The following is a 288,358-nucleotide window of genomic DNA, read 5'->3' as shown; positions in this document are numbered from 1 at the left end:
GAGGACATGGCCGCAGGCTGTGCCAGGGGAGGCTCAGCTTGGTCACCAGGAGGAATTTCTCCATGGAAAGGGCTGTTAAACATTGCCAGGCAGGTGTTGGAGTGCCCATCCCTGGAGGTGTCCCAGGAACATCTTGGTGTGGCACTCAGTGCTCTGGGCTGGGGACAAGGTGAGAATTGGGCACAACTTGGACTCAATGATCTCAAACTAAATGATTCAGTGATAGAAATAAAAATATAAGTAAATCTGTATTAACACTGAGCATCCATTACTACTCTTGTAAAACCTGCTCTGAAGGAGTTCTCAACATCAGCTGCAGCAACTTTGCATGGATTAGGATCCCAAATTACAGCTGAACTTTTTCCTCTCTGGGAGAGTTAATATCTGCTGTCAGAGCATACAGCACAGGAGGACAGGAGATGTCTGTGCAAAGCAGCCTGCAGGCCCAGACTGAGCAGCACAGACAAAGTAATTACAGGCACTTCAGGAAGAACTAATAAACGTTTCCCAAATCCATTTTAAAGGAAATTGGAAAAGGACTTTGTCAGCATTCAGACAGGCCTCTAGGAGAACACAGCCTCTGACATTTTCATTGAGCAGTCCTTTCCCCACTCCTGGCTCCCTTCAGCAAAAAGGAGTTTTTAGAACTCTGAGTCCAAATGTCGAAGATTACTCATCACTACTTCAAATGTACAGTTCTTGAGAACTCCTTTGCCACAAATGTTTCTCCTAAATTGAAGGAACTTTTTGAAGATTGAAACCGTCTATAGAGTAGAAAGTGCAGTTTCTGTCAAGTTAGAAATATGACAATTTTGTGACTATTTCAGGAACGAGCTACATTGATGCTTTATTTCATTTCCCAGATCTCTGTTGGTTGAAGTGAAAATATTACCTACTGGAGCAAAAGCTTGCAGCAGCTCTTACAGAGGGCTTTAGGAAAAGTGAATCAAATATGTTTGCAGTGCTGGAGTTTTTCTTATGAGGGTGGAGAGGCCCTGGCAAGGGCTACCCAAAGAAGCTGTGGCTGCCCCTGGATGTGTCCAAGGCCAGATTGGAAAGGGTTTGGAGCAACCAGGGCTATTGGAAGATGTCCCTGCCCACGGCAGAGGGTAAAAAAAGATTATCTTTAAGTTCCCTTCCAGCACAAACCAGCCTCTGATTTTATATTATACATTGAGTATCCCTGCAGCCGCTCTCTTGTCTGCAACAATTTGTGTACTTCCATCTACTTCAAACCCACGTATTTTATATTTGTTCCCTGTCAGACTCAAAGCTGCACCTAATTTAAACATTCCCTTTTCAAACCATCGGCATCAGCTAAATATCCTTCAGCTTCTGCTAAACATGTGGGGATAAGACAATCACAGGATTTCATTTGTTCTCTCTGAAAGTTGCTATTTTAAGAAGCTACCCAGGAAACATTTTATGACTTTATAAAGATCTCTTACTTATCCATGGAGTCAAGGAATTGTGGCCCTCATGAATTTGTTTGCTTAGTTTTCCATTTGATGAAAATAAGTTTGTGAGGTTGTGCTTTGTGAGCTCCTGGTGCGAATTAAATTCCTGGGGGTGAAAAAGAGAACAAATCAGGAGAACAGAGCAGATAGGGAGCAGAGAAATTTTTTTTCAATGTAGAGTGTACTAAATGAGCTTAAATGAGACAAAAAGGGTAAATGAGAGAAAAATCTGGAAAATAATAGCTGGTAGAGAGTTCTTCACCTTTTATTATTTAAGGTTTGATATTTGAGTACATCAAAAATCTTTCCCTGCCTCATATCCAAGTTATCTCCCTTATAACAGTAGAGGGAAAAGGTTTAATTTCAGTTTGATAGTTTTGTTTGTTCATCTTCAGCTATAATAGACTAAATTAAGGTTTATTCATGGTAGAGAAACACCTATTATTGTCATCACTCTCTGAATTCTTAGGAAAATTCCTTCATAATTTTCAATACACCTAATTTTGTTGGTTTTTTAGTGGTATCCTGGGTCACAGAGAGCTGTAGGTCCTGCTTAGTCTCTAGGCCATTTGGGCCAAGATAAAAATAGTTTATATATTTAATTATAACAGAGAATAATACAGTATTGCAAGGGAGGAGAGCTGAAGAAGGGATTTCATGGCTGTGACCACACAATATATCCAATAACTTATTGGGGCTGTCATTCAGTTTTGTCTCACCTCTGATGCAAGTTTTGGGAGTGTTTCTCAGGCAAAAATATACATAAGAGAGGAGAAAAAAAAGATTTAAAACTTTGGCCACAATCATCAACTAAATAAATTGTACTGGGAACATTGCCAGGCATCTTTTTCTGGGACTATACCCTGTGATGGTGTTCACAAGGGTCCGAGGATGAGGGAAGAGATGAGGATCTGATTCAATGTTTCAAAAGGCTTGATTTATTATTTTATTATATATATATTATATTAAAACTATATTAAAAGAACAGAAGAAAGGATTTCATCATAAGGCTAGCTAAGAATAGAAAAAGAAAGAATGATAACAAAACTTGTGTCTCTGACAGAGAGTCCAAGCCAGCTGACTGTGATTGGCCATTAATCAGAAACAACCACATGAGACCAATCACAGATGCACCTGTTGCATTCCACAGCAGCAGATAACCATTGTTTACATTTTGTTCCTGAGGCCTCTCAGCTTCTCAGGAGGAAAAATCCTAAAGAAAGGATTTTTCATAAAAAATGTCTGTGACAATGCCCCAACCCAGTGACAGGGATCATCACAAACAACTTGGGATAGGTTGTGGTGTGTTCATTTTAGTAAGGAGAACATGAGCACAAGTGATTACAAATAGAATGCATCCTCCTGAACACCTAAAAAAATAAACAGCAAGGGGAAAAAAAAGGTAAAAAAAAGTTAGGAGTATTTAAAGGAGACGGCATCCTGCTGGGATCCTCCTGTTTTCAGTCAGTAGGAACTCAAACAGGGAAGGTGGGAGAAGGAAGAAGTTGAATTTGGAGGAAGAAGTTGGGAATTCCAGCCTGACCTTTTCAACCCCCAGGACCATGAGCAAGTCCTGCTTTTAGCTGGGATGGAGTTCACCTTCGCCAAGGCAGCCTGCATGGGGCTGTGCTCTGAAATCCTGTGAATAATGCAGAAAATGGTGCTGGCACCACCCTGACACCACACTGGTGTTCCAGTGGTTGCTGGTCTGTGCTCACACAGCATTTACTCCTCCCCATCCTCCGAGGGAGGTGCTGGGGGCACCAGGATTTGGGAAGGGACAGCCAGGACAGCTGATCCCACCCAACCCTGACATCCTGCTCATAAATAAAACTGGGTAGCTGGAGGCTGCTGGGTGTTGCCATCACCCAGGGGCATTTTGGAGGTGAGCAATTGTTTTCTTTTTCATCACTTGCTTTTCTTGGGTTTCATTTACCTCTCATGTCACCAACAATTCAGCATTGCCTCCAAAATGCTGTGTAGTCAGAGCTGGGTTAGAATTAGTGGGGCTTGAAAGCCATTGGTTTTACACTTCTAGTCCCAATCTTAATTAACATTTAACAGTTAGCAGGAAGTGCCTTCTGAGTGAATGAACCCAGTGAAGTTTGGAGCTGGAAATTGGCCTGATCAGACATTCTTTTATATCCTTCCATCACAGCCATCTCTAATTTCCCTGGTGATACAAGTCCAGAAGCAGCACCTCCCATTTGTGAAGCCGGAAGACTGTTAAAAGAGGAAATCTCTGATTGAAGTCATGAGGCTGCTTGACATCTGAGAGGCCTGCAAATGAGACAGCTGTTTCCCACTGTTTCTCATAGATATGCTGGAAATGATCCCCTGTCTGAGCTCATCCAAGCAGTGCAAGGCCTGATACTCCTTTATTTTCTGTGGGCTGGTGTGAAGCAACTTTCTCATTTCACCCACAGAAGTTTCATTATTTTAGTAATAATTGATGGGTTTTTTTGTCATTCTTCCATTGATTTTGTGGAGAATTAATTAGGCACCCTGAGTCTCATTTCATGAGTAGACCTTCATTTCATCTCTATATCACCTTTTCTGTGGCTTAGACTAGATGGATTTGACTTTCTAAGTATCAGGGCTCAAGAAAGCTGGTTGATTGTTATTAATTCTACATTTAATTTTTCTTTTTCCCTTTTTAAATTTTTTTTTTAATATACAAGGAAGACTGTAAAAATATATATTTGCAGAGAATGTGATGGAGGAAATATTTGCCACAGGGAACAGAGTTCAGCTGCCAGTTTTAAGTTTCACCTGATCTTCCCAGCTCATTTTCCAGTGTTTTCTGTTGTTATTTGGGATTTTTTTCTCTGAATATTGGTGTGAAACATTTACATCTGTAAGTAGCTCAATTAAAAAATGAATATGGTGTTACTCATCATGAACTAGCCTTTAGAATCCTTCACACAATTGTTTTTTGTTGTGGAATTTAGGATGGAGAAATTAAGAAATCCAGATAGATAGAGTTCTGGAGTGATTTGGCAGAAAAATTGACAAGGGAAGTTCACTCAAACTTTCTGTTCTCTCTCCATGAGGAAGAGAAGAGGGAGACTCCTAACACCTGTGAATTCTTCCATTGATTGGGAATTCTGCAGCAGTCACAGCAGAGGATGTCTCTGGTGAGGACAAGGGGCCAAGGAGCTGTTGATAAAATATCAGTATTGATCACTTGGAAAGCCTTTTGATTCCCAGTGCTGCACTGGCAGTGTGAATTTACCTGATATCACCAAAACCACAAGAGATTAAATCCACTTTCCTGCCCTCTTTGTCACTAAGCAGAACAGAAGAGTCCCTAATGCTGCAAGTTGGGTTGTGCCAGCCCCATTTTCCCCATTGTGAAATCCATTTACTTGGATTTTTCCCTTTCTGGAGCAGTTGTATTGGGCAGTCTGGTCCAGGCTCATCTCCCACTACTTTAATGGGAGAATAAAAGTTTTAATTTTATTTAAAAATCTAATGGCTGGGCAAGTGTGGCACTTTTCTAAATGCCTTCCCAGAGCTGCAACATTCAAGTACAAGAGTCACAGCTGGAGGAAGGACAGGAGGAGAGATGTTCTGAAGGTGAATCAACATATTTTGTATAAGTTTGTAGTATTTTATTCCTATGCAGACAGACTTTCTTCTCAATCTGTGCAAAGCTTTCCCACCACTCATCAATCCTGAGCTTTCATCAGACTGTATTTTCATTTAATGATATTATAGACTTCACTGCAATTCCTTTCATTCTTGCTTTTTGCGAGCTTTAAGCCAAACATAATGACACTTAGATAAAGCTAAATTATTTTCCTTCTCATTTATACAATCTGTTCCAAGCTTATTTTGTAATTTTTAAAATGAGTCTATAGCTAGAAAACCACTCCAGGTGAGGTTTCTGTCCCTTATTCCCTCTCATTTTGAGGAAAATAAATCATGACATTCTCAGAATTAGATTATTCCCAGTTACTGTATAATTCTGTGATTTAGTTTCATTATGTAATATTGGCAGCAAGAAGATTCTTAATTAGTTGCATTTGCTCTTTAGAAAAGTTTTTAGGAAAGTCAGTAAAATCAAAAGTTCAACCTAAGCATGTTCTCCACACTTAAATTAACCAGATTAATCACTAGAGTAGCTTGGGGTTATAACATGAGGGAAGATGTGATTGTTAGCAAAAACTGCACATGGATATTATGGGGGCCAAAGGCATTTCCAAGGAGAATAATTTCCCAAGGAAATGAAGTTTTTATTGGGGGAAGAACACTGGAATTCAATGTTTCCTCCACTTCAGCACTATGGGCTGTTCCAGACAAACACTGGATAACAAACAAAAATGAAATATGGCCTCCAGACTGAGCAATTTAAAAGAGATTCAGACAAGACATATCAAGCAAAAATCAAATTTTCCCTCATGAATCACTGCTTTTGCAGAAATCTCCTCTTCTTTTCCCCCCCGCTCTGGTTATTTACAGTGATAAATTTGATTCAAAACTCCTGCATTTAAGTAAGACAGAGCATAAGAAGGAGATGGCATTGTATGAATGATTAATGTATAGCTTGTCTATGAAGCACTGAAAGGAATCTACATTTTTTTGAGTCTGTACTTTTTGCTTGTCCCCAAGTTTTAACAAACTTTGTATTTCAGACTTCTGCCAACTGCTGACAGCAAAGACAATCTGTCTTTTTTCTGCCTGTATGGAGAAAGTGACAATAATTTGATTAGGCTGATTTATAACATTAGAAAGCAAGAAGAAGATGAGGAGGGAATTAATCAAATTATGACAAACTGATCCCAGAGAAACTGTGAATTATTAGAGTTTTCTTTTTCAGTCAATAGGATACATCTGGAAGTAAACTAGACCATAGCTGATTAGATTAAAAGAATAATAGCTTTGATTTCTGCTTGATAATTGTCACCTAGACCAGATAAATTAAAGCTCCCACAAAGTAGAAATCACCTCATCATAGAGGAGGGTGTATTTGTAGTATTTGTTCTAACAGTGTGTTTTCACTCTGTTAGAAGGGTTTTAAATGTTATTTCCTTAGTATATATTGCCAGTTGGAGACTTGGGGTAAACTTTAAAGGAACTCATTAATGGTAAAGGAGGGGTCTTTTCGGCAAATACCTTAAAATTCTGATTATCTGCTTCCTCTTCCCATGTTGGCTGAAGTACATCTCTTATTGTGCTGAAATGTGGTGTTCGATAAAAGGCCATCCTGATGGCACCAAATATTTGTAGGAACTGGACCTTCTGGGGGAACTCTTTTCTGTATTTTGCTGTTGTCATTATATTATAAAGGTTCCCCATTGCTAGAGTTTCGTACCTCCTTGATGTTTCTTGTAGGCACCTCCTCCAGGCACCCACTCTTCCTTATCCTCACAGCAGCCAACTGACTCCAGTTCTTCCCTCAGCCAACCAATCCACTCTTTTGTAACACTCTTCTTACTGGCTACAGCTGTGGCCTGTTAACATCAGGCCTGCTCCTAATCCTTAGTAATTGGCTCAGCTGCAACTCTTTAGGGGATAAGATTACGTTCTATACCACCTTCATTTACCCATACTGTGTCCCCCTACATTTTCCCACCTGAATCTACCAATAGTAGGATTTCCAGTGTAGACCCCAGACTTGCATGAGCTCTAGTGGGGGAACTTTTATTTTTGGTTACTTTTTGCATACGTGAAGACTCAGACCAAATTTTTGGAGGGGAAATGACTGCCAAGAAAAAAAGAAAATCAACACCAAGAGCAAGCAAAGAACCTCTCTCTCAAAGTGACACCTATGCAAGCAGTGCCAGGACACAGAGAATGGCTTCAAACTGCCAGAGGGCAGGGTTAGATGGGATTTTGGGAAGGAATTGTTCCCTATGAGGGTGGGCAGACCCTGGCACAGGGTGCCCAGAGAAGCTGTGGCTGCCCCTGGATCCCTGGCAGTGTCCAAGGCCAGGTTGGATGGGGCTTGTAGCAGCCTGGGACAGTGGGAGGTGTCCCTGTCCATAGCAGAAGGTGGCACTGAATGGGCTGTAAGGTTCCTCTCAACCCAAATCCTTCTGGGATTCTGTGGACAACAAAAAAGAGGGAATTTTTGTGGGTTTTTATTTCTGATCTTGTAAATTTGGTGACATTGAGAAATAGGAGAAAAAATAATGAGGGACGCCTGTCTGAAGAACACCTCCTGTGGGGAACTAGAAAACATTGTTATAAAAAGTATTGTAAGATATTGTCGATCAACATGGAGTCAAAACTGTGTTCCATAATGTCCTGAGAGAAAACCAGTAGATCCTGTTAATAGAACTCAAATCTCAACATTCTTGTCTTGAGACTGGAATGAAATATTGTGCAGCTTTTCAGGATTCACTAAATAGTTTAATTCTCCATCTGGACACATGCTGACCTCATCCACTAATGCTGGGTGAGGTGCACAAACAACAGCAGCAAGAGGAGGAAAGGGGCCAGGGAGGACAAAGAGCTCTTGTGAGAATCATGTAGAAGAGAAAACCAATAACATAATTCTCTCATAGCTGCCCTGAGTTCTTTCTTTGGGAGGGGATTGAAAGCAAGAGTCAGTTTGAACAAGCATTAGCCAATTAGCCCTGAGCAAATGCTTTAAGTTCTGAAATGCCAACAAGAAAAGTGGAGGCAAACAGTTAGTAAACAGTTGCAGTCATTCTCTGTGTCTCATAAGGCCAACAAATAAAGTGATTATCAAATAATTCATAAGTCAGTGTCCAAAAAAAATAAAATATATATATATATAATGTACAAGAGCTGCCTCCTCAGGGCAATAAATTTGCTATTATTGCATCTGCTGCTAAATGCGTTCTTGAGCCTGGTCCTGCTCTGGAGGCTCTTCTGGGAATGCTAATAACAGCATTTCAGGGGTGGCTGCTGGATTGAAAATTGCAGTAAGATCCAGGGAATGCTTCTTCAATTCACAGGTCTGAGCCAAATTCCCAAAGTTGACATTGGACTGTAGGGAACAAATTTACAACAAAATCCTTAAGTTTAATTTCTGTTCTCTTCTTTTGTTCCTATTAATCTAAAAGTGTTTGCAACATTTTTAATAACTCTCTCAATTCATAAATCTCCAAAGTGTAGCATCAATATAGCACAGGATCTTGGGGTCACCTGGGAATGTCTCTGCAGACAAATTAATCTTACTGATAACAGCCTGAGATTATCAGTGTAAATAGCTCATTTCTCATTGTCCTAATTACATGGGCCAAACAAACATGATTTGTCTTATGCTGTCAGGACTATTTGTTTAATCCGAATGCAATATTTTTACATTTCTAGAATAGCAGAGTGATTTCTTGTGATGACTGCAAAGGTAAGCCAAGGGACTCCTGGTTGCCTGAGGCCAGTTCACTTTCTGTCTTTTCTGGCTTGGGCGTTGAGAGCAATTGAGTGAAAATTTATCTTTAAGTGCTTTGTTTGAGCACAAGTATCATTCTAGTTGCTTGAGAGAGAGGTTGTGGCAAATGGATTTATAGAAAATTTTTAAAGTTTGAGAGAAGGTTTACATAGAGTGCATTTGCATGTAAACTTTGAGATGAGAAGTGTTGACTCAGAAATGTTATGGAGTAGGATAGATACTGTTGAGAGAGAAATTGAATTAGAAACAAGATTTAAAGGATGGTTTTGTAAAAAAGACTAAATATCTTGGAGAAATAGAACTATCAAAGATCTATTGTAGTAAGATTTATGAGGAATAACTTTAGATGATTGGTTTTAAGGTATTTATAGTATGATGTGGTTAAAGTTGATAGGTTAAGAAACATTTTTAATGTATTGTAATTTACAAATAGTTGGCTTCTGATTGTCATGCTGTGAATTATAACATCTGTATTGTCTCACCCTTCTCATGAGACTGAAAATGGAATAAAAGTTTTTAAAGCACCTCTCAGTTGCCCCATCTCTGAGTCAGAAAAGGGCATATTCTGACAAGAGGTGTCTTTCTGGGGTTTGATAAATTGCTAGAGTATCCTGCCATATCCCATGTTTGCTGGGTTTTCCAAAGGAGCAATCTGTGCTGCACACCCTCTCTGAGGAAGAAGCCAAGAGAAAATGCCTTTGCAGTTATTCCTCCTCTGCCACAGGGAGCAGGAGGAGCTGTGGGGACACCTCACCCGTGGTGGGGAGTGTGGCACCATCTCCCCTGTGGCTGTGCTGGGAGTTCCAGTGCTGGTAGAAGGATAAATTCCCCATGATGTGAGTTCCAGTTCTGCAGAAGGATAAATCCCCCATGGGATGAGCCTTTTGCAGCTGTTTCAGGTATGTTTTGGGTACAGACTGCACCAGTGATAGGATCTCAGTCTCACACTGGTTTGGGTTAGAAGGGTCCCCAAAGCCCATCCAGTCCCACCCATTTTCAGGGGCAGGGTCACCTTCCACCTTCCCAGGTTGCTCCAAGCCCCAGCCAACCTGGCCTTGAGCAACACCAATCAATAAAACATGTGAAACACAGACCCATGAACAGGAAAAATGACAAGAAAGCAGCAGATTTTGACATCACTTTAGAGAGTTCTGTCCCAGCAGAGGACATTGCCAGAATGCCTGAATGTGGCAGAGTCAGCTGGAGAGCAGGAACTGGAAGCAAACTCCTATTTCCTCCCCAGTTTTCCTTTCCCATTGCTGGTGTTTTTTACCCTTCTCCCAAAAGAAAAGGGGATAATCTCATCTGCCCTTGACAGAGTTGAAATTATTTTTGAGACCTGGACTTTTCCTGGTTTCACCAGGCTCTTTTCTTGCTTATTCTGTAGAATTACCTGGTCCCAGCACACAGCTCTCCTGTTTCTCAATTCCCTATTTTTATCTTGCTGATTCTACTGTTTCCAAGTGTTTTCCCCTGCTCTTTCTGTGCCACTGTACCTCAGATCTCTGCTGACCCCTTTGTGGCTACAGATATTAATGTAAATGTATAGAGTTAAGCTCAGAGTGTCTTCCTTTCACAAAATTTGTTGCTAAAGGCATTTTGTACCACTGCCAGCTGCACTATTTCAGTGTGCCCATGCCTTGGTGAAAGGCAGGCAAATATTCACTGCCTTTTTCTTTATCTGCTGCTGCTTTTTTGCAGGAAACAGGTCCCTGCTTCAGCACTGCTCCACTGCTCTGAGCCACTTGGGAACAGCTCAGTCCCCTAAAATAGGTGAAGCTGCTCCATCACTTGTGCAGGTTTAGATTTCAAAACACCCCCAAAAATGAAGACAGATAGTGATGATGGATTTTAAAGCAGACATTTTAAATTATCTGCTTTGGACACACTCTTGAAGCCCCACTTACTGACAACACTTCCATGTGGGACCACTGCTGGCTCAGTGTTTCAGCCTCTTTTAACTCTGAAATGAGATAATGAGTTCCCTGCTTGTTTTTTCACTTTTGTTTTTTACTCTTTCTTTGACCCTTGACACCATAATAAACTTCAGTCAGGAGTACAGTTCCTTCCAGGCAAAGTATTCTATGCAGTGAGGAATATCTAAGGATGAAAATTCATTCTGAAAAAAAATCTTCACTTAAATCCAGTGTTGGCAAAGTCTTTCTTTTTAAAAAGCAAATTTGAAAATAGAAATACAGATGCAGAAGCAAAATGAAAGGTGAGTTCTCAGAATTCTTGGAACAGAATGTATATATATATCTTTTATTTGGAAAATCTAGCTGAGGTCAATGCCCTTGAATTCAGTAGTGCCTTCCAATTTTCCCTGCAAAACAAACTCTTATCTAAAGAATTTAGTAGCAATTTAAACTAGTTACTTAAGGAGCTTTCTGAAATTATTGGGGCTTTACAGCCTATGTTCTCATGATAGAAGTGCTTGGAAATCAAGCTTGTGCCCAGGAAATCAGTGGCAAGAGTCTTACAAATGTCAAGTGGGTGTTTTACTACAAATGAACCTGGCTTTGTAACACAGTAAAGCACTTAGGTTATAAAAGATAGGAGGAAAAAGGAAAAAGAAAGAAAAAGCCCTGTTTTTATGGGCCTGAAAGAAACAGTTGGTTGTTCTGCAGGCCCAGAAGGTTCTTCCAGCTCTGGAGTGCCTCAAGGTTTAAAACAGGGCTTTAGATACCTCTGTAAATAAACTTATTGCTCAAACTTATATCCCATTAATGCCCACTTAGTTGTGTGTTGAATATCCCAAGTTCCCATGTTCTTTGCCCCAAGTTAAAACAGAAAATCTGGTAATTTTTAATGATTTATTATTGTCAAGTGTTGGAGAGGAAGAGCTTTGCTATAAGCAAACAATACTCGAGTATAATTAAATATTTATGTCTTTCCCCTTTATATACATATATGCATGTATATATGTGTATATATATATAATGTTCTTTTGCATTCAGGGCATTAATAGAGATTTTAGTAAATACAACTTTCCCAGTTATGCTCTCTCAACCAAGCCACTCATTCTTGAATCCTCAAAAGCATCAAACATGAGTTGTTGTAGCCTAATCACCAGAACATATTCAATAATATTTCTAAGTAGAGAGAGGCTTTATGAGAAATACCATTTATTTGCTCAAAGGCAGCTCTTCAATACCTGAATTAGAGGGCCAAATTTCAGCTTTTAATGCTGTCAAAGTGCACAAAACATTGAAGAAGGCTCCAAAACTACACCCACCTGCAAATAATTTTCAGGAAGTTGAAATTACACCTTGGGATGTAATTCATCCCAATTTAGAATTGCAGGTTTTATAAATTCAAATTCTTGAAGTTTTGGAATGTTACCAGTAAGTCAGGAAAAACGACAATTCTCACATGGCGGATCTGTTTATTTGTTCACTCTAACTTAACAAAAAAAAAGTCATATTTACTTTCTAAATACTTTTTCAGTGTTTTTTTTCTTTGCCAGAAAAATCAAAGAAATGTATTGCCTCACTTAGAAACTCTGACTTAGTATACACATTTTCCTGTGGTGGTTTTAGGGCTGAAATTCTGTATTTTCTCTCTAGGCTTTTGTTTTCCCTTTGATTATGAACCATTGCAATGTTGTCAAGCATTTTCAAACCACTGGTGTCCTGGACACTGCCATTTCTTCATCAATTTTTCTTTATTTCCTTAATTAGAACACCTGTAGCTGATGACTTTAATACTCACATTTTAAGCAGCAGAAAAACTTTTGTTTGTTTTTCTCTAGTTTTGTTGGTTTCTTTTGTTCCAGACAAACAAAAGAAACTATTGCAAAGGTATTGATACTACTGCTCCTGAAAACTTCATTATTCCAGGGCCAGGAGCCACAAAACAGCCACAAAACAGTTCAATATGTTTAAAGCTGACTAAGAAAATGGTTTCCTGGCCTGTTTAAATAACACTAAGAGGAGAGTAATAAGCCTGTAGGTCTTATTATAGGCAGCAGAAAAAAGCAGAAAAAAGACTCTATAAACTGTGAAGCTCAACTTTTTTTATTATGAAGACAAAGCACCACCTGTGACCTTTAAGAGATTTATTTTGTTCCCTCACCCGTTCTCTTGTGCAAAGGATTAAAACATTATTCATTCCATAGCTATAAAAAAAATCTGTCATCTACACTACTTTTGATTTTCTTCTCCACACATCCATTATGTTTCAAATAAACATTTTTTTTTCCAACTCCTGGAGTTCTTAAATAACTTCTTCAAACACTTGAGAGAAGTGTTGACAAAGCTGTGAATAATGTTCAGCTGAAATGTATTTGTCACACAGAAACACCTCAGCTCCAGCACGCATTTCCCCTGGGACAACATGTTAAACAATGGAAACTCAATTCTACAGCCTCCAAGGAGACTTTTTCTTGCCCAGGTGTGGTCACAGCCCAGCACACCTCCAGGAGGAAAAGTTCATAACTTGATAGTTACTTGGATATCTCCATAAGTAATTTACTTGGACCACACTGGGATTCATGTAGCAAACAACATCATATTTTAGACGTGCTCCTAATCAGTTGGACTCAGCTAATGTTTATATCACTTTGAGTATATAGTAGTCATAATGAACAGGTTATATTAGGTATAGAATTCAATATTTCATAGTATCCTTGCTGTTCTTAATAGTTCAGTTATCATTGCAGGATTGCTTCCCCGTGATTGAATCTTTTAATATACATTGACTTGCTTACAGATTGAATAATGGAATATCCTGTCCAGGATCATCCAGTCCAACTCCTGACACCCCAACAATCCCACCCTGGGCATCCCTGGGAGCTTTGTCCAAACCCTCCTGGAGCTCTGGCAGCCTTGGGGCTGTGCCCATTCCCTGGGGAGCCTGGGCAGTGCCCAGCACCCTCTGGGGAAGAACCTTTCACTGATCTCCAGCCTGACCCTGCCTTGGAACAGCTCCAGCCATTCCCTGGGTCCTGTCCCTCATCATCTTCAAACTGTCACCCCATAAATGGCTATATAGGATAACAGTGGTTTCCTTCCTCTATAGCTTATTCTCGGTGATTCTTTTCATCGCATTTGAGTTGTGAAGGGCCTAAACTATGGTTGTAACCAACCACAGCCAAATTAATGTGGGAATTTAGAGAGACCATTCCCAGAGGGGACAGGCAGCTCTCCTGCGTTTTCCAGCAGAAGGTATGGGGTGCTATTGGGCTACAGAAGGATCCAGAGGAAGCCCCCCTCAGCCTGGTCTCTTTTCCAGCCTTACAGCATCTCCAGCCTGCAGCACTCCTGCTCCTTTGACATAAATTTATTACATGTCTTTGTCAGATCACCACCAAACTACTTCAAAGATGCTCTGTGCTGCTAAAATACTCTGCAATTACCTCCAGCTCATGCAGGACAAAGCAGGGCAATTCCTACAAAGTTTGGACTGGCTCTTTTTGATCCTTCCCGCTGTTCTAGTGTGCGCAAACTGCTTGTTGGTGTTTTGATGGGGTTCAAGGTCTTGGTCTTAATGTTTAAAGCCCTTAATAGAGCGGGTCACACTCTCTTGCTGGAGTTCTGATCTTTAGGGATCTTTCATCTCGCCTTGGGAGATCTGAGGGAAAAGGTTAATCGTTGCCAGGAGTGGGAAGAAAGCCTGGGCTCGGCTCCGAGCTTTGTGGCTCAGATCTGTGAAATGCCTTCCTTGAAGAGGAAGAGCCACTATGGCCTTGGGCTCTTGAAAGAGGCACAAAGGCCTCACTTATCTTTGCAGATGTTGGGGAGGCGCCTCTGATTCCTCTTGACTCTTTCTTTGCTCGAGGCTAAAGGTTGAAGTAGAAAGAGCTCTGCACAGTTATCGCTGCACATCCACACTGCTGAGCGTGGACTCTGTGGCAGATCCTCCTCACACACCTGACACCTTGGCTGCTCCCTGAACCAGAAGATCCATCTCATTGGAAGAAAATGGCTCCTTCAGTGGTCCTACTTCCACACTCATTCTGGTCCTTTCATGCCTTCACGTAGGAGGTAAGCTTTTTTTTGATCAGTATTTTATGGAATCACTGAGGGGTTTCAGTTGGAAGAAGCCTTATAGATCATCTTTTTTCTACCTCCTGTCATGGACAGGGGCACTTTCCTGGAATAACTGAGCTTCTCCACTTCTATTTGCCTCCTGGAACATGCTTTGATCCATGAACAACTTTAGGTAAACAGACCAAGAGAGTACCAAATTTAGTTTTCCTCTAGTGGACCTGTGTTTAGAATAATCCTGTCTTAACCCCCAGACCTTTGTGATCAGAGCCGCACACAGGGAGGGTCATTCTGAAATAGTTAAAACTATGGTTATGCCATTCACAGAACTGTCATTTTGATAGCACTCTGAAGGACAGAAAGACAACAGCCTTGCTATTTCAAAATTCAGTTCCTGGAGGACTTTGGAAATTTATTCTGGAGGATTTCCATTGACACCATTTTTCAACCAGATTTGGGGTGGACTTGCAGTTTTTGTCTTCTGGGCTGGTTTTATCTTCTGTTGAATTTCTGGAGAGGAGACTTCTGTGTGGCTTCACTCAGAGGGTTGAGAACCCACATACAATACACTAAAAACTGAAAACCAGCTGACATTTGGCCAGGTTGCAGCGGTTTTGGTCAACTAAAATTTAGAAAAAGACTTCAGCATCACTGATCAGAGTTTTTACTATCCTGATCTGCTGCAGTTTCAAGCACCAGGGACAAGATATCCCCATTGTAGAAGGGTTGGAATTGTGATGACCACTTACTCCAAGCATGTGGTCTTCAAGCCTTGGCATTGATCTGAAGTTCAAAAAAGCAGAATATGACATTTAGGAGAAGCAGAAACCTCCTAATCCCACTGGTATGAAACCAGTCCATCAATCAGAAACTGTATTCTGTGAGGATCCACTTTGGGGAAGCAGTTGTTTAAGATAATCATGAAGGTTTTTGCTTTATGAGTAGAATAAAGAGAGAATGAAAGTTTTGAATTCAGGGTTACACCCACCTTGGTTCTTTGTATATTAATTTCATTAATTGGCAGAAAATGCCAATTGATGTGGAAGTGAGAGACAAATTGTCTGTTTCTGAGGCTGTGCAATGGTGGTAGTCTGGGCCCTGAGAATTCTCTCAGCATAGACTCTGGATGCTGGTCAGATAAAATTCTCTGTCAATCCTTCCATAAATCAGCAGTCCCTACTAACAGTTTGTTTACAGTCCTTGCACACCATTTAAAATTCATATCATTAAAAAAAAAAAGGAATTATTCTTGCTCTTTTTTTTCTTCCTAATAAAAGCTTTTTTTGACAAATTATAATTAAATTTCAATTTAAATCTCTGTAGTATGTGTGACAATTCACTTCAGCCATGAACAGCATGAGAGTATAACAGAGGAGAACACTGAATAATAAAGCAGCATTTAGGAATTAGTTTTATTTCTGTAAATGAGTATTTCATTGCCATGAGAACAGTGAGCTTATGTTCTGAGTGACTTTGAAATCAAGTGTATTTCTTTGGGTCCAAGGACAGAAATGAAAGCCTACAAAGAGAAGATTGATATTCTTTTGCCTGTAGTAACAAGATTCTCTAAGTTATGAACAAATGGAAAATGAGTGAGATCAATTTGAATCTTCTCTCCACTAAGCACAGTGTAGAGAAAGATAAATATCAGACAACCTTAATGTTTAGAGTAGAGTCTAACACCAATGTTATTTATCCATGGAATTCAATGCCTGGGTTATCTTAGGAATTAAGTTGGTCTATCTTGTTTAAATAATATTGCAAACCCTCTGCTAATTGTTCTTAATATACTTATGATCTGGGAAATTCTATTTGGTGAAGTATTATTCAACTAACTCTTAACCAGTCTATTAATTAATAACCTAGTTATTCACTCTATTACAGGGCCAACATTTTTCCATTTTCCTAAGAAGCTAAAAAATTGGAAGCTGAAAAAGGAACAGACCATACAGACTTATTTTCTGTATCTAAGGTATTACTAGGAATTATTTGATCAGTTCCTGGCTCAGAGAGGGGATTTTTGATGGGAAATGATATGAAATGTAATTCCCAGAAACTAGAATTACTCAGCTTAGCTGGAGGAATTGGATGAAAATTTCTGAAGGTGAATAAACAGCAAGAACTTTAAATTTGAAAGACGAACTTAGGGTTGTAGTAGTCGCAGTGATTGAGAATGATTGTCGGTTTGAGATTTGCTGCAAGAATCCATGGGGGCACATAATGTGATAGATGATCCTAATGTTCCTTTCCAGCATTAAAACCTGTGACAGAAATTTTCTGAAGGCCTGGGAACACTCTAGGTCCTTCTGCCACAGTACTTTGTGAACATTTCCCCAGCAAGTTTAAGTCCCCACCACCATGTGAAATGTGTTTTTGGCAAGAACCAAGCCTGTTTTAGTGGAGGAAGCACAGTGAACCAACACTAAACACAGAGATTATATTTATTTTGGATTTCTCTAAGGCTCCAAAAGCCCTCTTGATTAAATGGATTCAATATTTTGATGTTCCCACAGATGCTGCACTCAGATCAGAGCCAACCCTCCAGAGCACAATAACAGACTAAAAATTTTTAGGGATTGCAGATAGACTAGAGCAGATCAAGTGCAGTGAGTGAAGGTGTATTTCAATTTAATCATCAGAGAGTAATTCTTGTGTTCTTGCTGCCTGTGCTATTGATCTTGGCATCTCCACAAGATTGCAAACACCTCCTGTCACCCCGTGCCCTAAAGCGGCTTCTACCCAGCTGTAACATTTATGTGACTGCAAGCATTGGAAAATTCTGATTTTTGTTCAAGCTCTTGAGGATTCAGTATATCCCTGTCTGTGGACTTGAAAGGCTTCTCCCAACACATCTTGCTCATATTCTTGGTGGCCTCTGTATTTTAAAAACAGACTTTAAGTTGTCTGTTTGTAATCATAAAGCTAGTTTTTAGTTACCACAATGTAGTGAGAGATATATCTTGAAAAGTTCACTACAAAATAGCCAGTTCACTACAAAATAATAAAAAATATATATTCTAAATATAAATAATATATATTATCTACAATATAATTATTATATATATCATATATTATGTAACTATTTATATTATATTACATTATATTATATTATATTACATTATATTACATTATATTATATTATATTATATTATATTATATTATATTATATTACATTATATTACATTATATTATATTATATTATATTATATTATATTATATTATATTTACAATATTTTTATATGCTAATATATCAAATATAATTTATTACAGATATCATACTTTGGTAACTATTTGCTATTTGCTATTTAATATTTGTATCAGTATGGTTGATTTATTATAAAAATTGTCTAGCATGCACATAATCACAACATACAGTGCCATGAATAAGTTAAATTGTTGAGAAACCATTTCAAAGCCACATACTTTTATTTTCTGGTATTAATTTGTTCAGTCAGTGTCAGGTTTTTGTTCTAATTATTGCTCTGTTTATCACAACTTTGTCTTTTTTCTTCGTTTCCTGACTCAGTGTGAATGTTCCATCTAGTTAAAAATTATAATGCTCTAAAAAAGGCTTGAGATAAAGTGCAAGGGACAACTTTTTAAGTGACAAAAGATTTTTAGCTTCTGGAACAGAGGTAAAGAACAGGTAATATCACCTCACACTCTTGGCTGAGAATAAAGAAAAATATTCATTAAGAGTTTTGAGGCATTTCCTATGCATGACATTATTTGACTGTTTATGGTTAATCATCGAAAATTTTTTTTCACAAAAATTTCATTAGTGGTTTTGTACAGTGAAGAGGTTAAAGGTGTAATGTAGCACAGCAATTACTTAAACCCAGATCAATTTAAAGGCTCAGAATAATAAGCTTGTTTACAAAAAAGAAAAAAAAATAAAATTGCATAAGTTAAGCATGCAACAAAAACTGATGGATATTTATAGGAAAATGATATACAATTACATGGAGAATGTGACATTGATCCAGTGTTAGGGTGCAACAATATCCACACTTCTGATAGCCTTGAGCTTAATGATTGAGAAAAATCTATGGAAAATTGGCAGCTTCATTGAGACTTGCAAGTAGAGACATTTTAAGGTATCAAAAAAACCCAAAAGGAGGGTGGCATTTCTTTTGGAACTTTGAAATAGTGTTTTTAAGGAGAAGAGAAAATAAAGCTAGGATCCAGTAGGGATTTGCAAGTAAAACTGCATGATATGTCCTTCTAATATTTTATTTTGCAGGCAATCCTATTATTTTGAAAGCTACATAACAAACATATCCATCTAGACTTAAATGCCATCTGGGTTTATATGAGGATTTGAAAATTATGTTAAACAGCATTGTAAGGAAAACTTGCTAGAAAAATTAGCTGCAATGATACAGGAAAAAAAATAGTTAGTAATGACAATACCTGTTTTACAAGGAACCTGCTGTGATAGCTAAAGAGCCTGGCCTTTAAAATTTAAATAAAACATTTAAAATTTGAGATCTGGCCTTTTGTGAATACAGTTTAAAGATTCATGTTAAAGACAACTGGATTTAGGAACAGGTGAATTCTTTTCCCCATCTCACCAAGCTTCCCTGGAGAAAGGATACAGAAGGATTGAGCTGGTCACAGTAAATTATTCATAATATACATGTGAATATGTAATATTAACATAGGATTTATGCTTTGATTTCATGATTTATTCATCTTGAACAATGTGTGAGGGTTTTTCTCAATGGGAAATTTTTCTTCTCCTCACCCCTGTACCCATGAATGGTTCCCATCCATCCTGCCAGCTGTGGGAGGAAACTATTGGAAATCTAATGGAGCAGAGTATAAGTGTGAGGAAAACCTAAACTTTGGCCGTAATTACAGTTATTTTAAGCACTTAGGGCATTATAGGTATGGGTGCAAAGGCTGCTGGGCAATGGTTTATGGGATTGTCTGTGGAATTTTGCAATAAATATTATGCTCATACTTGGAAATCACAAAATTCCACAGTCAACCTTTTTTTCAATTGGGTTTATTTTTAATGTTAAACTTCCTTGCTGGTACAGAAATTGCCTGAACTAGCAGTACTTCTGTGAGAAGGTCAATAATTCAATATTAACTGAAACAGATTTTCTATGATTAAGCTCTAGAGGTTTTTATTTTGGGTACCAGAGATTCTTTGCATTAGAAGCAGACTTCATTTTGCAAAGAGAGCAATAATTTCTGATAGTTTTTACTTCTAGCACTTCATTTAGCAGCCACCAGCACATTTATTTGCAAAGCTAAAGCAAAAGCCAGCAACACTTAGAAGGTAATTGTTTTTCAAAGGCAACACAACACAATGAAAATTCAAGAGGAGCAGGATCAGTTACTAAAGCTGAGCAGACACACAGGGATGAAGGAAGGGGATGCCAGATATCCAACTGCAATCCCTAAAAATGTCTGTGTAGGTCACTTGCAGACTGATAAATGGCTCCTTTTCAGTTTACTTCAGTAACAAGGCTCCTAAAACACCTTTGGTTTGTAAGGTATTGGAAAAAGATGCCCTGGGAAGTGTCAGAGTTGCCATCCTTGGAAGTAGTCAAAAACCATGAGGATTTGGCCCTTGAGTATGTGGTTTAGTGGTGAACATGGTGGTGGTGCTGGTTTTATGGTTGGACTTGATGATTGTAAAGGTCTTTTCCAACGTTTACAATTCTGTGATTCCTCCATGGTTTGCAGAAGAATGTGCATATGTGGGACAAAAATGGTTATGACTTAAGATCTATCTCTATAATTTAACCTCTGAAGTTTCTGACTTACCTAATAAATGAGGCTTCTCTCCCCTCAATTGTTAACTGAATGTATTTAGCTTTTTTCCAACTATTAACTCCCCAAATATCCAGGGCTTGGGTTGCTTTTGAATGATTTCTTCGGTTAATAAGAAACTTGCAGTGAACTTTGGATTTCCATCCTTTAAAAGCATTGACTTGCAGTTAGCCTATGAAAAGTGTAATTGATTTCCATTTAGCTGTAATGGAATTTCTGCCTGGGCTGCACAGAGTGGGGTGAGGGATGTGGAGAGCAGTGAATCACTGTCCCCAGGCTCGCTCCGTCTTCCGCGATGCTCCGAGGGATGGGAGCCCCCTGGAAATAAAACCCCCACGTTCCTCTCCAGTCAATTCACCTCTGCAGTCAGAAAGGGATGTTTTTAAGCAGAAGCAAAGGGCTGGATGATCGACCATAAAGCTTCTCTAATGAATTAAATTACAGCAGTGATACTTTCTTATTGTTGCAGGCAGGAGTGCCTGATACCAGCAGCCCGTGGGCAACAATACTAGGAAGTAACAGAATCTCAGCAGATGTCAGTTATTGCTTTCCCATTTCCCCCATCAGCAAAGGATTTTAGAGCCATAGATTGGGACTACTAGCCTGAAATACATTTGAAGAGGTCAGGAGGTATTATTGGAAGTCCTCTGGGAAAGATTTTCTACTCCTCTTAAAGACAATTCACATCAAACTATGTCTTGTTTCAAAGTATTTCACTTCAAAAAGGTGCTCTGAAAAGGTCTGAAAGAAATCTTTAGTAATATCTGCCATGTTAGTGTCACAGTTTCTGTTGCTGGGTTGTTTCATATAGGATGTGGAGCTAAGTTCTGAATTAGTTACTGCTGTGTTTGTGTCTGCATTCTTCCAAGGATGTGTGCAATCCTTTAGTCCTTCTGGGCAGCTTCCTCATGCTTTCTTGAAGGAATTTAGTGTTGTATTCAATGTTTTTCTCAAGGAGGGGCAGGCACTGATCTCCCCTCTCTGTGACCAGGTACAGGACCCAGGGAATGGCTGGAGCTGGGCCAGGGCCAGTCAGGCTGGAGATCAGGGAAAGGCTCTTCCCCAGAGGGTGCTGGGCACTGCCCAGGCTCCCCAGGGAATGGGCACAGCCCCAAGGCTGCCAGAGCTCCAGGAGGGTTTGGACAATGCTGCCAGGGATGCACAGGGTGGGATTGTTGGGGTATCTGGGCAGGGCCAGGGGTCAGACTCCATGACCCCTTTGTTTTCTCTTCCCACTCAGGATACTCTGTGATTCCATGATTCCTCCTTACAAGTTTCTTGGACAGTCTGCACTAAAAAAAATTCAGTTATTATGGCTTCCTAACCACCTGAGAGGAACCTTTGTTTACTAAGCAGTTCTGTTTGCTGGAAACTTTTGGGGTTTTTCTCTTTTATGTTTTAAACTAAGCAGGGTGAGCTCCACCCCTCTCTCCCAACACTGGCCATGAGGGAGAGACAGGGCTCAGGATGCTTTGTACTGACTACGCTGAGAGACACCCTTGCCTTGAGTAACAGATGATGTACTCAGTCTGTGCAGAGATTTTGCATTTCAAAGGAAAGCCCTTCATAGCAATCAACCCTTATGTTTGCTGCTGCTCACTTCAAGAGGGGAGTGCTATGAGTACTTGACATGTGGAACAAATACTACAGAAGAAAAAATAATTTCTGCCACTTCTCAACACTCTTTCATTTGACCTTCTAATGAGTTTTTATAGGACTCTAATGAGGTCTGACTCATGCTGATGCCAGCAGAGCTTCCTGGAGTGACTTTGGTCCTCCATGTGGAGCTCAATCCTAGTTAGAGGTCTGTGGTGGGGAAGCATCTCCATCACTGTCAGAAGTCAGAGTGCTTATTCCAACCACCACTGCACAGTAATTACACAGAGGATGGGGTTAATTTTTGATCCCTCTCTCATTTACTCCAAGACACATCGTTTTAATGTACACACTGACACATGGAGATGGACCATTTATGAGGGGTGATGGACTCCACTGCCATTAAGTTTTAATGCATCATTAATTTTCTAGGCAGATGTAAAACAAGGCTCCGATATTCTGTTCTTCATTCCCAAGGTTGACTTAAAAGTCAGTGACCTCTCTTGATTGAGTGGTCATTAAACTAGTCTGAACTATAGTCATTTTAATCTTCAGAGCATATAAAAATTAGCAGTTATAAAAAAAATGCAGATTTTTTCCTTAGACTCCAGCTTATTAATTTCTACATTAAAATTATGCTTAGAACTCTCTTCAAAAGCACCTGAGAAAACCTTTTGGATTCCTCAGTTTCTTTTGTCCAAGGTGAAATTCTATCCAAAATGATTTCATAACCCTGAAAACATTTGAGGAGCTTGATCTGCTAAGATTTAAGCACATTTGATTTTTAGGGATTTCAGTTATGCTCCTCAACAAAAATTCATTTGGAGAGAAGAAGAAAACAGGTGGGACAATAAAGCATCCCTGTCCTAGAGGGGCAGGGGTTGGGACCAGGTGGTCTTTGAGGTCCCCCCTCGGCCCATGCTGTTCCATGCTGGTATCCCCAAAGGTTTCAGACCCAAGGATGAGAGGTACCTTCAGCTGGGGTAGAAGATTTTGTTTCCTGCCCCATTCCCTGACTGCGGGCGCATCTCTGTCCTGGGACTGATGGCACAGCTGCCCATGGATGGGGTGGGCACCAGGGAAACCCACACAAGTCTGTTCTTTTGGAATCACTGGAGAGGGTTAACCTTCTCATAAGGAATCTGGTGTCCTGAAGAAGGTTCGCATTTTCACACACTGCTCCATCACAACTGAGATTTTACTGTGAAATAAAAACTCCTCAAGTTTTGTCAAATTGGCTTTTTCCATTCCCTCTGTTTTCTTTAAACCATCAGGTAGGTTTGGTGTGAACACATGAATTGAACTTCTGCAGATGAATCATTAAGTATTTTTTAATTTAAATAGAAACAGGTTTTTTTGCTGAATTTTTATTTTTTGGGGGGAAGAGGGTGTGGATGTGGTTTTCTTTCTTGATTTGGTCTGTTGTTGCCACCTTGTTTGTGGGGGTTTTTGGCAGTGCTGGAATAAAATGATGATTTTTAGCAGAGTCTAAGACCACGTTGGACAGAGTTTGGAGTAATCTGGGTTAGTGGAAAGTGTCCCTGCCCATGGCAGGTGTGGCACTGAATGGGCTTTAAGGTCCCTTCCCACCCAAACCATTCCATGTTATTGTTGTCCTTTGTCATTGTGCCTCCTTGATCCTCTTGTGAGTGACTTGGTCATCCAGTGAGTGAAAATTGAAGTAATTTTCAGTGCTAAGCAAGATTATTATCTCTCAGCATATAGAAATTATGAAATTTTTATTTCATACTGGGATATAAGTGGGCAAATTGGAAGTGAGGGTGTTAGTTAAGTACATATTATTTATCCAAATATCTACACGAAGAGCAAAAAGTAGTTCAACTTTCACAACTGAAGAGACATCCAAGCTCTTGCAGTGAGAAGAAATAGATGCAAAGTGCTTTATTTAATCTCCCCCGATATTTCAGGATTGTTATTTTACACAGACTAATGTAACAGCAAAATAACAAACAAAAATAACAGCAAAACAAACAGCACCACTCACAACAGTGTTTTCAGAAACTTAATAAGAACTGTCAGATTCTTATCCTAATCACGTTCACCAATTTAGTGTTTCTCCTTGTCCTGTTCCTGAAAAGCATCAGAATAATTTTCTTCCCCAAGCCCTATTGATTGCTGTCCTGTAGAAGTTGAACGTATCTGCACTATTTGTTTGGGTTTTGTTGTCAGTAATCCATTTTTGTTTGTATTTCCTTCCAGTTCTATTATAAAATTCAAGTCAGTCTTGTTCTGAAGTGCAGGGAACCTGGGAGCAGCTTGCCCTGAGGACTGCATTGTATTTTAATAAGTGTTACATCACTCCTAGAAGCACCAGTTAATTGCCCTTGGACTTGTGTGAGGGAGTGCTTCTGATGCAATTTCTAGGTGTACTTCATGGGAATTCTTTCTAAAATTACTGAAGTGTGAGGAGGCAGGAGCAGCAGAGACGGGCTTTTATGGATTGACCATGACCCCCCATTGCCCATCTCGAGAGTGTGGGTGGTGGAAGATGTTTTAATCTGAATTTGCTTTCTTTATCCGAACATATTTTAGTTGGTGATCAATTCAATTAATTTTCCCCAAGCTGAGTCTGTTTTGCCTGTGGCTATAATTAGTAAGTGACCTCCTAGTTTGTTTTTGTTTTCTTTTTTTTTTTTTTTTTTATCACCATCCATGAGGTTTTTCATCTCATCTAATTTTCTCCCCTGACCTGTTGAGGAGGGAGATCAGGAGAGCAGCTGGGTGGGCTCTGGCAGCCAGCCGAGGTCAACCTCTCCATATGAATATATTTACATATTATACCAATATTGGTATGGGAAAAAGTGCTCCTTTGGGATCAGCTTCTACAGAACACCAAGTTTTATGGCAATGTCAGGACAGATGAAGGTGGGAGTATCTCCAGGGAGCAATTAGGGGATGTAACAGAATTAGTTTATTGCCATTCTTTGCAGTACTTTCTCCTTTTAGGAGCACAAAATTATCCCAAATTGCATTGATTTTAAGATTGCAAGAATATTATCGTTCTAGGCAGACAGATTTCACCACAGTCTCCCACGATTTTGCCCAAAATTTCACAGGTTTAGGAAGTGCTGTGTGTTTTCATTGGCAGCTGGGAGGAGCAACACCAGTTCCCAAGGATTGCTGTCAGATCTTCACCCCAGGGCATTATTTTGTGATCATGGATTGGACAGAGGTAGCTACCTGCTCATAAATATTTATTTACATGTTAGAGTGCTAATTTGAAAGCTTAAAAATTGAATTAATTTGGGTTCTTTATCTATGAGTAGAATAGAGTGGTTTTGGCATAAGGACTTCAGTTGTGGTCAGACCTACAGCCCCACATGATGAATTGCTCTGGTTATGATGCTCTTCTTTCAATAATTATTAAGTTAGATAAATAAAATATTATCTTAATGTATAACACTCATTCTAAATTAAAAAAAAAAAAAGAAAGAAAAAACAAAACCAAGCTGACATTATTTTTTGTAGTAGCTGTTAAATTTAGAATTTCAATGATTATTTAGGAATTCATTTACTCAGCTGAGGCATTGGCACAGTTTTCCCAGAGAAGACCTGATATTAGTGGAAGGTTCCCCTGCCCATGGCAGGGGTAGGAATGAGAAGAGAATAATTTTAACGTATAAAGAAATATAAAAGAAAAATGCTTATATAGGTCAGATGTCACCCAAACTGAGCACACAAACACTTGGTGTTTAATTCTGAAGTTTAGCAATGAGTATTTCCTTATGGTTTACCAATGAAATAAAGAAGAATTTGCTCCCTTAAATATAAAAAAAGAAGAAAATTTAATACTTCTTTTCCATGAAGGTCTGTTTCAGTCAATAAACACCTTGTGAAATGACAAACACTATTGCAAACAAGAAAACTGCTTTAAAAAGCTGTTTATAACATGTAGCATATTAAAGCACGTTTTATGATTCATGTAGCCTAAATATGAATATAAATTGATGATTTTCTTCTTTCTTGTGCTTGACTGGAAATGTAAGGGGGTTTTTATGCTTTAACAACCTACCAAAGATTTTTCAGAGCAAAGAGTCTTTCTATGTCATTAGACTTAGCCTACTTGTAAATATGTAAATATCACTATAAATATTAGCATTTGTCTTGGTTGAAGAATGTAAATATGGCTTTGGGGAATTTGGAGGTGGGAGATGAGGAAAGGGAGGAAATAGTAATGAGGAAAGTATGGTACAAGGTTTCAAGTTCAAAAGCTGAAACTTGAATTTTGGAATTAAAATTTGTGGATGTTTCACTGTACTTTCAGCTCATGCCCATTTTTAGGCTTACACTTAGTCTGGATTTGGGATTTCCAAACCACTGAGTTTGGGTTGATTTGTTTCATGTGGAAAATTCTTACAGTTCTATAAATATGTAAATCCTCCGATAAGGTGTTGTGTGTGTCAGGAAATTATAAGTATAATAAAAGCACAAAAATGCCAGGGGGGAGTGGGAAGAGCCTTGCCATGCTCCACCTAAGTGCAAAGAGTGTCTCCCAAACCCCTCATTCTCCACGAAATGTAACATTTCTGTCTCAGCAGATGACACTCCAGAAATACTGACTCAGTTTTTACATAGGGTCACTAAAATTTCCTGAATATCTACAAATAATGGTGTGTTCTTTTTTATATTATAGAATCCCAGACTGGTTTGGGTTGGAGGGACATCAAAGCCCATCCAGTGCCACCCCCTACCATGAGCAGGGACACCTTCCACTAGATCAGAATTGCTCCAAACCCCATCCAGCCTGGCCAGGAACAATTCTAGGGCCCTGAACAAGATACCTGCCTGTCATAGGGAGAAACAGAAAGTGGGAAAATTACACTTTCCATTAAAGAATGCAACAGTGCTCCACAGATAAAATAATTTGCCTAAAAAATATGTACTTTTCTGTAGATATGAAAGTGTTACAAAAATGATTTTAACATCACATTATCTAATTTACTTTAATGGATACAGAGGATATATAAATAACATTAATGTTATTTATACCTCTAGGAAGACATAAATAAGCCTGACTTCAACATTGTGGGCAAGGATGTCCCTGCCCATGACAGGGGGTGGAACAAAATCATCTTTAACGTCGCTTCCATCCCAAACCAGTCTGGGATTCTGGGAGTACCCTGCTTTGGCCTTGCCTATTGTGCAAAGCATCATGTTCAGGTCAGTCTGGAGACAAATTCCAAGTGATTTATTTTAGTTTGAAATATTTTCTTAGGAAGTCTTGCAAGGCCATTTGGGAAATATAACAAAGAACTTGTGCACAGCTGATATGGGCTTGCAATGGGAAATTGGAGTAAAGGACCCCTAACAATCCCTAGAAACTTTGTTTGCTGTGATTATAATTCTTTGTGAAGGTCTTGGAAAACAAAACAGAGCAGTCTTGCCTGGCTTGGGAGACCCTGGCTTGGCCCAGTGTCAGGTGGCACAGAAATTGCTGCTCCACAGAGTCCTTTGTGGGTTTGTGTACCACACAGAAAATATGGCTTAACCTCTGCAGTAATCACAGAGTGAAAAGCCTGAAAAGGCTTCAAACACCAGCAGAAATTGCCAGGGGTCTGTTGAATTTCCTGCCTTGGAGATGCTCCAAACTGGAGTGAGCAAGCTGAGACCCCCTGGCCCTGTGCAGAGCAGGGACTGGATGGAGATTTCCAGAGGCTCTTCCCAACCTTTATCATCCCCTGACACTGTGATCTGAAAGGGCAGAGGAAATTAGTCCCCACTTTGCTCTGGATTCTGATGTCTGAGGATGCACAAGCCCCTGTGCTGCCAGGGACAGGGATAATATTGCAACAATTATGGATTTCCTCCCAAAATCTGGAGCAAGAGTTCATGAGAACCTTGCCTCAAGGAGCATCATGTCTTAGGGAAGCATCCTGACCTTCAAACTTTTCAGACTGACTTTTCTGCTGTGTTATTAGGTATTAACTTAGTAAAATATGGGGGGTTTTTAAAATCCTTTTTGCTGTGCCATGAATTCTTGCTTGCTTGGTTTAGATGTGCTAAAATAAATACTTTTTAATGAGACCAGGACCAAATAGAGTAACTCCTAATGACTGAGGTTTTTAAAATCATTTTTATACAGCATAAAGATAAAAACCAAATATGCTGTGGTCATATACACAGATATATAGAATCTCTCCTTTTGATACATTAAAAATATACTTATATGAGTAGGAGTAAAAGTGCAGGATCACTTGCAAAGTCATGGAATCACAGTCATAGAACCATAACTCAAATGTGTAGATGGCTTTGTATGAAAAGCAGTGTGAGCCTTCTTGTCTGATTTTGAATGGTTTGACAGGAAAAATAGTTTTATCCATGTGTCCCTACAGGAGAGTGGGAAAGGATAGCACTTAATGGGTAATTTTCAGCTGAAATGTAGGATTGGCTCACTTGGTGTTGAAATATCATCTACAAATACAATCTTTGCAATGCAAAGAAAAGAGTGTTGGAAAAACTGACCTGTAACATAGGAGATTTAAAGAATATGAACTATTCAGCTTTTCTAAAAGAAGACTGAAGTGCAACTTAATCAGGAAGTCAAACCCTTTCCATTAACAGATATTTTAGAGAAAATCATTTAGCAGAGAAAGTCACAGTAAAAACCAGGGATGGATGCTCAGGGAAGATGGATTCAAACTGCAGCTGTGCTGGGGATTTGGAAAGGTCCAGACATTCATAAGAGCAAAAGTGATTTATAAAGGAAACGGGGAAAAAGAGAAGCATAATAAGAATTTTTCATTTCAGTGTCTTCAGAATAAGTGTTTCAAGAACATATGGTTCAGTTGCACACAGAATATTGGACTCAAAGAAATATGAAGTCAAAGTTAATGGTCTGCACTATTGGTAGAAAATTATTTCTCCCACCCTACAAATGGACAGATGGAACAATAAGCATTGCATCCGTCCCATGAAAGGAATTGAAAGTTTTTCATAAATTCTGAAATGGAAGCAATTCCTGTTCCAGGAGCTCTAAAGAGATTGAAATAGTGAATAAATGTCAGGGGAAAACAATGCCATTTTCTCCTAAAATACACAGGAAAAATAATTTTGCTGGGAAACATGTGGAAATATTTTACACTTGTGTTTTTCCCTTTCTCTAAAACACTTTGACTGTCTAAAAGATAGATTCTTTCTGTTGTTTTGGGTGGGCTTTGATTTGGGTATTTTTGGTTATTGGGGTTTTTTTTGTTGTTGTTGTTGTGGATTCTGGAAACTAAACCAGACCTGAATTAACTTAGGGAGATCATTGTCTTCATCAGTCAGCAGCTTTGAGATGTGTCATTTATTGTGCTCACCACATTTTTCTTGCAGACAACATCTGCATGATAATTTAGAAAGCAACTGCATTTTCTAACAAAATATTTTTTGATTGAGACAAAAAAAAACAAAAAAAACCCCAAAAAAACTCAAAGAAACAAACCACCCTTTCAAAACTTAAAATATGGTTACTTGCAACTGTATTTCTTCTTTCCCTTGGCATCCTCTTTGAAATACAATGACAAAGGAGCACTATTGATGGAGCAGTTGTTTTAACAGCATCCTGCTTTAAGGATTAATGAAATAGCCCACCTCTAAAGGATGGATTTCCTTCCCAAGAATGTCATAAACCCCTCTGAAAAAAAGGCCTTCAAGTTATGGGGCTTCTGCACAAACCCTCACATGAGAGGTTTGACATTCAGATTCTGTTCTTTGCTCCTCCTCATGACTTTCTTTTATGTAACGGGGTAAGTGCAAGATCGTAACAACATCCACTCCTAATCAACAGGAGGATTTCCACATCCAGGACTCCCTGTGTCTGGCACTGGGTCCCTGGGGGCTGGCTGAGGTGAAGATCCAGAATCAGAGAATCTCAGAATGGTTTGGGTGGGAAGGCCTTCCACATCATCCAGTGCCAACCCTGCTGTGGGCAGGGACACCTCCCACTGTCCCAGGTTGCTCCAAGCCCCATCCAGCCTGGCCTTGGGCACTGCCAGGGATCCAGGGGCAGCCACAGCTTCTCTGGGCACCCTGTGCCAGGGCCTGCCCACCCTCACAGGGAACAATTCCTTCCCACTATCCCATCCAACCCTGCCCTTTGCCAGTTTGAAGCCATTCCCCCTTGCCCTGTCCCTCCAGTTCCTGATGAGTTGTCCCTCTCCAGTTCCCTGGAGCCCCTGCAGGCCCTGGAAGGTTCTGTGAGGTCTCCACACAACCTTCTCTGCTCCAGGCTGAACATTCCCAGCTCTGCCAGCCTGGCTCCATTGGGGAGGTGCTCCAGAGCCCTTCATGACTCCTCTGGACTTGCTCCAACATTTCCTTGTCTTTATTATGTTTGGGACACCAGAACTAAGACTGCACTGCAGGTGGGGTCTCACCAGAGCAGAGTGGAGAGGGGGAATCCCCTCCCTCAAAAGAAGGAATGTGTGTTTCCCCTTTTTCTTAAGGGAAAAAAGAATTTTTTTATCTTCAGGGACATGATTTTCTTTTCTTGAGTAGGAACAGACCAACAGTGTCACAAAGGGAAATTACAAACTGGATTTGCTTTGCCAAAGGAGTGAAATGTTCTGTCTGGAAAGCTGGACTGGTAAATTAACCAGTATCTTTCTCCCTGTTATGCCACAAGACTGGGAAACGCATTTTTACATGCCCAGTTTGTTCATTACCTTTTTCTGATCAAAATGGGATGGAATTTCCATCCTTTAGAGCAGCTGTTGCAGTGAAGCTCCAGATGGTGGCTGCACTCATTGCATTGCAATAAGATAGATTAAAACTAATATTTTAATAATAAAGAGTGTAATAGCAACATCTTGTTTTATTGTCATGATGACTAAAAGGAATGATCCTCTCAACAATCTTAGATAATAATCTGTCAACTCTATCATATCTATAATCTCACAAAAGATTTTTCCCTTTAGTAATAAAAAACATGAGGCTTTGTACATACCACAGGTTTTTGGGACTTTTCTGGTTTTGTCTTAGGCTGAGAGTACTTTTTATTTGTCAGGTTTGATAACAGTTGTTTAGCAATCAACATTTTGATGCAGTTTTGCTTTAGTTTACAGAGCTAAAAGTAATTTTTCTATGTGAATAGAATTGTCTTTGCCATCCAGAATAAATAGTTGTGGGGAAGGTTTTGTAGACATGTAGAGATCCCAGGAGTCTCACTCCAATCACAACAGTCAATCTGTGGTTGTTACAGGGATAAAACCTCACATCCTGCAGGTAAAACCACTTTCAAAGGGAACAAGAGAGAACAGCTGGAAAATAGGGATCAAAGGAAGAGCAGGAGCATGCTGGCAGGCTCTGCAGGGAAAAGGTGTGTAAAAAACCAAGGAGATCCCAAGAATATAAACATCCTCCTCCTGGCAAAGAGGAAGAAGGTGCCATGAACATCCCACTCCCCCTGTCAAGGCCTCAGAGCGCTGGAAGTTCCCCACAGCAGAGCAAAACCCCATCCCTGAGGGCTTCTGAGTGATCCCAAAAATATATTCCTAGGAGGTTGATGTACCTTAAATATATAATATTGCACCTCAAATGGAACCTACCAAGCCAAGGTTCATGACTCTCTGAAGTATCAGTTAGGTGATTCATGTGTTAATATCAGTGTTTTTCATCAAATCCAGCTCTTCTGGCTCCTGTTTCTTGACAGGATTTTATGCTACAATCATTGACTACTTTTTTTTTTTTTATTTGGCTGGGTTTTTAAAATATCTTTGCTGAAGGAAGCTCCAAGATTGTTTGTAAATGGTTGCCACCAGTAAGCTGCTGCTCGCTGGTGAAACCTGAATTACTTAACCCCAGGATTTCAACAATAATCCATTTGTAATTCTTCAATTACCCTGCAAGAAGCCAAGTATTTAATTGTTTTCTCCCTCTAACCTTGCTGCCAATGGAAATCCACATTTAAGGGAGAATAAGAATATTGACCTTTCTTTTTTCAGGTAATACCAACTAATTATGACACGTTCAGACCACTTAATCGATGTATTGTAAGATAATTGCTCTCTGCAAGGACCAGGATGTGTTTTGCTGTAGGCAAAAAAAATATTCAGTAACTATTTAATTACTTAAATTGTGGCATTTTCAGTTCTTGATGTGTCTGAGCTGAAATGCAGCCCCTTGACCACAGACAGGGAGTAGAGCTGGAGCCAGGAGAGGCTGGACAAGTCAATTACAAACCAGTGGAGCACACAGGGCCATGACATGTATTTAAACCCTCTGCCAGAAAATGTGCCAAGCAAGGCAAGTGGAAACTTTAATTAGCTGATCTTTAAAGTTCTATCTTATTTCCTGCAGAATAAGTTCTAATCCTTGCACTGTTTTGACAGTTTTTCTGACCTGAACTGAATTTCTTTTGCTGACGCGCTAATCCGGATTTCATTTAAAATTATCATTTATATTTGCTCATTGTTCCTTTTGCTGAATTTAATTAGAGTTTTTCCAGGATTGGCTGAAGGCTGTTTTGGGGAGGGAATTTGTACAGCAAGCTGTAGCATGTTGGAGAAATTATAACCCTGGGCTTTTTTAAATTAAATGAAAGTGAAGGGTAAAAAATTAAAAGTATGCTGCAAAAGTATTAATCTTACTTCACACACAGAAATTCATAAACTTGAACATTATGCAAGCCTTGTTGAAAGTTAGAGCTAAACAGCAGAGTCTTATTACTGCTCCTGCATTGTTCTGTCCTTCAGCTATTTCAGATTTAACTGAGCTTTTTGTGTCTGCAAAGAGGCTTGAATTAGAAAACTGCCAAACATAAAAAAATGTGTGGTGGTGAAATGTGTTTCTGTGGAAAAACCAGTGCTAAAAATCCCCTGGAATTCACACTTGGCTGAGCTGTTGACCTCTGTGTTAGAGGACAGCACAACACATGGCAAGTGAAACACTGATTTTTACAAGCGCTTTTAACTGCAGAAGAGATTTTTATTTGGGGTTTTATTTTTTCTCTGTTACTACAGCACAGAATCCAGATGTAGCACAGGAACACAAAATCATCTGAATCAGTAAGTTTGCCATCCTCCTGAGGTGCCTGACTAACGGATCAGATGAATTTGGAGATTTAAAGTAGACTGTCCTCAATTCAACAGCTAAAATTTTAGTCTTCCCAGCACACACAGAAGGCAAAATCCCCCATTTTCCTCCACACCATTGAAAGTCAAGGTCATGTAGGTCCTTTTCCAGAAGTGGTTAACCAGACCATTTTTCTACTAAAAGTAACATTATTAATGCATGATAAAGGGTGAGAAACTCTTCTACTTGAATTTGAATTTATCAAAACACTGTGGAAGCTGAGAAGGAAGCACTCTGTTCTCAGTGTTGCTTTAATCTATATTTGTTGCAGAAAGATGTTTAGATTAGTTTTGTCCTCTGTCCTTCAGTAAACCCTATACAACATTATTTTATTAACATATATTCTTTTCACTGTTGAATTTAATTTTATGTATTTTTCACTAGCAAGCATAAAAATGAGTCATCTTGTGTGTCAGATGTGTTTCTGCAGGTTAATACCAAGCATAAAAGGTCATTTCTGTGTTTTGGTGTTGTAAATTCATAAACACTGCTTGCATTCTTGGGACTTGCTTGTGCTACCCCAGATTTCCAAACCTCAGACATTTGTATCTTCATCCAAAGATCACTGAAACCTTGGATGAGTTTGGGACTGCCCCACATCCCTGGAAATGTTCAAGAGGAAGGTGTCCCTGCCCTTGGCAGGGGGTGGGATGAGATTAAGCTGTCTTCCCACCCAAACCATTCTATGGGTTTGGAGAAGGGAATAAATTTCCAAGGTGTCTCTCAATACAGAATTTCTTTCTAAATCTGGTGCTGCAGCTCAACAGATAGAAAAAAAGGAAATCTATTTAACCCTCTGCAAAAGAGCAAAACCCATTCCTCTAGAGCCCTTAATCCCACAAGCCATTTCAAATTTTAAATTTCCCTAAATATTCTAGGGCATTAACCATAACTTCACAACAATTACCCTGAAAGAGAATTTCCAGTTCTGCATTACTATGAGTCAGTTTTATTTCCTGACAATGACCTGACTGGTGGTCGTATGAATTTATAAATTCATATGTATAAGTTTCACAAATATTATTTTTTTTGGTAAAACTTGTTCAAATGGCATGAAGGTTGGATTAGCAATCAGATGTTCCTGAGCTCTCTATGATGATCCAAGATGATGCCTCAGGTTTTAGCTTTTATATTTTTCAGATTCTGTGTTGCTTTAGTGTGTAGTTCTGATCTTCATATGAGGGGATGGTGAGCTCTCTGCACAGAGCAGGGAGACAAAAAAATTCCTTCTCTAGCTGGGGACCAAGGACAAATGATCCAAATCTCAGGCCCAAGAGCACAAACAACGTGGGCTGAAGAGAGAAAAAAAAGCAGGATGGGACTGTATGGGCTAAAGCTGGAACTGGACAATTAATTCAAATGGGCAAATGGAGCAAAACTTATAGAAGTGTCAGACCCCATGACCAGCTGTGCATTTTGTGACCATTTTGGTTCATCTTGGGTGCAGCCCTGGCTGGGCTCTTGTGCTGCCCAAGGTGGATCCATTGAGGCCTCCTAATAAATCCCTACTTTATTCTTTAACTCTGCCCAGCCTCTGTTCTAGGCCAGCCTACACAAGGCATCAAGGAAAGGTAAAAATGGTCTGAGAGAAGGATGTTGGGATGAAATGTGTCCCTGTCAAGACCAATCCTGATTTCATCTTTAGCATGCAATGGAATTAAACCATAATGCTCAGTCAGACCATCTGAATGGCTTAAAACTGAAAGAGGATTGGTTTTTATTAGAAGGAATTGGGAAAGAATTGTCCCCTGTGAGGGTGGGGAGGCCCTGGCACAGGGTGCCCAGAGAAGCTGTGGCTGCCCCTGGATCCCTGGCAGTGTCCAAGGCCAGGCTGGACAGGGCTTGGAGCACCCTGGGACAGTGGAAGGTGTCCCTGCCCATGGCAGGCGTTGGGATGAGATGAGCTTCCAGGTCCCTTCCCATCCAAACCATTCCAGGATTCTATGACTCCATCATCTTCAGTGTTCCTAAATTCTGCTATAGTTTTTATTACATTGTAATGTGCTGGAGCATAAGAAATGAGGAAAAAAATAAAAGTAGATGTATGCTCTGAGTTTTTTTTTTTCCTAATAGTATGTCTGAGTTGAAAAACCAAAATCCAGACTGCATTATTTTCTGCAGTGGCACATTCATATTTTTTACCTACCTCATCTATACTTGATGCAGTTGTCCATATTATTTATTTATTTTCCTCCTTATTTAGTTTCCTCTCTTATCGCTGTGGAGTTGCCTTTGCCTCACAGCCACCCCAGGAAGCTTTATTTCAGCATTCACACTGTTTCAGCTCATCTGAGACATGTTAGGTCAGAGGGTTATGGAAAGACCTGCTCAGTTTTTGATGGCTTCTAAAACAGATGTCCGGATTATTTTTGTGTACGGGTTTTCTTTGCAAATTTCCCATCAATTAATTGGTTAATTTTCCTTTACTGGTTATTTACTGGTTTATTTCCTTTACTGGTTATTACTGGTTATTTACAAGTCTGAATAGTGAGACAGACTTTTCAGCAAAAATTGCTTTTATTCCTGTATTCCAGCATGACCATTTGCTGCGGATTTTTTCCTCTCTTAGAAGATAATAATTAAAGTAAATTTTAGATTGTCTTGAAAGGCATTTTAATGTAACAAATTCCTGACATACCACCTGTTGTCCTTATTGCTTGGTTCTTCCACCCAAAAGGGAAAAAAGAAATCCAGTTTGATGTAGTTACAGAAGCAATGCCTGTCAAAGGCAAGGCTCTGTAATGAAGCACTGGGAAGATTTGTCACACATTAAAGAGTTCTTGGAAATGTCAAACTTGCCAGAGCTAAATCCAGGATTTGAACACAAGTTCCTGAGTAAGCTCCTGCATTGAAAGAAAGAACTGGTATAACACCAGCTTCAGAACAACATTTTTGAGAAGCATTTTCTCCAAATTCTCTGTCTTTAAGTATCTGTCACAAAATGAATCCTTTCCAATTAAGCTCGGGAGGTTTTCCTTTCATCCCATTTTCTTTTCCAGCAGGAATCTAACAAGAATGATTCTGCTGTTGGTTTCTATAAGAAACTCCTAAAGTGCTTCTGGGCATTTATATCTGCTGAGTGTATTAATTTCAGGCAGACTCTCAAACTTGAAATATTTGAGTAATTTAAAATTGAGATCCCAGTTCCACATGTGCTGTGCCCTTCACCTGTGGAAGTTTGTGCCCATCACTGCTGCCTGACAGAAACACCATTGTTACACGTGAGCAAGTCTTTGCTGTGCTCCCTCTGACACAAAATCAATGGGCAGAATAAAACCAGCATAAAGAAAATGTTGAGATTGCTCATTCTGTTAACAGCTCTCCTCAAAACCACCTCTGGAACCAGATTGATTGATGACAGGTTCTCCTGAATCAGATCTTCAAATTATCTCACTTCTCCTCTGATTTGTGTCAGTTGAGCTGCATTAAATAGACAAAACTGCATGAGGTCAGGCAAAAAATATCTACTAAAGACATTAAACATTTCTGGGAATTCATGGTCACATATATGAGTTGCTACCATGATACACTGTGCTGTTTATTCTGGAATTAAAATATTTTTGGGTGTTGCAGGTATATTGGAAGATAGAAATGGCAAGGAAAAAGAAACTTCTTCAAAATTGCAGTAATGCTGTTTTTTATATGAATTTTTTAAGTGTTTATAGCTCTGATTTCAAGACACTGTATGTGCATATAAGTAAGGTCACAGGTAACACCAGGTTGGGTGGGATGTGCTGGAGGGTAGGAAGGTTCTGTAGAGAGATCACAGGTTGGACTTAATGCACTTAAAGGCATTTTCCAACTGAAATTATTCTGTGATTCTATGTAAATTTATCAATTTTCTTCAATATTGCCACATTAGAACTTGTGACTTAATCACAACATTCTTTTTCTTCATAACTGGGATAATCCTAAAAATGCAATCTGAAGATTTTGCTATTCAATATCAACATTCCATTTGCCTGTTCGATATAGAAACTTATCAAAACCTCCTTTCTTTGCAGTGTCTATTTCCCCAATGACAGATATATAGACATTTATTTATTGCAGCACAGAGTAGGCACATTTTAAAGTCCCAGTCCAGGGAGGGATTTGTAGACAACAAAGCAGAATTCTGATGTATTAATGCCAGATTTCTTCATTCTCTCTGTTCCTGTCAAGATGCCTTGTCAGAGCCTGGCTGGAAAACAGAGTTCTGAAATCTATTGTCATGTTCAGGCTTGAAATGCCTGAAGACTTCTGATGTCCTGTAAATCAAAAATTATTTTGAAGCATTCAGGTGGCTGAGCATGCAGGGAGGGTGAGCAATCTTTGCCAGTCTCAAAGCTGGGGAACAAACAACAAAGAACTTTGATGAGACATTCACAAAAGCCTGATCTGTTAATTCAAATTTGTGTATTTGAACCAAATCATTTACAAAAGTGGGAAAACAGAGGATTGTGCATGAGAAGCTTTAAAAAGGAGTATATCTGTATCCAATACAAATTCACAGGTTCAAGTTTAATGGAAAATCGTGCTTTCTCAAGATGGACAGGAAAAAGAAAATAAAGAATCCCATCCCTTCCTTGGCACTGTGGATGCTTCCTTTCTAAGTGTGAACTTGCCTATTAAATGACAAGTAAAAGAAGCAGTTTGAGCTTTGTCTTTCAGTGCATTTGAGATGCAGATTCCCTTAGTTTGTAAACCATAGTCCTGATGTTATTTTCGTTTTATTTTATTTTCGTTTTGTTTTATTTTATTTTATTTTATTTTATTTTATTTTATTTTATTTTATTTTATTTTTATCTTTCACTTTCTTTGGAATATCCTTGGCAGGGTTCCTTAGTCCTGGCTGTGATATATGCCTTATCATTGTGCCAATCGCTTTGTACCCTACTTCTTATCCCTTCTCTCCCACTGAGCATTTTTAATTGAGCATTTTTTAATTGAGCATGGCTATTTCAGAATCCAGAATGGTTTGTTTTGGAAGGGACCTTAATCCCCTTAATTCCACCCCCTGCCATACCTTCCACTATCCCAGGTTGCTCCAAACCCCATCCAACCAGGCTTTGGATACTTCCAGGGACCCAGGGACACTAAAAAAAAATTAAATCTTCTGATTTAGAATAGGAAGTTAAAAAAGGTACATTTCTATGGACAATATCTCTGTGAAATTGCCTTTTTGCAAAATAATGATTGGATGTATTTTTATCTGGTAGTTATATGATATTTTAATCCTTATTCTTGATAAAATAATATCACAGCTGAATAAAATTATGAAGGCTCATACAGTACTTTTAGGCAGAGATCCTTATAATTAATAGCAGGAAAATAATTCTGATGAGATGACCTTGGTCTCAAAACTCTTCCAAAGCTGAAAGAGCATTCAGGTGCCTGAGTTTTTGATTGTTGTTTTTCCTCAGCTTTTTCAGTGTTTAATTTCAGGCTTCTGTGAACTTCATAAGACTAAGTAGTTCGTCACGAAAGTGCTTTGTTTTAGAAAAATAATCATTGTATTCATTATCTCATCATCTGTGTGCAGCAGGTATTTTATTCCAAGGCTCTCTTGATCAAATTCTTTGGTTCAAAATTTTGTGAGGATGATCACTGAATTTCCAGTTGCCAGACTGTGCCTGGCTGGTGTCAGCTCACCATGAAGGGAGCTGAGACAGTGGCAGCAAGGAGAAATCACTGCAAATTAAGCTTGAAATGGGGTTTCTGGAGGTTTTTGACCTTTCTGAGGGGGGATACAAGGGTGCCACAGTGTTGAACAAAGTTCTGAGTGCATCTGCTCTTCAGAGATGAGTCTGGTGTCATACCAATGGAAGTGACAGTGGTAAAACACCAAATTGCTTCATAAAAATGTAATGTTGGAGCTGTCCAGTCCAGCCCAAAGGCCATGTCTCTATTTTTTTTTCCCTAACTTGTCCTGAGTGTGAAAATGAGGCTTTTTCCTTCTGTGATTGTTGCTGAACATATGTCTAAATTCAGCTTAATCTTGACAAGATGTTCAGAATCACCAGAGCTTCCTGCAGTTTCTTACCACCGGCCATTATCTCTCCTACACTCAATACTGAAACACCTTACAGAGACTTTGGTACTTTCCTAAGTAAAAACCAGCAAGGCACAACAGGATTTTGTTGAGATATTTATGCCAGATTTAACATCGTGATGGTCTCTGTCACTCACAAATATTTTTGGCAAATGCTTATGGGGAGTTGCATTTCTCTCTGAGCTGGCTCTATCACAAATAAAATCTGGCTTGGAATCAGAAGTGCCACGCTGAAATATCACAGGTTTCCTATCTATTGGGAATGGAATTCAGCATTCTCCCTCTGTTGCCCAGAATGTTTTTTTGCAAACAGCAGAGATGATTCTCATCTGGGCATTGTCCCAGCTTTCTCTGAAATATCACAAGGGAGAGCAGCAGCACTGAAAGGAGACATCACAGAGGGTTTGGACCTGATGTTCCCCTAGAGATCTGCTGTGAATTTGGTCTCCAGGGACTGACTGGACCTTCAAAGACCCACATGGTTCCTAATCCTTGGGGAAGACTGGTTTGAGTCTTATACAGACAAACTTTGGTAGCAGCAGCTTTGTTATTTCCTCCCAAGCTCGTGGTGAAATGAAACTTTACACGCAAAAGCTTGTCACAGGCAGAAGGAACAAAGCAGACACGCACCTCAAAATGAAAAATTTATGGTTATTATGATTAATGTTTTAACAGTCTAATAATGCTTTAATAATCTAAATGTTTTGATAGTCCAAATGATCCTATCAGTACAGAAAATCTCATTACTAACACAATGAAAATCATCATGGAAAAAGCCTTCCTATATAAAAGAAGATAAAGATTGTGTTGTTATTGTTGTCTCTGTCCTAGTGTCTACCTTTCAGTCTTCCTCCAGGAAAATGGGATGGGTTTATCCTTGATTGGAGAGAGATAGGGACTCAGTGAGATGGTCAAAGAACCCAAATGTATTGTGAAGCACAACTGCTTCATTTATGTTTATTTTTGAAATTTTATTTTACTTGTTCTAATGCTTAAGTTTTGTGGAAGATATTCTTTATCACCCATAGTCAGTATGTGTTTTGCTTAATGAATTTGCTGCTCAGACAGTAGAATAGATATATTATATTATACACATTATAAATGATATTATATCTTATCAAGGAAAAGAGTTGAACTGAAGGCATAGATTCCTTACCCCCTTGTACATAAATAAAAATATAAATATACTATATAAATATGTAAATATATATATGAGATATGTCATTTTTTTGCAGATATTGGCATTTTCTACACCAGCATCTTAAAATGGATGTTTGCTGAGCTTCTCCTAATTTCATAGCAATGAAATTAACATTTGAATAGTTCATAGCTATGTGTTCAATCAATAGATAATGACAAAACTATTCATCTTCTTCACCTCAAAATCATTAAATATCTTCCCTTTGCTTCCCCAAAATTCCTCCAGCCTAGGTGAGCACAAGGAAGAGACTCATCCAATGAAGATGTGGTGGAGCTATTGACAAAGATGGCTGGTGTTGTTTGATCTGAAGGAGGTCCCTGGGGAGGAATGTGACACTCAAAGCCCCATTTTTATCCTGTTTATCGGGTGGCAGCACTCACAGATAATCATCTTTAGCTCATTGCATATGCTGATAAGCCACAAACTGGCATAGCTCATTATTAGTTTAGTAATTAGGATATTAACATGCATTTGTAGCACCAGAGGCAGGGATTTAAAATCCAGCAGGTTGCCATGAACACCTGATCCTGTGGTTATGGGGTGTGGTTGGTAACAATTTGTGGGTGATGGGTTCACACAAGAAAATTTCCAGAGACCCTTGTACTAATTATTCCCTGTTATCTGCTGCAAAGCACCGGACATTCACTTTTCAGGAGTACAACAACTAATTTCTATGGGTGATTCTATGGAATTTAATATCCTCTGGTTCCAGGACAACAGCCAATTCAAGAAATTTAAGTAACCAAAAAACACCTACAAAAATTACAATCCAAAATTTCATGATTCTGATTAAAGAGCTAACTTTGAAAGTTATTTGTGGGATTTCACATTCTTGTCTCTTTACACCCACCTGTAATTTCTAATACAAAGTGAATTTTTGTCACCTTTGGGAAAATTAGTGATTTCCTGCAAACAGCTTTTTTTTTAGGGAATTAAAACTGGTGAATTTGTACTTTATTTATCTTGTCAGTGCATGCCTTCTTTTGGGAGCCAATGTTCCAGAAGCTGCTATCAAATAATGGATGTTATCTGCATGCTTGAATGGATTACTACACAGGGATTCATCTTGCTTGACTGGTTGGAAATGGATTTATTTTGGTAGATCAGACAGATTTAAACACAGAGCAGTGGCAGTTCTTGTATTTGTAGAGAAATGAGCTTGTTTCAGTAAGACTCCAAATATAGATTTAATATGAGATCATTTATTAACTGTCCATTGTCTTGTTTAATACTGAGTGCAAAATCTGATTATTTTAACTGATAAAATGCTTATGTAACTTCTTTTGTTTTCTCTATTTTCCATGGGGAAAAATCAGGCAGTGCCTTTATATGAATTGCAACCTCTTTACATCATTTACTGGAACATCCTATTAAAAAAGTATATATATTCTGTGTAATAAATGAGAGCCTGTAATTACTATCTTAAAAAGTGGCAAGGGAATATGACATGACAATAAGCTGACAATATTTGGGTAAATTTTAAGTGAATAATGACCTCTAAAGACCTTGAGGATTCCGGAAAAGTTAGTGGTGCTTCACTGTATTTTTTTCCATAGGGCCCATAAGTTTTAGCAAAGAAAAGTTGTTAGAGAAATTCATGATAACAGGATGAAGATTCACTTGATTGTTCCTGCTCCATAAAAATTGAATTTTTTAGGAGAGATCACCTCATATTCAGAATCCATTGGATTCATGCAGCAAAGCAAAAGAGCAAAGGCCCCCAGCAGCTGTCCCCTGGTGTCTCTAGAGTGACAGAAGTGTCACCTGCAGAGCCTTTCTGAGGGGATCATCCCTGCAGAGACCCGATTTCATGTTTTTTCCATGGTTTTACTGCTCTCAGAGCATAAATTGATTTGGGAATGATGGAGGACTTTGATGTCACTAAAAACAGATATCAGGAAGAGAGGAACTGGTCTTTAGAAATATTATAGAGCTCCTAAATAACAAAGTTGGTGCTTACCCTCTCCCATTTCTCCTGTCTGTAAATACTCCCTCTGCGCTTAAATTTTAACAGAAATGCTTTGATTGACTCATTTAAACATTTACAAAATTAACATTTATAAAGAGGATTAAGACCTAGGGAACCTTTATCTCCCTAACCACCATTTTTACTCATTTACCCGAAGTAAAATTTACAAAGGAGCCCGTTCTTTCTTGCTTTTGGAGCTATATGTTAAACTGTGACACAAATATGGATTTAAGCATAGCATATATGGAATAAATACTGGTTTCAAACCCTTTAGTTTGAACTTTAGCTGCTGGTGTCACATGCATTATGCCAGAGAGCTTTTTATTCCCTGTCTCTGCATTAGTCTGTGGAGAATGGGGCAAGTTCAAAGTTGCCTTTCTCTGGCTGAGGTAAGTTAAACATATCTATACACAATTTATTTTAAAAAAATGATATATTTTAAAAAAATTAACATATTTAAAAATAATTTTGTGATTTATATAGGCAAAATAAAGCAGCACAATACTTAAGCCACTTAAACCTTCTGACATTTTATAAAATGATTAATAAGGAGGGCTTAATCTTGAATCTCATGAAATCAAATCTCAGCTTCTATCAGAAACAGATGGAGCAACTCAAGTTGAATTTCAGCATTTTTAGACCAAAAATGGTCTTTTGTTTTTCTGTGGCTGCTGTTGGGGAGACAATATTTTGCTTGTTGAAGTTTTTTTTTTATGGGGAAAAAGAGGATTGATTTATTTTAAAGATTAAGCTCTGATTGGTAATTTCTGGAAACAGGAGGCAGAAATTTCTGCACATAAACAGGTATAACCAAGACATCTGAAAAAGAAATCCTGTGTGTTTGAGTCTGATGTGTCCCAGTGAGTTACTGATTGGGCTGTGCAGCTGACACAGTTAAAAATAAAGCTCCTTCCACTCTTACAAGATGTGATACAAAAGGTGAACACAAGCCTTGCCACCTGCTGTGTCATGCAGAAGGCAGAAAACAGCAGATTGTGCTGGAAGAGCTCCAAAAAGTCAATTTAACCCTTGTCCCATTCACAAACCTGACCTTAAGGAGCACAACATTGCAAGCCATGTCCTTGGTTCTGTTTTAGAAAGCTGGGAGAGTTTCAAGCACACTATAAAACTTCACTAGAAAATGTCCTTTGAGTGGTGCTTGGGGCAGACAGAACAATGCACAGCAGGCCCTAGAAATAAATAATAAATAATAAATCCCCCATGGACACAGAGCTCACAATGCAAGCCAATATTTGCATTATTCCTGACTGATTCCTAACTGCTCAACACTCACAGAATGTTGGATGAGGGAGCAGAGGAAAAGCTCAAAATTCTCCCACTGGAAGTCAAGTTTTTCCAACAGTAATGACAATAAAAGAAATGATAGGGAAATTATTTTATTTTATCAATTCAATGAGTCTTTTGCATCAAGAGATGCATTTAATAAACATGAAATTAAATTTTCATTTAACCCTATCCTTAAAATAGGGGTATGAAATTCATTGATTAATTGATTTCTGGTAGAGACATTTTGATTTTTGATTTCTGCTAGAGACATTTTCTACTCATCTGACAGGGGATGTTTTCCCTGGTTAGCTGGGAATAAAAACAACCAGAGTGGGCAGAGAACCACAGAATTTCTGGCTTGGAAAGGATCTCAAAGCTCATCTCATTCCATGGGCAGGGACAATTTGCACAATTTGAAGGAAGTTCTTTGAGACCTTAACACTTTGAGATTTTGAGAAAGTCTTTAGACAGAAGGCTCTTTGAAGGCTTGCTTTCACCAAGGTTTGAAATGCCATGACCGTGCTGGCCTCTTCAGTTTATTCCAGCAAAATTGCTCCTCTTTCTAATGAATAAACACAGTATCCTTGTGTAAATATATAAGTGAGTCGTGAACAAGAAATTCCAAAATTTCAATTCCAAAAAACTTCTCAAAGCCCCAGCATAGGGACCTGCCCATTCTCGCAGGCTCTGGGGTGTCTGTTGCAGGTTAGATGGGATATTGGGAAGGAATTGTTCTCTGTGAGGGTGGGCAGGCCCTGGCACAGGGTGCCCAGAGAAGCTGTGGCTGCCCCGGGATCCCTGGCAGTGCCCAAGGCCAGGTTGGATGGGGCTTGGAGCCACCTGGGACAGTGGAAGTTGTCCCTGCCCATGGCAGAGGTGGAACTGAGATGATTTTTAGAGTCTTTCTAGCCCTGTCCATTCCATGATTCCATGCTAATCCTGGCACAATTGTTAGAGCAGGATTCTTATTTATTACAGCTCTAAATCATAGAAATCCTGTTCTTCCTCAAGAACTGTGAGCTATTGCCAGGTTCAGTTATCAGCAGTGCCCACAGAATTATTTTTGGCTGGCCATCAGTCTTACCCACCTTAATACTCTAATGAATGCAATAAAGCACCTGTATTTCTTCTTGTGGCAGTAACAAATTCGATTTGATGCATAAAAGATTAAAAACCCCACAAACAAAAATCTTAGTTGTCTTTCTTTTTTCTTAAATAATAAAGTTTAAATATTTTTAAATAATTTAATTGTATCTACTTCAGGTGCAAGATTGACTCATTATAATCACTCAGGAGAAAGTAGTTCCTTAAATAAATATGTTTACTTTCCTGGATGGAGCTTGGAGCAGCCTGGGACAGTGGAAGGCGTTCCTGCCTGTGGCAAGGGGTGACACTGGATGGGTTTTAAGGTCCCTTCCAACCCAAACCATTCCATGATTTTTTGATTCTATTCTGTGTTTTCTGTATGACTGCACACACCTGACAGACATTTCTGCATTAAAATAGAACTCAGTCAGTTTTTTATTTTTCACAGGTGAAGGGGAGGAAATTCTCCTAAGTTACAGAATAACTTAGAATGTATTTATTCTGCTTTCCATGACAATCACTGAATACCAGAGGAGTAGAGCACTATAAATCTTCTGGCAAAATCAGCTTGCAAATGTTTTTGAGCAAAGCCTAATGTATTATATATATGAAATGCTTTATAAAATCAAAGTAAATTAAATAAATAAGCAAATTCCTTTCTAGTTATAGTTTTCAGTATATTATACAATTTCTCATGATAATTTTATGCACATCTTCACATTGAGATTTTATTTCAATCTTAAAAAAAACAATTAAAAAGTTTAAAATGACATTTAAAGTAATTCTAGGCATGAGAAAAACTTTAAAGCACACTATCTGTTAACCACACCATCAAAACCTAAATTTTGGAATACATTTCCAAACATGTCAACCTGAAATACGATTTTGCTGTTATTTGCCTACTGATGTGTGGAGATGGGCAGTGCAATAGAATTCCTGATGATCCCAAGGCTGTGGAATTGAACTTCAGATGACTGGGAAGTGCTAATTCCTCCTCAGACCAGTTCTCCTATCAGCCCTGTTACATCTCTTTGCTTAATAGAACATGATTTTCCTCCTTTAAGGAATAATAAATTAATTGTTTATTTAAAATTTAATTAACATCTTTTCCCTTAGATACCAGGAATTTAGCAAAGCATCCACATGGAGTTACCTCCCCTTCCTGCAGCTCTTGTTCATGTGGTAGCAACCTTTCACAGCTTTACTAATCCAATTTTTTAATGCAGATTATGCAATAACTGGTTAAAGGAGGCTTTGAATTGAATTTACAGATCCTTAACCCTTGCTTTTCTGGGCTCTGTCTGGATTACATCCTCGCATTTCTGGACACCTTCACAGGAACATTTCCTGCTACTGTTATTTGTTATTTGTACTTATTCAGCACATCCTCAAGAGCCAGATGTCAAATTATTTCTGTCCCAGGATGTAAGGACAAGAATATTATTGAGAATAGCTTTGTAGGAGGACATAGATTCAAGGAAAATCATTTACACCTTAGCCTGGTTAATTGGGCAGGTTAATTAGGTTTTGTGCTCTGTTAACAGGCCAGCCTTGCTTCTGGATGTGGAAGAGGTGACAGGTCAGACACACAACCAGTGTTTGAAAATAACCACTACATTTAACCAATTTTAGCAAATTTAAGGGCTTGACCCTTGTAGCTTCTTTATCCTAGGATAAGATCTTGTAATCTGGATCAAAGATAGTATTTAAAAACTGTTGTCGTAATTTATTCTTTTGACTCCCCAGACGATTTGATATTTCTGACCTCCAGCAGTTTCTTAAAAACTAGACAAAATCCCTCTGTTTTATAAGAGGCAGGAAAAAAAAGGAGTTGAGTCCAGAAGAGGTGATGTCAGGAAAATTCCTCAGAAGAGCTGGGAAAAAGATCAGTCCTGAAATCCTCCAAAGAACAGGGTTTGACACAGATTTAAAGATTTCAAATCTGTTTGTGGCTGCTCAGCCATTTCATATGGATAATCTCCAGGGTTTACAAGCATCATCTAGAGAGGGGATTTTGTGGCTAAAGCATTAAAGGACATTGTCTTTCTCAGCAAGTGCAGACCAGAGAAGAATTATTTCCTTCATCCTCTCATGGGCTGCACCCTGAAATTCTCCTTGGGAAATAATTTTTCATCTACAAAGTATATTTAAAGTAATCATGTGGTTTCCTCCACTATAAATAAATATTTAACTCCAGAATTATACATTCAATACTCAAATGAATTTTTAAAGTTGAGTCTTCAGTTCACTTTCTGTTTTTTACCCAAGATTTTATTTTTATTAAGCACTTCAGGTTTGCTTACCATGGCATTTTAGGCATTAGAAGACCTGTTTTAGCAAAACAACAGACTGAAAAACTGTAGATTTTCTCACAAGAAATAGCTGCTATCTATTAACTGGTAACCAAGGTTAAATTAAAATTTTAACATGCAAACAGGACTTTTTACAAAGTCTGGCAAGCAAAGCACAATTAAACCAAACAATTACTAATTTTAGAAAGACAACTAAAATTGTTATGTGGCTTTAAGGGCCACTCTCTCTCTGCTTCTGGATTTCCTGAATGTCCTGTAGCAAATTATTAATTTATTACTATTTATTTTATAATAAATCTTCAGTGTTTATCAGAGAAACTGGAAGAAGAGAATTGGGTAGGACCAGCTTAAAGGACACAATTTAACATCATTTGGGTAACCAACACCCCCATCAGTATCAATGGCACCCAAGAGAAACAGGAAATTTGAATGTTTAATTTTTGCTGGAGATTATAATCTGAGGGTTATACTCTCTGGGAACCCACCCACAAATTTAGGACAATAACCAAAAAAATTACCTTTTCTGGGAAGCCATCAAAGTGATACCATTTATACCAACTTTTTGACAGGGAAGGACTTCTAATGTCATTAATTTCAAACTTGCAGCCTAAATTTGCAGCCTAAAAATACAATCAGCAGTCCCAATAATGTATTAGTTCACAGACACGTTCACAGACTTTCTCCTACCTGTTTGAAAATTCCATATTCCTGCAGACTGTAAAACAAGAGCCTTCAAAACTCTGATGTTTAAGGAATATACACATTCACTTCTGTCTGGATTTATTCTATTGTTTGCAGACAGGTGCAAACAAAATTTTCTACTTTCAAACATACTTGATGCAGAATATTTTTTAATAATAAAGTTTTAATATTTTAAAATAACATAATAAATATTTAAAAATAACGATTTAATAGATTAAAATAATTGTGGCTTTAAAGCTGCAAATGAGGTTTTAATATTTTAAAATAATTTAAGGCAGCATAATATTTAATAATAAAAACATCTAAGAAGATAATTTTTCAACTTTAATTACAGTAAAATTATTTTAGAGTCATAAAATCCCAGTATCCCAGGATGGTGTGGGTTAGAAGGGACCTTAAAATCCATCTTATTCCCACCCATGCCGTGGGCACCTTCCCTTCATCAGCTTGATCAGAGCCTAACCCTATCAATTTCCTTCCTAAAATCACAGATGTTTTTGTTATTATTATTATTTTTTAAATTCATAGCATCTTTTTCCTCTGTCTTTAACTGGAATATTTTGAGATACCCATTATTCTTTAGGAAGGGTTTAACCGGGGGAAAATTTAGGACTTGCTGATATTTGACGTTCAAAAACATTAACTCCCTCATAGAGAATCAAAATTGTCACTAAAGCCTCTGATGAAGAGTAATTCAAAATTATACTCAATATGAATGTTTTTAGAGGTTATTACAAGTTAACTGAAATTTTAGGGATTTCATGGAAGAGTGGTTTATCTTTCATTATTTATTATTTTTTTCTCTGTCTTAAAAATATTTCATTGCTTCTGATACTGCACACATTTCAACTAATAAATAGAAATATGTTGCAATTATATTAATTTTTATATTTAATTCAATCATCAAAGCCTTCATGAAACTGAAACCCAAATGTATATTACCTCATTTCATTGATGGTTATTAGAATAATATTTTCCCATTAAAGCACAATTTTGTATGACTGCAAAAAAGGCTGCAGTTTGCTCATTTCCTTTTTCCTTTAGGCAAAAAAATCTTTGTTAGTGGAGAGGAGGTTTAATAGATTTTGAAAATGCATCTGTCATATAGAAAGTGACCCACAGTTATTAAGATCACATCTTTTACAGAAGCCTGATTGGGCTGAATGGAAACTCAACCAGACCCCGCAAAATTTGCCCCAAATCTGTAACTCAGCACTTTTTCTCTTGTTCTTAATTTATGGACTTTATTTTCCCTGTGTCATTATTTCAATTTGCTGTATAAGATTGATTCTGGTGGTGTTTTCCTGTTATCACAAAACTCATTTAAGACAAGAAAATCTGTATTATGTCCCTGTGGGACGTGGCAGTAACCAACATCCCTCCTGGAAATTCAGAAATGAAAATTAGTTCTCCTTATCCAACGTTCTTTGTCATGTTAATGAAGGAATAAGTCAGCATGGGAGAAGAATTGGAGGTGATAAATACAAACCTGAAGTCAGATTCATTTTATATTTTAGGATTTGGGTATGATATAGATGAGATAGATGAAGGTGTGTGGCTCTGGCTGTCCTCCACTGCTTTAGATACATTTATTTTATCCCTTCCCACCCCAGCTCTGCATGTCCTGAGTGGCTGATGGAGGCAGGGGAGCTCATTTTGCCCCCTCAGAATGTCATTTACCTCATACTCAGTCCTCCCTGCAATCCACCACTTTCCAGTTCTTTCTCTTCCTCTCCCCAGACTCTTTGTGTCTCTGGGTCACTCCCAGTGTTTATTTACCCATCAGAGAAAGTTCACTGCAAAAATAACAAGAAAAGATAAATCCAGACAGATCCTCTACTCAGGTTTGACTGGTCCGGTGTCAAAGGCAGGGGGATGAAAAGATAACTGGGCAGCCTTTGGAGAGGAGAACTCTGCTAATGTGAAGAAAGGAGGACATCAAAGTTCTTTAAAAGTTTAATTTGCTTGAGAATGGCAAAATGATCCTGACCTGTTCTTAGGCAAGATGAGGTTCTGGGTGTCTCTGCACACATCAACAAAAGCATGAGGCTTTCCTCTGAGACTTGGGGTTAAATGGCTTCTGATGGTGCTTTCTTAGACAAATTAATTATTGTAAGTGGATCTCTCTCTTTTTAAATCATGGATGATAAAGACTGTGCATCCTTGTGCTTTTGCTTATTTCATGATAACAGTGCCATGAGTTATTTCCTGCAGTTTTCATCGGGTTGGGTTGGCACTATGTTGTATTTTAAAGCAAGGATGGAATCATGGAATTCCAGGATGGTTTGGGTTGGAAGGGACCTCAAAGCCCATCCAGTGACACCCCTGCCATGGGCAGGGACACTTTCCACCAACCCAGGTTGTTCCAAGCCCATCCAACCTGGCTTTGGGCAATGCCAGGGATCCAGGGGCAGCCACAGCTTCTCTGGGCACCCTGGAATCCTCCCTAATTCCTTTCCCTGTTCATTTTGCATCCATGATTGGGAATGCCATGTTCCTCCTGGTTCTGCTGCAGACTGTAACAGAAGAGTTAAACCACCCAACTTCAGTTTTCGAGCTCTTCATTCACAAGTCTCTCATTAAATTTGGTTTGATGTCTTAGACTGAGAAATCTTTGTAAAATCACAAATGCTTTAGTCACTTTTTGTCATCATTTTGTTCTTAAAGAATTTAAAACATACTTTTGTTCCACACTTGTTTACTGCTGCAAATTTTCTCAAGAAATTGTTCCTTAAGCTATCCTGAGGATGTTTCCTGTGTGCAACTATTTCTTTGGGACAGACTTGAGTTATGAATCTATTTAATTTTCTGTATGAAGTCTGAAAATAGGCATGAAGTGTAATCCACATTCTTTATAAAATATCTGATTCACAGGATATGGAAAACATGACACTGAAAAACTCTGAAGATCTAAAGAAAAATTATTAAGTCAGTAAATCATTTGATGTCCAAGGATCAGCAGCTTGTCCACACTGTACTTGAATTATGCAAATTGATTTATTTTCATTGAATAAAGTTTAAAAAAATTAAAAAAACAAAGATATATTTGTCAGGGATTGCTGCAAGCATCTTTACTCCAACTAACTTTGCTTTAATAATCTGGAATGGAATTTTAAGGGGAAACCTCCCCAGCACATCAGTGGCCTTGCCTGGGGCAGAGCCCTGGGTGGGGATGTGGCCAGAGGCAGGTAGAAGGAAATACTTCTAAATAACTCTTCTTTATTCCCTTCTAACTTACAGGGAAAAAAGGGGAAAAGGCAGCATCCTGCAGGACCTGGCTGGATCTCCTTTTTCCTTTTTCACATGATTATTAACTTTTGTTTCCTTTACATGTATTATGCCAAGAAAAACTTATAAAATTCTTATCATTTAATATAAATCAAGTTTGTTTTTTTTTTTTTTTTTTAATTCAAGAAAGAAGCCATAAATGAAGTGGAAATTGATATTTTGGAGAAAACTTTTTTTTTTTTTTCTCACCAGCATTAATTGTATTCTGGTAAGAATAAAACAAAACCAGAAACAAAGAATCTGAGTTCAGAACTGCTCCATTTCATGGTTTTCCTGACTCCAAGTGCCAGAGACACCAAGGAAACAGAAGCTCTGCTTCCTTTTGTCTTTAGGGCAGCTAAAATGAAATTAGAAAGGCAGAGTCATAGCTTCTACAGTCTCCCTGTATTTTCATAAACACCCCTGTGCAACATAACTTCTTAAAAATAAATCAGGAAGTGATTCTTTGGGATGTTTACAGAATTATTTTGTGCTGCTGTTGACACAAATGTCTCAGTCCTCATTATGGCAAAAATCTGAAAAATTACTCTTTTAATTCTATTAATCCATGCTTAGGGGTTTCTTTATTTCCCTCTACTAATAGATATCTGAAAATGTTATTAATTTCCATGCTGTGTCAGTTGAGAAAAAAGCCCCATCATGGAGTACATTGAGTACAATATTTTTATACAATATTAGAGAAAATAATGCTGTGTTTTTGAAGTGAAAATGATCAGAAAATGTGTCTTAATTTCAAAATCTTGAGTCATGCTTTGTCTTTCAGAAAGAGCTGAGTTACCAGTGAGGGTGAATGTGAGATACTGGGTGTTACCTTCAGTGTTGGGTGAAATAACCTTTAATAAACCTTCAATTCACCCCAAATTCTTTGAGCACCCTATTTCTTACACAGTGAATCTGTCACAAGATTTACCAGGTGTGATGTTTCTGCTTTGAGCACTTTCAATTAATGGAATGACTTAAGAGAAGAGATGCAAACTGGGTTTTTCAGCTAACTAAAGTGTGTGGACTGTTCTGCTTCAAATTCCAAAGAAAAAATAACTTGCTTGGAATCTGAAACCTGGGTTCTGTTTGTTCAAAGTCTGATAAACCTTGTTCTTGCTGAGAAATTGAAGGAAATTCAACTCAATGTCAAAGAAACTGAAGGAAATCCAGATACTGAAGCCCTCTCAGCTGTTTCCTGTGGCTTCCCTGGAAATTCTTCATTGGCCTGAGGAGATGGAGCTGCATTCCCAAGAGGAATAATCCACAGGCTGTGGGTTATTCTCACCCAGCAGCACCTTGGGTCAGTCCTGGCAGCTCATGGAACAAACTTCCCTCAGCCTGCAGATCACACAGAAACCCCTGCCACAGCTACTGGGTCACAGTGGGAGTCTGGAACTCAGAAAAGAGGGAATGCAGCAGCTTCCCATTTCAGGAACTCCATGGAGTTCTGTGATTCAGGTGATGGTGTGTGAGTGACTGGGGAGAATCATCCAAATTGTGAACAAACATGTTCCACCAAAATCTTTGTACACAAATTTAATTTGGATTTTTGCCATTTAACCAGTGCTTTCCCTCCCTCCTTTTCCATTAGTACCATCTCCATGCAGCTGCCATGATGCCAATAGAATGGAAAGATCGAAATCCTCTAAATCTGCTGTCTAGAAGAGACATAATTATTGTTTTTTTCATGCCTTTAAAGCCTCCCACTCCTCCAGCAATACCCTCATGCTGCCACACACATGGATTTTACCCCTGCTACTTCTCTAATCCTGATTTATTTGGCTCTTTGAATTTTCCTAGATTCAAGAGAACCGGCATGCCTTTCATCCAACCCATTTCAAATCCAGCCCCTCCTGCTCACATTTTCCTATGATTTCAGAGAGGGGAGAATATCAGTATAAGTATTCCCAGTTAGAGATTTTCTGACTTGAAGAAGTTGCTGTGCTGACTGCTTTTTTCCCTCTTTTTAATTTGAGGAGAGTATTTTATGAGAGGATAAAGCCCATTAGTCAAGGTCAGGATGGTTTTCACTGAGCTTAAGCACAAGATGTTCTTGTAAGTGCAGCTCTCTTTAACTTGGCTCCTGTTTATACAGGTAGAAGCTGATGAGGACTTAACACAGGGAAAAGCACATTCCGTGTTCCATCATTTAGGCTGACAGTTTTTAAGTTCTCATTCTGTACTTGAGTGGTCAATCTGCACTTTAAAGTCATATTTCTGAACAGCAACACCAGAATTGACCTTGGGAGATTATACAGACATATTTCAGGAAATACTAATATTTTAAACAAAGAGAATGATGAGAAATATTATATAAATTCAATATGATTGAATAGATATTAAATATTATTGTTAAAAACCTGACTCAGCTATAAAATTATTAGAAGCAAAGCTTGATTCCAATGAGAAATAAAGTTCAAAATGACCAGGGATACAAAATCTTGTGCTTTGGTGAGGTTTAATGTATCCACAGTTCAGTAGATATTCCATTCAGAAATGGACATTTTCCCCTCATCCCCCGCCAGCAGATTCCACATCCCAGAATTTCAAATGGATTCCTTTATATGGAAATGAATTCTATGCAAAATTGAGATAATTCTATGCAAAATGAGATAATTCGTCTGCACAGGGTGGGATTGCTGGGGTGTCCTGTGCAGGACCAGGAGTTTCACTCCATGATCCCTGTGCGTTCCTTCCAGCTCAGACATTCTGTGATTCCATAATCTTTTCATATTCCCAGAAGCATAAGCAAAAACTGGGAACCACAGACCTGAAAAATTATTCATAGACTATGCATTTAAACTGTATTTTAAAATGAAGATGTAAAATCATCAAGATTAAATATCCTGAATAAACATTATAGGTTACAAAAAAGAGAAATGTATCCAAATGTTTTGGAGGAGAGCACAAGTATTTTTTAATGTAATGTATTTGTATAATTGATGGAATATAAAAAAAAAAATCCCTACTATCCAGTTAATGGTACAAAGCTCAGCTTGTGATAATTAAAAGCATTATTTTCTGACTATTTAAACCCTCAAATTATTTTCTGACTATTTTAGCTCTCAAGTTAGAAGCAAGGATAATTGCTTAAGCCAAAGCCAATTTTTTAAATAGACTTTTGGTACTTTATTTATCCTCTTTGTGTTGATTCTAAACTGGGCAAAACCTGACCCATACATTTAAACTCCAACAGAACTGCACCACAAAACAGGACTGGAAAAATGCCTCAGGATATTTCATATTGCTGTCACTGAAAATGCATATGGAACTTCAGTTTCCACTACAAAAATGAGATGAAAATAAAGTTATTTGCTCTAAAAGCTATTACAAGGGAAGACTGTGAGTGTAATAATTTTTTCCCTTTCAAGAATAAACAATGCATGACATGACTTTTATTTTCTTTCAGGGAAGAAATGTAATGGGCTGAGTTACGTGGCAGCAGTTGTTAATACTTGTTTTAATTATGAATCACCTTTGATTTAGTAATACACTGCCAGACAAAGTTTCCAATCCACATTGTGGGGCAAATGATACAATTCACAACTGGAAGTGAAACAAGAAAATAGCAAAGTGGGATTTTTTTTACCCTAGGAAAAAAATAATTTATGGAAAACTATTAATCAGGAACTTCATTATATATAACCAGCAAAACATATAGCAAAGAACTTCACTGTTCTTATTAATCTTATTGTAATTTTAACCAAATAACAATTTCAAATATATTTTTACCCAGAACCAGAAACTCTTAGCATATTTTAGACTTTTTTTTGGCTAAACACAGAAGCACATTTTGAAAACACTCTTTTTCATAGATTTCATTATTAAATTTGATTGACTTTAGTTTTCACAGATGCCATGGATTTAGCCCCTGTTTTTCATTTGAGACAGATGCATTAAAAGGTTGTGTCTCCATCTCCAAGCAAATGCAAGGTGGGTCAAATGTTTTAAATAAAGGATTTGTGTGGAGGCAAAGGGGCATAAAATATAAATTTGTATTTTGGAGAACAAGAAAATGCCTCCCACTGATAGAACCAACTATTCACCTTAAGCCCTTTTAAATTTTTTATATTCCCTTTATTGTTCTATCAGCTATGCCAATGTATCCTCATATTTTCAGCACTTTTGAGCCCATTCTCTTCCCACTTAGGATGGGGCATGCTGATATTTTTCCATACCCATGCAATTACTATAGACATCCACATAAGTTCACTCCTGAAAACCTTTTCTATTTTTCCTTCCCTGATATTTTGTTATTATTTTTGAACAGTTCACATTTTGACATAGATGGTTTAATTTGTTTTTAGAAAGATTCCTGCCAGATTAATCCTTTTCAATATTTTGAATCTCTGCATTCTGGATTAGGTTTGGGACTTTTTCTCCTTTTTATTTTGACTTGTGTATGTGGGGGTTTTTTTGTTTTTCCTGTTTGTTTCTTTGGGTAGGTTTGGGAGGTGTGAGTATGTGTTTGGCATGGCAAGAAATATCTTGGCACTTTATCAATTGTGTTACTGGAAGGATTTCATGCTTGCAGCACTCAGCATCTTTGATCTTTCTCTTTAAAGAAGTGCCTGCCCAATTAATTTCTCATTGGAAAAAGGACTAAAGGAGTCAGTTAAACATCTCTTTTGATTAATTTTTTCTGACTTTCATTGCTGGCTGCAGGCACCAGTAAGGAGCTGAGGAGAAGAATAACCACAGTGTTTAATAACTTGAAAATTGAACAGACAGAGGAAGACAATGACCCCAAGGGAGCCTCATCCCAATCCTGATATTGGCCATGGCTGTGCCCCAGGTGCTCCCAAAACTCCCTGACACTGACACCTTCCAGAGCTCAGAAGGACTTCAAGGACCCCCAGAGCATCTCTTTCCCTATATATTTATATTTAAAGGTTACAAATACTCACAAACATAAAATATTTTTAACATATACATATGGATGCAGGTTTCTATCCCTGGTTTGCACATAAGCACATATTTACACAAGTGAATAAATAAAAATGATTTAAATATTGTTGATTAAATTAATGATAAAAGTTTGAATGGGAAGGGGAAGGGGAAAGAAAGATGAAAAAGAAAAAAGGAAAAGGAGAAAGAGAGAAAAAAGAAAAAGAAAAAGAAAAAGAAAAAGAAAAAGGAAAAGAAAAAGAAAAAGAAAAAGAAAAAAAGAGAAAAGAAAGAAAAAGAAAAATAATTAAAAAGAAAAAGAAAAAAAAATGAAAGAAAAAAGTTCTCCCCCTAAGCTAATATTTTATTTTTGTATTTCAAATTGAATATTTAAAATTTCAACTCAGCATGGAGAATTTCATCCTTCTCACTCTCCAAGTATTTTTGGGTGTGGTGGATTCCCGTCTGAGTAAGGCTCTTTTAGCTCCCAGTGTTGAATATAACCTGGTTTGGCACTGCAGATATTACCAGCCTCAGCTGATGACATTTTTAACTGATACTGCCAATGTGCTTCCCAAATGGACTTGTTTAACTTCATCCAAACAGTTATCTGGAGTGTGGCTTTATAAAGGTGATTAATAACCCAGGGGTGACAGCAATTCCCAGAAAAATCTGTTGGGACCTTTCACTTCTTTTCATGTAAAAATGTGTGAGATATTATTTTATAAGAGCTAGGTAAGACATATCTCCTTCGTGTCACAAGACTATTAAATATCTACTTAATTAACCTCTTCCTCTTAAATTCAGACTTTGTCCAGACTTTCTGACAGTCCAGAAATAAAAGAATAAAGTACCAATTTGTAATGATGGTGTTTAACAGAAACCACACTTCTTTGGTGACTTTGGTGTCATTGCTTCTTGCTCTGCTCTGGTGTGAAAATGGGAGAACTGCCACGTGTTAATATTTGCCTTTATTTTTCCTTTAACAGGTTTAGACTAGGAAAAATGTAAAGATTCTTATTGAAAATCTTTCAAGAAAGAAATTAACAATGGTGGCATTATCATGGAATCCCAGAACGGTTTGGGTGGGAAGGGACCTCAAAGCCCATCCAGTGCCACCCCTGCCATGGACAGTGACACCTCCCACTGTCCCAGGGTGCTCCAAAAGCTGTCCAACCTGGCCGTGGACACTTCCAGGGATGTGGAGGTGATGCTCTAGGGATGGGGATTAGGAAGAGAAGTTTATATTCTTCAGCAAAAGGGAGCTTGAAAGAGAAATATACAAATTATATTTTAGGGCAACTTAATATCCACCCCATCCCTACAATGCTTGAGACTAAATACTCAAAAATTCACTTCCAGGTGAATTTGTGATCCCCCAAAAATCTCACTCCCAGGTGTGTGATGACATTTAGGTCTCCTCCTTGGTGGCTGAGCACAGCCAGGGCCTGGGATAACAATTCCTGAGCTGCGTTTGAGCCCTCCAGTGGCCACTGGTGCAGTCTGTACTTGAGAACTGCCAATTAGAGCTTCAGTGTTTATTAAACGAGACCCCGTGGCTCTGTGTGCAGTCACCAATATGTTTCTGTGAACCTGATCTGACAAAATATTTTGTTATTTTGCCTGAAAGAGCAAGGCAATCATCTGTCGCAGCGGCAAAGTCCATGCTCCCAATTCTCCCGGAGTATCACTGCCAGCACCACTGCTGAATATTTAATGGTATGTTTCTCCCAACACCCACAGGATGGGGCTTTTCTGGATGCTGTGGCTGGAGCAACCCTTCCGCAGTGCTTCAGATGCTCCCTCTGCCCTCCCTGCTGCACTGGGATGCCCAGCACAGCTCACCTGGCCAGGTGTTTACACGGGACCTTTGTGCAGCTTCCAACCACAGCATGGCTCCTTCCAAGCTGCTTTCTAAGCACAGAGGGCTCCAAAGGCTCTCCCAGTCACATTTCCCCCTGGTTTTAGTGGAAACAGGGCAGGGAAGTGCTGTTCTTGCAGTGCTGGGTTTGTTAATGTCTTTCCTGTCTGTGGTAAAAGCACTTTTCTACATCCCCAAAATCTGGGTGCTTGGGCACACGAGGAATTGCCAAATTTGACTGAGCGTGCATCCCCCTGGGTGTCGCTGACATCTTTTATGAAAAATCCTTTCCTTAGGATTTTTCCTCCTGAGAAGCTGAGATGCCTCAGGAACAAAATGTAAACAATGGTTATCTGCTGCTGGGGAATGCAACAGGTGCATCTGTGATTGGTCTCATGGGGTTGTTTCTAATTAATGGCCAATCACAGTCAGCTGGCTTGGACAGAGAGCCGAGCCACAAGCCTTTGTTATCATTCTTGTCTATTCTATTCTTAGCTAGCCTTCTGATGAAATCCTTTCTTCTATTCTTTTAGTATAGTTTTAATGTAATATATATCATAAAATAATAAATTAAGCCTTCTGAAACATGGAGTCAGATCCTCATCTCTTCCCTCATCCTTGGACCCCTGTGAACATCGTCACACCTTGGGGCCTGGGCATCTCCAATTTCCTGCTGCTTTAGGACTCCTTCATCACCCCCTCTGAGCTTTGGGGACACAGAAACATTTTTCTACAAATGTGGAAGCAGGACTGGAACAGCTCTGCAAAATCTTCATCCTCTTTATAACGGGAGGCTCTCCCATTTATCTTATCCTGCTATTTTAAAACAGACTGTCTTTTCCTTGCTTCCCCCCTCCTTTATTTTTTCTTTTTTCCTTCTTCTGATTGCCTGTTATTCCACAATTCAGAAGGCAATAATGTGTTCCAGAAGTTATAATAAAATGGATATACATTTAGTAATCTTTCACCTCTTCGCTTATTTCCCATGAATACATTTAAAATGAGTACCAAAAAGCCATGAAAGGAAGAAGAAACATTTTCTTCTCCTCTGAAGATGGGAAAAATTTTTTATCTCATCCCTTTGTCTGCATTATAAGAAGAAAATGAAAGCTTTCTCTGTCTGCAGATCTAGCCTGGAAATCTCAATTTTTTAACTATATATATATAAAAGTATAGAATCAGAGAATCCCAGAATGGTTTGGGTTCGAAGGGACCTTAAAACTCCTCTTATTCCACCCCTGCCATGGGCAAGAAAACATTCTACCAGACCAGGTTGCTCCCCTCCAGAGCGACCTTCTGCCATTAATCTGAATGTAATGAGGAAACCTTTGAAGAGGGGAAATATATATATGTTGTTCAAATAATGCTGTTTTAGAATAATATTTGTGGTCATTTTTATTCAGCCTAGTAGAAAGATTTTCAAGGGCCTGGGGTGACAGGACTAATGATGGACCAGTCTGTGAGAGGTATAATTCTCATTTTGAGGTTCCAAGACCAACTGCCAGGATTAAGAATGTCCCATGGGCACCAACCACACCTCCATGGCCACTTCCAGGAACCCAAAAAGATTAAGGGAGGTATGGAGGCCCTTTTGTTACCTTCTAGTTTGGTTTTTGTAACAGTGAATGTTGGACATTCTTATTTTAATTTTTAAAGAGAGGAACCTTCCACATAGCCTTCCAATGCAGTATTTGGTGACTTAAGGACAAAACAACAGATGTGAAAATTGGTGATAAAATAATGAGACTTGGCAACATTTCAGTCAATAAAGGCAGCAGGACTGTAGCATTCTATTACCCAAAATCTGATACCATTCAATACCTGTAACATTATGTTATTTTATCAAATTATCTATATCAATGCCACTTGAGTTTCCAAATAAAATCATGGAATGATTGGTTTGGGTTGGAAAGGAACTGAAAGATCTTCTAGTTCCAAACCCCCACCATGGACAGAGACCCCTCCACACCATGGGCAGGTATTATAATGAAATTATCAGAATTATAGCTGAAATTATAACTGAATTATGACTGTATCTGTCTGCTACTGTAGGCCAGAGCCAAAGTTTCCAGATCCATAACCTGTAGTTCAAGTTATTGGCTAAAACACAGGGATCTGAACACACCCTATTTGGTATTTGTCTCAGAATATTTTGGGAATAATCATCTCTATTTTTAGAATAAGGTGGAATTGTTCTGCACCTATGGGCTTCTACACAATAATTTTCAAACACCGCATTGCACAGAGCCAGAGCAGCAGCCACATATAAATTAGAAGTTCATCAATCAGGATATAATTAATACTACTTTGCCTTGGAGCCAAATATTAGCATCCTAATTTATTACAGCGTAGCAGCACTTTGTAAATGTTATGGCAAAGCCAGACAAAATGTGGGAATATTTCAAATACTTGTGTGAGTAGTGGAACAAGCAGAGGAGCAGAGGTGTGTGCAGGTGCACCCAAGGGGCAGCTGGAAAACAAGCAGCTACGAGATAAAGAACAAGATAAGCAAAGAGGCAGAACATCCCACCCAAGAGACCCGGCTGCCAAAAGCAAATAGAAAATCAGCAGTGAAAGGAGCAGTCAATGCAACACTTTAAGGGAAGATAAAAGCATGAATGACATAAAAAGATGAGGGAGTGGGGGAGAAGAACTCCAGCAGCCTGTTGCAATTCTGAGCTCTCCATCCAAGAGCTCTCACACCTCATCAAAGTCAAGGTCAAACCTTGACCTCCATCACTGACTCCAGCCAGAACTGTTGGTGTAAGAGCCTGAATGAGGAATGTGGGACTCCAGGCAACTCTGCAAAATGCAGTTTATTGTCAGCTCCAGCTGCAGGCAGGCCTGGAGACCCTTACTTTTGGTTACAATGCATTATATACTTTTCTTTGCTGAGCATCTTAATACAGCAGAACCAATCTATACCTTAACTAGTATCTATAGCCTATCGTAACTGCTATAATTACCATATTCATGTTACTGTTCTCCAATCACTAAAAGTCAGTACATTGCAGTTTAAGCTAGAAGTTCTTTTTCAGTTTTCTTGCACTGGAAAATTCTGAGACCTTTTTTCTACTTGCAGCTTTGCTGACTTGTTTGCCCGTGCTATCTTCCTGCTTGGTAAAAACATCTTCTTGTTTGAGGTGGGTTTATCCTTTGCTCTAAGGCATAAAAAGCCCCTTCTAACTAACACACCCTTTGCCTTTTTGGTTAGCCAGTAAGAGTGGCTCAGCAATTCTTTTCTTCTATATCAAAATTTGCTTTCATTTATATTCTTTCTTGAGATTCTACATTCAAAATTCTTTCTGCCAAGCATGCATACCTGTGAGATATTTGTCAAACTTTCATCCTTCCTGACAGCTGGGATCTGTGCTGCCCACCCCAGCTCTGTGGTGTTGGGGCTGTTAAAAGGTTAAGGAGTAACAGCTTTGTCCGCAGAGTAATGTTGATTAATCACTCAAAGTACTGGCAATGAATAAACATAAGGACCAACCAGTCAAACTAAATGTGCTTTAAATCATCAAGTATTAAATTATTTAGTCTTAAAGTTTAAATTTTAAATTTTAAAGTTTAAAGTTTAAAGTTTAAAGTTTGAAGTTTAAAGCTGGCCTGAGCTCTTGGTGCTCTCAGCACACCACAGTGCTCCAATTGCCCCCTGATCTTCCTTCGTCCTCAGACCAAATCTTTTTATCCTATAAAGCAATCAGGTTTATCAGGCCTGATTTATCTTGATAAGTCCATGTTGGCTGCTCCCAGTCCCTTTCTTCTCTGCCTTGTGTCCAGGAACATTTCAATGAGGGTTTGCTCCTGGATGTCCCAGGGACCAAGGTGGGACTGACCCTCTCACAGCCCCCTGAATGTCCGTTTGATCTGTTTTAAAGGTGACTCTGACTCTTCCTTCTCTTTGCTGGTGAAGCATCTCCCCTGATCTTCCCAGCCTATCAAGAACGGTATTGAAAGGAGAATTTCCAGGTCTCCCACTGACTCCAGATGCAGCCCAGGGGATCCCATTTACTTCCATGGGTTAAGATGTCTCAAGTAAACCCCAAGTCTCCCTCCATCCATTGCTGCTAAATCTTCCCCTTGAATCCTTCACCAGACTTAGGGATCTGAGACATTTCTGGCCCTGGCTGAAGGCAAAGGAGGTGCTGAGCACCATGTCTGCGTCCCCTGTCACTAAATTCTCTTACACCACATTTAATTCTCCTTGGAAATGCTAACACTGCACACTGGAATTCCTGCTGTGTTTCAAGAACAGAATTAAAGCAGAAAAATAATTGTACAATCCAAACTTTTAAGGAGTATTACAAAATCTGTGCAAATATCAAAATACTGGGGTTATTTGGTCACTTGAGTCTCCCAGAAAGTTTGCAGAAGTAGTGGGGAATGCAGGAACTGCAGATTCAAGAGTTCATGCATAATCAGAGTCTGGAGTCTCCTCCTTTTACATAAAACAGCCATTCCAGTGAAAATGCCCTTGTGCTAATCCAGCACATTCCCCCTCCAGAATGGACACTCCTTTCACCTTCATCTTTTGGCTGCCACTTCTCTCTCTGACCTTTTTCTTGGAGCTGATTCAGTTTGATAACCCAATGATCTAATTTTGCCAGGTCAGGTTTTATTTTTTACCAGTCCAGCAAGTTGTACTGATTGTGCAGATTGTTGCTGACATAGAAGGGAAAGTAAGAGGAGAGAAACTCCCACTTAGGTAGCAATAGACTGTGGGATGGACAAAGCTGGTCTGTAGTGTCCCAGATTTCATCTCTGCCTTCAACAGAGAAAATCCAGCACCTTGCAAAAAATTGCAAGGAATTTTTTTTCACTAAAAGACATGAAATAAAATGATGTGGAGATGCAACTCTCTAAGGTAGAAAAAGAGAGAAGTTTAATTTCTGATTCTAGCATTTATGGATTTCTAAAAATGACAGTGGATTGGAGGATGAAAGTGTCACCTCTCCAATGACACTAGAAAAACCAACAGTCTATCAAATTTCTCTTCCTCCATAAAATAATGCAAAACAATAAATTATTTACATAAAGTGCATAAGAAAGTTCATTACAAAAATATAAACATCAGAAGGCTTAAAAAAACTTAAAAAACAAAACAACAATTTTTATTACCTAGAATTGTTGGAAATCCCATTATTTCAGCCATGTTCATCAATAAATTGTCAATCAGCTGCTTAGAAAGGCCACAGGTAGATGAGATGTAAAAGCCATGTGAGGCTTCTCAGTGATGTGTCATAGCATCCTGAAAAATATTGCAGCTACCAGCCCAAAATGCTCATTGTATTGTGAACACTGCTGAATCATTTATTAAAAATGAATAAACTGAGTCAATAGACTCTCTGCTGCATTGGGCAGCCCTCTGTGCCACTGAGGATCCTGTAGCAATCACATTGGGCTTCTTCACTTGTTGTTTTTCTGCCCTTCTCTCTCTGTGCTTCTCAAAGTTATTATTTCTTGGTGCCACGACTCTCCCCCCTGGCTCATCCTCTGTTTTTGCTTTTAACTGGATTCTTGCCACAGTAGGGTCTTTTGACTGCAAATGTATAATACAATCTGCACAATTTGTAACTTCACTTTTTTTTCCATGGCCACATTGGAAGGAGCAGGCTAAACACCCACTCAACCGAGTGTCTGCTCTGGCACTGGGAAAATTTGGGGGCGAATTTATGCCCCTGTGGAGTTAGGTTGTGTGACTTTGGCACATCCCTTAGGGCACAGAAGACTTTACAACATGGAGTAGAATTATTTACCCAGTGAAGGGCTTCTAAATTACAACAGCAGGGTCAGATGGGGTATAGGGAGGGAATTGTTCCCCGTGAGGGTTGGCAGGCCCTGGCACAGGGTGCCCAGAGAAGCTGTGGCTGCCCCTGGATCCCTGGCAGTGTCCAAGGCCAGGCTGGATGGGGCTTGGAGCAACCTGGGCTAGTGGAGATATCCCTGCCTATGGCACTGGATGGGCTAAAAACCAAACCCAACCCCTTCCAAAGCATTCTGGGATTTTGTGAAACTCAGCTGATACCACTACGTGTAGAGCCGAGGAAAGCTCTGCCTATTTCCTACCCGTGTGGACAGATGGATTTGTTTTCACTGTCACATTACCTCAAAAATGCAAACCCATTAGAAACAAACATGTTTTTCGTAGGGATTTTGGGTTTTTGGTAAATTCCATTGTTGGCCACCTTAGAAAGTTCTGAGCACTAGTGGAGCAGCTACTGGAACAAACACCACCAAATGTCAGTGTACATTGGAAAACAATTCTTATAAAGACTTAAAATTTGGCTACTGAGTCATTTGAAAATGGGAACCAGTTACTAGTGCAGCTCCATGTCCTTGCTTTAAAGTCATTTACAACAAATATTTTGAAGGAATATCTGGGAAAAAACTACGAAGTGCTGAAAACTCAGGAGTGGATTGAGTAGCAAAGGTGGCTTGCTGCATAATTTGCTGCACTGCTCTCTAGCTGAGAACCAGGTTTGCTTCCAGAGGTGATTAAATAACAAATGACACTGAACTAATTAGAAGATTCTGCCATCTAGTGCCTCGACAAGCTACGTGGAGCTTTTGCACGACCCTCCAGCTGAGGTTTGAGGACATCCTTGTGGGCTCAGAGCAGCAGCTGATTCTGATGATCAAAACCCAAGTTTTCCTCTCAGTACACAGCATTAATTTTCCAATCTGGCACTCATTTGGTGTCTCTCCAGCATTTATCTGCTGCAACTGCTGGCAGTATCTTTATTTATTTATTTTCCTCTCCATAATAAGTCTCTGGAAAACAAACAACATCTCTTTGCTGCACCTTTATCTTTAACCTGTCTGGCTTTTTGTTTTAAAATGTCACTTTTCTAGGACAGCTGCTGACAGACAGGTACCAATGTGATACTAATAACATAACTATATGGCTGGAACATGTTATTTTTTCCCTCATGTTGAGTTCAAATAAGACATTAGATGACAGGTGCTTTTGGATGATCACTCACTCTCCATTTACAGCATTTTTTGGCCATGCTGTTTCTCATGGCTGTGTTGTCTGAAAACTGAAAATTTCTCTGAAATTGTTTTCCAACTCTGATCTTAATATTTCCTCTCTTCAAAGCCTTCCTTACTGCACCACCATTTTTTGGGCTTAAAAATCAGCCATGCCAGCACCAAATTTGTTTGTTCAATGAGAAGTTGGAGCAATTTTCTCCGTGGAGATATTTCTTATTTTGCTCTCCTATGTCTTAAGAATGGAAGCTTGATCAATGTTTTCTTTTAAATGGAAACATCAGAGACACCACATCCACATTTTATAAATTGTCAAATAAAACTGGTAGCAAAAGGTGCTTCTATTTCTGCAGTATTTTTAAATATCCAAATTTATGATTAGTATAATAAAAAAGTATTTTGACAAACCTTGACTACTTCATTTCTTAAATGCATTGGTTGCTAAAATGAAGTAGTGGAAATTATGTCTCACATCACTTGCAGAATCTTGCTAATTGGATTATCTTACTGATATTTCAGGACAGATAGAGCTCAGCTTTTGGAACATATGGAGAGATAAGATGTCTTTGAAAGTGACCTCAATACTGGCTTTGTAGGGGTGACTGGAATTATCATGGAATCAGAGGATCCCAGAAAGGTTTGGGTTGGAAGGGATCTTAAAATCCATCCCATCCCACCCCTGCCATGGGCAAGGACACCTTCCAACCTGGCCTTGAAGCTTCTTGTTCAGGCTTCAGATTGAACAGGGGACTGAAACTGAAGATTTCAGGGACACTGAAATCTTGTGAGTTTGCAACTTTTCCACAGAAAGAAGCCAAGTCAGGAGCTCAGGTCAGCTTCAGAGTCCATTTTCACAGCAAAAGAGGAATACCTGGACATTGCTGGAGGGGAAAAAACACCCTAAAAGACACTCCTTGTGTTATTTTAATACTGGTATCCAAAATACTTCTGTGAGATGGTTTAAAAAAAAAAAAATATCTTATGGTATGTATTGTATCATTTCATGTTGGACACCAGGAGGAATTTCTGCATGGAAAGGGTGGTCAGGTATTGGCAGGGGCTGCCCAGGGAGGTGTTGGAGTCCCTGGAGGTATCCCAGAAAGACCTGGATGTGGCACTCAGAGCTCTGGGAACACAGTGGGGATCAGGCACAGCTTGGGCTTGATGGTCCTGGAGGGCTTTTCCACCCTCAGTGATTGTGGATTCTTGGGTTTGGGTGCACCTCTGGCACAGTGACACTGTTGGGCAGATGCTTCTAATCTATCAAGCTTGAGCTGAAGCAGTTTGCTGTGATGAAAATGTGCTTTGGTACTGCTGGAGATCTATCAAAATAATAAAGCACCCTCAAAAAAGAGTCCAAATCAGATTTGTATTTAGCCTGACACTCTAAAAAAAAATAAAATACGAAAAAAAAAGAGTACTGAAACAAAACAAGCATTTTAACCTGGGTGTTTTGCTGAAAGGCAAGTCAAAGAACACCTTCAGAATCAGAAATGGATGCTAATTTCTGGGGGACTGTTCATATATTGTTACTGCATGTTTTGGCAGGAGCTAACCCCGCTCCTGGAAAGCTTTCATTGTGACAAGTTTAAAACTGCAAGCAGCAGTGGTGTTGCAGCAGGTTCTCTAATAGGATTATTCAAATGGTTATTCTAGAAACTGAGTATTGAGGAGCAACACATATATCTCTTGTCTGGGTCCCAGAAGTGATGAAGTGGCAACTTGCATGGGGAAAATAACAGGAGGCAATGACAACATCCTGCAGCTGCTGAGCCTTGGAATGAGACTTTCTGGTCCACACAGGAGCTGTTTATCACTGGTACTGCTGAGGTTTTCAGAGATTAAAGTGCAGCACCTGAGGAAAAATCCCATTATTGAATGGCCAGGTGCTGTGCTGGGTTTGGCTGGACTCAGGATTCCTGTCCTGAGTGAGCACCAGAACAGATGGAGCTCAGAGGCAGGGAGTGAATTATTTCTACAGGCACGGTGTGGGCAGTTTATGGACACTTTCAAGAGTGGGCTGTAAACTGAGGGAAGGATATCTGGGCAGTAATAGTGAGGAAAGGAAGGGCAGGGAGAGTAATGGGGTATTGAATAGTGTGGGAGCTGAATGGGACATAAATGGGGGGAATAAGGGATAGAACATGCTGGGTTTGGGCTGAGCTGGGGTTCATTTTCTTCCCAAGGGCTGTTTTGGGGTTTGTGCTTAACACACAGATGTTTTTGTTATTGCTGAACAGTCAATTTTTCAATACGATTTCTACATTTTTCAACATGATTTGCTAGTGGACTATGGAATTGTTTTTAGAAGTTGCCTTTATATATATTTGTAAAAGTAGAGAAGGATAATAATATAAAAATATACATATATAATGTGTCTAATAGACATAATGTATATGTGTATATATATACATATATATGTATAACAATATAATAATGTGTCACTATATTATACAATGTTATTCAGTGTAATGCAATATTATAGAATCTATAATATATAAATACTATATATAATTTCTATATCTTATTCTACATTAATAATGTATAATCTTACTACATTATATTATAGAAAACATATTATTATTATATAATACTATATGCTAATATAACATATATAATAGTAATATTATATATAATACTATTAATATATTGTTATTAATTATTTATATATTGTAATATAATATGATATAAAATATTATTAACATAATAGTATTTATTATTTCTATATAATATTATTGAATATACATTATTAAGATATTGAATATATATTCATATATATTGAGTACATACGAATAATATATATTGAATTAGTATAATATTGTTTATATCTATTGGTATAATATATTATGTAATATATATAATATCGTTTATAATTAAATTCTAATACAATAATATAAAAGTATAATAATAAAATACTCAAGTTGATGATTAATAAATTTAATAATAAAAACATCATAATAAATAATAGAAGAATGCTTTGATATTTTAAGATTACTCCTCCAATATTGGAATTTCTTTTGCTGACATGTGATGGCTGCCTCCTGAGTGGTTAAAATGCACAGGCATGTGTGTGATGTCTTCCTCAAAAGTCAATTCCTCCCCCAGCCCTCAAGTATTAGATGGCAAACACATTGTGAATTACTCAGCCAGAAGTGTTTCAGCTCATTGGTGTACAGAGCTATTTGCTCTGTCTGTCCAGCTTGTCTTGCTAATGGTCTTTCCTAATTTTTCTTAGCACTTACAAGCATCAGTTGTGGAAAATAAAGTGTTGGAAATAGCTCTGTACAATCATGCTTAAATGATCGTGGTTATTTTTCAAATCAACAGAGAAATGTTTAATAAGTGCAGGTCACCTGTTCAGTGAGATGGAAGTTTTTTTGGGAACAATTCTAATTAGCAAGCTGTCATCTGTTACCAAGTGCAGATCAACCAATATTCCTTAGCTAGACTATGAAAAAAAGTGTTCTTGTAATGCTGGAAAGGGATGGAGACCTAAATGCTTAATAGTGTGATCATCCAACCTTCTAAAAACAGGTCATTACACCCATGAAGCCAGAGGTGTTGCAAATATCAGTTCATTCTTGCAGCACTAATAAGAAAAGTTTGTATTAAAAGAAATACCTTCCAGCTAAATAGAAACCTGAAAATCGCAAAAAATTATATGTTACATACATGCATTCAATTACTTTTTCTAATTCATTTTCTGAGTTTTTTAGGGTTTTTTTTTTAATATCTGTTGCCTGGAACTGCCCATTTCCTGTAGGATTTCCTGTGTAATCACCAAAAATGATCTGCCATTCCCACTGAGGAACAGCAACATCAACTCTTTATGCATCTGCTCCTACATTTGGCCTTTTCCCACTAGTCCAAGGATTATTTCTCCTTAACCCCCTCCTCCCTGCTTGTTTCCTGGCCATATTTGTACCCTGTAGAAAAGTCAATAGTGTTGTCATTGGCAGTAAATTTTAAGAGACTCTGTAGCTCTACCATCCTTGTTTTGCTCATGGTTCTTTGGCTAAACCACAATTTTCAATTTACGTAGAAGTGAAAAGAAATTAGTAATTAATTGGACAGAGTATTTATGGCTAGGAGAATGCTGTAGGGTAATGAGTATAATCAGAGTGGGACTGAGGGAGGGTTGGAAATGAAAACACAGGATGGTGTGGAGACAAGCACAGGGATGGGGTGATTAAAAATGGGGCTCAGACTGGCTCTGGAGACCTCAGGTCTACAAAAGGTCAGAAAAAGAAATGCTGACCCAGGAGCTGAGCAAAAAAAGTTTTAGAGGTAAAAAAGTGGGCAGAGATCCTGTAATCAGCATGCTTAGGGCACTCTGTACATCTCAAATTCAGCTGTAATGCAGGACTGCAGGTGAAGGAAGAAAGGTCAAGGAGTTGGACATTTTAGCTTCAAAATTAACCCTAAAGGTGCGCAGAGTGAGGAAGAGCATCATGCTGCTCCTTGTGAAGGACCTGGGGATGCTGGGCAGCTTCCAACACTTCACCTTATCCTGGTGGGAGGTCACTTTGGGAGCCAAAGGTGCAGTGGAAGAGTGAATGTAGGAAGGAAGGCAGGAAGGGCACAGCCATGCAAAAGAAGTGTAAATAATCATTTTACAGTTGAAATTGCTTCCTAGGAATTCCTCTTCTTTTTCCCTTTTTATGTTCCTTACCCTACAGCATTGTTAGTCAGAAATATTCTGTTCAATACAGACTTCCTTCCTTCCTTCCTTCCTTCCTTCCTTCCTTCCTTCCTTCCTTCCTTCCTTCCTTCCGCCACTTCCTTCCGCCACTTCCTTCCGCCACTTCCTTCCGCCACTTCCTTCCTTCCTTCCTTCCTTCCTTCCTTCCTTCCTTCCTTCCTTCCTTCCTTCCTTCCTTCCTTCCTTCCCCCCTCCCTCCCTCCCTTCCTCCCTCCCTCCCTTCCCTCCTCCCTTCCCTCCCTTCCCTCCTTCCTTCCCTTCCCTCCTTCCTTCCCTCCCTCCCTTCCCTCCCTCCCTTCCCTCCCTCTCACAAAATCCTGACAAGATTTCAGGTACACCAATAATAAATTCCTGACCAGTAGGAGATTTATTTGTTCTCTGAAAATAACAAAGATTTAAAATTAAAAAACAGGAAAAAAAAAATGTAATTGCAGGACCTCTACTCTTTAAGGAGTATTGTGAGAAATCAACAGCAAGTAGTACCAGGGAGGCAGATCCCTCCTCAGCTTGGCTATATTGTCCTTATGATATAGAGTTATAAATTCTTTATTGCATTTCAGAGACTTTTTTGTATTCTTTCCCAGCAGCTAATTCTTACTCTTCAACTTAGAATTTGTATAAAGGGAAAATGCTGCAGTGAAGGAGTAGTTTGTGCTGCAAGTACTGAAATTTTCATCATTTGTTGCTAACACAACTGAAATGTTCTTTCCACAGGTGTATAATGAAGACAATTTCCATGTTCCAGACATCCTATAGATTAAATGGCACTGGTGAGGGTGGAATGAGAGAGGGGAGAGCTGAGAAAAGTTGTTAATATGCAATGCAGAAGGAAATAAAGCTATGCATAAAACATTCCCATTCAACTGTGGCTATGAACATATACTACAAGCATATAGAAATGCAAACTTATATATATATGTATAAATAAATGAATAATTTAGATGCATGAATTAATATTACAGAAGCAAATGAAGAGAATCACTCAGTCTCAGCCAGCTGGCATCCCAAGGTGTTTAATTAACCCTGCTTGTTTTCAGGGAACAATTACAAATAAACCTGGTCAGGTATTGTACAATGTGTTTTTCTATGCAGATGTAGACTGTAAGGAAGGTACATTTTTCTGTATATTCAAGGTACACTGAAAAATGTCAAATAGCTGTGACCAAAAAAAAAAATAGTTTAGAAGTTGTTAAACTGAAGTGTTGGTTATTATCCAGTAGAAAACAGTGACTGCAGTCAGAAATTAGTGAGAGATGCCACAGACATCATGACTCAGGGACCACAGCAAAATTCCCAGAGACAGAAACTTCTTTCAGTCAGGAGAGTAAGACCAGAATCAGAAAAATTACCCAGAAAGGAAACAATTTAGAATGGCTTTGCTAAATGAGAATTTTATATTACGACTTTGACAGGTATTCCATTAAAATAGCATGGCTAATTATATCACCCCTATTTTTATTCCATAGCCTCCACTTTGTGAGCTACTCTGTTAAAAGTCCTGGGGAATATTCCTCATCCATTTGATGATGGGAGTAATCAAAGAAATTTTAACTAGGCTACAAAGCACACTAAAATGAGATGAGCTGGATACTGCAGAAGATAATTTAAATTTGGGGGTAAAGAGCTGAAGCAACAATTTATATGTCCCTCAAGATATTTTGCTGATATTTTTGGGAAAAATTATTTGATATTCAGTATATAGGTTGAAGAATAATGATTTAGAATCTGTCTGTCTGTCTTCTATCATCATTTCAGCTTCTGGTTTCTTTTTCATGCTGATTATTTGAATTGAGATGTGTTTCCTCATCTCAAACTCAATTTAAGCTCAAAAATAACAGCAGAGGATAATTTACTTCACAGAATCAGAGTGGCTTGGATTGGAAGGGACCTTTAGGTCACCTAGTTCCAACCCCCTGCCATAAGCAGGGGCAGATATTTAGGAGATGTGACAGCAGCAATATTTATGACCCCTAGAATTACAAATGTTTTAGGTTAGGTTGCTTTACTGGGAAAATTTAGGATATTTTACCTAAACTGCATCACTGCTAAGCAATCATCAGCAGTGTAATTCTGCAAACAGAAAATCTGCATGCTTCACCTGCAATAATCAAGTATTATTCTGATTAATTATGGTTCATTCAAGCCACATATTTTGCCAAGGGAAACCTGGGACAATTGATAGGTGGGCCATTACAGGTTGTTTTATGAAACCTAGGAAAAATTATCTTTTTGCAATGAAGACCCCACTTTCATTGTAAATTTGGTTGACTGGTGACCCAAAATGCTAAGAAATAGCTGGAGAGTTTCAAATATCAAGTCACTGTGTGTTTCCTGTGCAAAATGCCCCAAAATCAATGGGAAATTCACTCTGAGGGTATCACTTAGAAGAAGTAACACACAATTTCTATCAACCCACTCCTTGGGTGAAATTTCCAGTTGTCTCTGTAACGCAGGAATCCAATGACAAGGAGAAATAAAATATGGATTATGTCCTGCTTCTTCCTTTACTTTCTCAATCACTGACTTGGGTATGAATTTAGTATTCAGTAAATATTCAGGGAGAAAATTGACTGGGATGAGGAGATAATGTTATGCTCATGAGTGCTTAGAGGGTTTGGAATTGGCAATCACAAGAGGAGTTCTCAGATGTTTTTAGCACAGCCACCTCCATTACATCTTTACATTAGAGGCTGTTAAAGGACCAGGCTGCTCCAAACAGGATAATTCAAAATTCTGATGGCAGCAGTGTGTGCAAAATGCAGAATTATTGGTGCTCAGGAGAAAGGGGATGGGGATCTCTCTGTCAAGCAGGAGCTCCAGGGACCTTCCTGGCTGCCAGAGGTAGCAGAATATTGCACAACTGAGAGGGGGAAAATGTGGGAATGGAGCACAGGGAGAAAGGGAGAGTGCCTTGGAATGCAGAGGCAATGACATGTAAATGTAAAATGTGATGGATAACTGGCTGAGCAGAAGCTCTGAGCACAAGACTTCACTCAGTTTGGTTCTTGGAGTCCATACAGGACTGAGATGATAATTTTGGGTACACAAACTGCATCCTTAGCTCTTTACAATTCAGCAACAGAGTTGAAAAATCACCCAAAAGCAGCATTTCTGGAAAATGTGCCACAGTAAAAAAACCTGGGGAAATCGGACTAATTCAAGAGAAAACAAAGAGGCTTAATTGTCTAAGGGTTATTGTTGAGGTAAGTTGGGGTAAAAATATAGATGTTGAAAATTTTTTTCTGAAGATTTAAGGTTTAAAATTATTTTTATAGTGTGATTTATAGGATGGATATTATTATATGATGGATTTATATTGATGGATAAAGTCAGAGGTTTAGAGATCCCTCCAAGAGAAACTGATGATAGAGAGAAAAATCTCTTGTCAGTATAGTCATGAGCAAAGTCCAGAGGATGAAAACAGGCAAAATGAACCAGACAGAGCTGTGGGGCAGAGAAATTAATTCCTGACCAGGGAGGGCTGGGTAGAAAGGAGCAGAGAAATTAAAATGTGCTCTGGAAAGAGCTTGCACCTCAAAGGAGACGTTACATGGCAGAATCTCAGCATGTGCAACAATTCAAAAATGAAATTCCAGGATTGTTTTGGTGCCTGGAGATGACATTTATTGATGTGAACCTATTTAGCTAAATCCTCACTTGATATTTTGAAAATAAATGTGAGTGAACCACTCATTGTGTTTCCTGGTTTAATACTGATGATCTTCCCAGATCTGCACCCCCAACAGCAGCACACAGCAGACACAGAGAACATTCACATCTTTATTCCAGCACTGGGCAGATTAGATTCAATAAATTACTCTTTTTTTTTCCAAAATTTCAAATATATTTCAATTCTACAGACCCAGATAATAATGGATGTTTTGTTAATGCTTTGGTTAAATAAAACTTTTAAAGATACTACCAGTCAAAGTCAAATTAAAGAGTTGAGACACCCTGAATAAACCAGCTTTAATATTTTAAAGTTTCCTGCCTTGAGGCACATTTGATTAGCAGTCCCTTCATGCTCTTCTTGAAAGATCAGCCAATCAACCACAGTTTCTGTAACCCAGAATACAGATTTATGGGGTTTTTTTCTCCTGAGGTTTTTAAGTATTCTGAGGATGTTTAATAAGAAGTAGGCAAGTATGCTCAGAAAGCTTGAAAGAATAAATTCAAAATTCCTATTTTTTTACCAAACACGGTAGGTGAAGATGGAGCAAATTCTAATAAAAATTGCCCCAAATTTGAGGAATCTGTTGTTATTCTGTAATAAACCACTGAATTACTAAATTGTTTCAGAGCCCAGATGTTGCTTGGGTAATTCTCATAAAATTAAGAAATTAAAGTTATAACCATGTGCCCTGTTTAATTTAATGGAGAGAGGAATTAGAAATAAATTCAGAGTGTATTACTTAATAAAATATGACATTCACATAACCTGAAACCCTTTCCTGCAGTAAAACTGGTATATAAATAGAAATTTCATAAATAAGAATGTTCCAATATGATTTTCAGATAACTTCATAATGATCAGCCTGGGACATAGCTGCTCTGGTCTCCTGTCTCTCTTTTCCTCTCATTATGTTAAAATACAGCAGTAGGTGTAAGGAAAGAAAACACAATCAGAGGGATCCTTTTATGTGAAGGACCAGCTCAGCTCAGGGTGGGATTGTTGGGGTGTCCTGGGCAGGGTTAGGGGTTGGATGGAAGATCCCTGTGGGGATATTCCATGATTCTGTGAATCTGACACCTTATTCCCAAGCTGCTCTTTTAATTCTGCTGATATTTATGGTTCTGAGATTTTAAAAAGTGATGATTTTAGAAATGAAATTTTTTTTTTTTAGTTTAAACCCCAGTATTTTTTAATTAAACTTTAGTTGCTGCTAAATTGCCTCTGTTGTTTTTTTCAAGTTTATGTGGTAAAAGTGTTCTTAAAAATTTTCCAGCCTCTCTGATTTTCCTGTGAGTGAAGGTGATGTTCATGTTAGTGTTTTCTATTTAAACAGCAGATGCTGTGCCTCCTAAAAAAAAACTACTTCTTCCCTGGAGTGAAACACAGCTGCCCTTAAACATTTCTCAGTTAAACCAGAAACACAGTTTATGGCAGGAACTTATTAATCATGAGCTGCATCAAATCTGCAGAGAGAACTTCAGAGGGCAAATTTTTAATTGCTGGAATTGGGACTTAGCCAGGACACAAGGTTAATAAGCTAATTCCTCCAAGGGGTGTTTAACTGCTGTGCCCCATCAATACCTGGGCTGTGCCCTCCATCTGAAGGATGACCCCCAGGAAGAAGAGGAATCCCTGAGTGCCTGGCACCTCTCTGGGAGCTGGCCTGCAGCCGGGCTCTGCAGTGACTTTGGCAGAGGGCGTTGTCCAGCCCCAGCACAGTGACCTGGTGACACATGGAGGTAGGACACACACCAACTCACCTATCAGTGCTTCTCATGAAATTGTTTATTTCTTGAAATATCAGTTCAAATCAGAGGACAAGCCTTTGCAACCTGCTTTCTTTGTTCCATTGGTACTGCACGTTTGTTTTTGCAATCAAGCTGCAGCAATCACAACCGTGGATGTTTTGCTCCTTCCCTTTTATTTCTGGTTATCTTCTGCAGCAGAAAATTCTATATAATAATAGTAGAGTTCTCCTAAAATCCTCTCCTGATTTCTACTTTCTAAATAATTTCTTTCATCACGTTCATTTCATCATTTTACTAATTTCAAAGCATGTAGACTGAGAATTAAATCGTACTGCAAAGCAGGTGGAAGAATGACACAGAGAGACTCCACCACTTCCCTTTCCCCAGGGTGGTGGTGGAGTCACCACCCCTGGAAGTGTTCAGAAAACACTTTATTTTTACAAAACCTTAGGGGAAAAAAAGTGTTCTGGATGTTCGCAGATTACTGGTCTGTATATCTACTGATGGGAAGCAGGAAATTAATTCCTTATTTTGCTTGGCTTGCATGTGCTGGTTCTGATTTACCTATGAGACTTTTTTTTTATCTCAACCCAGAAGCTTGTTCCCACTCTGCTGGGGAAAGTGAGTGAGGTTCTGGAGGGCTGAGCTGTAAAACCTGAGAGAATTTCTTGTGTCAGCTCAGTCACCAAGGCTACAGAGAGCAGAGCTGCTCCTTGGGTTCCTCTGGTTCCTCAAGGAAAGCAGTACAGAACAAAGTCATGGATCCATCTGTCCTGGATATTTCAGCACTGTAAACAGGTTTATCCAAAGCTGGGAAGCATGCCAGCATGTAAAATGGTGCAATGCTTCCTTTCTGAGATTTACTTAAAGTTGTAAATCACTGATTTGGGTGAAACTCACTGAAATGAAGCAGCAGCAGCTCCCATCTCATGGAAGACTGGGACGTGATCACAGAGCTGTTCCTTTGACTTCAGGTAATTTGAGAAATATATTAACAATTCAGTGACTGAATTGTTCCTCAGAATGCCCAATTCTGCCAGTAGGAATGGCAAAGAAAAATCTACCTTTTTCATCATCTCCTTCACTGGACTGGTTCCATCTGCTGTCCAAAAGGTCCTGTGTACCCTGGGCTCTGGAGTCTGACCATAAACACCATCCCAACCTGCTTGTGGACACCCCATCTAGCTAAAATACCTTCTTTCCTCAAATTTTCTGCCCTAGCAGGTAGAAAAGTTTCAGCTTTGTTTTGGGGACTAATCTAGCACAAGCTGTGGGGACAAATGTTATCATTAGGAAAGGGTAATTAAGAAGTTTATGTTACTTTTATTCCAAGTTCAGACTATGGAAACATCTGGAGATTGGATTAACTGAAGGACTTGAGCACAGTCATAGAACATTTTTTTTAAAGTCAGCATTTTATGCCCACCTAGATCATAATTACTTGTTTCTTTCTTTCTCTGCTGGGGCATGTGAAATTATACAGATTTTCCAAAATCCTATTTTTGCTTTTCTTCTCACAATTTGTCAGTGACTACTGTAAAACATAGAGAACTGTGAAATGAAATATGGGTCTTGATAATAAGGGTGTGATGACAATATGTTAAATAGTCATGGAAAAATATTTATTTATTCTGCTTCAGATAATGGTAATAAAAAGAAACTCTTCCTAGGTATGTGTTTACAAGTATTTTTCATTACAATGTTCACATTTCTCTAAAAATCCTAAAATCAAAAAGCACATTAAAAAATTTAAATGTCTTTCTGGATAGAAGAGGATCCTATTCATAGTGAGAAATAGTAAAAGCACTGTGCCTATAATCTAAAGCACAACAACAGACAAACAACTGTCTTTTGTGTGATCTTATGGCTGTGCTCCAAAAAATGCCACTGAATTATTTCCCTCCCCTTCCATCTGTGTGAGACTCACATGTACTGTGGGAAATCCATGCTAAGACTTCTTGTAGAGATAAAACTGTTAAGGGATGGTGAAAATCAGTCCATAATTCCCAATAACCACTGCCAGTACAGGAAGAGCTACCAACACTTCATCCACATAATGATCTGACTAATAATTGACTAATCTGACTAATATTTGCTCTGAGAGGAGGAGGAATTTCCTGTTCATCATGTTCATTAGTGTAAAGCTGATGGTAAAACCTAATTATGACTCATTAAGTAATGCGGGTGTGTACCTCAATAAAAACAAATTGCAGGACTGTCCTCTTGCTTCAGGGGTAGTCCCTGACAAAAGAGGAAGAAGAGAAGAGAAGAGAAGAGAAGAGAAGAGAAGAGAAGAGAAGAGAAGAGAAGAGAAGAGAAGAGAAGAGAAGAGAAAAGAGATCCCTGTATTTCTTTGGGATCCATGTATTTAGGAGATCAGGGATTGTGGCATTTGTTGCTGAAGGCCACACAGAATTTTGTAGTTTTCTGCACGTCAGGGGCTTCAAAGTATACACAAACCTTAAGGATCTACACTGTCATTTCTGCTCTCTGGTGGCTTATAACAATCATTTCAAAGTGGAATTAAGGAGTTAATTCAGTATTCTGTGCACTGAGGAGCAGGTGGGAGCACTGGCAGTAATTCAACAAGATTTACTCAGTGTCTCTGCACACAGAGCTCCAAGTGCAGCCTTGGGCCCCTACAGGGGCTAAAACTGCACTTGCCCTGAACAGGGCAGATAAAGTTAATTCTGCCCATCCAAGGTCATCCAAGGTTAATTCTTTGCCCATATTTAATGCCAGTCTGTTTACTGACACTTTGTAAGTCTTGCAATATGCCAAAAGGCAAAGTCAAAATTTCATGGCTGTAGCATCTCTGGAAGAAAAGGAAACTGAAAGATCTGCTGCGTCCTGCTGCTTTGATTAGCATGAGCATGAAACCTCAATTAGGGCCCAGATGGAGAAATTCCAAAAAGAAGGGAAAAGTGTCATAATTTAAGATAGGAACTGCTACTCCTAAGAGACCAAAGCTATTTCTTCTTATGAAAGTGTGGAAAATGTTTGAGTAATAAGAATTAGTTGTAGTATTTTTTTCTGGAGAATTGGGGGGCACTCTTGATATATTTTTTAAGAAAAACCTCTGATAATCATCTGTTCAAACCACCAGCTCCTAACCAGAGCAGCTCCAACACTAGACCAGGATCCTCAGGGTGGTGCCCAGCTGAGTTTTTAACAAACTCCATTGAATTTTGAATAGTAACTAATAATTCTTTTTCTAATTTGCTAGAGGGAATTTGTAAGACTAAAATTAAGAGATGCTAAGACCTAGTCCTAATCACATTTAAGTCAACTGGATGCTTCCTGATTAACAGAGCTTTGATTTATTGTCACCCAATTTCCTGCACAGAGTTTTCTCTGACTTGTATAAGAAGACAATAAAAATACAGATGAGATGAAAGGAAGTCCAGCAACTTTCAACCAACCAAAGGAAGTCCACCAAATCTTTCAGCACCACTCACATCACATTTATTGGCTCTGGGGCTTACCTAGGTTTAAGCAGCATCAGAACTGGGATGTGGCACCAGTTCTATTAATTAAACAATTTCCCTGTGCAAATCCAGCTCCTGTGCCTCACTTGTGATTTTTAATTTCATCACTGAAGATGTAACAAGTACAAAATGAAGGGGATCTGGTCAGATCTTACCATTATTATGTGTTGCATTTCTAGATTTCTGTGGGGATTGTCACTTTGTGCAGAACAATTTTGGAAACAGATCACCTGGAAAGGAAAAGAACACCCCAGTTTGAACCTCACTGGGGAAGGATAGAGATTTCTGGAAAACAAAAACTGCTTCAGGTGACCTTAGTTATTATTTTTCCCTACTGGTTTTGGATGACAAACACTGCCAGTTCTTGGGAGTGATAAGGGCTCCCCACAGGGTTGATAACACCACTTGGAATGAAATGAAACATTTCTCTACATCCATGTGAAGCTTATGGAGAAAGAAAAATGCGTTGGATTTTAAATGACCTGGGTATGGTAAAGTTAGGTGTTGTTATTTTTAAATTTTGTTATGTTTTGCTTAAATTTTGAGATCATAAATATCCACTTTCATAATTTGGACAGAGGAGTTTAGTGAAAAATGTAGTTCATTTGGATTTCTATAACATTTCTGATCGCAATTGATAGCAGCAGCCTGTTTTCATTACATTTTAAAATAATAATAACAACAAAAACAACATCATTATCATTATTATTAATAATAATAATAATATTGAAGGATAATATCTGTCTCGAAGAACTGTCAGTGCAAACAGCTGACAAACTGGAAAGGAGAAACATGAAATTATCTCAGCTTCTTAGAAAATGAAGAAGGGAACCAAAAACTATTTACAGTCACAGAGAAAGTTCCTGGTTATGCTGAGACTTCCTGATCTGAAGACATCTGGTTTGCAAACAATAGAAAAATAAAAAAAAATAGAATAAAAATGTAATTAAATTTAATTAAAATAAAATAAAAATCAATTAAAATAAATAAATAAAAACAGTAAAGACAAAATAAAATTTTAAAAAATTAATTAAAATAAATAATTTTTAAAATAAAAAAAATTTTTTGAAAATAAAGTTTTTAAAATAAAGAAATAAAAATAATAAATAAATAAATAAATAAATAAATAGAAAATAAATAAAAATAATACCAAAATAAAAGAAAACCTGCTGTTAGGAAAAGGCCAGGAGGCTCTGTTGAGGGAAGTCATGGAAATATCCTCAGTTACTAAACCTGTAAAATTAAAAAGGCTCTTTTATTCTGCGACCACTCCTGTTGGAAGTGTGAATTGCTCATCCCCTGACCCAGGCCCACCCATCAGCTCCCAGGTGTGCCCTCCTGCATCCCAGCATCATTCCCACCTGGCTGCCAGCAGGAAGGAATCTCCAAATAGGAAGGGCAGGGAAGGGCAGAGAGAGAAAACAGGGCTGGGAAAAGATGCTCAGGTGCAATGCAAGAGGGTAGAAATGGGAGGCAACAGAAAAGTGATGAGAGAAGTACCAGGAGGGAAAAATCCTGATGAAATAATTTCACTGAGCAGAAGCTGAGGCTCACTCACCAAAGCAACATGTGAAGGTCAGCACTGAAATGCTCCTTTTGAGGGTAATAATACAAATTTAATCAACAGTGAATACACAAAAATGACAAACAGTGAAAGATCTGCAGCTTGGAAGAACCCAAGGTGTCACCATGATATTTTCTGAAAAACCCCTTTGCTAGGATTTCTTCTGGAAAGCTGAGAAGCCTCAGAAAAAAAATGAAAACAATAATTATCTGATTGCTTCTCCAGTGTTTTGCTGCTTGGGAATGTGGTCTGGAGATTGTTTATCCAACAGGTGCATCTTTGATTGGTTCCATTGTTTTTAATCAATGACCAATCACAGCCAGCTGTGTCAGACTCTAAGGAGTTAGTCATGAGCTTTCATTATCATTCTTGTTTCGCTTTCTGATGTATCCTTTCTCTATAGTTTAGTATAGCTAATTAATATCATGTCAAATCAATCATATAATATCATATCATAATCAGCCTTCTAAGAACATGGGGTCAAATTCTCATCTCTCACTTCGTCCTCACAAAACCACACCAAGGAACCCGAGTGCTGCTGAATTTAGGGTGTTTTTACCATTGTGCAGAAGGCACCTGAAATGTAAGTGGGGTTTGGAAGATGAAAGGCAGATTACAGCTTAGAGTGCAGAGGAAATGTGCACTGAGAACACAGTGAGAAGCAACAGGAAAAGGAGATTGCTCTTTTCAAATTTTTAAGGTAAATTGAGTGGTATTGATAGCAAAAGTTCAAGTAAAAAAAAACCCCTAGAACTAAATTTTTCTATAACAGAAGTTGTGAATTCACAGGCATCACTTTATATCATTTTCTAACACAACATTTACAGTCCTCACCCTTTGGTTTTGCTTTATAGACCTTTCAGCAAGTAATGCAAAAATCTGCACAGGTGACAAAAACTAGGTAAATTTTCCTTTAAAGCCACTGTTCAGTAGGGTTTTATGCATTTTTAACCTTCTGAAAAATGATTAATGGCATCTCAGTGTTCTCAAATAACATGTTGTGGATAACAGAACAATAATATTTTATTCTTTCTTTATATATTCTTTCCTTCTATAATCTTTATATTCTTTCTCTATATTTAAGACATTTTAATCTTTTTTCTTGATTTTTTTACCAACTTTAAGAATAATTATTTTTATAACATACTAAGTAAAACACAATAAAATTTAAAATAATCCTAGAAATTTGTATTACCTAGTGGATGGAAACAAAGAATGAAGTGTTTTTCAGGTAGAAAAAAAGGATTATTTCTTGTGAACCACCAAATAAAACCAACATTTCCAGTGTCACAAATGTAGAAATAATTAGAAATAATTACTGGGATTCATCAAGTAGGTATTCAGCTCTCCTACCAAATTTTATTAGAAGGGGAATAGGGAGTGGTGGTAACTCAGAGGGAAGTAATGGACTTTGTTTGGATTTATGGTAATGAAATGGGCAGAAATGATAAATAATTTTTGGGTTTTCAATCAGATTTTTGGGTTTAAGTTTGGGTTCTTTGCACTTCACTTCTGTGATTGTGCTGTGAAATCTCTCTGTGCAGGGCACTGTGGTGCAGGTGGATGCCAGAACTCTTATTTTCCTTTTACAATCAAACACCAGTTCAGCAACACTTCACTATTATTATTTATTTTTTATACAGAAAGCTGTAAGAACATGTAATAAGAGAATAGGGATGGTTTCTTGAGCTTTCATCTGACAAACTCTTTCCTTTGAATAAGTTGTTGCCTCTGTGAAGAAAAATTATTCGAATATTCATAATATACAAAAGTTTTCTGATCAATGTATTTTTTATTAATAACCTACCACAGTCAATGTAAATTGCATTAACTCCCTGAAATGATAAGAAATTCTGAACTTCAAAGATATTACTTCTTTTTTCTCCAGCCATTCATTTCCATTTCTTTTGTACTCAGTCTAATACTCTTCATGCCAGTGTGACAGTTCCATGTTCAGTAGAAAGAAATTAGACTTTAAGAGTTTGCCCTGTCATATTTTCATTTGAGAGGATCTGTATTGGATCCATTCATTGCTAATGACATTTTTTTTCATTAAAAACACTTCTGTAGTTATATAATAACAATGGTGAACAAATGCTTTTTTCTTCCTTCCTTCTGGCTTTTGCTCTGTGGGAAAGTATTTGGTTATTTATGTCTCCAAAAAGAGACAGATTTCAGGTAAATTCTGGGGCTGCCCCATGCCTGGAAGTGTCCAAGGGCAGGTTAGAGGTAGATATATATAGATAAATATATAGATGTATAGATTCTCCCTGAAAGTGGAAGTTCATAAGACACGGACAAAGACATCAGAAAAAAGACAGTAAACTTGAAGTACATTCCCTGAAGGAAGACTCTTTGTGAAAATGCAATTTCCTTTATTGTTTTTAAGGTGCTGGAATTTAAGATGTAATAAAACATGAATACCAATTTGGAAGCATTAGTTGCTCCTGGCAACCTTGAGAATGCATTATGCTTCATTTTTCCTCTCCATCATCTCTGCAGAGGCTGAGCAAGGGAATGAGTAACAGCACGTGCTTGCTGAACCAATATACACATCTGACCTCCTTTTCCCCTTCTCAGGAGCAATAAATTATCATTAAAATTATGGCTGTAGGTATGATACTCTGGAGCAGTGCATCTCAGCTCAGGAAGAAATTCACCCTGGTGCCACCGTTTGACATTATAAAGCAGTGCATTTCAGCCCCAAGGCAGCTGAGTGGATTTCCCAGAGGACAGCTCTGTTTGCATTTTGAAAGGCTGGCATAAAGATTACTAAATTAATAAAATATTTTTTTACATAAATCAGCATCAGTTTAAAGGAAACTCAGATTCCCTTGTGCAGAAGGGAGTAGAGCAAACTGCACATGATGGAAAGAGAAGGTGAGAAATTATTATTGAGCTGAGAGGGTGTCAAAATTACTTTTTAAACTAGACTTGAAAAGTTTACTTCCTTTTTTTTAAATACAGCTAATTTTTCTCCTCATCTTCCTCTAACACCACTCAGAGCTGCTGCAGATGAGGAGCCAAGATATGTGGATGCCTGTAAACTTCAAGAAACACTTGTCAAGCCCCACTGCAACATCCAGTCATCAATTTAATTTACATTGCATTATTCATTAGATATTCAGAGAGAGCAACAGAGTGGAAAGAACTGGAAATCTGTATTAGACCTAAATAAACCCATCTAAAAAATTCACACCCGAGAGATTTCTCGACTGAGAAAGAAAAAAAAAAGAGGGGGAGGTGTATTGCCGTTGATTGCTACAGGGTTCCAATATCATCCCATATATTTTGGGAGATTCGGGGAAGTTTCTCCTCACTCAATGCCCCAGAACATCTCACCTCTGTTGGGTTTGACAGCTCCTCCTGCTCTGGGAGTTCTGTCCAGGCTGTCACACCTGGGAGTGACTACACTGTAGAAAAAGAAAGGATTTCATCAGAAGGCTAGCAAGGAAGGGAATGGAATGATAATGAAGTCTTGTGATTGACCAGAGTCCCAACACAGCTGGACCTGTGATTGGTCATCAAGTAGAAACAACTCACATGGACCAATCAAAGATTCACCTGTTGCATTCCACAGCAGCTGATAATTATTGTTTTTCTTTTCCTCTGTGGCTTCTCAGCTTCTCAAGAGAAAAAATCCTGGCAAAAGGATTTTTCATAAAATATGTCTGTGACAGTGCTTTAGGCCTGACCAGATGACCAGTTAGGCCAGGCTCAGGCCACTGGGACTGCCACATCCAGGTGAGTGGCACTTCCACACACATGGCACCTGGAAAGCTGCAACTCATCCCTGTGTGCTCCCAAAGCAGGACCTGTGTCCTTCCTGCCAGGGAAGGAATAAACACACAGGGCACTCTCACCAGCAAGCACTGTGGGAAACAACTTCCTAATGACTGATTAAACCTGAAATAACTTCAGTGGGAAACTTTTACCCATATTTGATCAAGACAGACAGAAATAGACACATCAATGTAGTGCAGAGATTCTGCTATGCTCACTAGCTGATGAGACAGGAATCCCAGGGGAGGCACCATCCTCACAACACTTCCAGTTCAATTCCTCAGGCCTGAAGGGCCTGGAATCTTGAAATTGTAACTTAGGGGTTGCTGTTGCAGATGAATTTCTAAATCTATTAAAGGCTTGTGAAATACCAATCTACATAAAAGGAAAAAAAAAAATATAAAAACTCTGTAACAGCCAAAGTGATGCTGATCCTTGTTATTCCTCTCAACTGTGGCACTCATTTCTCTCATCCATCTCTTTTTACTGCTGACATTTGGGAAAGGAAAAAAAAACAAACCACCACCACCTAAAGAAAAAAAAAGTGTTAAATTCTATGCTTATTTAGTTTGCAGCAGCTTAAACAAAAACCGAGTGTTTGGAAGACAGTAGGAAATGATCCTAATACAATTAGCTGGATTTTATATCTTTGGGGGTTTTTTTGAGAATCACTGAATGATTCCTTGCACCACTGACCACTGGACTCACTTTTTTCCTAATTTTCATGTTTCTGATCACATCCCTTTAGAAGCTCTTTTTGTTCCCTTCACATTTCTTTCCAAATCCAACTCAGGGCTTTAGCTTTCCTAACCCCATCCCTGCATCCTCAAACTGGAGCCCCCTTTGGGGTATTAGGAATGCAACTACTAAAATTAATTGCTGAAGCCTGAAAACCTTGAAAGTTTTCAGTTTTCAATAGAGTTTACAGCTCTATTGTAAAAAAAAAAAAAAAACAAAAAACCCCAAAACCGGAAAAAAAAAAAAAAAAAAGCCTTCTAAAATAAAGGGTATATTTTGTATGGTTGGACATCTCTGTAAAAGCTCTTCCAATATGTCACTATATTTATAATCCCACCTTTTAATTTCTATTTAAGCAAGAAAAAATAATTTTTAAAAAATGACCTTGGAGAATGTCAGGTAGTTTTCAGCCTTTTAAGGATCAACTTCTTATCTTTTCTTTCACCACAATTATCAAAAGAAATTATTTTAAATTTCAGTGATTGATCAAAGCCTGTCCTCATTCTTCCACCCAACACACAGTTTTTCCTCTAAATCAATTATTTGCCCAGATCTGCTCACAGTGTAATACTTTTTCTGGTTTTAGCTAATTAGATTTTGCCAGGTCTTGTGCATTTTCAGTTGTTCAATCTCTATCAATCACTTTAATTGGAGCAAAGAAGCAGTGGTTTGCATGATCTTGCTATTCAGTATAGTCAGCTAGGCTGTCAAATAAGTTAGATTGTGCTTGTTTTCCATTTTATTTATTTATTTCAAGCAATATTGGTGAAATTGCAAGGGCTGATATGATTTAGAGGTACTGTTTTGATTGAGGAGTCCCAGGCAAATTAATGATTATTCTGAGGTAATGTGGAACATAATTTTGCAAGTGTCAGCTACTTTTTAAATATCCAGAAATTGGTTATTTCCCCCTTTATCTTTCCTGCCTGTATCCAAAAGAACTGAAATTAGGCATACTCATGCATTGCATCTGTTTCTACCCATCTTCATGAAGTTTTACTGCAATCAGACTTTGCTGAAGTGAAACCCTGTTCTCAAAAACCATATTCAGTCACTTGAACTGCAAAACCCTGTTGTATTACCCCACAGCACAAATTCTGCCTCTTTATCAAGGAAAAAAAAAGTACCATGAATTATTGCTGCACCTCTCCATTCCCCAGGTCCTGGGAGTTAAAAGAGAATAATTGCTGCTATGCAGCTAAATTAAAAGTGTTGTGTAAGCTTAGTATTGGCATCTTGCAGCTCAGTTATTTTCAGGGCTGGTTGTTTAAGGGGATGGTTAAATTAATTCTCTACCAATTTCTCTTCATGGATTTCCCTCTCAGTGGCAAATTTAAACTCATTAAGTGCTTTTCCATTGCCCGTGTCCATTGAAAATGGACAATTTAAAAAACCTCAGGTTGGCAGGGAGTTTATATGGGAAGCAGTAGTGAACAATGCGCTCTTTAACATCACCTATAAACAATGTATTCCAGTAAAAAAAGGCTTCCCAAGGAAGAGATACCCAAAAATCCTCCTAAAAAGCACCAGACTGCTGCTATATTGCACACTTCAGGCAAGAACTGCTTCGTGTTCAGGTAATTAAACAACACACATCTCTTGCTGGCCAGCTCAGTTCTGCAGCTAAAGATAAACAAGCTAAAATATGCTGAAGTTTGGTTGGCTCCTGGAATACTTGGGGGAATTTAGGAGAAACATATGGTGAAACAATCTGGCTGTATTAATTTCAAGAAGAAGTCTTTCTCACAGATTAAATGATGTAATTCCCAATATATAGCCCTCTTCAAAATTAAAATGTTTGCCTGATGCATGAAGTTCAAACAGTCTTCAAACTTCCAGAGCCAAGTCCTGGAAAGTATATGACTTAAAGTTTCTTTACAGCACTCACTGCTTCTGAATTTTACACTAAAAAAAACAACTCTGCTACCAGATCTGTTCTCCAAGATTAAAATTACTCCAGAAATTAATTATCTAAAATTAGCCTGTTTCTGAACACAGCACAAAGTCCACCTACAGGAAAGTGCATTTATTTCTTGCTTCTAAAAGTTGGAATAAAACTGTGTGTGATGTTGATAACTATTTATTCATTAATTAATTAATGGGAGCCACATGGGCAACTGAACATTTTTATGCATCGTTTGGTGGTGAGGAGAAGCTATTTATCAACAAAGTGAGATTTGAAGATGATGATGATGATGATGATGATGATGATGATGATGATGATGATGATTATTATTACTATTTTTTTTTAAAGAATCAGCCCAAGTGCAGTTACGAAAGTCCACTGGCACCTGTCTACTGAGCTGCTGGTAACAAATATTTGCAGAGCCAAGAGTTGGACTCCGTGGTCCTTGTGGGTCCCTTCCAACTGGGGATATTTTGTGATTTCATCATTGTATGAAATGAATTTCTGGCACTGATTTCTAAACAGAGTTTGTGGACAAATCTGCATTATTTATATTCAGACAGGTGGAAAATACATGAAACAAACCCAAACTCACTCATTTACAGTGAGTACTGTGCTTGGATGCACAGAAATGAGTGCAGGTTACTTTGTATTAATTTGATTAGTTTCAGCAACTGTGAAGTGGATTTTTCTCCTGCTCAGTCTCTACAGATAATTCCCAGAATCTAAAATGCTCATATTCAATTTGAGCAAATCCCACCAGAATAAGTATAAGAATGAGAATTAATGCAAAGAAATTATGGTGTGCAACCATTTATGTTACAATCCATCTCAAGTCTACCCATGGCCATAATCTTTTGAAATTGTTTCTGTAATCATCCAAACAAAGCAGTCTGGTAATACACAGAATTCTCCTGCTGGACAATGGTACCTTTTTCTTCCTAGGAAGTTATATAAACACTTCAATTACTTCAGCTCAAATTAATAAACCTGCTAAATGGCAAACCATCCTTAGATTCATACAATCAAGGAATCATGGAGTTGTTAAGGTTAGGAAAGACCAGCAAGTCCCACTTTTGCCCAAATTCCCCATTCTCACTAAACCATGACACATTTGCTGGCTGTCAGCATCTACCACTTTATTCCACCATCTGTAGCACTGGACAATATGTTTAATTTATTCTACAAAACTGCCTCATCTAATAGAAAAGATAGGGCTTGCAATGTTTCTGTGAGAGATCAGAAGCATAGCAGAGTTCAGGAATGGCTTCCAGGTATGAGGAATGTGCAGAAAAGAGACTGATGTAGCAGGAGGGAAAGGAATCATTCCATGTTCCTCCCAGGAGGATCCCTGGGGATGGTGGCACAGGCAGCTCAAGGCTAACAAACCCCATCTTTGGCAAGGGATTTATGGGAACTGTGGGATTTGTTACCACAGAACAGTGTGGGGTCAAATGGAAGGGAAAACTGAGCAGGAATATTGGAGAGCAAAGCACTGGGGGGTTAGGACAGGTGGTTAATGATATGTTTTCTCTCCTGAACAACTTTGGTCAGGAGCTGGGACAATATATTCAGAGGAGTGTGTACCATTGCCTTTTTCTTGTGTTTTCCCCTCTGAACATGTTTCTGCCCGCTGCTGAAAAAGCGCATTATGTCTAAATGACCACTGAACTGCTGCACTACAGCTACCCTGGTGTTTGCTGGGGAGCTTCAGTGTAAAACTCTTCAATTTATTCTGTAGAGCAGCATTTATTGCACAAAGGCTCCATCACCACTCAGCTTAGAGTAATTATTCCAGTCTTTACCCAAGAAAGCTCAGCAATCCATCTTGGCCAAGAGAAATCCACATATTTTGTAAAAAGTGGCCCTGTCAGAGCTCAAAGCCCTTACCTACAGCAAAATCCATGTTAATGTTGCAATCCATATGTGCTTGTGTGAATGCATTGCCTATTGATTAGGGAATTTGAAATAGTCATGATGGAGGTGTTTAGAAAACTGATAATCAAACTAGTTTTAAAATTAAAAAAAAATGAATGTCATTAAATTCCTTCATGGACAATAAATTTTCTAACCAGTTGTTTGTTACACATTATTTGCCATCAGTTCTACAAATACAGAGCTGCTGGTCCTCAAAAACTGTTTTTAAATTATCTGTAGGCACTGCTACCATGGAGCTGGTGCCATGGAAATGGTGGATCATTACCTATTGATTAAGGAATTTGAAATGGTCATGATGGAGGTGTTTAGAAAACTGATAAGAAAACTAGTTTTAAAATCAAAACTTCATTAAATCCCTTAATGGACAGTAAATTTCCTAACCAGTTGTTTGTTCTTACACATTATATCAGCTCTACAAATACAGAGCTGCGGGTCTTCAAAAACTGCTTTTAAATTTTCTGTAGACACTGTCACAGAAATGTTGGAGATGGACACAGTCCTCCAAGGTTCTTGGTAACTTAAGCCTGAAGAGCTCTGTGAGGAGAGAAGCTGAAACCAAAGTGAACCTTTTTATTTTCTTCAATTTTTTTTTCTTTGTTATGATATTTTTATGTTTCTGCCCAAATCCCCGAAAGTAAAACCTCAGCTCTTCCTTATATTAATTTGGTTTTCTAGCTTTACCACACATCCTTGTTGTCTCTTTGGGGGTAAGTTTTGCCTTTTTGCAGCCCCTTATGCTCATCTTTTCCTTAGCCTGGTAGTTTTTATCAGGTGCCTCTCTCATATTTGTTGCTGTCTCAGAGGTCACATTGCTCGTTTTGTGTCTGGATTTGCCAGCCCTATTTACAGTCCCTGGTTACACCATGTTACTGCGCTTATTACTTTGTTCTGAGCCCAAATATATGGATTATATTTTGTATAATAGCAATTTATTGGTGTCACATGTCTCTGCTTTGGCTGCATGGAGAGTGACTTTTACAGCTGCTGCTGTTGGTTGTAGAGACCATCCTGAAATGTAACCACAGTTACCAGAGCAGTTTCAGTTCTCATAATAAAATGAACTGTTTGAAAACCACATGTGTGCCAGAACATCCCCCATCCCCCCCCCCCCCCCCCCCCCCCCCCCCCCCGAAGGCAGATTTTCATCATAAAAACTGAGCTCCTGCCACTCAGAGCTTTACCTGTGGAAGCTGTGAGCAGAATCTGAGTCAGGTTTGGCCTCTCTATCAAGCACATCAAACACTTTTGTGTGTGGACACAGGGCAAATTCCAAATTATTTGAGGGAGGTACCAGTTGGTCTTGTAAATTCAGACACACCATAACAGATACACAGCTTGCAACTCTCCTTCTATAAAAAGAGTACAGACTACCAGTCTAATGGAATACTTCTTTATCATCCAGAAATAAAAACTGAAATTTTAATTCACCATTTGCACGGTTTATGAGTCCCAGAAGTTGGTATTTTTATTCTTTATCTTTTTCTAAAACAATCACTTCATTACCCAGACAAAAGCAGGCGTATATATACAATAATTCCTGTCCAGAATTATTTAAACTGATGTGAAAGAATCTTTTTTAAATTTTTTTTTTTTTTTTTTGCCATGCTGCCAGGTATGCCTGCTCTGCCAGGTACAAATAATCTGAATTTATTCCTCTAGCTGCTCTCTCAGGCCCCAGAACTTCATTATGGCTATAACCTCCAACTCTTACCATCTAAACTGCTAATTGTTTGGCTAATTCCTTTCTTAAGAAGATAAAGAAGCTCCTATCAGGGATTGTAATGGGATAAAGAGCTGCTGTCAGTGATGTCAGTGGCCAGGATTTCTGGAGGACAGGGGGATGAATACAGGGCTGCTTTGCTGTGAAAATATATTTAAGAGGGGGGAAAACACTTACACAGGCAGTGAGGAGTGAAGGGGGGAAAGTGAGATACAAAATGCAGATATGAAGATCAGAAAAAGAGGAGAGGGAGAAGATTTTCCAGGTGCTGAAGCAGAGTTTACCCTGAACTTTGTGGAAGACACCCCAGGTCTCTCTCTGCAGGGGTATCCTGCAGGATTTCAGCTCAGGGGCACTCACAGGGGGACAGGGCAAGGAGGAAGGAGGGACAGAGGTAAATTATCATGGACCAGCCAGAGCTCCCCATTCTCCATCCCCTCTGTGCTGTTTGGGGAGGATGCAGAAGAGCTGGGAATGAAGGTGGGCTTTTAATTTAGTTTTCACTAACCAACCTTATTTTAATTGGCAATTAGTTGTATTAGTTGTATTAGTTTCCCCTAAATAAGTCAGTTTTGCCCGTGAAGGTAATTGATAAGTGATCTCCCCACCTTTATCTTGACCCAGGGGTTTTTCATCTTATTTCAACTACATAAACTATTTAGTGCAATGCAACAGGTGGGTGCCTGGCAGTAAAGCTAAAACTGGACAGGTGCTCCAGCCAAAAAAAAGGTCCATTTTGAGGAGCTGGAGAAGGTAAAACGTGGTCCCTGAAAAAGGGAGAAAAGAGGGAAGGGAAGGGAAGGGAAGGGAAGGGAAGGGAAGGGAAGGGAAGGGAAGGGAAGGGAAGGGAAGGGAAGGGAAGGGAAGGGAAAGCTACCTGAAATATTAAGCCTTCACTTATTGCTGATGTTTTGTTTTGATCAGCTTTATAAACCCACAATATCCTGGTGCCTTCTAAGGTTTCTGCAGGAATTGTTGTCTGTGTTAACCCTCAGCCTGACCCGGGCTCCCAGGGCTGAGTCTCTGCCAAACCACGTGGCAATTCTGGATTTAACATTTACTGCTTCCAGTCACTGAGAGGTTTTATGGTGCTGTGGCCTGTAGCTGACACTCCATTCAATTCTGTCACTGTCCCTTTCCTTCTGACACTTTTCCCTTATTCAAAATGAAGAGTATGAGCACAAATTGGAGTGAAAATTTCATATACCACTCAAGTGTTTTGCACCCTGGGTTTTTTAGAGTACAAGGGCAGAGAACTACTCATGTTTTCCTACAGGAAACTACAGAGGCTGCAATATTTTAACCTGTTTATGAACCTGGACAACCTTTAGGTCTTCTTTTCTTGTTTCTTTTTACTTACTTAATTCTTTTTTTTTTTTTTTTTTAATGGGAATCACATCAGTGTAGCCAGTTAATGTAAAATGTTCATTTAAGCAGTGCCAGAAATGATTTCTCAAGCAATAAGTCAGAACCACACAGATCTTAAAATCTGAGCACGTAGGATTTGTTCTTCTCTACCTTCCCAGGCTTAGGAGTAAATGTAAACTGCACTTTTAGATGTTAAAACATGATTGGTATATAATGTAGTCTTTTCATTCAATTCAATAGCTGCAAGACAAGAAATGGGTTCTTCAAAAGAATGTAAAGGGGAAAAAATCACAGGGCATTTCAGCTTTACTTTAATAGACTTAAGATAATACGAGTACTTGAAACAACCCCAGGGGAAGCTTGGTAAGAGCAAAATGAGAAAAATAAATAAATAAAGCATAGGAACAAATTCTACATGTTTTGAGCTAGATATTTAAGAAGATTTCAGGGATTTTTAAGGATTTTTTTCAATTGTATCCCTCTAATTATCTCTTCAGTTTTAAAATATACCTATTAAAAGAATATATTGAGCTATTTCTCTGGTTGTGTTTGCTGTTCATTCTAATCTATTAGTAGCCAACAGGCAAAAGCACCAGTGCTTAATTATCTTGCTGGTAGGATGGATGGAGCCAGCTGAACTTAAAAGACAGGAATTGTTGATTTAAACATTGCTGTGTTAGTTTAATACAGCCACTTAAGCTATTTTAAGAATAGTATAATAGGTGTTTAAATGTTAATGCTTCATTCCTTCTTTACAATTAATTTGGCATAGTGGCCCTGATGAATGAATTATGAGGTAAAACTAACATATTCAACCAGTAATTGAATGTACTTTCTCAATTAAAAGGGACACCTACCTGTTTTCTCCCAAAAAAAGTGATAAAAATCCTATTGCTAAGGATGAACCTATTTCCTTCAATTAATTTTTAATAAATCAATTTACATCAGCTAAGAATTTTCTCCAGTCAACATTTTTTTAAAATGTTATTCTGGGTTAAAAGAACAGTCAAATTATATATTCATTCTTCTGAATGGAAATTAGGAGAAAATGTGAGGGACAATAACAGATCCAATTATGTGTGGTAGTGGTTGACACTGTGGGATCTTCTCTGCTGAGAATCCAAGACCAAGGCACTTTATAAAATCAATAATTTCTACTGGAATAAGGCCTTCAGAAGGAAGGGAGGGAAATGGGGAATGGGATGGTAGTGGGCTCAGAGCTGTGAAGATTAGTCACCAAAGTCAGAGAGATTTCACAAAAAAAAAAACCCCAAAACTTTTCATAACAATTCTCTTAGACTGCAGAGGAGGTCATGTGGATCTGGAAAGGGACCAAAGATTCCCAAACTCTCTGTTCAAATCTTTAAACAGGATAGGTCGGGTTTTTTTTTTTTTTTAATTTTATTCCCAGATGGACCTTACAGGGTAGGTGGAAGGTGGGCAGGGACACCTTCCACTGTCCCAGGCTGCTCCAAGCCCCATCCAACCTGGCCTTGGACACTGCCAGGGATCCAGGGGCAGCCACAGCTTCTCTGGGCACCCTGTGCCAGGGCCTGCCCACCCTCACAGGGAACAATTCCTTCCCAATATCCCATCTAACCCTGCCCTGTGGCAGCGGGAAGCCATTACCTGTGTCCTGTCCCTCCATCCCATGTAAATTGTCTCCTTCCATGGTTCCTGTCAGCTCCTTCAGGCACTGGAATGTCACAGTGAGGTCACCCCAAAGCTTCTCCAGGCTGAACATTCCCAATTATCCCAGCCTTTCCTCTGCTCCATCCCTCTGATCATCCAACCCAGCCACTCTAGAGTAGTAACCCATTCTTCTTCCATGTAGCTCCTGACTGGTCAGTCAGAAACTTCCAGTTTTGATAGGAAAGTGAAGAAAAAAAACCTGTTTCTTTCATGGTAGTTGCAGGATCAGGGTCTAAATATTTGTATTTGCCTCGTAAAGTTTGCAATGTCACATAAATAAATAAGCACGCTACTGAAAATTAAATCTTATGTTGCAACTAATTCATTTGCAATCATTTAGCACTCACTAGATTTTACACTAATTGCTCTATGAGATTAATGAATTTACAGAGCTCTTTGAGTCTCACATTTCTTGGCAAAGCACATTGCAAGGAGCCAATAAAAGTGGCCCACAAGCTACATCTGATGTGAGACATCTTCCAAACTCCTACCTAGACAATGCCCTGCACTGGAGTTTTCCATGTGTAGGCTGCCTCCAATGCAAAAAAGTAAGCTCAGAATTGTTTATTTTTTTTTTTGATTTCCTCAGTTTTCTTCTTATTATTTTATTCTATGACTCGAATCAGCATACAGGTCTTTAGGTATGTGCTTTTCCCCATTATCAGGGGAGAGTGCTGGCTTTTTGGAGAATATATTTTAACAGATCTGTTCATGAACAGAAACCCTGAACTTTAAAAATTAGAGGTTAAAGTCATTCTGGTAGAAAAATGAATGATTATATATTCAAAAGAAAGGCTGCTAGTCTAAGTTGGAATTCTCTGACTCTTGTTTTCACAGAGAGCTCATTGATATTTATAGAAGTAACACATACAACCACACACATCCTTGAAATTTAAGGCTAAATTGAGATCACTGCTTTTATTTCTATTGGAGCTTTTCTGTTGAAGTCACTGGGGATTCATGCTAAGAAAAAGAGCTGTGGGAAGGCATAAGTTGTATTTAATGTCTGTGTGTGCATGGTGCATCAGGAGTTTTGTAATCAGAACAGCAGCATGTGGGCAAAAGCTTTGTCTACTGGGTAGTCAGAATTTCCAAAAGGAAAAGAATATTTGTTAAGGGAGGCCTTGTAATAATGGGGCTGGTGGAGTTGTTTATTCCTTGCCTTTTTGGTTGTAATCTTTCATGACAAATATGACTTTTCCAAATATGAATTTCCCTGAGGTGTTTTTTTTTTTTCAGTATTTAGATATGCTGGTTCCAAAGTCATAGAAGCATTTTTTTCTCCCAGATTAAATGAAATTAATTTCTTCTGTTGTAGTTTTACAGTTTTGACATAATTAACATGCTCTGAATCATTTTTAAATAGGCAGAAGGTGCCATCATCTTGGACCAACCAAAGAACGTGTCCTTGCACAGAGCAGGAGATGGAACATGATGATCTACAAGGTCCTTTCCAAACCAAACCATTCTGGGATTTTGTCATTCATGATCAAGAAAAATATATTTTTGTGTAAGTCCTCCTTAGTTTCATTGCAATTGCCCTTTCACTTTTTCTTGCAGGTTGTTGGCTTTTTTTTTTTTTGTGAATAGAGTCTGTAAGTGTGGCTTTGTCTCCAGGAGTGTAGGGGATTTAGTCACCTCTAATCATCAGGTCCTTTAGGTAAAGATGAATTGAGCAATGTCTGATTAAAAGCTGGGAGTGAAGACCTTAAGAGGAGACTATAGTTTATCCTTCTTGTACTTTAAATGACTGATTCTGCGCTGAAATGCTCCTGAAAGCTGTTTTACACTGAGTTTCCATTAAAAACCAGTAGTTTTCTCTCTGTATTGGTCTGTGTCCTAGCAGAAGCAGCTGAGAGCTGAATGGATTAATTCTTCCGGCCCCTCACACTGTTCACATTCCTGGCTGCTGCTTTCAAAGGTATTTTCATTTATTATTGACTTCCAATTTGATATTACTTGGCAACAGAAAGAGCTGATCAAAATCATATCACGGGAAGACTACTCCTATCTCAGTGCAGTGTCCTGTTGCTATGGGAACTGAAAAGAGCTGAGGTTTACACAATTACCAAAATCTAGAATAATTCTGGGTGTCATCTGATGCTAGGGAAGTCTACATGCGTGAACACACAGCCACAGACGCACATGTACAGACAGAAAATATCCACATCTAAGAGTTCTTGGCCATGATGTGAGAGGAAAATGCTCCTGGTTGTCACACCTTGCCGGGGTCTCAATCTCTTGCTGCACAAACAATGGGAATTTCTCATGTCTGATCAAGTGCTTCTCATTTCAGAGCCCTGAAATCTGGAGAAAACCTGCAGTGACTTCCAGGTACACCAGGCAGGACCAGGATTCATCTTGAGAGTCCTGTGGCTCATCCTTTTTCCCACTTCCAGCTGTTCCACACCAGACAGCTTTGAGGGATGTAAAAAATAGCCTAAAACAACAGAATCCCTCAGAATTCCTGGGATCATCATCAAAAGAACAACCTCTGTGTTCTGGAACTTGTCAGATCAAGGCAAGTTGTTTGAAATTCATTCATGTTCCATCTGCTAGGGGATCATGGAATCACAGAACCATTAAGGGTGGAAAACACTTCTGAGATCACCCAGTCCAACCATCAGCCAGCACCTCCACTAGCCCATGTCCTCAAGTGCCACATCCACACGTTTGTTGAACACTTCCAGGGGTGGTATGAGTTAGATAAAAATATTTTCTGATTTTTACCTGCTCAAGCAATCAATTCTAAAGACTCTCGGGTTGGAAGGACCATTGGAGTCACTGACCTCAGGGTCAGAAGGGAAGATTTCCTCCTGTGGATCAAGCTTCTATACACATATAACTGTACCTATCTCTTGTATGATTTGTCTGGAATTCCTTCCCCCTACTCCATCTTCCCACTCTTCATCCTCTTTGTGGGCTAGGTGTGGGGACAGTAAAAATGTCTGTGTTTGAGACAGATGATCCATTAAGGTTTGGTTATAAAAGCTTGTCTACAGCAGCTCTGATAATCACGGTGATTGTGAAATGCAAAGAAACACAGAATGGGTTGGGTTGGAAGGAACCTTAAGGATCATCCTTTTCCACCATCCCACCATGGGCAGGGACACCTTCCACTAGCCCAGGTTGCTCAGAAACCATATAAATGTTACGTACATCAGTGAGTAACTTAATCAGTTTAGGTCATATTTTTCCCATCCCCACTTCTCATGGCTGCTGGTGTCATTGTTTGGTTTTTTTTTTTTTTTTGGTTAGATTTCAAAATTTTACTGAGTATAATATTTTCTTCTTAATTATGAACATTATTTATTGTCATTAGTACAGCAGCGCTGACAGTGACATGAGGTCAGTGCCAAGCTGTCCTATCTGTTGTTTCCCAAAAATGGTAATAATCAATTCACTGAAAACTCCAAGAAGAAAAGCCATTGATATGACTGAGTAGAGGAATAAAATCACATTTATTTGAAATTTTAACCAAATTTTTCCTCTCATGAATCCTCTCACACATTGGGCTGGCATTCATTTGGTTGTTTGGCCGATTATTTTGCAGTGATACAAGCAAACAAAACGCACCTCAGACAGTCAGTGAGGCGATGAAATTTAATTGATGAGGGCTTGTACCTCACTGCATTGCCAAAGGCTTAACTTTTTATAACCTGACAGGCAGAAAGACATTAATGTTATCAAAGCCTGATTCTCAAATCTGAATGAGTGCAAAGTATTGGTATTTTCTTCTTCCAAAGTGCCAAAGATTTCCAGTGAAGTTAAGCACTTGAATTGGTCATGATCCCGTCCTGTTCTCTGGGTGGGAGATGGTTCGGATTTGTACTGATGAGGAGAGATAGCAAAGAACAATTCCCTCAGGACTTTAGGATGTATCTCATCAGGTCCCAGAGATTTATGGATGCTCAGGTTTCTCAGGTGCTCATGAACCTGATCTTTACTTAGAGTGGGAGGGACTTTGCTCCCCGAGCCCCCATCCTGCTGCCCAGCCACTCCAGAGGTGTGGAAACAGAGGTTGCCATTGAAGACCAAAACACAAAATTTGTTGAGCTCCTCAGCCTTCTCCTCATCCATTTTTACCAGTTTCCAAGCCTTTTTTTCTCAAGGGGAAACACCTTCTTTGACCTTCCTTTCCTGGTTACCAGACCTGAAGGAGACCTTCCTGTTACTCTTCGTGACCCTTACCAGGTTCAGTTCCAGCTTTGCCTTCCTCAGTCCCTCCCAAATTTTATCCCTGGACTCTTCCCAGGTCCCCTGTCCATGTTCTCACTGCCTGTGCCTTTGTTCCTGTCCCTTTGGTGTCCCCACCAGGTCCTTTCTCAGCCCTCCTGGGCTCCTGCCCTCCCTGCCCCTTTCTTGCTCCCAGGGATCACTGGCTCTGGCCTTCCATGGAAAATTTCCCTAAAAATCCGCCAGATATGTTCTGCTGCCCTGTTGTGGCATTCACATTCTCTGAAAAAATCCCTTTGCCCAGGATTTGTCTCCTGGGAAGCTGAGAAGGCTCACAGAAAACGAAAACAATTCTTATCTCATTTGCTTCTCCTGTGCTGTGCTCATGTGGAATGTGTTTGAAGATTGTTTACCCACAGGTGATTGTTTCATTGGATTCTGCTGTGAGTTGTTTTCACTCTTTGGCCAATCAGGGCCAAGCTGTGTCAAGCTTGCGAAAGAGTCACAAGTTTGCATTATTACCTTTTTAGCATTGAGTAAGTATCCTTTCTGTATTCTTTAGTATAGTTAGTATAGTATTCTTTAATATAATATAGTATTATAATATAATATACTATATATAGTTTATATAAATATACTATATATAATACATATAGTATATTCATTATAATATAAGATAATATAATATATATCATATATTATATAGTATATTATATTATGTATTATATAGTATATAGTATTTTATACTATATTATAATATAATATACTATGATATAATATAGTATTGTAATGTAATAAATTAGCCTTCTGAGAACATGGAGTCAGGTTCTTCATTCCTGCTCACTGGGGCATTCCCAGCAAATACAATACCCTGTCCCTGAGGACAACCCCCCAGGGCATTTTATTTACCATCTCCTTGAAGAGCTGGAGTTTGCTTTCCCAAAGCGCAGGGACCTGACTTTAGTCCTTACCTGACCCGCAGGAGTGTGAACTCCCCCAGTACTGGCAGGAGCTCAGGCTGCCTGCAGGCTCCATGGATTGATAATATTGAATTATTGACAATTACAGTCCCCAGAGACCTGTGCAACCCTGTGTGCAGAGCTTTACAAGCAGACATGGAGTGAGTTAATTTAAAATATTGAAAAAACACACCTGAAGTAGCACAGTGCTTTTAAACAAGAAGGAACTCTAAAACTTCTAAAGCTTTAGAAACTTCCAGGGAGTTCTTAAATTGTGCTGAGATAACTATAGCTTTCTAAATTTTTGTAACTAGCTTTTTCCTGGACCTTTTGTTGAAAAAAAACCAAAACAGTTAATTTAATTTTTTTTAAGTATGCACGCAAAAAAATTCTAAGACAAAACTGAAGTTAGAATCTTCCAACCATCAAGAATACACTTTTCACTTTATCCAGTCCAGCCAACACTGCCACTGTGACCCCTGAACCACTGAGCACATCACCCAGTGCCTGATGCATCTGAAGCACTGCAGGCACATGGTGAATCCTGTAGGCCCCCAGCTTTCCCAAGGGTGGTTGAAAACTTACAGAAAATGGTTTTTATTTAGAGTAAACACAGATGTTTTAAGAAAAGCTCTCTGTGTTTTTTAACAATACTGTTTAGAGCATTACTTCAGTGTAAATTGCATGAATAAAAGAAACCCTGAAAGGAGAGGAGGGTCAGCCTGGACATTTCTGATATTAATTTGCTGTTTAGTGATTACAGGGGTGTGCTAATTGCTTTAATCCATTTTCGTGAGGAAGGGAAGACATGATATAACAGAAAATGAGTAATAAAAGCATGTTACAAGTTAGAAACTTTCTGGATTTGCACTTAAAATGTGTTCAGTCTCATAATCCACTTCTTTCCCCCTAAAAACATGTCAAGGTCTGTGATCAGGGCTTTCAGAGCAGCCCTGCACGGACTGAGGGCTCTGAGCCCGTCGAGGTGGGTAAATGGAGGCTGGGAGTGCATCATCTTTCATTGATTGACGCGCTAAATTCCTCAGAGCACAACAAGTTAAGGACTAAGTAAATAATCGATTAGCTGTCAGCCTTCCTGGTCATCCTCATGAAAGGGATTAGTGACAGCCAGGGGCCAGAGAAGTGAGTCATGCTTCTACAAATACCTTTCGGACCAGGACAAAAAACTCCCAGGGAACACTCCTTCCATTCCAAAGCAGGGTTTAAGGCAACGGTGGTGCAGAAAAGGCTGGCTCCCTTCTCTCCCTTGCCTTTCCTAATTAATCTTTCATCAATAAAGAAAACAGACTCAAAAAAATGAGGAAAAAAAAAGTATCAATATGTTTCTGTTACACTGATTGAAAGAGGCAAGGGCGATATGGGAAAGCAATTCCGCAGATTTGGACAGCAGGATTCCATCTGGCTATGGAACCAATTATATTTGCATTTAAACAAATGTGCCAGACAGAAGGAATGGAAACCCTCCACATCTTCCTGGCAGCAAGCAGAACTTGCTGAGAAGCCTCTTATTGTTTGGTTTGTCTGATGACTTCTTTTATTAAATATTAACTGCATCCAGAAAAAAAAACCCAACCAAACAACTTTGCACTCCAGGGCCTCACACATTGATCACTTAATCCAAATTCACTTTTATACTCTGTGCTTTTTGCCACATCCAAAATCAGACATGATCGCTGTGTCTGCTGACATTCTGCACTTTGTTAGTCCTTCACAATTCATTCCAGCTTCAGAATTCTTCCAGGTCCCTCATCTATTATTATTCTATAAGTGAAATATCTGTTTTTCACAGGAAAAGATTTTGGTATGGGTCATTTCCTGAGGTTTCACTTTCTGTGTGGCAGCCCTTACAGTTTGAGTATTCACAAAGAAACAGTTCTTGTGGACATTTTGAAGAAAATCTTTTTCCACAAGCTGTATGTAATTCCAATAATTGTGATTTAATTATTAACTCCAAAGAGCTTTCTGGTAAGTATAAATTCAAGAGGCACTTCTCAGGAAGAAGTGTTTCTTCCAGCATCTTCAGGCACTGTTTGCTTGATAAACTATAAAATATTTTATAAAGTTAAAATATAAAATATTTTCTAAAATAATTGCACTTGTGTATTTCCTAAATCACTGCAATTTCAAAAGTTCACACACCTGCTCTGGAAAGCATTATTTTCTGTGTCTCTAAGTAAAATTGAAAAAATTTCCAATTTCAGGTGTCTGTATATTTTCCATGAAGTATATTTAAAAAATTTCTCAAACAAAACAAACAGGAGTTGCATTGAATGAAAGGTGAGAGAAAGCACTTAAATTCTTGGAGTTTTTAAGTTTCTCTGTTAAACTTACAGCTACAAAAATGATTTTTACTCATGTTGTGAGCTGTAAACAGGGAAGCCAGAGGAAGATTTTAAATTATTATAAGACAGAGCCTTAACACGACCAGTAGAGCTTCTGGAATATTTACTGTACAACCTGCTTGATGCTCATTGCCAAAAAATTCCTGTCCTGTTCTTCAGGAATAACAGACTGGAGGCTGAGGCTTATTTTTCAAATCAGTACCTGTGTTCTACAAATCAGTGACATAAAAGTTGAGTTTGCTTTTTGTTTAAAAGCAGTTTTGTTCAGTCCTTGTGGCACAAGCTGCTCACATTTGCAGGCAGGGAGGAGCTCAGTCCTTCACAATGATTGCTCACCTAAGTTCCTGTACAAAATCACAAATCATTACCTCCTGCATTTACATTAATTGGAAAAGGCAGAAGGCAGCAAGTTTTCTTCCCTTTTTTCTTTATTCCTATTTTTTTTTTTCCTTTGGGCAAAGTCTGTTCACTAAGATTTGTAGAAAACAGATGTGATTTCACTTTAATGCATTCAGACTTCATTGCTTATTGAAATATTTGCATTACTTTGAATTTAGAAAATAAGCTTAAGCTGTTAATGGACTTTGAATAGAAAGATATAAAGAATCTCAGACTTCACTGTTTCCTACTAATTACTAATTCTGTTTCCATAAGAAGGTTTAATGTTTCTGCCTAAATTTAACCATGAATGCCTTTTAGAATGTGTATTTAAAAGACCTCCTGCTGCTGCAGGAGAATTTTATTTTGTAGAATTCTTGTAAACATGGAACAGTTAACTTGTGCATCTGCTTTGGATAATGGAAAATCCCTCGTTTATAGAGACACAAGCGTGTACACACAGGCATATATATATATATATATATATATATATGGGTGGGTGGCTGGGTGTGTGTGTGCAAAATATATTGTCCATCTGCACAGGGAAGGGGTTCAAAATTAAAATATTGAATTAATTTTGGATCACTTTATGAACAGCATTTTGTTTCTCCTTTTCTTATCTTACATATGAGGAAGCTGTCTATGTTACAGCCGAGTTACCCAAATGTCATTTAGGAAACAGATATGATGACTCATTTTCCAAGAAATATCAGATATCCAAACTTCTGTCAGTAATCCTTTTCTCTTTGGACCAAACTGATTCTTCTTATCTAGAAATCAATGGAATGTAGATTGAGTTATGTATCCTGGTTGTGCAGTGAAAGGACGCCAGACTCCACAGCAGATGTATGCAAAATGTATTTACTCATCCAGTGCAGATTTGGATGTAGCTTTTAATCCAACTGTGTGAAACTACTAAAGACAATGGTCCGAAATATCTCAAACACTTATGTTTGAGATATTTGTGTTGCCAGAAAGACTCCCCAAAATACTGTTGGCTGCTCCTTCTGTCATCTGCCTCTCCCATTTGCCTCTGTCTCACTGATCATTGGCATTTGGGAAATCTGTTCATCAGTGTTTATGTAGTTAAATAAAGGACTTCTGTATTTTCACAGTGGAAAAGGAAAAAACCCCAGGAAAGTAGCAATGAAAAATCATAAATCAGTCATATTTTTTAATTAAAATAAAAATTCTCTTCCTCAGCTGTTACGTTCAAATTAAAAGTTATTTAACTACATAAATACTGATGAACAATTTTGTCCATTAATATGTCGGAAAACCCATGAAATTCTTCACACTGTGTAATATTCAATAGAGCTCTGATATTTTCTTTTTTTTTACTGAAAATGACAGTGTCTATCAAATCAGAAGAGACAAAAATTTTTCCTCAAAGAGAAAGGCTGGTTAGCAAAGACAAAATCCTACCAGGAAAAGCCTCTCAGTGACGCACAGTTGTATAATGATCTAGCTGCTCATTTCTCATTCTTTATGCAGCCTCCTTATTTTCTAAAAGCCACATATGGATAATTTTCTTCTTTTTAAATATCATCTCTTTCTCCATTGTTCCTAGGAGGCATTTTAATGCAGATAATTGAATTTCAATTAATTCTGCATATGCTGTTCCAGATTATAGTTGCTTACTACTGCTGACATAGGCCTGTCATTACTCACACCCTGCCTCATTTTCAGCTCTGTGTCACCACTTTTTAAGCCTTGTGTGAACACATTTATTATTCATAGGAAGTTGTCCAGGAAGGTGCCATAGCAAGTTCTCTAAAGCCTGGTTCTCATTGGGAAGTACTGTGCTCTTTCATCAGCTTGTGCTGTTGTATGGCCAATAATAAAAATTATTTCAAAGAAAACGAAACTGGTGGTGGTAGAGGATTGTTATATGAAATTTTGGTAGGTTTTTTTCTCTTTTTTTTTTTTTTTAATTCTCAAATAATGAGGTTTGGATGCCTAAATAAAATGGAGATTCTGAGCCCCAGAGTTCCTGCTGCCAGCTTTGCCTGGGTTAAGTTACTGCAAAGGATTAAGTAATGTTAATCTGAGGTCTAAAACCAAGAACTGTCCAGTGCTCACAGGATAAAACTGGTAGAAACTTAGAAACTTTATGGACTGTCCACTGATAATGTAAAACATACTGGAAGAGAAACTGAGGCAAGAATTTGGATATTAATGGTAGAATCCATACCACACTAAATTAAATCTGGGTACTGTTGCTCTGGGATTCAGAACTCCTTTTCCCACCAGGGAAAAACCTTTCAGTAATTAAATGTTTTCCACACCTTAGCAGAGAGACCTTAAAGGACAATGAAGTGGCAGTGAAGAAGAATCCACTTTCTCTGTCAGTTTAGATCTTGAAAATACCTTCCTTCCACACCTGCTTGAAAGGGAATTGTGCCTGCAAAAAGGAGCAGAGGTGGAATCTATTGAAATTCTTTACAGTCAGAATTGAAATTCCAAAAGTAGGCTTGTAACAAAGGGCACTTCTTGTGAGAGGATTAAAAACTGAAAAAGCACATTTGATATTGCATTTCTGTTCAAAAATACCTATAGGTATTATAAAGAAGGCAAAATACATTAAGTTATTATTAGGATTACAATGACCACCTCAAAAATATGTCACTCATTTATCTTAGGGAAAGATAGATGGAAATGGACTGGGATTCTCTCATTTTCCTCAGGGATGCTGTGACTCTGTGCTTGCTGCTGTTCATTATAGCAGCTAATTAGCACAACCTATCTTGATTGGAAGAAATGAAAGCTTTTGTTGAAATACATTTTTTCTGTTCAGAACTGAAATTAACTGCATCAGAAAAAGGTGATTGCAACATGTTAGTTTATACATCACTCCTGCCTTCAGCACAATAAACAAAATAATTCTCAAATCATCCCAGGAAGCTTTAATATTTCAGTAGGAGTGTGCTAGAATGGATTGCCCCATTTAGTCTGCTCAGCTGGCAAAACTGAGACACTGAACTTGTTCAGTTATGATCAATCATAAATTGGTAATAATCACTGAAAAAATAATCTAACTTGATTTCCCCTAAATCACAAATTAATAAATTTCCCAGGAATGCAGTAGTCCTGATACTAGAGGTAGAATATAATTTATCCTTTGTTCTTTGTTTGTAAAACCTCTTTATTTTTTCCCCCTTTAAGGAGAGAAGCTGTGTTTATTTAGGGAAATTCCTGTGTAGGTACAAAATTGTATTTTCTCACTTTTAAACTGACTCAACCTCTGACTTTCTCATCTGATTTCCTGCATAATAAGTAGCTCTAAGAACTGTACCCAGTGATATTTAGAGCAAAGGGATTTGTGTATTTTTCAACTATGCAAGGGAGCAATACCAAGAATGATAAACTGTGGTGAAGCAAGAGCAAGTCTGTAAGGAAAAAATTCTATTCTTCATTTAAGAGCTCCACCACACTTAAATTTCATTAGGTGAGATATTCCAGTGGTAAAATAAAACACTTGCACAAAAACAAAATCCAACCAAAAGAAACTACACCCTCCCTCCAACCAAAATCTCATTTAGCCTTAATTTTCATTATTAAAGTTATTTTTCCCCCCATTTCATATTTTTACCAGCAGCCTGCATTTACATGGAGCTGTTCTAAGGAGAGAAAGGGAGCAACCTGCACAGCTCCTGCTTCCGATGAGAAAGGAATTAAGTTTGATGAATGCTGTTTATGTCTCACTAACAGCCCTAAAGGCATCTCATAATTTTGTGGTAAGAAAATATTTCCCTGTCAAGAGCCATTAACATCTGTTTTTTTGAAAAGTTTAGTCATTACATGCTTTGCCTGACAGCTCGATATAGTACAGCTTGATGGATAACTGAGTGAAAGGCTTGAAAGGTCTCCAAATGAAGTCAATGTTACAAATTTAATGAAAAATGCTGAAATGCAGTACTGTTATAAACATAAAACATGTAATTGGGAACCAAAAAAAGGCACCTTTTTGGTTTAGGTCATTTTAGTGATGTTTGAGGAATAAGGGGATTGCAAGACCTCAACCTCTTCTCTGCATCTTTGTTAGAGTTGTTCCTTCCACCTCATGGATTGCCAAGGCTTCAGCTGTTTACCACAGTGACCTTTGGAAATATCCAGAGCAAAATTAACAGGATTTAAAAGTATTCATTAGTGTAGAAAAGTTCCACTGTGGACTAAAATTTTACTTGTGGGTTTTGGTCCTTAATGAAGTTTGGAAGTGAATTATTTTTGCATTTTTGCAAGAAAAAGGTTGGAGAATATTTTCCTCCAATGAAAAATGGCTTTGATTTTAGACGCTTTAGACAATTTTTGGCAAATGGACTCAAAACCTGGGATTTTTGCTGCATCCCAGTCAAGTGTCTGTGCCCCAAGTCTGGCTTGGGGGAGCAGGGAGTGCAGGCTGAGCTCTGATGGAAGGCAGGTGTACAGGAGATGGATGTGAGGACAGATAACAGAGGAGGGCAAGAAATCCATGGATATTAAAGAATAACACTAGAAAAGCCAGAGATCAGCTGGAGCTGGAATTTGTAAGGATTTCAAGGGCAAGAAGAGCTGGTACTGCTCCATCATCAGTCGAAGAATGAACAAGGGAAGTATTGGCTTGCTGGGAGCAGGGAGGGTGATTTAGTGCCAGAAGCCAGAGATAATAAATGCCTTCTAAGCTCTGGGGCTTGCTTCCAAGGCCTCCCAGCCTTTTGTGCCTGGGAACAAGAGTTCAGGAGGAGTGGAGCTTCCAGCAGTGAGTGAGGAGATACTCGAGCAGGGATCTTTTCAGCAGCTCAAGATGGGTTGCACTGAAGCACCAAGAGAAGGATGGCTGCTGTTATGGCAACTGCCACCACTCTTTGTCATCCCTCACAGGCTTGGCTTTATTCAACTGTCTTTATCTTGATCCAGGAGGGCTTTTTTCAAGTCTTAGTGCCACTCCCCCAGTCCTGGTAAGGAGGTAAGTGATAGGGCATCAGTTGGTGTCCAGCAAGGGTTGAACCCAGTACAGGGATGGAGCAGCTCCTAGGGTGGGCTGTGTGCCTCAGGAGGGCCTGGGTTATTCCCAGCAGGAACAGGGAAACCTCTGGAGATGGGGGAGGATGAAAATGTACCTGTGGGATGCAATATGAGAAAAGAGAGGTAAATCCTTTATTGCTGAATGATTGATAATCAATTGTTGGAACCCTGGTTACTAAAACTTTATACTTTCTGTGCTGACAGGCACTGACCCCAAGAGAATACTGCATTTGACCTGAGGCTGTGGAGAAGCTTCCAAAATTGAATGACAGAAGTGAGATTGTGGGTGTGGAGTTTGAATAGAAGCGTGTAATATCCCATAGTGGAAAACTTAGAGTTTAAGGTTTTAGAATATGGTAATATATATAAAAAGCAAGATGGAGCTTTTAGGGTGGAGGCTGCTCCTTCCTCTTCACCTTCTTCTCCATGGGTTTGGGTGGTTTTGTGTAATTGGATAAAAAAGTCCACATTGAGGGCCATGGGTGGTTGGTTATTGGGCCACAGGTAAAATAATTGAAGTGTCATTTCTCAGTTGGACAGTTTATCCTTACAAGGCCTTGTAGAGAGAGAAACAAGTCTCCCTTTTAGTTTGTTAGAGTGAAGTGCTGTAGAACTCGTGGTTTGTGAGACTGTAACATGGATAAGAACTAACAAGCATCTGATTCCCAACAAGAAATACCATCTCATGCATTTAATCCCAGCCCTGGCAGAAAAGAAGATAGGACACCACTATCAACCATAAATTGGTAGGAATGATTAAAAAAATAAAACAAAACACTTGGTATTAGCCCAGGTTGCTTCAACCCTGCCCCTTTATGTGCTTGTTTGTTTTTCTTTACTTAAATACTTCATATTTGTGTTTGCTCATTTATTCAGGAAAGTTGATCAGTGTTTCAGTGATTTTCAAAAGTCCTTTCACAGGACTTTTCTTCACAGATACCCAAGAGCAGAAAATTACTGATGAGTCAGAGCTGTCTGCACATCTCCAAAAATATCTCTGCTGTTATTTTATCTGTGGCAGAATTGGATCAAAGCAATGGTTATTGAATAGAACAATAATTTCATTCCAGTTGAATCACACAGCAGAGTTAGTACTGCAGGATTCAATTCCAAGAGGAAAACCCTGGTATCAAATGTACCCAGTCCTGGGGGATTTCTGCCCTTTCTCACATTTCCAGGGGTTTCAGTGCAAAACCTTGGGTTGCTTCTTGTTTGCTCAGCACTTCTGGTGGAGCACAACACAATGAGATTTCCCAGAGTGAGACTGTGGAGCACAGTTGTTTTTACTTGCAGTGATTTGTAAGCTCAAAGACTCTATTTTATCAATGGCACAGGGTATTAATGGGATTTTAAGGTGCACCTCCTTCATATATCAAGGGGATAATAGAGTCACAAGCAGACTTACATGATAAATCATTACAGCTTTAGAGGAAAAGTTAATGCTTTTGTTCACAGAAATGTTAAAAGCTTTAGGAGGCAATATTTTAAACTGCTTAAAATGATAAATCAAAGCAGATTAGCTTTCCAGATAAATATGGATGTAGGTAAAACCCTGTGACACTGACTGGAGCCACATATAGTGGCAATAATAGGTTGAAAAGCATCCCTGTAAATCCATTAATTTTAATATTTCTGACAGAAATTCTACAAAAACTCTTCCATAAGTCTTGTATATCATGTGTTCCATATGTAGAGGCACACAGTATTTGAAACACTGCTTTTGGTTTGGTTTAGCTTAGTAATAAGACCCTAATAAATATAAATTGGTTAACAATTTATTCCTTTACTCCTCAAGGTATATTCCTTTTGGACAATGACAGGGTTTGCATGACAGGAAAATATCACAAATGTAAGGTGTAGTATTTCACTAATAAGTTATAAAATGGTTTCTTATTTTTTTAAAAGGTCTTTAAAGGAAAAGCTAATTCATTAATAAATGATAATTACATTATTTTTACTTTTAACTTAATAACTAATTATTTGTGTTTCATAATGTGGACTTTTCTGTGTAATTATAAGATACTATTTAAACTCATGAAGAAGAAGGATTAGTCTCTGTCTTAAAACTTCTATTTTGTTTTATATATATTACTATATTCTAAAACTTAAATTTCTAATTTTTTTGTTATGTGATATTGCACACTTGCATTTAAATTATACACTTAGAATTTTAGTGTTATCATTTAATTTTGTAAGCTTTCTCTAGGGCTTCAGGTTAAATGTAGTGTTTTTTGAGGGTTGGTGGTTTTTAACACAGAAAGTTAAAAATTCTTCAAATCTAGGGTTCCAACAGTAGGGAATTTATTAATTTTCACAAACTACCTATTTGGCATTTTGAAGGATCTCTGTGCCATGCTCTATTCATGGGGTGTTTAGCAATTAAGAAGGTCAGGACAAACAAAAAATAATTGACTGTAAGTTTGTCACAGTAGATTTTCAATGCGATGAAAAGTAAAAAAAAGTGAAAGAAAAGTAATTTCTTTTTTAAAAGAGAAATTGGGAAGTGTAGCAGAAAGAGACAATGGTCCTCATCACAAGATTTCACAGAATACAACAATTCAGCAACATGACTATATGAACATATATATGTAAAATGAAAATGTGTAATGGTTAATATAATAAAAAGACCCTCTTAAAAAGTCATTAGTTAAATTAAAAGTTAAGGAAGAGGAACTTTTTCTCCACAGAGAAGACTAAAGTTCCAATTGCCTACTAGAATGCGTTTCATCTCTCTTTCTAAAGAGGAATGATTGCTAATTGGGAAAATAAATCACCAAATCATCATCATGATCATTGAATAAGTAACTAAATAAAGAGAAAATAGATTTCTTTGAGAAGATTATTTTTGCAGAAGTTGCAGCTCACTTTACTCAGTGTGAGAAGGGAATCATGATTATATTAATATTGAAAGCTGTGGATGTGCATACCAATGGGGCCAATGTGCAGAACAATTTTCTTTAGGTATCCCATGGATTAAAGCCTCAGCACCCAATTTTTTGCTTCCCTTTTTTTCTTCAATGAAAATTTTCAATGCAATAATTTTCCCATTTTTTCTATGTTACATTTCTAATTGATCTTAGCCTGAGAGATCACATAGTAATTGAGGAAGATGAAATATCTACATTAAAGAAATACAGGTCTTTGGAGTGAAAAATAGGACAGCAATCTTCACAAGGAACACGTAGAAGAAGGAACTTAAACCCAGTTGGTGCTGAGAAGAGTTTGACTTTCACTGGCTTTGAGAATCTCCCCCAAAAACATCTTGTTCAGAAGATTCAGCAAATTGATTAGGTGTTTTAAGACTTGTAAAGCCTTACAATATCAAATATCCAGAATATTCTCTGCTCCATGCCACACATGCTCTTTTTCTGAAGTTCCACATGCTCAGCTCCACAGGCTCAGTTTGGGGTTCCGGTAGTTTAATGAGTTTCCCTATTTTTGTTTTAAAATAATCAAAATAAAACACTTCAATCATGAACTGCATTACAGGAGGGTAATTGGATGAATCTGAAGCACTGAAAAGAATCCTGACTCAACACCTATTTATTTACTTCAGTTCTTTATCACCCAAGGCAAAATCAGATGACTATCTATCTATTTCTTTATTTATTCATTTTCTGTGTAGAAAAATAAGTGTAACCCACCCAATTTGTTGACTGGGACAATCTGACAGTGATATTTGCCACTAAAATGAATATACAGGCATCAACAGTATACATTTGGAATAACTTGTCCATGGTGGTAAATGTATAGTCTGATAACAAAAACATAGCTGAAAAAACCTCAAAACATTTAGTTTGAAAATAGAATTTCATGAAAACCAAAAGTTTTTGAGAACTAGGACTGCTTTAACAAATATAAAAGGAATAGGCAAAAATGTGGTTTCATTTGTTTCTTTTCACAAATTTGGCAACAAAATGGTCTGTTTGGCTCATCTTTCATTTAGATTGTTCATCAATATAAAAAGCTATATTTTATTAGACTGATGGCAGATGATGTATGGCACTATTAAAATTTTGACATTTTATATGCATAAAGATTCATTTCTAAAAAACTTTTTATGTCTAAAAACTTTATATGTACAAAAAATTTGACATTTAAATGAGTACATGGAAAAGCTGAAATATTTATAAAGCCCTATTTGTTATTTTATGTAATGAGATTTTCAATGGTACTGGATCAATTCAGACTACCCACTGAATTTTGAAAAATTCAGATTTTGTTTTTCAGAAATCTCAAATTGCAGTGTTTCACATGGAATGAAATTTGTTTCCTAAATAGATTTTTATGTATCATTTTTGGAGTCCTAAAAATCTCTTCAACTTTCATCCTATTTTGTTTGCTGTACAAGTTCTGTTAGTTCGATTTTTCAGGATTGATTAAATTTGTATCTTTCATTTCCTTTGTTTCAGCAGAGTAAGATCGAGATCATCCTTGCAATTTGCTGTCATGCTCCCTGAACAAACACTCACTTTTCCAAGATAAAATGCTACTATTGAAATAAAAAAGGCCTATTCCACATATTTATCTCTTCTAAAACTGCAATTATTTTAATCATGGAGGAAAGTCAAAGCTGAATATATTGGCTCTGACACATTTCCTTTGGTTTCCAATGACATCAGGTTTTTAATGTGAATTTTGGGCACCTCCATTGCACCCGATTTGCAGCTCCTGGCTCTGCTCTGAATTCTGGGTTCTGCTCACTGGAGCATCTCTTCCATGTAAAAGGGAAATTAAATATCTTTCTCTGGCATGTCTGGAAGCAAATCCCCACTACCTTTTCTCCAGTTTGGATTTCTAGGATGTGAGGAACTTCCTGTGAATTCCCTTTAAAGGCAGGACTGACACATTAGGCAGAATTCTGATAGATTCAGTGTGAAGCTGCTTTATTTTCACTGGGCTGAAACTGCCATTTAGCATAAATGTAGGCTGAATTTCAAACCTTCTGCTTGGGTATCACATTCCTGACTATTACACATCAGGAAAAGATGACAGCTCATGGGAAAGAGGGTGAAAAGAAAAGAACTTCTTTACAACTTTCAGGACTAGTAGAAGAGGGAAAAGAATTCACCTCACTCTTATTTTAAATTATTTTATTTAGAATATTTTTTTATTTTAAATTATTTTATTTAAAATATTTGATTTGTTTATTTAAGTTAGTTTATTTTATTAATCAGTTATAGTGGGAGAAACGAGGAGGTTCATAGATGCTGTTGATCATGACAAACAAAGCTTTGTTTCTTCCCACAAGGTGAAATGATTTAGATATGGAGGAAGAGTCTGTGCAATTCCAGTTTCATAGGGAGAGGGTGGAAGAAGTTTTGGCTGCATTCTAGATACACTGAGCCTTTGAGGTATTTGTCAGGACATCTCTCTGTAACTGTCGTCATTTTGGAAATCAAATCAATTCTACACACACACATATCCGTAAATTGAGTTATCTCTATCTTTAAAATTGGCTTTATGTCAAATAACTTTGCACAGAAATCAGAGCAGGAATGCAGAAAAAGATAATTAAAATGATTGTTTCATCAGAAGTTTTAGTGTGGAGAACACAGAACATCCTGAACCTACTGCAATCAACTATGACATCTAATTAAGAAATTGAAACAGCTGAATAAACTCATAATGTTCCTCATTATTGTTTTAACTATTTCTCTCTACCCCCTGAAATGATGGTTCCATGGATTCACATCTAAGCCAAGTTGTGTTTAATCTGGTTTGATAATAAAATCTCATCAGGTATTTTTGTAAGAAGTTTGACTCGTTTTTATAAAGAGGTTCCTAATTCTGAGCACAAACCAATTTCTTTCCATGAAGTTTAAATTGCCCAGTGACAAGGGACAACAGGCACAAACAGAAACAGAAGGAATTTTTATTCTGATTACAGGTGGTACAGCTTAAATGGCATCATTTTGTGTCTCTTGGGAAAAAAATCACCATGCCACTGTCCTCAGCCTGCCAAAACAGCATTAAAACCAGTACAGAGGCTTAAAGTTAAGCTTGAACTAAATCCATGTGGGCCTGGGAAGTTGTGCTGATACAGCAGAAGTTGGGCTGTGTTATTTGGAAGAGGAGGGATAGAAAATAAATAATCTGAGAATCTCAGAATGGTTTGGGTTGGGAGGGACCTCAAAGCCCATCCAGTGCCACCCCTGCCATGGGCAGGGACACCTTCCACCAACCCAGGTGGCTCCAAGCCAATGTTATTTACAGCTTCTTAAAAACTTCTATTCCACTGGGGCTGCAAGACTTTTACTTAGGAAATGTAAGCTTTTTCTAACATGGAACAATATTTGTCTTAATTAAGGACTCTGTCAATCACAGTCAATTTTTCAACTTCTTGATCCGGTAAGTCACAATGCTTAATTTGTGAACTAGGTTTTCCTAATCAGCTGCAGAATGTGATTGCTATTTCAGACTTTCATTCTTTGTTTTCCATCTTTACATGGTTTTGAGCCTTATTTTAATTTATTTAAACATTGGATAACATTGTCACCCCCATCTCCCTTCCTTTATAATAAATATAAAGATTTTCATATGCATTCACTTGTAATTATTGCTTCCATCTGAACAAATCTCTACAAAATACCCAGCACCAATTAATTATTTTGCACATATATTTCCATATTTTTTTCTCTTTTCAATGATTCACCACACTTCAAAGCCAGTCACTGAAAAATTTCAGCTTTTCACAAGACCTTTTTTCAGATAAATCTATCATTAAAAATGTCTGATCAAAAGCTTAGGTTTTGCATTTTAGCTCCTCATTTCCCTTTTTTTCTCCTACATTACAACAGCATCTTTTGGAAACTTAAATGAACCCTTATTCTGAGAGATCTGTCTGTTACTTTTTGTCTTGTGTGTTAGAGTCTTTGTCTTGAGTGTTAGATTTTTGGGAAAAGGTTTCTATTACAGCCAAACCATTTTGCTTATTTTACAGCACTTTGTTTTTTAAAACATGCACTTGAATCCTGCTTTTTAATATGAAAGTAAAGACAGGAGAGAGATTTAATCTCAGGAGTTTTTAGAAGGGGACTTTTGAGCCTCATGGCAAGAGGCCCTAAATTAATAAAAACCTTTCCCTGTATAAGATTTTCATTGGGTGAATGGTCCAACCCAAAGCTCCTTGAAATTCTTCAGTCATTAATTCCCGGCTTTTTCATTTATATAAATTCAGATTAGGGATTCCAAGCCTTTTCTTTCTACAAATACAAACCTTTTTTGGGTTGGAAAGAGTAGTGCATGGCATCAGGATATCACAGTGTTCCCAGGGACACTGCAGAGCCAGCACTTTGAGTGCTGTGGTGTGGGAGAGGATGGGCAGCTAAAGGCTGTCCTCAATGAGCAGGGAAAGAAGGCTGGGAAATCTTCATGGGACAGACCAAGCTTTCTCCTCACAGGATTTCTGGGAAGGGGCAAGGAGGAACAAAGCCCCTCAAAGAATTCCCAGAGCCAGCTGGCCCTGCTAGCGCTGTTGCCTTCCCAATGGCTTTGGGTGCTGAGGTCAGACACGTCAGGCTCAAGGGCTTGCTGAGGAAGGAACCCAAAACTGAAGGGAACATGTTCCTCTCCCTCCCTTCTCAATTTGAGATTGTCTCCCTTATAAGACAATGCAATTTTAGATGGTTCTCAAGGCTTGGATGCTCTTTCCCAGATCTATAGTGCCCAACCCTGCTGGGAATGAATTTCCCAGTCCAGGGCAGCTGCACTAAGGGGCTGTTTGGCTCTTGGGTTGCTGCTTCTATCTCCTTCTTGGCATGCTTAAAAAGCAGCATTTTGGCAGTCCTCAGGGTTGCTTTTACAATGAGAGGGTGGAACCACAAAATCATTAAGGTTGGAAAGAAACTTCAGTCATCAAGTCCAGCCATCAAACAGCACCAACACCATATTCATCACTAACCCATGGCCTCAGGTGTCACATCCATATGTTCTTTAATGCTTCCAGGGATGGTGACTCCACCACTACCCAGGACAGCCTGTGTGAATGCTTGGCAACCCTTCCTGTAAAGAACATTTTTCCTGATATTAAATCTAAACCTTCCCTGGTGCAGCTTGAGGCCACATCATTTGTTCAATGCAACCCCTAACTGACCTTATTGTCATTTTGAGCTTCTGTTTTGACTCCATGCCTGCATTTTTCAGGTGTCTGATTTTGTCCCCATTGAAGTGCAGGTTGTACCAAGAGATGTGACATGAAGATCTCACACAACAAGCCAATAACAAACCCAAGAGGTCAGGACTGCAGTGGTGTGCAGGGATAGTTGAGGTAAGACCCAAGGCCATCTCCTGGACATGGCAATAGTATATTTACTGAACCATTAAGTAAAAATCAACCCCTGGATTTTCTCCCCTAGTTATGCTGTATTTGTGTCCTGATGTCACTTTAGTAATTATTAATATGAGCTCATATTTTAATTCTACTTTATATGCTTTTGTATTTATGAGTGCAACGGTTCTCTGCTTTGGTGGATCACAGACAGTTCCAGGCATCAGCTCCTCTTTTAGCTCTGAGGGGTGCCCTTATCTGCCCAACCACTGTGGCTTCCCTTGCTGTGATTCTCAATTATTTTCTTTAAAGTTGCAACAGAAAAGGGCAACATCTACTAATTCACTTAACTGTGTATGTCCTGGAGTTAGCCAGAAGCAGCAGCCTCAAAAAACCTCACAAAACCTCCCTCCTTCTGTTTTTCATTCTTTTTACCACCTAGAGATGTATAGAGCTCAGAATAAAAGGCACAATTATTATGCAAAAAAATGGAGATTTACAATAGCAAAAGCTTTCAGTATACTGCAATTTATTTTATTTTCCTTTTCTAGTGGATTCCAGCACTAGTGATTATGACAAAATATGCACTAAACAGAAAAAACAACCAACCCAAAATCCAAACTACCTATTTAACCATCTAAAGTAGAGCTGAACAAAAGTATGTGTGAAGTGCACTGATTAAAGGACTTCACACATACTTATCAAGAGTGCAGAAATGTGCTGCTGTGCACAGATGATGTGTTATTCCCCAAACAAATAATTTGAAATATGTGGTTGTTTTGTAATGTGCTTTGCTTTTTCCTCAAGAAGCAAATTGCCACCTATGTTAAAGCACAGGAGTAGTTTTCTGACCAAAAAAAAATAACCACAGTGAATTTGAGATTCATTTATTCCTGAAAAATCTACACTGAGGCTCTTCTTGAAATAAAAGGTCAAAGATTAGGCTATTCAACTGCTGAGGCCCTGGGAGGAGCCTTCTTTTAATTTGCTTCAAGAAAACCTTTCAGCATAGCACTTTATTGAGTTTAAAGAAAATAATAACAGAGTTTCTGACTTTAAAGGAACTTCTACCTTTCCTTTCTTTAGGAAGCTGTGGCATTACCTACTGTGGGTCTGAGGAGAGCCTTGGATAATTCCCCAATTACAGGTTTTCACAGAGAGAATAACCAGCGTGGATTTGGGAAGAGAGGCTTCAGTTCCCAAACATCCTTATAAAGGTCAGTTTAGGAATAGAAAAAATAAGGTTTTTTTACTTTTTGAACGCAACTGGGGTCTACCCTGACCCCCTGTTCTCTCATCAATCTCTCCTGGCATTGTGCAGTGTGGGACAGTCATACTGGACCCCAAAATCTCTTTCTGCTGGGGTTCAGCCCTACAGCCCTGACCAAGGATCACCCAAAGCCCATTTCACCCCTCACTCCTTGGGGGTTTACATGTCCTAAACCCCTCAGTGATCACCCTAACCCAGAGCCTCACAGGTTTGGGCTCTTTGCTGGAGATTCCAGGAGTTCTGAATTTCCTGTTGCCCTCAGCACCTGGAGAGAGCTCTGCAAGCAAAGGGAGTTGAACAGATACAGTGGCAAAGAATTATATGCTTAATCCTGCCTCTTCTGGTGCCTCTTGGTGCAAAACACAGCTTTTTCTGGGAATGCTTCAGGATTTCAGGCAATACATCCTTTCCACAAGGAAATGTAATTTAAAAAAAATTACTTCTCAACTCTAGCAATACCACAGGTCTTAATTTTGTATTAATTACTCTAATTTACTCTAGCAGTCAGGCAAATATTTTAACTTGCTGCTGTTTCTGAGTTTTATGCTCCATACTGACTAACAAGGTTGTGTTGGGGAAAAAAAGGATTATGGTGATGTAGAAGCCACACCTTTGGCAATGAGGTGTTGGCAGGAATTAAGGTAAGACTTGTTGAACTGTTCCATTTCTCCCTGTAACTTTACATAAATAATGCCCAGTTTGGAATAAAAATCCAAGCAATATTCAAATGTATTTTATATCGAGCTGACATCAGCTATACCAGGAACTTTTTCTTTATTCCATACTGAATATAATAATTCTAAATATAATGAAACTATATAAGGCAATACTGAATAAAATACTGGATAACTCCATACTGAAAATAATAATATCCTGAACATAGTAATATGTTGAATATAATAAACATAGTTTTTGGAAAGTATAGTCTTAAATATTAAAGTCCTATGATGCAGGATTTTAATAAACACAATTTTTAAAGAAAAAAAAGGCTATGAAATAACAGATTTTTCCTGTGCTTTAGGGATATCATTGTGATCCAACACAAGACCTCTAAAAGGTCACTTTCAACTCAAACTAATCTACGAGTCTATGAAGATCAAGGCAAAAACCTTTTACACAAGCTGTGATGGTTTCACAAAACTATTGTCCCACTTCAGTGAGAGAACAATGGTGAGAGAACCCTATTACATGGCAAAACCTGCTGATAGGGAAAAGAATTGGCACATCTCAATTTGTCAATTATTGGTGCGTTATTTCTTGAAAGCACGTGGGAGAAGATTGGGGCATATTAAATGGTGTTACTTGAAGACTTGAGCAATGTAGAGGTCATTAATCTCCTGAGCTTTGAGAGTTATCCACGATCAGAGTAATAAAAGGCAGTGATATTGGGCAGAGTTTCCTGGTAGAAAAATCTCTTCTGGATGATTTTTAAGTAAATTTTGCTTTGAATACTGAAATAAAATGCATCACTGCCATACTTCGTAGAAGATGGATTGGTAGGACATGGCTGCTGGAGGAGGATTAGAAGGATTACCCCTTCCTTGGTGAGGGGTTTGAGAGCAAATGAAAAGCTAATTAATGATTACTACTTATCATGCTATGCTCTAGTCAGTGGCTGCATTTACAGAATATAATTTGTGCAGGTTTTTCAGATACTTTGTACCAAACACACAGGGAAAAATGTGAAAAGTGTAAGATTCCAAGTGCATTAAAAATACATTCTCTTCAGCGCAGGAGACTTACAGGAAAGGTTTTAAAGGCAATTAATTATGTTATACTTCAGCTGATACAAAACCAAAACTGTCTTACACACCCAATTCATAGACATACAAAACCCCCACATTTTTAAAGTTTTTTATAAGTTCACAAAACTCATCTATCATCTCAAATAGCTTCATTCTAAACCCTTCTTCAAGTTCTTTTTAAATACAAATACGTGGATGAGTTTTCACTGTCAGTTTGGTAGAAACTCACCTTCCTCAGGGTAAGCCCATATTAATTGAATAGCTCTTGACATTTAGATATTAAAAGAAGGTTCTCTTTACCCTGTAGTAAAAAAGATAAATTTATAGAGTTGGAAAATATCTAGATTTTACTTCCCACTTGCTTTGCAAACAGAAAGTCAAGGAACATACCCAAAAGACACACGTAATTCCTCAGCTCATGGAAATAAACGTAATCTCATTATGTGCTTATTGAGGTGAAGGAAATTAATACTAATCTCTTACTTTTCTTAATCCTTCTAAAATAGAAATGTTTTCATTGAGGCAATAAAACCAAAACCACAGCAATCAAACTTTTTCATTATTTCCTTTCAAAAATAATGTTTAGTTTCTCATTCATCAGTGTGAGTCAGCACAGGTTTGGAATTCTGAATCTTGTGAGTTATAGGTCTGTAATCAGAAAAAAACAGAGGTAAAGAGGTTTTTGGCCAAAGTGAGGACCCCAATGTGGCATAATGTAGGACTTAAATCTATTTTCCCAGGCCAAATGCACATCTGGGACAGCAGAAACCATGATCTTACTTGTGGTGCAGGTGCAAAGCACTGAGCAATCATTCCATGGGGCTTGGAAACTAAACTGGATCCAACCCTGGAGAGTTTGGAGAATGGGAACAACTTTGCCATGTGGTGAGGGAGCAAAGGAAATGTTTGATTGGCCAAGTTGGATGGGACTTGGAGGAACATGGAATAGTGGGAGAAGTCCCTGCCCATGGCAGAGCATATAAAAGGGATGGGTTTAAGGTCCCTTCCAACCCAAACTATTTTGGGATTCTGTGTTTACTTCACTTCTGTTGATACCAGGTAAGTGGTTAAACTGTGTTCTAACACCCCTAAAACCCTAGCTTCTTCCTATCTTGAAAATATAATAAAATAAAATAAAAACTCTAATGGAATGTATGATGCTATGCTGCAAGCTGGAAAACACCAGGAAAAAAATGTTCAGATGATTGAATAGATCAATCTTTTCATTTAAATATTGGAAGATGGGAATAAAAGTTGTTAGTACTCCGACTGAAAGGGTCAGCCCTTCCGATGAATTAAATACTGATGAGAGTACAGCATGAAATAATTATGCATTGAAACAGGTTAGATTTTGATATTAAAATAGGTCTTACATAAAAAATCATCAGATTTTACACTTCAAAACTTCCCTTGCATCATTTTGATTGCTTTTGTTCCTTTGAAGCTGAGGAAAACAGCTCTGAATACAAAGTGTTCCAATGACCTTTCCTCATCTCTCCCCATGTCAGGCTGTTTTGTTTTGCCAGGTTTAGGTGATTGTGGCTGAACTCAGACTTCCCCACTCTTTCACCTGTGTTTGGGAAAAAAATACTAAAAGATTTTCATAGCTTCAGTTTGAAAAAGGGCTACAAATACAATGGAAAAGGATGTTGCAGCAGTTAGAACATTTATCTGGGGAAAAAAAAAAAAAAAAGAAGAAAAAAAACCCAGAAGAAATAAGACTGTTTTTTGCTTCAGAAGATTATTCATTCTGTGCTACACCAGAAAATCCTCCAGCCTTGTAAACAACAATTCAGCTCCCTCTCCTCCCTCCCTTTTCCTGAGCATCCTCAAGATCATGAAGAATCCTAAAGCTTTTGAAGCCTCCTGAACAAGGCAGCCAAGTAAATCCTATTTTCATGTATGGCTACAGGATCATTAGGGCTAATTTGTTCAAGTCCCAGTATCACCCTTGAAAATGAGTGTCATAATTGATAAAATTTCTCTCTAAGACTTTTTTATCATTGCTCCCTCTTTTATCAAATAGGGAGCAATATTGATTCTGAGGTGAAGAAATAGATTAATAACTCAAATTCTCAGATGATGTATTATAGTATATATTATAGAATTTTCAGATTCACTGAAAAGGCTTCTTTTTCCTTGCTGCCTTAGTGGTTGGCAGAGAGGATGAACAGCCAAGGAGCAGTTCTGGCCAGCTGTGCCAGCTGTCACACAGCTTAATAAAAAGCACTCAGGAAGGAGCAGAAATGATATTAAATTGTTGCTCCGATGTAATGCGACCACTAACTTGGATTGTGTCTCCAATTCACTCAATTTAATTTGCATTCTAATCCATTTCTGCTCTGAAAAACATTTAAGTACATTGATTGATGCTCTAAAGGACAAAGAGCTCCAGCATTCTCTGGATGTGCTGAGTTCCCACTGTGAAAATTGGACGGTGTTTTTACTGGAAAAGGTAAAAGTTGCAGAACCATGATGATATATTTCCTTTTCCATAAACTCTTAATGTTTGTTAGCGTTGTTTTGTCATACACTGTTGACATGTGTCTCTGCCCCTGCACAACACGACAGAACAAATTATACAGATACAAACCAGAGATCATATCTATGGAAAAAACAGCTTTGTTTTAGTAATTGAAATTAAATACATTTTAGCCCAGTGTATGATATACTTAAAGAACTTTTCTATTCTTTTTTAGAAGGCAAGCTAAATCATTCTTGATTGTCACCAAACCTTCTCCTATTTTTTATCTTTGGTGGCAGAAGTACAACAAAGAAAATTAACTATTTTTCAGTATTTATCATATTTCTGCTTTGCTTTAGGTTTGGTTTGGTTCCTCAGTCAAGTAGTCCTTGTCTCAAATGTTTATCCTTTTTAAGGAGTTCTCATAGGCCTGATTTAGGAAAGAAAATGTTGTAAGGGAAGCTTTGAGGAGCTTGGGATGTCAGAAGTTAAATGCGAGCACTGTGGAGCTGTTACTTGACATAACAGGTACAGTGTGTTACAAATAAAGAATTTAATTATATGGCCCACCTGAGCTCTTCTCTGTACTGAATTTGTGCTTTACTAGTGGTGAAAGGAGGGTGCAGCCAGGTGGGGGTCGGGCTCTACTTCCAAGGAACAAAGGATGGGACAAGAGGAAATGGCCTCAAGTGGTACCAGGGGAGGCTCAGGTTGGAATTTCCAGGAGGAATTTCCTCACAGAAAGGGTGGTCAGGGATTGGAAGGGGCTGCCCAGGGAGGTGGTGGAGTTCCCATCCCTGAAGGTGTCCTTTATTTTTCATGTTAGAACAGATGCTAAAAAGAAAGGAGCAATAGTATAAAAATTCCGTATACCAAACAGCTTCTTCCTCTGCCTGGAGAAGACATTTTTTATTTTAAATTTTAATACAGCAACTTCATTTCTCACAGTGTGCTGGAACCAATTACATTAATGGTATTTTCAGCTCAGGCTGAGATGGTTTGGTCTATTAATGTTCATTGTCAGTGTCTTATCCAGAAGCAGTAGGATGAACTCTGCCTGCCACTAATGCTCCATTTCTGTCTCTTTGTGTGGTTGTCTCTGCGGGAGATTGCACTGGATGAGCCACTGAAAACAGATGTACAACACCAGATGAAAAAGTGCTGCCTTGTGTTGGATTTCTGTGGGCAGCTGGTGTTATACCTTTTAAATGTCTCTTTATGTTTGCCAGAACAGTATAATAGTCAATTCTCTCCTCAATCACGCTGCCTGCTCTGGGTAAATAGGAAGGTGTTACATCCATTTGTCTCACTGTAACAGAGCTTTTCAGGTTCATCTATTAGTTTCACACTAATGCAGATTAAAATCTACAGAAGTGAAGGAAAATGCATCCAAACCAAGTTGTGTGCAAGTACCCAAAATAGCAAAATCTAAAGAGAAAATTCTTGCTGTACATGAAGCAGATTGCAGTTGTTTGGTCAGCTTGGGTTTTTTTTTTAATTTAATTACTTTGTGTCTTTATCCTAGAGCATTCTTTCAGAGTCCCTTTTCCTTGAATTAACCTTAATATTATGCACATAGATATAATCATGGAATCACAGAATGGTTTGTTGCAAGGCACCTTAAAGATCCTGTTTGATTCCTGAACCTTTCCTCATATCAAATAACCTTTCATTCCTTATGTTAATCCACCAGCTAACAGATCACAGGGAAAGGCACAATTCACCATGCCTGGGGAAATCAGGATTTGACCCTGAATAAAGGACTTGCTGGGATTGAACTGAGCAAAGCCTGAACCACTGAACAGCCCCAAGCACAGAGAAATCCATGTTTTACCCCTGCCCTGAAACTTGTGAGCTTGCATTGCTGGGTGTTTCTTGCTGGAATCAGAGCCTTAAGTGTCCTGTGCAGAAATACACAATCACAGGATCAGTAAACTTGTAAAAGACCTTCAGGATCATCAGGTCCAACCCTTGCCTGAGTCCCACCATGTGCAGAAGAATGCCTCTTCCTCTGTGCTATTTTCTGCAGACTCTCTTTTGCTTCCCTTCCCTCCTTGGGACAGCCACAGACCCAGCTTCCCCTTCCTACTCCTCACAAGAAAGGCAATAGAAGCTCTTGAAAAAGAAAGGAATCTTGGGTGGCGCTCTGTCAGTGCTGTGTTAGGAAGAGGGTTGCACTGATGATAAGAAGGTGCATCCCAAAGAAGGGAAATCCACTCTAAAAAGGGCTCCAGAAGACAGGATGGAGTCAAGGTGGGATTCAGAGGGAAATTTTGCTCCTGTTTAAGTCCTGATGACAATTCCACTCCAACATCCCCTCTGAACTCCCCTCCTACCCAGAGGGGTGGCTGTGAAAAGATGGTTCCAGTGCCAAACACACCATGACAAAGAAGTGCTGGAATTTGGAATTCATGCCAAAGGATGATCCTTTGGAATTCATGCCAAAGGATGTCACAGGTGACACTATTCTGCAAGAAGCAACTAAGCCAAGTAAAAGATGAAAAGTCACAGAATCACAGAAGGGTTTGGGTTGGAAGGGACCTTAAAAGTCATCTGGTTCCAACCCCTTGGGAAATGTCCACTTTTGATAAAGCACAATAAGCTGAGGAGATGCTGGAGCCTTAAATTAATGCTGGGTTGATGATTGGTCAGGGTGTATCACTTAAAATTATACCTGGACCCTTCCTGAGAGTTTTATCTGGTGACCTGAGAGCTCCTGGTGACCATTTGGATGCCTTTAAGAATACTGAGTACCTAGCAGATGGCTTCAGGGGCAAGTGTGACAAATGATGAAAGCAGCAGCCACGAGGTCACTTCATTGTGGTTTCCTGGTTTTGAGTTAGAAAACAAAGTGAAAAGTAATTTTTTAAAGCTTTTCAGGAACTTATAGGATTAATATACTCCCTGAACAAGAATAATGCATTTTTAAACAGCATTCAATTCAATTGGCTTTGGGTTAGAAATACAAATATGTTTTGTATAATTAAAATTTTCCCAAATATCTTTAATTACTTTCTTTGATCTAAATAAATAAATGTTTGTTTAAGTTATCCTACAGCTGGGGGAAACTATTAATTTTGCATTTCAGGTAATTAAAGCTTTTTATATAAAAGCTTTTATATAAAGTTTTTATATAAAACTATGCTGATCTGACACAAATTGGGCTAAGGTAAAACCTGTCAGTAAAGCAGAACACAGGGGAACCTTTTCATTCTTTGCTTAACTTAGATTTTAATGGAGAGCTTATTGCTAATACAAATTAAATAGAAAATGTACCTATTTCAGCAGAGAGGAGAAAGATAAAACAGTAGACATGGATATATTTTCCATAAAAAGATGAAAGTCAAGTATTTTAGTAAAACTTTGGGGATGCATTACCTTTCTACTTAGTAATAATAAAATAATAAAAGTGGATTGAAAAGTATAGTGTAATCTTCAATTCTTCTGAATCTGAAAAGTGCAGTTTTGCTTAACGTCTTATTTTTTTAAATAGAAATTTTATGAACAAACAATGGCAAAAAACCCCCATAAACTTCATAATTTGTCTTGCCAGCAAAGCTTAATGATCATTGAAGCCTTCTAGGAAATGCTCTCTGCAAATTTGGGCAAATATGGGCAAATATTTCTGTGGCTGAGAGCAGAGGACATGTGGGCATCCCGGACCCAGTCAAGGTCACCCCATCACCACAACCACTGCTAAGCAAAAATCAATATACCAAAGTAGGGAACCTATAGCAAGTATTTGGGTTTGCTAGGGGTAAAAAAAAAAAAAAAAAATAAGAAACAGGTGTAGAAGACCTTGCTCTGACATTGCATCATTTTCACATCGAATTAACAATATTTTATTTGAGGATAAAATGTAAAAGTGGCAAAGACAATCAAAGTGAAATAGCGCTTGGAGCTCTTACATAAATTTTACTGCTGGCAGGAGAAAAACACCCAGGTTTGTAAATAATTGCAACTCCTTTGACAGTCCCTGATTGTTCCTGAAAAGTTTATAGGGGTTAAGAAGTGATCTGTCTTGCTTCCACAGCAAGTGCTTTGCAGCCATGAATGGGTTTTATGCTTTTTGTGATAGGTTTAGGTAGTTCCATGAATTTACTCTCTTTCTTTTGCTTTACTCACTTTTAACTCCACTGACTCGAAAAAAAAATGGATGAATAATAGGATTGTAAAATCCTGGAACGCTTTGGCTGGGAGGACCCTTAAAGCCCATCCAATTACATCCCCTGCCATGAGCAGGGACACCTTCCACTATCCCAGGTTGCTCCAAGCCCCATCCAACCTGGGCTTGGACACTTCCAGGGATGGGGAGTCCACAGGCTGGACAGATAAATATTCCTGCTTTCCATAGTTTTGAAATCTTATCATTTAAACAATGGATTCTCACAGATGACTGTTGTTTACAGTACTATTTACCTAGATGTGAATAGATCATGCAATAGTCTGGTTTCTAAAATTCTACAGCAGAAGAACAGCACTCCAAATGCTTCACCCACCTTTGTTCAGGTAAATAATGTCTCTGCCCTGTAGGAGAAATGCAGCTGGAAAGGGTAGTGTTACAATAACTCAGAAAATGTTTCTATTACTGTAATTGAAAATTAATTTTATGTTGGAGCCAGATGTTTATATGACTCTTTACATATTTTTCACTTTCAGGTTTTTTACTGACACTGTATCCTTTGGAGAAGAACACTTTACTCATCTTTGTGATTTATTGGTTCCTTATAGTCTTGGAGCAGACATTCACCTTGTTAATTGTGATGACTAAAAGCTTATTTTTCAAAAAACACGGAAATTTCCAACAGCTCCAGAGATGACCAAGTCCAGACCCTTAAAGTCGTTGGCACAATAATATAAACTTTGCACCACCATAAATTCAGATCCAGCCCCAATCTCGCTGCCTCCAGAAAGAAGTGCAGGGCTTGTCTGCACATCCTTGTTTTTACAGTAGCAAAATGTGTGAATAATGGCTTGGCAACACATCCTTGAGAGAAGCAACATAAATTGTCTCTGAGAGAAATAAGATGCAATACAATAATACAGGCTGGAGAATATAGAGAACTTTATGCAATTTGTTGGTGAGAAGATTCAGAAGTGATGGATGTCCTGTAATTACTGAGCTGAATGCAAAATGTATTTTGCAGGTGCACCCACTACTTAACTGATATCATTCCAAAATTTTACTTTAAAGTTTCATTGATTTAATGGTTTGTGGACCTGCAGCTCTCACCCTTGAAAGAACATTTTGTTGTCAAAAATGCTCTTATTTTAAGACTCACTTTGATGCTTATTTCATTGTAATTCTTCACAGTTATTATGTTTGAGAGAATTGATATAATGGAAGTATTGGAGGTTCACAGATGGTTTCAACAAAATATTTAAAGCATTCACATGCTTTTATCCTGCAAGTGTTGTTACCAAGCACTTTATAGCTTTTTATCAGAAAATGCTTGGTGGTCCACCTGCAAAATTTTGCATATTCAGGTTTTTTTTCCATATCAGATGCTACTTTGGAAACTACTTTAATCTCAGAATCCCAAGGTGGTTTGGGTTGGAAGTGACCTTAACAACCATTTATTTCCAACCCCCCGGCATGGTCAGAGACAGCTTCCACCAAACTAAAAGGAGAATAACATGGCAGAATGTCATGGATCATAGGAGAGTTGAGGTTGGAAGAGATATCTGGAGATTTTCCTGTGTTGTTTCCTCAAAGCAATATTGAATAAAGTCCTTTGCTGGACTAACCGTGCTTAGTCCTTGTCCATCTTATCCAGCACTGGACGCATCACTGCAGCTGTGTGTCCCAGAGGTGTGTGATGTGGAAGGAACACTTCCCTTGACTGTGCTCTTCCCAAAGGCTGCCTTTGGGCACATGTTCAGCTTTGTTCTTCTTTGGTGTTCACCAGGACTCCCAGCTCCTCTGCAGCAAAGCTGCATTCCAGCCACATGGTACACAGCAGAGCATGGATTTGTTTCTCCCTACTGGATTTCCCACTGTTGAATTTCATGAGATTCCTGTTGGAAATCCTCTAAATTTCTGTTGGAAATTCCTGTAAAATCCTGTTGGAAATTCCTGTTGGAAATCCCTGTCCCTGCAGGGATGCCTTCCACTAGATCAGACTGCACCAAGCCCTATTCAGCCTGGCCTGGAACACTTCATGTTGCCCATGTTGGTCTGTCCTGTCCTGGCTCTGAGCTGGCTCATTTCCCAATTCCTGGTTTCAAGAACTCCATTCCAGATGGGCCAACCTGTCTTTGTCCCACTTGGTCTGGTGGTTTTTATCTCTATGCACTTGTCAGTCTTCAAAGATTCCTGTGTGATCATAGAAACCAAAATGATGCCTTCACCATCAATGATTTGACTTCCAGAGTTGTCCACTCATCCTCAACATGACCCTCTCAGGATCAGGACACCATCTGCTCCTGACCACCACCAGATATCCAAATCAAGACAATTTCAGTGTAGTTGCAAATAAAACCTTCTATTTAACATTTCTGAGACCTCTTTACCAGCTTCTTTTTGGTTTTACCCACCTACACTGTGATTTAGGCTTCTGTGTAGCAGACGGTGGAGGTTATGAAGTTCCATTATGTTAAAGGTCACAGAATTCTTCTGGGCATGGTTCAACTGGCATCGCTCAGCTAAGGGATAGAGCTGTGCCAGCCAAAACCTTGAAAGTACTAAACTTTTAACTAAGAAAAATTCTCATGTTTCACTGGATGAGCAGATGGATATGAATCAGGAGAAAATATATGTGTGTGTGGAAAGATTAAATAGATTTCCTTAAGGAATGTCAGGGCTGTGTTAACAAACTTTAAAATACATTGGAAGGATCTGTCAAGCTAAATGAATTTGAGTTCTTTTTGAAAACAAAGGGTGAATATTTATGGGTATGTGTGCCTTCAGGAAAAAAGAAAAAAAAGGATAGATATATTAAGAACATGATAAATTTCAACCACTGTAACTTCAATTTTTACTCCATAATTTGCTAAAGCTATTAGAAGCACTTTTTCCCACTGGAGTTCAGCACAGTAACACCAGGGCAGACTTGTGGATGTATGTGCCACATTCCCACTAACTTCCAGCTGTGTTTCTGCTTATATGAAGTTTGCCTACATCTGCTATCAATTTTAAAAGTTAATGCTTAGTTCTAGACTTAGGGTTTACACTGGCACATAGCAGTAACACACCTATCAAGTGAAATCGAAGTAAATTGTTCCACACAATTATATTTTTATTATAACATTATAATAATATAATAATAATGTTAAAATAAGAGCATTTTTGACAACAAATGTTCTTTCAGCAGTGAGAGCTGCAGGTCCACAAACCATTAAATCAATGAAAATTTAAAGTAAAATTCTGGAACGATATCAGTTAAGTGGTGGGTACACCTACTAAATTTATATTGTATTAAAGGAGACAATACTTAACCTGAAGAAGAAAGGAGATAACCCATCATAAAATTGTAATTTTCATAGACAGTTATAATTTTTGGTGTTGAGTCTAATGAGATCAATAACATAATATTAAATAGGTAATATACTCCCAGTCTTGGAGGTGCTATTTTCTTCTGATCATTAGCAAAGTAGGAATTTTATATTCCTCAGTTCTTGCCCTGGCCTGTGAGCTATGTCTCCATGGAATAACTATCACTTGATGCAATTCAAAAATGGGTTAAATTAGGCTCAAATATGATCCCTAATGCTGCCAAGTGTTTGTGAAGTCACCTGAACATCCAAATGGCCTTGAGAGGTGAAAACAAGTCTGTCTGTCTAATACCACAGTGACCACAGAGTTCAGGAGCTCTGGACACTCCCCTGTGCCCTTGTGCTTTAGGATGGCCCTGCTGGAACAGGGAGGTGGCACCAGATGAGCCACTGAGGGCCCTTCCAGTCTGAACCAGTCTGTGATTCCATGTTTGGCACTGGTGAGATCCCATCAGGAATGCTGAGTCTTAGGCTGAGGACAAGATGCTCAGAGGCCTAGGACTGCTCCACATAGGGAAAGGGAAATTTGGGGAGCCTTATCCCTCCCTTTTTTGGTATAAATACCCAATAAAAAGGTATAGAGAAGATAGGTCAGGCTCTTTCAGTGGGGTCCAGTGACAGGACATGAGGCAGCAGTGTGTCCAAAGTGAAATAACAGAAATACTGTTTAAATTTAAGTAATTTAATTCAGTATTATTATTTATATATTTGTCATCGTGAGAGGGATCAAACGCTGACATAGGCTACCCAGAGAGGCTGTGGATTCACCATCCACAGATCATGGAATAATTTAGGTTGAAAAAGACCTCCAAGATCAAGTCCAACCTTTGACCAGGCACTAAATTGTGTCAAGAAGTGCCACATCCACTCATTTGCTGAACACTTCGAAGGATGATGAATCCATGACTTCCCTGGGCAGCCTGTGGCACTGGATATGTGATGGTGCTATTCAGAGACCTGCTGAACACAATCTGGGCAGTCTGCTCTGGTCCTTTCTGACCAGGCATTTGCTCTGGATCTCCTCAAGGGATGCCTTCCCATGTCAGCAGGGCAGGGATCTTGTGGGACTGTGGAAGATTTACATACACTTGGATCTCAGCAGCAGCATTAACATAGGTTATTTTGTACTTTTGCCTTTCCCTACTAATTTCTACCGTTTTGTTTGACTTCTCACTCTGTTGAGATAACCTCTCATGAGCTGCCTATCCCAAGAGTGATGTCATGCTCTTGAGTGATGGATACAGAGCAATCACAGTTTTATCTTTGTTTTTCCATGTATTATCCTCTAAATGCACTTATAATGAATTTATAAAGTACTATCCTTGGGAATGCTCAAGTATGCTCTATTTTCAGAAGTGTTTCAGAAGCATTATTTTTAAGAAGCATTAAGGTTGAGACTGTAAAATATTGAGACTGTAACAATAAGACCTTTTTTTCAGACAAATGTATGAAAATTAAGGTCCATCTAACATCTGTCTGTTTGAATACACAGGAGTAGATATAGCTGCTCTTCTCCAAGCAAGGAAAGCACTTGTACTGCAAGCACTTCATGGAGTGAATAAGTGTGATTAATAACCAACCACTGTTAATTAGCTGCCTTTCTCCTACTCTATGCCAGAGGGCCTGGTAGTATAAATGACTGATTCCCTACAGTGCCAGATAAGCACAAGTTCATTATCCTTAATTTCAATTTCTTTTTACAATTTCCATTTTGACAAGAAATGGGTACATGAAATCCAAGACTTTCCAGGTTCACAGGTGTTTCCTCACTTGAGAGTGTGGGCCAGCATAGGAGTAGGATTCTTGATAATTTAGTAAGATTCATGATTCCTTAAATAATTTAATATAATTTTTTAAAAAAATATATAATCTACTTCTATTGGTTTGAGTTTATTTCCCAAATATTTTGTCACATCTGAATAACTTTTAGAGCACTATTTTTTATATGCAGTCCCAGTAATGGTGACATAACTTAGGCAATTTGGACAAAGACAATACAAATATCTTGAGAAGATTTAGAGTGACCCTCTACAGAGGTGGGTACAACTTTTTGAAGATTATTAAGTTAATTGAAATGTATATTTTGCATGAACAAAGATATCAATGAGCACAGATAAAATTGAGTCATTAATTTCATATAGGAGAAGAGGGAGTTTGTGTGAAATGTTTCAGCATTTCTCAATGAAACATCCCCTTTCATTTTAAAGTAGTGTTTTCATTTTTAATTGATTTTTTAAAAAGTTAATTAGGTCTAAAATGAAATAAAGCATTTAATTACATGTCAAATTGAAAATATTTAGTTGATTAAAAATTTTCTTGGTCCAGAACTCTTCCAAGGATCTAATTTCTAAAACCAATTTTCTCCTTGTCATCTAATGTTGATCTGAATGTTCTTGTTCTACTTTTGAAAAGCTCTGTAGGCATTTTGGAGGATAAACTTCCATGGTGAGGAGTGCAAGGTCTGGACACACCTTTAGGATTTTAATGCACACAGGTTTTCATTTACTTTCCCTGTGGAGGGCATGACAGGACTTCAAAACACTTGAGGTGTAACCATCCATGTGAACTCAATATCTGGGGTGTTAAACATAAATATCCAGCCTCTCACAGAGGGGGAATTTTCCTCTCCCTTTTGCTGCAGTCATCTCTTCACCATTCCAAGTCATTCACAGGTCTGTGGGTACCTGTTCCCTCTGAGCTTTCACTTCATGGCATGCCCCATGGGCTTCCCTTGGACCTTCAGTATTGATTTAAACATTGTTTTTATGCAGATGTCAGTGTGCCTCTTGCCAGGCTCTGGTGATCTCTCCCCATTTTACTCCCAACAGCCACAACATTTTATATCTTACAGTCCCACTGGGTTTTTCCCCATGCAGTTCCTCTGACACAGGTTGTGTGTTTCTCCAAAGTCAGTGTTAACCCCCATTGAAGGCTAATTGGAGTGTTTCTAATGAGGACATGCTTAATGTGGCTGGAAATGCCTGAGGTGTTGGGGACAGAGGAGCCTAGGTGTGCCCAGGTGGAGCAGAGGCCAGTGGCCCCTGGGCTGTGCCAGCCCTGGTGTGGGCACAGGCCCAGGGCAGTGTCTGTGCCCTGTGCTGGCCCTGCTGAGGGACCTCGAGTGCTGTGTCCAGTTCTGGCCCTCGTGGCCAGAGAGACCTTGAGGGGCTGGAGCGTGTCCAGGGAAGGAAACAGAGCTGGGGAAGGGTCTGGAGCACCAGGAGGGGCTGAGGGAGCTGGGAAAGGGGCTCAGCCTGGAGAAAAGGAGGCTCAGGGGGGCCCTTGTGGCTCTGCACAACTCCTGACAGGAGGGGACAGCCGGGGGGGTTGGGCTGTGCTCCCAGGAACAGGGACAGGAGGAGAGGGAACGGCCTCAGACTGGGCCAGGGGAGGCTCAGGTTGCCCACCAGGAGGAATTTCTGCATGGAAGGGAGAAATCAGGCATTGTCAGGGGCTGCCCAGGGCAGTGCTGGAGTCCTCATGCCTGGAGGTGTCCAGAAAACATGTAGACATGGCACTTTGTGTTATGGTTTAGTGGGCATGGGTGTATGTGGTCAAAGGTTGCACCTGATGATCTGGAAGGCTTTTTTTCAATATTAATGATTCCATGATTCTGGGATATGTGATCCCACAGCTCAGAGCTCTGCATTTTTTCCCAGAGAAATTCATCTCAGGCTGGGCTGGGGAGGCTCAGGTTGGACATCAGGAGGAATTTCTGCATGGAAAGGGTGCTCAGGCCTTGGCAGGGGCTGCCCAGGGAGGTGCTGGAGTTCCCCCGTCCCTGGAGGTGTCCCAGGAAGGCACTCAGAGCTCTGGGCTGGGGACAATGTGGGCATCAGGCACAGCTTGGTCTCAATTGCCTTGGAGAGCTTTTCCAACCTCAGTGATTCTGAGATTGTCTGTAAAATGTACATTATATAACCTCAGCTCATCTAGGGACTGCATCAATAATGAACCCTGAAACAAACAGCAAATCATCATTTTAGTTGAGATGATTTACCCTAAAAAATTTATTGGAAATGAACATAGAATTTCATCACTTCATTTTACAAAATGAGTCTCCACAGTAAAATAGCAGGAGAAAAATCTTTGAAAAAAATCATTGCAACAAGACTTTAAAAAATACTTAGTGAAATCAATTGGATAGTTATGGTGCTGTTGCCAAAGTTTAATATTTGGGGGTTTATTTTCCTTCTATATTTCACAAGTTCTTCTGGGTAATAATCTCTATTGCTGCTGGACACATTACTGCATTTAAGAGGCTCTAAGGAAAATACTGTTTAGGAAATGCCTAGTTATTTAAATTTGATTATTAGGCATGAAACAGGTCAGCATTACATCGGTGATGCCACATTTTGCAGCTCTTTTAAAATACTCATGGAAAAATTTCATCTTGCCATGGGCTCTGAGCAGTTAAAATTGTTTCTGAGTAATGAATATATAAACATATTTCTGCATGTATCTGTATTTATCTCTTCGCTTTTCAGGGTGCAGATAGGGCTGTTTGGATTTGCTGTTAGAAATCTTGAGACTATTAGGGATGCAAATGTCAGGCTCCTTGAAGGCAGAAGCTGTTTGGTTCTAAGTTAAAGTTTATTTCCATACTTCCAAGTTGGGACTATAAATGTTGCAGTTATTTTTTAGTCACTTTTATATGTTCATGATGCTAAATTCCTGCAGATTTGGCATTTTTCCCTGGACTTCACTGCATAATGTATCTTTCCAATCAAACATTTGTCAGGAAGAAAAAATACTTTCATGCTAAGTTGGGTAATGTGCAAATCTCAAAATGAAACCTCTTCATAAACTGAACCTTGCACTCCATATGGACATATAAACTGACAAATGTGCTTTATGCAAAATTATGGGATGAATGGGAAAAACATGTAGAAAAATAATAGGATTAAGGCACAGAGTGGCTGGAGATTAACCACAGTAGACAGTCATGTTTGGATAGTTCCCCCTCAAGGCACAGCACAGAGGAATATCATGGAAAATAATCTGTTATAACAGACCTCTGAACATTATTTCAGTATAAAAAATGGAAAGCAGAGTCCTCATGTTCTCATGAGTCAACACCTCTCTGCTCAATTCAATGGCTCTGCATCCTTTTTTATTACCCAACAATGTGGCATTTTATTTGTAGAGAATACAAATTGTATGTATATTTTTTTCCTGAAAAGAACCACACCAGCCCACACAATGCATATCCTGGTAACCTGGACAGAAGGGTTTAGAAATAATTGCACATTTTAACCCCCTTATTAAGTCTAGGATGGAGTTCCAGCTATAAGGGCACAGCAGCAAGGCAAAGCTGGCAATTTTTGCAGTTGCAGGTTGGGAGAGGTTTCCTCTGGGCTTTCTTCTTCCTGATGTTTACTACAGAGTAAAATATTCATGAATAGCAGGTGTAATACATTAAATATGATGAGCCTGCAGAGGGAGGATGCTCCTGCTGAAGGAATTGGAAGTTGTCAGCACAGAGATGTGCTTGTCTAAGGAGATGTGGATGCAATGGTATGTGGAGGGACATCTGCTTTGGGAGAATTTCTGGTTAATGACATAGAATAACAGAATCTCCTGAGTGGGAAGGGATCCACCAAGATCATCCAGTTCAGCTCCTGGCCCTGCATAGACCCCCCAACAATCCCACCCTGTGCATTCCTGGGAGCATTGTCCAAACCCTCCTGGAGCTCTGGCTCTGCCCATTTTCTGGAGAGCCTGAGCAGTGCCCAGCACCCTCTGGGGAAGGACCTTTTCCTAATATCCCGGAAAACCTCCTCCAACACTTGAGAAACTACTCCAAGTTTTAAATATTTCTTGAAAGTTCACACTCTGTTCATCCATGTGTGTGATTCATCAGCAAACTCCCAACTGCACCAGCTGGCTGGACTAGCGGAGGAGGGAACCAGAATATGGAGATATTCAAATTTGAAGTTGAAGACTGGATGAAAAGGAGCCCAGTTTATAGATATTTGATGTTGGACAGGATCAAAGTCAGTTACAGGGGCTGAGGAAGCTGTGGGTGTGAGCAGGGATGTGAACTCAGGCAATGAGGGAGCACCAGGAGCAGCACAGCCCCAGCCAGCTGTGCTTTTGTGTGTGCTGGGAACGGCAGCTGCACTTCCATGATCCTTGGGGGCTCTTCCAGCTTGGGATATTCTCCAAAGAGAAGGTGCTTGCCCATGGCATGGAAAACTGTCCTCTGAGTGTCACTGCACTGTTCATGCACTCCCCACATCCAAGCACTGGTCATGGTGCTGAGTAATCTGGGAAGTGTCATCCAGTGTGATCCTGTTTTTCCAACATTCCATTCCTTATAGTTTATGAGAAGTTTTAGAAATGCAACCACAGAAAACAAGCTGTTCACTAACCAAATCTTGGCAGTGCAAGACTATGGGTGTTTTGCAGCTGACTCTGTTACATTTAGTGTTTAAACTTCTTTTCCTTTAGCTGTTCCTCCCCTCAGCCTTCCAGACTCCTAATAATTGAAGCTTGGAGAAATCTGAAAAACAGCCCCAAGCTCCATTTAACACTTCTGTACTTTTTTCCTTATATCACAATAACATAGGGTTCATTAAACACCCCATGAATATCATTACTGAGTTGCATCAGACACCTTGCCCTTGCCAAGGGCTATCCTTTTTATTAATGTGCCAGTCCTTTTAGTTTGGGTGTTTTTTCAAAATATGCTTTTATTTTTATTAAGCTTGCTGATAATGCCATATGTCTCAAGAATGTATTTGGATTGCTTCAGTATTTACCCCTGTCAATTCCCATTTGAATACATAGACATTTCCAGTTTTCTAAGCCACTGGCAACACCAGCTGGGTGCTGTGGAGAGCTTGCTGAGAAAAAATATTTAAAAAGATAGAAACAAGACAGAAAAAAAGACACTTAGATCTGAAACTTCTTGCATGTGGTTCCACATTCCTTGCTGGAGTTTGTGACACTATAAAATTTAGTGTAAGTGAGGGAAGAAAGAACTCTGGGATTCTGGGAGAGAAAATAGGGCTCAGTAAGGGCAGCATCACAGCAGTTTGGTAGAAAAGTGATGGCACAAAGTACCACAAGTAACAAAGGAGTTAAAAATCATAGAATCCCAGAATGGTTGGGTTGGAAGGGAGCTTCAAAGTTCATCTAATCCAATCCTCCTGTTGTGGGCAGGGACATCTATCACAGGATCAGGATGCTCAAAGCCTGTGGAGGGCTATTCCAGCCCTCTGATCATTTTCTGTGGGCCTGCTTTGGATATGCTTAGTAGCTCCACATCCTTCCTGTGCTGGGCTTGAGGGCTGGGGCAGCTCTGCAGGTGGGATCTCACCTGAGCAGGGCACAGAGGCAGAATCCCCCCTTTCCTGCTGCCCACACTGGGGGCTCAGCCCAGGGCAGGGGGGTTCTGAGAATATTGCTGGGTTGTGGCCACTTTTTCATCCCCCAGCACCCCCAGTCCCTCTCAGCCCACCTGCTCCCAATCCTGGCATCCCTCAGCCTTCACTGCTATTGCCCAGCTGCAGGACCTGCCTCCAGACCTTTTGAATTTCATTACATTTGCACAGACCCACTTCCCAGGATCCTGTCAGGGTCCCTCTGGATGTTGTCCCTTCCATCTACTGTATGGACTGCACCTCTCAGCTTGGTATCCTCTGCATTTGCCTAGACTCTTATGAATAATCACTGATTTGTAGGATTCTGATGTTGGAACCCTGATTGCTGAGAATTTTGGACTTTCTGTGCTGACAGGCACTGACCTCCAAGAGAAAACTGCATTTGACATGAGGCCATGGAGAGGGCTTCCAAAATTGGATAGAACTGGGATTATGGGTGTGGAGTTTGAATAGAAGTGTGTAATATCCCATAAAAACTTTTTATGCTTAAGGTTTTAGAATATAGTAATATATACAAAGCAAGATGGAGGTTTCAGGGTGAAGGCTGGTCCTTCTTCTTCACCTTCTTCTTCACCTTCTTCTCCATGGGTTTGGGTGGTTTTGTGTAATTGGATAAAAAAGTCCACACTGAGGGCCATGGGTGGTTGGTTATTGGGTTAAAAGTAAAATAATTTAGGTGTCATTTCTTAACTGAACAGTTTATCCTTAAAAGGCCTTGTAGAGAGAGAATTAGGTCTCCATTTTTAGTTTGTTAGAGTGAAGTGCTATAGAACTCATGGTTTGTGAGACTGTAACATAGATAAGAACTAATAAACATCTGAGACCAAACAAGAAATTCCGTCTCGAGCATTTAATCCCAACCCTGGCAAAAAGAAGATAAAACTCAACATTCTGACAGTACAGAAAACAAGAAAAAAATGCACCAATCATGGTTTAGTTCAGCCAAAATGTATTACTGTATCTCAGGAAATAAATGTTGAGTATTTTTCATATAAACTCACACTGACACAGACATCTGATAATTGCTTGCTTTAGTTTTAAAGCAACCTGGATGATTTTCAGCCAATTCCAGGTGCTGTGTCCTAGCCTGACCAATCCACTGCCCAGAGACCTTCATACAGAGAATGAAAAAAAGCTCTTCAGGAGGTTTAATTCTTAGCATCTGTCAAAAATGTCCTGTTTTCACTATAGTGCATCTTTTCTGTTTTTCCCAGTGCTCAGCTGTTGGCCAGAGCTCTCAACACTGACCACAATGTTCCCTATTTAAAATATCTGTGTACAGATTTAGGGCATTTCTGATGGATTTAGAAACATGTCCTTGATGCTTTGAAATATCACAGAACCCCAGAATTGTTTGGGGTTGGGAGGGACCTTAAAGGCCATCCAGTGCCACTCCTGCCATGGGCAGGGACACCTTCCAATGTCCCAGGTTGCTCCAAGCCCTGTCCAACCTGGCCTGGAATAATTCCAGGGAAAGCCAAACCATCCTGTGATTCCCTGACCCTGTAATTTGGTACATCATCCCTTCCAGATTATGCTGAAATTTATCAGCTTTTCCACTTCTGCAAACCATAGAAGGCTTGAGAACAAACCACAATGAATTAATTTAAAAATACACTCACAAAAAAGCCTACTTATTACAGTTTTGAACTTTGCCACTGATTACAGAATCATTTTGTGGTTAATTAAGGATAAATTGTAAACATTCTGGCAGCAACAGAAAATTATACAAAGGAGATTCAGTCACCCTCTCCCAATTTAGAAGGAAGAATAAAAGAACAAGGAAGCCTCTGGCATCTTCAGCAGATAATGGCAGACTTGATTAGCTCCAATTTCTTATTGAAAAGAACCCAGCTGGTACAATTAAATACATTTCATATGTCTTAGGCAGATGTTCGTGAAAGTTTTTTAAAACAGATCCATAAGAGCACAAAAAATTATTCCAAACTGCAAAGTTCTTTTTTTTTTTCTGTCCCTGATTCATGCACATACCTAAATCAGGTGTTCAGATCTCAGCTTTGAGAGGAAAGTCAAAGAGATTGTACAACACATTTTCCTTCACCCTGAGCCCTTAGATCTTATGCTGGGCTACAGACATACAAAGTAATAATTAATAAAATTTAAAAAAAAGTCAGAATACCTATCTATTTAATTTCATTTTAATTTTTAAAATTTATTTTATTTTATTTTATTTGGAAGAATGCTGGGTTCTCTCAGTTGCTGTTCCATGCATATGTCCCTGTGAGGCTGGGATTTTGTCCCAGCTTCTTGCTTTAGTGGGCCAGGCTGCCTGTGTCAAGCAGCACAGCTAAAAGCCTGTTTCTGATGTCTCATTGGGGTTCTGTCATCTGTTAATGTTTAAAGGTTTCTGTAATTGTGAAACACTGTAGAAAAAATTAGGAACCTGGTCTAGAATTAATTCTAAGCCTAGGCTTAACATTATCTAAGAAAAGCTTGGTGTAAAAGTTATTTTGTTTTCATCTCCAGCACTCTCTTAATGTACAATACTGTACAATTTGATTTTTTTTTCCATTTATTCCTCTTTCCTAAACTTCACCCAGGAATTAAGGGCAGTCTGGTGGACAGTGCAACAGCTTTTATAGTTCCTGTGGTGGATATTAATGATTTTGTGGCCGCTTTGCTGGGTAGAATAATTTGAGGACATTCTTATATTTCCTTTTGTGTTTTTCTTTATAAGGAGACAATATTTATTAAAAATGTGTTAGGCAAGACCCTTATGAATATGTGTATCTATCTATCTATATATATATATATAAAAATATATTCACATATATACATATATACATATATATGCATACATATATAAATATGTAAAATATAAGTTTATATTTTGCATTTATATACCTATTCATAGATGTAAAGCATGAGTATAAATTTTACAGGTGGTTTGTTACTCAGTGATAAACTTCTAAAGGCTTGCTCATTCTGATTTGGGAGGAGAAATCAGAGCAACAACAAAAAAGTAGATTCCATGCAAGTCAAGGAGAAGATATACAGAGAAAAAGATGAGTTTTAAACATAAGATTACAAACATGAGTGATCTTAAATAAATCTGTAACGGCTGAGCAGTCTCCCACAATGCAGGAATTTCAGTTACAGGAAAACTTAAATATTTATTTATTCATTTATTTATTTATTTGTAAATAAAATAAATAAACAAGAAATATCTATTTACAGGAAATTTTGATTTAGCAAAGGCTCTTCAGAGCCAGGTGTGAATGTGTCTTCTTCATGTTGAACCACAGTCCAGCAAGGGAACCAGAACTTATTTATATTGTGCCATGAAGTCCAATTCAAGCAGGTTGTAACAGTGGAAACCCGAACCCAAATGGAATCACTACACAAAACTTTCCATTGTGGGTTTTTAGGAGGCTCCCTGGGTCACACAAGAGAACCTGGATGGCTGTTGGACAGGACAAGTGGAATATGCTCATTTATTTTGCTGTTAAAGCAGAGAAACAGGGCTTTGCTTCCTGACAGCTCCTGCTCCTCTTCCATCCAAGGGCTTTGATCAGCTCCATGAACAAAGAGCAGCACTGGACAGCTGGAGATTTCTTTGTGAATTGACTTCTCTGATATTGACTCTGCTTTTTCTAAGTTTCAACATGAGAGGACAGAGAATTAGTTGCTGCAGGGATTCTTTTTTTGTTGTTTTTGTTCTGCCTGTGTGAACATGAAAGAGCCTTGTTTGTGTGCACATTTGGAATTCCTGTGTACTCCTACATTCTTTGTTTTAAAAAGCCAAAATAAAATATCTGAGGAGCTCATGCCCTTCTTTCTTTTCAGAAGAATATGCAAAACTTCCAGTGTCCATCTCAAATGGTTGTGAAAGATGAAGAGGGGGGTGAAAATGTATTGAGAAATTGTTACTATTTTTAGTATATAATCGTAGATCATAATAAGGGATGATCCACAGTTGTCTGTGTATATTAGGAAAATGTCAATTATTTAATTGCTTGTTGCTGTCCAAGCATTTTCTCCTTGCCTTCTACACACCCCTAGTAGATGTGTGAGTTTGTAAGTAAAGATTGCCTGGTAAGCTATGTGATCCCAATTTAAGCCATGACCACTGAAACACATAATTGCCCTCATTATCTTCTTTTAGTGCCTGTGTTTAATCATGTACCATACACTTTATTACCCAGCCTTCTTGGGTTAGGAGTCAGCTACACACTTCAATGATCTGGAGGAACCCAAAGGAGAATAAATCAAAGTAACCTCACCTTACGTAATTTATTTTTCTATGAACATTTGTTTTGAAAAAAAATATATATTTGAATGTTGTATTCTATTGACAGCCAAGCCCATACCACTATAAAGTCTCTTTCTCTGCATTTATGTCAGTTTTAAATTCCATTTCATATTGTTAAAGATTAGTCAATGGTGTGTTCTTGCAGTCATTTAAAGCCAAGTGCTTTGCTTTGTTTACCTTTGCAAAAGTCATCAGGTGCATTTTGTTGTAGATTTAACAATGCAACAAAATATATTTTAAAAAGGATTTTTACAATAGCAAAATCATTGTATATTTGGTCTATATTATGTTGCAGTTGACTCATTTTTAACTTGAACTCTTTGAAATACAGAACAATATGTGTCACAGAAAACTGCAGAGTGTTTGGGTAATTTATTTATCCACTTTCAACAAAGGAGACAGCATTTACTCAGATTAAGTACGCATTTCCTGAGACTATTCATAAACTGGTTTTCCCTTTTGTTTTTCTTCAAGCTCTCCAATTAGAGTTTTCAGGACTAGACAAGATATCTACAATGAGATTAGACCCCTATAGCTCAGCTGAACAGAGCTGGTCACCTGGAGTACCTTGCCAATCATAAACAACATGACAGATACAGGTTTGGGAATCAAATCAAATTGAATAGAAGAAAATAATTCCAAATGGAAGGGACCAACAAAGGTCATCTGTCCAACTGCCTGAGCACTTCAGGGCTGATCAAAAATACATTATTAAGGGCATTGTGTTAATGCCTCAATCACTGCCAGGCTTGGGGCATCCCCCACCCCTGGAGGAAATCCCCTTTGCTACTTCCTAATATCCAGTCTCAATCTCCCCAGACACAGCTTTCATCATTCCCACAGCTCCTGGCACTGGGTCCAGGAGAACAGAGTGCCATGTCCCCCTCCGTGTCCCCCCGAGGAAGCTCCACAGATCCATGATGTGACTCCTCAGCCTCAGTTTCTCCAAAGTAAACAAAACAAGAGTCCTCACAACTTCTCACAGGTTGTGTCTTCCACCCCTGCCTCCAGGGTTCTACAGCCAGATGTGCCCCAAATCTCCTCAATCCTTTGATATCTGTCCTTCAACCAGTTCTTCACTCCATGCATCATGAACTGCTCATCCCACAGCTGGACAACTTGGCCAGAGTGATGCTGTGAGAACAGTGTCAAAATCCTTACTAAGAACCAGGAAAACTGCACACAGTGTCTTTCCTTCAGGCGTGGAGCTGTGACCTTATCACAAGAGGAGACCAGATCAGTTAGGTGGGACCAACCTTTGGGAACTCATGATGATTGTACAATGGATGGCCTCTCAATAGCAGCCTGTGCCATTCTCCATATTTTTTCCAGGTGCTGATTTAGACTTCCAGGTCTGTAGCACCCTGGGGTCTTCTCTTCTTCCATGGCCTTCTTGTAAATTGGAGAATTGGGCTTGTTCAGCTCGGCCTTCTGGAGAAGAGAAGCTTTTGGATGACCTCATTGTGGCTTTCTAGTGCCTAAAGGAGCTGAAAAAAAAGAGAGAGAGAGATTATTTACAAGTGCCTAGAGTGACAGAAGAATGGGGAAGGGCTTCCCACTGCCAGAAGACGGTGGATGGAATATTGGGAAGGATGGGCTATTGGGAAGGAATTGTTCCCTGTGAGGGTGGGCAGGCCCTGGCACAGGGTGCCCAGAGAAGCTGTAGATCCCTGGAAGTGTCTAAGGTCAGGTTGGACAGGGCTTGGAGCAACCTGGGCTAGTGGAAGGTGTCCACTGTCACTTTTCCCTATCCCTGATATCCCTGCCTTCCTCCTGGCACAAAGCAGATACAGGACCTACCTCAGTTATGCACATCAGGACTTTTGAAATTCTGTTTGCCAGCTCAGGTTACCCCTCTATGAAAATTTAAAAGTGCATTTCATAATCCCATGAAAAGTCTTCTTCCCAATATTTTCAGAACATAGCACCTTAAGAACATAGCACCTTCATCTATCCTTAAAAGCTGTTCCCTTATCTCAGTAAGAAAATTCAACTTCACCTTGTATCACTGGAATAATGCATTTTTCAAATACAAAAAATGAATAAATCTGCTTCTTCATGTTTAGCCAAAAAAAAGTAATAGCAGTCTTTGGACTCTCATCTTCACTCTGTGTTTCCCTCTCTTTCTTTTCCCTATTATATTTATATAACACAGTCTTTGTGTTCTTCTTTCACCATAATTACCTTTTTTCAAGTATTATTTGTTCTTGTATCTCCAGTTCACACCATGTACTTTTTTCTTAACACAGGCCACAGATTCTACTGGAATCCAGTAGAAGTTAGGTTTCCAATTTCTCATGGCACTCTGGGGGATTTCTGAGCAGGACAAGCTTATCTTTTAACATTTGTATTTTTTGCCACTCTAAATATTACATTGTCACTGCCTTCCTGAACAGCTCATAGCTGTTTATGACTCTGTTTGCTCTCTTATCTTCCAGTCCAAAAAGCATTCCTGTTATTAGCAGAAGTATCCTCCTTTTGACCAAATTAATGATTTCAAAAAGCCCTGAATGATCTATTCGTATTCATCCCTTTGATCTTTGCACTTGGTCTATTTATTCTCAGATTTTCTGTGCTATACCAAGTGTTCCTTCTATTTTTGTTTATTCTCTGCATTGGTTTACATATTATCCAATCCATATAATTCCACAAGATTTTATTGCATATTATAGCTAGTTTTTAGGAAGGGGGAGGGGAAAAACAAAGATCAAAATACACAACAGTAAGAGAGGATTAAAGAAAAAAGAAAAAACTACAACATTAAATAATGGGCAGTTTTTAAATAAAAAACTTCCAAAATACTGTCTGAAGTCATAAGACCTCTTGAAAACACATAAAGATAAATCTATCTCACATTTACTGACAACTCAGCTAAAACTCAATTTCCATTTATCTGGAGCTCTCTATGTAGTAGAGGGGACTAAAGGGCTTATTTGCCAAGTGAATTCAATGGGTGAAGTAAGACTACATGAAAAGCTTTGTTAAAAGAGAACAAATATCTGTGATGCAGTGCTGTGTTTTGGACAGGAGCACACAGGAAGGGAAGGAATCAGTCTGCACTTTGGGCTCTCCAGGCTGAGAGGCATCATCTGACTAAACAGGCAGGGCATTCTTACCATCTCTGAACTTTTCCAAACTCTCTAGAGCTTTAGATTCCATGGGGTGTTTCCATGGGTATTTCTCCAGTTTCATTATGCAGCCTGAGAAAACATTTCCCCTTACTGTATTTACATGTGCTGCAATGATATTGCTAAATTAGTGCTCTCAGATTTTGTATTTGAGCCTTTTTATCTTCCTGCCATTGAATGTTTCACCTCCAGCACTTCTTTCCTAGATGAGGAGCTTTCCATTACTATGTTAAAGAATTAATTTGATCTCCATCACCCTCGCAGCCCATCCCCATATCTCTTCTACTTATTTTACTTTATTTTCTGAGGTTATAAAGCAAACCTACATGTAACATGCAAGAATTCTGACAATTGGTTTTTCACACACTGTTTTGAGTGCTACAAACTGACTTACTCATTGAACTCTATAAAGACAAAAACTTCTGACAATGAAAATCTCTGTTTTTACATTATACTAAAGAGGAGGTTCTGATTTATGGCAACAGCACCAGCACTGAGCATCCTGTGGCACAGATTTATTTATGAGTGCAGATGGAAAGATGTGTTTGTGCAGTTAAGTGCTCATTACATACCAAGCAGCTGCTTAGGAGTGCCTGGGGTGAAAATGCTGATTGGGGTGCTAATAAATTATTCCAACTGAACTCTGCTCAGAGAGGTCTTTCACTGGTGCAGATGACATTGAGCATCTGTGTATCCTCCAGTAACTGTCCCCGGCCCTCACTGGCCTGTGGGCAATGTTACACAAGAAAAACCCCGTGGGCAACATCCAGTTTTGCTCTCCTTGTTACCTTCAGCTTTAATTTTTCATTTTCTGTGGCTCCCAGCAATTCTGTTGTCTCATGCAAGCAACATGTTCCTAGAGAGCTAAACGGGAAGGAGGAGCACACAGAGACAGACAGGGATTTTCTCACTCCATTTCCACATGCCATTTGCATGATTGTGCCTGCAAGGGATCAGATCACTTCTACATTGATAAATCTGAGGTGGAGATCAGAACTGCTCCATCTGAGGACAGGCTGGTGCTAAATGCTGATGCTTGTCAACACCACACAGTGTTGTGTGCCTGTCACATACTCATTAATCCCTTTTACCTGCTGTGTCTGTACCGACTGACAGGGGAAAGCTGCTCCTCCTCTTCAGCAATAAAACTCAGGAAAAGCTGAGGAGAAAGCTCTTTTGCACAAGAGATACTTAAATGCTGTCTTTAGGGTATGATTTGTGGCTTGTTTTTGTGGATCAGCGTCTTGGTGTGAAAGACAGGTGTCTTCGAAGGAGGGCAGGAACCTCCTTTGAAATGAGAAAAGTCTGAGCCCCTTTCCTCTGAATTATTATAACTTTGAAATTATGGGGCATTCAGGAAAAGATAAAAAGATATGGGGAAAGGAATCAAAGTTCTTTACTAGAATATATATATATTATATATATATATATGGAGAGAGGGAGGGAGGGAGCAGGGGAGGAAGGAAGGAGGGAAGGAAGGAGGGAAGGAAGGAAGGAGGGAAGGAAGGAGGGAAGGAGGGAGGGAAGGAGGGAAGGAAGGAGGGAAGGAGGGAGGGAGGGAGGAAGGGAGGAAGGGAGGAAGGGAGGAAGGGAGGGAGGGAGGGAGGAAGGGAGGGGAAAGGCAGTGATCCCCCAGACACAAATCAAAAGAAACCCAAAAATGATATAGGATAAAAAAAATCCCCAAGACAATCAGCTACGCCTAAGAGATGATCCCCCATTCCTGGTGTACCTTGCAGCTCTCATCTCCCCTACATGAAATGTGAAGGGGAAAGTATTTGCTCCTGCCTTAATTTCTCTCAGACATCTTGCTGACTTAGAATTTTTCTTCTATGACTCTTCAAGATCTAATACAACTTTGAATTTTATCCTCTTAATATTTCCCTTTTTAAAATTTTCTTTCCTCTCCTTTCAGTTTTCTCTGGTTTTGCTCATGTCTTCCTCAGCTAAGAAAACAAATTCTCCTTAATCTTTCTACTTTAACAAGCATTTGCCAGATGCCTTTTCTCTGTAGTTGGACTATATAGATGGAAGATGTATTTTTTTAATTCACCAGCCAGAAAACAAAAAAGCAGGAGATTATGTAATGTATTTTTTCCTGATCAAATCCACTACCTGACCCTCAGAAATTGGAATTCTCCGTTAACCAGCTTTATCTTTACAGTATGAAGTCACTAAAAAATGAGAGCAGTGTTGGGATGTTTTTTAGATGTTGGCAACATGCATATTCACAATTCAACTCTTTTTCTTCTCTTATTGTTTGTTTTTTTTAAGGAACATAAAAATGTAGCTTGAAAATCAGTGTTTTCTGTCTGTGTACTCAATAGACAAACTACAAAAGCAGATAATTAAAAAAAATCTCTAAATCAAATGCAACAATAACTATGAATAGAAGTAATGACATATATGTTCAACCTGAAAGGAATTTTTGACTCAAAATTTCTCTGACACTAAATTTTTTAAGGCTCTGATTGTAGCATTTGCCTCTTCCTGCTGAAAGAAGCCAGGAGCATTTGGTAGAAAGGTTTGAATTAGCAACGATGCCATTTTCAGTCAATAAGGCATTCTCTCTGTTTCCAATAATTGGAAGTGCTCAGATTCCTTCAGTCCTGTCACTCTCCGTGACAGAGACATGTAATCAGCCACGCAGAAAAAAATTCCCCTTTTTTGTTTAATAAGACATAAAGAACCTCTTTCAGTTAGTAAGTCAGGATTTCTGTGCTATATTTTCCATTTTTCACTCCATGTGTTGCACCTGGAATGTGGAACTGGCTGAGGTGGTTGGCCTCACCTGCAGGGACAGAGTTGCAGTATTAAATTGTACATACTCATTGCTTTGGTTGGTTGGGCTGGAGTTTTTACCTGTGAAAGTAACTCTGCATGTTTCATTGATTATTTTATCACCTTTTCCTGTTTGAAATTGCCAGTATAATGCTGAGAGCACAGAGACACTGAGATGCCAAAATGGAGTTTTCTAAAAACTTCAACTGAAATGTTTCCATGGGGTCTTACAACCATTAAGAGAAGCTAGTTTGGGTTTTTACTGAGTTATCAGCTTTCATGATACCAGGGGAGGTTTAGATGGAACATCAGGGGGAATTTCTTCCTGGAAGGGGCGTTCAGGCAATTGAAAGGGCTGCCCAGTGAGGTGGTGGAGTCCATTTATGTATACCCTAGAGAAAGTTTAATGTAAATATCAGATTATGCAGGCTGCAGTCAAGGATACCCTGGAGATGTCCATGGCATTACTGGATGTGGCATTCAGTGCTCTGGGCTGGTGACAAGGTGGGAGTTGGGCACAAGTTGGGCTCAATGGCCTTGGAGGTCTTTTCCACTCCCAGTAATTCTCTGATTCCACTTGTCTGCCATGAATTATAAAATTTAAGAACTAAATGGAAAAGATGTGGACAGGGACAAGATGATGCCAGCTTTGCTATCCAAGGAGAGGAAAGAATCACCTGGATTTTCCCATAATTCTGTGATTGCAATTGGCAGCCAGTGCTAAGGAGACCATAAAATGTTTGCACCAAAAAATTATATAATAGTCTCAAAAAGGAGTAGGTAATAAAGAAAAAAAAATCATGGAAGCAAAGAGAAAAAGTGCAGCCACAAAATTTCTTTTCAGTTTAAGTCATATTCAATGTTTTCCTGCATCTGTCCATGGCTGTGAGACCTAATAGCACTGGGGTAGAGCTCAGATAGGGCTGACAGCTGCTCAGAGTATTTGTGATCCACAAAGTTTTAATCCCACTGATATTTTGGTTAAAGAATAGGGTGTGCTGGTTTCAATGACCCTTTCCAGTTGTACTGGGAAAAGGTCAAAGCCCTCCTTTTGAAGAACACTCCAGGTTCTCTTTCTGTGTTGTTTAGGTCCCTTTCATTAGATTGTGTATGGATATATTAACTCTCTGTCTTGTTTTTATCATCTGATAAAGACTAGAAAATAACTGAATGAAATGAAATGTTTCATGGTCCCTCCAATGTCCTTCCAAGTGGATATCCACATTATATTGGGTTCTTCCATTAGCAACCATTATTGTTTGGAATAATATTATTGAGATTAAGATCTCTGCCTGCTGGAGTACAGCTTGGAGGTAAATTGCTTATAATCCAGGTAAAATGTCTGTCCTTTTTGGGACAAAAAGGGAGAAACATCATTAACAAAGACTGAGGAACAGGTGGTTTGTGAGCAATGCTGAAGTGCACACCCAGGGCCATGTGGACTTGCAGATCCTGCCAGGAGAACATGAGGCATTTGCATTCTGTGGGAGTTGGAGCTCTGATTTCCATCCCTGTTCTTGCACACAGGCTGCAGGGATGCTGTGCCCCATGCTGAGCTCTGCTGCTGCCACTGCCTTTGCAGAAAATCTTGGGGAATTGCAATCTGTTATTCCCAGGAATTCTTAGCAATTGTGTTGTAAATAGCAGTGCATAATTTTTTGTCATAAAACTTTCAAAAATGAAATTAATTTCAGGTCATGCAATAAACACCAAGTGTGCTCTATACTGATTTCAAAGCAACAAGATTATCTATCAATTTTTCAGCAGGCATGAAATGAGTTTCAAAGTTTATGGGCTTTTGCTCACTTCCCTTCAACTTTACTAGGGACAAATATGTGATTTGGAGTGAAAATTACAATGGGATGTTTTTTCATCATCTCAGTCTTCAAATGAAAAGCAAATGTGGTTATTGCAGGTAATGTTACTGACTCAGGGAATAGTCACTGTGGGAACTGAAGCCAAAATGGAGCCGTAGCACCCCCCATAAACCTTCCTGGCTAATTTTCTCATTGCTCTTGTCGCAGCACAGCTGTGTGGGAATTCTTGGCACCCAGGAGCACTCCATTTTCATTCCATCTCGACATTCAAGAGCAGAAATCTTTTTAAGGCAGTCCTGCAGTGCTCATTTAGAGTTAATAACCAATCCTCCTGGGGCCTGGCGTTGTGGGGAGAGGGAGATGGCAGTGCTTTAGTGGTGCAGCTGTAGCACTGTAAAGAGCACATAAAAAGAATAAATCTATAGCATCACTTTTCCTTCTGCTGGAAATAAAAAGCAAAACAAAACTTCTTTGGGTTGAGTAGTGAACAGCACTAAAGAGTAGCACCACACTATTTTTATATGCTTCTGGAGAGGGTGATGGGTCTGAGAAGTCAGGATTCAGGAGAAGTGCTGAGTGCTGAAGGCAACAGGATAAATGGAAGCCTTTACCCTTTTTTTTTTGGTAGCCATAACTAAAGCTTTAAAGTCCTCTTGGAAGGTTTGTGATTTCTTCAGTAAAAAAAATTAAATTTATCATTTTTAGACCCCTACAAAAAAAAAAAAAAAAAACTAGACTAAGAAACTTGTACCTCAGGTAAGAAGAAAAAACTTGATTTTTGTTATAAACTTTGGAGCTGATTACTTAAAATCATTAAATCCTGTCTACATATTTAATTTATTTATTATTTATTATTTATTAATATTATTTTCCTTGTCTAAACACTAGAATTTTTTAGAGAATTATGCAAAATATATGTTTGTTATAAAAATTTTCCTCCTGCATTTCCTTTTCTGTTAAAGGTTGCATAGAGAACCATATTGTATGTTTGAGTATAGTACAAGATGTGTAAACCTGGACCTATTTGCAAACAGGTCTGACTTCCACTGTGTATACAGAACTTCAGTTCATCTCCTCAAGTTTATTCTTCCTTTTTGAAAGTCTAAAGGTCTCATTTCCTTGATTTTCTTACAGTTTTTGCTTATATTTAATTATTGCTTTCTTTAAAAATCAGAAAAAGGACCACTCAGATTAGCAGCTACACTTTTTTCATCAGTGCAAGAATAGCTTGGCAATATCCCAAATTTTATAATAAGGAGAGCAAAGTGGTTACATAGCAACAAAATTTAAATCCTTATCATTTGAGTTTGGTTTTTTTTTTCAAATCTGTCTTGACAGAACTGCATTGACAATGCTAATTTAAGAAGTTGATGTTTCCAAGGCTTTCAGGGCTCAAAGTTTTGGCTCTGTATTGAGTAAAGGTTGACAAGTCCATTATGCTCTGGACACAGAATAATTAAAAATAAGACTGGAAACTGTTGTCTTGTGTGTTTCCTGAGTGGGAAAGGACTCCCAAGGATCTTCCAGTCCAACCCCTGCCCAGACACCCCAACAATCCCACCCTGTGCATCCCTGGCAGCATTGTCCAAACCCTCCTGGAGCTCTGGCAGCCTTGGGGCTGTGCCCATTCCCTGGGGAGCCTGGGCAGTGCCCAGCACCCTCTGGGGAAGAACCTTTCCCTGAGCTCCAACCTGACCCTGCCCTGGCACAGCTCCAGTCATTCCCATTGACAAGTTAATTAAATCAAGATCCATTGCTCAATGAAGGATCTTTTGTGAGAGTTGTCATTATTTGTTAATTAATTTAATGTTCAGCAACATTCAAACTTTTCAAACTCAGAGCGCATTTTAAAATAGAATTCACATTAAGTGCTCTCCAAGTTTTATTGAAATACAAGCCATCCTCGGGACATTCAACCTCCTTATGTATTTTTTTAAAATATACTTTTACTGAAGTGTTGTGGTTTGAATTTATTTTATTGATTCTTTGGTAAGTCATTCACTCATCAGATATTCTGTTGTTCATTTTGTATATGTTGGGGAGAATATGTACCCCATGTTCTCCCCAGGCTGGTTTACCCCTGGGCTTTGCCCTCCCTCAAAGCTGTACCTCATGTCATTCCCCACCTCTTCCTCCAGCCCCTTCCCTGCTTGTCAGGGCAATCTGGCCCTTGATTCCCGAACCTTCCCTGACACTTTAACCTCAAGTCAATCCCTGTCTGCAACATCCCTTTGGAATTCCCCTACTCCCATTGGCCCATATGAGCCATCATCTCCATCCTCCTACCCCAAATGGCCCCAGACACTTGATGGAATCCCCTCACTCATCCCCTGAGGATCGATTCCCTATTGGTTTGCTGTTTCTATCCACCCCCTGACTTGTATCTGTACAAAACCCCCAGGACAATGCAGCCAGGTTTTTTTGTCCTGCTCCCTTCTGCTGGAATAAACTTTTCCTTGTGGAACCTCAAGATGGAGAGCCTCCTCCTTTCTTTGCCTGGTCTCTGTCATGGTTTGTGCCTGGCACTGTAGAGCAAGCAGCTCTAAAGATTCTGCCCCTAGTAAATCCCCATCCTGAGGCAGTTCCCCACTCCTGGTGGGACACTGGAATTCTGAGAGCTAGCTCAGGTTCTGGCAGTCACTTCACTGAAGAGCTTCAATCTCTTTTCCTAAACCTCTTTGTGATGTGCAATAACCCAATTAAAGTCTATTGCTGTGGTTTTAGAGATAATAGGTTTCACTTAAGAGAGATCATGATCTCTGCCAAAGGGCTGAAAAGAGAAAAAGGGCTCTGAAGTATATAGGGATTGAAATCTTAAACGGAAAAATTCTTTATGTTAATTCCCTTAAACAAATCTTTGGCTATGAATCTGGCAGATATATTTTAAACATCTAAAAATGATAGAGCTTTGTTTTCTAACTGGAGGGAGGGGGAAAACACAATCCTGTGTTGTTTAGACACTCAAGCCAACAGAGAAAATAAACTGTTCTTGTACCCAGTGAACTTCTAAAACCTGTCCAGAGGTGATGCTGCTCCTTTTTCCTCCTGCCAGATATCCCAGTGCAGTTTGTCTTTGTTCCAGTCCCTCTTTCACATGAAGATTCAGCCCCAGACACTCCACTCCACCCCTCAGTTCAGTCCACTTCAGGAGTTTCCACCTCTGTCTGGAATTTAGCATTCCTTGTCCAATCAGGAGTTAGTTTACCCTGCCTCACTTAAAAATGAGCTCAGCATAAAATATTGATCATTCTGTAAACTTGATCCCATCATCCTCCATTGGGTTTGGAAGTTTCCATAGAGATGACATTTCCTGCTATGGCTTGTACCATTTTCCAGCTCCAGCTGGGCTGCAGAGCAGCAAAAGCAGCATCAAAAAGGAGGCACCTTCTGCAAATTCCCGGAAAAAAAAATGAGGTTTAATTTCTTTAATATTTGATTGGGTTACAAATCATTCTCAAATGCCTTCATGATCACAGAACTCCATCTGGATGCATCAGATAAATAAAATATGATAAAAGATCTGTTCCCACAGCTGCTGGGAAACAAAGAACCCAAGTGTAAAGACCTTTTCCTGAGCCAGAGAAGGCAAAGAGGAATAATTTACAATTATACAGACATTCACCAGAGAATTACCCTAGAAAATCAGGATAGAGGGCCCACTGAAAAATGCAGAGGCTATTGCATACATGATGTATGCAACACCAAGTTTATAATCAAGAGTTATGAGGTGAAAGTACTGTGCTCATTGGGGAAAAGTTTTCTTTCCACCAAATTTAACAATTCCATGATTTTACCCCTTAGGATACAGAGTAAACCACAGGAGAACTCACATGGTTGAGGAGGCAATGGAAAAAACTCCAGAGATGAGCTGATAAAATACAATTTCAAAAATGGCTTTAATGTTCCCATAGCTCTAGCTAAAACTGGGAAATTGCAAGAGGAAATAATGGTGAATACTCCAGTGGAGGAGGGCAGGGTTAGATGGGATTTTGATTTTGGGAAGGAATTCTTCCCTGTGAGGACACCTCCCACTGTCCCAGGTTGCTCCAAGCCCTGTCCAGCCTGGCCTTGGACATTTCCAGGGATCCAGGAGCAGCCACAGCTTCTCTGGGCACCCTGTGCCAGGGCCTGCCCACCCTCACAGAGAGGAATTTCTTCTGTATCTATAGAATCATTGAATGGTTTGGGTTGGAGGGGACCTGAAAAATAATTTCCTTCCAATCCCTCCTTCCACATTATTCCAATATAATCATTGATGTCCATAGAGAGGAATCAATAATATTTGCTTCTTTAACAAAGGAATGGGGAAAAAAATGGTGCAATATTAGAATATTATAGGATAAAAATAAAAAGCCACACATAAAAAACCCCCAAACCAAACTAACAAAGCAGCAGATAAAAAAAGAGATAAAAATTTATTTCTTTTGATACAGGAATGGAGAGCAGTAAGCAAATTATTAGAGAGCAGATGGGGAAGAAGGCATAAAAATGTAACTTGTAACACAAAAAAAAAATTGTTGGTGCTATTTTGGGAACTAGGGCTGTGTTAGGATTTGTACTGCGGAGGCTGCCTGGGATCTGGCCACAAGAAGGAGTGAACATCTGGGTTCTGTGGGTGGGCTGGAGTCCATGGATTTTTACAGATCTCCTGCTATGATGAGAGAAGGAAGATATTGCCATGCTGGGTGACATTTGAGATCCACTGGAATAAGATAAGGATAAATTGGTATTTGTTAGCTGTGAGACCAAGCACATAAACACAAACTCCAAGTGCCACATGCTGTATTTGACCTGAGGTGTTGACTCCCAGGACTCCTCCATGAGCTCCCTCCCATCCCAAAATCTGCAGCCAAAATCTGCAAGATGGTTAATAATTTTTTTTCCCCCAACAACAATGGACAGAAATGTTCTGCTTTAGTCAGGAAAGGCTTTTCTGACTGCAGCTGGGACTGTAGAGGGTTAGAGCTGCCTGCAGTTTTCTTCATCATTGTTAATCCAATATAAATCCAAGCTTGACCAGTCTCTTTATGGTTGTCTTTAAGATGACAGGAAGAGTTAATTTGTCTGTGAAATTTCTTATTCTTCAGTACAACATTGGGATAAAGATAGCTCCAAGGGAATGTATCCAACACTTTCTATCCAGCCTTTTGCTCAGGAGTCTTAGAAGGAAAAAACCATTCATCGGCAAGATGAACCCTGACAATAAAATACAGAAATTAGTCTGAGCATGCTGTAAGAGGTAAGTTATTTTATCAAGAGCAGGGAAAAAGAGGAAAAATGAAAGACACTTCTGCTGTATTCAGTAAAAGTGGGAATCATTCCTGATTTTCATTAATTTGAATGTTTCCACAATAATCTCTACCATCTGAAATAATTCTTAGGGAAGGACTCTGCTTAAGGGACAAAAATATTGATGGAAAATTATAGTTCTTGCTTCAGATTCCAGTATAAACTTGGATGAAATTCCAGAAGAAATTTAACCAGGCCCCATCTTTACAGAGGCAAAAATTATAGTAATAATGACTCCATTTTATTTAATATGAACATCCCATGGAAATTCTTTGGAAAAAGGAATCTCAGGGATTTTGTAGCTGCCAGGACACCTTTGTTCAGAAAATGAAGCCTCCAACATGCTCACAGTTTTCTAGTGTTTTCTTTGGTAAAACTGGTTGAAGCTTGAAATCTTAAGACTCTCACCCATCACTAGGGATTTATAGGAAGATTTTCCGAGGTCCACAATGGAAGTGGGAATTGTTGTGTCTTCTGCTGGCTTTGACTCAAGGTTTTAGTCCCTGAGCTTGACTTTCACGAGTTCACACTAAGCAAAACTTGAATGGGATCACTGGGTCATGAAATCCTTTTGGGTTGGTAGTCAGCTCCATAGAGGTAAATGATGGAATAACAAGGACTTTGACAAGGTCTTTGCATTTCCACAGAAGAACTATCCAGTATTATTTTATAATTCTGCTAAGGTAAATAGGAATTTTCTGAATGATTTTTAATTGAATGGACTCATGCCAAAAACCTGGCTGTCAGAAATCCCTTTTTCTAATGAAAAGAAGTAAGCCCCAAATGCTTCTGGCAGCACCAGCTAAAAGAAAACCAATTAAGCTCAGATTAAAATAATTTTCCATTCCAGGAAAATCTGAGAATTCAAAGGTTTACTTTTTGGGTTTTTTTCTTATAGAAAGACTCCATAATTTAAAAATGTATAAGCAATTACCCAACACTGGGAGAAAAGACAAGCTCTGATAAATCAAATGTTCTCTCCATAATTTTGAAATATAAGGTATTTATATAGGTATTTATGGATTGATTTTACTGCATTAATATATTATTATTTGATTATGATAGTCTAGTAATATCCAGGTCAATATTTAGAACATTTTCAAGGCCTAAATTCTTTTGCAATTTTAAGTCTGTACAATTTGCACTGTCAGATTTTTTTTACTTCCTTTCACCTTAGAGAAGCATAAGTGTCTCCAAAGAGGATTTTTGAAATATTTTTAAGATGTAGGACTTACAGCCATGTCTGTTTGTGTGAAGTCAAGGGAAAACCCTTGGCTGATATAAATCTTTCTGTGTATCTTTCTGTGTTTTAGTTTCTTGTTTATCACATACATAGCTTTGGGATTTTTTTTTCACTACCAGTGACTTTTGGATTTTTGGTTTTTTGGTCTTTGTTTTTTTTTGGTTTGTTTTTTGGTTTTTTGGGTTTTTTTGGTTTTTGTTTTTTTTTTTTTTTTGTTTATTTTAAGTACATTGTTCCCTTTAATCCTGGTCATCAATAAGCTCTAATTTTATTCACAGAATAAAATAGGCAGGCAACTGAAACTTTGGAAAATTCAGCCACATGACATGAAATGAATTTTTCTTTCTTTTTTTTTTCTTTTTATGCCTTTCCCAGGCTTGGTATAGAACTGTGTAGGTTTTGTATTTATGTCTATGCATTATATAACACTAGAAACTGCAATGTCAGAAAGACCCAGAAACTTTTGGCTCAGCGTAATCAATTGAGTTTTGTTCAGAGCAGTTCAGGATCTGCCTTAGCTGCAGTGGTGGAAAAAACATTATAAATTTCTCCTTTATCTGAGGAGTTTAATTCCACATCTTTCGATTATTGATCATGCTTTCCATTCTTATATTTCTAGGAGAATAAATGCAGCACAATGTCTCAGCCTTGACCTTCACTGGAATTAGGCAATTTCATTAAACAGGTGATAAATCAGTTTAATCATTAGTGGATGTGGGGTTTCCCACCTAGATTTTCCCATTCCTGTGCTAAATGCCAAGACTGTGGATGTTTCTGAGATATCTAACTTCAGTTAATTACCTTAGGTTTGTTCATCGACAACTGAGGCAAACAAAATGAAGCCTTCCAAAAGTCCTGGGCTTATCAGAATGTTAAAATAGCTTTTAAATTAAGATAGCAGATGAGAATTTATCTTCTGATCTTCGAAACCACTCATCATTTAGGAAGAAAAGAAAGCTCTAAGTGAGGGAAAACAGTTTATTTCTTCATCAAGGAGTTTAGATCCTCCAAAGGGCACTGCTCACATCAAGTAGAGCTTTTTAATTAAGCTCACTAAACAAATGCTAAATCTTTCTGTGCAAGTATTTATATTCAGCTAGCAGCACTCCTGCCTTTGTTAAACATTGATTAATGTCACAGGCATCTCACATGCAATATTTTAGGAAGATCATTAAGTCTGATTATTAAGTCTGGGAGCAGCACATAGAGCAGAAGGGTTTGGTGCAGAGTTTCCAGGCTTCTTCTGCAGGGACTTCTGTGGGAAATGCTGATTGTGGGGGGATGATCAGCAGGGTCTTTGCAGAACCACAGCAGGGCCAGGAACCTAAACAGGTGTTCTTAAGGAGGAGCAAAGAAAGGGGACAGTGGAAAAATGGAAACTCCTGAGGTGTGGGATATAGCAGAAACAGGTGATCCCCCAGCCAGGGAATAATGTGCTCTGACTCCATGATTCAGGAGGCTGAACAAATGCTTTATTAAGCTATACTATATTACACTGATACTATACTAAAGAATACTAAAGAAAAACCTGTAACTGTCTGGAGGCAGCCAGGACACAGCTTTGACCCAATTGGCCAATCAATCCAAACAACCCTCAGCAGAATCCAGTTAACAAATCAGTTTGGGTAAACAATCTCTATAACACATTTCACATGTGCCAAGCAATAGGAGCGGCAAATAGAGATAAGAATTGTTTTCTCTGAGCTTGTCTGAGCATCTCACTGCATTTGCCTAGGAGAAATCCTTGAGAAACTAGTGCCTGCTGCTCTTTGTGAAGAGGTGGGGGAAGCTGGAGATTCCCTACTTTTGGTACATCTTTAAATCTCTTTCCCTACCCTGGGCCCTGCAGAGACTGCTGCCAGTCGAGGGACCACAGAGCTCCAGGGCTGAGGGTCCAGGCTCTGGTGACAGCTCCTTCATCCTGCTGGGGGAGGACCAGGTTGGTCCTGGTGGTTTTGGCTCCCTCCCTGTATTTTCTAAGGAAATGCCACCTCTGATAGATGAATGAAACCTATTGTTTCACCTCTCTCTCCTTAACAGCCATTGCACAAGAATCTTGCTCTGGATATAAAATTATATTATTGATCTTGAAAGCCCTGCCAGCACATTCCCCACAGTTGTTTAGGAAAAGATGGCACATTTTCCCAGGATTTTTATTTTTCCCCTAAAAATATAACACATAAAAAGCTTCACCAGTCTTTCACAGCTGTATATTTCCTATTATATTCCTAATATTTCCTATTAACACACATTGCTCGATTTTTTAATTGCCTTTTCTTAATCACATCTCTTTGGCTGAGATTAACATTTGGCAGCAAAGTGACTTGGCAATAATTCCTTAGGAATTGTTTGCCCACACTCCCATAACATTCAAAAAGATCTGTTTGTTCATGTTTGCCTGGCAAAGGATTGAGTTCAGACAAGGGAATTCTGTTATGTGCAAAGTAGGTGCAGGCTAGAATATAATCTTTCATGGACTATGCTAAAAACAATATAAGTAAAATAACAAAATAAAATAAATGTCTTCATTTAAAGTCTTGCCTGTTATTTTTCTCTCTTCTTGGTGTTCTATTAATGGAATTTGTTCTTGCACACACTAGACATTTAAAATCTTTTGTGCATTCCAGCTATGTCAAAACAAAATTAAATACAATCAAAACCTGTCAATCCTCGTTGTTTACTACCTCCTATTCCTTTTCTTTCATAAATAATTTTTTGGTCATCAGTATGCAGATATGAATTTTAAAAGCAACAATCCTAAATCCCATCTTGTTTCACCTCCTGTCTTGGGCAGGGACAACTTCCACTGTCCCAGGTTAGTCCAAGCCCCATCCAGCCTGGCTTGGACACTGCCAGGGATCCAGGGGCAGCCACAGCTTCTCTGGGCACCCTGTGCCAGGGCCTGCCCACCCTCACAGGGAACAATTCCTTCCCAAAATCCCATTTAACTCTGCTCTCTGGCAGTGGGAAGCCATTCTCCCTATCCTCTAACTCCATCCCTCATAAACAGTCTATTGCCATGGTTCCTGTTGTCTCCTTCAGGCCACAGTTAGGTCAACCAAAATCTTCTCCAGGCTGAACAATCCCAGTTCTACCAATCTTTCCTCCCAGCAGAGCTGCTCCATTCCTTTGAACATCTTGGTGCCTCCTCTGCGCTCCCTCCAGCAGTTGTCACAATATTTCAGTTAGGAAAGAACCTGCTTATTGAACATATACCGAATTTATTTCACTGGTTTATTTTTACCCTGGAGTTTGTTTCCACAGTTATCACCTCAAACCAATTCACTGGTTTGTTGGAGCATATGCTTCATCCTTAATCTTGTTTTCCTTCAAGGTAAACAAATTCAAATGAAGTGTTTTGTGCAGATAAACTTTTAGATCCTTGCTATCCAGGAGGGATTGCAGGTCCTGGGTATGTTTCCCTCCAAACTAAAAGTGCCAATTGGATCTGATTAGTGGTGGCAGATGGTCAAGATAAAGTTTACCATAAACACATTGACTCTTGATTCTGCTTCCCAGCAGTGCCTCCTTGAGCCTGCTAGAAGAGATTTACATACAGATCAGAACTTTTCGCTTCTGTGCACACCTATTTAGTCCTTTTAACTTTCACACATGGTTTTAATTTTCCTTCTCCTTAACTATGAGGCTCACCACTGTTTAAATAAAGGCTCGTATTTTTGTCGTGGTGCTAACAGCTGCAAGAACAGCCCTGTAAAGTTTGTGAGGCAGGAGGGGTTACTGCAGGGGCAAAACAACTTCTGTTCAAGGGTTTCTATTCACCATGTGAAGCAGGATGGGTTACTGCAGGTGCAGAACAATTTCTGTTCAAGTGTATCTGTTCACCAATGTTCACACAGCTCATGCATCAGCAAAGGCTCTGCTCCTCCAGCCCAGTTAGGACCAGCATCGTGGACCCAGGGCATTCACATCCAGCTGCTTTGTATAAAATAACAGGATAAGAAGAAGTGGCCTCAAGGCGCACAAGAGGAAGTTTGGCTTGGATATCAGGAAAAATATCTTTATGCTTTGTAAAGCACTGGAACAGCCTGCCTAGGGACATAGTGAAGTCACCATCCCTGGAAGTGTTCAAAAACATGTGGATATGGCACTTGAGGACATGGAGTAGTGGTGTACATGGTGCTGGTTCTGGGTGGATGGTTTGGCTTGGTGATCTTAGAGGTCTTTTCCACCCCTAGTGATTCTGTGATTCTGTTGTTGGTGTTCAGGACACCCTTGCTGGTGTCCTGGCCCTGAATTTGATGCTGAAAAGGTCTCAGAAAAACCTGTATGGATATTCCCCAAGACAGTGGAATGGGAAGGGAGTGCTGTTTGCAGTATTACACCAGTTTTCTGCCTGGATCACTAGCATTGTCCACTGTCCTTCCCAAAACAAGTTACAAGAGCTTAAAATTATTAATAGCTCTGTATGTTTCTCTCCAGCACATCTTTAAACCTTGAAAAATCTCACACCTCACCCTGCCATGGACAAGGACACCTTCCACTATTCCAGGTTGCTCCAAGCCTCATCCAGCCTGTCTGTGAAGACTTCCAGGGATGGGGTTGGTCTCTGATGTCCACATCCTTTCTGGACATCAGAGACCAGCACCCTCTGAAGGTTTAAACATTTTAAACATTTCCCATGTGGAGGTTTAGTGTTTCACACCAAATTTCCTTGTTTGGAGCTATTTGACACAAACCAAACCACACCTGGGAGGTTCCTGGGCCCCTCCATTGAGCTGGGGAGCAGCTCCCAGCCCTGCTGTGGAGCAGCCTGAGGGATCAGTCAGAGCAGAGGTGGGATTGAAGGAATCCCACCAAGATCCCTCTACAGAGCCACTAAAGGTGCTCCAGTGGGCAAAAGAGGCTTCCAAACTTTACCATGTTCATACTTCAGCTTTGCATTATCCAGCAGTTGAGGAATTTGTTAAAGAGGGGTTCACCAATCCAGGTTCTGGGGTCATAAACACAGCAGTTTTCTCTTTCTTAACAGGCTGGTAAAAAGAACTTAATATTCATAAAATTTAACTGGCACAAGACCAGACAAAGGAGAAAAGGGAACCCAAAGCGCTGTAAAAAGCATAGCTGTAATTTCAGTTCTGTTCTGACAGCTTGGGGACATCACTAAATCCACAGGTTCCTGATTGTCTGTGGGAAAATATAAAGTAGGAGCTTCTAGAAGGAAAAATGCAAGAAATGAATTAGGATAAATGTTTTCTATATGGTATAAAATGTTAAGAGAACTTAAGGAGTTTCTAAAATGGAAACTTGTAAATTATGAAGCTATTTGCAACAATGTGCAATCTTCCTAACTCACCACTGACAGCAATTTAGTAATTATTGTTGTATGTACTTAAGGTATGGGAAGAGTTTACAATGCATTGCCATTAAAACTGAAGATTTTCCTGTGTAACACACTGAAGTGTGATAAAAACCCCAGCATTTGGACCAAAATTTCTCACTAATACAGCATAAACTCCATCAAACATGCAAACACTAATCTTGTTGAACTTCAGGGTGATTAAATCACCAGAGGTGGAGAGAGGGATAATTCCCTGGTTGGAGGAGATTAAAACAGGAAGAGGAGAGGGCTGCAGGTGAACAAGATTATTCAAATGAAAGCAGCAGGAAGGAGGAAGCAACACTGTGTAAGAAATAACTTTGGTTTTCAGTGAGAAGGGGTGACGAGAATTCCTAGTCTGGGTTAAAATTCAGTGGTATTTGTCATTTTACAGTCATGGAATTTGAGATATATTAGTGTAATCTTTCCCATTTTCCCTGCCTCTTCTCAATAAGTGGCCAGTATATTCAACCTTTTATTTAAATACTTTTTTATTCCAGTTTACTCTGGTTTCTGTAGCTCTCATATATGCTTGGGAATATGTGTCCTAGATATCAGAGGTTCACCTATTTGTGCAAAATAAATCAAAATTTCAGGCTCCAATCGAATTCTGTCTGATTTAACTCCACAAAAAGCTAATATAAAAGATTGCAATTGAACCACAAATGAAAGGTCATGAATTTTGTTTAGGCAGTCTAAATATTAATGGGACTAAAATGAAGTTTTAAGTTCTATACATTGAAATTGTACCATTTGGTTTGTACCTCAGTTTTGACATGTAATGAGATTTTGATTGCAATTACAGGCACATACATGGAAAACCCTGTGCATGTAACAAGGAAATTAACAATTTATTATTCTAGTCAAGGCTCTTCTAAGGGATTCTTGAAGAGGTTGCAATGCCCAGTCATGCCTAGTTTGATAGATAATAAATCTTATATCAGAAATATTTCACCCATGAAGCCATGTTTGGGTCCATCTGGGTACCTGAACTCCTCTAACCAAATATTTTCACTTTGCTAGTTATGAAAAAAAAAAACCAAAACCAACTCTTTTTTCTCTCTTGGTTGTTTAAACAAGAGTTCCACATGGTGAAGGATTTGCATTTTATCCTTAATCAAAGCTACAAGAAGTCAGCTTCACCTAATGATAGGAAGGGAATGGGGATTTGAACAAGATTTAGAGTAGTGAAAAGCATGAAGAGATTAATGATTAGAAAAAAACAAAGTAGGAATGATTCCTGGAAGAGGTGGGTTTAATGAATTATTGGAAAGAGGAGGGAGAGGGCATTTGGCAAAAAGACACAGAGTTGAATGTTCCTTGTGCATTAAAATTAACAGAAAAATAGCACAGAAGAGCTTTAGAGATGTAATGAAGAAATACATAATCCCAGGGAGGAGATTAGACCTGAAATGTTCTTACCTGCAATGGATATGTGGGAAGTCTATTAAGTAATAAGGGTAGAAATGTAATGGCTCCAAAGTCCTCCCCACTTTCATTAGCTCAGGAACACAAAGTGGATTTCCATTTTATGGATCAGAAGTGACAGCAAGTGTGTTATGCATATTCCTCAGATTGTTTCCTGTGGGTTAGACATTGTTTCTTCTTGAACACTAATAATACTTTTTACAAGGTGAGAATTTGTTCCCACCAATTTAACTTATTCTGTCTTTTCAGGGGCAGGAGGAGAAACAATGAACATTTAATGAAATTACAATCTAATGAAATTTTGAAGTTCTTTAATTTGTAATATTTTCATTATTTTATGTATCATGTGGGTGAGAGGTTTCAGAAAAGGAAGATGCTTAAGTATCACACCTGCCATGCAGGATTTTCAAACAGCACATGGCTGGGTTCATGCAAGTGGAATAGCAATTTTTATTTTATTAGCCAGCAAATATGGGGGTTTGAATGCTTTTTTTAATCTTTTCCCCCTAAAAAAACACTGTGTTCTTTTTTTGCGTGTAATACCAAGCATTCAATAGTATTCAGTAAGGAGAGGAAGAACAGGTAGATGAGAACTATTTTGACTTCAGTAAATTTATTTTTCCTGTCAAAAACCTATTAGAAGTAGATGGCAAACCAATACATCTTATGTCTTTTATGATCTTTTGGGATTCCTTGTGTCCTTATTTTTCTGTAAAACTTCATCCTATCCTTGTGCTTTCAATTTTATATTTATGCCTTTGACTGTACTTAACTAAATGTCATAAATTGTTGTGTAATAGTGAGTTTATTGCAGCTAAACTCAATGCTATAGATTCACTAAGTCGGGCTTTTATATGTAGATGTGTTGTAATTTTACAAGCATGTGTGTGTTTCTAAATTGCAGGTTCAGCATTATGCACAAGGTAATAGTTTTTATTTCATTCTCCTGTGCAAATGAGTGTTGTCAGTCAATCCAGGTTTAGATCCATGTCATTGTTTTGCATTAATCAGTCACAAAGTTGTTAAATGGTGCCACAACAGAGTTAAATTACCTCAAACTAGCACTAACAATGGCTTTCCATTAGCATTCCATTTCCAGTTCCATTATTCCATTAATATTTAGGTTTCTTTGGCAATTAAATGTGCTTCCTGTGCTTATCATACTAAAGTGATACAGATGATTTCATACTTTTTCTAAGGAGAAAAGAGTATATTTTATTGTCCCTGCTGTTATAAAGAGTTTGATGTTGCTACTAATAATTCACTGCAAAAGTAAAGTGGTTTGATAGCTGTAAACACATGATAGAGAACTAGCAGATATTTTTCTGACACCTGATGCAGAAATACCTCCATAATCTCTGTGCAGTAAGGCTCAGGGTGAACTCCAGAAAATCCCCACTAATCAAATACAGATGGGACAACCCCTTTTAAAATTAACCTCCTCAGGGATGCTCTTGCTTACCTCAGAAAGTCATCTCATTGTAGAATAAAATCTACGTGGGGAGAGATGTATTTTGGATTTAGGAGTGTTGTTTGGGTTTTGGATTTTTTTTCTCAAGTTCCCAAATAATTTTCTCAGCAATTACCAAAATGGGGTATTAAACAAAATTAATTTCTTGCTGTGCCATCTGATAAGACCAATCCTTGCCAGGATAGAAGATCCTGTGCTGGGTTTTCAGCTGTGGCTGAAAAGACACCGCCCAGTATAAGAGATCCCAGCTCAGCATTTCTGAACTGGATCTTGCTGATCCAAAACTCTCAGAAGGACAGAGGCTTTTGCCATTTGCAGCATGATGGGCTGTGGCTGACATTCCTTCAGCTTAAGGTCAATGCCACAAGGCAAAAAGGTGTTAAAAGCAGCATATCCTTAAAATCAGTTTTCATCATTAGATTTTTTTTCCTAGCCCACAGTCATACAGAGCACACCAAGGGGGAAGCTGTCTATTATATGAAATTTACACAAAGTAATAAATAGGTGTGGGAAGGAAAGAAAATTATGAAGACAATTGTCTCAAATGGGAAATTGCTTGTTTTTTAAACAGAAATTATATTGTGTCCCATAATGAAGTGGGGTTTCAAAATTTAGGCATTCAAATGTCTGGGTTCAGTTTCAGGACAGAGCCCAGTCAGTGGCAATGAAGAACATTTAGCTGTGTTGTGGGACATCCAGTTTTGAGCCCTGATTTTGCCCTAGTGCCACATGAGTGCTCTCAGCTGAGCTGCCTTCAGTCTTTGTTCCAAACTGTGTAAATAATTAATTACAGACAGAAGAAATGACACAGAGACTTGGATCTTAGTGTGAAGGTGGAAGTGTCAGGCTCCTAGAAATACAGAAAGTGGTTCTCATCTCTTTTGGCAAAGATTTTTATCTAATAAATAAAAACTTTCTGGCAACTTGTACATTTTTAGAAGGACAAAGAAGCATTTTCTGTGCATATTTATGGACAAGTGATGTTTTTAATCTTGACAATAACAAGTAGATTTGCTTGAGGAAAATTTATTTCCTGACACTTTCACTTACAGTTCTGTCTGTCATTAAACATGATTTTTAGCAGTTTTTAGCTCAAGGTATATGTCCAAATAGTTCTGAAATCATCTATTTAATCAAAAGTTGGGAAAGGACGCTTGGTGGCTGTCAGGCATGAATTACAGACACCAAATTTGCACCCTGAACTAATGTATTTCTTCTCTGCTGCTTTCTAAAGCTGGGCATAACTACAAACAATGAACCTGATTTGAGCAAGGCAGTGGAAACAGGAACCTTAGCAACAAATTTATTTCTGGCATTAATTTGGTATTTATCACAATATCCACTGGAAGCTAATTTTATTTTTGCTTTATAGCATTTTTAATAGTTGTGAAGTGTTTTTCTTGCTCAGAAAGACAGAGAGATTTTATTTTCTATTGTTAGAAAATACCACTTTCCTGCATCATTACATTATAATGGAAAAGTAATTTGCTTCCTCAGTAAGTGGAGCAGTGCCTTCATTGATGGGAAGAGAAAAAAAATAAAAAGTGAATTAAGGCTCAAAGGAAGTATCAATGCATTGCACGTTGCAAGGGGAAAATAATATTTGTTCCCTAACATTGTGCAGGGCGCAGGGAAAGCTAATTGCAGTGTGATTTCTGTGATAAGACAGCATGCTGAAAACTCCTGGAAAGAAGACTAATTTTGGGGCATTAAAATTCTGATGTTACTATTAAAAATGTCACTTTGAGGTTTAATGGCAAGATTTTGCAATTTCCTCATAGCACAGTGCTGTAGTGCTGTTGGATCCTTTGGTACCAATGATGGCATTACCTTAACACCGTGTAAATCACAATGTGACAGTGGCTGACAGCACATGATAACCAACAAGGATGGAAATTTATGGATTATTTCTCCCTGTTCTTCCTCAAATATTGCCAATTTTGACACCAGATGATGCAATGTCTGCTGAGAATTTCCTTTTCTGCTGTGTGAATTTTTTACAAGTAACATTAAAATCTGTGTCAGAGTTTAGACTGAAGTTGTATAATATGGGGTAGAAACTCTCCTTTGTTTATTTAAGATAAAATCACAGACTGGTTTGATGTGGGAGAGACCTTAAAGCCCATCCAGTGCCACCCACTGCCATGGGCAGGGACACCTTCCACTATCCCAGATTGTTCCAAGCCCCATCCAGCCTGGCTTTGGACACTGCCAGGGATCCAGGGGCAGCCACAGCTTCTCTGGGCACCCTGTGCCAGGGCCTGCCCACCCTCACAGAGAAGAATTTCATCCCAAAATCCCATCTAGCCCTACTCTCTGTCGATTTGAAACCATTCTACTTCATCCTGTCACCCCATGCTATCAGATTAGCATGAAATTATCTACATACAGAACAACATGGCAAACGTATAAATGACATCCCGCAATGGGCTACCCTGCTGCAATATTCCTGGATATCTTGCCTTAAACCAACCCCTCTTCTCTTAACAAATGTAATTTTACACAAAAATGCCCATAGGTCAAAGCCTGAATATAAGACTTCAATGGGAATGTTCATTGGATTTAAAATGCAGTGGATTTTTTTACAAACTCCAGTTATTCAGCAATGCTGTAGTTAGTGTAAGAAGCAAAGTGAAACACATCACCTTGGGGTTTATGATTTTAAGGAAGTGAAAAGTTATCCTGAAAAGCATTGAAAACTTTGCATTTATGTCAGGAAAAAACAATGAGCTTGTTTAGTTTTCAGAGAGGTTAAGAAAGAAAGAAGTTGTGATGAGAACTTTGAAATATCAGGTTCTAAAAAACCCCAATTTTTTACTGTATCTTAAAATTTAAAAAATGGGATAACATTGAATGATGGGTAAGGGCAACAGCAAACAGAGAAGTCTTTTAGTACTGCTGTGAGTGAGGAAGTTTTCTCCAAAGCCAATAGAGTCAATATCCTTACAGGGTGACTAAACCCTTGTTCACTGAGATAGAAGTCAGGCTGCTGCAGAAATCAAATAAATACAAAACCAACTTCCATTCCTAATTTTCCATAATATTTTGTATTTTCCATTAATATTTGTATTTGAAAATGTTCTTTACCAGAGATGCATGTTAAAACTGTTTATAAAACTATCACAATTTGTGTTTATCTTCTTTTTGGCATTCACATTCTCTGAAAAATCCCTTCGCCCAGGGTTTCTCTCCTGGGAAGCTGAGAAGCCTTAGAGAAAAGGAAAACAATTCTTATCTCATTTGCTTCTCCTGTGTTGTGCTCATGTGGAATGTGTTTGGAGATTGTTTACCCACAGGTGATTGCTTCATTGGATTCTGCTGTGAGTTGTTTTCACTCATTGGCCAATCAGGGCCAAACTGTGTCAGGACTCTGGAAAGAGTCACAAGTTTTCATTATTATCTTTTTAGCATTGTGTAAGTATCCTTTAGTATAGTATTCTTTAGTATAGTATTCTTTAATATAATATAGTATGATAAAGTAATAAATGAGCCTTCTGAGAACATGGAATCAGGTACATCATTCCTGCCTTTGTTGGGACATTCCCAGTAAATACAATACTTCTTATCCCTGAGAATTAAAATTCCTCCATCCTGGTCTGACTCATCTTCATTCTCTTTCCAAATCTCATGGGTTGGCTGAGACAACAAACAGGATGTTCAGCATCCAATGAGTCCTGGTCACTCCTGTCTGCTTAGGAATTGTGGTTGTGACATCCAAATTTACCCCAAAATTGGCACCATCACCTGGTCTTTGGAAATGCTGTTGGTACAACTACATAAACCTAAGGCAGAAAATAAACTGAGACCAAACATTGACCAAGAAGGGTCTTGAGTCTTTGCAAAGTCAGTGAACAGCCCTAGGCCTGTTATAACAATGGCCATGCTGAATTTACTGAGCTATAGGTTGGATAGAATCCAGACCTTCAGATTTTAACTGTTAGCCAGGGTTCTGTTTAAAAAAAAATAATGAACATTGAATATTTGCATGATTAAAACAGATAAATGGAATTCCTTCCTAAGTGTCAGTAGAAAGTATCTTTTATTAGGATTATTTAAAGCATAATCTGGCCACTGTTGAGTTAAATCCTGTCTTTTATGCACACATGGTGGTGGTTTCATTTCCCTCTTTCTAGCAGTGGAGCTGTGTGGGTGCCAAGTGTGGTTCAGCATAATTTGAAATCAAGGATTTGGGTGTCAATTAACATTTATAAATTTCAAACTAAGGACTTGGGTGTCAGTTAACATTTATAAACTTCAAACTAATGCCAATCTGTGACTCCAGACATTTGCTATCTCACTTTCCCTTGTTGCTGGTTGTTAAACACATTGAGGTTTGTGCAATTCCATGAGTCAGGATTCAATGCTGCCTTCTGGTCTCCCTGTACCAGACAGTGTCTTAATATCTTCCTTTTTTTTTTTCTTCCTTTTTTTTTTTTTCTTATTGCCTTTTCTTTCTCTCTGTAGGAATATCTCCTAATGTATTTCCACTCTCTCTCCAAAAAATCTGTATGTTTGTGGAAGATAAAAATACAAATAATACTTATAAAGATTGTTAAGAATGGGACAGTTTTTCCACTGGGAAAAAAAATCTAATTTTAATACTGTCTGGATGTAGCAGAAAGGACTGTATATCTGCTGTCATTACAGATTTCTTTTTATGTAGCTATGCATACACACATTCCACCAGCTTTTGAAGTGTCTACACTGAAATGGGTTGAAATGTTGCTCAATTTTATAAATATTTAATTTGTAACTATATTTTTTGGCTTTAACTACCAGCTCTTATTTGTTTTCAACATGGAAATTTCTCAGTCTAGGTTTTCATAATACAAATAGAGAGAAATCTTTAAATAGAGAGATCTTTAAAAATTCTCCTATAAGGTATATTTCCAACTTCCACCAAAAATTTTGTAGGATTCTAATTTTTCCCATCCATTAAAAAATAACCCAGGGACAGTCTGCTGTAGTATTTTCTATGTTCTTACTACAATGTTCAAATCACTGGGATGTTTCTATGAATTTTACTCAACGTAAGTATGTTCTGGTTTTCCAAATCCATCCTGACAGAAAGTGTTCCCTGGAACTGGAATATCTGTTTTTTCTGGTTTGAACAGGTCACACTCTGACCATGGGAAATGGACTGTTCCCATTGTTCCCTACTATTTTCCAGGGGCTTTTATGGCCATTCCCATAAACCACTTCTTTACTCTCCAACAAAATTTCTCTTTTGCAGTCTCCTAAATCTTAGTGAATATAAGAAGTTCCCAAAATAACGTGTTTCCTTAGTTTTTTATTCTTAAAATAACTCTCATATACTATATTGCATTTAATAAACAATATATAAAGGGAGCAAAATTAGTTAAAAGTAATAAATTCTTCAAGGATTGGAGTGGGGAAATACTGAGATTTATTTTTAATGATTCAGAGAGATATTGGTAGGACTTGTACTTCCAGGTCATTCTTAAATGTCTATGAGAAAAGGCCATAATTAATAATAATTTATTAATTTCAACCTAGGTCATTCGAGGGCCTGGTTTCCATGCAGCCTAATTTGTGGCACTGAACAGCTGTTTTAAACCTGAGTTTGTTAACTTCTCACTTTATCTTCCTCATGTTGATGAGGAAGACAAGTATCTCCTTTGTAGGAACAAATACCAAGACATTTGAGCCTACTTCCTACCAATCTGAATTGGAAAAAAATTATTTTAAGGATCTAGAAAAATCTGTTGCATTTGGCTGGAAAGAAAAGGATCAAAGACCAACATTATTGCTTTGGAGATATATATTTAATGCTTTAACAGATGCCATCAATCTGTTGCCTTTTAATGAGTTTCTCGCTGTGCTCCCCTGAATTAATTATCTCTTGTCATCAGTTTTATTCTTCTGGGCTGGATTTTGAAATAGAAAGAATATTTCTGTTTCAATGCGTAATTATAAAATTGAGAGAGAACAATAACCCCAGGTTTTGAATTGATGATAAACAGCCTTGAACTCGAAGCCATTTTTGGTTTTATTTTTAATTTCATTTTGAAGGACTCAGCTCTCAGAAATCCTGAACAAAGTATTCACCCAGCAGAACAACAAGCACTGATGGCATTTTGCATGTATAATACCTAACCTGTATCCCTCTCTCAGCTCCTCAATCATGATTATTATCTATAAGAAAAAAGATCTTTTATGTTGAAATTAAATGCTTCACCCTTTTTAGGGGAAAAAAAGAGAAAAAAAAAAGGTTTCACAAGGAGGGTTCACTGGAAATAATCTTCTTAATGTGCTTTGGAATTGTGCTCTTTTAGCTGCAAGCTAGGTACCAAGGAATGTGTCCCAAAGGTTGGTGATGCCTTCAGATAGGATTCTTCAGGGTAGCTGCTCAAGTTTGTGATGGTTTGAAAAGAGAAAAATATATGTAGAAAGGATGAGGGAGTAGTACTGAGTGGAATATATCTCTTTTATTGTATTGCAAAATTCTGCTGCTCTTTCTGAAAGGCTCACAGAAATTTTTAGGTTGGAGATGACCTTTAAGATCATCAACTCCAAACATTAACCCTTTGTTTATGAATAGAGACCAGAGAAGAGAAAGAAAAATTGATTTTCCTACTGAGAAAATATTCAATATGCAAAAGATGAAAGATCACAAGCAGAGATAATTTGCAAATGCTGCTGAGCAATTTACATTCAGCATCATACATGTTCCTACTACCCCACTGTAGCAATGGGCTGCCGGGGAGCAAACTCAACATTTTATAAAATATCTGTAGACATCCCAGCAGTCTTAAAATAGACGAAACACTGTATTCAACCATTAGCTGCTTTTCTCTTAGCAAAATTTGTACCCAGAGACTCAGTTCAGTCAAACACCAGACTCTCCTGATAGTATCTGTCAATATTTTGTGCTTTTGTGTCAGCTTGTAGGAAGGCAAATATCAAACAATCCTCCCCATATCCCACTTAATTTCACTTGCTTTAAAGGAAGAAAAAAAAATAAAAAATAGAGCTGTTTACTTAAATGAAGAGCCTTAAAGTACCTCACAAAATTGGTCATTAATGATGGTACCAAGTTAATATGTTTTAAAGATTTTCTGCTGTTACTTGTGCAAGTTCATCTGAGAATTATTTTTATATTTGAGAATCATGTTTAGCTGCGTGCAGAGAAGATTCCAAACACATGGAGACAATTGTTTGTGTTGATGAAAAAGTGGAATACATTTAGGAAAAAGATCTTGCTTTAAAAAAAAAGCAGAATCTTCAGGAGCAAAAGGAAGATGGAGGGTGTGGAATGGAAAGTGGGGAAAAGAGAGCCGAGGATGCCAAGTAGCAAGTGAATATTCAGAAGAATATGAGTAATAATTCTTTTATCTTCAGAAGAATATGAGTAATAATTCTTTTACCTCAGAGCTAAATCTGCAGTCAGCAGCCTTGGTGCTGCCATGTAACTGTTATTAACCTAATTTCTGGGTTGGCTTGGTCACTTGGTGACCTTACAATGTGTGTTAAGAACTGTTTGACTCATTCTTAAATTGGGAACTTCAATGATTTTTTCACTGCTGCTGCATTTTGAAAGGAGCTGTCCACTATGCATGACCTTTATCCACTTTTTAACCTCTTTTTATCCACTTTATTAATTTTTTAACTCAACTGATTCACCAGCAGGGCTGGTCACTTCTGTAGTCAGCCCTCTCCACAAGAAAGATTCATTCTGCTGCTCCTACAGATTCACTGGATGGAACCAAAGGGTACTTTTGACTCATGGACATGCCAGCTGTAAAAGTGATTATTCTCTTGAGCAAATGATGCTTCTCATGGTGAATGAGGCTGGATTAGCCAATTGTACAACAACTCACACACAATGTCCCCTCTTCTGCCTAGAAATGTAATGATATGCAGCAGCATAATGAGCTTACACTGAATTTTCAAACAGAATCCCTAATCATGAAAGCTCTTAAGTGCTCCTAATTGCAACTCTTCTTAAATGAGTGGTTTGTTGGCAAAAAGAGATTTGTGGAATTAGGCCAGCCTAATTCTGGATTCATTTCCTGTCTCAGAGAAGTGACACTTTAGGGAAACAAGTATGTTCTGAAAGCGTCACTGGGCAGCCTCGTGGCAGGAGGTGATGGAGGGTTGGTTGGTGACAAAATGCAGAGTTTCTCAGGAGGTCAGATTTGCAGTTCCTAGCTGAAAAACTTCTATTCCCTGAAAGTATCCAGGATTTGTCTTTCATGGAGTTGCAGAATCCCAGAGTGGTTTGGGTTGGAAGAGACCTTAAAGGCCATCCAATGCCACCCCTGCCATGGGCAGGGACAACTTCCACTAGCCCAGGTTGCTCCAAGCCCCATCCAGCCTGGCCTTGGACATTTCTAGGGATTCAGGGGCAGCCACAGCTGCTCTGGGCACCCTGTGCCAGGGCCTGCCCACCCTCACAGGGAGTTCACAACATTTCCCATTTTCCAAATCTATCTTTTTAAGTCCATACAAGACATGAGGAAGGTAAAAGAAATGTGGAAGGCAAAAGGACATGTGGATACTCGGAATGCAAAGATCTGTGGCTTATGAACAGTTTTCCAGTGTGAAAACAGAGACCAGAGACAAAGCAGGGAATAAATGGCATTTACATGGACAAAACTCTAACAGGAGAATGATGGAGAAAATATTGGATATCTGAGCCCTCCCTCAGATCCTTGATGGATGGGTAGTGGAAAGGACCTCTCAGCATCCTCACAAAATTCCAGAATCCCAGAATTAAGTGGGCTGGAAGGACCTTAAAGCCCATCCAGTGCCACCCCCTGCCATGGGCAGGGACACCTTCCACCAGACCAGGTTGCTCCAGAACCCGTCTTGGAGGGGGTCAGACAGACCTCTGTGGCTCCTAAGAAGGGGAAAATCAAAATTACCATGGAAAAGAGTGAACTTGCCATGGGATTTTGGATGGGATTGAATAAAAAATTTTATGGGATGTGTTGAGGGATGGTGGGAATGCAGAAAATATGAGATTTAGTGGAAGAGCAAAAGGCAGTGAAAAAAGGGATCAAATGTGAGTTAGAAGAGAAACTAGAAAGGAGGGAGGACAAAAAGAATCAGCAAAATGAGAAAAGGCTGCTGGTCAGGAAGCAGTTACAATTATTTTGCACTTCTAGAGAAATGTAATTATAGAGGAGTGTGGCCATTCGTTTTTCTTTGTATTTTTAATGAACTCACACAACATATGCAAGCAACTGGTACATGTAATGAATGACTAACATAGGAATGCTTCAGGAAGTGAGGGAAAAAATTAGCTTAAGGAAATGAAACTTTTAATAATGGATTTTTAAAAAAAAAACTTCTGTATACTGATATTAAAAATAAATATTTCAAAACCTGTCACTAAGAAATAATGTGGACCACTGAGTTGCTTATACTGTTTTTAATACCACCAATGTTAATCCTGCTCACACATTTACAAAATATCATTGTTCATGATGAAAATCATCCCTGGAGTTGCATGGTGTTGTCAATGTGACTTATCACAAGATTTTGTGAAAGCCTCTTTTTGTTCTTCATGTAAGTAACGCTCACCACAGGATTTTCAGTCCTCTGAGATGTGAGAAAAATCAATGAACAAGAAGTCTTGAAGACATGGCCTAAGTAAAACTAAAGATTAGAAAAACAAGTCAGAAATAATTCAACATATACTGTATAGAACTTGAAAAAATGGTACTGAAAAATAATCTTAGGACTTTGCTGCATCTGGTTAATGCCTTTTACACAAAGAAAGCTGCTAAAACCAAATATATCATTGAACACAATCAAGCTTTTTTCTCATTTTTTAAAAGAATAGGAAGATTCCTTCTCAGTAACTGACTGGGTTACCAGATCAGATCCTACAGACCTCCCCCAAATTAACTGAACACTGTATATACTTCCAAAATGTATTATGTGCTAAAGCCTTCTTTAAAAGCCTTCTCAAGGTGGTAAAAACCCCTTTATTAAGCTCCAGTCAGAATACATTTAAAACTTATTCATGTACCTGTTTAATTGTGGCAGCATTTTGCACATATATATTCTTCATCTATGGTATTTCTCCTTAGAGGAGTTTATAGGGTAATCTTTTCTTCCAATCACACATTTCTGCCTGGAAGAGCCTACAAGTTAAGCCATCTCCATATTTAATTGATAATAATAATAATAATAATAATAATAATAATAATAATAACTACTATAATTTTCACCTGATCCCTGAAAATTATTAGGATTAATGCTATAGATCACTAATTTCTGCCTTGTACAGAAGATCAGATTTTTTCTGTTTCTGTCAGGAATTGCACTCCTGGTGTTTATTAGGGACACACTTCCCCTGACAGAAGGAACTGCAACAAGCTCCATTCTTGCCTGCCTTTTGTCAGCTCTACACAGACTTATCTCTGGTGTTGCCTGCATTGCATCCCAGCTTCTGTATGTCCTTTGTCTGAAAATCCAGACTTTCTGGTGGATTTATAGTTATAGTTTTATGTAAAATAACCTCAAATCCTTAAATCCTTGCTGAAAGGCTGGTCAGTCTGTGTGAAAAATAGGGAGCTGGGTGAGCATGAAAACATATTATAATAAGTCAACATTTTACAGGATATTTTTGGTGACAGTTTGCAGAACCAGATACAAATATGAGCCATGCTCTCAACATAAACACACATCTCAGAGCACAGAGAGGTGAATTTCTAGGCATGGTACACCTCTGGTTTCTATTGCAGTTCAAAATCACCTGCATAGTCTAAAACACAGAAAATAAGTTAGGAAACTAAGGGGATGCCACCTGCTGAAGGAAACCAATAATGCCATTGCATCCTTTTCCTTTTCTTTCCCTCCAGAATGTCTGGAAATTGAGTGAGGAAATGTGGAGCTGCTAAAGCTGGCAGCCTGACAAAGGTGCTGCCATTTGTAATTTTATTAGTGTTCTTAATGTTCATTAATGTTATTAATGTAATTTTATTGTAATGTTATTTGTAATTACACACGTTGTCCTTACATCCTCACCACAGACAGGCAAAAGGGACAGACAAAGGGACAACGCAGCCAGACACACAATTTTTGCTGTCCCACAGGAGAAAAGAGGTGGACTGGAATTAGTCAGTGAAACAAGAAAAAGTTGTTATATATGAAACAACAAGGTGAAGATTTCAGAGAAGAGCTATGCTTGCCTGCATGTAGGATCAGTACTTAATTAATCACATAATTAATTAAGATTTGGGTAATAATTCAGAGCTCTCTTCCTCTGAAGGAGTGTTCAGGTGCTTACTTCAGCCATTGAACGAGAAGGAGGAGAGATCCTGTCTGAATTCCACTGGTAATGCACCTCCTGCAGGAATATTCCTGCCATGGAATATAACCAGTGACTACATAATAATATATTTCAGAAAGTGGACTAAATATCTGCTGTGCTTAGTCTAATAAAATAACCCATTAATGTCCAGCTATACAAATTTAATTTACTGTAATAGGGGGTTTTTCTACTTGAAATCCCCTGGCCATTATCTTTACCTGAGAGGGATCAATCTCAGTTAAGCAGTTAGCACTTAAGATAAAATGAGAACGGGATTAATGGGTTTATACTGTGTTATTTAAGAGCCATTGGCAAAAGAAATTACCCCCAGTCTATGTGTATAATATGACATTTCTCCTTTGCTCCTGCACTCCCTCAATACCTTTTAAATAATAGCAATAAACATAAACCTGGCAAGAGTGAGCAGAGATTTGGAGCTGCCCAGGCCTTGCAGAGATGAGCTTGAGGTTTATCTGCTCCCTTGGCTGTTTTGCTTCAGAATTCCCCTTTGGAAGCACTCTGTAAATCCATCCTTTCCTATTTTTTAGTGTGCAATCTGGCAAAATGGCATCAGTTAAGAAACTGGTAAAAACTAGACTGAGAGCTACAATTTAGATAAGCAGCTCAGGGCAGATTTCCCAGCCTGGCTGTGCTAACAGGATGTGGTTAATGCTCTTGCAGCCCTTGGAATATGCAAAGCTGTAGGTAAAAGTGTCCAGGTATCACTGAGCTGAGATAATTTGTTAGATTTGGAGAAATGTTTAATTCATAGGAGCAGATCTTTTCCTTGCCTGTGGGAAATAGATATCTTTATGGTCCCTTCCAATTCAAATCAGTTTGTGATTCCATGAAATTCAGTGTTTCTTACAATGAATAAACAATGAAAAGTTAGAAGTCTCTGTACTTGCACAAATCTAATGTTTTGAGTTAATCCCATTATTCCTTTTTCCCCTGCACATAACATATAGTTCACAATATTCTAACTTTTTCATTATGACTCTGGACGAGAAAAAAAATGAGGTGCATAAAGCAAAGCTTGACAGAACTATGAGCAGATATTCAATCTTATATCTCAGCTGAAAAAATTCCAACTGAATGTCATCATAAAGTCAAACACAGAAATTCCCAGCTTACTATTAATGATGGGAATGGAAGCAAATAAATGACTTGCCATTTCCTACCTTTCCCACAGTGGTTGAAGGAGCTATTCTGGCAGTTCAGTCCGCCCTTGCTTTGGAGGGGCTTGGAGCAACCTGGGCTGGTGTAAGGTGTCACTGTGGGTTTTAAGGTCCCTCCCGACCCAAACCATTTAGGATTCTATTCTGCATTTTCTCAGCCTGATGTTACCCTTTATATCTACAGCCTCAGACTGTAGATATAAAAAGATTGGAAATACTAGATATTTTGCTTTAAATTCTGCTTCTTGGTTTGCATTGGAAAGAAACTTCTGGTGTCTGTTTACCAAGCTCTGTGCAGATATACCCTGCTATTACATTAATGCCTGCAAAGCCTTCACAAGTGTTTCTTCCAGAATGCTGACAGTCAAACAAGATACATGACCTGCTAATGGCTATCAGGATATACTGGGGTGAAGTATATGCCTGAGGGGAGTAATCTATTGTTTTATCAACAAAAGATTAAAAAGCAGGACAGAATATATTTTCTCATAGCCTTAAGTACCCTTAAAACTACTCAGAAACTTTAAGTTTCCTGCTTTTTCCATTAAAAGGTCTTTTCTATGTTGCTTTTATTCACTGCTCCTTTATCCTCTGTGTGAGTTCCTCCTCCCTCAGTTTTCCTGCACCTCAGCTTTATCTTCAGAGTCCTTGAAAAGGCAGGAGCATTCTGCACACAGAGATCTGCATGCAAATGTCAGCTATTCTTGTCTCCATCCAACAATCTGAGTTGTTCTTGTTTTTTTTAGGCTTTTCTTTCTCTTTCTGGAGTCAAAAACTCACAATGGTTTGGGTTGGAAGGGATTTTAAGGATCATCCTCATTCCACCTCCTGCCATGGGCAGGGACACCTCCCACTAGCCCAGGGTGCTCCAAGCTCCATCCAGCCTGGCCTTGGACACTGCCAGGGATCCAGGGGCAGCCACAGCTTCTCTGAGCACAGATACTTAAAGATCTCTCAGTAGAGCTGCTACTTTTTCAATTCCATGAATAATTTGGCTGCTGGATGAATTCATCCCTAAAGAAGGGCAACATTTGGGGCTGTGTCCCCTCTTCAGTAAACCCTCAGGGATGGTTGACAAGATGGATGTGTGTGACCGTGTTTGCAGAGGTCTGAGGATGAGGGAAGAGACGAGGATCTGACTCCATGTTTCAGAAGGCTTGATTTATTATTTTATTATATATATTATATTAATCTATACTAAAAGAATAGAAGAAAGGATTTCATCAGAAGGCTAGCTGAGAATAGAATAAGAAGAAATGATAACAAAAGCTTCTGTCTCGGACAGAGAGTCCAAGCCAGCTGACTGTGATTGGCCATTAATCAGAAACAACCACATGAGACCAATCACAGATGCACCTGTTGCATTCCACAGCAGCAGATAACCATTGTTTACATTTTGTTCCTGAGGCACCTCTGCTTCTCAGGAGAAAAAATCCTAAGGAAAGGATTTTTCATAAAATGTGTCTGTGACAGATGTATCCCTGAATACACAGAATGAAGGAATCACAGAAACTGAAGACCCAGAATTGTGGAACTACTGAGGCTGGAAAAGACCTCCAAGACTTGCATCAAGGCCAACATTCAGTGCTGCACTGGTGAAGTATGTGGCTTTTAAGAATGTTCTTCTAAGGTTGGTCAGCACTTCCTGTGCTAGACAGAGCCTGTGCTGCATTCAGGGACTGAAAAGGAAAGGGAAATGTTGCCACTGAGGTGCAGCAATATTAGTTAAGCTCAAACAGGACATTTCAGTGCACACACATACACCCCAGCAATTTCATCACATCAGGGAAAACAGCAGAAAGCTTAAAAATGGTCCTTCAACCTCCTTTTCCTTTCCTGTTTCACAAGCCGCATGTGGTTCCAGATTTTTGTGATGTTACATCACAAATGGCTCCTAACCTGACATAAAAATCCACTGGCAGCTTTTTCCTCTCTCATTTTCTCCCCATCTCTTGCTTTATCCCTCTCTCTCTCTGTGTCTTTGTTTCTTTGTAATTAACAGACATGATATTAAAGCTGTGATGTGAGGTTTGTATGAACTCCGACACAGCCAGTGTGACGTGCTAATGATGACTGATTTCTGTCTCACCAAGTCACAGTGTGTGGGATTTACTGAAGAATCATAATAATCAATAAGCTTTTTGGTTGTTGAATCATAATAATCAATAATAATCAATAACCATTTTGGTTACCAAAAAGGTTTTCTGACAGTATGAAGTATCACAAACATAAACCAGGAGGAAAGCTGGATTATGATGCAAATGAGTCTGAAATATCACAGCTCAGGGTAAGGATTTGCCAGCTGAAATTTTTTTAGGAACTCTGTTATTACAGACTCATCTTGGATGCAGAAGTCCCTGAAGTGCCCTTTGCCATCTGAATGAGACCATTTTCCTGAGCTGATGGCTTTGCTGGTCACAGCCAGGATGTAAAGCAGAGCTGTGCCTTTGAGAAAAAGAAATTCTTTATGTCTGTTAGGAGTTGTTAGTTTTTGGAGTGGGTTTTTTCATTTGTTTGTTTGCTTGAGGTTTTTTCTATTTTACTTTAAGAAAATAAAGTAGGCAAAAGTACCTAAAAAGAGTTAAAGCAGATACCAATATTTTGGTTCTTGGTGAATGAATTGACTCTGTTAGATCTCATTATGGGGGAGACTTTGGGAAGTAGAAAATGAAGCCATTAAAGGAGCTGATTCTGATAATGTGTTGCTTTATGGGTGGCTGTATTATTCCTCTATTGCTTGGAGATGTTTTTGAGGCAATGCTCCATTTCACAGTCTATTTTTAAAGTAAAGAAAGGGAAGGACTCAGCTCCCAACCATCATTACTTCTTTTTATATTAGCTCACATTTCTGTTTGCAAAATATGCTGAATCCAAACAAATAAAAAAGATGATACTTAAGTAAGGCTTTGCTCTATTTAAGCCAAGCTTATATGCTCTAACAGAGTTTGAATTTTTATGCTGCAGTTTATTGCAGTGATGCCATTTGGGCTGTTAAAGTTATTTCAACATTTTCATTACCAAGACTGTTATCTGAAATTGCCAACTCAACCAAAAAAACCTTCACAGAAATACCCACTGTTTTGAGAGGCAGCAGTTTCTCTCATTTCATCCAGCTCTATACTGTTTTTTCCTAAAATGGAATAACACTCTAAGTATTCAGATATAAGATATAATCTAAGATATATAAAAAAAAGGGAATTTAGTAATTTCTGAATTTTATGCCTCTATTATTGGGCTTTTTCTTTCTGTAGTGCAAATACCCATGAAATGGGTGAAGGCCATTCAAGGAATGCGTACAAACCATGGGGCTTTTATTTATTTATCTATTTATTTAGGAAGCAATAGCACCACTTAAAGTGACATTTTTGATATATCACAACCATGTGTGTGCAATATGATTATGGCAAGGTGGGAGGCAGGGCTCTGGTGCATATATTTGGGGAGATCTGTATTATTTTTTAGATTTCAAATTGGGTTAAATTGCATTTTAGTACTTTATTAGGAGAGAAAATTTGCTAGGATATGGAAAATGTAGACTCTTCTTTTCATACCACATTTCATTTGTATGGCAGGAGACACCATCCCTTCACTCACCATCACATTCAGAGAAGGAAATGTGGCATAAGAGCCAGAAAGCTGCTGCAAAATACTAAAAAAAATTTAAAAATTAAAATAAAAATACAGGCAACCAGAACAGTCATGAAACCAAGCAGACGAGCTATTGCAAATATTAAGCTTCAAAAGTTGAAGTCAAAGGCTTTGGCCCTTGAAGATGAAAGGACATGAATAAAACTCTCAGCTGAGGCAAAGCCATGGTCAGGGTTTAAGGGGCTCCCAGGGGGACTCATATCCTATGCCATGTCAAACTGTTGCTGATTCAAAGATTTCATCCAGATTTTTTTAAACAATCAAGGAAAAGTGAGTTTGAATATTCTCTACCAGTTTTAAACATATGATGACTGAGTTTGCCCCTTTTTAAAATAGTTTAGTTATTATAATAAAGGTGAATTAAAGTAAGAAACACATAAAATTCCAGCTGACTCACAAACAGCAGTGGGCGTAGATCAGATCTCATTATTTTCTTGGGTAAAATTAACATATTATATCCAGTGTCTCCAGTATCTGTATCACATAGTTTCAATCTCTTTTTTGTCTATATAGTTGGTTTTTTTTCAATGGCCTGTTCTTAGTATCTAATTTAAGGGCTTTGCAATAAAAACTACTGCTTAATTCATTGCAATGTCCAGATGCATCTGTTTGGATTAGCTGTGCCCTGGAAGACAGAAGGAATATGAGGAGCTGATAATCCATCTTTATTACAAATACCTGCAGCAAGTGACTGGAGCTATGCCAATATCTGCCTATGCAAACTGCAGTGCTGCTTAAGGTGCATTTAGTGCTCTTTTATTTCTGGCTGACAAGGACTGGAACAGAATTCAGGGAGTGTATTTTAGCCTCTGGATGAATCTGTGAATTACTGCAACAATAACCATGGGTCAGGGCAGGTTGGAAGTTTGATCCACATATGGGCCATTCACTGCAGAGCTGGATTTGATTCTTACTGGGCCCTTCCAACTCAGAATATTCTGTGATTCTGGGAAATAAGAGTCTTTTCCTTTGTCTTTAGGTAACCCTGATTATTTTTACTGCATATATCTAAGATATTCAATTACAGAAACATTAAATATCCTGCCGAGAAGGAAAGGCTGATACTGTTAGTTTAGCCCTAAGTTACAAGCACCATGTTCAAGGCAGACATTTATACCTCCATGAGTCCTTTTTGAAATAAACACTCAGGTACTTTTAAATACATTTCTTTAAGTTCATTGTCACCATTTCCTTTTAGTACGTTCTAAATAACTGTCTGGCAAATTATGCAACCAGAACTTTAGGTTCACTGAACTAGTACTTAAATTAAAGTCAACAGATAAATTTAAGCTTAAGAGACAGGGATACTGAAGCTTTGAGATTAAAGACATAACAAGACAGTACAAGTTTCATGAAAGAAATCAGAGATGAGACATGAGCCCACAATTATCAGATTTGAAGATCACGAAGAAAGTCTTGTGAGATCCAGACTCACTTGGGTTTTATTCCTTGTGACATAACAAAATTACTTATTATTTAATTTCTTTCAGCTACACAGGAGTCTGCAATAGGTCTGGGACTCCCTGAGGAGTCTGAGCAGGACACACCAGTGTGCTGATGTCATTCTGAATTTTATGCTGGAGACTACACTTGTGCATTCCTCTTTTATATCCAGCTTGGTAATGTCATCTTTCATAGTGTTTACTTTACTTTTTGAAGTCTGAAGTGAGAGAAAAAGCTGCTGTTATACCAATGTTGCCAAAGAGATCTAAATTGTAACAAGACCTTAAAGTAAATTTTCACAGCAGAGAAGAGCAAATCCAATTTTATTGGATTTTTCTGCATGTTGACCTCAGAAACTTTCTCTATTACTGCAGTCCATTTAAATTCTCAAGGATAGTGTTTTACCAATAATTGATCATATAATTCCAATGAAATTCTGTTCTCTTAAGTAAATCCCACACAAGTCAAGGAGAGAGGTTACTCCTGGGCAGATGAAAACATGCCAGAAACACAGAACAACAGAATTATATCACAAATCAAAACAAGTGGAATGCATTGGCGATATCAGTAGGAGCAGCTATGCCAATTTTGTGTTTAAGAGTCAAACAACAACCATTTCATATTTCAGCATCTTACTAATACAGATTATGGAGGAAACACAGCTAACAGTATTTTTTGCAAACAATTTGGTGTATTGTCACACCATTACTGTAATGTAATTTGAAATTTTGCTTTATATTACCTGAAGTACATCAGAGAATCACACATGCTCTGGAATCACCTTAGGTCAACACAAAAGAATGACTGCTACACTAATATTTCTCTATCTCAATTATTAAAGCATTCTGATAAAATAAATGATGCCCACTATTTAATTGAGCTAACTCAATCAAGTTTCATGGCCTTATGTTCTTATTTAAAGATTTTTATTTAGCTCTGGTTTTGCCCTTTTGGGGATGGAAAAAAAATGTCATTTCAAATTTAATTTTCTTTTAACACCATAATATTCAATATTGACAATAGCTCTGAGCCTTAAAACCATTATTGTACTTTTCTCATTCTGTGGGAGATGATAGCTGAGCATTAAACAGAGCACTTTTCAAAGTTCTGATGGCAGTAGAAACGAATGCAGATTTAGTAGTAAAAGTCTCCTAGGTATTAAATTCTGCTGTGATACAACTTTGCTTTTCATTAATCCATCAATCAATCAAACAAACAATAATTCTACTTAATTAAAACACACATTTAATACAAAAGAAAAAATATAAACATTCACAGAGGGCATTTATAACATTTATGTGTTGCAAAACCTTAAGCCTTTTAAGAATAAAAATCAATTTTTATTAGAGCTCCCTGCTTTTGATGTCTCACTGCAGAAAAAATCAGAGCTCAGGAAACCACTTTGTCAAGCTCTGAGTTCAGCCTGGTGACAATTTTTGTCCATCCCAGATCAAACAGCACTAAAAACCCCACTAAGGGGTCAGAAAAATTACTAAAGGCAGCATCCTGCTGGAATGGTGTTCCCAGGGGGGCCTGGAATGGTTTGGGAATGGGATGGAAGAGGGACAGAGCAGAGCACCAGGAGGAAAAGCAAAATGCAGGTGCTGTTTGTGCTTTTTACTGTTTTACAGGCTTCTTCCTGCTTGCAGAGACCTCAATCAGACCATTCCTTTTGGAGCCTGGATTAGAATCCAGATGGACTCAAAGTCCACACTGAGACTTTGTTATCTCTGTTTGCTCTGGCTGCATTTCTCTTGAATTAGTAGGCTTTCAATTAATCTAGAGCAAATTGAGGATCATGAATTCTGGGACCAAATTGGTGCTATTTGCTATTGATTAATAATTATTGTTCTACAAAGTACCACTGCCTGATTTTATCCTTCCTTCCTTCCTTCCTTCCTTCCGCCCCTTCCGCCACTTCCGCCACTTCCTCCACTTCCTTCCTTTTTTTTTCCACACTTCCATATTCCCTGCAATATGGAGTAATTTCTGTCCCAGGGCATGAATTTCTGACAGGATCAAACAAGGAAAGATGTGCCTAAACCCGGAGATTTTTGTTGTACTTTTAAGTCTACAAATGGTGACTAAGAAAAATAAAGCAGTACATTTAGAATCACTCTGTGTGAAATCCATTTCTCCTATGGAAAATATTTGTTTCTTTTGTTGTTTGGGTTGTTTTGTTGTTTTGGTTTTTTTTTGAGAAAGAAAAAGCCAGATTTTGAAGTCCTCTTTAGAAACCCTTTTGGTTTCAATTCCTTTTAGACCAAACTGTTGCTTCCCAATTCCTATTTTGCCTTCAATAGCAGCAGTTTTCTTACAGCATATCAGTACTGACATGTCTTTGATTGGATTTTCTGTGTGTGTGTGTGAGACTGCTGTAAAGAGTGGATTACTGTGAAGTTTTTACTTATAAAAAAATCAGAAATTGAGACTGAATTTATTTCTAAATATCATTAAATCATTGAGGATTTGCCTTAATTTGGATAAGTGCCTGCAGAAACATTTGATGACATTTAAGCATATATACTCTGATATAACACTTTAAATTTACTTAATTTATTTTAAAGAAATGTGCAATATTTTTTACCTTTATTACCTTTTCAAAGGTGCTATCACCCCATTGCTGTGTTTGAAAACCTGGCTGGTCACTGAATCTGCCTGCCACTGAATCCATCTCAGCCATGGTTATTTGTTTCCTGTGAAGCTCTTATTTCATTATTTCAAAGGAATTATGAAATAGAAAATACTACAGCAAGAAATACATTTATTAATCCATAGGCTCAAAAGTACTGTCTGAACTTGGATTTAAAGCTTTTTCAACTACAATTGAATAAGGCTCTAATAGGATAAGACTGAAAGTAGAAGCAAGTAAGAAACTTTATGTGTTAAATATTTGCTACTGATGTTATTCGGGTGCTAAATCCAGACTCTTTTCTTGCTTATTCATTAATCATGATTAATTATTTTTTTAAAAAGTAAAATAGGGACTCAGAGTGTCCAGATGTTTAGAAGCTCTCCAAGGAATTTTTAAATTCAGTCTTACCCAAGTGTTGAATCAAGTCTAGATGATTTTGTTCTGGTGCCTTCACTGTTCATAAAATTGTTGAGGGTCACCTGGTTGGGAACATGTCTGTGAGGAGCTCAGGAGACCATTGCAGACAGTTTGTTGCTTGATCCTTTCAGGGAAGCAGAGATAATTCATTATTGTCAGCTGAGCTGTGATTAATTTCTGCTGACTTTCAGGGATGCTCAATGCTTGCCCTAGCTAATGGATTGGAATATAATAATGAAATTTTAGCAGTCACTGTAGGAATGTTTCTGCAAAGCCCTGAAGGAAAATCTGTGTGTTTCTGGTAACAAATTCAGTTCAGAGCATTTCTGAGATTCCCAACCTCCTGGATCCACAGAGGGACACAGATGGGTGCTGTGCTCACTTTGGTGCTGTCCTTATTAGTGTTTAGAATGAACAAATGACAAACTCATGCTTAAATCAAGATTGATGGAATTCCCTGCCTCTGTTCCCTGTTCCAGCCATTTGGGTGGCCACTGCTCAGCCCTTTGGAGAGGCTCAGAAAGCTCAGCAGGGCACTCAAGAATGGGAAGGAATACAAGAGAATACCTTGAGAATCATTCCTTGGAGCTTCCAAGGAACACAAGAGAAGAGGAGTAAAACACAAAATGGCAGAAGTGCAGTGAGATCCTTCATCCCAGAATCCCTGCATTTGGAGGGTCCTGTGTTGGTTTATCTTGGATTAAAGAGAGGATGTCTTCTTAATGCACTAAGTCCTGGTGTATCTAAAGGCCTGTGTGAGTTGATGTGGGTTTGGCTCTGCTTACAGTATAAGATTAGTAATTCAACAACACCCTGTTCATTTATGGATGCTGATTTTAACCTCAAGCCTTCAGACCTTTCATGGTTCAGTGTTGCATTAATTTGGACTCAATGATCTGTTTTCAGCCTTAATCATTCTCTGACAATCTGGTAACCAGAGGCATAAAAGAGTCTTTATATTCTGATTTTCTTTCCTTCTAGACAGAGTGGAAAATCCACCCACCATTATTTCCCCCAACACAAATTGTCTTCTAAATATTTGAAATGTTCCGTTCCCACTGTCTACGTTTCATTTGTGTCACTCAGCATGGATGGACTTGAGCTCCTGCAAGGGAAATCCCAGGGAGAAGTTATCAGTGCACTTTTAATTAGGCAGACTGCTAATTAGAGGCAGTCATGGATAGAAGTTGCACCCTGGTAATGGATTACATCAATTAAAATGAAAGTGAAGCTATTTGTTTTAAACCACCATGTCTTAAAATTATTTTTAACAATCATTAATCCTCTACTTCTATCATGCACTGCATGTGTGCATCATCCAACATTTATTAATAAAATTAATGTTTCAAACAATGGAGAAAGGCTCTGTGAGAATCTGGGAAAAGGAAATTATAAAATTAGGAATACTTTAAAACCAAAACTGCCATGAAGGCTCAACCCACCAGTCTGAAGGCATCCAACACCCAGTGACTTCAGTGAAGGTTTCCAGAGATGAAGGAAGGTTGTACCAGGATAATAAGAATGTGGAAGAAAGCAGGAGTGTTTTATTCATTTCACAGAATCACAAAATGGTTTGGTTTGGAAGGGACCTTAAAGATAATCCAGCTCCAGCCTCACTGACTTGTTGTTCCAATACTCATTGGGTGGTTTTCTGCAAATGTTTCTATGTGTAGGGATTATAAAAGTGCATCTCAGAATTTTCCATCCTTGCAAAAAAAGCTGCTATCAACACTTTCAGCCAAAAAAATGTGCAAGTGTTTCAGTTGGATTTGAACTGGGAAGAATGTAAAATCACAGGTGCCTGAACTATGGATCACAAATTAGAAAAATCACATGTAGCAGAAAAAGAAACTTTCAGGCTGTCATTCTCATTTACAAAGTGACACATTTTCACAAAGAACAGAAAATCTGTAAAAAATTCTGTGAAAATCATTGTTTTATTTTTTTGTTGTTGTTGTTTGGGAACACAGAGTGAGAGAAAGATTATATCGTGTTCTTTTGTTGTAACACTGCAAGTTCCTCCTTCTATTGCAATTTTTTCTTAATTGTTACTGGAGACCAGCTTCCAGTGCTGATGATCAGCTTAATTAAAAATGTCTTTCAGAACAGGTTTTATTAGGTATTCTGTTCTGCTCCTGCAAGTTATAAATGGGTCTACATTCCTAGTTCTGCCAGGCAATTATTATATATATTTTGTTCATATGCCTTTGAGGTCTAAGGAAAGATTTCTGGCAACTTCCCTGAGCTTTTTCAAGGTTTACAAGGATAGGAGATGTGGATGCTAACAGACAGTAATTTTTTTTTCAGCTATTGATACTCTCCACTGAATTACTATAATTTCTTCAGTGCAAATTATGGACTTGTTCCTCTGAAAAAAATTGTTGGAATGCTTGAATAGTGGAATGAAGAGCTAGGTTTTGTCTATATATATGGATAGAAAGCAAAGGTAAAGAAACTTGAATATTGCCATCCTAGTATTCTCAATTCAAAGTTACTGCCATTATTCAAAAGTAAAGGGTATAAAACTCCATTCCAGCTGAAGTAATCTTTTAATTTCATTCTTGATTTAGGAAATCCAGTGTCCAGAAGTGTCACTCTTTTGTGGCAATACATAAAGACCCTACTTGCAGTAGACAAGAGCTAAATGAGACTTGAAATACTTTGACAGCATATTACCAGGATTTTTCTGTCATTCAACAAAGGGGGAAAAAAGCCTTAAAGCAAATTTCATCCTTTTGGCCAAAAGGAAATTACAAAACACATTCTTCATCCTGCCATTTCTCAGCCTGTAGGATGAACACATCCAGCAGGACCACATCAGTTTTTTACAGTCACGTTTGCATTTATTCAGTGATTGTTTCTTTCAATTAGGAATTCATTGTGCTGGGCACTGCAGAAGGGCACAACAGAAAGGTGTTCTATTCTCTTAAGAATCACATTATATTGATCAGAGGAGGTGTTTCACTCCCTCTCTACTCTTTGCTCCCTGATTTTTGCAGTTTCTGCCTGTTCCCTGCAGATTCTTTCCATTCCTGGTTAAAGATGAACAAAGAATTTGTGCTTATGAAATCACAGAATTTATTTCTGTCCAGTTGGCCTAAATAATTTTTACTACATTTAGAGTGGTCAAGTCTCAGTAAGTGTAATTCATCAGACCAGGGAAAATAGAGTCCACAATCACCAGGTAACTTATTCCTTGCTAGTGACCCTCTCTGATGAAGAACTGTGGACTCCTTTTTGTTTGTTTTTCTTAATGCCTCATTTGTACCTTTCTCATTCCAGATTTCCTTTTGTTCTGGTTATATGCATATAGAAAAATGAATTCTTCTTCCTCCAGCAGATGTAGATGAGTGTTAAAAATCATTCCAGCCATTCCCTAAAGTTCACATTTTCTGCAGTCATATCTTTTGAGTCATGGTTTCCAGACCTGTGACCATTATTGTTGTCCTTGGCTGTATTTTCTCCAGATACTCCACAGTTGTTGAGCTGTGGATTTGTGCTGCTGAGTGGAGAAGAGCTGCTCCATGGGCTCTCAGAATTCATCTTTTTATTTCCAGTATGGTGTCTGTGTGTCAGCCTTTCCATAGCCAAAACACTGTTGTCTCCTGTTTGGATTGGGAATGATTCCAGCTTGGATTGACAATGAACCCACAGAGCCATCAAGAGCAAATGAGGAAAAGATGCCCAGGGAAACTTGTATAAAGCTATTCCAGGTCCTAATTTTTACTTTTATGCAATTTTTGAGCAAGGGCATGTTGTAATGGAGTCATATAAGTACTCCCATTACCCAAAGATCCCTTTCTTAAAAACTGGTTTCAGTCAGCTGCTCCCATTCTGCACTCATCAATTTTTTAAAGTATCTTTAAACACAAATCAAGGATTATTTTCTTATGTTCATTATCTTTTTTCACTGACTAGTGTCACTTGGATGTGCTTATGCTCCATTATTGGCTCCTGGGTTGTTGGTTTTGGTTTTTTTTTTTTTTTTTTTTTGCAAAGGGGATGAACAGAAGTACTAGACTAGGAATCCAACTGTGTTGGGGTAATTTTGTGATATTCTTAATATTGTGCCAAGGCCAAGAAACACCTTCAAGACAGTTGGTTACTTTAATCTTCTAAAGAAGCATTTGGGGACTGTTAGACTATGGAGAAGAGAGGAAATGTCTCAATTTTTATCCACCTAATTGGTTGGTGGGCAATATGAATGACTGGCACTGAGATCTGGTGTCCTTTCATTCCCGCAGAATCATTAAAGCTGGAAAAACCTCCAAGATTGCGAAGTCCAAGCTTATTAAAAGCTGTTGACATTGAAGAAAACTTCTAAGAACTTTGGATGCCTTGTTGTGATCTCTAATAGTAAATGTTATATTCACATTTATATGCATTTCTCACCAGTCCTGGATTATGTGAGAATTTCTGAAGCTTCAGAAAGTAGCTGCATTCCTCCCAGAAAATATTGTTTCCATTTCTTCAAAAACATTTCTTCAAAAGGAAAAAACCCAGCTATTTCTCTCCCAACCATCAGCTCCCAACAGCTAATTGCCACATGTGTATAAATCCTGAGTCCAGAATCTTTCTCTCCAGTGTTGCTGTTAGAACAGTAAATACCTCAGCAGTGTCATTATGCACTGATTTTCTAATAGCTTTCTGCTAAACATTGGCAGTGTAAAACTAGAAAATTGCCATTAATCATTCTTAAAGTGCTAAGAATACATTAATAAATTAGTTCTGTTTGATTTTTAAAGGCTGTATTTACTCCTAGGATATCAAACAGGCAGAGAAGTGTCGAACTGGGGAACAAGAGCCAGTTCTATTTAATCCTGGGTTGCTCTCATGATTACTGTAAGTTAGATGGCAATTTCTCATTTTAACAGACTGCTTCCACCCCTGTCAGTGTCCTTCAGCTCTTACAGCTTGGGCTTTAGATCTATGCTTGCATGGTGGTTTTAAATTCTGAAATTAAATGAGAGAAAATATATGAGGTTAAGACTCACCTGAATTGCACATTTTGCAGATATCTTGGGCTTGGCATTGTGTATAATTTCAGTGCTTTGGCTCTACCTGAGAAATGTAATTTAATATTCTTTGTTCTGTTTTTCATTCTGATTCAGGCCTAAATAGAGATGAGGATCAAGAATTCCTGTCTGCCCTGCTTCTGCTTTTTTACCCAGATGAAGGAATCGTGAAATCCCAAATTCTGGTTGATCCAAATCAGATTTTACTCCAGTTTTGCTGTCAGAAGTTGATGTTGAATTCTGCACCCCACTTGCCAGCCCATGTGTAGTCCAGGGCTGGTACAGGACTGGGAAGAGCTTTACTCCACTTTTACTCTTGCTGGTAGGAATTACAGAGTGCTCCTGAATTCCTCCCGCACTGGAGCAGCAGCAGTGTGTGAATAACAATATTTCCGACCCAGAAGGGTCAGGAATTTGTTGTCACAGTCTGGGTGAGCTGTGCAGAATCACAGAGCCCTCCTGAGAAAATGCTCATGCCAAAGTGTTTGACAAGGCACTGTGGACGAAACTATTTCTAGACATTTAAAGACATGATAAAATGTGCATTGATTTAACTGGCAATTGTCTAGAATAGAAATGTCACAGTACAATAGTCCCAATTTAATGTACTTTTACACATTCAGTGCAGAGAGAACACTCCAGCCTGTGATAAATAGAACAATTTCATGCCTTACCAGGAGTGCCTGACTCATTGGTGTGAGCAGCTCCTTTGCATTAATCCCTGCGCTTGTTTCATGTGAACAGCGCAATTGGGAGGGTGCTCTGTTAGCTGGAATCCCACTGCTCTTCCTTTGCTCCCTTGTCCTTGCCAGGGGAAAAATACCTGACCTGACAGAGGAGGAAATGTGCAGCTCAAGTATTCAGGGTGGGCACAGAGGTTGTGCCCTGGTCCCCACGCTGACACAGGCTGGGAGGGGAAATCTGATCTGAGCAGCTGCTTTGGATGGTTTTATAGCTCCTAAACTGTCCTTCACAATGGATGTGGGTCCTGTCACACCCTCTTCTCCTGAAAAACCAGGAATGGGGCCAGCCCCTTCCTGTTTCACATACAACCAGCTCCCAGTGATGATGCCTCACCCATGGAGATCCAGGGGTTGTGATTTGAGAAGAAGGTTTAGAATGATTTCTGAAGCATTTTCTGCTGTGTAACCACCCAGCAAAAGCTGCATGTCCAACTATCTCATCTCTCATGTCCATGATCCTAAGAATACATAAAACAGCTTATGTGCATGTTTGCTAATTTAATAATAATTAACTAATATTTTTTTTAATGAGTCAAGAGCAAACCAGGATATCTCTGTCACCACTCCCAGTTTTTTGCTTTCTTTGTTCCTGCTCTCACTTTCCTCATTTGCTACCAGATCCTACAGGAAGAGGAGACACATTTCTCCTCCTTACAGTAAATGTCAGAAGGGTGCTGTGTGGAAGAGCAAACAGGTCAGATCCCTGGCAGTTTGACTGCTAATCAATACAGTAAGAGTTTGGAGGAATTTAATGACTATTCTGTATTATTTTGTATGCACATGTTCAGTATGACTTTCAAAATCTTTCTTCCTTCCACCTGGAAGCTGTTAAAATACAGGTCATCAGTGCTTTAATACTGATTTTATCACAATTTGAAAAGTGATTCTGATGAATTATTTCATCATTGCTGTCATCATTAAATATAAGACGTTTGATGTGGATAAATATTATTGAAGGATTTGGTATTTGAAAGAAGATCTGAGTTGGCTGGACACATAACCCACAATTAGAGATAAGTTTCAATACAATTTATGGGAAGGGGCAAGGGTTTAACAGCTCAAGGAAATTAATTTATCAAAAAATGCTCCTGATCAGAGTAGGTGAGGTAGGATTCATCTTTCTTGTCCTGTAGTCCTTTTCCTGCATTGTTTCCATTTATAACAGAGACAGAACTCTTAAGAAAATAACAAACAGTATTCAACATCAAAAACACCAAACTAGGTGTGGACTTTAATTTGGTGACTGAATTTAAAAATTTGTTTTACAACAGCAAATCTTAATGTTTCAGGCTTTCTGGTGATTGATTTTCCACATCTGTAATTTCTTGTTTCCATTCAGAAAGAATAAAATTTTTTTGTGCATATCCTGATCCTTCCTCATCTCTTATCAGCTGGAAAAGAAGATCTTTACTCAAAACTGACACCCATTTTGTTAATACTTTCTGAATTCCCTCTTTCTTTTATCTTCCTTGAGCACAGGGATGTGGTCTGGTATTTGTCTAAGAGCTGCAGTGTGCTGTAAAAGGAAGATTTCATGGGCTCATGGATAATTCAGCCTGGAAAGGGCCTCAGGACGTCCTGTCCAACTTTGTGCTCACAGCACTGGGGTCACCCCAGGCTGCTCGAGGATGGGAAACCTGTGAGGATGGAGGTGGCACAATGTCCCTTCCTCTGGGACACAGTCTTCATGGAGAAAATCACATCCCCTTCCACTGGAACATTGTCTTGATGGAGAAAATCACCTCCTTTGTCACTGGCACTCACCCCAGCCATGCTCACAGCAAATCAAATCATTATCATCATTATTAATGATTTTCACCTTAGTGAGTGGCAACAAACAGTATGAAAGCTGCCAGCAATGGAAATCTGAAATACCTGAGAAATTACTGAGCAGTATCAGAGTAAACCCAAGGGAAGACATAATACAGGTGACAGCTCATGGTGTTTCTGGAAAGTGAATTGAGTCACATTCTTCAAATCCCAGACCAGTGAACTGCTACTAAGGGAAGGAAAAAATCCTTGCTGCTATGATCGGTGTAAGGTGAAAATGAGAAACATAAATACAGAATAAACAGCAGGTGTGAGAAGAGAAATCATGCAAGATGAAGACAGGGAGAGAAGAAAAGAGGAAAATGTCATTAGTAATTCATTGGTTTAAAATAATTACAATGAGGTTGAAACAGGCTTGGGGCAACTTGGTCTAGAGGAAGGTGTCCCTGCCCATGGCAGGGGGTGGAACAGGATGGGCTTTAAGGTCTCTTCCAACCCAAATCACTCTGGGATTTGATAATTCTGTAAAATTAAAGAAAAATAATTGATCTCCTATTAAAAGAATGCTATTTCTAAGTTTTGATTTGAAAATATGCAGCAAGTTAGAATTGCATGGAATGGTTCTGATAGGTCCTGCTGCTCTGATGGTTTATTAAAGATTACAGGGAAGGAAAAAACTTTTTTATTCAATTTCAAGGGATACCTATGCTGATCCTGCTGTTATCTAATGCACCACTACATGGCCTCCTCTATCAGATTTTCTTTTCTGCAGAAGGAGTGGGAGCATAATTTAGTCCAAAACTGCCAAGTCTACCTTCAGACTTCAGGGTAAATTTCCTTTCAGTGTTTGTGATGATAAAGAAAAATGCATTCATGCTTCATTTACCAGCAGTAAAGCATAAAATTGTAAATATATAAAATATAAAATGTAAAGTATAAATGGATACATGTGAATAAACTTGTTATAGATAAATAACAGTGTGTTAGGAGTACAAACAGGATTCAAAATGTGCAAGTTTTGTCTCTTACACTGGACACTATTAGCAGGGCAATGGATGGAAAATTTGGTTAAAACTGAACTATTTATTTTTTGCTGAAGTATCTCTGAGGAAGTCCCCAATATTGGAGTGTCTAAAGAGGGTCCTAGAAGGTCTGCAACGGGAATTTACCCATATAAATCTGTTTTCTAATTAGTCTCCATGCAAAATAAAAGCTACCACAGAGGTGGCAAAGGCTGGGTGATCCAAATTTTCCTAATGCAGAGTGAATCCATCAGTGAACTCCTTCAGAGAGCTTCTACAGGGCTGTGAGGACAAAAATGTGGCAAGAGGGGCTCAGCTGGAGAAAAACAGCTCTGACAGCACATGAGGTAGGCTCTGAACCAGTATCAGTGCTCACAAAAGTGCTCTTGAAATCATATAATGAATAATTATATGGAAATATCAGCTTTAGGGGGAGTTGAGCAAGCAGGCATTATGAGAAAAATTAGGGAAAGAATAAGAGAACAAGGGAGAAGTTATCATTGTACCACTGTGTAAAACCACAGGGGAATAAAAGAGGTAAAAATAATGAATGTAGAACATGAACAAATATGGCTTCAAGAATAAAATTTAATCTATTTCAGTCTGCAAATGCATACATTAAATAAACTGAGATTCTTCTGCTTGGGAAAGCTATAAAGGAAACTATGGAGAAGACATAGGCAAAGTCTCCAACAGAAAGTGAGCAGGGATCTATTTCTCAGTGTTTCTTAGAATGTAAGAAACAGAAATCTTGCAGTGAAACCACAGCATACAAGTTCTAGAACCAATAAAAAGGAAATAACCTGTGAATATATTTTGAATTTCCTTGTCCTAGATGCCTTGAATACCAACAGGGTACTGAGAGAAATTTAGTAATTAGAGAAATTTATATGAGGAGGGTTCACTGAAGATTATTTAACACAATGGCTACTTGCTTATATTTGTTGTTGTTGTTGTTATCATTATTATTATTATTATTTTAGTAGAATTGTAATTATATTGTAATATCATTAACTCTTAGAATTAACTCTTATAATTAAGACTCCTATAATTAAGAACTCTTATAATTAAGAATCTAACAATAATATTAATAATAAAAATAATAATTATTAAAATTATTTATTGTATTAATGATAGTATTGATTATCATTATGTTATTATAGTATATAGAATATTATAGTAATATAAAATAATGTTATAAGTATTATAAAATAATATTGTAATAATGAAATTTATTATATTAATAGAATTATAATTATGTTATAATATATAACTGAACTATTCTAATAGTAATTTAATAATAATATTAATAATATAATAGTTGATATTAATATTATCGATATTATTAATTACAATATCGATTAATTATGTTATTATAAAGAATATTATAATAATATAATATAGATTATGATTATTATTGTTTATAAGATAATATTTATGTTGATTGTAATAATATAATTATAATTATATAATATATAATTGAACAATTATAATTAATATTCTAATAATAATACTAATTATAGAATAATTAGTATTTATATTATTGATGTTCTTGATTATAATATTGAGTAATTTTATATGTTATTATGTTATATCAAAGATATTATTATTATTATCATCATTATCATCATTATCATCATCATCATCATCATCATCATTATCATTATTATCATTATTATTATTTTAGTTTTGAATGTTGCTCTGCCCATTATATTCCAGTATTCTCGTGTCCATTTTCTCTATAAATGTATAGATCTGCAATAAATGAACCAACCACTTTTTGATCAGAGTCCTTTAGGCTCCTGTGCAGGACACTCTAAATACATTTTTTTAATGAAGAGCTCTCCAAACCCAATAAATACTCATATTATTTGTTATAATTTTACATATTTTTAGAGAGCCTTTTTGCGCTCCAAATGAGACATTTACATTGCCATCTCTAATCACTTTTTTTTTTTTTGATAAATCTTACCACTCCCTCTTCCTCAATGGGACAGGGTGGAAAATGAGATGGAAAAGGTCAGGGGTTAACAGGAAAACAGGGAGACTGGGGGAAGGACTGGGGTACTGGGATAAAGACTTGCATTCAAATAAATTCAGGCCTATTAAAATAAATAAGTAATTAAACTAATTAAATAATTAATTAATTAAAGACTGAAAAGGACAGGAACCCAACCATGCCCACACAGGAGATATCTCAGGATGCTGAGAGCTTTTCACAACATACACCAAATTCTTACATTTCTCTCCAGGATTGTTTTCCCTTTTTGCCAATGTCCTTTTGAAGTGCAGCATTTTCTGACTCTAAATTACATTTTTTTGAAGTGTGATGAAAGGGTTGTTACAGAAGTTCTGTACCATATAAGTCCTTAATATCGGGCAAACGTACCAAAATGTCACTTATAAAGTTAATTAAATGTTAATTATAATTGGCAGCAACACAAACTGCCTCGCTAAAAGAAAAAGAAAAAAACTTTTATGTTTTAATGATGAGGAAAATAAGCAGAATTTTATTTCACCCTCTTCATTCCAGTGCAGAAGAAGCAGCATGTCATGGCCATTTATTGGAAAATCTAATAGTAAAATGACTGCGTTCTTTGGAAGCTTCTCTTTCAAAATGTGAAGCCTGCACTGCTAAATAATATATTAATTTATATATTTATATCTGTGTATATATGTATTTGTTTGTTTGTTTATGATTTCCTGTATATTCCCCTGGAAATTAACACCCAGAAGAAAATTTGAGTTGTCTGGTCTGTTCATAATGAATTTTTAATTGCTTGTATGAAATAAATGAAATAATTTTCTTTTGGTTTTGATTCTTAGATATACCAAGGATTTCTGCCTGATTGCTGGATCAGGACTGGTACAAAAATTAGAAATCCAAATTTCATTTTGGTCTGTAGCCCTAACCCTGCAGCCATCCAGGCTTCAGACCAGGACCCTGTTAATTCTATTTACACACACAGGTACAGGAATGGACAGGGAACAAAATCAGGTCAAGGACTGGCAAAGTCATTTTCTCTTCATGAATAAGAAACACACTGAAGAGATAATAGACATTATAAACAAATATAGTTTATGGCATCAAGGATTTCTGCCTTTTTTTCCCCCAATAAATTAACAGTCTTTAGATCATCACTGTTTTTTTCTTTGTTTAGCAATATCTCCCCATGCATTGATTTGTAATGCATCAATCAATTGCAATTATTTACATATTCTAGGAAAAATGTCAATAGCCAAATTAGTAATAAGTGTTTTATGACATTCATTGGCCACATTTGATGACAAAAATAGGTAGATTAAGTTCTACACTGAAACACAAACCATCAAATTCAAGACATTCAAGAAGTGCCCTGGGCCAGGTTGGACAGGGCAGTTTTCAGTAGTTAATTCAATTCTGAGGTTAATTCCAATTTTAAGTAGTTAACCCTAATTTTTAAGTAGTTAGTTCTAATTTTTAAAACTTGAGTTGCAATTCTTTGAGAGCAGGATGTGTAAGGACTCTACCCATCACCCCTGTGATAAGAAGGGTTGTTTTATTGCCAAAAGGAATTCAGATTTTGTGGATTTTTCTAGTGTTGTGGAGTCCATAGTTGATTTAATGCAGTGCTGAAGTTCAACCAGATAATGTCTCACTGAGTGTACATTGAAAATTGGAGGATTTTTTGGGTTCTAGACGCTTCTAGGCATTGTGTTAAACTCTCCATAGCTATGGTAACATTTTTAGTGATATTATCAGCTTTGTGATTTCCCCCAGCCTGTTTCGTAGGCTAGAGATCATTTATTCAGGTATGTAAATTTACATTTTGTAACTTTCCTTTTCTGCTGTTGAACTCTTTTCTTTCTGAAACAAGACATTTTTCAAGATAGATTTATGAGAGGGTTTAAATGCTCTTTTTCTTTTAGGCTTTCAAGAAATTTAAAAATATTTTAATCTGGAGGTTACCATAAGTAAATATTCACTTCCTGCTCATGTGAAAGTTTTCCAAAGAGCGTGCCTAGAGCAGACTGACATTTCATGAGTGATGATTGTCTGGTTTATTTGGGCATTTTTATGCTGCTGACACATGTCAAATAAAATCAGAGGTTCTTCTATCTTTACAGCTATTCTTGGAAAAAAAAAAAAGAAACAAAAAACCCACCTCCCAGATTTCCTAGTTACAGTTTTCCATCTGTATATTTTGTAGCTGCATTGTGCACTATTTTTGACAGTATAAGATTTCATGTTTTAAAATTTGAGTATTTTTTGGAGTCCAGTGCTGCAATTACAGCATCATCTAAAACTGTGTGACCCCTTGAATGTTAAAACTTAACTTTAGGTTATGAATTCCCTCAGATTTCTTTAAGTAATTCCCAATAAAATTAACATGGCTTCTTGCAAAGATAAGACCAGCAGCATTTTCTCTTTGTATTTGGTTTATTATTGGAAATTAATGAATATCTCTATTGTTGTCTACCCCAGACAATGCCATGGTATTATTAAAATACAATATCACCTTTTCACTGATGTGTTTTCTTGTAATTCTACCAAAGAAGAAATATATTAGCTCCTCTATTTTTCTTTATTTTGTTGTACTTTTTGTAAATTACTCTGTTGTTCTTCTGAGAAAACTTTTAATCCAGAAACAAGTCCAATAACAAATCTTACCTTTGTTTTTCTCAAGCACTGCTGAATTTGCAACACTGTTAAAGTATAAAGCTTATTATTTAGTGCAGATAGAATTGATGCCTTGTGTTCCTTTCTTTTTATTTTACTGGAAATGAAAATTCAGGTGAGTGTGAGCTTTATCATATTTCTGAACTCATTGAGTTATGAATCAAAGGGACACCTTAATTTTACAGTATTGCACTGAGTCAGCTCAGTAAAAAAGAAAAAGTAGGACCAGACCCTCCAAAGGAACATTTGGATTCTCGCACCTCGACTTCCACAGAACTCCTGAGTGCCTGCACAGGAAGGAGCAGGAATTAATTACCCTCTAATAATGCACAGGCTTGAGATTCTTTGAACAGCAATTCCAAATACTCCAAAGAGCCCTGCAATTCCCTGGAAATGAGAGTAATATAGAGATGTTTATGCTCCTTTGGCAAACAATCTGTCAGTTATGAGGATCAAGCTGAGTTTCCTTCATCATTAGGTCTGTGTGGAAATTGCTTTAAGCACAAAGGCTGCTCAGCCAAGGAGGATGAGCAGGGGTGAAGTGAAGAAGGGCAGAAAGTTGCTCATGAGGCAACAGAGTCAATTCTTAGAGAGATAAAAGGTTTATATCTATTTATATTTTTAAAGTTTTGTCTGCAAAGCCTGGTCCCACCCTGCTTTTCCGTGTCCCTCTGCTCTGGGATACCACAGTCACATCCCAGCCACCCTTTTTTCCTAAAATAGCATTTTGATTTCAGTTTTGCATTTACCCCTTTACAAAAACACCTTGCTCACGTGATGCATGAAAAAAAAAAAAACCAGGCAAAATGATAATTTGGACCTGATGTTTTCAATTTCTAATGAACTACTTCTTCCCTTGTGCTTAATTTTGGTAGAGAAATCTTGCCCAAACCTTCAGGGAGAACACCCAGGCCTAATTATTTTTGCCAACTGAAGCAAGTTTTTCATCTCTGCCTTAATAAGGAAATTATGAAGAACTAGATAACAGTTTTAAAATCTGTAGAAAAGCATCTCTTGAATGAACTGAGAGAGTTTTTGTAAATTTTTCCTCTCTCTATGTACCTCTACAGCAAGTGAAGGTGATAAGATTGTGGCTGGTATTTTTTTTAAGGAGTCAGGTTCTATTTATAGTGGTCTGTGCAGATGGCTTTGGATGACATGGATGAGAATCCAAATTTTTTACTTCTCTTTACAGGTGTGCTGTCTACCAACCCTGTTCTTTTTTGTATTATAATGGCTCTGAAATTGGTTGTCTTGGGAGGTGCCCCTTTTAGTATACCTTGCATCAACATGGAATTAATTTGGTGGTAAAACAGAAGAAACAGTAGGATTAATAAGCATGAAAAACATGGAATCTTAATTACCAGACAGAACTTTCTTTTACTGGCTTCATTTCCAAGTGCACAACTTCTGTTTAACAGCAGAAGAAAAAACACTGATGTAAAATAATAATATATGATATTCATATCATCATTCTGGAATTCAGTGTACATTGAAATTTTCAAAAATCAATTGCCTTTCAGTGTGAGAGCACATCTGCTGAAATAACTTCAGAGCAACACAGACCAGAACATGACTAATGTTGGGGCGCTTTGGAAATTACATGCTTTAGAGTGAAATTAATTAGGATTGTCTTCTTTGGTCCCTGGCTCTTCACACATTTAGGTACAACAGTGTGTAAAGTGACACTCCCACTTAGCAGCTATTTCTCCTCAGTGCCTTTCTCCCTCTTCTTCTGGGGAGGATCCAGAGGGGAGGAATGCATAATTGTTATTTTTATAGCCAGGAATTCTTTCCTTCCTCTCCTCCTCCTCATCCACCTGCTGCAGGGCTGCTGGAAGGAATTTTCAAGTACCATTTTTCTCAGTGTCTTCCCGTCCTTCCTTCTTTTTTTCCTTCCTTCCTTCTTTTCTCAACAAAAGCTTTGCTACCATAGCAGTTTTTCTCCCAGTTTTGGCATTATTTAAAACTTGTAAAAGAATTATTACATTTATCACTTGCATTAATGTAATGTTGATTACATGATGCTCCTTTCCAAACCAAATGTTTCTCTCTAGCAGGTTGTGTGCAAACTTTGCAGATCTGTTTTCCAGGCAAAACAGAACTTTTTTATTAATTTTTGGTTTTAATTTATTTTTCTTGAGGGGTAGAAAGTTTTAAATTAACCACCAAACAGAAAAGCCCATAGGAACTAAGCATAAATTACTAATCTACTGGTTTCTAAAAATTGCATTTTGTAGGCAATTTGTTGAGAGGCCTTTGAGAATTTTGTTATTTATAAGAATGTTACAGTTCATTTATATTTTATGCAGACATAAAAAAAAATCTTATTCCCAATTGTCAAAAAGGAAAAAAAAAACCATAAACCAAACAACTCACCCACTCCCACTTCTCTAGGCAATTTATGGTAATAGTATCTTGTGTATTCCTTAATTTTAATAAAAATCTATTGAAAACTGCTTGGATTGCCACCTTATTGAAAGATTATGGCAGTTTGATAATTTTTCTGGAATTTGTTTGTTTCATTACTGTATGTTGGGTTTGGATTCATTGTTTTGTGGTTTTTATATTTTGGTTTATAACATAGGCTGCCACCAGAATTCTGCACTTTCAGCTTTGCTCTCAATATCTAATATTTCTCATGTTTATATACATATATACCAGGAGCTTTCTAAAGACTTTTTATAGGAGCTTTTAAAAATAGAATAATATGAAATAATCATAGGAAAAACAGTCTTTGCAACCTCTCTGCTGATGGTTTTAAGGCCTTTGATACCTGTAGATTCTAATGCAGTGCCCTGAACTCACTGGGGTGGATTAAATCCCTTCCCAGCTGTCCCTGTGCTGCTTTGCATTTGTGCCAGGGCTCACCACCCTGAAATAAAATACGTCCCTCCAAGTACTGAATTAGCCCAAAAAATGAATATAACACAAGACTACCTGGACCTGTGGTCAGCTGCAGGTTAATGCAGAGACAATCTGCCCTTCCATTTTGGAAGAGATCCCCTTTATGGTCTTGTACTTATTCACAAAAGAAGATTAATTCCTCCATTAGGCATTTATCACTTCAGAAAGCATTCCAAAACTATTTATTTAAATGATAGAATGAAGACTCTGCAGATCATCAGGGAAGAAGCCACCAAGTAGCCCATGTATGAAATATTGTTCTCCCTCTAAATGCCAAAGGACTGCCTTCCATGCAAGGTAAACAGAGACAAAATCAGGGGAAACAGGATTTTTCTAGAACTTGTAAAAACACACAAATTATTAGAACCTTGGGGAAATATCAGCAGGCTAAGGTAGGAATTGTATGGTCCCATAATTCCAGCTGGAGGCTACCAGAAATCCCTCAAGGGTGAGCAGAGCTAATGTAGGTCTTGGCTTTCAGTCCCAATAAATTTTTGATTGGAGTTTAGTTTGCCTGTTTGCCCTGTAGGTCAGATATTCCACCAGCTGATTTCTCCTTTTCACTCTTTTGTTATGTAAGAGATGAAATTTATCTCAGGGGCACAAAAATAAATCCCAGCATGGCTGATCTGCAGTGACACGGTGGCACGGTTGCCAATGGGAGTTAAAAAAATTAATCTCCTTCTGTGTCAGTTTGAACACAGCAATGGATATCTCAGCTCCAAATAATCCCATTTTTTCAGCTGATGAGTCTTTTCTGAATGAGATCAATCAGATATGAGCTGTGTTCACATAAAACACTACACTGACTTGGATTCTGGCTTTGATGATGGACTTCTTTTATTTACTTTTATAAAAGACCTTTAGAACACTTCAGAAGATTTGTGAAATCTCCCAGTCCTATCAATTTTGTACTTAATGTTTAATGTAAACATATAATGTTGGCTAATTTACAAAGGGAAATTTCAACATTGTCCTTGACTTCACAAGGAAACTTTGAAACGAGCTGTTTGAAATAGGAATGGTATAAGCCTATGAAAATACTTTAAAGCTACATTATTGCAGTCACTGAGTGAAGGTATGAGTTAAATTTGATGGCACATCTTTCTAAGTCTACTAAAGGATTTAAGGCCAATAGGGCATCTTCTAATTGTTATTTTTATTAAAACAGAAAAGAAACTAAAGTAAGACCAAAACCAAACACAAAAGAACCCCCAAAATAAATATAAAAATCACTCTTTTTGGTCTGGATAAAGGAGATTATTCAATTTTCCTGCAGGTCTACTTTAGTTCTGGCAGAGAACTGCATCCTACTTGATACCTATGTGTGACTCGGTGTCACATTTGTACTCCAGGTTGTGCTGGCACAGTAACAAACACATCAATCATGTGTTCCACCCTGGGGTCTCAGACACACTTGATATTCACCCTCAGGAATGTTACACTCAGACTCTGTCCTTCCAATGGATGCACAAATCAGGACTTTCTGAAATGACCTGACACAAGGAAAGAGAACAAAATCGGGGCTGGATTTCGGAGTCCTTTACTTGGCATTGGTGGAATTCCTGCTGCTCCAAAAGTGTGTGTGTGCTTAATGGAAACAGGAGAGAAAGGCAGTTTCTTAAATTAGCTGCTGGGAAGCAGGAATTCAGCAGGAAATAAAATGCAAGTTAATTTGGTCTTAGGAATAATTGAAATCATGGCATTCAGAGCTCAGAGCAGCCCAAAACTCACCCTGGCTCTCTGCAAGCTTTGATAGAACCAACAACCATTTCTCATTTCATATCCATCACCCCACACATCATTTCTTTTCAAATCAAACCATATTTATTTAGGCAATATTTTTCTTCCAGAGACTGCATCATGGCTACTGTGCTGCATAAATATCTAAGGGAAACATCTTTGAAATCTGCTAGTAGAAATACTTCAGGCAAAGAATTGAGTGGTTTTCCTGTCCTGAAGCAGAGAGGCAGCAGCTTTGGTTTATTAACTGTGTGTTAAGCTCTTTTTCATTTATTTACTGTAAATTTCAGACTCACAGATGCATTTAGGTTGGAGAAGCCTTCTGAGGTCATCAACTCCAATCTTCCCCCTGCACTGTCCAGGCCACCCTTAACCCATGTCCCCAAGTGCCACATTCACAGGGCTCTTAAGTCCCTCCAGGGATGGGCACTCCACTATTTGTTCAAATAAGTCTCTGATATTAAAGTGTTAAAAGTATTTTTTATCTATTCAAAAGTGGATTTTCTTTCCAAGTTCTTACAGCACACTTGAATTTCCTTGAAAATTTTTCATCCAATTTTATCCAACAATCTGAATTGGAGCTCTGATGCTTTCTCATTTTTTTGCATTTAATAAATATTTGTGTTTAAAAAAAAATGTACAGCATATTAAACCAGACTATAATCTTTAGCAAAAAACAGCTACTACAAGGTGAAAAACAAATCATTCAATTTGAGATTGCAAAGGGTAGAAGCTGACATTTTAGAAGGAATTTTTTTCTCTGTAGAAAAATGATTTGTGACATTGATTCAACAGAAAAAACTGAAATACATTTGAAATACTCATTTAAACTAAAATTATGAAGACAAGACTTTCAGAGATAAATCCTCATTCTTTAGAGAATGAGCTTAAATATGATATTTTCTCCACAAATCTATTTCACAAGTGTGATATTAAAGTCTGAGTGTGTATTCCAGTCTATTAACTTGCAATAGTTATGTGAACTTTGCCATTACATACTGCTGGTCATGACATGATTATTCCATGAACACTTTCTAAATATTTGCCAGGTCTACAGCTGTTGTTTTGTCAGGGTTGGTTCTTTTTGTTTGGTTGGTTTGGTTTGGTTTTTGGTTTTTGTGGTTTTTTTTTTTTTTTTTTTTTTTAAGGGAGGAAAAATAAAAAAGGAAGAAAAGAGAAGGAGAGCTCTGACATTAATACATGAACATTGAAAACAGGCAGGATCTTCTGAGAGTGTTTGTCATGGCTCTGCTCATTGTCTCCAACCCTAAGAATGGAAGGGCACATCAGAAATCCCAGGGAGGAGGCTCTGGAGAGGAAGAAAATCTGTTCTGCCCAGACCTGGTTCAAAACACGGTAAGAATGGACAAAAATTATTGATGTATTAATGTAAGGAAAAAATTGGTTTTTCTAAATGTAATTTTGTTTGTAAAGCAATTTTTACTGGGATAACACTCAAAATAGTAGTGAAGGTATTTTTAAAATACCGAGTTAATTGCTCAGCATGTTTGCAGGTGACACCAGGCTGTGCCTGAGGGGGGGGGGGGGGAATGAATCCAGTGGAATTTCCTATTGCAGTGGAATGCTGCAATAGGAAAAGGGGTAATGGTCTGAAACTGAAAGAGTTAGTTAAGATTGGATAGAAGGAAAAGGCTGCGTATAATGAGGCTGTTAGAACTTTGGAAGAGGTTTATTCAGAGAAGCTATGGCTGCCCCATCCCTGGAAGCACTCAATGTCAGCTTGGACAGGGCTCTGAGCACCCCTGGTGGAAGATTTTCCTCCTCACTGAAGGAGGGCTGGAATGAGACCTTTAATGGTCCCTTCCAACCCAAACTATTTTGTGATTCTCTGATATCTTTTTAACAAGGTTATCTTGGCACTGTCATAAAAACTCTATTTAAGAGAACAGTATAGAATTAAATTTTCCATTTGATTTGACACTGACTTTTTTTGTAACCTTACACTCTTCCCTCATCTAAAACAGATCCCTTACCTTCCTTCTAATTTCCCTTCTTGACCTGTACAATAAGTACAATTTTACAATTTCCATTCTTGACCTGTACAATTTTAAAAGAGAGAGGAACTCAGCTTCAAACACAATTGGGTGGCAAACTGTTGACAAAGGAAAATTTGCAGCAAAGCAAATTCACTTTTAAAATATTTAATTATTATTTCTGAATGTAAATACATAGCAAATATTCCAAGATTTTCCTCAATCAAGCACAGGAATTTCATAAATCCAGGAGTAACTGTAGGACTGATATCTTCTGACTTTGGACTCAGGAGCAGTCATGGAAAAAGTCCCGATGTTTGGAAATCCTTGGTCAGATTCATAAGTTGGACTTGGATATGGAAGAATACAGATCCATCAGATAAAGTAACCAACATCAGAACATAGGTCCCAGTGTTTTGAGAGTCTTATGGAAAACCTCAAAACTCTGGAAATATCAAGTTCTTACAGTGCTCACTGGAGAGCTGCTCTGGAATTAGGGGTGATCTCCATCAGCAGGAATGACTTGAGAAGAAAGGATTTAAAATTAAACCACTAAAAATGCCCAGGTTTTTCTTCTGCCTTGAACTAATTTTATTTGATAAATTGAGTCCTAAATAACATTTCAAAAAGTGGAATGCTGTGTTTCAACCAAGCTTATCTTCATGTCTTCTGTAAACAGCTACAGAAAAAACCCCAAACTTGTGGGATCTGAGCTGATTGCACAGACAGCAATAAAACTTTGTAGATGTCTTAAATGGCAACAGATTTAGATCTGCAAAGTAGCAAATGCCATAAATTCCTTGAGGTCTCTTATCAGAATAGATCATAGGGATGAAACTTTGAGAGAAGCACTGTAGTGCAATTTTTTTCAAAGGCTGAATATGTTTTCTAACAAAGTAATTAATGTCCTTGAAAAGAAGAAGCCCTAACCCCCCCATTTATATTCAGTCAATTACCTCAGGCAATATGTTGTGTAAACACTGGAGGTAAACATTGTTCCTCACTTACAGGAGCCTGGACTTTCTCTTTTAAAATGGTTTTACAGCTTGCTGTTTGCATGATCTCAGAATCTTTAGGTGCACTTTCAAGCCCAAAAATGGACTTGGTTTTATTTTTGGATTTGCCAAATAAACCCCTCTAGGAAAAGCTCCAGACTTAACGTCTCTCTTCCGGTAGTGCTGTTAACTAAAGAGTAAAACCAGGTACAAGGAGGGGAATTTTCTGTCCTTGGGAGGGAGTGAGAAGGAAATCTGCATAAGCTCTATCACCAGTTGGACTTGTTGTGACAGTTCCTGATAATTAATGTCTTTGCAGAACAGGGATCAACAGGCTGTAAACTTCAGAGATAATCACATCTGTGTGAATTTCAATTTCTAGGGGAGCAGTTGATAATTAATGCTCCTAATAAGCATGAGCAGCTTAGTGAAAGAACAGAGTTTATGTTTATAAGCAACTTTTTTGTCAGAAAGACTCTCAGCCCTGCTCATATCAGCACCTACAAAATGTAGCCAACACTGATGGAGAGAAACTTTTTTCTAGTTCAATTCTCTAAAGTGTGCCTTTATTGTTTATTTCTCTAACTGCTTTTTCCAACTGCATTTAATTAGCACTGGAAATTAATCACTTCGGAGCTTAAATACTTATAAGCCAACATGGTTCAGTAGGAATCATTTGTTTGTCACAGTAGATAATTGAACACAACCTTAAAAATAAATTTATGTGTTCCTTTAGTTATGTTTTGCACTGATTTGCTGATTGAAATGACAGATGGGCACAGGCCCTAGTTTCAGACAGTGAAATTGGTCAATGTGTGAAGCTCAGAGAACTTCTGGGACACTTGTGGCAATGCCAACACTTTCCAGCCCTCACCCAAGTAACAACAAACTAGTTTATCTGCCTTGATTAACACTGAATGTTACCCCGTTCCTCCAGGTAATGTGCTTTATAAATCACTGATTTCCTTTATCTATTTATTAATTTATCCATCCCCATCCCTGGCAGTGTCCAAGGCCAGGTTGGACGGGGCTTGGAGCACCCTGGGATAGTGGAAGGAGTTCCTGCCCATGGCAGGGGTGGGATGAGATGGGCTTTAAGGTCCCTTCCATCTCAGACCATTCTATAATTCTGTGGTTTTTTGATAGTGCTTCTGAGTATAATCTTTAAATTTCTCAGCTCTTATAGATGGGTGAAAAGGGATGAGCCTCATTTTAGGAAATTTTGTTTTCAACTCTTACAAAGAAAAAAGATCCATTGTGTCCTCCCTAAAATGCAGCAGAGTTGCATAATATCTCTTTTTCCTTTTTTTTTTTTTTTCTGACAGTTTCTTCAAGCTACTATTCCAAGAGCTGGTATTTTTAATTTTCCTATTTACTGCATGTGCCACTGTGTTTTACCATTTGAAGAGCTTGAATCCTGTGCTTTCTTCATGCTGCAACCATTGTTTTAGTCACAATTCAGGGGTTTAGATATTTTTCTTAAGGAAGTGGAATTTTCCTTCAGGAACAGTTGAACAAAAGCTGGATATTTTGTATCTAATTCAGGAAACATTTGGCACATCCCATTTACTTTAGAAAGATTATTTCCATGGAGACTGAAAATGTACTGGTTCCTTGAGGAGGAAGACACAAAACATCATTTGTAAATCAAAATCTTCTTGCAAATGTAAACAGAAATCATCTCTTATGTTTATTGAGCAAAACCAATTAGAGAGTTTCAACTAATCTCCCCAGGAGCCCAGTCCTTTGGAAAAATGCTTTTCTTTTAAGTGTCTAAAGTGGTCAATAACAGTTGGACACACATTTTGGAGACTCACTTGATGCACAGCCCTTGCTCCCAATCCCGTGCTAAGCTGGATATGTTGCTCTGTGATTTCCTTTGTACAATTGCTCATCACCCCGTGAAAGAGTATTAAATAAAAAGAAGATTTTTAATGCGTCAGAGCCTGCTAATCAGAGCTGCTTTATTACATTTTGGTGGAGTAAGTGTGCTAATGACTGCATAATGTGTTTGCACTGCAATGTGATTTCACTGCAGCTTGTTTGAAAGCTTAATTGTGCCCAGCTGCCTGGGTTTGTGTGATGGACATGATGAGCATCAGCTGATACTCAGCATCTCCCTGCTAATGCAGGGTCCAGGAGGGACTTGGGCTGGATTGTTTACTCCAATTTAGCTCCCACAAAAGGGACTGTGCCATCAGCAGTCGCTGTAACACCTAATAAATTGCTGCTGGGATTTTGCTTTGTGTGCCAATTAAGTGCTGGATGAGCCTGAGCCAGTGTCAGGTTTGTGAAACATTTGTTATGCAGACTAGAGAAGAGTGTGTTATTTATTGTATTTCATGTTTGTGAGGCTTCTCTTGTGTAGGAATCTCAAACATGCTTGGAAATTTGGAGGTATTCATGATCATCAGGACACTGAGGGGAAACTGAGAAGCATTGGAAATGACAAATTTATGCAACAGAATCTAAAACTAGGTGTAGATATCCTAAGACCAGACACCTTTGGTGTTGGAAGCATGAATTTCCAAAGCCTGGAAAACTCCAGACTTCGTGTCAAGGACTAAGCTTCTTGCTGAACTGAGTCACCAGAATTAGTCTGAAGATACTCCATGTCACGTGGAAATACAGGGAAAATAAACCCATAGTTACTTTTTCTTTATTATTAGGTGATTTACAAAGAATGAGGAATTCTTGCCTAGCCCAATGCCCTCAAAGGACAGATCCTGCATGTCAGGTTATCTCTGGACACACATTAGCACACAGACATGTGCAGACAGGCTCAAACTTGGGTTTGAGCATTGGTTCAACCTCAAAGAACCAGATCCACCTGCCTGCTGAAGCACAGCATCTCCCAGAGGTGTAACTCAATCATCAAATAAGGGTGAGCAGCAATTCAGAGCCGTGCAAATGAACATAAAGAAATGCAAGTATAAAACAAGCTAGAAAAGCATCAGTCTGTGCTATACGAAATATATATATATATATATATGTATATATATATATATATATCAGGCTGTGCTTCTAAAACTTGTGCTAGAGAAATAATTGGGACTGGAATGAAATGATCTTTAACGTTCCCTTTCCAACTCAAACCATTTTGGGTGATAATAATTGCTCAGAAACACTGGATTGGTACAGAGCTACCTGAGAATGAAGCCAACAAACGTTAAAGGAAATGATAATCACTGTGTATTCAGTTGTTCATTTGACCTGGTACAACTTTGAGGCAACAGATGGAAACTGAAAAGTTTCAGTGCTGATGAAGTATTAGGCAGAACTGCTGCTGTCAGGACATCATTAGACAAGACCTTGATAAGAGCTGCCCATCTCCAGCTGACTGAATTATTCTGATTCAGAGCTCATCCCAACAGTAGAAAAATTTTGCACTTTCTCTAACACCTTTGGGAGGAGACCACAGTGTAGGAGACACCTCTAAAGCTAATCCAACTAATAATTGGATTCAAATATGGGACAATCCAAGAGATTTGGTCAGCTATGCCCTGAGCAAAGTCATTTCTTGGTTATGTTGGCAAGTTAATGTATCAAGTCAGAATTATTGAACAAAACAGCTCCTTGGAGGGGTGGAATCAGCACAGCTGGGGGCCAGTGGAGCTGTTTAGGTGTTTGTACTCAAGCTAAAAGCACAATGAGAGATGAGGGAGCCACCAGCCAGGGCCTGACAGCTTTATAGAAGGGATGTGAGAGGCCCAGATCGGAGTTCTGTGGCTCTGTGGGTCTGCTCTGAACTGGTGCAGGTGTGAAGGGCCTTGCTTGGAGTGTAGTGCATGTGTTTATGTGCAGCAGGGAACATAACCTGCTGCCTTGAATATAATTTTTAGATTTTTTTCACTGACTGACATGGTCTGCATTTGCTGCGACCCACCCCAAGGACTTCCTGATGGAAGCTCTGAAGGGATTCTGTGAGAACAGAAATTATTCCTGTGGCTCAGGGGTATCACAGATGTGCTGACATGTCCACTGGGTAACAGGGATGGAGGGATTTCTGCTCCAATCTGAGTATTTAATATCAGCTTGATTGGCAGGGGACTGGGCACACATTGAAACCAGGTATAAATCAACAGCACAAGAGGGAACGGCCTCAGGCTGGGCCAGGGGAGGCTCAGGTTGGACACCAGGAGGAATTTCTGCATGGAAAGGGTGCTCAGGCCTTGGCAGGGGCTGCCCAGCGAGGTGTTGGAGTCCCCATCCCTGGACGTGTCCCAGGAAGGCCTGGATGTGGCACTCAGAGCCTGGGACAAGGTGGGGATCAGGCACAGCTTGGACTCGATGGTCCTGGAGGGCTTTTCCAACCTCAGTGGTTCTGGGATTCTAGGAAAAAACACATTAACTCTTTTTGTATTGTTCATTCCAATCCTACACATAGTATTAATTCACTTCTCAGGCCTGCACAGGACTGGAAGTTTTCCCTCAGATTTTGGTTTCAATGCAAATGTGTTGCTCTGTGGGGCCACTTCTGAAGCTCATTCCAAAGCCAAGAGATATCTACCCATAAACCCAAATAATTAACCCTTTCTGAACCCCCATGCCTTCAGAAGAGCTCTTGTTTGAGATTCTGCTTTCAGACAATCAGTTCATGGTTGTTACTCCTGCAGCATAAGTCTTGGGATGTAAATGAGAACTGTCTCTATCTACCTGTGTTATCTGAGTTTCTTTTTTGCATATTCTAATTGATTAGGTTGAAAATAAATGACAGTGTTCCATTTGCTTAGGCAGAACGGGGCATATTAATTCACTTATTCTGTAACACTGGTAAATAATGATGATTTACTTCTCATTTGCATAGGAAAATATTCAAGGAGCTTCTGGCTACCAATGAACACTCCGGGAAGCAATTCAAAATGATCAGTAAAGCATTTTTTTTTCCTTACTGACAGTTCAAGTGTCACAAGCAAGCACTAATATTTATTGAAACTCATCTTTAGTGCTGAAAAAAGACGTGCAGGACCTGCTCCATTTCTGTACCTTTTAAAACACTGGCTCTTTGTTCCTTTGTCCTGGTTATGTGTGACATTTTCTTTTTAAAGCTGAAACATGGGAAGGCAAATGTCCCCTGCAGACCCTGGACTAGTCAAAGAGCTGTCTTCTTTTTGTTGTTTCTTCCGGAAACAGCGCTTTGAAAGAAATCACTGTTGTAGAACCAATTAGGTTCTTTAGGTGGATCATTTCTCAGTCACTGGAATAATGAATTCCCATTTGCTCAAAGGGTTGCATTCACCCTTCAGTGGCTAAACAAACAGGAATTCATTGCCACAGCTAGGCAACCAAAATTACTTATGCATTCTTTTCAGAATCTTTCTTTTTTCATCTTTATTCAATTCACCATAACGATTATTGTTTAATGAGGGGGAAGTTCAATTGGAGCCAAATGAAAAGGCACAAGCCTTCTAAGCCAGAGTATATTTTTCAGAAGTGGCTTATTTGTCAGGCTCTTGCAAATTTGCATTTGGGGTGGATTTCTTTGTTAGTCAAACCACAAATGGAACATTAGTTTTCTGGCTTTTTACAGCATTTCAGTTTCCTGGACACAGAAAGAAGAAACTGTGTTCCTCAAAACTAATAATGGAAATTATACATTAAATATATATGATATTATAAGATATTGCATTGCCTTTATATATGAATTATATATAATAATATAAAGTGTAGTTCAAAGGTGTTCACAGGATGAATCACCACTCTAGTCACCAAACCTTTCTGCTTTTTCCCATTGTATGTTGATAATAACATAATTATCTACTATATCTGCTTTGATTTATGGGGGGAAAAAAGCCTTATGGCTATGTCAGGGTTAATTGAATCATAATCAGTCTTCTTCTGGAAATCAGATTTGTGCCTGAAGTGGAGTCATCTGACCATCTGTAATAGCTGGCTAAATGCTCAAATGAAAATGTAATTGTGGTGTTTGCTTCTTTTCAGCTTGTTATTTCTCCATATCATTTACGAGCCAAAGTTCAGGGAAGATGCAGTTACCAGAAAGATCACTTTATAACATTTGTGTCTTTTGCATCTACCTCACTACTGAACTTCACAGTAAATCCAGTTAGGGAGAGGAGCTACAGAAAATACAGCAAATTGTATTTGTTTTCTAATAAAGGTCAGCTGAATCTTGAAAATTATGAGAAATAACTCTCTGTGTATGGTTTTATATTGTGTTTCGCTCATTGTAATTTAAAAATGTGTTTAGATCATTGCAGTAAATCAAGCTCACAGGGACTTTAGTCCCATTTTCCAGTCAGCCTCTTGGGCTATGGCTGTCCCTGCAATGCTCAGCCTAGGTAAGACAGCTGAGCTCCAAAATCCTAAGCACAGCTTCTGTTCCATGGAACCCATAAAGGAAAATTCTTAGACATTGAATATCATCATATGGTTTAAGTTTTAAATTCGTTCACCTGCAAACTATCTGTCAATATTTTTCAGAAATTATAGAAACATACTAAGAAGCTCTGCAGACTGTGAGTTTTAACTCTGCTGCTGCTCTTCTTTAAGAAATTTTTGCCTCTTTGGAAAATTATTTTAGAGACCAGACACTATTGGAAGGACTCTTGTAGAGATGTACAGTGTACTTCCTTATGCGGAAAAAAAAAATTATTTTATTAAACTTTTTCTTTTTAGGCCAATGTTTTAAAAGTTTAAAAGCAAGTCCCACAGGGCAGGAAAGAGTGAATATATGTTTTGCTCACTGACTGGAAGACAATGACCTTACCTGAGCTTTGATATCCAACTCCCACCTTGTGGCCCCAAAGCTCAGACGGAATTTCACTCCTGTACTTTATAACATTGGATTTTCTCCCCCAGTTCCTGCCTCTGAGCTTTTGCCAGTGCATCCAGTGCATCCTCCTCACCCAGGAGTTCAAGTGTGGCAGAGACTTGACAAAGTGCATGTGAGATGCTGTCACCCTTTATCATTGTCATTCTCTGGTTCCACCTCAGTGAATTATTTTACCAAAGTCATTTACGGTGCTAAACAATTTCACAGAGTGGAGCCATTTGCCAATTACATCTTTTACTTCCCCTGCATTTGTTCCCCAGCACTTCTTTATGTGAAATGACCCCTTGCTTGGCAGAGGAGTAATTGTTTTCTCAGTAGAGCACCGATCAATGGAGGGCTTCTGCCCTGCACTCTTGATTAGGAATTAGTTTCCTATTGGAAAAAAACAAAAAAAAAGGTTGATTTCCTTTAAGGTTTTCAGTGTTTATTAGTGTGATTGAACTAAGTTAGTAAGAGAGTGTTATGAATCTGGACAGCCCTGCTCCAACATGCAGATTATGCTTCTCATCATTTTTGCTGATGGGCACTAAAATATCTGGACAACAGCAGCAGTTGGACAAAAATCTGTGAACCTGAAAGGTTAAAAATAAAATTAATGCCCATTGTGTTTGGTGGAGAGACCATTCCTGTGTACTTTGGTGTTGTTTTCCAACTTCATTTGTCTTTCATCCTCTGTTAGTCCCTTTTCTTTTTGACAGAAAAAAAAATAATCCTGAGGGCAAACTTCTAAATAACACAAATGATAAAATAAATTTAAAGGGCCCAGGTCAAGGAACAGGCTCTGCTCACTCACCTCCACTGACAGAAAGTAAGTAGGCTGTGTTCATCCAAAGAATATGAGATACCTTTCTCTCAGGAGAATTATTCATTGGATTTGTACAGTAAATTTTGTCTGTCTAAAGCGGCTCCCATGACTTGAGCAGTTCCTTCCAGAAAGGAAAAACAAAGCAGAAAAATCCCCATTTAGAGCCACACTGGGCACCTTTCTCATGCCATTACTCTATAGCCCTAAAAAATTCCTTTGTATGTTTTTTGTTCTCTAACTGCACTTTTGTTGTTGTTTGGTGAGGAAATGCTGAAGCCACATCAGAAAAACTGCTCATGTGTTCTGGGCATTCTGTAAGAGATATTAAACATATTCTGCAGGAGTTTTAATGGGAATTGAAAGGCCTAAACAGGCTCCTCCAAGCAAGTCCAAAATCAGTTACTGTGGGGGAAAAGAATCAATGGTTAAGGAAGAGTCTAATTTACTACTTTTCAGCACTTTTGTTTGCTCTCCTTTCTTAGGCAAACATGAAATCAGAGAAAGAAAATCTATAATGCACCCAGGCTGGGATATTTTAAATGCTGTTTGAAAGCAAAGTTGCTGGTGAATTCCAACAAAAAGTATGGTACAGTATTTTTTTTTAATTCTGTGATGAGTCTCATCACTATTAGAAAGTAGAAGGATTCAATTGAAAAGCTGATGGACACCAAGATTTAATATCTGTGATAATTAACAACACATTTAACAATAGTGGGAGAGCAACTACAACTTTCTATAGAATTTAATATCCTCCCAGCTCCTTTGTAGGAGCTCCAATTTCCTTTCTGCTATACATAATCAACAAATTTTATTGGTTCATCTGTTATTATAATGTCCCTTCAATATGGAGTAAAAAAGAATCAATATCAGAACAACAATAAACAAAAAAAGGGTCAGGATCAATCATACACGGGAAGTTAATGTTCACTTTACATCTGTGTCTATGTTTGGCTTTTCTTTACCACTGTAAAAACATGGGAAAAAAAGGGTTTGAAATATGAGCTGCACAGACTATCCATTAATACTTTGACTTCAAAGATTCCCCAAGAATGCAATGGTTTAGTATCACTACTATATGATTAAAGTTCAGTTCTGCAAACTTCAGGAGAAAACCTCTCTACAAGTGTATAAAGTCCATGGTATCTATGCACAATATATGTTATTGTATATAATAATATATATTGCTTTATCATATATAATAATATATATTGCTCTATTATGTATGAATTATATATAATAAAATGCAGTTTGTATATGCTTTATATAAAGTATATATAGTAGCAGCTGCAGCACAGGAAAAAAAGTTTAAAATAAAAATTTTAATCAATATATCATTCAAACAAGTATTTAACTTTAAGGGTCTGAAGTGAAGCAGCTGCAAAAGGAGTCTTAGAAGAGATATTGGGAAGGAACTGTTCCCTGTGAGGGTGGTGAGGCCCTGGCACAGGGTGCCCAGAGAAGCTGTGGCTGCCCCTGGATCCCTGGCGGTGTCCCAGGCCAGGCTGGATGGGGCTTGGAGCACCCTGGGACAGTGGAAGGTGTCCCTGCCCATGGCAGAGGGGTTGAATTAGCTGCTCTTTAAGGTCCCTTCCAACCCAAATTATTCCATGATTCAAGCTTCATTACCCAGCTTGGCTGGGAATTTGGTACAGGCTCTTCCTGAAGGGTAAGGTTGACCCTTTGCATTTATTTCTTGGCAGCAATGCAATAACCAATGTTATTAATGGTATCTTTTTTGTACCAAGAGCAAAACTGAATTTGCCAGTACAAAAAATCAAATCCTTTTGTTGGGATAACACCCATGCCACCTATTTTCCATTGCATAAAATTACAACAGCAATAAGATGGGTCTGAGATGTGTAAGAATAATTTGATACAATAACTTAATGCAGATATTTGGACATTAGTTTTGGTTAAACAGAAAGGCTGAATGACTACAAATATTTTTAGATGTTTCTAAAGACGCATTTTTAGAAGTATCTCAAGGCTGCTTTCATTTTTCCCTCATATTTGAAATTTCCCAGATGAGGATTCCATTTGTTTGGGATACAGTTTTGTCTGTCAGGAGGAATTTGTGCAGCAAACTGGAGAGGAAGAGCAGGGAATGGTTTGTAACTGGGCATTGGGAGTATGACTGAGGTGTGGAACACATGGACTGTGAATTAGATTATTTATAGTGCAGTTTACAGTAATTTGTGGCTTTTGAGTGTATTTCAAGAGTCACAAATCAAAAAAGTATGAAACATCCTTCTATATAGCTGTCAAAGCAAAGTGAATGATATTTAACAGTTCTTTTGACATTCTACAGAAAATCAGTATTTTGGAAGCTTCAGAACATAAGTTTAAAGCTCTACTTCTTACCTATGTTACATAAAAATGTATAAATAGATTTTTTTTGTTTAAAAAGAATAGAATAAAAATTTGTTCAAAAGGTAAAAAAATCCTGCAGCTAATTCAAGCAGTAGGAACAAAGCTGAGGTTTTTTATAAACTTATTAAAAATATTAATTTTGTAATTATATGAACAATGCATATCATTGTTGAAGAGCTAACAAATATAGGATAATATAGGGTCATGTTAAAAGAGTGCGTTTATTATCTGAGATTATTTTAATAAATTAAATTTATCTTTCGGATAATGGGAGTCTAAATTGATGTCAGAATTATGAAGCTCAACTAAATGTTACCCTTCTGGAATAAGTAACTTCATTGGTGGCTGCTCAAATATAGACAAATCCTATCTTTCTTATTCTTTAAAAAGAATTTCTGGAGAAAATTTTGAAGTATTAGCTTTCAATAGTAAAATCATTAAAAGGCCTTCAAACATTTTGGGTTTAAATATTTGGAATTGTTAAGCTTGATGGTCATTGAAGTCCAAACTGAAGTTTTTAAGGAAAAGGAATTAACTGTTTCCTTGGAAGACTGAAAGGAATAAATGGACAAATGTTGGATCTGGGAAAAGCTGTCTGGGAGTTTGGTGACATCTTTTCTTTTTTTGTGGTAGTTTTTGGTGTAAGTAAATTCTTTAATTTCTGTGAAGATGTAGGTGAAAAGATTTATTACAGAGAATGCTCAGGTATTGTTCAAGGTAAAAATAGAAAAGCTCCAACTTTATGTCCCTTTTTTCAAGATTGCATTTCAAAAGAAAAAAAAGAAAAAGAAATAAAAAAGCAAATCAGGTTCTAATGAACACATGATAAATTAGATAACTTTAAAAGTGAGCTAAAAATCAAGATCTGGGGGGTTTTCCCCCTTCTGTTTTCATGTGAATCCCTGGGTGCTCTTGCTGCATTTGTGCTGGGTCAGTGGTGACAAAAGCAGGACTAATGAGCACAGTGAGGTGGTTACAGAGTATGGGAGATGTTGGGGATTTTTCCTTCTTTAGAGGTTCTATTTCCTCTTGCTGAGACAGTGCCTGACCCTTGCCCAGCCCCACCCATGCGCCAAATTTCCTTTCTGCTTCTGTGACCTTAACTTTGATCCACAAAGCCCCACCAAAATGAAAGTAAAAGCCTAAAACGTGGCAGATTCTAATGACTGTTGGTTTTATACAAATGATCTTAGTAACAGAATGTTTGAGGATTCTTTCTAATCCCACACAAAACTACTCAGGGCTGTCGAGAGAAAAGCATTTGATTTCAAGCTTCTTGTGTTTAATACTATAAATTCTTACTTTGTTCTGTTTTCCCCCTGGTATCTGGCTGTAAGTATGAAAGGATATCTGTGTAAATATGTGTACCTGAAAAAAAAAAAAACCCAAACCTGCAGACCTTTAGGAGGGGTTAGTGAGAGAAAATCTGCAGCTTCTCTGATGATAACGAGCAAGAAGCTCCAAAGCTCTGTGGCTGCTATCCTGGTCTCTGCAGAATGTTCTTCCTTCTGGTGAGAACAAAGAGAACTGAAGCTGAACTAGAAGAGGATTTGCTAGAATTTTAGAATTTATTAGCAGAGCTGGCTGGAAAAGCAAAGTGAAGGTTGAGAGAATCCTCAGTCTGCATTAAATTGGGTCTTTTGGTGAAGAAAAAAAATCCTAAACTTACACAAACTCCCAGGACAGCCAATAGTCCAAATATTGAAGCATGTGCCTCAATCAGGATTCAAGTCCTTGTCCCATTTGCTTTAAAGCAAATTCACCCATTCTGAATGTCCACATCCACAGGAACCCTCCATACTCCCACCAGGGTTCCCCTGAAAACTGTTCTTCCCAGAAATCCCAGCCAGAACTTGCAGTGAAAGTGTCATTGAAATGAGGCAATGTTTGACACTTTGGTAATGTCTAAAACAAATTACATTAAAAAAAATATATATATACAAAATATATACATATAAATATATATGTATACAGAATATATACATAAAAATCATCTTGGTGTATTTATATAGGTATTCTTGTATTTTAAAATACTTCCATTTCACAAGTAATTTCCACAACAGTTTCAGTTACTTTCATTTGTATTGTCAGCTGGATCCTGGGACAGGAATTTTTGGGTTACTTGTATGTACATTGAGGTTTTTTTATGAATTGCACTATCATTCACTAAAATCCCTTATCTCCATTGCTGAACTACAGATGCTACAATCAGTCAAGGAGATTATTAGAGATTATTGTGATAATGTCTAATTTAACTGGGCTCCCTTGAGCTGGTTAAACACTCACAGGGGAGAAAGGAAGAGAGGAAGAGGAAGGTGGGAAGAGATGTGTTTTTTGAGGAAATGGTTTCTGTTATTCCACCTGGTTTTGATACTGATGTTTCCCCAGCACAGCTACTAAAATGCAGATATTGCTGAATGAATAATAAAATAGATGTCATATTTCTGCTTTTGGGAATTAGTGTGTCTTTTCAAGTACATGTTAGCTATAATGAGGCTAAAGATTAAAACATTAATACCCTGGTTTTCCTTTCAAATAAATCAAAGATACCCATTGACTTACAAAAATCCGGCTTTTAAAAAATCCTTTCAAGCAGAAGGTTTGTAGGAGCTTTTCCTGTGATGTTGCTTGGTAGATCTGGCCTAATAGAAGGGGAAGCTATTTAATATAAGTAACTACTTGTCTTTGAAATTCAAATTGGGAATCTGTGTCCCCCATTGCTGCACTGTTTTTCCCCAGCTCTCAGGGGAAATGGCTACAAAATGGTGGGAGGGTGCCTTTTTGGCTCATTCCTGGCTTTGACAGGTTAAAAAAATAACCATACTCTTTTTGAAAGACCGGAATTTCCCAACCATTAATTCTAATATGTTAATAATAAAATGGGGGGTTTTTTTGTTACCATAGAAAAATTGAGTAGGTTTAAATTTTTTTCATTTTTTTTTTTTTAGGACTGGTTGTTTTAAAGATATCTGAAGATTGTTACTTATTCTGTGTGACTTGTGACATGGCAATTACAGATGATTGGATGCCAGAAACTCCTTGAAATTACTGTCAAAGCCTTGAAATTACTGTCAAGGTTTGACATCTCAGGACTGTTTCTTGGAAGAGGTGGTGGAAAAAGCTCCTCAAGATGGTGTGAAATCACAAATATCACAGTGACTGAAAGAAGTGGGGCACTGTGTTGCATAGAATTGAGAAAACAATATGAGATGAATTTCTGCAAGCACATTTCGAGGCTGAAATAATAGGGATGGTTGTACATGGGGGTGGCAATTGTTAGCAAACCTTACCATGGATCCACTTCTCTATATAAAAAATATTAATCAGTTTTCTTACAGATGGTACCTTGTCCAGTTATGAGCAATTCTACATTGGCCAAAAATGGAGAATGAGCAGTATCAAGGGTTAGCTCAATGGGCAAAAGCATCAGCTGATTTACAGAGAAATCATTTACTCTACCCACCATGGCAGCTATTTTGAAGGATGTGAATGCAAACCTTTCTTCTGAAGAAGCAATTTGATGAAATCTGCAGCAGTAAAGGACACTTCAGCCTGATCTTCTCAGGTCACTGTTTGCTGCCTCAAGGTGTTATTGCAATTTGGACAAACCACTCTAAACCAAGGTACCAAATTGATTCAGGTTAAAACTCCCTGCTTATCCCAAGTGCTATTTTTAATCTAGATTATTTCTTTTCTGTTTCTTTTTTTTATTTTGTTTTTCTTTTTTTCTTTGTGGTGGTGTTATTTCAGGGTTTTTTTTTCCTTTTTATTTCTTTTATATTTAACTTATGAGTAATAAGGGTTGTATCTTCAGCTCAGGGTGAAAATGACAGACTGGCAGCAACCCATAGAAGTAATTTCAGAAGATGCCTGAATTGCTGAGACCAGAACCTATTCAAAGCACCACCTTGAAAACCTTTTCTCATAATTATTGCACCTTTCTCTGCACACACACCTATAATTATAAACTAACAACAGAGTGGTAACAACCAATTATATTATTCCTAGAATTAGACTGATGAATGTCCACCAGATTTTCTTTAAGAAAGCAAGGAAGATTGTTAAGAACTCATCTATCAATCTACATTATTTTTCGTTTTCCCCAATTTTTTCGGAAAAAACCCAAATTTTTAAAGGCTGCTCAGCTGGGAAATCAGTAAAGTAAACGAACCCATCAGATGCTTTTAGCTGGGAGAACTTCATTCAGTTTTCCACCTGTAGATGAAAGTACTTATTTCAACCACTTAAATAGGGCCTTAGGATGCAAAATCCTGTTGCCATCTCTGCCTTATTTCCTCTCTTTGTGTATTGTCAGTTGTTTCCTGTATTAAATTATTTATCTTATCATTAAAAAATTTTCTGTGTGCCACAGAAGCAGAAAATCAGCAGCAGAGTGTAAATTCCAGCATTCTTTTTTTAATTTCTCCATGCACTACATTTTTTTAATTACAATCTGTTTTATACTATTTCCTTTTCAGTCCAGTTTTTTATATGATCTTCTCTCTCTCCATTCATGCAATTAACATTTTCTGCTCTCAGTAGCTTGAGGTTTTGCATTCTTTTCTGGCCTGTCTTCAATTAATTGTGGATGTTCTTCATTCCCTCTTGGTTGCTATATTTCCTACCACATAAGAATCTCTGATTACAATGAAAGTGTGCAGCAGTGAATCATTGCTCCTGTCACTGTTGGGTCTATTCTCAGCCTGCTAAATATCCCAATTTTTATTTCTGGGTTGATCCTGGAATTACTTACTCACAGCTGGCTCTCAGCTGAAATCAGCATTCCAGTCCCCACCATCAAATCTTTCCTTCATCCATTTCTCCCTTCCCAGAAGGAAATTTATGCCATTATAAGTCTGAAATCTTCTCAATACTAAGATGAACCTAATGCATTCTCAGTCATTTCTTTAAGGTCGAGCACTTTGAATAATAAATGAAGTAGATGAAAACAACAGGAGTCTCAGTGATGGGGATTTCAATCCTTTTATCATGAATTCCACTTCTCTTCAAATGAAATTTAACATTTACCATGAGAAAATCAAATTCATACGGACAATAATTTATAGCCTCCTTTGGATGTATTATTAATGGCTTGAAAAACTTCACTAAGTCAATTCCACAAGAATTATACTGGCAAAGAGGAGGAAATAGGTAGGGATTAACAGCTACTTTATATTTATCAAATTAAAACTTGATGATAATGACAGCAGAGCATATCATAAATAACTCAGAAAAAACCAAGTTCTTTTGTATTATCATCATTCCAACCAAAATATTCTGTGAAAATTAAGGACAATAATTTATCGCGTTTCTTAAAAATGACAGACTGGAAAAGCAGGTTCCTCCCAAGTAAATTCCCACTGGTATTTTATTAAAACAGCAACAATTTTCTTGCTCGAGCATGGAGTTCAACATTTCAAAAGTATGCACTTTGAAATGGATTGGGTCCTGGGGAAGAGCCCTAAGGATAAAATTGGGATCCAGGCCTTTGTCATGGTTTTTTAGATTTCTTTTCTCCTTGCCCTCCCTTGTGAATGTCTGGGAACTCTGAACAAATACAAGATATTTAAAGGCAATGAGGATTATACAGGATCTGTAGAATTTTCTGTTTCACAAGGCTGTATGAAACAAAACATCAGTAGAACAAAAATGTTATTTTCTGCTCCTTTGTAGATTTTATTTCAACTTTACTCTTGGGGAACAAATATCTTAATAAGCAAAATCTTCAGTCTCTTTGTAAGAGTCTGCATTTTCCAATTGCTTTAAAAGGACCAATTTAAATCTCTTAAATCATCCTCTTTCAGCTAGCATCACACCAGGATTCAAACTGTCAAACTTTTCAGGATAATTATATGTTAACTGGGATTTTTAAAAATCATTTCGCTGCATTTGAGTTCAGTTTATTATAACTGCGTTTCTTCTGAAAAAAAACCCCACAAACCACCAAAACTGTGCCATTTAAATGTCTCTAATTCAGCTTCTGAATGTTTTCTTTCCACCAAAAATTGTCTCAGTTAAGTTCTGTTTAATGATGACCAGTGGAGTGTAAGGAGGGCTTGTGGTATAGCACAAAGCAGTGGATAGAATTGTTGAATAATTTAAGATCTCTCTGGTCTGTCATGTCCAAAATAGTGGAGAAAAGGAGGTTCTCTGCAGTTCTATGCAGGTTAATGCATTGTATCCATAAGTAAAGTATATTTAATAAAAAAAGAATTTTTATAAGATCAATACACTTTTTGTCATAGATAAAAAATGGAAAGATCTGTTAACTATCTAAAAAAATTTGGGGAGAAAGAGAGTGGCTGAGGTATTTTAAAATGAAGGTGCTGGAAATTTTATTAACATTTATTTTTTCTTACTTCTAGGTTGTAAGTGTTGGTATAATGTAAAGCAAAGAGAAAAGTATGGATGTCTTTGATGTGATTATTAACATGGAAAATGCTGCCCCTGCAAAGAGAAGAAATTGAGATTTTTCTACAGATCTCAGAAATTCAGGTCTGATGTTGGTATTTTGAAGACAAAGCAAAATGAAAATAGAGAAAACAGAACTGAAGACATAACATGCATCTCTTTAGCTCTTTTTTCTAGCACTCTCATTCCTTGCAGTTTTGCCTCTGGAGAAAAACACTTGTCCAAGGACTTTATCACTTGCTATGCAAGATATTGAATTTAATTGCATTTCTGGTCTTGATTTCACAGGCAATATTGCAATAAGAAATGCTTTGCTCACTTTATCCAACATACCTGAGCTTTTGGCACATTTTCTGAGGTTTTTTGTGATGTATCAACAGATATTTAAACAAATTAAGAGCAAGGCAAAAGGGATGCTGGAAACAGTAACATCAAAGCTTACATTCCAGGGTTTTCTTCAGGATTCTATTTAAGCAAACAGAAATTCAGATCTGGTCTCCTCTTTAGATTTTCCAGTTCTAAATGTGTTTTTAAATCGCAAAATCTTTAAATATACCCCAAGATCACAGGGTTGAGTGGGAAAACAAGGATCAAAAATGTCACCTTAATCAGTTAATCCATGTTGTCATATTGTTATTTGAGCAAACTTTGACTTGACTTGCCAAAAAGCACTTAAATGTAAAAGGTAGAAAATCCTTTTCTCACATTTTTTTTTTCTTTTTTATGCATTTATAAAAGTTTTCCTGAGCAACTGTCTCTAAATGACCCTGCTTGAGTGGAGGGCAGGACCAGCTGAACTCTGAAGGTCCCTCCCAGCCTCAACCTTTCTCTGTGATTCTCCACTTTCTTCAAGAAATTGAATTTCTTACGTTGTCCTTCCTGCTGGTGATGAATTAAGAATGAACAATTTCAAAGCTCTCTCATATTCCTTCTCTTAATCTCTCTTGAAAAAATAAAAGAAAATAACATTTTGGCATGAAGTTGCTAAAATTCAAAGGCAGTTAAGCTGTTGCAGGTCCAGATTGCATCCTATCAATCAAATTAAGTCCTTCATTTCACAGCACACCCAGTACTGGCAGCAATATCCTGCAGGATGGCCCAGCCCTGCACTGCAGGATGCCAGCACAATTCTGGGTTGAGCTATGCTTGAAAGATCTTCTGGATGTGAAAATCCCACAAAATTGCTGGAAATTGGGTTTTTGGGTTTTTTTTTGAATTATATATTATTTTCCTGGAATAGTTCATATTGAGGGGCAGTGGTGGTGGACAGTATGAAGTGTGGGATACACAAAGGTGGTATTGTCCCTGAAACAGGAATAATGATAAGCTATTTTCTCAACTTTGCTGTTTCTTTCTGTCTCTACCCCTCTCTCCAGTATGGTCACATTTAACATGTACACATCTTATTTAATCAATGTGGGAAATGGGTGTATAGAAAATTCTCAAAGCCTGGCAGAAGGCTTACACAGTGTGCATCTGTATGCAAACCTTGAGATAAGAAATGCTGATTTAAAAATGCCATGGAACAGGACAGACAGACATTGCTGAGAGAGAAATGGAACTAGAAACAAGTTTCAAAGGGTGGGCTTGCAAAAAAGACTGGATACTTTGGAGAAATAGAACTGTGACAGATGCATTGTAGTAAAATCCATGAGTGGTAATTTCAGATTGATTGGCTTTAAGGCATTTACAGCATGGTGTGGCTATAAGTGTTTCTACAGGCCAAGAAACACTTCTAATGTGTTGTAATTAAGAAATAGTTGGCTTCTGATTGTGATGGCATGAATTATAATATCTGTATTGTCTCACCCTCCTCATGAGACTGAAAATGGAATAAAAGTTTTTAAAATGCCCCATCACTGGATCAGAAAAGGGAATAATCTGACAAATCCTGATATGGAGTTGCACAGATTCTGCTCTGTGGTGTCTCATAACAGCACCAGCAGCATCACAAATTCACAAAGATCCCAGAACTGTGGGAGCTGCATTTCCTCAGTGGAGATGAAACTACTGGAACCTGAGCTCTGACATTGGGTTGACACATCATTAGGGATCCCTCACTCCCCTGGGCTGCAGAAGGCCTGGCTCAGCTGTCAGCTTTTCCTGTCCTTGTGAAGCTTTGCATCAAATTGGGAGCAGAAACCTTAAAATTGTGGTATTTGCTTTGGCAGAGCATTTCCATGTGGCTCAAAGTTTAACAGGGCACCTCTGCTGCTCTTGCAGCCTGTTTTTTTTTTTTTGATGGGAAGTAATAGAGCTAATCCTGCTATAAAATTGCTGAGTATATCTGATTATTAATTATGTTTTTAAAACAGGCATAAAAAGAGAAAGGTACCTGTAATTGCCTGTCTGCACATGTGCTGTAATTACCATAGGATATAAAGAACATTAAAAATTGGACTTGGAATGTGGCGTTATATTCCAGCATGCAGCATAGCAAAAAATGAAAAGCTTCCCAGCCCTCTGTTCCTTCATAATCTTGAATAAATGTCAAAATTCATATCACACTACAGTTCTTAAGGGAGATACTGGGCTCAGGGATGTGGGTCAAGATGGCCTCCCAACCAAATCCTTCTTTCTTGAATATCACATGTGGAAAAATATTCTTTGTCAAACATGGCCTTTGTGTTCCTATATTGGTCCCAGTCAAAACTGACTGGGATGAGAATCTGTGGATATTTTTGACGGCAGGGTTAGATGGGATATTGAGAAGGAATTCCTCCTTGTGAGGGTGGCACAGGGTGCCCAGAGAAGCTGTGGCTGCCCCTGGATCCCTGGAAGAGTCCTAGGCCAGGATGGACAGGGCTTGGGGCAACCTGGGCTAGTGTAAGGTGTCCCTGCCCATGGCAGGGGTGGCACTGGATGGGCTTTGAGGTCCCTTCCAACCCAAATTATTGTGAGTTTCCATGATTTTGAACCTATGTAACCATGCTCTGAGAAGAAAACACAATACCCCAACCCTTGAAGACCCTTTGGCTCTACTGTAAATATTTATGTGAGCATTGCCTACATTTTGTTGCCTTAAATTGACACTGTGGCAAAAAAAAAACCTCTGGGAAATCCCAGGAGGCAGAAGTTGGGGTGAGAGTTAGGGTTATCACCCCAGAGACCCATTCAGACCTGGGATACATTAGGTGCCCAGAGGGGTTTGTCCCAGAGTGGGAAATGGCCCAGCAGAAGAGTGGCACAAGGAAAACAAAAGTCTGTCCAGAAACAGGGAGAAGAGAGCCCTCATATTTGTGCTTTGAAATTCTGTTAGAGGCCTGAAATTCTTCAAAATTATGTTTACATGTTCTTCACCATGAGGAACATCTGGAGTGGGCTCTTTGTCATGAAGGCCCTTTCAGCTTCCCAAATGGACCTGGAATGGGTGGGCAGGTCAGAGGGAACGGCCTCAGGCTGGACCAGGGGAGGCTCAGGTTGGACACCAGGAGGAATTTCTGCATGGAAAGGGTGCTCAGGCCTTGGCAGGGGCTGCCCAGGGAGGTGTTGGAGTCCCCATCCCTGGAGGTGTCCCAGGAAGGCCTGGATGTGGCACTCAGAGCTCTGGGCTGGGGACTGGACTCTTCCCCAGTCAATCCCTAATTGATTCTGGGATCCTGTAAGTTTGGGGAGGACTGTTGAGTTTAATGAATTCAGTTGTTTAAAAAATTAGAATCTGTGAGATGTCAACCCAGGAATTACCACCAAGGGGGATTAGCTGTTGTTTGTTTATTCCTTCAGAAACTGTCTGCCAAAATGCTTCCACCATATCCTTGGAGTTTGGGACAGCCAATGTCCAGCCTCAAGCTGTGCTGATAAACTATGAAATAAAGCTAGAGGTAAGAGTTCTCCTTAAAACCATAAAGAATTACCCTTAAGGTTTTTTTTCTACCACTTCTTTTCACTCCATCGTGCTTCCAATACTAAGCCCAAGACAGAAATCCACTACCTGAAAACACTTAATATCAAAGAAAATAGAAACTTACTCTGCCATTTGATTTTTGATCACAGGCTACAAACACTGCTGCTGCTTTGTGTGATAAATCTGTGATAGCTCAGCCACTCTTTCCAGTCTTTTAAAACTGCAATTCTTTTCCATGTAGGCTTTTCACATCTCATCTAAAACTGTAGCAAAGCAAGGAATTTGCTCTTCAACAGCCAGGGTCTAGTTTTAAGCCCATGTGTATGTGCATATATTTTTATCTTAATTTATATCTTTATATTTTAATATTAAAAAATATTATATCATAAATATAATGGACGTATTTATGTTTTAAATCTAAATTTTATTTTTAATTAATTATATTCTGTAATTAATAATGTAATAGTTTGATAATTTTATTTAATAAGTTATTGAATAATTTATATTTATATCTGTATTTATATTAATATAATATAATATAATAGTATAGTATAGTATTATATTAATATATTATCTATAACATTATCATATACATATAAATATAAATATGATTATAGATATAAATATAAATAATATAAGTATAAATGTGATTTAAATATAAATATATTATTGGGATATTTATGAGATTTTTGGGGAGGTTTTTGGGGGTATTTTTGGTTTTTTGGTTTTGTTTTACATGTGTATATAGTTGTGATTCCTGGTGTTGAGGATGGGGTGGCCGCTCCAAGGGCACTCTGCCTGACCAGATGAGAGTCATACATTGTTCTGCTGACCTCTGAGGATCCCAAATTGTGTTTTCATCACTTTCACCAAAAGCAAAGGTGTCTCTGCTCACTGCTCATCCAGCTCCTGAACTGGAGCTTCCTTATTCATCCACTGACAGTTGATATGCTGGGTACAGATAAGCAAAACCCTCCAATTCTGTTACTGTAATAATAAATCTCAGTGCCAAACCCCAATCTTCACTCCTGCATGGTATTTTATGATATTGCCTTTCTGTCTCCTTGATGAATAAGCCAGCACAGTTTCAAAGGAATGGAACTTTTGTGAGGTTTTTTTTTTCCTCACAGAACCCTAGATTTTCAAAATATGCTGAAACAACACACACATTCATCTTCTGGAAAGCTTCTTCTCTTTAAATAATGCTGGCAATTAACTGAAACCTTCATGTAAGAGGCAACAGGTCACTAAAGATTAATAGAGGTTTATATTTCTGAGGGGAGATGGATAAAAAAATCACTTTGGAAAACCTTTTGTTAACCTAATTTTATTTTTAGTTGTGTTGTTTGTTTTGGGGAGGGGTTTGTTCTGTTGGGATTTTTTTTATTCTTTGGTTTGTTTGTTTTTTATGCCTGGGCATAGTAAAAAGAAGTTTCTCTTGTGTAGGTCACCACATGTTAAAATGTAGTTTTTAGAGTTTTTACTAAGCCTCTTTAAGAGTTTCAGTGTTATCAGCAGGTTTCCTCTATGGTTTATGAGACACATCTTAACAGGGACTCTTGGTGCCAGTTTATGAGGGATTTTCACAAGGCTGACACATTGCAACTGCAAAATCAGATTTTCACAATAGGCATTTAGTATTTTCTTTTACTACCTCTTAGCATGTTTTCTTTCATCAGTAAATAGAGCTCTATAAAAGCCTGTGTTTATGTCTTTAATCTGAATTCTTTGCCATATAAAGCCAAACACTGGACAGCTAAATGAAAGGAAATTAACATGGCTGTAACTGTTCTTATCTACAATTTGTTTTTCTTCCCCAGACAATTGCAGAGAACACATCACAAAAACTTACATATATAATTTTTGTCTACAAAGCTGTGCATATCCTTAAAATTATTTATATTTTCCAGCTAAGTTGATGGTTGAAGTCAAGATATGAATTTAAATGCAACTCAGTGGTTTTGAGTCGTATGTGAGGAGATCCAAACAGTGAAAACTCTGGTGAAGAGATGAGGGAATTTTCCAGAACTCCAGTTCTCATTTTGTGAGAGTAGGTTTGGTTGTTTCACCCAACACTGCTGTATTTTATATTTGTGGCTCATCATTTCGTACATTGTTGTGAAGGACCTCTGGCTCCTCAGGACAAAGAGGATTCTGCTGTCTTGACCTCATTTTGCTGTGGCTTCCCGGAGAAAAAAGGGAATATTGTTCAATTTCCACTTGCCAGCCTTCTTTCCTTCTGCACTTTTCATTTGATCAGAGATACTACAGCATTTGTGGGGTTTGATTACAGGATATGTCTCTGTATTAACATAACATTACACCATTCTGCTGAAAACAAAAGACTATAAAAGTAACATAAATTGTATCCAGGTTATGATAAAAATCAGGCCATTAAACCCAAAGTGTGACACAACATCAACTAAACTTATTGCACAATTAGGAAAAAAAAGGAGATTAAAACCAGAGCTTATCTCTTTTGAACAAGCTCTGTTGTGGAGTCTGAACCTTTTGTGTGAAGTTCCAACCATGGAATCACAGAGTCATGATGGGAAAATGTGGGAAATGGATTTGTAAAGATTTTTTTTTTAATTTGATATAAATTTTACACAGTTTTGTAAACTTTACAATACCTTTATTATAACCAAGAAATGATTTAGCTTCTGATAGAATGGTGTTGAGTTTTGCATCTCTTGTGTCTCAGTACTCATCAAGACTGATAATGGAATAAAATCTTTTAAAATGCCTGAGTTGCGCCATCTCTGTGAAAGCCAAGAAAACCAACAGGAAAAAGCCTCCAAGACCACTAAGTTTGACTTGGACTGAGCAGCACCATGTGGAGGAAGCCTCTGTCAGGCAGAGCTTCATAGTTAAAATCCTTCCAAAACTTCTCCGGTTGATCTGGGACTATTTTCCATCCAGAAGAACTGCTGTTGCTAAAAGAGCAAGCAAGGGTTTGGGAATGCAAAAGATTCTTTTCCATCATTTTGGAAGTGCCTTCAGTATGAAATCAGAGTTTGTGGATGTGGCACCGGTGCACTTCTTACACACTAAATCTGTTTTCCTCCTATACCTCAACCCAAATTCCCCCAAGTGCTGAGTTTGTCATATCACATACCAGAGAGGAGAGAGGCATCACCTCATTGAATATACAGTTGGAATTAATTCATTCATCTCATTAGTGAGCATACTTTTATCTTTGCATTTTTTTCATCAGTTCTAGAAGGTTTTTTTGCTGATTTCCCTGTAGTGCTGCTGCTCATGGTAACATAATCAAATGCCTTATGATGAGATGTTTCAATACTACCTAACTACTTTCTCTGGGATTAATGGTTAAGATTAAATCTCATTATGTTTATAGTTTCTTACTGGTATTTTTTCTTGATTAAAGTGTCAGTTAAAATAAAAAAAAAAAAAAAAAAAAAAAAGTTAGATATTGAGAAGCATCAATATTTCAGTAACCAGCCAATATAACTTCCTTTTGGTCATCTAGGTATTTTGAAAATCTCCCCTGAACTCCTTAATCAAGGGAAATGAACCCTACAAGGAAAAAAGTAGAAAAAAAGAGATCTGATCCTTTTCATCCAGTGATATAATTTACACTGTAAAGAGGGTATAAACTCTGTCCTTTTCAGACCCCTTTTGCTGAAAGACACAGAAACACAGAACCAAAGACTGTCCCAAGTTGCAAGGAACTCACAAGGATCATGAAAGTCCAACTCCTGACAGAAGTTTCATTATAAATGTTGTTATCACATGAATAGAAGTTAATTGAATTATATCTCCTAACTAGTGTGTGTTTCAGCGTTTAATCCCCTATAATCAATGAAATGTTGCTCAGGAATCACTTGTTACAGGATTTCAGACAGATACTAAAGATTCCAAGCTAATTTAAAATAGTTACAAATAGTAAATCCTCTTCTATAATACAATTGTACTATATTTACAACTATATATATGTTATATGTTATGCATATATGTATATATGTACAACTATAATACAAAAGTTACAAATATTAAACCCTCTTCTAAGGACAAAACATAATTCAGTGTAGACAGCAACCCCTTCTTCCATCCAAGCTTGGTGGAATTGTGAAAACACTTGGAAAATAAGAACTTGTGGTTTATAAACAAAACCATGCACAAGCCACGTGCAAGAAATATATGCATAAGATATACAGTCATAACAGAATCACTGAATCACAGAATTCCAGAGTAGTTTGGGTTGGAAGGGACTTTAAAACTCATCTGGTCCCTCTGCCTTGGGCAGGGACACCTCCCGCCATCCCAGGTTGCTCAAACAGCAATTCTTGGCAGAGTCTTTTTGCACCCTGTGGAATCCTTATTACAGATAAAGTTTAGAGTACAAATTTATGTCAAATTCAGCAGGCAAAAGCAGATTTTTTAAATTTTTTGAAAAGGAAGCAGAATACTCTCGAGATATGGAGTGGAGAACACTCAAGTTTAATCCTGCTGCCCCAAAAACCTGCAGGATGAGTTTTACCCCCAGGGTTAGCTTGTAGATGGGTATTGGAAAGGCAGCACTGAGCAGCCCAGGCAGCACAGGATGTGTGGTTGTGCTGCAGGGAAGCTCCCAGCAAGCTGCTGGGGGTTTGCTGAAGTGACAGCACTGCAGAAACATCACCCAGCTCTGACAAAATCATCTCAGAATTCAAGCAGTTGCAGCCAATAAAGCTGCTCATGTGAGTCACCACAGCAAAACTCTAAAAACACAGCTCAAAAGTAGTAATGGATTAAGTTAATCAAGTTTTTTTTTCCCTTTGGTCATTTTTGCAGCTGAGTTATTTATAGATGTGCTGATTAAACTATTCAATATCTGATATATGTCAATGGTATCAAAAAAGCTCTGTGTTTACCCTTGCATATAGGCAGAAAGGAATTCTGTCAGCCTTGAAAAGCACAGGTGAAAAACAATGGAGACTTTTGAATGGTGGGGAATTAGAGGTTTTGGGTGGAATTGAACACTGTACATGCTCTCAGATATTGCCAGCACCAAGATATTTAGCACAGGTGTTTGTGCAATCATGATGCATTATGCAAATTAACAGTGAACAACGGGCATCCAACAGTTCTGCTTTTATCTTTGAATATTTTATTTTCAATGTAAAGGATTATGGGATGATGTGCCATAAGATACCCATGTAAGAAGCCTTGCTGAGGGGTTTACAAATATTTTTTCATTTTTCAGTTGCTGTATTACTGGGTTTTGTAAGAGACAATTTAGTACACAGAAATGCTACATGGATTTTCACACACTGAATTCAAGCCAAAAATGTTCTTCAGGCTATTGCAGTATTGGCCTTATTCCCCAAATGTGACTTGCAAACATGCAGCTGGAAACAATACAGATGAGAAACAATACAAATGAGTGAAAAATCTTGTCATCCTAACTCCATAATGCTTTTATTTACTCAATTCAGCTGCTTGAGGTTCATTAAAAACACAAAAGAAGTGCCATTGTTTTTTCAAATTTACATCATTCCTAAAAGTCTTTTAGGCATTTGGGAGCACCAGTTTTGATTTCCTTTATAAAAACATCACAAAAAGTTTTACCTTGGTTAAAAACTGTGAACTGCAGTGTCTGGGCTGCTTTAAACCTATTTCAAGTTGCTGATAAACAATATAGGGAATGTATTCCAGTGCAATGTCTGGCACAGGTGAGGGAGATGAGAATGGCTGAGCTTGGTTTCAGGATTCTGCCCTGACAACAGCACAACTGCCCAAAGCTAAGAAGGCAAGGTTTTGAAGGCTTTTCATCACCACAGCACAACTCTGCTCCACCATTTTTGAGTGGCACAATTGAGTTTTGACAGGCTTTGTTCAGCTGGCACAAACTGCATGAACCCCAGTGGCCTCCAGAGGCTTCATTTATTTTGCAAGAACTAGAGCAGTTTGTTTTCATAGAGAATGTTTGTTGTGAGGGAAAATATCCCTCAGCTATCCAATGGTTTTTGTTCTTGCTTCATCCAGCTGCTGGTGAAATGGTGCTGGAAAGGGAAGTTAAGTCTCTAACTCTGCTGTAAGACTCTTTTCTACTTATGGCACTCAGAGTTATTGCTGAATGACACTGCAAACTGCATTTAAATTATCTCAGAACTCTAGAATGATTTGGGTTGGAAAGGACCTTGAAGATCACTTTTTTCCAACCCCCCATCCACCAGACTAGGTTCCTCTTAATAAATATTAGCATGAATATTTTCAATAATTTTCCATAAACCTCCTTAAAACCTAATATTTCCATCTTCAAGTGCATTTAAAACCTCAAGGAAGAGTGTCAGATATATTATAATTGAAATTACTTTTCTTCAAAAAAATGTTCCTGAGCATATTTTGTAGCATTGGGTTGTCAATCTGTGCTGGCTTAGTTTCCCTTGTAGCTTGGAATTTAAAAGATAATTGTCTCAAATTTGGAAGCATAAATCACAAGAAGAAAATTCAGTGGTGCAAGTGTAGACAATTTATTTACACAAACTGTAAATAAATTAAAGGCTGATATAGGTTTTGGAAATACACACATGGAAAAGAGCAGCACACAAAGTAAATTTAGAGGTACGACCTCTTAAGACTGATTTCACAAAGAAAAATATCTGAAATAAAATTAATTACCAGTTGTGGGGGAGGAAAGACAAATCAGCCATGTGTTAGCCTCTAGAATCAAGCTCTAGACAAGGACAGTATATTGAGCACTCATCATTCCCTCTGTTGCTGCAGCAACAGGGGGTGAAATTAGCTTCATTTTAGATAAGGAATAACAATTTGCAGCTCTTCAGTGTTCATTGGTGAATTTACAGAACAGGCAGAGGAGAGAGAGCTGCTTTATCTCCTGCAAGAAAGGGAACCTGGATTTATTATGTTCAACAGTCAGGTGGATTAATGGGAACATAAACTATTCAGAAGTGTAACACTCACCTACTCTCTCAGTTGTTGCTGTTTCTTAAATACTCAACAAACTATAAAGCAATATTTGTTGCAACTTTGCTTGGGAAGACAGGATAAGATTTAATGTTACTGGTGGTGTTATATCAATTAATGCATACAAAATTTAAAGTCCAGAGCCTTAGGATATTCTTTATGAGTGCCTATGGTTCTTCCCCTGATTTCTATCTGAAATTCATTCTTTCTCACATTCTCTTGCCCATTTCTTGTTGTGTCAGCCTGACTTTTCCTTAGTGCTTGCTCTGCTGATGTGTCCAGAGGGGACAAACCACATCCTGGTCATTATATTTACTTTCCTTTGAATTTTTTTGTAACAGCATTGCTTTCTCCTCATTTGAGCAGGAAAAGGACCTGTTTATTAAACAGTCCAATAAACTAATTTACTGTAATTTTGCAACTATTGGATGGAAGACACTGCTGTAAGTTGCCCAGTTGTCATGACTACTGTGGTATAACAATTGGAAATAAGGAATCACTGTTCCAGACCTCTGCCCCAAAAGTCTGAAAGAAAATAGTCATGAAATAAGTTATGATCAATAAACAGGGTGTTTAAACCATGATGAAATAATGAAAAGAGCTGTTATTTTTAAGACCTTATCTACTCTGGTTATAAATTGAAGGTGACTTTCATCCTTTGTGTTAAGGGTATAGTTTCTCTTCCAATCAATATGAAGTTATCCAAATATTGACCCTCTAAAAAATCAGGAGTAGTGGGCTTGAAATACCAGAAATTCTCTCCTCTGAACAGGGTTTTAGCTGAGTCTAAGCTTGCACAAAATTGTTCAGGCTGTGGGCTCTGATGCCTGAACTGAGTGCACAGCAATTTCCTGGACTACCTGTGCAACCAGTGGCACACTGAAGAGGAAAACCAGAGCCTTTCTTCTTTTAGAAAGAGATTTTATGTCAATGTTCCAGTTTTCAATTGCATACAGGGCAGGGCTGTAGGATGAGATTGTTAAGTTCTAGGGAATGCTATTGCCTCTATCTTTCTTATTATTGAAAAAAAACTAAATAAATGAGCAGGGAAATGAATGGAGAGAAAGGAGATTTTCAAATCCAGCAGGAAATTACATGAGTTGTATTCTCTACATGACTGTACCTATGTATGAGGGTAAAAAACTTTGATGTTTTGGACGTAGTGAGTAATTGTGCCTTCCCATTCTTTAAGTGCTGAACTGATGCTTCTGAGATTTAACAGTCTTGTAGAGAAATCAACTTTTCCCCACTGAGGATGTCTGAAGGACATTTGGAAATCTTATTGCTTCAGTGGGTACCTGCATGTAATGTTCTTACAGTGCTTGCCTTAAGCTGCATAACACTTGAGCTTCAACTGGAATCCTTCTAACTTGTTATAGGAAAAAAAAAATCATCAAATGCTGCCTTAGTAATGCTGGAACCTTCAGTAATTATTTCTATTGTAATCTGGTAATTGTGTTTTCTTGGCACATGGAGGGATTAACATCCTGTTAACAGGATTAATATTCCTGTTCCTTTTGTACACTTTCCCCTACATCTAATACCTTTAGAATATTTTTGAAAGACAACATTTCATGAGGCCATAGTTAATCAAAGCATAGGCTTGAGAAAAGTAGAATAAGTGCATTTATTTTTCTCCTACCCTTTCCTCTGCATGTCTTCAGTGTTCAGTATCACAAATAAAAGATTTGTGTCATATGCATTGCCACAGGCATAAATACAGAGTTAAAATTTAGAGAATGCTTGATGTCTGGATAAAAAGGTGCAATTTTATCCTTCACAAAAATATATATACAAGTGTTTAAATGCATGCTGTGAAAGTGAGCCAGTGTAGCACATCCCACATTCCAGAGAATCCCACATGCCAGCTGGTCAAGCTTGACATTTCCAGGGATCCAGGGGCAGCCACAGCTTCTCTGGTACCCTGTGCCAGGGTCTCACCACCCTCACAGGAAAGGAGCTCTTCCCAATATCCAGGTTGACTTTCCTGTTGTATCCACATAGCCCAGCACTAAGGGAGAGTGAGCATCTTTTCTCTTGTGTTTTGGGGTTTTTTCTGTGCCTCTTTTGTTTCTGGTTTCTATGTTTTGCCCTTAATTTCACAATTTCCCAGGTACCTGACCAGATAACCTGGCTGGAATGAACACTTTCACATGCCCTCATCAGCTGGTTCTCATCACCATGTCTCTTACTTGTCAGTCAGGTTTGTGTCCTTGTGTTTATGGTTTCCTGATTTATTTTTTTCCCCTTTTTTGCCTTGAAAAAGGCCCTTGACCAGAAGCCCTTAAAGGAGCATACACTCCCCTTCCACATACCCTCACACAAACTGTTCAGTTTTGTGTTTCATTTCATGTTGTTATGGAAACAACAGGAGTATGAAACAGAACTTAGATACCAGTGCAAGGGAAAAATCATGTATTCATTACTCTGATTACTCTGTGTATCTAGAGTTCCATATGGAACATTCCTGACCCTGTCAAGATATCTGGCAATGAGGATTTGCTTCTGACTTTCGTCCTGACTGAAGTTCAGAATATATTTAGCACTCAGTGGTGATTTTCAAAGCACTGTGCCTGTGATCTCTTTGATTCCACTGCTAATCAATACATGGACTTGTGCTTCTACTAACATTGTGCTCCTGGGATAAGCCTGGGTATTTAAAATAGCAGCAGTTTTCCATTTAGGAGTCTTTGCTGGTCCTTTGGAGCTACAGCAGGCACCAACAGAACCTCCTGCAACTTACTGCTTATAGCAGCTTCTGACACCACTTGGAGTGAGCAGACTTTAGTGAGAACAGCTCTAATAACTGGAGTTGGACTGAACCAAATCACAGCCTCTGGCTAGCAGAGGGAAAAACTGTCATGCTCAGGTTTCTACAAGCAGTCTCAAGTTCTCACATTCTCTTTCAGGTTTCAAGACTCTATTAGTTTGAAGAGAAACCAGTGGGGGATTCCAAGTCAGAACTACAATTTAATCACAAAATTAAAGTAAATGCAATAGTACAAAAAACACTGACAGTGTCAGGATCCAACCTGACACCCTGTGGGTCAGATGCTGGTAGCAGTCTCATTAAATGGTGCCTGCAATCCTGTTGAAGTGACAGATGTGGTTCTGTTGAAGTGGTGATCCTGTAGAATGGTCTGGTCTTCCTCTGAGGATCCAATGGTGGTTACGTAGCTCTTGTCCTCTGGGAATCCAGTAGGTAAGGGCTGCTGTGGTGTTCCAAACCTCAGATTGTATCCAGGTAGGAATGCTTGGTTCCTCCCCCTGGGCAGAGCATCTCCCAATGGGATGATGGAATTTATGAGTCACACAGTGAGGCTCGATGACTCATTAATAGAAGATATCCCTACAAAGAGAGTTATCAGGGATGAGTCATGGAAGAGATGAAGAACACTGCCCCACCTGTTTTAACAGATGGTGATAGAATACACACTTGATGGCATCTAACATCATAACCTATGACACAGATTAACACTACTCTGCAACTTTAAATGTAATTTAAAGGCCTTTTTTAGTTTAAATTTCAAAAAGTGCATTCCACTCCACACGATCATTCAGTTTCAAAAACTGCCTCAAATTGTGCCAGGGGAGGTCCAGGTTGGATATGAGGAAAGATTTCTCTACTGAAACACAGATCAGGCATTGGAAGGGGCTGCCCAGGACAGAGAGGGAGCAACCATGCATGGGAGTCTTCAAGAAAGGAGTCGACATGGCACTTTGTGATGGGATTTGGTGGACACAGGGTGATTTGGTCAAAGGTTGGACTTGATGGGTCTTGGAAGTCTTTTTCAACATTAATGATTCTGTGATCCTATATTAAATATATGAATATATAATGTAATGTAATGTAATGTAATGTAATGTAATGTTAGATAAGATAAGATAAGATAAGATAAGATAAGATATTGAAAATTCACATTAGACAGGTTTTGATATTATCACACAGTTTTGAACAACAGGTGATAAGCAGGATATTTTTATTTTCTAGAATCTCAGTGTTTGGAATTACACAGTCCAATTGTTTTAATAGTATTTTTCTATGGCATGTTTTAAAAGCACCAGTAAACAGGCTTATTATTAGAATCAGAGAATTGTAGACTCACAGAATATCCTGAGCTGCAAGTAACCCACAGAGATCATCAAATCCAAGTCCTGGCTTGAACAGAGCAGGACAAGACCCTCCTTTGAAGGAGTGGTGATGATATTTTCTCAGTGCTTTACTCACAATTTGGGACTTTTTCCACCTAAATTGCCTGGGACCTTCTAAAGAAGTCAAAAGTTGTCTTAAATTAAAAGAATCCTCCACTATTGCAGAATAGTGGACACCAGTGTGCAAACAAATTTATGCAAATCTATGTTGCATGGAGAAATTTATTTCCCAAGAATTTCCTGTAGGCTCTGAATCTCTGGTCTTACACAGGTATGTTATTTCAATTGCAGGACTCTGAACAGGGAATTCTCAATGTCCCTGTAGTTATCTAGTAGAGTGGAATTTCCTCCTACCCAACACTTCTTTCATTTGGACTTTTTAAAGTTTTCTTCATCTCTCTCTCTTTCATGTGCCTTTATAACACATTGAAAAAAACCCTAAATCATATTTTCCTAAAATACAATGAAAAGAGTAAGTATGTTAAAATAGTCCTTTGCTGTAAAACAATTTTAAATTTTATAGTGGCTCTATGCTTTTTTAACGCATATCTGGCTTCCTTATATCCAGTCTCTTATTGAACTGCATGAACAAGAGAATTACTTTTATTCTGAAAAATATGAAGATAAAGAAACTGATCATCTGCTGCAGACAATCCAAGCTTCTCATTCCGAACAAAGTCTTTCCTGATATTCAGTAGATTTCATTTAATTAAATTTCATAATGACACATAAAGAAAAAAGTCCTTTCAGCACAGAAGAGCGGGAACTGACCACAAGAACTTCCTTTGTTCTGGGATTTTGGGCACTTCAGGATGCTAGAAGCAATTAAATGTTGTTGGTCAATTTAATCAAATGCAGTACTATTAACAGATCTCGAGGGCCACTTAAATAATTTCAGGATATGAACATCCAGGCTAAGCAATCTCCATTCTGAAAAAAATACTTGCCTAAAAACAACAGGACTGTTTATAAACCATTTGGTATTCCTAGCTGGATAAAAATGCAAGAGCAATAACATTGCTTAAAGACTTAAAAGCTCAGCAAAACAAAAAAAACCCAAATTACAACCAAAAGAAAAAACAAATAAATAAACTCAACTTATTTCTGGGAACACTGAGTCCCAAATAATTCCCTTTTTCTTCATAAAGTTAAAGGGTTTTATATAGGTGAAGTAACTTATGCAATCCTTATTTCCTAAGTTTTAAGATGAGAGACCTTAGGGTTGAGTTGAGGGTTGGGTTTAGGGTTAAGCTGAAGGAGTTGAGGGGACTTAGCCAGGAGCAAAGGAGGCTCAGGGGGGACCTTGTGGCTCTGCACAGCTCCTGACAGGAGGGGACAGCCAGGGGGATCGGGCTGTGCTCCCAGGAACAGGGACAGGAGGAGAGGGAACAGCCTCAGGCTGGGCCAGGACAGGCTCAGGGTGGACATCAGGAGGAATTTCTGCATGGAAAGGTTGGTCAGGCCTTGGCAGGGGCTGCCCAGGGAGGTGTTGGAGTCCCCATCCCTGGAGGTGTTCCAGGGGGGCCTGAATGTGGCACTCAGCACCCTGGACTGGGGACAAGGTGGGGATTGGGCACAGGATGGCGTCCATGGTCTGGGAGATCTTTTCCAACCTCTAATTCTGGGATTCTATAGCAAGACCACTGAAATTTGTTCTATTAGCAATGTGAGTATATTTGAACAATTTTTTTTTCTACAAGTTCAGTATTATTTGCCTTGTCCATGTGTTACCCTTTGAGAGGCACTGTTTGGTAAGACAGATAAAATGGCTGATTTGATAACACCTTCCACCCCCTGTGACTTTATCCCAGCGCTTCGCAAATGCATCCACTTACCCCTGTCACCTCTCCATTCTGGAATTAAAACTGCTTGACAGTACTTAATAAAAGCTTCTCTCTCTAGTGCACATAATTGTTTAATTGAGTTAGTAGAATATCATGTGCTGGTCATCTACATAAATATTAACAGAAACCTTTTTGACTTATAAACATCCCATAAAAAGACACAAAAATTTAAAAACATCAATTCTTCCTTTTCTGAACAAAAAAATCTCCTGCCATCTGTTTTTTTCCCAATTACATCATTTAGACTAATCCTTGAGAAATGTTCACACAAACTTAATAATAGAAGACACCTTTTCCCTCCACAAATCTTCTTAAAGTATTTCAGATCAGATCATGGGGTAACATGTGGCAAACAGAGACACAAGAAATTGTGTCAGACAAGCATTGTTCTTTGCTTTTCTTCTGAAAGTGCTTAATTTCAAAATCAGAGAAAGTGAAATCTTTAAATAAGTGTGCTGCTTGAAAAAATTCTTGTAGGTGTTGACTGCAAAGCCTTAGATCAAAAGAGAACAGGGGTGACAGCCATGGAGGCTTTCTGAAGAATGTAAAAGCTTAACAAAAATCTTCACCTGTTTCAATTAAAGAAAAACATTTTGGCACCCCCCACAGAAGCAGAAATCTGCTGGAGGTTTTGCTTTCTGGCTTCTCAGACAAAGCAATTTTTTATTAAAAAAGACATGACTTTGAATACACATGCTTCAGACAGGCCTTGCTATATGTTTGATGTTGATAGAGGGTTTTCAGTATTATACCTGATGGATTTTCTACAAATAAATTCTCGAGGATTAGCCCTGCTTTATTGCAGACGTTTTCTGAAGCAAGCAGTAATCCAGAGATATGTCATTTATGCTATTACAGGCCTGCATTTCTGCTGAAACAAATGGGGTTATTTTCTTAGATGATTTGTTTTGACAGCAGAAAAACATATTTTAGAAGAAGGAAACTGATCAAAAGGGCTATCAACAGAGTACCTTCTTTATTTATTTAGTTATCTGCCACTTTTAAAATTTATTTGCTACATTTATTAACTGAAATCTGTACTTAGACGTGGGTTTTGTCAGTGACACACACAAGAGTTGTTACATACATTGATTATGGAAATTTGATCCTGAAAGGACAAGAAACCAGCAACGCAAAAACTTTGAGCACCCCCAGCACTTTTCATCTCTCCAATCTGAATTAGTGCTTGAGTTTCCACCAAGAGTGATGTAGAAACACAAGGAATAAATTGGCACTCTACATCTTGTTTATTGCCACTTGAACACCTCCCTCTGCAGAGGGATTTCTCAGGCTCATTCCCACCTCAGAGATTTGGAAGGGATGTGATGCTCTGAGGAGGGCACTGCTGCCAGCACTCCCCCCTGCCCTCCATCCTCCCCTTCAGAGGGAACTCCTGAAGAAGTGCTGAAAGCAATCTGAGGAGGAAATAAGTCTTGAAAGAGTTACCTTCAAAAATCTTACACAAACAAAACACGATCTGACTTCCACAGAGACTCTGAAGCATGGACTCCTCCTCCCCTTGCTTATATCCTCTCTCATTTTTGCATCCAGCACAATATATTAATATTAATACCAGCAATAGATTCAAAGGGAAGGTGAGGCTGTGATTTCTCTCCCATGATTTTTAGGTAAAAGGCCCTTGGTGTCTGTCCATGGTGACATTTTCTACAGCTTCTGGACATGAATGTGTGATGTTCCCTCTGACTCAGCTACAGGAAAAAGATCATCCTGCCTTTTGGGCTTTAACTCCTCAGGAGGTGTTTCCTGGAGCCACTCTGTGATCTTAGCTTTGTTCACACATTTAATTGCAGTTATACCAGGCCTTGTACTTTGGTAACAGCCTTAATTGGGTAGCAGGAGCAGCAGCTGTAAGAGGATTATTCCTCAGATCTCTGCTAGGAAATCTCTGCTGCTCCTGTTGCCAGAGTGGGAGGCTCAGGAAGCTGGGCAGAGTGAGTAAGGTCCATAAATGATTCCTATGGAATTAATTTATTGATTCCAGCCTTTTTTTGCTGTGAACGATTTCATGGTAGCAAACAAAGCCAATGGTCTTTGCAAGTGTGTTGAATGGTATTTTGCAATGTGGAATTGCCAAGGCAGGAAAAGACTTTCCAGACCATCAGGTCCAACCATTCCCACTAATCCATGGCCTCAAGTGCCACATCCACAAGTTTTTTGGACATTTTCAGGGCTAGTGATTCCCCCACTGCCTGGGCAGCCTGTTCATTCTAATAGCACTAATATTAATACTTTTTTCCTAAGTTCTCAAGTCACCATTGGGAGCCCACTAATTTTACTATTAGAGCCCCTATTAAAATATACAGGTTTCTTTAAAATGACTTAACTGTCATTAACTAAAGGGCATAGATTTTATAAAAATTAACCTAAAATCTGGCCACGCAATTAATTGTATCTTCTCAGTCTCTGGCAGAGGATCCAATGTTTTACTGGCATTCGTCAGGGCAATAGTTTTTAATTTTGTGTTTTGTATTTCTAGAACAATAAAATAAAAATGAAAATAAATGACAACTTTTGAAATAAGGAAATAATTTAACTAAGTAGCAACAATTATATATATGTATATATATGTAATAAATCAAATTAAACACAGAAAAAATGAAAGCATATAAAATACAAAATATGTTTCTTTATATCAAATGAAGAATAATATTTTTCACCTTTTTTTCACTTTTTTGTGCAGCCTTTGAGAGACACTATGCTATTTCTACATGTAATTAACCCATAATAACCTGTCTTTGGATTCACTTGGTCTTCTGCAGAAAAAAAAATACTTCTATGTTACCTTTCCTTTTTATTTGGAGTTCCTTTCTTTTAAGAAAATAATAATTTATTGTCAATTAGACCTTTATCATTGCCATAGACATATCAGAATTTTATAACTCTCTGTGTCACTGTTAAAGATCCCATTGATTAATTAGTAGATTTTTGCTATGTTAGAGGAAAGAAATATAGATTTTATTTTTAAAAAAATAATAAATGCATATTTTTCTTCTATTAAGCCTACTTTAGATGACAAACTAATGTGAACTACTCATGTACTGCCATGGCATGGAGCAATTTTAGCCCATTACCAGCAATAATTTCTTGTAAATCTCAAGGAAAGCAGGAGCAGTGGTCTAATTTTGTACACATGGACATGGCTTAAACACAGTAAAGAAAGGGTTGAATACCTTGAATGAAGGAGAATCACATTGTGGAAGTAATCTCTCTTTTTTTTATCATAATTTTAATTCACTTTTTTTTTTTTTTTTTTAATGCATAATGTTTTCACACCTCAAGAATTCCAAAGAGAACTTGCTGAAGTAAATACTTGAGAGTATTTCAGAAATAAAACATCATCTTTGTGTCTAAACAAAAGGGAAACTGGACTTTGTATTTGTTCTGTCAATCCTTCTTGCTCTGCAGCAGTGCCTTGAAATATTCACAATAAAGACCAATTTATGAACAAGAATCATTGGTGTAGGATGCTCCAATATAAGGCAGCCCAAAGCTTTGGGGGTTTCTTCTCTCTGGAGTCACAAACCATCAGAAAGCTGTGGCTGCCTTGTAGCACTTGGAACCTGTGGTTTCTTCACATCCTCTGTTCCAAATCAGCAGTAGAAAAGCCCTGAATTCCAGAATTTCTGGAAAACTGTGTTATCTGAGCAGATCATGGAAATTCGGGGATTGAAGCCTCTGGCTATTTGCCTAGAAGGAAAAATTTACCTCTATGAGACCTGGTCCATGAAACAAATCAAGAGAGAAGCAGCACAATTCCTATGGCCTCAAGAATTTTTTCCTATTTTCAACAACACTGTCTAGGTGAAGAGGAAGGAAAAAATTGAAAGGGATTGAGCAGCCTGGTCTAGTGAAATGTGTTCCTGCCTTTGTCAGGCTGCTGGAATGAGATGGTCCTCAAGCTCCTTCCCATCCCAAACCACTAATGATTCCATGATTCCATGAAATTCAGCAATCTTTGCCCCAGCTCGGTTTCATGCCCTGGTGCTGTCACTGCTGCTGTGTGTTTATCCCAGCCAGGCTTTGCTGCCAAGGCACTCCAGCCACCCAGCAGAGTTCCATATTTCTAAAATTGAGAGCAGTCTTCACAGAGCTGAATCTTTGGCCTAAGGATGCAGTAACTCTGTCCCTGTGGGATACCAACAGTTCATCAGTGTGAGTTTCACTCGTGCTGTCACTCAGATTTGCAGTGAGGCCATGCTGATAATAGTTTATCTTGATGTTCTTTTTATTTTATTCCTTTCGGCAACATACAGAGCCAGCTTGACCTGAATTACCAGATTAATAAATCATATTAATAAGACATGAGAAAGTAAAACAGTCAATCACTTATCAGTCTGGAGGGAACTTAAAACCAGAAGATTGGTGGCAGTTCTCAGGTCAGGTACTTCTCACTCATGGGCCTCTCTCCTATTTTGGAGACAAGCACAGTAACACATCCCAAGTAGAAAAATTCATACCAAACTTCACAAGATTTTAGGTCATTGCCATTATTTTCATCAAGTTTCATGGAGTTTAAAAGTCATTTTATAGCCAGTTGCTAAAAGATCCTGCATATATTCTGTTGTCAGACCTGAAAGAATTCTATTAACTGGTGAAATAATGAATCATGGAGTCACAGAATATCCTGACGGGGAAGGGACCCACAGGGTTCATGGAGTCTGACACCTGTCCCTGCCCAGACACCCCAACAGTCCCACCCTGTGCATCCCTGGGAGCATTGTCCAAACCCTCCTGGAGCTCTGGCAGCCTTGGGGCTGTGCCCATTCCCTGGAGAGCCTGGGCAGTGCCAGCACCCTCTGGGGAAGAGCCTTTCCCTGAGCTCCAGCCTGACCCTGCTCTGGCACAGCTCCAGCCATTCCCTGGGTGCTGTCCTTGTCCCAGAGGACAGAGGTTGGAGCTGTCCCTGTGCTGCCCCTCAGGAGAAGGTACACTATCATAGCTCATCATATCAAAGCTGAATCCCTTCCTCTGTAGAGGTCAAAACTTGTTTATAAAACTTCATAAAATTTCTCATTGTTTCAAATCTCCATATAACATGAAACATATTGGAACCAACCTATCTGATTTCAGCTTGCCTCTTTCTTATTTTCCTTCTCTAAAATCCAGATAAAACCACATAATAGAAAATTTTATTAATATGTTGGTGTAGTGACACATAAATGAGTTACCTGAGAGGGCGCATAGCGCACATTTTGATCTACCTTCCCTCCAGTTTGCCATGGCACTGGTCAAGTAATTGAAGCATGTAACCTGCCCTGCTCTTAAAAATATGAACCCTGGGAACTTCCAAATAATTCAGAAGAAAAGAAAAAGAGAAAAAAAATAACAAAAAAAAATCTTCAGCCTCAAAAGTTTCTGCCCTAAGACAAATTGGAAGACCTTATTCCTTTTGGTATAAGGTTTCTGGTAGTGACCTTGATATTGCTCAATGACTTCACATCCCAAAATTTTCAGGAAGAACCTGGGTTTCTCTATCGAGTTTCTTTCTGTCCTGGAAATAAACTAAAAGGTTATGTGGAAAATATAAGACCAGGGTGGAGCACACTGAGGGCAAAATAATTCAGAGATTGTACCACTGTTACAGCTAAAAATAGGATTAAGGGAAAATAAAACATGTCACTCACACGTGCACTTGTCAAATTCCGATAGACCAGGCCCAAACCAGGCGATAACCAGTAGAAGTTGTACGTATATATTTGAATAATGATTTCCACCTGACAGGATTTCCCCCACCATCTGTTCCTTCAGGTGAAAGCAACTCCTTACTGCTGTGTAATTCCTGACACCTTTTCCTTACATATTTGTGGGCATTTTAAATGTAAATACTGATTTCAACACTACACTATATTTGTAATTGACGGGTCTTGAAAACGATGTCTTAACTACACTGCCTGTGTTTTAAACTCACTTTACATTCAGTGGTGATGAAGTGTGAGATATCCATGGTTTGCCATCAGCATGGGGAGAAGCATTCTTGTCCTGGACTCATTCCCCAGGGAACTCTTTTGACCTTGTTTGTTAACAGAGGGTTTGTGGTGAGATGCAAATAAATGTAAATTGTTAACTCGGGGCTTCTCAGCACCAGGCAGTGTACTGGCCTTGTGTACATTCCAACACTCCAAAAAAAAAAAAAAAAAAACAAACCAAAAACCATAACCCAGGCTCTCATTTGCATTCATTAATCCCAGATTCTGAATTTATTGCTTTATTCTGAATTTATTGCCTTCCGCCCGCCTTCCGCAGCTCCTGTACCCGGGAGAAACCTGCCTGGGGTAATTAATGACACATTGCTTAATAAAATAATGCAACTCGGGCCCTAAAGTTCTGGTACACTTAAAGAACCGTAGGAATGCTTTTCATTCACAAATGGGGTTTGGCAGGAAGAGGAGAATTCAGTGATTTACTGAGGAAGCTGGAGCTGTGTCCTGCTGTAAGCAGCTCTGTGGGACGTGGGACGCGGGACGCGCTGCTCTGGCTTCGTGTGCCCTTCCAGTTGTGACAGCTTGTAGCCATGATATTTTCTGAAAAATCCTTTCCTTGGGATTTTTTCTCCTGAGAAGCTGAGAAGCCTCAGGAACAAAATGTAAACAATGATTATCTGCTGCTGTGGAATGCAACAGGTGCATCTGTGATTGGTCTCATGTGGTTGTTTCTTTTATGTTTTTTATGTTAATTAATGGCCAATCACAGTCCAGCTGTCCAGACTGTCTCAGTCAGTCACAAGCCTTTGTTATCATTCTTTTTCTATTCTTAGCCAGCCTTCTGATGAAATCCTTTCTTCTAATCTATTAGCATAGTTTTAATATAATATATATCATAAAATAATAAATCAGCCTTCTGAAACATGGAGTCAGATCCTCGTCTCTTCCCTCGTCCTAAGATCCCTGCGAACACCACCACAACAGCTGGCTGATTTCTGCTGTAATTGGGCAGCAGGGCTGACTTTGCCTGAAATTTGATCTTTATTTAAAATACCCAAGTGGAAGATTTAAATGGAGTTGTAGGAATGGGGCTGAAGTAGCCTGTGCTGGAAGTGGTAAAATGAGTCTCAGTCAGAACGAGCTGTGGCTGCTGGCTGGGATCCATCCCTGATATGTGCCCTGAACAGAACAGCCTTCCATAAGGATCTGGGCTGTCTAGCACTTTAAATGATTATTTCTCCACTGAATACATTGGCAAAGTGTGGGGAGGCTGACTTGTTAATCAGGTTCATGGCTTGGGGGAACTCCTTTAAGGCGTGTTGCAAGAGAAGAAAATCGGATGCGTTGAGGGATTACAGAATCACAAGGAGGTTTGGGTTGGAAGACACCTTAAAGCCCATCCAGTGACACTCCCTGACATGGGCAGGGACACCTTCCACTTGCCCAGGTTGCTCCAAGTCCCGTCCAACCTGGCCTTGGACACTTCCAGGGGCTTCTCTGGGCACCCTGTGCCAGGGTCTCCCCACTCTCACAGGGAAAAATTCCTTCCCAATATCCCATCTAACCCTGCCCTCTGGCAGTGGGAAGCCATTCTCTGTGTCCTGTCCCTTCGTCCCTTGTCCCAAGTCCCTCTCCAGCTCTTCTGGAGACCCTTTAGGCACTAGAAGGGGCTCAGAGGTTTCCCTGAAGCCTTCCCTTCTGCAGGTGAACACCCCCAACTCTCCCAGCCTGGCTCCAGAGCAGAGGGGCTCCAGCCCTGGGAGCACCAAAGCGGCTTTCACATTACTTTTTCCAGCAGATCAAAATCTTTCTTGTGTTTTGCCCCCTAAACATGGACACAATTCTCAGGGTGGGGCTTCAGAAAAGCAGAGGAGAGGGGAAGAATCACCTCTCTTGAAAAGACTTTTGCTGGAATCCTACATGTCCCTATAGAGAAGATTTTCAATCCATTTTACAAAGCTATGTTACAACTGCACAGAATTGTGTTGGTTTTACAGCTCATATACTTAAGGACTATTACAGATTTTTATCCTTTTTCCTAGATTAAAGAATCATAATGAAAATAACTCATAAAGCTATTGAGAGATCTTCAGATAAAAGCATCAAAGCCAGAATTATTCAACAAGCTCAGCATCCACAATCAGGTAAAGGGATGCCATCACCCTGTGGCACTGATTCCTTTGCAGTGAGTGGCAAAATCCCCACTGATTTGAAGGGGCTGTGGTCTCATCCTGCATGTCCCAGTGAGCTCATGTTTGGGTTATGGAGCTCTTTGAACATTTGCCTAATGGGGTTGCGGTGGCTGCTGCTGAGAGCTGAGCACTGCTGAAAGGCTGGGCCCAGGTGCCTAAAGGAAAATCTGGGCAGTGGAATGTGAATAATACTTCTACTTCCCCTGAAAATCCAGGCTCATCTTAAATATTGATTTTGTGTGAGCATCACAGGGATGATATTGGGCTGCTCCTATCCACAAAGCATCAGTGAAGGTGGGGTTGTTGAGATTCGTAGAAGTGGAGTCTAAGTTTTTGGGGGTTTTTTTGTTAGGGTTGGGATTAAATGCATGAGATGGTATTTTGTGTTTGGACTGAGATGTTTATTAGTTTTTATTTATGTTACAGTTCCACAAATTGTGAGTTTTACAGTGTATTACTGTAACAAACTAAAAATGGAGTTGTGTCTCATTCTCTATAAGGCTTTTTAAGGATAAACTGTCTAATTAAGAAATTACACCAAAATTATTTTTAACTGAATAATTAACTACTCATGGCCCACAGTGTGGAGTTTTTATCTAATTTCACAATACCACCTAAACTTCTGAGGAAGAATGTGAAGAAGGATTGGCTTTTGTCCTAAAATCTCTATTTTGTTTTATATAGATCACTATATTCTAAAACTTTAAACACTAAGCTTTCTGCTATGTGATATTACACACTTCTATTTAAACTAAACACTTAAAATCTTAGTTCTACCATTTAATTTGGGGAGAGTCTTTTCTACAGCCTCAGGTCAAATGCAGTGTTCTCTTGGGGGTCAGTGCTTGTCAGTACAGAAAACCTAAAATTCTCAGTAACCAGGGTTCCAGCATGTAGAGAGTAGAGATGACGAAATTTGATTTGGCTTTTTGCTGGTTTTTCACACACATCTTGGGGGGCACCAGGCAGAGCATTGCTGGCCATGCCAGGGGTGACTTACCCTGCTCTGCCTCACTGTAATGTTGTGTGTAATTTTGGGTGCCACAATTCCAGAACATTCTACACGTGTTAGAGTGTCTGAAGGAGGAACACGAGGATGGGGAAGGGTCCTGAAGGAGCAGCTGAGGGGCAAAAGGAGAGCTCGTGTTTATGGTCTTTGCTTCAGCAAACTTTTAAAACTGAATCACAACTCTGAAACAGAACAAGATTTAGGAACTAAACTCCCTAATATCTACAACTCTGTCAGGGACATATTTTCTGAAAAATCCTTTTGTCAGAATTTTTTCTCCTGAGAAGCCTCAGAGGAAAAGAAAAACAATAATTATCTGCTGCTGTAGAATGCAACAGCTGATCCATGGGAGTTGTTTCTATTTGATGACCAATCACAGGTCCAGCTGTGTTGGGACTCTGGTCAGTCACAAGATTTTATTATCATTCCATTCCTTTCATTTCAAGCCTTCTGATTAAATCCTTTTTCTTTCTTTAGTGTAATTTTAATATATAATTTTCTTTTAATATAATATATATAATAAAATAATAAATCAGCCTTCTGAAACATGGAGTCAAGATTCTCATCTCTTCCCTTGTCCTGGGACCCTTGTGAACACAACCACACAACTCTACTTCTTCCCGTGAGATAAACTCATTTTAGGATTACTTATCTTTGGCATCCTGTACCTGATTTCTGTAGCACAAAGTCCAACATTAACTACTTGTTTTCATCATATAATTTCACCCCTTTGTGTGATGGAAATTTTCTGAGAGAAAAAATTACAATTTTTTAGGAAGCCCAAAAGTTATTCTGAAAGCAGAATATGATGCTACTCTGTGCAGTTACTCTTTAAGAGTTTTGTTGGATGTTTTTTCCCCTGAGATGCACAAGCACAATTTGATTTTTCATTTGCTGGACCAGGTTTGGTCCATCTAATAAGCCTTGCAATGAGATCCCTCGTGATTTATCATGATTTGGATTCCTCTGGGCTCTCAATGTGTTGCCAAAGTTTTACAGACCTCCCCATGAGGCTGATTACTGCCACAGAGGAAAACTGTAGGAAGCCTGGCCAGATCTGTGTAGTTGAAATCTTTGTCAAGGTTTCATTCTGTTTGAAAAGCTGTTTTACCTTTCCTCACATTAGCATATGAAAAATCCTGGCTAATTTCATTTGGCCTTTCAAAAGTCAATTTCCCTAAGACAGCAGTATTGACCAATTAATACTTTGCCTCTGTGGGAATGTATGTGCAAAAGAAAGGGAAAATAATAGCTGTAAAACCAATATAAGTTAAAATCATTGAAGCATAGAATCATAAAGGTTGGAAAGACCTCAGGGATCATCAAGTCCAACCTTTGACCAAATCCCACTGTGCCCACATGTCACAAAGTGAGACAACCACTCATTTGGAATTAAATATCAAACAAAATATTCTTTTCAAAATGAGTCCTCTTCCTGAATTCTGCTTTGGAAAGCTGCAGCAGGAAGCCAGAATCGAGATGTTGATTAATCAGAGTGCTGCCAATTTACAGCTATATGACTTGGAGCAGAACTGGGATCTTTGGTGCCACATCTTCATGGAAAAAATCCATTACATAGGGAAATTTTTCTTTTTTATTTTGCCTACCAGACTACCATGAGGAAAAAGCCAGGCCAATTAAAAAAAAAAAAAAAAAAAAGAAAACAGGAAGAGAAGAATAGAAATTCTTCAGAGTGCAAAAGGAAAGTCACGGGAGATTCTGGCTCACAATTTTACTGTAAAAACTCTTGATCTTTGAGGTTCCTTCCAAACCAAGCCATGGCATGACTGTGGGATTTTATGATTCTGTGATATTTTTCATTTGTGCAGTTAGTGTTTGAGGAAGGAAATGGTTCCATATGCACCAACAAGAGCTGCTCACATAACTGTGCAGGCAAGCCCTGTGTCCTTTATCATAAAAGATTTAAAATGTTATGGGGCTTGGGTTTACTTTTGGTCCTTGACCCCCTCATTGTGATGGAAGCAGATCAGCTTTGCTGGAGAGAGGGGAAAATGGTACCTGCAGGCCTTGTGGGTGGATTTCATTGGCTTTGGGGTAAAATTGAAGTGGGAAATTGAACTTGGGTGTCCCTTTGGGTGGATTACAAAAATCACCAGGAAAGAGAGGCCGAGCAATGACCTGAGAAGCAGCATCTCAGTGATGCAAGGGGTAGGAAAAAAAGTGTTAAAAAGTGTTCTTTGTGGGTATGGGGAGGAGTTTAGTTCTAGATAAGAGTTCAGGAATTGTAAATTGTATTTACAAAAGTTTACCATCAACTGCTTCTCTGCTTTCTCTTTGAGGAAGAATGTGGAGTAGAGGGGGGTGTCTGAGTTCTGGGCTGGGCTGGGTGTCCCACACAGCAGGCAGAGAACCCCAGCTCCTTCAGCCTCTCTCCATCAGTGCAGTGATTATGGCTCTTGTGCCCGTTGTTTGCTTGCAGTGCCTCTGGAAAATTACCTTCCAGCCTCCTCAGAGGGCACAGCAAGGGAAACAGGGGACAGAAAGGAGGAACCTGAGAGCTGCCAACACCACAGTGCCTGCCCCTGCCTGGCCCTGGGCAGATGAGCTGTCTCACACAGCATTTGGAGGAAATCTGGGGAATTTTGGCATCCTGCACATTGCCCTGGACATCGAGGGACAGGCACTGAGCTGCTGCAATACTGGTGTTCAAAATACCAGGCACTCCAGCCTTTAATTTCTGCCAGTTTATGCGTAATGAGCACAGGACCAGTAAAGGCAACTACAGCATTAAAGCTTGGGAAGATTTTACTGAGACAAAGAGCAGCAGAAGCAGAGCTCTCAAAGGAATTGGTACAATACAAAAAAAAATCAGAAATATTTTCATTACTATGATGTGACAATTTTCAGGAAAGAAAATATGTTGATAGCCCAAAATATACAGAAAGGAAAACTGTGCAAAGCTGCACATGAGGCAAATTCATCGAGGAAGGTGGGAGAGGCAGCTCTTCCAAATGTGCTGAGAAATCTTTCTGGCTAAATTGAATTTGGAGTGTGTCCCAGGTACAAAACAGTTTTAGCCAGAGTGCTCCAGATGGAGATCATCCTGAGCCAACAGCTAACTGTATCAAGGCTTTTCATTGACTTTGGTGCTGCAGAATGAAATGGCAGCAAAATGTCCAACATATGATTCCTTTTATTACTCCTGATGCCATAAGTGACACTTTCCCTGGACTATCACCACGTGGCAGTTACTATTCACCACCATCAGTACTGTTTCCACCTGTCAAATAGTGAGTCTTGTTGATTAGTTTGACATTTTAGCAATAAAGTAATCTGTGCTACCTGATTTAATCCATCTTCTCTTCTGTACTTACTACCTCATTTAGGTAAAAAATGAACCAGCATGGAAATAGTTGAAGTTTTAAACCACAGTTAAAATTAAAATACTAATTTCTAGAACTAAAGCCACCTACAGTGTGCATTATATTAATATAAATTCTTCAATGTGACAGAAAAAAATTACCAAGGGAGAAATCCAAAATGAATAACAGCTTGATGTGAAAACATTGAAGAATATGAGATGTATCAATGCACATTCCTGTAAAAACTCCTGGATTTCTCACAACTCTCTCAAAAATCACAGTGCCATTTCACTTAGGATGATCCCAAGAGGCAGAGCTAGCAGGTAATTATTTTGATAACTTTTTCTTCCCTACCCTCAAGCACTTTTGTATGTACACTGAACATATTTAACACTTCATTATTCAGCAAACGTTTACCTCACCTATAATTAGAAATAAGTGAGAAATACTGAGCAGTTTTTTTTATAGGAACTTTTCAAAACACACACACAAGCTGCTGTGTGATTCTCAACCCCAGCTGGAAAAAATAAACTAAGAGAACCAGAACATATCATAGACAAGTGAAATCAAATCCTGACTGACAACCTTTGTGTCTGTTCGAGCAGATACAAATTTGGAATTACTGATATGTTAAGCTTTCATGCACTTTGGAAAAAAAAAATCAGAAAGCTGTGTGCTGAAAATGCTGACAAGCCCCTTTCAGAGGTGTTGCCATCAGATGGTGATATAATTAGGTCCCAGAGTAAGGTACAGAGTGTTGGTGGTGCAGCCTGTCAGTAATTCTGCAGTGATTTATGGTCTGCTACAGGAGAGCAGCAACAGGACAAGCGGAGCCACACACGTTGTTAAGAGGAGACATTTTCCACTAAACCTTTAAAGGGAAATGTTATCATCAGGATTCACAGATGACAGATTTTCAAAGATGTTTAGGTACCTATGAGTACAAATAATTCTTTGCTATAATTCTGAAGGATGTAGGCAACTTGGTACCCCCTTGTTTTTAGCAAGCACCAGTATCTGTGAATTAAAAACCTCGAGAGTCATGCAGTGTAGAAACAGCATGGAATTTAAAAGGTTTTATCCAGCTGAGGAGAGGCTGAGGGCATCTGGTTTGTTTAGCTGGAGAAGTGGACACTGTCAGGCCTCACTGGGAGCTGATGGGCAGCACAGGGGCAGCTCTGATCTCTGCCCTCTGTGACAGGGACAGCACCCAAGGAAAGGCTGCAGCTGTGCCAGGGCAGGGTCAGGCTGGAGCTCAGGGAAAGGTTCTTCCCCAGAGGGTGCTGGGCACTGCCCAGGCTCCCCAGGGAATGGGCACAGCCCCAAGGTTATGCCTCAGGTTTTAGCTTTTATTATTTCAGATTCTGTGCTGCTTTAGTGTGTGGGTCGGGGCTTCAAATGAGGGGATGGTGAGCTCTCTGCACAGAGTAGGGGGACAAAACAATTCCTTCTCTAGCTGGGGAGCAAGGACAAATGATCCAAATCTCAGGCCCATGAGCATAAACAACGTGGGCAGAAGAAAGAAAAACAAGGAGGATGGGACTGCATAACCTAAAGCTGTAATTGGACCATGAACTCCAATATGCAAATGGAGCAGAACTTATCAAAGTGAGAGACCTCATGACTGGTTGTGCATTTTGGGGCCATTTTGGCTCATCTTGGGTGTAGCCCTGGCTGGGCTCTTGTGCTGCCCAAGGTGGATCCATTGAGGCTTTTTAATAAATCCCTACTTTATTCTTTAACTCTGTCCAGCCTCTGTTCAGCCTCCACAAGGCATCAAAGGCTGCCAGAGCTCCAGGAGGGTTTGGACAATGCTCCCAGTGATGCTCAGGGTAGAATTGTTGGGGTGTCTGGGCAGGTACAGGGGCTGGACTGGAAGATCCTTGGGGGTTTTTTCCCACTCAAGATATTCTGTGATTTCATTATTTAGTTTCCAGTTGAAATGAGGGCTGTTAACCAAACCAGTAAAGAGGTAAATACACCTGGAAATGTCCCCTGAACTCAGACTGACTCTACACAGCTCCACGTGGCATTGTTGGGCAGTAGGCACAAAATAAGATTTATGATATGTCAGGAGAATAGAGCAGCAGTAATGAACAACTGGAAACAAGGGGCTCTCAAGAAAGACAACAATATTGTTTAAATACCTTATTGTTTTACCTTGTCTGCAAGAAAAAATGCTAGAAGATAATGTAAAAATAACTTCAGGGAACCCTTACAGCACTCCTTATTCCTCCTCCTCCTCCTTCTTCCTGTTACAGCTTTTTTTCTTGCACTGAATTCTGCAATGTGTTCTCACCTGCTGATTCAGGTCCCTTCACACATCATTACATCACATCTTTTTAGGTGGTACATTTTTCTACACACATATGTAACCCTGTGGTTGCCTGATACACCATTCAAATCAATGAGAGAAATGAAAAAATACCAAATCAATTGAAATCTGTTTTATTACAAATAAAAAAATAAAATCAGGTTATACACTGTTCACTCCACTGTGAAAATCAGCCTGTGGAAAGAGCTGCCTCATGAGCTGGTACTTAAAAGAGCAGATGACAGCCAGCTAGGCAGTGAAGGACAGATGTGACAGATGTGACACATTGGAGGAAGACTTCCTAATAACACTCCTAATAAATGTGATACCACTCAGCATGACACAAGAGCACACAGGGATGAAGGGTCCAGTGAGAGCTTCCACTTTGATGGTATTTGTGCAAAGAAAAGAGGCATTTTATAAAAAATAGGGTCCTTTCTCCATTATCTTTTCTTCCATAGAAAATGGAAGTTATATCTGTTCTGTGCTCATTGCAAAGAGAAATGTACTAAATCCTGATGCTTTTTGGGTAAGCCACAGGATGTAACGGATTTTAGGACAGAACACTGCAATTCCAGGGACATCCAGGTACAGATCCAGAGAAAGAAGATCAAACTCTGCTCCAGATTCCCACTTCAGATACTTTTGTTTGGCCCAGTTAGAGTCACAGGAGCTTCATTTGGGCTTTTTATCAAAATAGACCAGCTCTGGGTTTGGTGACATAATTCTGCCATTTCTGATAAAAGTTTTTGTCCAATGAACTTTTGTAATATCAAAGGAAGCTCTACTGAGTTACTAATTTCTTGATTTGGTTTAAATTTAGTATCAACCTATTTTTTGTGTGTCAAGAAACAGAATCAATGAATGCACAGCAATTTAATTAAAAGTTCATCTGACACTGGACAAAAAAATTTATCAGAAGAGGCGATTGGCAGAATTATGTCACCACAAAACCACAATATATTTAATTCTGGTGAATATTTTCAATTCAGTTCCAAGGCAGGCACTGCCCTTTACTTCTTTGCTTCTCTTCCACCTTGCCTTTTAGATCTTTAGGTTTTTATATTGCATTAATTCCAATAATTCCATTCACACTTCTGATCAAATCAAAGTTCTGTTTCCATAATTTAAGAACAAGCAGATCACAGGCAGGGTGGAGATAATCTCTTATTTACTAAGTTTTAAAATACTTTTCTTGTTTTGCCTCTTCTTGTCACCATACAAAATTGTGTAAGCAGTGAAAACTTTGCCGTCTGCTCTGTAATGTGCAAGTAGAAATTTCAAAATAATTATACTGCAGCTACAACTTTTGACCAGGAAGGAATTATTTTACTGGGAGTAAATATAATATATTTGCAATCTTGGAAATGTAACCTGGATTCTCAGAGTTATTTCAAAAAATTATAATATATCATCAAAAATAGAAAAGGTAGGTGTCATATTAATAGAATTCCAGTTCTGTGAGATCAATTGAAAAAAAATACAAATCTTCCACAAAGTAACTGCACTGTATCATGTATAAAAATACCATGTAATTAAAATGAATATATTAATTTGGTTTCAACGACATTACACTTCATGAGTGGAATGAAAAATCTCATTCCTGCAAGGTCAGGAAGAGCAGCCTCCATCGTGGCACTTTGCAAGGTAAAGTATTTTAGACTTGAGTAAGATCATTAGTCCTAAGTATTCACCACCAGGCCTGGGAAAACAGAATGTGGGATGGACATGGAAGTTGTGCAAGTCTGAGCATTTACCAATGTATTGCTTTTACATTTGTCCTGTCAAATAGTAATTTACTTCTCAAATTAAATTGCTCACACTGACCTGGGCTTTTGGGCTGCTTTTTATTTATTCTTAGGTGAAAAACTAATTCCTCTTCTTGTTATAGTTGCTAAAACAGTAATCATTTCAGAAAAGGGTTTTTTTCCTTTGCCTTTGGTCAGGAATTGTGATTGCATATTTGCAAGCAGCAGACCAAAAGAATACACATTGTAGACATGACCCTTGTAAAAAAACTTGGAAATAAGATTAATGCTATATTTTTTCTATAAATATAGTATTAATATAGAGATCTACAATGTAGTTTTCACCACTTTACATATTATTCAAATTAGCATTATAAACTTTTAAGTTCATTTTTTTCCTCTGATTCAGAGTGCTTGAAAATTGTATAAATATCTTAGGAATAATCATCATCTTTATTAACTTTTCTGAGACCTGAAATTTCTTCCTGTAGATGTCATCCAGATATTAATCTGCACAAACAACTGATAAATTATTTGTGATTGTTCCTGTAACCAAAGTGAACCTTCCACCAATAATTTAATAATTTGAAGGTATTTTCTCAGTGGCTGTGAAGAAGAAAACTCCCTCTGCCTGGTTCAGAATTAGGGAGACTTCCAAGAAAAAAATGTTCCTGGAGTATAAGAATGATCCATTATAAAACTGGGAATCCATGTTTGCTAACACAAATTCTCTTTCTTCAGTCAGCCTTTCTCTTTAATAGACAAAAGCAGAGCAAGTATTTTTAGGGAGCTATAAAGAACAAGAGAACAGAGATATTTCATCTCTCAGGTCACCATCCTGCAGCCCCATGGATCCATTCCATCCCACAGGCAATAAACACCTACAGAAGCCCTTGGGCCAGGTCAGTCCCTTTTGCTGGACATCTGACCTGACAGTAAAGAATTCTCTTTTTGTGCTGCAACTCCTGCCCAACTGCTCCAGCTGGGAGCTCAGGTGAGACCCCACCTGCAGAGCTGCCCCAGCGCAGGGAGGAGCTGGAGCTGCTGCAGAGAGCCCAGGGGAGGCACCAGGATGGGCAGGGGGATGGAGCAGCTCTGCTGGGAGGGAAGGCTGGCACAGCTGGGATTGTTCACCTGGAGAGGAGGAGCTTTAGGGTGACAAAATTGTGCCCTTTGAAGGAGTGTCACCCTGCTCTTCTAAATTTCTTCTAAGCCTTCTGATGCTTACATTTTTGTAAAGGAGTTTCTCACACACTTTTCATGTAAATAATGACTGGTGTTTGCATTGTTAAAGACATTTTATGAAAAATCCTTTTTCCAGGATCTTTTCTCCTGAGAAGCTGAGAAGCTTCAGCTTCTCCATGTTTTGCTGCTTTGGAATGTGACTTGGAGAATTATAATAATAATAAATCAGCCTTGTGAAACATGGAGTCAAGATTCTCATCTCTTCCCTCATCCTGGGACCCCTGTGAAAACCACCCCACTGCATTCCTTTCTGGAGGAAGAGAGAATTAATAGACTAGGTTAGTTTGACCAGTGTAGTTGGAGAGGTAGCAATTTCATCCTCCAATCCATGCTCACTTTTAGAATTCTATAAGTATCAAAGTCCAGAAATAAACTGGCCTTTTTTTACCTTAAGTATCTCAGCGTGTGCGAGTCGTTCATTTCGTGTCGTGTTGTGACAGAGGAGCCAACTTGAAATGTGGAGAGAGACAATTTCCAAGGGATGGAGGGACAGGACAAGGAGAAATGGCTTCCCAATGCCACAGGGCAGGGTTAGATGGGATGTTGGGAAGGAATTGTTCCCTGTGAGGGTGGGCAGGCCCTGGCACAGGGTGCCCAGACAAGCTGTGGCTGCCCCTGGATCCCTGGCAGTGTCCAAGGCCAGGCTGGATGGGGCTTGGAGCAAGCTGGGACAGTGGAAGGTGTCCCTGCCCATGGCAACTAAAAGAGCTAACTTGTTCCTTGTCAAGCCAGGCCATTTTACAATTCCATGATTCTATTCCTGGAATAAGAGACAAGAAATTGGCTCTCTGAATGCTCCATTTAATGATGTGTCCTTTGACTCGGCTGCTGAACCCCATAGTTATGACTTTAGTTGGATTCCACACTTTTTTTACCGTAGACTGCAACTTGTGTCAACAGCAAGTTGTTCAAGATACTCCAGCTATGAAGATGTACGGGTTAATAAAAACAAATATTATAACAGCACTAGAAATATATAATGCAGAATTTCTTAATATGTTCAGTTTTGTCTTTTAGAGTATCTTTCTTAAGCAATTTACTACATCTCACTGCCAAAGCTGCCCAGTTTTGTTTTTGTTTTATTATACAATTTTTATTAGTACTGTGTCCATAAACTCTACTCCTAGACAGAAGGAGACATAGTAAAACTGTCATATTCAATTGAAATATCACACGGTGGTGTAGCCACCACTATAAAAGAAAACAGAGCCAAAATGTTCCAGATTTGAAAAGGTCAAGTTAGCAAAAGAACAGCTCAGGAACAAATATTGTATCAGTGGACCTGAAAGAGCCATGGCTGTTGAAACATGAATTTAATCAAGTAAAGTTTAAGGAATTAGTGTTATTAACTCAGTAAAGATATGGGTATTTCAGTTATTGAGTTCAACAGAACATGTTGTTCTGCTGCTGCCTTTTTGCTTTCCTGGCTGGGTTGTGAAACAAAGGAACAGAAACACAGAGCTTCCAAATTATCTTGTGGCTTCTCTTGATTTTTTTTCATTAAGATCCCTTTTCTGCAGAAATAACCATTTCTTTTCTGCTGTGGCCCAGCCAGTTTGTGACACCTCTTTGGGATCAGGCAAGCAGAGTAGTGACTCACTGCAGCCACAAAGCTCTCAGAGTGCTAAAGCAGCTCTCAACCTTTCTTCCAATGCAGACTCGAATTCAAGGTCATGTCTCAGCTTAACATGAATTTATGAAAATACCTTTGAAGAGATTTTTTTTTTATTTCTAGGAAGCATTGTACTTTGTATTGACCTGAAAAGCCACTAAGCTTCACAGAAAGCTACCTGAATTTCTTGTAAACAGAAATATTGCCTGTTGTGGGTTTTTTCCTGTCTTAGTCTGTCCCTTGAGTGATGGTTATTATTATTATTGTTGTTATTATTATTATTATTTATTTTATTTCAAAATTTCTCCCTTCTGATTCTGTATTTTGAAATGTTTAGATCTCTGGTAGCTTTTTCAAGATAAAAGTAATGTTAATATAAATCCTGCTGTATAAAGTTGTGATGTTTGCATTTCCTTGGTGGTTAACTTACCTGAAAACTTTTAAAGTGTTTTGTATGTCTATTTTGGAAACTTTCAAAGTTTTTATACATCTATTTTGATGCTAGGACGTAAATTAAAGGAAGAGCAATACCATTATAGTGAATTTCAGTTCATTTTAGTCCCTGGATATTCAGTATTTTTAGCAGATTGAATTAAATTATGTAGGTAAAAGAACTTGTATTTCTTGAACAATAAATATATGTGAACTGTCCTCTGAATTTCCCATTGTGTTTCAAAACATGAACTGCCTTGTCCAGGCTTTGAAAATCAATATTATGACAACATGACTTCTGTCTCATTTCCTTTTCTCTTTCTCCCACAAGAAAAGATATAAAGGAAACTGTACAAAAGCTGCTCCTGAGCTGTAATTGTGTTAAGAGACTAAGTTCTGTTTTAACCTGGAAGGTAAAACATTGAACAAAAATTGCAACTAAATGAAAGTAGCCTGGAATGGAAGAAATGTTGATCCCAGAGTTATTAAACACTTCTCAATTCTTTCCAGGAGCTGTAGAAGACTTTCTTCAAGCATGGGCATTAATACTTCAGGCTTTTGGATTTACACCACATCGTAAAGTAGTAACTCAAAATCCTCCAGCCAGTCTGTTTCCAAAATGTTGTATTATGGCTAGACTGGCCTTTGGTGAAAGTGAAAAATAGCCATTACCACAGGAGAGGAGAAAACAAAATGAACTCTGTTATCTGCAGATGCAGTGAAGCATTGCAATGTAATCTGTACATTTCATTTTGAGGAGACAGCCTTATCTCAGCTCTGCCCCGTAAATTCTGCTGGTGCCTGGCACATTCCTCTGTTCTCTTTGTTCTCCATCACTCTGTCAAACCAGGCAAAACCATGTTTTACTGTGGGCCTGAATGAACAGAAAAGGAAAAGAGAGCAATTTAAATATTTTGATAGAAGTTAATACCAGAAGTTTAGTTCAATGACTTGAAATCAGTTGTTTTTACAAGACTTCATTTTCCTTCACTCACATCAAGGACTCACCCTAAAGACAGGGCAGAACTCACCTTAGAGACCATGAAATGAGAGCATGAAATCTGAAATTTTGAATCTCAATTGATAAGCTGTTGAAACATGACCTCAAACACATTCATAATGTAAGAATTATAGATTTTTTTTACCTAGATGGTTTTACCTTGATTTATTTTAGCAAATATGTCTTCTGGCTTTTAATTCTTCATGTAACTTTCTTATGACTGGACTATTACATGTTTGTGAATTTTCCCATTAAAATTCTAATGTCAGGATGGCAAATGACACAAATCTGGTGGTGGGGGTAGCCAGGGTGAGTTTTCCCAGACTCAGTTCCTGCCCCAAGGGAGGGATGAGGGAGAGCAGTGGGTGTTGGTTACCTCAGCTTCAGGAGAGCATCTGACAGGGTCTCCCACCTCATCATTACAAATAAACTCACCAGCAGATAAAAGGACCCTTCAAATTGAAAGCTGACTAAATCATCAAGTGTTGAATAATTAGCCAAAATCTACTGGCATTAGACCTGCGGCTCCTTCTCTCCACATTGTACTGATGTTGAAACAGCTGTAAAAGATGATCTGCCCACAATCATTAAGTGAACCAAGCACCTTTCCCACACTAAAAACTCGGTTAAAAAAATTGTATTTCCATTCTCTTAATTATCCAAGGCATAAATTGTTAAAATTTGAAGATGTTATCCATCAAACAACAAAAATACTTTAAGATTTTGTTCTCTTTTTTCTCTGTGCATTTCATAAGAATTTTATCTTTCTTTCTTACTGTTAAGTGCTTTTTGTGATCCAAAGCCATCTTTCTTCCTGCAACTCCTTTTCCCCTTTCTTATTTTTTCAGGTTTTTATTCCAATCTTTATAAAATTATGGCTATTTTGCCCTCATTTCATCTCACAGTTCCAAACATGATGAAAAGGCCTGGATATTGCTTCATATGCATTTTCTTCATTTAGAATTGCAAATAGAATTTCCCAGCCTCCTACAATATGTGGCTGCTACCATCATGGGTTTCATGGTAACATTTCATGGAACATATTTGCTGTTTCCTACTGCTTATTTCTCTTTTTTATGCCTGTTCATCTCTCATTCAGAGGAACAGGAATCATCTTGAAAATATTGAGGGTTTTTTCTTGTGTACACCATGTTGTCTTCTTCCCTATTTTATATTCAATTATTTCTATTTTTACAACATGTCATGTTTATTACTTTATTTAAAGATTTTGGCTGTTAGCCAGCCAATGAATTTTAGAAGGTGGCATAGAAATGCTGAAGTTTCTGTTTGCTTTGTCACTGCACTCATACAGAGTAGATCAAAGTCTTGAATTTATGTTCTTGCAAGCAAAATTTATTCTCTGTCCTCAATATTAAGAGTCCTATTTTCTTCCTCTACAGATTTCCTCAGTTATTTTCATCTTTTGGTAATCTACTACATCCCTAATTCCCCAAATAAGGGATGAAAATCCCTGTATCCTCAGTTATATAAAACCTACAGGTTAAAAATCAAGGTGACAAAAAATAAATTGGAAAATTGGAAAATAATAAAAAAGATTTGTTGCTTAGTAGCATTCAAACCATACACATATTATTTTCCTCTGCTCCTTCTTTTGGTTATCTCTGGTTTTATCTGTTAGCTTTTTTTTTTTCAGATTTTTAGTTTGTTGTGTTTATTTATTAACACTCCCTAAAATTATGCAGATTATATTCTGTCAATGCTTTTCAAAAGAGACATAAAGCAGAGGAACCCAGGGTCTGTAATGATAAAGTCAATAGAAGCAGCAATGTAGGAAACAGGATTTAAATGACTGATTTAGCTGGTAAGAAAAGCTTGTAGGATAATGCCCTTCTATTAATAAATCCAGGTAATTGTGAGCAAATAATATGTTAGCAGAATCTGTATCAGCTCACAGCTTTTCAGCCTGAAATTGGAAATAAATCAGTGATATTGCTGGCAATAATGAGAATACTTCCCATGGAATTTCCCAGCAGTGCCCAAGATCACAGGGCAGAGCTCTGGGGCTGTGTCCAGGCTGCACCTGGGGCTGTGCCACCCCCTGCACAAGGAATAATGGAATCACCAAGGCTGGAAAAGACCTTTAGAAGCATCAATCCAACACCACCATCCCCATGTTTCCTGCTAATCAAGCGCCCAAGTTCCACATCCACAAATGTTTCAAAGACTCTCAGGGTGGGGGATTCCACCTCTGCCCTGGGCAGCCTGTTCCAAGGCTTTGCATCCTTTTCCTTGAAGAAATTTTTCCTAGTATTCAGACTAAACCTCCCCTGGCACAGCTTGAGGCTGATTCCTTTTGTCCTGTCATTTATTATTTGGGAGAAGGACTGCCCCCCACCTGGCTCCAACCTCAGAAAGATAATAAGAATATTTTTGTTTAAACCATTAGTGCCAAATTAAAGGGTTGTTTGTTTGTTTGTTTGTTGGAGTTTTTTTGGGTTTGGGGTTTTTTGCTAATTCATTCTCCAGATAATTTCTAGGAGAAAATTTCTGCCTTCTAACTCATCAGGACACTATGGAAATCCTCATTTCCATGTATGTGTGAAGAGATTGTTTACAGAGATATCACAGTAATACAAGCAGTTAAAAGAACTTTGGCCTTTCATATAAATGGGAAAATTAATTTTTCAGAGCTTTGCAGACAGTTCACAGCATTTCCAGTGCACAGATGAAACTTGATCTGCTTATGCTTCACCAGTAGAAAATAATTAGATATCAGCAGAAAAGCACTGAACTATGGCTGTGCTTTTCAAGCAGGAGTGTCATCCATTCCCTTCCCTTCTTCTTCTTCATGTTGTATTTAAGTAGCTCTGCTTGGATATGGTTCATTGTATGAAAGTGGAGTTGTTTACAGGAAACTTAGATTCTCACACACTTTAAAGCAATACAGATTACAAACCATCATCCCATCTGGTTGATTTTTATAACCCCAGTCACTCATGTTAATTAAATTGTCTGTATAATATTGGTGAAGTGTTTATGAGTAAAGAACCCCCTGACAGTACAGACTTTCAAGAAAGTTTTCAGTTGTTGCGTTGTGTTGTTGTGGCTGTTGCAGGTTTTAAAATACATTGTCAATTGGAGTGTGAAATGTGTGGGTTTATTCACAGCAGTAAAGAGGTAAAAGAAAGATCGGGTTTATGTGGGAAGACTCAACTTTTTCATTCTGTTAGAGATTACAGCCTAATCTTAAATAATAAAATAAAAGCAAAAAATTAAATAGAAAGTTAGCATATTTAGTAATGTATTTTAAAGCACTCCTTATTCATACACTGTTTTAGCAAGACTGTGGTAAAGAGAAAGTGTGGGTTGATCTGAAAGCATCTGACAGCAGTAAAAAATACCAAAAAAACCCCCATATTTGTTTTTTTCCAATTTATAAATTCTACCTACTCAATGAGGGAAGACTTTTATTTTTTCTTTCTATTTTTTTAAATAGGTCTTAAACACTAATTGGCATTTACCTGTTCATGGAGCATGGCCTGTTTTGCAAGTTTAATAATTCAGAAAGAGCAGGAGTGGTTCATGTTCATGGAAAGGTCCTATGAAAGCTTGGAATCTAAAAGGTAAAAGTCCCCTTCAAGTCTGAGTTTAAAATGCTTTGGTGTCTTGGAAATGAATGGAGACAATTTGCTCTTTAAGTTTTTAAAATTAAAGAATTCCATGCAGGATTTCCAGTAAAAAGTGTTGGAAGGAAACTACTGATGTTCCCCCAAGTTGGGTAACGCAAAAAAAAAAAAATCCTGCAGTAAACCTTGCACATTGGCAAGAAGAAAAACTGAATCCTAAGTACCTCAATAATTACCTGCAGAGAAATCTCTCTCCCCTGTGTGTTCTGCAAACTTTAACAGGAAAGCTGCACTCACAGCACAGGGGTTGAGCCTTTGCAATGGCTTGCTGGAAGTGTTTAATAATCCTGTGATTCTGTGGCTTCTCAGAAGCCAAAACTGGAAGAACAAGTGGCATTTCACTATTTGAACTATCTGAACCAGACGTCAAGTGAAATTTAAAACACACTAATGAATGCTTTGGACTCAAAGCCCTTTGTATCTCAGTGTCTTTTATTGTCTTGATCAGCAATGAAATATTAATTTCTGGCCTTGTCTGCACTGCCTGGAGCTACTGAAATCTGATTCTGCAAGATGTCATTGCCCTGTATCAAATCTGGGAGCCAGTGAACACTTCCTGAATTTCAGGTTTCAGTGTGAGTCTTAATTGTGCTGCTCCTTACTGGGTTACTCCTCTGGAGAGCAAGACAGAAGATTCTGCTAAATCTATTCTTGGGTTTACTGTTATGTTTTAGTTTTGTTTGTTTTAGGGATTTTTTGTAGTAAGTCCACCCAGATACTCTAGTAGGACTTCAGTTCTGCATTCAACACTTTTATCAAGACACTGGGATTGCAGGAGAGGCTTTGAATTTGCTTTTCTTGACTAGATGATGACTCACACTAACCAGTTTCCCTCTTGATTTCCTGCCAGTTCTGGTGAAAATTATACAATAAATCAGTAGCTAGCAACAAATTATATTCATCACATAATTTGGGCAGCTTTGCTTACATTCTGCCTCCCAATCCATCTCCTGTGAAGCCACTTATGCCATTTCAGACTTTCCAACAGCTTCAAAAACACATGGCAGTTTAAAAAATCTGCCAGATAAATAATTCATGGTTTCTCCTCTGAACCAGCCCATATGTGATGGTGGTCTGAGGAACAGGACAGAGAACATTCAGTTTTGTCATTATAACAAGATTTGCAAGTCTGTAAGACCATATGGAGCCTCAGACCACCAAAATGGTGAGAGGGTTAGTTTATCAGTGATATACAAAATTCCATCTTTTATCCTGGAAAATACTGAGCAATGAGAGCTCTTCAGCTGTAATTTTGCTTTTCAGACCTTCTCATCCCCAAACCATTGCCCCAGCAGTCATCCTGCAGCATATGCAGCATATGCAGAGAGCAGAATGTGTAGTTCTGGTTTATGAGTTTACTTGGCATGGCTAAAGACGAGCTGAAAACTTAATTATGTGTCTGTCCAAAAAAGATCTCATCAGCTCTCCATGTGTTCTACCATGACAAAAAACCTTCACATTCACAAAGTCATTGGGATTTATTAGATTTTCTTTGAACATTGCCTTAGTTTTAGAAATAATATTCCCTTCCATGGAGCAAGAGAAACGATTTCTTAGCTCTGAAAATGCTCGACTATCACTATAATATCTTTTTATTTTGCCTCATAATACTGCATCAAATGGAGAATCAGACCAAGGATATGGAAGACTGAACCTCTGCCATGGACAATAACAAAGCTGCTGCACAAAATACACAGATTTATTCAGAGCCCTTTTCTCTTCCAGAATCTCAATTTTTTCAGTGGTTACTTCAATTCCAATACATTATAGGTGCTGCTTTCCAAACCATATAAAAAAAAGTTAGTTCAAACCACAGTCTAGAAATAACTTTACCTTTTTCAACTTTTATTATTATTACAATTCTTAGTAGTAGTAGTATTAATGGTGAAACACTGTCTAAATTAAATTTTCCCTTAGGTTTAGTCATACCTCCTGTTTCCTCACAGCAGTTTGAGGATGAATTGATAGCTGATATGATAAAAAGTACACTATCCAAACTGAGAGCACGAAACTTCTACATACCCTCATATTTCACTTCAGAACAATTAAAGACAAATTGGAATGATTTACTCAGAATAACACAAATGTAATTGTGGTGTAAATATATTCCCAAATTTGTCCTCTATTTGTGCTGCTTACACAGAACACATTGAATCTCCATTTTTTCTGACTGTAATTAAGGATGCTTTAAGATGAAAGAATATTGAGCCATCAATTTTAAGAGGACTACAGGCTTAAAACAGAGAAGAGTTTTAAAAACAGTAAAAATTCCCAGTCAGCTTTCAAGCTTTTATTTCTTATTTTGTTTGAGATATATCAGAAAGATTGCTATCACATAAACTGGCTTTTGGAAGGTTATATTATGGAATAAAAGAAATACAGGACATTTCCTCAATATTAATGCCTTGTGTGTTGTATTTCTATCTGATTTAACCTTGTGTAGCTACTACGGAAGTTTGAGTAAAATTACAAATTCAGTGAAATTCACTGTCAGTTATTAACTTTCTGAAAATCACTTAGGAATGAGGAATGCATGCTTTCAATGGGCAATTCACACAGATATGGGCAGTTCTCAAATATAATCATTGAATGCAAAACCAGAGAGATTTTCTCTTGGAGGACAACAAACAGAAAAATGCAGCCAATGGTTTCTGCACCTGAAAAAAAGGCATATGGACCTCTCTCTTTATTTCTGTACATAAAACTTCATGTAGGAGGAGCATATTAAATTGCAAGAGACCAAAGGATGTGCTCTTGTCACAGTTTCTTCTAGAGAATTATCAGGTTTTTAATTATTTTTTTCCTACCTCTGTGTCTAAAATAAGGTCACTCAGTACAACTACTCACACACAAGGAGGTCCCGCAAGAAGCTACTTAAAAAGCTGTTATGCAAGTAATGAAACCGAAATAAGACATCTTCTAGAAAACAGTTTGATTGCCCATTGGTGGGTTGAAGGAAAAGGGCACCAACCATGGAATCATGGAATGGTTTGGGTTGGAAGGGACCTTAAAGCTCCTCTTGTTTTGCCTCCTGCCACGGGCAGGGACACCTCCCACTGTCCCAGGTTGCTCCAAGCCCCATCCAACCTGGCCTTGGACACTGCCAGGGATCCAGGGGCAGCCACAGCTTCCTGAGAACCCTGTGCCAGGGCCTCACAACCCTCACAGGGAACAATTCCTTCCCAATATCCCATCCAACCCTGTCCACTGGCAGTTTGAAGTAATTCCCCCTTATCCTGTCCCTCCATCCCTTGTAAACAATCTCTCTCCATGTTTTCTGTAGGTTCCTTCAGGCACTTGAAGATCACTATTGAGTCACCCCAAAGCTTCTCTTCTCGAGGCTGCACAGTCCCAAATCTCCCAGCAGAGCTGCTCCATCCCTCTGATCATGCTGGTGCCTCCTCTGGACTCTCCAACAGCTCCACATTCTTCCGGTGCTGGAAATAGAGAGAAAACTCTTCCTTTAAGCTTCCACTCAGACTGACCACTAAAAAATCTCATCTGTAAAATGAAAATATTTCTGGACTGAACACATGGGTGGAATAGTTGAAATGTTTTGACAGAACAGTTTAAATGAATTATTTCTGACTATTGATTTTTGCAGATGGAAATGGCAGCTTTGAGGGTGCTCTGTCATTAACCAATTTGCATGCTGGTTTCTAATAACCAGTTTTCACAGAGCAATAGGAAATTTCCCCTTGTTTCACAGGTCAGCTGAGGCCCCTTCCCTTCCTCTCATCTCAAATTAAGAAAAAAATAAAGTACCTAATCAATGAAGGTGAGAAAGACTTCCTGTCACTGTCTGTTTTCACTGTCTCATAAGTTCTCCATCAAACCACAGAAAACGAAAAGTCTGCCTTTTCTCTTTTATAATATTTTAGTTTGCTTGTCTCAAAATATAGAATGTGGGGAAAAGAGTTATGGGAAAAAAATTAAATAGAATTGAGTCCTTCCTAAAGTTTTCAAGGTTCATGAAGTGCTATCACAGGTGACTGGCAATGGTTTCAGAGAAAAGAAAAAAATCTTATGTTTTGGTGTGGCATGAATGTATTGGGCATTTTATCAAAGCCATATGGGAATTCTGATCCAATGTATCTTTGTACCTGGGCTTGCACCCTAAATGCCTGAGTTGAAGAACTGAAAATGTTTGGCTATCACAAGTTAAAACTGCTAAATAAAACAGTTTTTGAACAGTTAGAAAACAGGAGAAAAACACATTGACCTCCTTGCTTAATGCTGGACCTCCTTTGACCTCCTCTGTGCTTTTTAACAGCCCAGCCATTTCCAGCTGCAAGTAATTGTGGAAAAGTTTATCGTCTGCTGGGCTCACAGGTGAGAGCTCCCTGACAGCACTGACCTCTGACACTTTAACCTGGGGTTTAGAGTCATTTTTAGAGATCTTACCAGAACCAGAACCAGTTTTTGAGGCTGTTTTCCATTAAGAACTCAAATTATGCTTTGTGAATTGTGTGCCTCCACATTTAGGATCTCCACACTACAGAGCTTCCACCTTCTGCAAGCCCACTCCTGGGTAAGAAAATCAATATCCAAGGCAGGTATTGGCTCCAAAGAAATCAGCCCATCAAATGGCCTCTCCTGCTTACTTCAGGAGGAATGTCAGGAGCACAACCCAGGCAGGTTTTGATTTTTGGAGCTTTCTGTTGCTTGAGCAGTTTTAAAGTAACAAATCAACCCCTGTTATTTATGGGCAGAACCAAATTACATCAAAAGTCCATAAATGTGTGGCTTCCTGCCAGGTGGAATACTCTGTACCATGCCAGCTATCCCTAGGAAGGAAACACTATTAGTTTCCCTTTTTTCTTTTTTTTTTTGGTTCAGTTTCTTTACCAAAAAACTTTCAGCGGATTTTTTTTAATCTGTTTTAATACCATATGCAAGGTGTCATTAGAAACAAAAATCTCATTCAGATTTTTAGCCTGACAGCTCTGTATTTTTTGACATCTGTAATATCTTTGCCTGAAATAAAAATGAGCAACTGTGTTTTTAACTTTAAAATGGAAATAATACTCAATTAGAAAGGTCTTGTGGCAACTGGCTCAGTCTTAGCAAGAATGCATTTCACGAAGAAGCACGTGTCTAACAAGATGTTGAAGAACAGCTTTATAATTACACATAATTATTACTAAATCTGGCTTCAAAATTACATTTATGGTAAAACCCCAGTGTTCTAAATTAATCTAAATCAATTCTGTTGCTGTTTGTGTTCAAAAAGGTAAGGTTTTCACAGGAAAGTCCCATAGAAGTAACATAAGAAAGAAAAGCGGGAAAGAAAACAAGACTCCAGTTTCTATTCCCTAAAGCCCCAGAGTTTTCTCCTCTCCTGTCCCTCAGCTCTCATCTCAGTCCCACATCCATAATAAAGGGAAGCTCAATCCCTCACCCTTCCAGCCCACTTGTTGTTTAATTTTTTCTGCTCTTTAATTTTATCTCAGCTCTCTAAGAAGCTTTAAGCTGCCTCTAGTACTGTTAGTCTTGAGTTTAAGCCCCTTTGAGCCCAACAGCTTCAAGCACTCTGGTTCATTGTGGGAACCTGAGATATATTTCTGCCAAAGGGAAAAGCAGCAGAGGAATTTGGGTGCTGAAATTTTATGGATTTTCTATGCAATTTTTTTCATGTTTTCACATTTGTTTTCTTTTTCCAGCTAATTAGAAAGAAGAAGAATATTTTGAAAGGGTAAAGCCTTCAACATATTCTTCAAAAGGTATTTTATCACAGAGAAACATGGCTTTGCTACTTTGAAAATTACACATTGTCAAGCTCTCCCAAAGTAGTCCAGAGCCTAAGAAGAAAAACTCAAATACCAGCAGATTTTTCCAAATTAACAGTTTTATGTTTTATACAAAAATGAGTGTAAAGATTCTGAAAGGTGAGAAAAATCATATCAAAGCAGCATTCCCTTCCAAATCATAAAAAATGTACATTCTCAGGAGAAATTAATCAGATTACTGAATTTCAATGAATTTAAGATTTGGATTCAGCTGAAGACAAGGAAGTTAAGAATGCACATGCAATAATATTTTCTGATAAGTTTTGCTCGTAATACCACTGCCAGTATATATATATATGTATGTATATATATATATACACACACATATATGTGTATGTGTGTGTGTGTGTGCGTGTGTGTGTGTAAAATATACATAAATGTTTATAAATATTTAATTATATTAAAATACATATAAATATATAAAAAAATATAAATTATCTATTTTACAGATATAAATATATATTAAATATATAGAATTCCTGTATACATCATCTTCTGTATTTTGCCTCAGTCTTTGCTAGCTAGAACCTACATTGGAATTGTAAATCTTATGTAAAATAAAATAAAAGTTCCAATTTGGTAGGAAATTGTGCTGGTTTAAGGACAAACTTCCAAATCAAAATGTATCCTTTCACTTCATTATTATGTTATAATATATAATATAATATAATATAATATAATATAATATAATATATCAATATATAATATATAGTAGTACTTAGATGATATTTTTACATGCAGAAAGACAGGAAATATTTGATTTTTCTTGTTTTGGAGCTAAATACCGGTATTAATCTGTATTAGTTCCTGTACATTCCTAAATGAGCAGTTTAGGATGATCAAAGCAGCCCATATGGCTGACCAGATCCTGCCATCAGCTTCACCAGAGCAGCTTTGCTGAAGTACATGGAATTAGCTGAGATTTACACAAGTATAACAGAATCAATTAACTCAGACCTCAGTTTTCAGATAGCTAATTGCAGATATATATGCAGCGATAAAAAATGTTAATTATTGTGGAATAATGTACTTCAGAGAAATGGTTTCTTCTTTCATTCATTATTTTTATTTCCTTAGAGATCATTCCCTGGACTTTCTTTACCTTAATTACAGCTTTTCAAGGCTGGTGCAGCCAGCTTTAGAATTTATGTTTATCTATTCCAGTCTACTTATGTAGCATAATGTTACACTTACACATTGAAATTTAGGGAACTCTGCTCTCACTGAGGTTATTTCACTTCCTGACAAAAATCTCCCTGCTGTGGAGTTTGCCTTTGTTGGTTTTTTTTTTACTTTTAAAATATATGTTTTAAAAATGTGAAGAAGAGTCTGGAAAAATCTATATAAATAGGACTATTTTTAAGCTTAGTCCTAAGTAACAAAGCAGATAACACGTTCTTCCAAGACATTGTGAGAAATTAGGGTTGAAAGGATAATGTGAAGATATTGGTTTCCTTTAAAGTGTGTGTATAAATATATACACAAATACACAAATGACTCTGTTTACAAACTCCTGAAAGCAGGCTCTGGACTCTATTTTCCTGCAATTTACCCACCAGCAGTCAGGGTTTGACAGGAGGGCAGAGCTGGGTGTGAGCTGTGGTTCTGCTCTGACTCATTATTTATCTACTTATTGACAGCCAGGAGGGCTCAAGGAACTTAAAGCCCTTTGAGAAAAAAATAATTCCAGTGAAAATAAATTATTTCTCCAGTTCAGGGTGTTGCAGATGATTTTTGATGTTGTGTTGGAGGTCACAGGATATCCAGAGTAGGTATTCATGAGAATCATTGAGTCCAAGTTCTGCCCCTGTGCAAAATTTTAGGATCACAGATCTTCAGAGGAATCCCAGAGATCCCCATCCCCAGTTTGTGACAAATAATTCCCCTAAATTGGAAATAACCTGGGTCAGATGGAAAAGCTTGGCTTGTCAAGAAATGTGGTGGCATTCTCACAGATCTTTTTAATATGTTGTGCTCCTTCTGCTTTGAAAATCTCCCTATTTCACAGACCCCCTGAGAGGATGGACAGCAATAAAGCCAATGAGGTGCACCTAGTAAAAAATAATTTAAATTTAAAAAAAAAAATCAAAAGAGACAATTCAGCTCAAGAATCTGTTCCAAGTAGAAAAACAAAGCTGTGCTTGTTGTTGAACTGAGGAACTCCTGGAAAACTCACCCTGAGATATTTCATGTTGCCCCAGACTTGGAATTCACATTTCAGGGGAGAAATGTACAGAATTACATGGAATTACAGAGCCAAAAAATCTTTCATTTTTAGTCATGGCACTCATTGTATTAAATTTGCAACCACCAATCTAAAGGAATTGTTTTACACCAAAAGATGCTCAGTTTCCACTGCACATTTCTCTTGAAGTTAATACTTTTTTTCACATCACATCTCTAGCATTTTATAGAATTTTTGGGAATAAAAGCTATTACTTAGAAATGGATTGTAATTTTTATTTATCTCCAGAAATTATTTCATCAATAATTAAAATAATGGGTGTATAAAGCCTGTGCTGCCTTTATGGCCAAAGGTATCAATTCCTTCACAGATATTACAATTCCAGTAGTTTAGTTTGTTTATTTACTCAGGTTTAGTAATCTTGATTATGGTTTTAAATATGTCAATATTTTGATTTTGGAACTTAGGAGTTATATTCTGCATGGTAGGATACTAAACACAAAGAGCCTTGTGCCTTTTCAATTAAATAAACTATTATTTTAGCTGCTGAAAGTTGTTGGTTTGCAATTTTTTAAGCAATAAAAGTTGCATTGGTAATATAACTTGAGGTGATTTACCATGTGCTCTCCATGCCTCTGTCTCACTCTCCCTTCTCAACAAGATGGAGGAGAAAATATAACAAAAAAACTTGTCAGTCTAGATAACAACAGGGAGATCATTCATCAATTACCATACAGGCAAAACAGTTCAAACTGGGGAATAATAATTTAATTTATTGCAAATTTATAACAGAGCAGCATAGAGAAAAACAGCCAAAAAATATAATACTCAACCTTGTCATGTAAGTCCAGTACAGACTTTTAATTGGTGGGAAGAAAATATTTGGGGGCTGTGGTGCTCCCCAACATTTCCACTTGTCTCATTCTTATCCTTTGCAGTTTTATAAGAGACAAATCATTTATTCAAAACTGTCAATGAAAACAGTGTTGAGGTTATGAGTGGACAAGAAAAGGGACAAGAGGAGAGTTGAAGAAGCCCAGGGTGATTTAAGGACTGTGACTAAAACAGGAACATAATGCATGACCATTGCACAGCAATAATTTCCTGTAATAAGGGAATTTCCTATAATGAGGGAATAATTTCCTGTAATAAGGGAAATGCTTCCATGAGTCAGAAATTAGGCCCAATCCTTACACATAGGATTTTCACAAATTATTAAAGCTATTTAATGTCAGGTTTTTGCAGTTAGGGTGGGATGACTCCCTGACAACAGCCAAGATAGACTTTTTATGTCCTTTTCTTCCTCTCCATTGAGCAATAGCACTCTGTGTGGGAAAAGAAGTATGACAGCACCACAAAAATACGAGTTCAAAGACTTTTGTGAGGTTTTTCTTCTTGAACATCTGATGAAACCAAAGTGAATGTCATCGTATTGTGTAGGTGACTATGCATCCCACAAAAAACCACAAATGTTTTCATTTTCAAGTGAGTGTTTCATAGTCATGCAGCTTTTACTAATGCCACATGAAAATGGGATGGCTGTTAGAAGGAATCCTGTGCTCTCCATAAACATTCCAACAACAGGATAAGCTTCAGAATGTCTTCAGAACTTCTCAGTTCCAAGAATAAAGACAAAAAATAACTACAAAAAATTCAGAGGTTTTTTTGTTGTTGTTTGGGTTTTTTGGTTTTTTTTTAAGCTTTCCTTGTCATTAGGTTTTTTTTAAAATGATTCTATCTTTTCAGGTACACATGAGGGAAAAGTCAAATTTGTTCTTTTGTCTTTTTAATTTCTTACAAAGCTCTGAGTGCCTTGGAGACAATCTGCAGCATTGATCTAGGGCAGGTTAACAGCAATATTTAAACTTTTCTGTCATTAATCTGTGACAACATAAAAATGATATTTAAATCTCATGAGTAAGAAACAGCCAGGGTTTCTGCAGTTTCATTTCCTCTTGGGCAGATGTTTGTTTCTCAGAAGAGACTGTTTCTTTCTCTGCCTTGTGGAATTCATCTCCTGAGTAACATAAGTAGAGAGACGAGAGAACCCTCCTCAGGGCTTGACATTGACTGAAACTTTTAGTTATAAACTAAATCCCAATTTACAGCTGCTCATTTGTCTACAATTATTTAAAACGCTCATTAGCACCACTAAAACTTGCTGGAGATGAAGTTGAATGGATTTGGCTATGTAGCTAGCTTTCCTCAAAAAATTACTTTGTTCTCTCATTAGATGACTGGAATTTTGGGGACTCCTCTTCCTCCTGCAAAATACAATAAAAAGGTCATTATTGCAAAGGTCAAGAATGTCCCAAAATCTACAACAGATGGATTTGTCTTTGCCAAACTTCTTCTGAACCCACCTTCCCCACTTGGTGCTCTTCAGAAGCTGCCACAAAGATGAAGTATTGCAGAGCTGAGGGGAAAATGGCTCAGGGGCTCTACAGCACAAATTGAGCAGAGGAATTTCTGGAGCCCGTCAAACCAAATGTCACCTCTCGTTGCTGTGGTGGCCCTGAGGTACAGCAGTCTTCTCTTTAAGGTCAGGAAGTTTGTTCAGTACAACTCTAGCATCCTACCCAGTGTGCACATTCTTAGGGAAAGAGGACCTGTTTCATATTAGACTGAATTTTTCTGGCTGTATGAAAGGTTTTTCTGATTGTTCCAGGCAGTTGTATCCAAAACACAAGTGTCTTTAAAAAAAGGAAAATTACCTTTCAACCAAAAGTCATAAGGGAATCAAGTGAAAGGCCACCCTTATAGAAATATTAGAATACTACTTCTATAAAAATAAAATATTTTTTTCTCCAATAATTAGGCTAGGATTTGAATGAGGCTGAAATATCCAAGCAGGACATCAAACATTTCCAAATATACTTACTGCTTTAAAAATACCGAATGTTTAAACTGCACAGGATGGGGATACTAAGTTGTGATGCTTCTTTGCACAATAAAATAATTCAAAATAAAAATGAATTTTGAAAAATCCCAAGACCAGAATAAACCATGAGCACAGTATGATGGATGGTAAGAGAGATTGTTCATTTTCAGGGTCATCCTCTTGTGTGACCTTGTGTGCAGATGGCTCTGGGTTGCATTCCACAAGTCCCTGACAGAAGGCTGGAGCCAGGCCAGGCTCTGCTCCCAGGGAACAAGGGACAGGAGAAAATGATCTCAGGTTGCTCCAGAGGAGGTTTAGATTGGCCATCAGGACAAAATCTCTCATGGCACAGGCTGCTGAGGGCAGTGGTGGTGGCATCCCTGTCCCTGAAAGTGTCCAGATGCGGAAGTGGTACTTGGGGACATGGTCTGGTGGTGGTGCCACAAGGCCAGCTGGGCTTGGTGATCTCAGAGGTCTCCTCCAAACATGATTCCATCACCACCAGTCATGGATTCATGCATCAGAAATGCACTTTGGTTTCCTCATGTTCCCTGACCATTTGACTCTTTGGAGCTGGTAACAGAAGTTCAATTCCAGCCCTCTGGAGCAGAGCAAACTTCCCAGGTTTTGGCAGACTTTCTTTGGAAGTCAGGAGAGTGAGTTGCTCTGAGGACAATCAGCTCTAGCTAAATCTCCTGCCAGCAGCAGCACTGCAATATTGTGTTTGGCTTTTCCAGTTAAGCAGATTGCAGCGCTGATGGGAGATAATGTGATTATCTTGGTTACATATTTCTTAGCAATAGTGAAGCCAGAAAGAAATGGCAGGAGAGAACTGGATAATAAATGTAAATAATGGAAGAGCCTTAAATATAAGGCATTCTTTAGATCAAATATTAATAATCACAAGTCTCCAACAATGAATGAATGTTCTTGTTATTAAGTCCATTTTCTAAATGAAGCTACTTATATTTGAAGATGCAGTCTACATTCCTCAGCTTTGATCAAACTTATCTCCCAGCAATTAAATTAACAGTGTCCTACTTTTTTGATTCTAAGCACTCCAAACCTTTTTTTATTACAAAGAGCTCTGTTGACATCATAGCTCATGGGATTGTTTGTCTTACTCAATTAGAGGAAAACAGGGCAGTTCTAACCACAACTGAGGATTATTCTTTCTCCACAGAAATGTACTGAGGCTACATTCATCATAGAAGTATCATTAGATTAAGAGTAGACTTCTAAAAAGTCTGTTTTTCAGGATCCCACCACAGCTAAACCAAACAATTATCAATCATCTCCAAGGGTACAGACTGAGCTGTTTCTCATGTTCTATTCAGATGTGTCTCATGTTGCACCTTCCCCAGCCAAATGCTTTGCTTTCCCAACTTGTAGAAACTGCTTCTGCACGTGAACCAGAAGATAAAATTGCTGAAGGATTACAAACTGCAGTTCCAGAGGAGTTTCAAGAAAATACTGGCTGTAATTGGTACTGATGTGGGTCTGGGTTCTGGAGGTAGGGATAATAAAATTCTATTAACCTAAGCTTTAGTGCTCTTAGAATCTCAACAGTGATTTCAGTCCACTCTCTAGAATACATCTCAGAAATATTTTAGTAGGCTTCGGTCAGAACTACAACCTTCTTGTGGCCAAGCCAAAGGGGTTTAGCTAATCCAAACATAAAGGCTGTGAGAAGCAAGGTCGTCAATAGCTTTCAAATCCCATTACCAACAGTAGGAGAAGCTCAACTCTGCAGGAGATGCAGGACATGGAGAAGATGTTCATTTGTTTCACAGCTGTGATGGTAGCTGGAGAAATGTGGTTATTCCTTCTTTACAGCTGGGTCAGGTTCACAGAGCAAGGACTGGATTGCCCCACATTTGCTGTAAGATACCAAGAAGAAAGGATCACAGGAATTTAGGCCACTTCCCATTCCCATGCTGAGTTTTCCAGTGAAGGATCCCTGTGTTCCGTGCCCTGCTTGCCACACTGGAATGGTTTCCCATGAAGCCATAAATGAGCTCCTATCCCTCCCCAAGAATTCCCATGGATTCCTGAAGGAAAACAATCTGCCATGTCTGTGAACACAGCCATGAGACATCTGGGTGGTTGTGATGGTTTGTAACACCAAACACATCCCTGGATTTTCTGTAGGAGCACAATTCAGGATGTCTGTGGCCTGAGGAGCAGCTGGTCCAAAAGGGAGCAATGAATTATTGTGACTTTTAAACCATGTCATCATAAAAATCCAGCAATTACAGGGATGTCTCAGGTCATCCTAGACCTGTGGGGATTGTTTGCTTGAGTTAGTTTTGCTTTACTGTGGCTTTTTACCTGGGACAGAGGAAAGCCCAGAGAGGACACAAAGCAAGGGACCAACAGGGGACTGAAAGAAAAAACAACTAAGCATAATTTTTGTTCTCTCATGCAACTAGTGACTAGATTCTGGGAAAATGGATGGATCAGCTCCATCTATTAATTTTTTTATTACTTCATTATCAGTCTCTTCCCTTTATTATCAGTCTCTTCCCTTATGATGACATTCAAGGTCCCACCTGTGGGGATCAGGGCACTGTCCTGAACAACCAGCCCATGTTTCTGCTGGACCCATACCAGGCTGGTTAGATTGCTGTGCACTGCCTTAGGGCTGCTCTCAGCTTTAAAGATCACCCACATGATTTTCTGAAGCACAGAAGGGAGAAAATGGAAATAGGAATGTCTGCAGGAGCTTGCCATTATGGAAGAAGTAAGGTCAACTTACCTTTCCTTGACAAAGCATAAAATGGTTATTCATTAAAAATTAGAAATCAGTAGAACCTTAATGAAGGATTAACTTTCTTATAATTAAAAGCATCTCAGTGTTTTAATCTTTCATATGTCTGTTGTTTGCTTAATGAAAAATTGATATTTTGAACAACATGTCTAATAATATGCCTGTGGATGTTCATATTAATTTAACTGAACTCAGAGTGAAAACTAATTGATTGTATGCAGAGACAATGTTATTTTTCAAAAGCATTTAAAAAAAGAAAAGGAATAAAAAATAGGCATTTAGAGTAACAGTCACATCTCATTTGTGCTTTTGAAAATCTTTCCCCCAAACCCCAAAGTGCCATTTTAGCAAACTGCTAGATGTAATTCAGGACAAAAAAAAAAAGCTTTGTGTTGGGTATGGCAGGAATCTTGACATTTGTCTAGGAAAATAATTAGCCTGGAAATACTTCTAATACCAATATTAATTGCCTCCCAGGGGTAAGTGTCAGCTGTAGTGGGGTAGGAGGAGGACAGAGCAGAGTAAAAGCTCCTTGCTGAGAGCAACCAATTCCCAACTCCTTCCCTTCCTGCTGTGTCTGTGCCAATCCTGGAATGTGCCCACAGGTCAGGGGAGAATTCATCAGCTCTTAGGGCAAGTACATCACTGGGAGGCTTTTTCCTGTTTTGCCTCAAACAGTTTTTTCATTTTGAAAATTTTCTGTGGCACTAGAAGGTGCATAAACTCTTTTAATTTTTGGAATTGGGTTATAGTCTGAAAGCTTTTTTGTTTAATCTTCACCTTTTCTATTTCATACCTGACGCTATTATGAGAAGCTCTTTTCATTTGTCACAGTCCAGGCTCTTTGAAAGTGGACTCAAACTTGCTTTTTTGGGCTGAGCATCAACTCAATGCAGCAATTTCACAAAAGAGCAAAGAATGGGAACTTCATAAGTGTTCCCATACAGCTAAATCCTATAAATTTCTTACACTGAAACATTGCCACTGACTTCAGAAATCTCAGCCAAATTAAAGGTGAATGAGGGCACAGAGATTGAGGGCATTGAAAAATTGATGCAATTTTATAGTTGAAAACTCAGGTTTATTTTAAACTACCTAGACTAGTAGAACAATATTTCTTTTGAAAAAAAAATAGCAATTGATATCACTCCAGAGTCAAAATTTTAAAATCTGAAAATTATTCCTATGAAATTTTTCACCAAAAATATTATTTTCCCTTTATTTTTTTCTTTTCACTGTTTTCATAAAATGGGATCTATTTTTGAAAAACAAGTTAGAGAGTTACAAGAAAGTACTGGTACATAAAAGAAATATTCTTTCCAAATGAAAATTTTTGAGCATTTGGGCTTTTTTTCCCAGGAAGATAGGTATTTTCAAAATTACTTCAAATTTGAAGGAGAGGTAGTTGGAAAAACTCACACTGCTCCATAAGACAATGCATAGAATAGGATTTTCTCTGCTGTATAATGCTGATAAGTACCTGTAATTTTCCATTTCTGAATTAAGAAATGGCCTCTCAAAATTGTGAAGGAAAAGATTTCCTAAAAGATATGTGTCTCCCTGCTTTTCCAGACATCATAAAGCAGGGAAATAGTTTTTATAAAAGCAGTTTATGCTGTTGGCTTCTGTTTTGAAAGCCAGTGAGAGATCACACATGAGAGTTTGCAGTGGTCTAAAGTTCAGTCTTGTTGTATTTGCATTTCTTCCCTTTCTAGGACTAATTAAGATGATGTTCCTGCCTTCTATTGCAAAGCAACAGGAAAAAAATGTGGCAAGTTATTAATATTGCTGTCTCAGATGAGGATTCTCCCTGTACAAGACAGGCAAGATAAATAGGACAATGCTTAATAAACAGAGATAAGGGGAAGGAATTTGTTCCTCCCCTCCCTGGTGAGCAGGGGATGTGTCACCCTACACAGCATGAGGGTGTCCATTGGGACTGGGAGACAAAATCCAGCTGCTCTTTCCCAAGATTTTTTTCCTTTTGGTATAACAGTCCAGCTAAAATTTTCATCTCCTGGATATCTGTAGGGAGAAGAGAAAACTCCAAAAGCCAGAGCTCCAGGGGGGTTTGGACAACACTCCCAGGGGTGCCCAGGGTTGGATTGTTGGGGTGTCTGGGTGGGGACAGGAATTTGACTTCAGGATCCTGGTGGTCCCTTCCAGCTCAAGATATTCCACGATTGTATGGAGGTGTCCTTGAGGTCTCCTGTCCTCTTCCCAAAGAAAGCAAAAATGCTATAAAGGCTGCACTAATTTTCTTCCCAGCTCATCCCTTGCCATGAATGATTGCTGGATGCAGTGGCCAAGTCCCCCAGAGGAGATGTCTGGAGTGAAATCCCTGAGATTGGCTTTGGCCAAAATGTCTGGAGTGAAATCCCTGGGATTGGCTTTGGCCAAAATGTCCAGAGTGAGATCCCTGGGGTTGGCTTTGGCCAAAATGTCTGCAGTGAAATCCCTGGGGTTGGCTTTGGCCAAAATGTCTGCAGTGAAATCCCTGGGATTGGCTTTGGCCAAAATGACCAGAGTGAGATCCCTGGGGTTGGCTTTGGCCTCCCATTGCTGCTGAACTAACAGGTGTAAAGCTGGAGTGAGACTAAAGAGAAGCTGATGTCCCTGCCCTGGTTTGGTTTTACTCTCTTGGCCAAGTTTTCCTTACAATTCCAGAGGTGCAACTCCATATTTAGAGAGAGGTTTGGTTTTTTTTTTCTCTCTGTAGTAGTTCTGAGCTTTATCTTGGCCATTTACCTCTGCAAATTCCAGGCTCCATATCTGAGTCACTGTGATCTTCCCTGAAAAATGATCCCTTGGGTGCCCCACTTCAAATCCAGCTTGAAGTGAAAAACCTCCAGGAGTTTTGTGGGAATGAAAAAGACAAAAGCAATGAAAACATAAAGCCAGAATTATTTTGCTAAACAATTTTATTTATGTTCCTCTAGATAATACATAATATCACAATATAGTAACTCTTGTGTGAAACTATAACTTCATTTTTAAACCACAGATTACCTCCATCTCAAAACTCTCAAAAGATAAAATTGTGATTCCATATAAAATTGTGATTCCATTAACTTGATGTTACCAGCGAATGATTTATCAGAGGGTTAAACTGAATCCAGCTGCATTTCTTTGGCTGAAATAAACATTTTCAACTCACAGTTAAGAGGGGTGTTAGTCAGAGATCTTGGCACTGCAGAGATCCTGGCACTGCAGAGATCCCAACAGATCTGCAGTAATCACAGACCCCCAAACCTGCAGTAAGGAGAGAACCCACCCAGCCCTAAAAACAAGCCCTGTATTTTTAAGAATGATAGATGTGGGATGAGACAGGGACTGAACAGAGCTACCCAAATCCCTTTTGGTAGGGATGCCTTCCACTAGACCAAGTTTCTCCAAGTCACATCCAGATTGACCCTGAATATTCCCTTAGCAACCAGTTCCAGTGTCTCACACACTCACCAATATCTTCCTTCTGTCCAATTGAAATCTACCCTCTTTCATTTTAAACCAAGAGAAGACAAAATTCTCATTGATAATCCTGCAGTCCTCCTTAGTCAATTCTCTTGCCTACAGGGAGGAATAATTTCTCCTTATTGCTGTAGAAATTTTCTGAAATATAAAATTTAAGCTCAGTACTTGGCACAGAAAGTGTGCCTCAATTGTTTATTCATCTGATAGCAGAATGATGTCTTTGTGAAATGTACAACTTTGGAAATTGGACAGCTTGCCATTATAATTTTCTACCCTCAGTACAACTGGCTTAAAATTGTTTTCCACCATACTTCTGTTGATTGTCCTCACACAAAGTATTTCCAATCATCAATCACAGCTTTCATAAACAAAGACCAAGCCCTAATCCAAGAAAATATGCAGCATTATATAACTTTTTTCTTTTTTGAAAGCAATCGTGGGGATTTAAGCACCACATACCAAGGAGAACTGTGCTATTCCAGACTCCCAGGTCTTTGTTTAATCCCAACATTTCTGCTTACTGCATGCAGTACTCGAGGTGAGGAATACCCCTTCAGTCAAATTAAAAAGAAAAAATGACCAGCTGGCACTGGAGGGCAGATTAAACAAATAATTAATTTTAAGGTCATCAAAGTATGTGCCCATTTTTCACCAACACAGTGCATATGTGAGCAGGAAATCCAAATTACATCATCAGCAAAGCTTGAGTTTAATTTATTCATTACTTCTTCCACCAAAGGTTCTCAGTAATAAATGAGCAATTGCATATGTCTTCTTGTATATATCAGTTGTATACGGCCATCAACTATAAATTAGCTGCATGCCTGACCTGAATATTTAAAAGTTAAATGGAAAATGAGATACATTCTCTCACAACTTGCTCTTACATTGCCAGCTTACACCTACTGTTTGTAATTTTTTGCTTAACAGGTACACATTCCCACAAAAATCCCATCCAGGAAAAGGAAAAAGTGGGAAGGAGGGGGAAGTGTGGGAAACAGCTCTGTGGGTACCAAGGTAAGAAAAGAAGGAAAGAAGGAGGGACTCAACTGAAGTTGAGCTTTGCTGAAGGAGTATGGGGAAGGTACTCTTTTAATTTTGTCCTCATTACTACCCAAATCTATTTTAATTCATAATTAGATAATTAATAATTAAATGCATGATATAAATTAAATAACATCATTAATTAATGTACAAAATTATTATTATTATTATGGAATAGAAAATTTAATTTATTATTTGCCCAAGTTGGACCTGTTTTTCCTATGATAGTAATTGGTAAGTGATCTTCATGTCTTGATCTCAACCAGGAGCTTTCACATCCCAGTTCTTCCTATTTTTCTCTTGTCCCAGGACCCTGTGATCCAGTTGACAGCAGCTCCACAGCCCTGGGGAAACTTCTAAGCTGCTAAAATTATTGTGGTCCTGAGACATGCTGAGCCCAATCTGGGTTGCAACAGTTCTTTAAATTAACTGGAATTCAATGTGTAAAATGTTAAACACCCTTTAAAACCCACAACTGTGTTTTTATTAAGAAAATTAAAGCAATGTGAGTTTTTCTATCCTGGAATATGAACATAGAAGAGACCCTGATGCTTCATCTGCTTCAGCACAAAGTTCAGCCTTCCTTATGCTGAGGGCCTGTCATTTGCTATTCTGCAATCTGCCTTTGGCTTCCATCTCTGGTAACTTCCATCAATTATTTTTATGGCAAAGTTATTTGAAAGTCTCTATGGAAATATTTTTCTCTTTTTTTTTCTCATGCTGTGGTTTTTGTGCTGCTCATGATGCAGCATCTGCCAGTCCTGACACTGCTGTTATGGTGTGTTTCCATGAGAAGAATGAATTGCCTGAAAATCATTCCATATTTTCTCCTGCTTCCCTTATCCATTAACTTATTTAAAATTCCCTTTTTTTTTTGCCCTTCCCAAAGAACAAACTTTCATTATGAGCGTTGAGGTGTGCCATCATCTGGGGCATTGCTGATAAAGCCTTGTGCATGCAGGAAAGTTCCCTTTAGGAAACAGCAGATGCTCAATCCTGGTCATGCCCATATCCCAGCAGAGCCCTGGAATTTTCCCAGGAAGCCCATTGCACTGTCTCACTAAATCATCAGTTTGAGCTCTTCCATACTTTTCTTCTACCTCGTTATGTCTTGACCTGTTTGGTTTGTCCTGGCTCACGACAGGAATAGAAAACCACTTTTTCATTTCCATTTTCAACAGTAATGGACAGAAAGTTACTTTGTGTTTTAAGTGGAACATCACATTTGACACCTAAAAGAACCAACAAATATCTTCAAAACTTACCATGAAATGTGGCCTCTGGCAAACTGATAACCCACTTTCTGTCTTTCACTTGGATTTTAGTACCTCCAGCATTAAAAGAACTGGAGATAAAGAATTTCTGAGTTTTGTAGTGGCATAAAAAAGATTAAAACCTGACCATTACCATGATGATAAAATGAGAACTATCAGAAAGATATTAATTAAAATATTTTAATAGCACACAAATTATTATTCTCTTTATATCCAAATTATATAAAATTTTACAAATAATATGACATCATAGTCTCCTGATAGGTATGTTATTTTTATAGCATCGTTCTTACAACACACTGCCAGCACATTTTGATAACAAATTGACCAAATTAATTTAATTGATCAGACTAAACCCAGAATTTCCATTTCAACAGAGTACTTTAACACTCCCTGGGGGTGTTCAAGAAATGACTGGAAGTGGCATTAAAGCTGTGGTTTAGTTGAGGCACTGATGATGGACCACAGTTTGGATTAGATTATCTTGGAGGCCTTTTCCAATCATAATGATCCTATGATTCTGATATAAAAAAAATCCTTCCTTAACAAAAAAAAGATATCTAAATTATTCTTGCTGAAGATGGTCAATGACACACCATTGAATGTTAAACAGTGCAATGAGGTCAGCCTGTCTTGTTGATACTCTATTGAATTAAAGACAAAATGTGTTAGAAGAAGTCACAAGCTTTGAAAGTCTCCACACAAAATCACTTCTGCCATGGAGACTTCAGGGAAGAGGAAGGCCCATCCCATGTGTTTACAAGGGGACCAGGCTGCCAAACTGAACTAAAGGATAGGGCACCAGTCTGCCTTTACAGGGACTGGGGTTTACGGGGTTAATTCTGTGGCTGCAGCTTAAGCTTCCAATGCTGAACAGTTCAGAGTTGAATTTCCAATGGCTAGTTAATACAGTCCAGAATCTGGGATAACTATTCTAATATTAATTTGATGAAATTAAATCCTGACCCTTCATTGGAGCTTCAGTATGAAGTGAGGGGGAACACAGGGACAAATTAAATTTAAGCCTTTGGGGCAAAATTAATAAAATTGAAATTCATATCCTTCCAGGGGCAGTTGTCTATTTTATACCTCTGCCAATCCAGACTTCTAAATCTTTCTCTAATTGAGGCAAAACCTTCATCTGCAGTTTTTATGGGGTAGAAAAAAAAAGAATGAGAATTTCATATTTAGAAATTATATTAGATAGAGAGTAAACTGACTTTGGATTCACACATTTTCTGATTTATAAAGCATATTAGTGTCTGCATTATTGAATTTCACAGGAAAAGAAAACATTCTGAGTTAGTATAGTCATTCCCTCTCTGAGAATAATGTTGCTGAGTTCAATATGCACATCTTTCTTAAACTTCCACAATAATAAACCAAAGGCTTTCCTCATTTCCCAATTCTTTGTATTGTCTTTTAGGCTGGTGGTTTTTTAATACAGTTTCAGAATTTCACATAGTGTGATATTCACAGGGAACATAAACTGATATTGCCCTGTGACTTGAACTGCAGAAATGTACCAAATAACTGCAAATCTCATTCTGAGTTTGCTAATATATTTTATTGACTCCCAGAAAATAGACTTATGCTAGGAAATAAATTTCCTCACAGCCCAAAAGATAAAGTCTCCTATTTGATGTGATGCCAGAGCATTTATACAGAGGAGGGCAAGAAATCCATAGAACAAACCAGAAAATGGTGCCTAGTTTTTCAAGTGAAGGTCTGTGAGTTGTTTAATTTTTAACTTTGATGGACTGAGGCTGGCAAGGGAGATGAGAGACAGCAGGTCTTGCTGGTTGAGGTCATTCAGAGCTCCTCAGTTCCTTTTGCACAGAAGAAAGAACAATAAGTTTTGGCTCTGGAGAAGTGAGACTGAGAATTAAAAATGCTCAGAGTCCCTGCCTGAATGAGAGAGAGAAGACAAACGTCTGGGCCCTCTGATCTCTTTCCACATTGCTACCAAGGAACTGATGGGCTGTGCCTGACGTTCTTCTCCCTGACTAGAAAGGACATTTTCTAGGATCATTTTCTGCACCCTGTTTTTTGAAAAGAGAGGTGTCTGCTAAGAAAGGCAGGAGCCTCCCCTGAAATGGAATATGTAAAGCCTCCCCTCTGAATTATTATCATTTTGAAATTAAGGGGATTTCAGGCAAAAATATGGGAATAGGAATAACAGTTCTGTACTAGAAAAATTAAAAATACAAATGAATAGTACAAACAAACACTGTCAGAGTCAGAGCAGGAGCTGCTCCCCTGTGTGTCAGGGAGGTGTCCCAGCCCCATCCCATGGTGGCTCAGCCCTCCTGCAGTGCCAGCTGTGGCTCTGCTGCAGCAGGGATCCTGCACACAGGGGGAGTTTTCCTCTGCAGCTCCAGGGCTGCTGGAGATGGGCCTGGGCTCCCTCTGGCAATGCAGAAAGCTGCTCCTCTGGGAATGCAGTGGGCAAAGGCTGCTGGGGTGTCCCAAAGCTCAGATTGTATCCAGGTAGAAATGCTTGGCTCCTCCCCTGGGCGGAGCATCTCCCCATGGGATGATGGGACTGGATCAGCCATGCAGGGACACGCACTGGCCATGAACAGAAGACAATTAATAATTAATGGCCCAGTAATAACAGAGATCTCCTGGAGGGAGGATCGGCTGTGGAAGAGATAAAAAAAACTTCCCAATGAACAGAAGAGAACTGCCCCACCTCTGACAGATGGGTATTGAATACACACCCAGCTTTACCTTTCAACCTGAGCCCTGTGACCCAAAGCACCACCTGCAGAAGATTGTCTGGACTTCTGTGTGGAAGCTCTGAGGTTTGTCATCTCTACAGGGGAGATCAATTCAATATTGAACATTGTGGCAACACAAATTAAGAACTGTGTGACAAAGAAATCACAACTGTGACATCAATATTAGTTTGTTATTTATCTCTTCACCCCTAAGCGTTTCCTGAAGAATATCTTAAATTTCAAAATTTTCATGGTTTTTGTCAATGACTGAACACAAATCTGCTCATGTACTCTAGAGGTTTAATATACCTGCCTTTGAAGTCACTTATAAACCTTCATTATAGTGAGTATTGATTAGCTGTTCATACACCCATATAGAGCAGACATGATTTGCACTCTGCAAAAGTGTGCAACTAAGCAGTGAGTTTCATTAATTAAAGATTCTTTACCATTGAGAATTATGTTCTTATATTTCTTTTTAATTTTTGAAAGAAAGGTGGAGGATTTATCTCTCCATGCAATTAGAATAGTTTATTTGGTTCCCAGATTGCTATTTCTTGGTGATCTATATTGAACCTATTGCCCATCTTCATCCATTTCATCACAAAAAATGGATCAGCTTATTTCCAGGTGCGATGGAATTTCCAGTTGATAAAATAAAGCTTAAAATAAAGTGAAAGTTTGCTTCTCTTCACCTGCTAAAAACAGTGGTCTAATTAAAGATATAATGAACGGCACGAAGAGGGAAGAGAAAATATTCAGCTATTCAGTCTCTAACACATAAAGCAGTAAAACTCTTTGCTTTGCAGTCCAGATATTTCTTTTCTAACTATGAGAACTGAATTAATATATTGGGGAAAAAATAAAGATATAAACAGAAGATTAATTTATGAGCAAAGTTCATGTTTGTTCTTTTATCAGACCATTGGTTTGACTGAAATGTAAATGTACACGGTTGGTTACACTTGGCATTCACTGATACTCTGGCTTGTGACCATTTGCATCTCACTTTTTTGAAAGTATGGAGTGAATAATTAAAAAAACTTCTTATGGGCTTTATTTTGTATGGGTTTTTAATTGTATATTCCCATGTAGGTTGATACATATATAAATATGTATATATATGTGTGTGTGTGTGTGTGCATATATACATTTATATAGCTACATACATATATATATGTCTATAAAACAAGAATTCCCTCAAATCTGTTATTTACTAGGAGTTCATAGGACATGACATCTCATCTTCAGCTTCATAACACATTTTGCTTTGCCAAAAGCTTTCAATGTGTTCCCTGTCTAAGTACCAGAACACTTTTTGGCAGCAGAAATTGGGATGAAACACTGAAGTGGTCGTGGCATATGATAATCTTCCAACTGTTCACAAATGTATTTTCAAAGCAGCTTCTGCTGGACTAACAGCTCAGGAGGGAAGAGCTGTAGGGCACACAGTCATACAGCAGCAACTAATGATGAGTAGGGATGGACAGGCTGAATTTGGGATGGATGAAGGTGTAAAAAATGTAGTCAACCACTTTTCCAAATTACACCTTCTTTTTAAAATCCTTATTAACAGGAAAGGTAGTGGAAAACTGGAGGAAAAAAGGAAAATGAAAATGTGTATGGTTATTTTTAGTCTCCTTAATCATTAGCTGCTCCAGTCATTGAAAATTCAAATCCTTGCCTACACAAATACTTCAGGAATGCTCTCCATGGAAAGCCTAAGTCACATATATTAACACATATATATAAAGTCACCCCTTTTTTTATAGAAAATTCCAGTTAGTCAAAACTACAACAAACATATCTGACCAATGCTGAACTAATTTTATGGGCAGTGGAGCAAAATGTAAATTGGTTAAGTTAGGAGATATGGGATTCCTGTGAGTCAAGGTTTCTTTGATATATCATTTGAAAACAGTAAATGTTGCTTCTTTTTAAACCCTTGGTTTCTGAAACCTAAAGTGGGTATTTGAAGGACGTGAAGGTTTAATATTTTTTGTTTAGTTATGCAATTTGGCTCAGCAAATACTAAGTTTATTGATTATTTAATGGCATATGCTCTCTACTAACCATCTAAACAGAGATCTTTTCCATCCCAGATGGAAGTGAATGCACATACCTATGATCTATACCATAAGATTTAAGTAGGATTAAAATTTACACCAATTTGCAGATTTCAGACTAAAATTCCCATGTACAGTTCCTATTAAAGGATGTCTCCCCATTCCAAAGAACTTTAGACTTAAAATTTTCCAGCAGGTTATGTCTAATTAAGCTGCTATTCTTCTAGATGCATGTCTCCTGAATAAATAATATACCATGTTCAAATATGCTTTCTTTTAAAATTGAAAGTGTAGGTGTGAGTGTCATATTAGTAACAAAAGCATTGCTTTCCATGCAGCCTAAATTCTCCTCTGCTTCCTGGGTTCCATAAGAAAGCAGCTGGCTGAGGCCACAAGAGACTTTTTACCTGTTTGGGAAGATTTTGCACTTGTCAGGGTGTTCTGTAAAATGTCTGCACTGTACAGTATTTGCACTGTGCATTTTACATTTAAATGTCTCTGCTAAAAGGTGTGATCACACTTGCAATTATCTTCTCTACCTTCCTGAGCACACCTGCCCTGCCAACCTTTAGAAATGTCACACTCTGAAACAAGTAATGCAGAACATTTAGGATGATTCCTTTGTTATGAGACAGTATGTATTTGTTATTGTGAATATTGGACTGGGGTTTTTTTACCTAGTTTTATAATGTTAAAATCATTTATATCCCTATAGGCACCAGTAATAGAAATATCTCTTCTCAGACAGGGAGCCCAAACTGTGGCTAATACAGCCAGTCACACAAGGATTAATTTTTAGGGTGTCATAATATTGCAAGGAAACAGCTGGTCTTGCATTCATGAAGATATTTTCTCCATCTTTAGTGATTTTGGAGTCTGAAAGTGTGGGATCTCTTGAATGTATCATATATGAGGTCTGGGGAGCTTTCTACCTTTGAAATTTCTGAGATCGACTAAACAATCACAAGTTCAGTTTCTTTCTTGATTGTTACAACATGAACACATTGGGTCTGCCTCTTTAAAGCTATGAATTTTGTTATTTTGATCTTTTAGCTATGTCCCTTTATACACCCAAAACCCTCCAGCAAACAGGATGCGGAAGGGAAACCTGCAAAGACTTGCTTTAAAATGTGCTACTCTCTGTTAGCTTTTCTTAAATAAGTCCAGCTCTTAGATGGACAGGCTTTCTTTATCCTTTTAAAGTGCTCATTAAATGGAAAGCACAATTATAGCTGATTATTTACAACCATCAGCACCAGTTCATCTCAGCTTTCTCACGATCTCATTAGGATCTCTGAATTCTTTGCAATTCTAGATAATAATATATATAAAAGATATTTGTTCATTTAGAAGCCTGCTACCTTCATCAGTCTTTATTCAAAGAGTTTAATGTGTTTAAAGGGACCTGTCAGCTGTGCCAACCATACAGATTTTGTTATTTTCTTTTCCCCTATTTCTAACAAAGTTTAAAACAGTGAACATTGAACAAGTTGGAAGATTGAAGCAAGCTTATTATATTTTGAGCATTTTATCTGGAGTTTTGTGCAAGTGTTATACAGACAATGAAATTCAATACAACCATGATCATGTTAGATACTGTCAAAGGAACAAAATCTATCTGAATAAATGGAATTTCTGTAGTCCACCTGCACTCCAGTAGTACCTTGCTGAAAAAATAGATGGAATATTTGGTAGCAGAAAAGGTCACCATGTGTCAAATTATAATCTAACCCCAGAAAAAATAGGGATCCCTTTAGGGTTTGAGTGAAAAATTGTCATATTTGGAACAATGCTTGATAGTTTGCTTCAGCATAATGCTAATACTAATGCTAATAATAACATTAATACATACAACTACTAATTATAAATTATATAATTACAAAAGAAATAGAGGTATGGAACACACAGAAATACCCATTTGGGACATGGAGAAATGGCTGTGGAATTTGCTTTTATCTGGATATAACACAGAAAAATATTTTAAAATTTTGTAAAGGGAAATTATATTGAGGAAGTAGCTGGAAAGGGAATCATCAGCACCTGCCTTTAATGACCTCAAGAGGATAACAGCATGTCAAACACAGAAAAATACGATATTTTTGCCTCATGAAGCTATTTATGACTGCAGAAATATATTTTATGTTGCCATTGTTGTAGAAGGAAAGTCATTAAGGCAACGCAGCTACAGAGAAGGTGCCAAGTGAAAAGCTGCTGCTTGCAATTACCAGCTCCATAAAAGCACTGGGCCACATTCCTTGCCCTTGCCAGTTTGAAGCAGCTGAAGCAGAAATAAGGAAAAAACAGAATGGGAGATATGCTTTTTGTACATTCTATGTGTTTTTGTAGCATTTGTGTGTATATATTTTTATTTACTTATACCTCTACATCCATACACAGACACGATTTCTATGTGTAAGAAAAGTTTCAATAAAAACATCTTCTACCTCAGAACTGACATAAGATCTCATTTCTGAAAGCATCTTCCTGATACATTGTGTAGCAGGGGAGAAATGTCATTATTTTGCCCACACACCATTTGGATTTTGGGTGAATTTATCATAATGCCCCTAACTGACAAAACTGATAAACACTTAACTTGCTTCTTCTAAGATAAAATAAACAAGTGTTTAGCTTGCATTTACAATAATAAGTAAGTAATTTCTATTACCTTAAATATCATAAATAAAATAAAATAAAATAAAATAAAATAAAATAAAATAATAAAAAAATAAATTCTGGAGCTTGGTTCTGGCCTGCCAAATTAATGATAAGTGGCTATGGATGACCAGTTTTTTCACCTTCAAAACAGAGATTATCTATCAGAAGTTGCACCATTTTCATTTCCAGAGACTAACCCAAAAACCACTTTAAATTCTATTTCTATTTCTTTGAAGGAAAATTTCTATAGCTCTTTTTGGAATGTGACAGGGAAATGTGTCTTTGTTAAAGATTTATAACTATACAGAGAACCTTTAATGCACAGAAGGATTACTTGGGAGGAAGATAAGGAGGGAGTAATCAGCTGTAATAACTCCACTACTGTGTTTTTCTTACTTATTCCTCCTTTGCACAAGTTATTCCAATTCTGTTTTGCTTGCAGCCAGTATTGGAGCATCTGCTCTTTTTCCTGCTTTGCATTATTTGTCTGCTACTCTAAAATTTATGCAGGTTTTTTTCCTAGAGGTACAAGTTGGAAATGTTTTACTGGCAGTTGGTCCTGATGCTTAACCTGTCCATTCCTTGCCATTTTTTAATCTTATTTCCCATTTTATTCTCAATATCTCTACTAAATTTCAGTAGGAGACAAAAAATAATTCCTGTAGTTAGTCTTTCTGCCTCACACTTATTTTCTGTTCCATTTATCTTGTGTGTAACACAGGAGGGAGCTCTGAGTGGAAAGATTTCCTGCTTTATATTCATTAATGCCACTGTCATCAGTGGTAATTTTCTGCAGAAACTCAAGGACTTCACTTTTTGGAGTTACACATAAATGACTTTCCATCCATGACAGAATGAAGGTCAGGGAAAGACACTGGCAGTGCAGTGGCTGAAGGATGGCTTCAATTTTCCAGAGCTGTTGCCACGAGTGGTGGCTACTTGGCCAACGCCTGACAGACCT

The sequence above is a fragment of the Melozone crissalis genome, unplaced genomic scaffold (genome assembly GCF_028551555.1).
Source record: "Melozone crissalis strain CALT ecotype California unplaced genomic scaffold, PUWL_Pcris_2 ptg000045l_1, whole genome shotgun sequence".
Lineage (NCBI taxonomy): Eukaryota > Metazoa > Chordata > Aves > Passeriformes > Passerellidae > Melozone > Melozone crissalis.
This window is presented reverse-complemented; position numbering follows the sequence as displayed.